The sequence below is a fragment of the Canis lupus genome, chromosome 15 (genome assembly GCF_011100685.1).
Source record: "Canis lupus familiaris isolate Mischka breed German Shepherd chromosome 15, alternate assembly UU_Cfam_GSD_1.0, whole genome shotgun sequence".
NCBI lineage: Eukaryota > Metazoa > Chordata > Mammalia > Carnivora > Canidae > Canis > Canis lupus.
The window spans coordinates 61,626,122-61,914,479 of NC_049236.1; the positions used below are offsets into that span (position 1 = coordinate 61,626,122).

The window sequence follows — 288,358 nt, forward strand, 5'->3', positions numbered from 1 at the left end:
CACTGCCCGTGATAGCACCACTGATGGTATCTTTTAGAAACTATCAAAGATGATCTCCCAGCCCTCCCTCCTGAGTGAAAGCTGAGCTCTGAGGTCTCTTCATTCCTGCTTCCCTTACTCGTTCCCCTGGGAACCACAGAGACTTGGTGTCTAGATGCAATCCAGCTTTGTACCGCCACACCTGGTTTCTACCCTGTGCTTCATGTTCGTATAATATTGGCAATGTATTAAGTACTTACAGAATGTCAGGCACTTGCTTTCACAGGCATTAACTCACATACCTTTTTTTAGAGATTTATTTATTCATTTGAGAGAGTGAGAGTGGGCGTGCAACCAAGGGGAGGAGCAGAGGCAGAGAAGCGCAAGTAGACTCCCCGCTAAGCAGGGAGCTCGGCGTGGGGCTTGGTCTCATAACCCTGAGGTCACCACCTGAGCCAAATCATGAGTTGGATGCCTCGCTAACTGAGCCCCCCAAGTGCCCCGTCTCATGTACTTTTTGCAATAACACTATGGGATGGCTATTTCTTAATTTTTTTTTTTTTTTTTTTAAATTTATGATAGTCACACAGAGAGAGAGAGAGAGGCAGAGACACAGGCAGAGGGAGAAGCAGGCTCCATGCACCGGGAGCCCGATGTGGGATTCGATCCTGGGTCTCCAGGATCGCGCCCTGGGCCAAAGGCAGGCGCCAAACCGCTGCGCCACCCAGGGATCCCCGGGATGGCTATTTCTAAAGGGGAAATTAGAGCTCCAAAGGGTCGAGCGATTTCCCTAAGGTCCTATAACGAGAGGGTGATAGGACCAGATTTCGAATCCACATCTGCTGTGACTTCAAAAACAGCGTGTCACTCTCGACGACCTGGCCTGTCCCTGCCACTTGACCTCGGCTCGCACGTCTTGCAGACCCTGCACCCTCACCTCCCTGCCCCCCACTTCAGCCTTACATTTAGCCACAACCTAACTGGAGTTGCCAATCTTGTGCTTGATCAGCAATTACCAATTCTCTTTTGAGGCCAAACTACCTGAAGTTTTTCTCTGCTCCTGCTTTTCATTTACCCCAGTTCATCGTCCACGTCGCCTCCACCACACCTGAGCAGCCAGCTGAGCAGCTCCTTCTGGTTCTTTCTGTTAACCTTTTGGGGACCACCATGCTCATCTATCTTTCCTACCCCTTACTTTCCTTTGACTGTTTCTTCTTAAAGGACTTTTTTTTTTTGCACCTAACATGATGCTATGCATATATAATACATGTCCCTTCAATGCTTTTTTGATTAGGGAAGCCTGGGTGGCTCAGTGGGTTCAGCTTCAGACTCTTGGTTTCAGCTCAGATCCTGAGCTCAGGGTTGTGAAATCAAGCCCCACATCAGGCTCTGTGCTTAGTGCAGAGTCTACTTAACACTTTCTCCATATCTGTCTTCCCCTCTCCCCAGTGCTCTTTCTTTCTTGAATATAAATAAATAAATAAATAAATAAGTAAATAAAATCTTTTAAAAAAATTACTTCTTCAATTAAATTCAATCTTGTTTGCCTAACGATCATCATTCCATTATTTTGCTGTCTCTTGGAGTTGTTCTTTCCCTTTACTAACCACCATCTCTTTTTAGCAATATACTCTGTCTTCATATCTTCACTAAAATTTTCCTTTCTCACAGTTTCTGGGTGCCTCAGGTGGCTAGACGTCTGACTTTTGATTTCAGCTCAGGGCATGTTTTCAGCCCCTCATTGGGCTCTGAGTTCAGCAAGCAACCTGCTTGAGATTCTCTCTCTCCCTCGCCTTTTGCACCTTGCCCCACCCTCTCTCTCTAAAATAAATAAATAAATAAAGATTTTAAAAAATTACCCTTTTTAAAAAAAAAATTTTACTTATTTATCCATGAGAGATACAGAGAGAGAAAGAGAGGCAGAGACACAGGCAAAGGGAGAGCAGGCTCCATGCAGGGAGCCAGACTTGGGACTTGATCCCAGGTCTCCAGGATCAGGCCCTGGGCTGAAGGTGGCACTAGACTGCTGAGCTATCTGGGCTGCCCAAAACTGCCCTTTCTTATCCTCTATGGTTTCCTGATTATCAAATAAAAAGGTTTGTTTATTTATTTACTTATTTATTTATTTATTTATTTATTTATTTATTGGTATGTTCTTGTCCTTTTTGATCATTTTGCTACATTTAACAGCACTTCTATCTTTCTGCTCTACCTTGGCCTAAGATCGGAGATACTATTATTTTCACCTTTCTTCTCCTCTTTCTCCTTCACAAACATTTCCCCTGTTCTTTTGTGATGGGCTCTCTCTTAAAAATGGGCTTTGGCTTTGCTGCCTTTTATAATCACATTTAGAATACTGTAGTTCCAACACCCTGCCATTCTCCAACCATCTTTTTGTAGCCGTATGAGTGCTTTTAAGCCTAGAATTGCCTCCATTCAATAAGAAGTCAGCAAAAGCAAGGAGGATGCGTGCTGGACAACCGAAGCTTACCAGGCATAGTCCACGAGGCTGTATTTGCAAACTTGCAGATCTTATGGGGTAGATTAGTGATTCCTCTTTCCTCTTCCTACGTTGGCTGATGCTCTGCTTTGCTGAGACCTTTACTATCTCCTTGATTTCTCCCGCCTGGCTGGAGTTCCCCTTCCGGCTGCTTCTGGGTAGACCTCCCCAGTGTTTTTCATGCAAGGGCAATTCTCAATTCTCCTCATTGTCATGATCACCAACTAAAGAAATGGCTTTCAGATATAAAGTTCTAGCAGTCGCTTCTTACTTGTCTCCAGGTTTATACCACCGACTCCTCATAAGAAGTTCCACTTGATCATTGACACCTGAAGTCTTACGTATCAGCAGCTGGCTGGGTCACCTTTAGCCGCCCCCCAGCATTCCGGCGGTTACTGGCCCTGCTACCAGTCTGGCACACTTGATAGGAGCTGTTGGCAGGTAGCTTCTGATTCCTTCTTCACCCACGGTCCGACTGGTTCTTTCCAGGGTCTTGAGAACCTTCCAGTGCTTGCTACTTCTGATGTTCACCATCTTTTCTGTCCAGCCCCACTCCCCTTCATCCCAATACGCTCATTTTCCATTTCTGCTGATGCTGAATTCTTCAAATAGCCTCCCTTCAGCACAGTTTTCATCATGGCGTTTCCCTTTTCAGAGCTCTGCAGTGGCATTTGGTGGGCCCAATCCTCGCAGATACAAAACCCTGCAGCCAAATCGAGACTGCTCATTCACTTCCTCTTCTACGAGCTTCCCCAAGCTTATTTCATGTTCTTTCTTGTTTCGGTTCTGCTCCATCCTAAACCATCTACTTGCCTTCGCTCGTACTACCACACAAATATTGATTTTAGGAAAGATCAAGCCCATGCATGATCTCTGCCCGAGTGATCCTGGCGGGCAACCCCGGAGTCGGCCGTCACAGATCCGCGTCCCGGCTGTGCCATTCGCTAAGGTCATCTTGGTTGGAGCTACCCCCTTAAGCGCATAAGATAAGATCAACAGTACCAGTGTTAGATTTGTTGTGACAACCCCCCACCCCCACCCAAAGTAATGCATGTGAGAAAGTGTTTTTTAAACTGCTAGGCAATGTGCAAGAATAAGGAGAGCTGGGGGACATGGACACCGAAGTACCCAGAGAGCTGCTGGGGGCTCCCCTTTCATGTGATCTGACTTCCACTGGAGAAGCATATATCAACCAATTGTCTAATCTAAAAATTAAAAGCAAACTCTTGAATAAAAACATCTGACTTGCAGATGTCACTCTGCTTGGTCCCTGCCTTTTACTTGAGAATCTGTTCTTTGCTCAGCATCTTGGTTCATCATGACAAGTAAATCTTGGCTTCTTAAGCGTTGGCAAGCAAAACTCTCGTCTCTGAGGATATTTAAATCTTTCTTGGCTCATGATCATTTCCTCTTGGGTGTTGAAACGAAATGATGCCTTCCAGCCTTTCTGAAATAGAGCTGTAAGAGAGACTCGTGATGCTCTCATTTTGACAAAATGGTCTTCATAAATCACAGATGTAATGGGCTGTGGTCATACTTAAGAGCTCTTCAAGACCTCTCGAATCTCCGGCTTTAGGTTTAGAGTCTAACTATTTGGCTTGTTTTTCCACCTCTTTCTTTTCTTTCTTAGTGTCAATTAACTGAGGATACTTCCCTGATTTTTTTTTTCCTCTGTTATTTTCCCAGTGCTTGCATTTTTTCCTGGTAGTTTTGACAGACCATCTGTCAAAATTTTGCTGGTTTCACAGCAGTTTCATGCTGTTTCTCTCTCTCTCTCTCTCTCTCTCTCTTTTTAAATTGCACAAATAATACACAAATAAATTCTCATTGCAAATGGTTTGAACAATACATAAGTTTATAGAGTAACATATTCAGGTTCCTATTCGCCTCAATCCCATTCCTCATTCCCTCCCTAGAGGTAACCACCACTGTTATATTTTGATGGATATCTGTATTAGTCATGGTTCTCCAGAGAAACAGAACTGATAGGATAGATGTAGATATAGATATAAGAGATTTATTATAGGAATTGGTTCACACGGTTAGGGAGGCCAAGATGTCCCACAATCTGCCATCTGCAAGCTGGAGAACCAAAAAGCTGGTGGTATAATTCAGTCCAAGTCTAAAGGTCTAAGAACGGGGAGTGAGGACCAATGGCATAATTGCCAGTCTGAGTCCAGAACCCCAAGAACCAGGACCATTGATGTCTGAGGGCAGGAGAAGATGAATGTCTCAGCCTAAGCAGAGAGGCCAAATTTACCCTTCTTCTACCTGTGTGTTGTATTTACATCCTTTCTGAGTTGGATGATGCCCGCCTGCCCTGGTGAGGGTGATTGATCTGCTTCACTCAGCCTACTGAGTAAATGCTCATCGCCTCCAGAGACACCCTCACAGGCACATCCAGAAATAATGTTTTCCCAGCTCTCTGGGCATGCCTTAGCCCCATCCAGTTGATGCACAAAATTCATCATGACAGTATCCTTCATTTGTCTTTCTATACATGTATATACATCATGGACATACATGTTATGTAAAAATGTACAGAATGTATATCATGAAATACATACTATTTAAAAAATATTTTTAAAGTATTTTTTACATAATGCATCTATGATGTACTTTTTAAAAATTTAATAATCTTAAAGAAATTTTCATATCAGTACACGGGTATTTACCTCATTCTTCTAATAGTTGCACAGTGTTCTATATGTGAATAGGCCATTATTCCTTTGTGTATTGAGCCTCATCGGCTTTTGAGTATTGTACAATGCAGAAAACTGTCCCAATAAAAATCCCTGAACCTACATACATTTAAGCATACATATCTGTAGAATAAATTCCTAGAAGCAGAAGTGGGAGATTGATAAATTAGAATGTAAACTTGATCGTCATCAGGGATTTTTTAAAAATACATATTTTGTTCAATACTGAACTCTGAGAGTCTAAATTACAGTGTAGCATATAGTAAACACTACAAAAACACCTGTTGAGTTGAAATAGAATCTGCATTCTTAATATAATGAGAGTCATCGTATTAAGAAATTAGGGAGAAAATCATTGTTACCTTCGCAAATGGTGAAAAAGCATTCATAAAATGTAACACACATTTCTGATTTCAAGGCAAGTAGTAAAACAAAACCTTAATATAGTGGGAATAAGAGAAAACTTCTTAGTTTGATAAAAAGAATATATCAGAAAGCCATAACCAATACCATATTTCATGACGAAATAGAAGTATTCTTGTTAAGGTCAGAAACCAAAGTGGAGGGGCACCCGGGTGGCTCAGTTGGTTAAGGGTTTGCCTTCAGCTCAGGTCACGATCCTGGAGTCCTGGGATCAAACCCCAGCGCAGGCTCCTTGCTCAGACGGGAGCATACTTGCCCCTCCTCCTGCTCCTTCTCTCTCGCTCACTCTCTTTCAAATAAAATAAATAAAATCTTTTAAAAAAATGAACCAAAGTGGGCCCTGGTAAGCAATTGCACCATTCAACATTGTATTAGATAGTCCAGACAATTCAATAATGCACGAAATTAGGTGGGATTATTAGAAAGGAAGAGATAAACCTGTTATTTTCCAGAAAGATGATTGTCTCCTTGGACAATTCAAAAGAGAAATCAACTTTAAAACAATTAGAACCAATTAGATTGTTTAGTAAGATAAGCAGAGACCAGACACAAATCCAAGAACCAACGTTGTTCTTATACACCATTAATAGCGAATTGAAAAGGTAAGATTGAAGAGGATCTAAGACATCTCTCTACTTGATTCCCAGCAACCACTTTCCATGGTCACAACCAAGACACCCATCTCAAGAACTATGTCCACTTCTGAAGCTTTGCTTTCAGACACTCATTCTTCAAACACTACTTCCTATTTTTTTCAGCTCAGTTGCTCAAGTAACCTCCACTCTTCACCCTTTCATAGGCACCCAGTCTCTGGATCGTAACACAGCCTCAAGTCTCTCTCATCCCACCTCTCTCCTTGGCTGGTCTAGAGTCCACGGCCTTGCATTTTACTGGCTCACTTGTAGACGGTCTTACCCACTTGCCGCTCTCCCCACCCTCGGCATTCACCTGCGGCGGGGAGAGAGAGTGTCGGAATAATTCTGATTGGGTTTTCTTTTGCCACCTTGGGCATTTTTGGACCACACAATCCAGGGTAAACACTTACACTTTAAACTCATGTTCACAGACCTCATAGACATTTGGTGCTGCCTATCAGTCCCTCTGTGTTCCCTACTGGCCATGTTTCCACTCCTTGAGATGATTCGGTTGTATCTCCTACTCCGTGTTCAAACTTTCTGCACTCCTTCCTGGTTATTCATTCTTTTTTTTTTTTTTAAAGGTTTTATTTATTCACTTGAGAGAGAGAGAGAGAGACAGAGCGAGCATAAGCAGGGCAGGCAGACAGAGAGAGGGAGGAGCAGTCTCCTGGCTGAGCTGGGAGCCCGATGTGGGGCTCGATCCCTGGACCCTAGGATGGTGACCTGAGCTGAAGGCAGATGCTCAGCCATCTGAGCTACCCAGGCGCCCCACCTGGGTACTCATTCTTGAGACGATGCTCTCCCTGGCACTTCATTGTGAAAATAAATTCATTGAGAAAATAGAAACCATCAGATTTCAAGCTTTTCATCTTTATGACACCTAAACTACAAACCTGCCTATTTGGACTTACATTTTTTTTTCTTCCATCTGGTTCCAATGGAGTAAAACTCTCTCCCTCTATCATAAAAAAAAAAAAAAAAAATTGACATGTGTGGTATAATAAAACTGAGTAAGTTGATACTTCTTAGTTGTGAGATTATCTATGCTTCTAATTGAAACGGAAACTATCCTTTCCTTTCCTTTTCTTTTTCTTTAAAAAATGTTTAGTGTAATAGGGTTACTTGAATTATTTATTTCTGTGGCGATTAGATAATTCTCATTGACTGCAGTATTGAGTATAGGCATGGAACGTTTTAATCCTTTGAGAACTTGGATATATCGCAATAAAATAAAAAAAAAAGATGTATTATTTATTTATTTGAGAGAGAGAGCAAGCAGCGGAAGGGTTAGAAGGAGGGAAACTAAGTAGATTCCCCATTGAGTGCAGAGTCTAGGGGGGCAGCTGGATCCCACAAACCTGACATCATGACCTGAGCTGCAATCAAGGGTTGGACACTCAGCTGACCGAGCCACCCAGGTGCCTTGCAGTAAAACTTTTCATAGTTATAATTTAATGGGTTAAAAAAAGTCCTTGTCCTATAGTTCTCTGTAGATGGGCCAAGTGTCTGGGAATTGCATGTAATGTTATTGGGAGACTATCTAGACATAATTTGACTATGGAAACATGATATAATTCAATTGGGCTTTGTCTTTTACAGATTGGTTTTTATGGAATATAGCAGAATCAACAAGAAATAAAACAGAAGTTGTTCAAAATAAACTCTAGGGACGCCTGGGGGCTCAGCGGTTGAGCATCTGCCTTCGGCCCAGGGCGTCACCCCGGGTCCTGGGATCGAGACCCACATCGGGCTCCCTGCGTGGAGCCTGCTCCTCCCTCTGCCTGGGTCTCTGCCTCTCTCTCTCTCTGTGTCTTATGAATAAATAAATCTCTAATAAATAAATAAATAAACTTTCTAGGAAGAGAATTTTGTATTCCATTTAATGTAATTTTCCAATGATTCTAGCTATAATTTAGTTTTGTTTTCAGATTATCTTTTGCCTGGTTTGGATCTCTGGGGTTGAACAACACTGAGATAACAGTTATGTGTCCAAGGACTTCTGAAATTGGAATTCGGCTCTAAGACAGCCTTAAAATACAGGAATATGCAAACAAACAAACAAACAATGGTATGAGCATAGGAAAAAAAAAAGGAAAATTCAATTCAAAAGGAGAAAGTTAGAAAAGCATTACCAAAGAACAAACTTGGACAACTAATAACTTGCCCATTGGATATTATTATCTTCAATGAAGTGTCCACTGATTCAGCTAATCAGACTGGGTCAGATTTGTGGTTGTGTTCCTGAGGGAGGATGGGATTTCTTGATCTATTGAAGAGAGTTGGGGTTTCTGGTGATACTGAGAAGGGACAGAGAGAGCTCTTGCATACATTGGAGGCAATTGCAGATACCTGGGTTGAGAATCCAGAAAAGAAATGAGAATTCAAAGAATTTGACATTTTATGGGACAACACAATAATTAAGACACAGAGTTCAGTGTGACAAGCTACACTATGGCGTGTTGAGGTTAATGTAAAACAGAAAAACTTCATTAACTGAAGTGGAAAAATAAGCTCTCCTAACAGGCCATACAGAAGGGACTTAATTTAACTAGAGATAAAGTGAAAACATTAACACGAATCCATTGTTCGTTTTAAGGGATCATTGCTGTTATTTTAGAGAGTGTCTCCTCTGATGTCATCCTACCTCCTTGCAACAGTCATGTAAGACAATCATTAGATGTCTAGATTCATTTTTATGCGCGATTTTGTCTTTTTTATCCTCTAATGTTGTTTTCTGTTTAAAAGAACCAGAGCTTTTCAAAATCTGATCCAGTGTCCTGGGGCGGAAAAAACTCAAGGCGAGCCTAGAACTTTTTTTTTTTCCCCAGAAAGCAGATAGTTTCAGAGGCATCTGGGTGTTAAATAGATAAAGAGGCCAGCCCGAAGAGAGGACTTTTAGAGACACCTGGAGGAGCAAGGACGGAAGCAACCATTGCATCAGTTACTATGGTTTTAAATACCACCTTGTTCTTAAAGATTTTGAATTCTTACATTTATTTTATGTTTTGATCTTCAGCTCAGGCATTCTGGAATTACCTCCAAGAGATGCAGGTCCAGGGGAGCCTTCCTCAGGGAAAAAAAATCCCACAAATCCAACTGTCAGTATGATGAGCAGAATCAATAGACAATTGAAGATAATAATATGAGATAAGCAAATCATTGTTCCCAAGGTTTTACTTTTAAAACAATGCTTCTCTAACCTTCTCCTTTTAAAGTGATTTTTCCTTATAAATATGCGACTATTTGCATATTCATCTATTTTAAGGCAGGTTTAAGACTGAATTCCAATTTCGTAAGCCAAGTTTGGTAGAGGAATCTTGACGCTCTGTTGATAGTTAAAAAGATGAAGGTAACGCAAAGCATACCAAAAGATCACTGTAGTACAGTCGTATCGCCAATATTGTCTATAAAAAATGCTGAGGATTGAACCATTCAGATCATGTAAGTTTTGTTTCATTTTTAAAGATTTTATTTATTTATTCATGAGAGACAGAGAGAGAGAGAGAGAGAGAGGCAGAGACACAGGCAGAGGGAGAAGAAGGCTCCCTGCGGGAGCCCTATGTGGGACTCGATCCCAGGACCTTGGGGTCATGACCTGGGCCAGAGGCAGACGCTCAACCACTGAGCCCCCCAGACCTCCCAATAAAATATATTCTTAAAACCAGTGTAAGTTAACCACCATCGTGGATTTTAGAAAGTATATGTTTTCCTCCAAGTTATTCGTGGCCTTTGATTCACCTGATTAACGTCCCAAGGCCTGGGCCCCTGCGTACAGATTCGTGGTCTAAGGCAGATTTTTGAAAGCGCAGGTGAAGCGTGAATTTCAGCGCAATTAGTCGGCTCTGTTCGCAGAAGAAATGCAAGCCAGGCATAATTGCTCCAGTTATCTGGTCTCTGGCTAGATGTCTTGCATAAAAAATAATAACAGAAGGCAATTAAACACATGAACAGACTGAGTAAAATTGTGGTGTGCTCACCCTGGAAGAGAACACACCTAAATGCCGTTCTCGTGATGGTACCGTTCCACAACGTGTCGGCTCCCAAAAGGTGTTGCAGATGTGTGTCTTGAGGAAAACTGCTTGAATTTCATAAACATACATGAATTATTTGTGTATATAAAAATTCCGACAAGACAGTCATGAAATTGAAGCACCTTTTCATTCTTCTCTTTCTCCTAATTAGGATATTTTTCCTTTTGTGTTATTCTTGGTTGTCGTTCAGGTAAACTCAACCGAGATTTTGCTGTTTCTAATCATTACATAAGCAATTCACTTGGTTTTATTTATTTTTTTAAGGTTTATTTCTATTTATTTGAGAGAGAGAGCTCGTGTGCCTTGTGGGTCATGCAGCAGGGAGGGCAGAGGGAGAGGGAGGGAGCGTCTCAAGCAGACTCTCCACTGAGCACAGAGTCCCACACAGGCCTCGGTCTCACAACCCTGAGCTGAAACCAAGAGTCAGTCGCCAACCGTACCACCCAGGCACCCCCAACTTGGCTTTAAAAGCCAGGCAAATAAGAGTTGTAGACCAGTCTCACGTTCATGTATATATTTTTAAAATTTTATTTGAATTCAATTAATTAACATATAATGTGTTATCAGTTTCAGAGGTAGAGGCCAGTGATTCATCAGTATTTTTTTTTAAGATTTTATTTATTTATTCATGACAGACAGAGAGCGAGAGAGAGAGAGAGGCAGTGGGGATGCAAACTGGTGCAGCCACTGTGGAAAACAGGATGGAGGCTCCTCAAGAAGTTAAAAATGGAGCTACCCTAAGACCCAGCAATTGCACTGCTGAGGATATACCCCAAAGATACAGATGCAGTGAAAGACCGAGACACCTGCACCCCAATGTTTATAACAGCCATGTCCACAATAGCCAAACTATGGAAGGAGCCTTGATGCCCATTGACAGATGAATGGATAAAGAAGATGTGGATATATATCTATATCTATATCTATATCTATATCTATATCTATATCTGGAATATATATGAAATATATATATAATGGAATACTACTCAGCCTTTTGATGCCTTTTGTTGTTGTTGTTGTTGTTGTTGTTTCCTTTCCTGTGCAAACAAAAGCTTTTAATCTTGATGAATCTTTGTTTCTCTTGCCTTTGGAGATGTGTCTAGCAAGAAGTTTCTGTGGCAAGGTCAAACAGGTTGCTAGCTGTGTTCTCTGGATTTTGGTGGATTCCAGTCTCACAGCTAGGTCTTTCATCCATTTGAGTTTGTTTTTGTGTCTGGTGTAAGGAAATGCTCCAGTTTCATTCTTCTGCATGTGGCAGGTCCAGTTTTCCCAACACCATTTATTGAAGAGACTGTCTTTTTTCCATCGATTTCCTTTCCTACTTTGTCAAAGATCAGTTGACCATAGAGTTGAGGGCCCATTTCTGAGTTGATCTATGTGTCTGTTTTTGTGCCAGGACCATACTGTCTTGATGATTATAGCTTTGTAATAGAGCTTAAAGTCAGGTTCATGTATATTTTAACAACAAAGTACCTGAACTCTAGCTTGTTGTGTGAAAGTTAAGAGGCTCGGGATGTTGAAGGCTCAGAAGGACACAGACCAAGTCCAAGTATGGTTGGATAACGGGGCAGAAGCCAGACAGCTATGCTTTCCAATGTATCCACGAACTCTATGTCTGCGTACCCCAGCCCACCTAGCTCTGTGCATATTCATTTCTTGACCCACCTAGACTCTTTTGAAATTTGTTTCTCTTAAAATGTAAGAATGGTGACTAAATTTCTTACTTTTCCAGTACATCTGTAAAATGGGACTAAAGACAAATACAATGAATGGAACATATTTCTAATCTTTCGGCTCTTACGAGGAAGACTCGCACATAATTATGTGTTACATATTTCAATTTTAAATGCTGTAAACAGGCAAGTCTATCATTTTATATTTTGATACAAAATTAAAATACACTTACATATGCCCACCACTGGTCTACTTTATATGGGTTTCCTTTTATAAAACTGCTTTATTGAACTGGTATAAATTGTCAACACACCAATAAAGATCCTAAAACCCATGTTTTACTTGGGTCATTCGTAGGGTAACCATGTGCTTCAGTGGGACTATCAAGACTGAAATAAATCTAGTCTCTAAAAAGTAGTGGATTCTCTGTATGTTTACGACAGCTCTTTCCAGACAACATATAGAGAAATTAAGAGGTAAGAATAGTAAGGGGGTAATGAGGTGTTCTACGTTTGGAAATACAATTCTTTTTTCTTTCAAAATAGAGTTTTGAGAGAGTGTATTGTTTCAGAAAGTGAACAAAGACCAACTGGAATTTGAAGAGCTGCTATGAAGAGATTACCTAGAGTTGCTTCATTTGCCAAGTTGATGTGATTTCTCTCTCTTGGGCTCGTTTCATCCCAATTCTTTACTTTTTCTTTTTGGCAAAAGTAGATTTTCTTCTTCAGTCACTAAAACACTCAGTCCTTATTTTGAACTATCAGAGATTTGCTTCATAGGGATAATAATTCAAACATTTTTATGAAAACTTTTTTGATAGGCAATGTTGCCCAAATACATGATTAAAACCAGGTATTTTCAATGGATAAAACATATTTTTTTATGATGTAAACAGTTGACATTTCTACTCCCTGGATTCTGAGCAAGTAAAAACATATTGGGAATGCCTAGACTTAAGCATGTGTAGTTATTAATGATTAGCATATTTATGGTAACCATCACTCCATTTACAGAGATCTAGGTTTTACCACCCATTTGTATCATGATGCAAATCCATCAGCTCTAACCAGCCTGTCTAAGGCAGACTCAGAACCATTGGAAATTGAATTTGGCCAACCTAAGTCTTAAAAAGTACTGTTTTTCTAAAAAATCTAGGCTACTTAATGGTTTTCTTAATGACCCTATGGTCACTAAATCTGCATCTTTTTACTGCAACTCATCTAAAGCTGTTTGTTAGAGGTGGTTATAGTTTCTCTGAGGATTTAAAATGAGATTAAACACCTCTGACTTCTTTTAACACCACTGCATCCTCCTTTTCCTCCCCAGGCTCACCATCACACTCCATTTCATATTTGCTTAACATTTATGATATGCCAAGAACTATAAAAAAGACAAAATTTCTTCCCTTGAGATAGCAACTTAAAGTATCACCTTACTTTTATTGTGAGTGTTGGGGGAGCATTTTCCCCCATCACTTGTATATGTATTAGCAGGAAATATAGGCACTGGTACCCTTTGAGCATGGGAAATTTTTATTTTATTTATTTATTCATGAGAGACACGGAGAGAGGCAGAGACACAGGCAGAGGGAGAAGCAGGCTCCATGCAGGGAGCCTGACGTGGGACTCGAGCCTGGGTCTCTAGGATCACGCCCTGGGCCAAAGGCGGATGCTCAACCACTGAGCCACCTGGGCGTCCCAGGAAATTTTATGCAAATGTTAGACAAACTGATTGCTGAACTTGAACCTGGTAAGACAAATAGGCAAAAATGCAGCAAGGGAGAGTGACGGGACCATGGAAAAGGGCGGAAGCAGGACAAACAATCAATGTCCAAGAAGATCAAAAAGAAAAAAACCAACCCTTAATAGCTGGGCGCTGGCCTGGTACTGCCAACTGGGCCTTAGAGTCGATGGCACCCACAGCCAGGCCAAGATGTTTTCCTGTTGAGTATAAACAATGTCTTAGAGCACCGGTGTTGGGTGAGGTCACTCTGTCTTAGCAATGAAGTGACACTAAAACAAGACCACTGTGTAGTTTGGTCTGAACTTAATAAAAAGCAAGGTCACTGTGAAATCATAAAAACGATCAAATGTCCTCTTTCCCAACAGAGTGACTCCTGGTTCTTTACCAATTGCAGCTTGAGCCTCTCTTCACTTGTCCTGTCTTCTAGATAAAAATGATTGAGATACCCAGTTGCGGAATTGGGTATCTCAACAGCACCCAATCCATGACAAATGCTTGCTTTTTTGGACTCTCCCCCAAAATGTCTAACACAAGCCAAATTCCCATAGGAAGCTCCTTCTGACTCTTTCTCACCGTGATGCCCCCCCCGCCCCACCTTTCTACCATGATGTGTGGTCTCCGTGGTTGCAATGAGCCCAGCCAATAAACCTAATTTGTTTGACTGACGTATGTGTTACTTGTCATCTTTGGCTGCAGTGCCTCGACAAGAGGCAGGCCCAGACTTAGAACTGCTATATATTTTCTTTTTTTTCCAGCTGTCAGAATCTTCTGAGCCTGCTTTTAAAATGGAGATGCCTGGATTCAGTCCTCGATCACCTGAACCTCTTCAGAGGCCCGGGATCTGCACTTTAATAAGCTTCCCAAGGGTGACTCTTACGTGCATGTAAATAACTGCTTGATTTGTTTTCCACGTGTGCTGAAGAAATGTCTATCCGAGGGAAGCCAGTGTGAGATTTTGCACCTGATATAAATCTGTATCCACTTTGTTGGGAGGTTACCTCCAAAACGTAGCCAAGTTTAAAAACACATTTTAGTAAATATAGTCCATCCCCATTTTTACAGATTCTGTATGTGTGAACTCACCTACTTGCTAAAATTTGTTTGTAATCCCCAAATCAATATGCTCGGTACTCTCATGGTCATGCGCGGGTATGTGCAGAACCCGGAGAATTTGGGGTAGCCTGATGCACGTGCTCCCAGCTGAGGATGAAGAAGTCACCTCTGCCTCGTTTTCGCTCTCACAGAGGACAGGAGGGTGGAGAAGGTAGGGGGAGGGCAGGGCAGAAGCACCTGCTCTGGGGCCAGCTGGCTGCTGCTTGATCCCAATTCTGGCATCTGTTAGGAAGGTGGCCTCAGGCAAGTGGCTCAGCCCTTGTGAACCTTCTGCTCATGCACTCTCTTTCTCTTTGTTATGGCAAAATAGGCATCACATAAAATTTACTGTTTCAGCCATTCAGTGGTATCAGGTGCATTCACGATGTTCTGCAGCCATGACCACTATCCATTTCCGGAACTTTTTCATCCCAAACAGAAGCTCCGTACCCATTAAGCAACAACACTCCATCCCCTTCTGGTCCCAGCCCCTGGAACCCTCTATTCTTCTTTCTGTTTCTAGGAACTTGTCTATTCTAAGCGGGATTATAAGATAGTTGTCCTTTTGGCCAAATTCGTGTCTGGGTTATTTCACTTAGCCCAATATTTTCAAGTTTTAACCATGTCGTAGCATGCATCAGAGTTTCATGCCTTGGTATAGGTGAGTAATATTCCATTGTAGGTATGTACCACATTTTGTTCATCCATTCACATGGACATTTGGATTATTTCCATTTTTTAAAAGATTTTATTTATTTATTCATGAGACACAGAGAGAGAGAGAGAGAGAGAGAGGCAGACACAGGCAGAGGGAGGAGCAGGCTCCATGCAGGGAGCCCAACGCAGGACTCGATCCCGGGACTCCAGGATCACCTCCTGGGCCAAAGGCAGCGCTAAACTGCTGAGCCACCCAGGCTGCCCTATTTCCATCATTTGCATAATGTGACACTACTATGAACATTCGTTCACACGTATGTGTTTGAGTCCCTGTTTTCAATTCTTTGGGGTATTTATCTAGAATTGTTAAGTTACATAGCACTTTTGGTGAGGGATGGAAGCAGAAAAATGTTCACTTTCAGGCCAGAAGGCTGACCTATATAGGCTGCATAGTTCTGATAAGAATCAAATATGTGTTGGTTGCCACCACTCCACTCTCCTTTTTTTTTTTTTTTTTTAAGATTTTACTTTACGTGATCTCTAAACCCAACGTGGGCTCAAACTCACAACACCAAGATCAAGAGTCACATGCTCTACCAACTGAGCCAGCCAGGTGCCCCTGGTGGCCCCATCCTAAAGGGTCTCATGACTGCCTGCAAATCTCACCAATAGTTAATATCCGACTGAATGATAAGCACCAGAGAAATCTTTTAAGAAGTCAAACCACTTGCGAGTAGTAGTTTTACAAGTAGAAATTCCGGGCACCTGGGTGGCTCAGCCGGGTAAGCACCTGCTTTTTGGCTCAGCCTCCTGGGATCGAGCCCCCGCATCAGGCTCCCTGCTCATCGGAGAGTCTGCTTCTCCCTCCCTAGGCTCACACTCTGTCTCAAATAAATAAATAACATTTTTAAAAAACAAGTAGAAATTCAAGGAAGACCATTACGATCTAATCCTCTCTGCACATCCCCTCCCGTTGAACACTAAACACATAGGCAGCAGCTTCGTACGCCGACGGTTCCGCGGTCCCTGTGCGGCTTAAAGAAGCTACTGAGTTGCATCATATTGTGTCTCAAGACTTCTTTCCCGACTGTTGCCCTCCCTGACCCCGCAACACTCCTAGGCTTGACTTTTTGAGGAACTGCCAAACTGTTCGACAGCAGTTGCAACATTTGCACAGTGGCACCCGCAGTGCACAGGGCTCCAGTTTCTCTCTACCGTTTCACCAATACTTGTGATTTTCCTTTCTAAAAAAAAAAAAAAAAAAAAAATGGCCATCCTAATGGGTGCAGAGTGACATTTTCTTTCTTTGTAAAATCTAAAAAATAGAATCTACCAGAATGAGTTGCTTTCAGACTTGAAGATTCTAGTTGACGTGATAGACCAGCATCCCCCTGCTTCTTGAAAGTTCACCTTATGCCGTTTCACTCTTAGGAAAGACCCACGTCGGTACCTGTCTGGCTAATGAAAGAAATGCAAAGAGGATTTCTGCTTTTACACAAGAGGCAAAAAGTGAAGACCGTGGTGAGGGTTTGTTTCGTGGATCGTGGGGCGAGTGGCCCCACCAGGCTTCTTCCCTGGGAGCCACGCTCAGCGTCCCCGCTTCCAGCTCCCACAGCTTTGAACTGCTCCTGCACATCTGTGCTTTATCTTGATTTTTTTTTCTTTGCATGCATCTGTTAGCAAGATGCGTCCTAAAGCATCAGGGAAGCTTAAAAGAGGTGCTTTTGGGGGCGTCTGGGAATCCTAAAAAATGTTCTATATAAATTAATAGTGACTGCCTCTCTGCTTTACACCATTTTGGCTTCTACCACCGTTGGCACCGTTGGCGGTGAAAGGAATGACACCGGCCCTTCCCGGGGGGTGGGGCGATGTCTTTAGGGCGCTCCCCCGGCAGGGAGACCCACGGCCCCGGGGTGCACATGCACGTGCCTGACGGAGTGCCATCGGACTGCTCCTCGGAGGGCCTGGGCCATGACCCCTGGCCGTCGGGGCGCCAGTACCTCCAGGCCTACAGCCTCTCAGGCTGCAAGAAAGGAAGCTCGGAGTTTCTGAGTCTTGCCTTTCCATTTCTCTAACTTGTGTCTTTTCAAGATCAAAAGGTCTGCAGCCGATGGAGGCGACTGTGCTCTTTGACCCAGGGTGCCAGGGCCGCCGACAGTAGCCTCCCTGGCAGCGAATGCAGCCTGTTGATTGTATGGGTGCCCCCCCCCCACCTCGGGCACAGCCCCTCATGGTGCACTTTGAGGTCTGGCCTCCTGCTCTCTCCCATCGAGGCTGCACACAGGTGTGCAAGGTGCCTCTGGGAAGCCCCAGGGCACAGTAGCCAGGGCACACGTTGGCCAAGTCCTCACGTCCATCCACACCAAGCTGCGGAACAAGGAGCAGGTGACCGAGGCCCACACAGGGTTCAGGTTCCCTGGCCGCCAGCAGGTCCGCGTCTCCAAGAAGTGGGGCTTTACGAAGTTTAATGTGGACAAGTTTGAAGATATGGTGGCTGAAAAGCGGCTCATCGCAGTTGGCTGTGGGGTCAAATACATCCCTAATCGTGGCCCCTTGGACAAATGGAGGGCTCTGCACTCATGAGAACCTTGCGCCACCCGAACCCTATTCATGCCCACCAATAAATCCTGCTTCCTGTCAAAATAAAATAAAATAAAATAAAATAAAGATCAAAAGGTTTTAAAATGATGAGTCCAATGTATCATTTTTCTTCTTTTAGGGTTTTTGCTTTGACCTTGCCTAACCCAAGATCGTGAAGATCTTCTCCTATGATTTCTTCCAGAAATGTGGGCTTTTGTATTAATTCGATTTAATATTTGTTTATAGTGTCTATGGTTCACTTTTTTTCCATATGAAAGCCCAATTCCAATGTTTGTTGAAAAGACTACTCTTACTCAATTAATTGGCTTTGATGTCTTGATAGTCACTTGGCCACCTATGTGTGCATCTATTTCCAGGCTTTTTATTCTATCCCATTAATCTGTATCAGGTCTCTCCTTATTTTAATACCACACTCTCTTGATTACTGCTATATAAGTAGAACTGGTAATTAGGTAATTTGTGAAATAGGCTCTCTTTTCTCTTACATGAGTCTCCTACCTGAGCCCGTGGTCGTCCCTGCCCCTGGGCTCCACTGGGTTCAGTGACATCAGGATGTGTGAGGGAAGGGATGGTGGAGCGGATATTCATTGGTTGACCCAACCTGGGCCGTAGTCCCGACTTTCCCAGCCAATCTCCCCCCGTACAGGTGTGCATGTGACCCACTTCTGGTTAGTGAGACATGATACTTCAGCGGCCACACCTGTCACACATCTCATATTTATCTTATGAGAAAATCTTGGCATGAAAGTGATGATAGGTCAGTACAAATTCATCAACATTTTAGAAAAAGTTTAAAATTTTTGCTCACTTATAGTGGGTAGGTAGTGACATCTTCATCCCTGAAGACACATTTCATGACATTTTCCTCCTCTGGGATGTTCGTGATCCTAATGAATGCTCCAGCTACCCTTTATCTGTATGATTACCAGAAACCCTGACCCTCTCTGTTGTTCAAATAATAGATTCCAAGTGTATCGGACAAGGACCCTACATAATTATTATTATTCTACTACTACTGGTAGTGGAAAGGCTAGCAGTGTGTACCATACTGTTTATAAAAACCCCAGACATTTCTGCATGGCTATTGTTTCTTGAAGCATGTCTGTAACACAGATACCCAGTCCTAACCACTATCAGATAATAAAATGCTTTAAAACGGCATTTCAAAAATTAAGTCTAAGTTGCTCAAAGACATACGGCTGCACCCCAGTGATCGCAGGTGAGGGCAAACACTGAGGTAGAATTTTTCCTGCGCGAGAATTCAAATCCGCACTACTGCACCCTACAGTACTGTAATTTCCACATTAGTCAGTGCTCATTAGCATACGCTGCTGAACTGGGAATTAAGTATTAAACACAGACTTGATTACATTTTCTTAAAAGATCCCTAGACCAGACTCTGAGTGACTGACTGCATGAAGCAACACTACCCGTTAGACAACAGCAACAGCAAAAGGGTAACTGGGGTCTTGTTTGGTGACTCGCCTGGGGTCAGATGGTCTTGGGGGTTTGCAGTGAGGACCAGGTCCTCAGGATGGTTCTCAGGTGTGGTGGTAGGAACTGCAGCCTTCCCAAGAAGGGCAGAAAGCCTGGAGAGCAGGGTCACCTGGGGGCTCAGCGGGTGAGCATCTGCCTTCGGCCCAGGGTGTGACCCCGAGGTCCCGGGATCGAGTCCCACGTCGGGCTCCCTGCGTGGAGCCTGCTTCTCCCTCGGCCTGTGTCTCTGCCTCTCTGTGTGTCTCTCATGAATAAATAAATAAAATCTTAAAAAAAAAATAACATGGAGAACATGTTGGTGGATGAGAGTGCAAACACATCTCGGTTCTGCTACCCTCCTCCCTCCACAGATCCCTCCTACCTGCTTGTCTACCTGCCAACCCGTTCCCAGCAGATTCATCGTTCCCCTGTGGTAAGAGCAGAAGACACAGAAAGTCAGCTGGATTTGTGTAAATGTATTTTACATCTATATCTTTTAAATGTAAAGCCCTTTGTGAGTAAAATGTTTCAGACCAGGGAAATTAAACTATTGTTCACTAGTGCAGGTCTATGACTGGTTGTTGGGAATCCTTATAAGTTTCTCAGTCTGTGTGAGTCAAGAGATTTAGGGTGTTTTTTGTTCCCCCGCAGCAAAGCTTCAGTTCTTAAGAGGTTTTCAATCTCTGAAGCTAGCACTTTGAAAGAGAAAAAAGAAAGAAGTAAATAATTGCTTCCCATGTATGGCTTCCATATTTTTTCCTCATAAGATTAAAACAAATTTTTTTACTTATTTTTTCTTTTCTTTTTTTTTTTAATTTTTAATTTATTTATGATAGTCACACACAGAGAGAGAGAGAGGCAGAGACACAGGCAGAGGGAGAAGCAGGCTCCATGCACTGGGAGCCCGACATGGGATTTGATCCCGGGTCTCCAGGATCACGCCCTGGACCAAAGGCAGGCGCTAAACCGCTGCGCCACCCTGGATCCCTATTTTTTATTTTTTAGAGAGGAAGAGGGAGTATGTACAAGTGGGGAGAGGGGCAAAGGGAGAGGGAGAGAGGGAATCTTAAGCAGTCTCCAAGCCCAGCAGGGGGCCCGTTGTGGGGCTCGATCTCACGACCCTGAGATCATGGCCCGAGCAGACATCAAGAGTCGGATGCCTAACCGACTGAGCCACCCAGGCGCCCCTCTTATGGTTTAAAAAATAATAAGAGCTTTATTGAGATAAAATTCACAAACAATGAAGTTCAGCCTTTTAACGTGTATAATTCAGTGACATTAGGCATGTACACAGAACTGCAGAATTATCTCCACCACCTTATCTTAGAACATCCTAATCACCCTAAAAAGGTCATATTCATTAGTAGTCACTCCACCTTTCCCACTGCCCCCAGCCTCTGGGAACCACGACTCCACTTTCTGTACCTTCAGATTTGCCTATTATGGACACTTCTATATATGGAATCATACATTGTGTGGCTTTTTTCATTTAGCAAAATGTTTTTAAGATCTTCATCTATGTTGTAGCATGTATCAGTACTTCATGCCTTTTCATCACTGAATAATATTTCATCATGTGGCTATACCACCTTTTGTTTATTTACTTGTCCACTGGTGGACATTTGAGTTTTTCCCAGTTTTTGGCTATTATGAATAATGTTATGGGCATTTGTGTACACATTTTTGTGGGCCATATGCGTAACTAATCTTAGGCATACACCTGCAAGTTAAAAAAAATTGTAGTATAATTAGACTATTGCCTCAGAATATTCATGTAGATGAATTCATTTTACTCTCTAGGGTGGAATTCACATATGATCCAGTTCCATTTTTTAATTAATTAATTAATACACTTTATTGTATTTATTGTATTTTTAAAACTTCCAGTATAAATTAACATGGTGTTATATTAATTTCAGGTGTTATGATAAAGAGTTTCAACAATTCTATACATTACTCAGTGCTCATTATGTTGAGTCTTAATCCCCATCTCTTATTTTACCTATCCCACCCACTCACCTTCTCTGTGGTAACCACCAGTGTGTTTTCTACATTTAAGAGTCTGGTTTTTTTTGTCCCTTTTCTTTGTTCATTTGTTTTGGTTCTTAAATTTCTAATAGGAGTAAAATCATATGGTATTTGACTTTCTCTGATTTATTTCACTTAGCATTATACTCTTTAGATCCATCCGTGTTGTTGCAAATGGCAAGATTTCATTCATTTTTTATGGCTGAGTACTTTCATTCTTTCAAAAGAACGGAATCTTGCCATTTGCAACAACATGGATGCATCTAGAGTGTACAATATGTGTATCATGTCTTCTTTATCCACTCGTCCACCAGTGGACACTGGGGCTGCTTCCATATCCTGGCTATTGCAAATAATGCTACTACAAACTTAGGAGTGCATGTATCTTTTCAAATTTTACTGTTTCCCTCTAAACCTACTTTGTTCAGGACTTTTATCACGAATGGATGTCATCCTTTGTCAAATCTTTTGCATCTATTGAAATGACTACATGATTTTTATTCTTTCTCTTGTTAATGTGATGTATCACGTTGATTTACATATATAGAACCATTTGCATCCCAGGAATAAATCTCACTTGATTGTGGTGAGTGATTTTTTAAATGTATTGTTGTTTGCTAATACTTTGTTAAGGATTTTTGTATCTAGGTTCATCAGAGATATTGGCCTGTCATTTTCTTTTTTGTGGTGTCTTTATCTGGTTTTGGTATCAGGGTAATGCTGGTCTGAATAGAATGAATTTGGAAGTTTTCCTTCTATATTTTGAAATAGTTTGAGAACAGGTAATAACCATTCTTTTTTTAAGACTTTATTATTTTTTTAAGGTTGTTTATTTATTTATTTATTTGAGAGAGAGAGAGAGAGAGAGAGAGCAAGAGTGGGGAGGAGGAGCAGGAGAGGGAGAACCAGACTCCCTGATGAGGAGGCAGCCTGATGTGGGGCTCCATCCCAGGACCCTGAGATCATGACCAGAGCCAAAGGCAGATATTTAACTGACTGAGCCACCCAGGTACCCCATTGTTAACTCTGCTTTAAATGTTTGGTGGAATTCACTTGTGGAGCCATCTAGTCCTGGGCTTTTGTTTGCTGGGAGTTTTTTCATTACTAATTCAATTTCATTGCTGATAATCATTCTGTCCAAATTTTCTATTTCTTCCTGATTCTGTTTTGGGAGGATGTTTCTAGGAACTTATCTATTTCTCCTATATAATTTTTCATCATACTCCTTTATAATCCTTTGTATTTCTATGGTTTCTCCTTTCATTTCTGAGTTTGTTTGGTAGTTCCATTTTATAAACCATAATATTTTATTTTATTTTGAGTTTATTTAACTCATTAATCTGTATACCCAAAGTGGGGCCTGAACTCATGACCTAAGATCAAGAGTTGGTGTTCTTCCAACTGAGCCAGCCAGGCACCCAAAATATAGTATTTTAAATTAATTGACCTTGAAGTTAGTACTTGAAGTAGCACAAAAAAATGGTGGGACTGTTAGGATACCTTATTTACAGTCAAATTATAAATGTCAAGGTAATCTTGTGTATCTTGAACAGAATGCAGAAGTATATTAAAAGACTGATAGTCCATGACCAAGTGGGATTTATTCCAGAAATGCAAATGTTTATAACTTTGAAAAATACTAATATAATTCACCATATTAATAAGTCAAGGAGAAAAACTGTATATCATTTTGATTGATGCCAAAAATGCATTTAATAAAATTTAATATCTATTTCCAATGCAAACATTCAGCAAAGTAGAATTAGATGAATATTTCCTTAACTCATTAATGTCTGAAGCAAAACAAAGGTGCCACTAATATATTAAAACAAGGAGTCCAATAAGAACTGAAATGGAAGCAGCAAAACTGTCATTTTTGGAGGTTATTTTAAACTACATGTACAAATGTAATAGTGGGCTTATATACAAAAAATGCCTAGTCATAAAATATAGTGGCAGACAACACATCAATTTCAATAGCCACAAAAATTTAAATAACATAAGAAAACTTTAACAAGAAGCATTATATGAAGAAAATGATCAAACCTTATTGAGATCTGTTTGACTCCAAGTACAATGGTGATCACTGTGCCAGATGAATATATATTAACCTATAGTTCAAAGTAGCATTTCAGATAGGGTGGTAAGCAAATGCCATTCGGTGAGGGTTTGGGACAATAGGTTCAACAGCAACAAAAAAAGACCAAGATTTTACTCCTTACAGAGTAAATATCTTCTAGATGGATCACATATGTAAGTGTGATAGATGACTCAGAAGTACTAGAGGGAAAAAATGGATAAATATATTTCCCTTTGAGATAGAGCAGACTTTTAAAAACCATGTCACAAAAATTCAGAAACCAAAAAGGATAAGATTGATATCTTTGACTTTTTATACTTTTGTGTTGCAGACAACCAAGTGAAAAATGAACTCACAATTCACACTATAAAAAAGGGAGAGAGACAGGTGACAAATCAGGACAATGTTTCATAACATGATGCATAACAAAGTACTAAAAATAAAAATAAATATGTATACACATACGGTGGGGAAACAAAAGAAAAGTGACTGAAGAATGTGAACAGGAAATTCATAAAAAGAAGGACTCAAAAAAAAAAAAAAAAAAGGAAGGAATCCAAATAAACAGTAAGCTTACAGGATGTTTAATCTTATCAGGAATTAAATACTAGCTAAGTAGAGTAACAATGAAATAGCAATTTTTGGTCCTCAACAAATATTGAAAAAGTTAATAACATTCAGAGTTGGATTTGGCTTCAGAAAATGCATACTTTCGTGTCCTATTGGTGGGAATGTAAATTGATACAATATTTCTAGAGGATAGTTTGGCAACATGCATAAAAGACCCAAAACCCCACATAAAGGAATTTATCCAAAAGAAATACATGAGTAAGTGAGAATAGCTGTAACCACAGGATATTCACATGGCTCTGTTGATAATGGTAGAAATTCAGAAGCAGCCTAGAGGAGTTGTGTCACATGGATTCAGTACAACACACTGCAACCTGTAGGCTAAAAGGCCCACTGGCCACTACTTGGGTCCCTCCACACTCTCCCAGTGCTGTGTGCTCTGAGCCTAGTGCCCAACCACCATGTGCATCGGCCTCCTCGTGGTCGTCTTCTGCAAGTACTTGGGCGAGGAGGGCGACAAGAAGGCCCTGGGCAAGAAGGGCTGACAGAGCTGATCCAGAAAGAGCTCACCATTGGCCTAAAGCTGCAGGATGCTGAAATTGCAAAGCTGATGGACAATTTGGATCAGAATAGGGGCCAGGTCAGGTGGTGAACTTCCAGGAATATGTCACCTTCCTGGGGCCCTTGACTTCGATCTACAGTGATGCTCTCAAGGGCTGAAAAAATAAATCAGAAAGGTGGAGAGCCTCTGTAGGGCTTACTTAAGTCAAATCCAGGGATGGGTAACTTCAATAAGTGCCTTTTTTTGGTAAGAAAAAAAAGAATATACTGCATCCTTCAAAATAAGAAAGTAGTTCTTTATTGATGGATATGGAAAGATTTCAGAGACAAATGATTGACTCAAAAGAAGCATGTTTCAGAATAGTGTATATATAGTATGTGATTTCACTTATGTAAAATTGCATTAATCTACAAATGGGTAGATATGCATAGAGAAATGTCTGGAGGATGTTCACCACGCTATCAGATGTTTTCTCTGGTGGGTGATGCAATTTTAGGCGTATTTTTACTTTCTTCTTTGTACTTTTCTGTCACGTCAGAATTTTGTTCACAGTGAGCATATATCATATTCTAAAAACAGCAAGCTAGTTTTAAAAATTGACCCTATCCACGTGGGTGGCTTCCGTTGATTGAGCTTCTGACTCTTGGTTTCTGCTCAGGTCATGAACTCATGGGTCGTGAGATCGAGCCCCAAAGAGGGCTCTGCACTCAGCTCAGAGGCTGCTTGAGATTTTCTCTGTCTCCCTCTGCCCCTCCTGCTCATGCTCTATCTCTCTCTAAATGAATAAATAAACAAAATCTTTAAAAATAAATAAATAAAATAGAAATTGACTATATCAGAAAAAATGAAAAAAAAAATTTGATCCCAAATACAGCTCCTTTCAGCACGACAATGCATGTGTTAGCAGGGTGGCACATATACGGGAGTAGTGATCATGTCAAGGACATTTCTTCTGAAAACACCCTCAGTCCTAAAGAAAAATGTAAAAAAAAGCTCAGTAACTAGAGGAGATATTGAGAAGTATCTAGTACATTAGAAATAAGATGGTTCCTATAGAGTTGGATAACTCCACACCCAACCATGCGGCTTCAAAGAGTTCACATTGTATCCAGGGATCCTTTTAAAACATTTTACCACAAAAATATTACACTTCTACTCAAAAGTGGCATTCATTATTCAGAAACTTAAATCTCTTGAATTTGCACACATTCCTACGGCGAAATAGGTAAAAATGATGTATCACAAGGCTAGGGAAAGCATCACCATAAAGCACTATTGACTTCCATGAAGGAAACATTGGTAGGTAGAGGCCAAAAAATAATATCAGGGTAAGGCTAAGTATATTGCACACCATTGCCAGAAACATATTTCTGGCAAAGAAACAAGATTGGTAATTGAACTCTCAAATATATTTCAAGAGGGTATTATGTTCCAGGAGAATGGAATGGATTTAGGAATGGATTTAGTCTTCCCTTCCCTGACCTAAAGCACTTCCAACACCAGCAATTATTAGGCAAGATCTCTATAATATTGAAAGCAACAAATATAGGCTTTATATAATTTTTTAAAGTTTTAATTTTAATTCTGGTATCGTTCACACACACCTGAAATGTTAGTTTCAGGTGTACAACATATTTGACAATTCCACATGAAACCTGGTGCTCGTCATAAGCGCACTCCTTCCCCCCACCACCTGTTTTACCACCTCCCCTCTGGTCTCATCAGTCCTATAGAATTAAGAGACTGTTTCTTGATTTGCCTCTCTTTTTTCCCCCTTTGCTCAATTGCTTCGTTTCTTAAATTCCGCAGATGAGTAAAATCATATGGTATTTGTCTTTCTCTCATTGACTTATTTTATTCAGTCATCAGTCAATGGACACTTGGGCTGGTTCCATCATCTGGCTCTTATAGACAATGCCACTATAAACATAGGGGTGCATGTATCCCTTTGAATTAGTGTTTTTGTAGTCTTTGGGTAAATACCCAATAGTGCAATTGCTGGGTCATAGGATAGCTCTATTTTTAACTTTTAACCTCCACGCTGTTTTCCAGAGTGGCTACATCAGTTTGCATTTCCACCAAGAGTGCAAGAGGGGTCCCCTTTCTCCACATCTTTGCCAACACCTGTTGTTTCCTGTGTTGTTGATCTTAGCCTTTTTGACAACGATAGACTACTCATTGTAGTCTTAAAAAATATTTTATTTATTTATTTGAGAGAGAGAGCATGAGCAAAGGGGAGGAGCAAAGAGAAGGGAGAAGCAGGCTCCGATGCGGGGCTCAAACCCAAGAGGATCATGACCTGAGCTGAAGGCAGACGCTTAACTGGCTGAGCCACCCAGGCACCCCGTCTCATTGTAGTTTTGATTTGTATTTCCCTGATGATCAGTGATGGTGAGCATCTTTTCATTTTCTTTAGTATCTTCATCATTTTCAGTTTGTTGGCTGTCTGCATGTCTTCTTTGGAGAAATGTCTGTTCATGTCTTCTGCCCACTTTTTAATTGGACTCATTGTTTTTTGGGTGTTGAGTTTATAAGTTCTTTATATATTTTGGATGCTAACTTCTCATTAAATGTATCATTTGCAAATATCTTCTCCATTTCCATAGGTTGCCTTTTAGTTTTGTTGATTGTTTTCTTCACTGTCAGAAGCTTTTTATTTCGATGAAGTCCTGATGGTTTATTTTTGATTTTGTTTCCCTTGCCTCTGGAGTCAGGTCTAGAAAGAAGTTGCTACACCAGTGTCAAAGAAGTTGCTGCCTGTGTTCTCTGTAGGATTTTTGTGGTTTCATGTCTCACATTTAGGTCTTTAATCCATTTTGAGTTTATTTTTGTGTATGGTGTAGAAAGCAGTCCAGTTCTTTTGCATGTTGCTGTCCAGTATGCTTTCCCAATTCCATGTGTTGAAGAGACTGTTTTTCCCATTGGATGTTCTTTCCTGCTTTGTTGAAGATTAATTGACCATATAGTTGTGGGTTTATTTCTGGGATTTCTCTGTTCTATTTATTGATCTATGTGTCCATTTCTGTGCCCTAATGACACACCAACAGCATTTTTCACAGAGCTAGAACAAAGAATCCTAAAATTTGTATGGAACCACAAAAGACTGAAAAAGACCCCAAAGCAACACTGAAAAAGAAAAGTACAGCTGGAGGCATCACAATTCTGGACTTCAAGCTATGTTGCAAAGCTGTAGTGATTAAAACAGTGTGGTACTGGCACAAAAATAGACACAGAGATCAACAGAACAGAAAGGGCTTTATATTTATTAAAAATTTCCATATATACTTATCTAGGGTTTTGTTTTCTTTCAGGTAATGATGTCAATAGGCACCCCCTAAATAAACTTATTGTCTTAAATAAGCTTCCTTGACACTGTATATATTAAGTCAAGTTTTGTATTCTTACTGCTACTTGATTGAGAATTGTTAGACCCTGATGTCTTGAATCCCATTTCTAGTATTAGGAGTGTCACGCTGTTTAGTTTGGACAAAAGTGCTTATTTCTAGCAGATTTGGTCAGTCCAATTTAGAGACAGAAAGAGAACATCGCCTTATGCCACAGGGGGGCAGTAAGGTTTAATGAGATAATATTGATAAACCATTTTTAGGAAAAGGGAACAATGCTATGGATGTGCTTATTGCACAGGGACAACTAAAAGGGATAAGTGAAAGCATATGTAAACTTTAGTATCTTCAGTGTTTCATATTCATAAATTCTTCCTTAGTGCCTTGCCAAGGAAAACAAACAAACACCAAAAAAAAACCCTTCAGTTTTAGAAACCAAAGTTCCCAAGGTGAGAGAAATGCTAACAGAAGACAAGCTTACCACACTGTTTCAGTGTTGTTCATCCTTATCTATTTGTTAATCATTAACTTCTGGATCTCTTTTTCTTTTTTTAAGGAATGTGCATTAGCCTTTTCAGTATAAAAACTGAAATTCAGAACCACATATGTTGGAAAAGGGAGTGAAAATAGAGAACTCATTCAGATTAGTCAAACAGCTCTCTCCCTTCTATTTAGTAAAACAAGGGTTATCGTGGGATGCAGGGCTCGATTGGTTGCAAAATCTCTAAAGTCAATGCAAGGTTCTAGTACCAGCTGTAGAATCTTATAGAAACCTGAATGTTTCCCCCAGAGACCAATTCATTCATTGTTTATAGCCCTAACTTTGAGTTGAATGCAATTTGGAATATCTGCAACAAGAATGACTTATTCTTTAGAATTTCTTTTTCAGCTTTGGCAGATTTACTAACCAAGCTCCCAGGAGCAGCACAGTCAGAGCAGTGATTCTTATAGAGGGAGCGTCCAGAGTCAACCCCCGCCCCTCTGCTCCTCACTCAGGGATGGGTGAGAACCTCCAGTGTATGGGAGGGGGAAAGAATTCAATATTATAATTCTGGCAGAAACACTGATTTTGTAATAAAACCACCTAAGGGAAAACTCTGGAAAAAAATGCGGTGTATAGGTCAACCAAGCTGGAGAAGCCCCGATAAATAAATACTGAAAACCATTGTGAAGGAAGGAGGGTTGAAAAGAGCTGGTCATTTAGCTTGGAGCTTAAGAAAATTTTCTTGGCAGAAGAGGTGACAGAGGGATGGGAGGCTCATGCGGTACTGAATGTTCCATTGTCCTCCCCCATCCCAGGCTCCTCTAGTTCACGAGCAAGCTGTGAATTTGGAAGGCTTAATCTGTGGCTTGATTAGTTTGAAAAAAGGCTGGGTTCAGTTCAAATCATTGGTCCTGCATTTCTGAAATGAAACAGATAAAATTAATCCTTGCCAAACGTCAATTCCAAAAGGTTAAAGTATTTGATTGGGTCTAAAGATGGTTGAGAAAGTAAACAGGGGAAGATTTGGTAGCAAGAAAGGGAGAGAGAGAGCAAGAGAGGAGAATGAGGGAGAGAGAACGAGAGAGTATGCGTGAGCACACTTGGGAAGAAAAGTCGGAGAGAGAAAACTAAGAGTTTATGTGATTTTTAAGTTTATAAAGAAACACAGGGTCACTAACAATAAATGATCACAAACTTGAATGTATAGTATTTAAAAATGCTACTTTCTACAATACACAGGGATTAAGCATTTTAAGGTAACAAGTCTATTACTGCCAGAAACTAGAATTACAAATAATAATCAAAAGCATATGTCATTTGGAGGCAAATAGCGTAGCAGACGTGCACACACTTCGGTACGTGTACCGTTCCCTGCATAATAATCACACTGAATTGTTAGAGCAAGGCATTCCCTAGAGAACAAACAGGAACGTTCCACCTGTATCCTTTGGAAGAAGACTTATTTTAAGATGGAAGCAGAGAGTAATACTCGTATATATTTTTTTGTGTTTCCCATGACCTTTCTCTTCAGGCTGTTGTGGTACTGTTGGGTTTGGGTCCCCGTGTGGTATAGTTGGGTCAATGAGGGTTGTCTGGGCTGACTTATTTGGGTTAAAATATCCAAAGTAATTCTCCATTTGCCATCCTTCCTAAAATGCTTTGTGAAGTCATCAGTAGGTGGGTAAAACTGCTTAACATGGGAAAAATTGTAATTCAGAAAACGTATCTAAAAGATTCAAGTGAATTAAAGTCTGATTTATAAAGTTCTTTTTGAGATCTACAAGTTTGTATTTTAAAGCTCTCCTAGGATGTGGGCTAAATCCCACAAAACTTCCAACAAGAGGTTCTTTTAAACCTGCTTTAACAAACAGATAAAAAAAATCATTTTTAATTTGTTCATCATTCATATGCAAAGAAACACTGCCACAGAATTTCAAGAATGCTTGAGTTGACTTTCCAAGTAAGGGTAATGGTTCCCTCTGGACTGCTTTTCATTAATAATTTACTTAGTAAACACTCTTTTCAGAAAAAAGTACAAAAGTTGTGGTCTTGCCTCATTAGAACTATTTCATCTTTCTTTCTTTCTTTCTTTCTTTCTTTCTTTCTTTCTTTCTTTCTTTCTTTCTTTCTTTCTCTCTCTTCTCTCTCTCTCTTTCTTCTTTCTTTCTTCTTTCTTTCTTTCTTTCTTTCTTCTTTCTTCTCTCTCTCTCTTCTTTCTTTCTTTCTTTCTTTCTTTCTTTCTTTCTTTCTTTCTTTCTTTCGATATTCTTTATTTATTCGAGACAGAGAGAGAGAGAGAGGGAGGGAGAGGAGGAAAGAATCTGAAGCAGACTCCATGCCAAAAGCAGAGCCTGACCATGAGGTCATGATCTCAGCCAAAACCAGGAGTAGGACCCTTAAACCAGCTGAGCCACCCAGACACCCTGAACTATCTCATCTTCTTAAATACTAGGTTTATTTAGTGAGATATTACTCGAATCCTCATTATTAGTTTTAACCCAGAAGAATGGTAATTGTGTCATTGTGGAAAACAGTCCAGAAGGCAGTTCCTTCTGGTTTGATCTTAGCTATTTCTAGAACATTCATTTCAACATTAAACACGATTTTGGAAAATTTTGTGAGTTTTTTTTTGTTGTTGTTGACTTCGCTAATGAATATTTATCTGTAACTTTTTCCACATAAGTAAGGTTTTGGGAGATGGTGTAGACAACGGCAAGAATACAAACCATTATTTGGAAGCGATAATAAGAATAAACTAGAGTCTACTAAGGTTGGAAGGTGAGGGAGAACTTTCCAGAAAAGTCCGGGCTAGAGCAGCTACTCCAGAGATCTGATGAGTGTGGAATTAATGTCATAGGCCACTAAACCAAAGGGTAGTTTATATGTAGCACAATCATGGCAATGGTTAACAAATACACTTATTTATATAAACTATGATAGTTTCATTATCAACTTAGGATAAATGGGAGGAAATGGAGAAAGACGACAGCATAAGAGAAGTTGTGTGGGAAAGATCTTCACCAAGCCCCACGCAATGTAATTGTTATGAATTGCATGCTAGAACAAGAGATGAGTTGGGAGAAAGCTTTCCAGATGCTCCAACCCTCCTCGTAGAGAGGAAGCCATGGGATCTCAGGGCGGTGGAGTCCCACTGTGGCGGAAGCAGGTCGTTGTCTTCATCTCTGAAGACATCATCTCTGATGATGTCTGATGTCTGATGCCACGGAAGTCCTACTCATCCTTCAAGCCACCCCCTCTGTTATCCCTTCCTTGTTTCCCAAACTAAAAATGGGCTCTTTCTGGGTGCCTGGGTGGCTCAGTTGGATTAGCGCCCAACTCTTGATTTGAGCTCAGGGTCCTCAGACCACGCCTCGAGTAGGGCTCTGCACGGGGTGTGGGGCCTACTTAGGATCCTCTCTCTCCCTCTCCCTTTGCCCTTCCTTCCTGCTCCCCATGCTCTCTCTTTCTCTCACAGGAAAAAAGTAAATAAAATAATAATAAAAATGGGCTCTTTCACCTCCGAATTCCTGTAGATTCCTGAACTCTAGCTGAATTTAAAAACCCAACAGTTTGTGTGTGTGTGTGTGTGTGTGTGTGTGTGTGTGTGTGTTTTGTTATTTCTTTGTCCTGCTCACTACCCTTTCCTGTCCCAGGCTGCTTCTCAGCAAAGGCCTACCTGAGCTTGGGGGGAAAGAGCTTTCCCCAGAAGGACACCACTGACATACATGCAGGCTGGGAAGGATGTTCTCTCACTCAAGGGAAAGGAACAGAAAGAACAAAAAGAAGAAAAAAAGCAGAAGAATGAAATGTGCCCCAGCCTCATCCCCCTTTCCTTCTTTTCAATAAATGAACTTCATAAATTCTACTTGTTTTATTTCTCCCTGTTCCTGTGAATGTAGGCACTGGATTGTTATTATTATTATTATTATTATTATTATTATTATTATTATTGGCACTGGATTATTTAAGGTCTCTCTTCAGAACCTTCTGTGAGCGCCATGCTAGGATTCAAAAAGAGAAGTGAGCAAGCGAGCAAAATCAGTTCTGGGGCCTGTGGTTGCCGAAGCCCGAAGACCAACCTGGCCGGTTGGTCAGAGTCACAGGTACCCCTGGAACCGGTAGTGGGGCTGCCGGGGGTCACCGAGCCGGACAAAGGAGTCAGATGTGGGGTAACTCATCGATGAGGCAAAAGTCAGAGAGGACGGATCTACGACTTCTGCCATTGTCATTATGCTCCAAGAGAACTCATTATGAAACTCTGTCAAAAGACAGAAGGGCTTGCACCTAAGCAGGAATTAACAGCTCGGAGCAAGATGTTTTCTCCTGTCACCGAGCTCTTGTGAGTTAGGAACCCAGAGGAATGAGTCACTGGAAAACATCCCAACAGATAGCATATTGTTCATCTGTCTTTCCTTCTCTCAGGAAATCGGAGGTGAGAGACTTGAACTAAAAAAACAAAAAAAGTCCACCAGCCGTCAAACATCTGGGGAAACTAGTGGGAGGAAACAGTGGGGGACCAGAGCGAAATAAAGCAGATACGCAGATCCAATTCCAAGAAACAGGGAGAGTGTGTTTTAGTTGCTATAAAGTCCTAGAGAGCCATGGGGATGTTCTGTCCTCCCGTCCCTGAGGGCGGAAGCCGGGTTTTATGCCCTCATGGGTTCCCTGGAGCACCCAGGCCCGGAGACGAGGTGCTCGTGGACGTGTTTCATGAAACCCGTTGTGGCGCACTCGGAGGGGAGCAGGCCAGCACGTGTTGGGTCCTGGCTCGTGCTCCGGGTCTCTGCCAGTCTTTGCTGTTCTTTGCACCTCCCCGAATTGGTGACGGGAGAGCAGATGCCCTCAGTCTTTTGTACTGTTTGTTCTAAGCCTGAGTCTCACAGTAGTTTCTTTTCTTTCTTTCTTCCTTTCTTTTTTCTGGGGAGTGAAAAAGTGATGTCTCCTCTGGTAAACAAGGTATGTCTCCACTGCCTCCAAAGATAAGGAATCCAAAGGTCCCTATTTTTCATGCCAAGAGACTACTGTTGGTTGCAATTTGGTCCTAGAGTTGAAGGATTTCCTTCCCAGATCTTTGGGGGCATGGAGCACTGGGGGAGTGGGTACCCCTCCGACCTACGTGCCTGTGCCTCCTATTCCCCAAAAGTTCTCTCTGTGTGTCACACTATAGAGAGCCAGACAGTTCTGTTGAGGGATCCTATTAGTTGTAGTTTTTTTTTTTTTAATTAAGTTTTTCTTGACCATAAAAGCAATACTTTGCTTTTATGCAACAATACTTTGTTGAAAGTGATGGTACAGAACTGAATGGAGTAAAAAGGAGGAGTTCCAACCCTTTGCCATCTTATCATTGATCCATCCACCTGAGGTCGCAACGGATATGTCTTGACCTTAAGAGATTCAGACAGATTATGTCAGTACCAATGTTGGAAAAAAGGAAAAATCGTGCATTCAGAATGAATCTGGCTACAAGCTTTCCAGACATTCATGTTATAGTTTTGATAAAACCCTGGTCAGGTACGATAAAGGATTTTCAGAATCATTACACCCAGCACACCCCTGTGTGGCGCAGACTGCCAAATGTACACCTTGTATTATTCTTCATACATCCTGGATTCCTGGGGAGAGGGTGTATAATGTGGGCGTGTTTCGTGTGCTTGATATCTATAAATACACTCAGAGGCTGCTCAAAGCTGCTCACTGTTATTTCAGCACATCCACTATTCCCGGTTTTTACATACACCCGCACCCTCACAAAAAAGGAGTAAAACTGAATTTATTTCTGCCATGATGAGCATGACTCCAGACAAATTGTCACATAAGTAGATACCATTTTCCAGGGGTGTCTCACCCTAGGGGTGCAGAATCAACTTCTGTTTCTGTCCTGTTTTCACTCCATTCTCCTGACCTTCTCCAGTGGTGACTTCTAGATGCTGACATCTACTTAGTCATCCAGCGCCGCCACCTGCCTTCTGCGGTTTGCTCCACGGTTCATAGACTCCCAGCTTGTGACTCTGTTTCTTGGTTAACACTTTTCTCTCTTCTTTTTTTCAGGAATCCCAACCCACAAGTCCTCTACCTGCTGCTGCCTATACCAGCTGTTGCAGTCTGCATGGACCTAGAGAATGGGACCTTGACCATGTTCAAGACCCATCACCGTCTGTGCCAGGTCACCCTCTGGCCTTCCTTCCATGGCTTTTCCTCATGTTGGCAAAACAGTGGTTAAGAGCACGGTCCCTGAAATCAGACTTGGCTCACACTTGAAATCTTAACCTTGCCTCATAGTAGGTATGGGCTACTTAACACATTTCTTTAAAAGATTTATTTACTTATTCTGAGAGAGAGAGAGAGAGAGAGAGAGAGAGCACGTGAGAGCATGCTAGTGGGTGAAGGAGCAGAGGGAGAGAATCTCAAGCAGACTCTCCTCTGACCACGGATCCCAGTGCCGGACTAGATCCCATAAGCCTGAGACCATAACCTGAGCCAAAACCAAGAGTCAGATGTTCAACCCACTAAGGCACCCAGATGCCCCTGGGTTATTTAACATCTTGTTAGGCTTCAGTTTCCTCATCTAAAAAAGTGAGGACATTAATAGTACCTACCGTACGGAGTTTTCATGAAGACTGTGGTGGACTGTTGAAGTAATGGCAAACCCAATAAGTCAGGTATCGCCAAACCCAGGCTCTTGCGCTCTTGTGAAGTGTCCTCTCATATTAATTTTGGGCTTGGCCACGTGGCCTGCTTTGGCTCGTGGCAGAAGCAGAGGCTTGATGAGTGCTTGCACACTGAGTTTTTGCACTGTCTCGTTGGCTGCTTTTTTGAACCCAGCCATCACCTGAAGAAGCTTGAGCCAGCCCACTGGTGGTGACAGAGCCGTCCCAGCGGCCCCACCCCAACAGTCAACTGTTAGACCTGTGAATGAGGCCATTTGGTACTAGCCAGGCTGGCTGACTTGCCAAATGATTGCAAACACATGAATGATCCCAGCTGACATGCACGGAGCAGAGATCAACTCCCCCGGCTAAATCCAAATTGCCAATGCACAGAATCTGGGCAAATGGTGATGGGGTCATTACAGTCGGGGGTGGTTAGTTCCATTGCTATAATCTGATACAAAGACAAATAATTTCTTATGTAGTATAAGGCCTTGGCTTGTGCAACCGTGGGGGCTAGCTACGCGAGTCCCAAATCGGGGCAGGCTGTCAGGAAGGGCAGGCCAGAACTTGTAACGTGAGTTAAGTTGCAGTCCATAGGCAGACTTTCTCATTGTGCACAGAAACCTCAGTTCTGTGCTTAAGGTCATTCAACTGATGGAATCGGGCCTGCCCAGATTATCCAGGATAACCTCCACAGCAACACCTAGGTCAGTGTTTGATCGAATAACTGAGGGTCATAGCCTAACCACACGGCACATAAAATTGACCATCGTGCCATCTAACACATTATTTAATTCTCTAATTTTTGTCTCCTCAAGCAAAATCTAAGTCCCGTGAGGCCTAGAGGTCTCTGTTTATCGATATATGCAATACATATTTGTTGAATTAAATCACTTGTTGAATTAAACAGCAACACATCCTCAGAAGGTCTTCTCTGACTACCTGCTGTCCCCACAACAGACGCCCACGTCTTCTAAGTCAGGTGGTGCTCTTCTTCTCACCTACCTCCTTAGTGAGCTAAATCCACCCACCCAGATCAACCTAATCTCCTAACGGGAGACAAAACCAAGCAGCAGAAATAACCAAACAACTAATGATGTATTTACTTAATTATTTGCTTGCATTCATCTTTTATTTTGCATCTATTTCTTTAGCTTTCTTCTACTGCTTTCCCCTACTCTACTTTGACTGGTTGGGAAAAATAAAAGGAAGGATTGTCACAATTAAGTGTCCATATATAAAAAAACTCTATGCAGAGGCAGTCTTGAGTTGTTTGACATCTTCACGTATGGAAATAGTCTTTTTTTTTTAATTAAGATTTTATTTATTCATGAGAGGGGCAGAGACATAGGCAGAGGGAGGAGCAGGCTCCTGGTGGGGACCCTGATGTGGGACTTGATCCCAGGACCCCAGGATCACGACCTGATTAACCACTGAGCCACCCAGGCAGCCCAACAGTCTTTCCTTAGCAGAGTGCATCTATCATTTACCAGCGCATATTAGGCACCAGATATGTCAGACATTGTGTCAACTGTTAAGACCACCGAGATAAAGTCAAGGTCTCTGCCTTCAAGCTGTTTATAGTCTAGGGCAGGACTATGAAGCAATGTCCTGGGGCCTGAGTCTAGCCTCATCATTAGTTCACATCACACATTGTTGGTCTACATTGCGTTTGATATTTAAATCAGTTGTCAATATGGGAAAATCAGAAGATTTCACATAAAAATCAAGAATTCTGACGTTCCTTGAATTGGCCTATGGTCTCCGTGGTACAAGTATCTGGTAACATGGCCTGTGTTTCTCCACGGCACAAGTGGCTCAGGTCTGGGGGGTAACTGTGCCATCTTTCACTGGGCATGAGCTCTCCATCTCTAGTCGCCATCATCTCTACTGCGACGTATCGCTTCCCCAGTGTTAGGGTCAGATGCAGTTCCTATCTATCACCTTACATCTTAAATGATGCAATCATTTAAGTTACCTTCCTGGCCTCCTATAGACACCGGGTTTTGGCTCTCTAGTCTAGAGGGTTGTATTTCATAATACACTACTAAAAACACTTTTCAACTCTGCAAAGTAATTCTGCTCCTGTGATATAATTTGATGTGCCTAATAAATCTAAGACGTAGGTAGGCCAAGTGTTATTAGTTCCATTTTTCACATGAGGTAATGAAAAACTGGAGTGGTTAATTTACTAGTTTGAGACGTAGAGGTGATTCTAGAATGCAAATTTCCTGATTAGCCCTCCGCAGTCTAAAGAGTATTGCTGAGGAATCTCATTCCCTCCAACTCTTCCCTCTGCAAGATTTCAGACTGAAGTAGTCAGAGACTGAGGAGGGAAGAAAAAGTAGCACAAAGCTAGGTTTGGAATTTTGATGATTAAGACTGAGTTGTGGTTTTTTAGGACTATAACTGGCGGAAGAACTTTGTGTTATCTAAAAGATTCTCTTCCACTCTTTACCTTAGGGCAGGAACACCAGTGAACACATACTTCAGAGGACAATGGAAGATAAAAACTGCATTTTCTATCCAATCGAGAGGTGTCCTGTTTGCTCAACTTACTAGTTACACACAGAGATGCTCTCTCACTCTCGCTCCGTCACATATGCACAGTTTGTTTCCCTTTTACCTACACGAGATCATACTATACCCAGATTTTTGTGACTATTTTCCGGTCAACAGTATGTCATCTTTTTATGACATTAAGTAGTCTTATAATGTATCAGTTTCAATGGCCCCATCACGGGCCACTATCTGGTGGTATTATAATAATATTTGGCCACTCACCGATTGGTCAGTTTATGTTTCTAATTAATTGTTATAGAAATAAACTGCATGAAATATTCTGGTAGCTGACTCACGTGCATGTATGATAACTTCTTTAGGATAAACTCCTAGATGTGGAACTATTGTGTCACAGGACAAAGGTAATTTTTAGACCTTTTGATGCAAATGTAAGGCCTCCTTAATCAACGCCCCTTCTGAAACCTCCCAACCCCCAACTTGGTCTTTCCATTTTGGCAAGATAAATCTCAATAAAGTAATGCTCGCATATTTTATTCACTTATTAAAAAGCCTCAGTCTTCTAGCTTATTAGACCAATTTATAGACCACCCCACACCCAGGCCTTGGTAGGAGGGCTCCCCTGGGAAAGCATCTTGTTTTACGTGTCAAATCTCACCTATTATTTTTCAACTCCAGTTAGGGTAGACCTATAATTTTTGACAGGTCTACCATTTTTTTTGTTTTGTTTTGTTTTTTCCTTCCCTCTGTGAGGAAACTTCCCTTTTCTTCTCGATTGATGTAGATCTTACAGGCCCCCCCAAAGCCCAAATCAAATTGTACCTTCCCAAAAAGTGTTTCTAGGATAATCCAACCCATATTATCTTTACACTCATGAATCATATTCCCCTATAATTTTAGGTATGTATATCTCATTTCCTCAGGGTAGAAAAGCTGTTCTCAGGCAGGTTATTTTTTGAATCTGTCTCCAAAGTAAACACAGTGCTAGGTACTAAATCTTGAAAAGAACTGTAAAAGTGTGGAATGAGTTATTGGAGAAGGTGCTGAAGTATACCCTGAATGCCTATAGAATTGGTCATACTCCCGTATAAAATTGGGTGAATGGCCTGGATGGGTCATCAAAGTGGCTTCTGCCATACTTCCTAATACTATGATTATAATTAGTTACTGATAAAATACAAGTAATTTTCAGCTAGTGTTTTGAAAGATGCCTCCCCTTACGTGCAAAAATTATCTTGTATGGAATCCAGCATAAGAAAAAAAAAAATGCTGCGATGGTAATTTAATCACAGTGGCCCAAGTAGTTAGAGGTGGCCAATGGTATGGATTTTGAAAACAACATTAGTGAGACTTCACTGCATAAAGATATTTTTATTCAAGGCTTATAATATAAAATAGAACCAACGAATTTAAAAATTACCCTAGATACCGAACATTCAAAAAAAAAAAAAAAACTTCAGTTCATTTAAAAATACTGAAATTATTTTCATTCCACCCCCCCAAAGTATGGTACTTCACTTTCCAAAAATATTACACATTCAAATAAACTGTAATTATGAACATATATAGCTTCCCACAGTTAGAACTTTAAAAATGGATTGTGCTAAATAAAATGCATGTTGCTGCAATATTTAAATATGCTTTAAAGTAAATCATTATAAGTAGGCATGTAATTACTATGGCTTTAGGAAGATTTAACCAAGAACAAAAACACAAGAGAATGAAATTTGAAATTTCAGCAGTTTTTGACCAACATAAAATGAACAGATATCCACCATAACTCAGCTCTTCTAGATCTTCCTCATGCCTGAGTTTTAAAGAGAAAGTGTTTTTGCAAGCAGTAACTGGAATGAAAAATTACAGAGAGAAAATGTAGAGAATCTAGAAATACTAAGATTTCCGGTAATGTAAATCCAATTAAGAGTGGAATTTTTTTTTTTTTTTTTTTTTTTTTTTTTTTACTGGAGAAGTAGTGACTTGGATCTTGTTCCTTAAAGCTTAGAGTGAAAACAGCATTTCCAAAAGTGTGTACATTTTGGTGAGAGGAGAGGCAAAAATCGTCTGTCATACTGAGACCCCATGGAGTATCTACCCCGCAAGATACTATTTAATCTAATGTAATGCATTAGCCAACCTTCTGATGTTCAGAATTTCCCCTGAAATCAGTACCAGTTAAAATCTTGGATGTACTGGCAACTGGCAGCCGGCTTTCCTGCCTGGGTTCCCCACAGCTACAGCAAGTTGGCAGAAAGACTTCCTTAGCAGCTGCTAATGGGCTGATGGTACCATACAGCATGATTCCACTTATGTAAAACAAATACAAACACATGTGTTTCTATATGCACCACATATGTACGTAACTGCGGGAAAAAAAATGTTTGAAAGGACATTCGTCACGGGGTTAACATGGGTCACCTCTGGGAAGGGTTGGGAAGTTTCACTTCACGGTCTGAATTTTTACAGTAAGAAGGTAATCATGTATTATTTGCCTAACAAAAAAAAATTAACAATTAAGAAATTAACGAGTTACAACACAGGGACGTCAACCTAGGCATAGCAAACCGTGGAGGGCAGGCAGGAGAGTTTACATCTGGTAACAGCGTAGCTCACCCCAGAAAGTTGCATTACCTGTTTGTTCAGGGTACAATAGCTCTCCGAGTGATCCTATCTTTGTACCGAGTGGCCTTGTCTTGGCTTATCTACAACTTCCTGCTGGACGTTTCACTTGGATGTCTTGCTATCACTGCAGACTCTGTAGGCCTAAAACCATACCCATTATCATTTGTCCCATGTGATTTTCTTCTTATCAATTCTATCACCATAGTCTCACATTCAGAACCCCCAGAAATTTGACTACTTCGTCTTCCTTTGCCTCCGTATCAAATAAGTCAACAAGTCATGCTTATTCCATCTTTTCCCTTTGGCCTTTCCTTTTCATTATAGCCCAGTACTCTACTTTGAGTTTTACCATCTCACGCATGAACGCTCGCGATTAGACAGTTTCCCAAAGGATTCTCTTGCTTTCAGTCTCTTCCATCTGTTATTAATTTTGCACATCAATGCCGGATTAAAATTCTTCCAGTAGAGTTTGTATTCTACTATCTGGCCAAACATACACACACAGGCAGGCGGACAGACATGCTCCTCCAATGCTTATCTACTTCATATAAAGCCGAAAGTTTATTCAAGGATCTCTAGAATCTGACCTTCACTTTAACATCTCGGCTTTATTTCTTATTACCCTAGTCTTCGAATCATTTGTTGTTTGAAGTCTTTCTTTACTGTCCAGGAACATACTCTGTTTTCTTACTGTGTGCCTTCCTAAGTGCTTGAGTCAATACTCATCTTATTTGCGAAGACCTCGTTGTCTGGTACTTTTGTTTAATTTGATTTAATATAGTGGATGTATTTCTTGTGTCTGGAGTTAATTACAAGTTTCCCTGAGGCAGAATTCTTGCCTTAAGCTTTTTCTTATTTCTACCTCTGCCCCCTAGCTCCCAACCTATCACATTATATTCATCAAATAAATCATTCAATAAATGTTGGCCGGTTGACTGACTGAAATCAAAGTAAGTTTCTCTGTGCCTTCCTTATTCCTGGGGAGCATTAATTTTTTCCTTCCAAAAGTAAAAGGGAAGAAAAACTAATATATATTGTATAAAGGTGTTAAAATGCACATCGCATGAATCTTGAGTTAGAATATACATTCCTGGAGGCAAATGTGTTGGTTGGCAGCTACAGCAAATCATGCCAACTTGTTCATTCAATAGTACTTGTTGCATGCATACTACGTGCCAGAACTTTTCTAATCCCGCACACGGCAGGGACCAAACAGACTAAAATCTAGGTCTTCACGGAGCTTACATGTCAAGGGACAAGACAGACAATACATGAAATAACTCTGTAAAACACATAGTTTGTTAAACTGTGATTTACCAGTAAGTGCTTTGGGGAAAAATAAATCCGAAAAGGAGTTTAGGGAGTTTCAAGAGTACAAATGCAACTTAAAATAGGGTGCTCAGTGTTTTCCCTACCTGGCATAAAATAATTGATACGATACCTAAGTATAATACAATTAAGATTTTCTTGGATCAGTTTGCCTCAGGAAATATGACGAGGAATATTTTTCTTATGATTTAATTTTAGTTGGCTTTTAACAAAGACTTCAAAATGGCAGTTTAGGTTCATTTTTAGTTCAGTGAAGAATAGTTCTCATACATATGCAGCCTGGATTCAATTCTCTTTCTTGGGTTGGATTATTACCAAGATCTTAACAGGGAAAAATGAAGAAATATGGATGCTTCAGGAATTGACTAACCACTTATAGCCTGCATTAAACATGCTTTTCTGCATCCAGAAGCCGACTAGAACCAGATTAAGAACTAGAAAGGATTTCTTGGGAAAGGATCCTTACTTGCAAAAATAATTCCGAGACTTGGGCTGAGCTCAAATTTTTGGATTTATGTGGAAATTCAAGACTTATCTTTTCATATTACCATGTGAACAATTTGAGTAAATAACACAAACTCCCAGAGGTTTTGGTTTCAGAAAGTCTAGAGTTCAAGAATATTTTTCATCTATCAGCATTGTCCTTTACTTAAGTAAAGCATTCCTTTCCCAGTGTTATACAGTCATATCCCCATTAATGAAAAAGCTACATTTCAACATCACACTTTGTTATCAAAAATGCTGTGATTGAAATAATATAGAAGGCATTGAAACATATTCAGGGAGAAAGGAGAGTGGGGAATAGGGTGTGAAGATATTCTTTGGCTGAAATAATACCAAAATGAAGTTACCCCATTATAGTAAAGCTATTGTATTAGAGTGTAATCCACTAATGAGCCATTCGGTTAACTGACATTAGATAATTTCTAAGTTTTATTAGAGTTTTATTGGAGACCTGTAGCTGGGGAGGGTCTGAGGTGATAGATGTATTGATGCCAGAAGGAAAAAAACAAACAAACAAAAAAAAGGAACAGAATGGGGAAAATGAGAATGCCAACAACAGATTATTTCACAATTTGGCTTAGGGTCTATGCTATTAACAGGCAGCTGTGATAGACCAAGTGTGGGTAGAAGTTGAGGTGTGCGTGTGCGTGTGCATGTGCGTGCGCATGGATAACTTGAGGTGAACGACGACGTGCTAGTAATGCTTCCTGTAATTTGTCAAGAATTTCTACTTGCTCTTTCTTTCCCCCAGATTTGCTGACTGTGTAGAGAGATGTTTAGTCTTGGATAAATCTCTAATGAGGTATTACATCACCAGATTACATAAATAGATAGCATAAAACTACATGCAAGTAAAAATAGATTAAGTAGATTTCCTTTTCCTAAAACAGCACAGAGAAACTGCTTATCTGATATACATTAAGGTGAAATCTATTTTTGGATACTTCCTGTACCAATTCCAACAGATTTCCAATTAAACTCTAGCAAACAATTTGCTTTTGTTTTCCCAGAAACCTCTGGTACAGGATAGTGGACAGGTGTGCTGTGCTGGAAGTAGGGTTGGTATCTTAAAGTCTACGAAAACAAGGAAGCATTCGCAGAGTAAACTGGAGTAATAAAAATGAAGGATTCCTTCAATTAAGGATTTTCTACTGGTCTGGAGCAGAAGACTCACATCACCCCATTTAACACCACAGAGCATGTAATAAATACCTTTAATGTATCGACAAATCCATTTGCTAAATAGAAAAATCTTGCAAGGATATTTTGAAATGCTTCATAATATATTATGTACACTCAGCTGCTTCCAAATCAAAAGAATAAAAGCGAAACTGATTTAAAATTAGAAAACAAATTAGAAAACAACTCAAGTAAATGCATTTTAGGATTGAAAAGAAGACTCTTTAGAAGGTCTCCATCTTCTTTAAAACTGTATTTTTGAGTAAGTGATGCTTTTCATACTTGCTATCTTTACACTGAAAGGAATTACAAGAACAGGATCTTATAGCTTTATACTCTTTGGTGAAATTAGGTCTTTTCTTTACACGAACTATTCTCAGTTCCCAGATTCTTGCCATGTGATATGTTTGTGCTTGTCACGTCGTGTCATGAGTCCACGGCAGCATCTGATTTCAACTCAATCTAAATAGTTAACATTTTCAAATTGCTTCAATATTCTTAGATGAGAGGTTGAATTGTGGGTTTAGCTCTTCCCCTTCTTTGCAAGGAATGGGCTCTGGGGCAGTGATTTGGATCAGAAACATGGACTGCCTTCGATCTACCTGGCGGCCACCACACGAGGCACTGATATGTGACTCTCAGGAAGGTTGGGCGGTATGACGGTTAAGAAGTACTCCTTCCCAGGCCATTTGTAAAGTCTAGACATTTAGAAATAGATATGAAAAAAAAAATTTGGCTAGACACTTAGCATTCTAGGTGACCTGGATCCCTTAAGGAGCAGAGAATTATAATAGATACAAGTAATCCAGGGGAGGAGGTGAAAGGAGCTCTGGCTTGGAGTTGTGTGCCTTCTCAGACGGACACATCCTCCTCTGGGTGGGAATATACACAAGCAATAGATTTTTTTTTTGGTTTGTTTTTTTCTTGAAAGAGTTCCTGAGATGGCTGATGAAACAGCCCTGCTCACTCAGCTTGCATGCAGGAAGTCAGGTCAAAGTTTTGGTCAAACCTAAGTCAGGGTGTATCTCTTGGGTCTAGCACTCAATCTCAACTCCTAGCTCAGCCATATATGACTGATAGTCATGGAAATGTGTAGAAGAATAATAATGACCATTTGTTAGTGCTTCCATTATACGCCTAGTGTCATACGCTTTACATAAGACTATTTCATTTAATTCTTATAATGACCTGATAAAGTAGGAAGTTCTTTTTGGAATCTAGGGAAAAAAAAGACATCAACGAGAGAAATAACTTATTGTTTATGTCCTATTCATGGTGGATCAATAACGCCCACCGTGCCATGGAGAGGTTAGCGTGCGCTAGGGCATATTAAAGTGCTGACTTTTTCTGGAACACTTCAGTAGGCCACCAAGGCGCTTCTGGTCCTCCTCCTACCCCACCCACCGCTCCTTCTCTGTCTCCCTTGCTGATTTCTCTTCATCTTATCATCTTAATGTTGCAGTGCCCCAGGGATCATTTCTTGGTCCTGTTCTGTAGCTACAGCATCTAGGTGAGCTCAGCCAGTTCCAGGACTTTAAATGACATCTGTAGGCTGACAAACTCTCCAGTTGCGTCCGCTCCAGATACATAAACCTAATTGTCTACACCTATCGCCACATGGGTGTTTAATCGACACTTCAAACCTAAGCATGTCTAAATCAGTTTACGAATACTTTCCTCCCTTGACCAAATCGGTTTCTGTCTCTACGATCTCAGTAAACGTGAAGTCCATTCTCCCAAGAGCCCAGATCAAAACCTTGGCGATCATCTTTGACTCTATCCTTTCTCTTCTACTCATATCGAACCTGTCAGCAATTCCTGTTTGCTTTATCTTCTAAACAGGATCCGAATCTGACTTTGCTCCGTCACTCTGACTTTAGTCCGGGCCACCCTTATTTTTCCTTGCAGTCGGGCTAGTCTCCTTACTTGCTCTTACTTCCCTACATATACTGCTTATATAGCAACCAGCCCCATCTCCTGAAAAAAATAATTTAAAAATCTTGGACCTTTAAAAACATACACATAGATACAAATGAATGATGACCACCGTCATACATCCATAACTCAGCATCAAAAATCAACATCTGCCAATCTTTTCCCATCTATTCTGTACCCTCTTTTTTTTGGGAGGGGCTGTGTTATTTTATTTATTTATTTATTTATTTATTTTTAAAGATTTTATTTATTTATTTGAGAGCAAGTGAGCACAGAGAGAGAGAGAGAGAGAGAGAGAGGGCGAAGCAGACTCCCTGCTGAGCAGAGGGCCAGATGTGGGCTCGACCCCACCCCCCGGGGGTCATGACCTTAGCCAAAGGCAGCCCCTTAACGCAGGGAGCCCCCCAGGCGCCCCTCGGTGGAGTATTTTAAAACAAATGCCAGCAAAGGCGTCCTTTTAATTACCAGGCTAAGCGGCTCGCAAGTTTAAGGTCGCTTCTGTTGCTGGTGGCAGCCCAGCGCGAGATGCCGGCCTTGGAGGCGCGGTGGCCCGTGGAACTGGCGCACGTGCTCTCGGACCCGCCGTCCCTCGCCGTGGCTGCGCGGCAGGTGCACCTGCAGGGCTGCGCCCCCAGGCCCCGCGTGGGCCCCCGGCAGGTGGGCAGCTGCGAGTCGGGGCGGCACACCTGGACGGACACCTGCTGCCCCGCCCGGGGGGCTCTGCTCGGGGCGTCTCCGCGGGCTCCCGCCCGGTCCTGGGGCCTCCCGGCGGCTGCGGCGGGCGCGTCCGATCGGCCTCGGGGCAGGCGTCGCCGGCTGCTCTTCTACCGTCTAGACCGCCGGCGCCCCGGGCAGGCGGACCCGGCTTTGCCCGCGCTCCCCGCACCCGAGCCTCGTCCGCGGGCCTCACCGCGCTGCTCCGCGGGCGCGGGGCCCGGGGCGCTCGGGGGCAGGTGGGCCCGTGGTGGTCGGGGGAGCCCCGGGGAGCCCCCCCCCCCTGGGCCCGGGCTCCCGCCGAGGGTGCAGCGCGCGCCGGGCCTCCCCGCCGGGACGACGCCCTCCCGGTTCTCCAGCTCCGCCGCCCGTGACCCGCCCCGCCCGCCCCGGCCCCGGCCCCGGCCCCGGCTGCACCAGCACCAGCACCGGCACCGGCACCGGCTGCACGAGCGGCGACACCAGCACCGGCGGCGGCTGCACGAGCGGCGGCTGCACCAGCACCAGCACCAGCACCGGCGGCGGCGGCGGCGGCGGCGGGAGGAAGGGGAGGCGCCGGGGGAGGGTCCCGGGCCCGCGGGAGGCCGCAGCGCGTCCCGTCACGGCGTCGGCGCGGCCGGGCGAACCCGGAAGTGGCCGAGCCCGCCCGCCCGCCCGCCAGCCCCGCCCCGCCCGCCCCGCCCCGCCCGCCCCGCCCCTCCCGCCGCCCGCAGTCGGGGAGCGCGGGGGCCGCGCAGCACACGGAGCGCGGGGCCGACGGGCCATGGCCGCGGGGGCCGCCGCAGGTGGTGGCGCGCGGTGAGGCGAGCGCGGCGCCCCCTCCGGGGCGGATGGACGGCGGCTGGGCGGGCGGGCGGAGCCGGCGTCCGCGGCTGGAATGGTGCTGGCGGCGGCGGTCGGTGCCTGCGTGCTGAAGCCCGAGAGGAGCCACCATGGAGACGCCGCCGCTGCCGCCCGCGTGAGTGAGCGGCCGGGCGGGCGGGCGGGCGGGCGGGCTCGGCGCTGCGGACAGGCGCGCCGCTGCGGCGCTGCTCGGGGCCGGGGCCGGGGCCGGGGCCGGGGCCGGCGGCGGGGCCGGCGGCGGGGGCGGGGGCTGCAGGAGCCGGGGCTGGGAGCTGGGGGCTGCGGGAGCTGGGAGCCGGGAGAACCGGGGGCCGGGAGCTGGGAGCTCCGGGAGCTGGGAGCCGGGAGCCGGGGGCTGCAGGAGCCGGGGCTGGGAGCTGGGAGCTCCGGGCGCTGCAGGAGCCGGGGCCGGGAGCTGGGAGCCCCGGGAGCTGGGAGCCGGGAGCTGGGGGCTGCAGGAGCCGGGGGCCGGGAGCCGGGAGCTCCGGGAGCTGGAGGAGCTGGGAGCTGGGGGCTGCAGGAACCGGGGGCTGCAGGAATGGGGGGCCGGGAGCCGGGAGCCCGGAGTCGGGAGCTGGGGGAGCCGGGGGCTGCGAGCCGGGAGCTCCGGGAACTGGGATCCCGGACCCGGGAGCTGGGGGCTGCAGGAGCCGGGGGCCGGGAGCTGGGGGCTCCGGGAGCTGGGGGAGCTGGGCGCTGGGGGCTGCAGGAACCGGGGGCTCCGGGAGCTGGGGGCTGCAGGAACCGGGAGCCCAGAGCCGGGAGCCCGGAGCCCGGAGCCGCGAGCCGCGGGGCGTGACGAGGCGCGGAGCCCGCAGCCCCGAGCGGACGGCGCCGACTGTCCGCGGGGCCCGGGCGCCCGGGGCGGGGTGCGGCGGGGAGGGGGCTGCGCCCGGGAGCCCGGAGGAGGAGGAGGAGGAGGGGGAGGAGGACCCCGGGGGTCCCGGGCCGACCGGCCGCGGGTTGCCCCTCCCGAGTGTCCGGCGCAGTGAGTACCGAGGAGCCTGGACCTCGCCCCGACCGGGCCCCGGCGGTCAGCGCTTGGCCCCTGCCCCGGGCGCTGCAGGACGCCGCGTGGGCCTGGGCCGGCTCCGGGGCAGCCGCCACCTGCCGGGTGCAGGGTCCCCCCGCTCGGGACCCACGGACGTCCAGGACACCTGCAGCACAAGCGCCTCCCGGAAAGAAGCAGCTTGAGCGATTCTCGTGCAACATGTTGAAGGTCTGCGTTATTCGGTCCAGTGCTGGGGTTTCTTGTTTGAAAGTGTTTGGTGCAAGTGCACGGTAAATCCCCAGGAGTTTTGAAAAGCTCAGTTTTGACTTGCCTTCGTCGGTTTGACCTGTAAAGGAGAAGAGCCCTCTGAGGGGGACTTCTCGGGCTGCAACAGACCTCACGCCTGGCCCGGGGAGCTTCGCCCGCAGCTGGGTCTGGGGCTCATGGGTTTTCACGTGGGTCTGGCAGCTTCACTCCGGGGCACTGGAACCGCACCAGCCTCTCGTGGGTATTTGGCAGACTTCCAGCCAGAATATGGGTATCTGGCTTAGGCCGAATAATTTTTTTGATGTCGAGTCCTTTCAGGAGAGCTCATAGGATCCCGGAACTACAATTTCTAAAAGTGCCTTATAGGATTTTTAGCTTGAGTGGAACAGGTCACGGGGATCCGAGGAGCAGACGGCGAGGCCGATGAGCTGACCCTCCCGGGCTGGAGGAGGCAAGGCTCAGCTGCCTGCCCATCACTGTGGCTGTGAGGGCTTTGTCCTCCGGTCATGTTCTGCGGCAGCTTGGGGAGAGCTCCCGAACCCCCAGGAAGCGTGATGGTGGATTGTTAGCATCAGCAGCGTGACTCCAGCACCAGCACATGGGTTCTGAGCTCAGAGGCCGTGAAGGCAGGAAACGCTACCTGTATACAGGCAACACCAGACACACAGAGTGTGCCTACCACCTAGGCACGTTATCTGTAGTAAAGCTGCCCCCTTAATAGCCATTTCCTGCAGTCCCGATTTACTTTTGGAGCAGAGGGAACTACAGGGAAGAGCAGGGGCTCTTAGAATGCAGGTGAAAAAAAGGGTGTGGACATTAGGCAGGCTCTGGAGGGAAGAAGTAGAGACCTAAAACGTGATTTAAATAGACATCATTGAAAATGAAACAGAGGTGTGCCTGCAGATATTGATAAACTGAATCTAGGACAGATCAGTTAATCCTCGTTTTGGCACCTGGCGCAATTCTTTGATATCGAGACTCCATCCATAATGCTGGAACAATGACAGGCTGAGTTGTAAAGGAAAGCTAGGAATGCCAGCAGGGAGGAAAGAATTGTGAAAACTTCTTGTAATCATGGATGGCTAATGTTGGTAAGACTTCTTCAGGTTTATGTTCACTTAATCCTACGGACAAATAGGGTTTATTGTCATTTGGTCTGTAGAGGACTAACCCTCAGTCCAGAGTTTGTTAGAATCAGAAATAGTTCTCCTTCCTACCCCTTGGCCTATTTGCCTCCACTCCCATCAGCTCACTTTTCCCTTCCACACTGAATCATGGGTGCTGTGTTTGAGAATTGCGAGGCAGGGTCTTTGGGAAGGAGCTTTATTGGGCGCCGCTGGGCTAGGGCCTGGTACATGGAGGCAGTGGAAGTTATGGGGAGGTCTCAGCTTTTCATAAGGTTAGATTTTTAGTCTGAGCTTTAAGGCAAAGAACGATGTTTGGTGTGGACTTAATATGCCTTGGGTGGTGTGGTTTAGAAGCAGGGACTCAGATCCTCTTTGGGCGAGTGTCCGTTAATTCATTAATTCTGCAAATAGTTGAATGCCTGTCTCTACCTGGCGCTGTGTAGGAGCTTATGCTCGTGCTGGTTTTGTAACAGCCAGTTTTATATTGTTTTCTAATCCCACCTTGCTGCCCACCTGTTAACACATTGTCTTTGAGGAGTAGAGGTGCCCCAGTTCCTTTGGGATAGACTTGTTGAAATTAGGTTTTGATCTCTTGTACTGTTTCCACACTCTTTCACTCTTTGCCTCCTAGTTCTCCTCATCTTTTTTGATTATCGTATTGTCATTGGGCTTCATATCTCTGCGTATTGTTTTTTTTGCATCCTACATGTGGCATTTAGATTCTCTTGCATGTTGGAGCCTGAGTGATATGAAGATGATGGGACATTTGCCTCTGATCAAACCTGAAGGTGTGTGACTAAAAATTAGATGTGGGCTAGTACAGGGAATTTAGGTGGAAAACTGAGCTGTGCAGCCCTGACCTCAGGAATGTTTCGCACTTTCTAGCGGGTTTTTGTAATTATTAAGGGAAGACGGAGGTCTAGGGTGGAGTGCATCCCTTGGACACCCCTCACTGAATAGTTGTTTCTTAGCCCTCGTTTTCTTACTGGTTCCTTTTTCACAAGTTGGCTTTCTCTCTACAAGCCTTACATTTTGCTTTTCCTTCACAGAACTAAGCAAACATGCCTCAGATACAACCATATCTTGGATCACTGATTCCACATCACTGGAGACTCTTGGCATCAGAGTTGTTCAAGCGTAGGCAGACAAACATCTTGTTGACTGTGTTCTAAGGGATTTAGACAGCAGAAGATGGGTTGAATTAGAACAGAGGTTTTCAGAATTTTGGATTTCACTGACCTGTGAAGTTAAAAGAAAAAAAACTGAGGTCCGACACAGAAATGCTAAGTTTTTTGTTTTGCCCAGTAGAAAGAAAAATATCGATAAAATAATTATCAACCATCACTGTCTTTTGGTAAAAGAAAGGACATTTTGGTGTCTCTTCCCCAATACAGAGAAGGACATTATCTCAGACTAAAAGACAGTCCTTAAAATGATTAGTTTAGTTTTATGAAAACTTACTACACTTTCTGTATTTTGTCACAGACCAGTAAAAAGTTCACTGAAGTCTGACGTTTGTGATCCACTGGACCGGATGACCTTTAATGTTCTTTCTAATTTTAAGATTCAATTTCTGTGAATTTGGAACCTTGACATGGGTTACCCCAATATTCACTGGTCTATCTTTTATGGCACATTGGAATGTATTCTTGTTTTTGTTTAAATAGACTGGACTGTAAATTGAGCTGCTATCAGATCACAGGTGAATCTCCTCAGTGACAAAGATGTCTAAAATATTTAGGAGCAATGATGACTGACAAGGTAATGTTGAGAGAAGATATGGATCAATGTGTGTTGAGGGAAGTTTTATGTAAGGAAAATTGTGGAGTGTATATGGGAACTTGAGAGGTGGATTCTGGAAATAGGTAAGATTTCTGCAGTAGTCTTAAAATTTTCTGATGCTGGGAAATCACTCATCCCCCTCCCACTAAATAGCCCCAAACCTTGTTTGTGATCTGTACTTCCTAAGGCACACAGTAGGCACTCAGTAATATCAGGAAGTGTGCTTTCGTGAAGGTGACTTTAAGTTTACTCATCTGGGGCTGTAATGGAACTGCATCAGGAGTGTTTATGAAAATAATTAAGATCATGCTGTTTAAATAGGCAGGGATATGAGACAGAGAATGAAAATTGCTTTTCATATGCTTATCTGTAGAATTATTCAGAATTCCAAATGTATTTACTGTGTATAATAAGGTTGTGCAGGTGGTTCCTTTGTAATCATTGGTTGCTTACTATGACCAGGCTTTGGGGATATCTCAGAAAACAAAGTCCTTTTCCTCGGGGTTGACACTGATAGCGAACAAATTGTAGTGCGTGGGTCAATATAGTTTGTGTGTCGTGTGCTTTACTGTTTTACGCTTCAGACTATTGACATTTGCTCAGGTATTTTTTTTTGACCAGTTCTTTTCTCTGATCCTGCCTTGAAAAACAAGCCCTTCGCTTTCCATGACACTACTTTTTTCTTGGTTTCCTCCTGTAGTTTTTAGGTTGCTAAATGCGATTTACCTTGATCTCATTTACTCTTGTCAACACCCTTAGAGCGGAGATCTCTGTTATCTTTTTTCAGGTGGTGAATTACTTTTCATAGGTCATCAAGTGGAGGCGAAGTTGGGACCCTCCTCTCGTTGATCACTTCTTTCTGTCTCACATGGCTTCTCTTCTGTTACTCTTTGTTGGCAGTGGCTGCTGCTCACAGATCCAGGTCTTGGCCAGTTCTTTTTAATGAACTATTAATCCCTAAATTGTGGCTCCATCTGTATCTTATGCTTGGACTCTGGATCTGTGCTTCGGTCTTAAGATTTTCAGCTTCTCACAGAACATCTACTCTTAGCTTGTATCTCGGATCCAGCTTGTCTGAAACTGAGTTCTCAAACTGACTTCCGTTTATAACGTCTGCATGTATTCGATGGAATAATCAGTCTTCTGGTCCCAGGGACCCAAAGCCTTGGAATGGTCTTTGATTCCCCTCTCTCGTCATCCTCCGCAGCTTATCAGCTCCCAGGAACAGGAGAGTCCTGGTTTCAAGTGTCCATTCTGACTACTACTATTCTGATGAACAGATTTCATCCCTTGATACCTGCATTTTTTTCCCCTCCTACCTTTTCTCCTATTAACCTCTATGTGTTCTTTCCTCACCTTTCAGTCCATCTACTATTTTGACCCCAACAGTCACATCAAATGACTTACCAAACCAGTTATCTCAACCAGATGATCCGAACCACCTGTTATTTTGGCCAAATCTTATAGGATGTTCAAAATCAGTCTGTGCTTTTGACCTCCTAAACTGCCCTATCACAAGGCCAGAGTCTCCAGCCTTTCCTGTCGCGCCCCCCCAGTTAAAACAACTTGGAATTCTTCCAACGCCCACTGGGAACCCTCTTCCTTCACAAAAGTCTTCCCTCTTTACTCCAGTTCATTCCAGCTGCTCTTTGCATTCCCACAGTATCCGTAACCCATAATCTTGCACTTGTGTACTGACTTGTGCCATTCCCTGGTGGTTTCAGATGTGCCTCCCCAGTTAGATGGTAACTGGAGAGGTTCCCTGCGCTCAGCCTCCTTTACATCCGTCGCTGCTTACGTTCGGGCGCGCGGCCGGCGTCCAGGCAGCGCTTGCCTGCTTGATTTATTAACAGTGGTGGTTGTCTGGAGTGTTGCTAGTAACTTTTGATTGAATGTTGCAATTAAAAATGAGGAAGGCCAATCAATAAAATCCATAAAAATCTGTCTCTATATTCAGTTTAGCTCCTAACCTCAACATTTTTCTTCTTAGCTCTGTATTTTCCTTCATAGGGTATTTAGTGCTCGTACAAGCTTCCTGAGGCAAGTGGGTGAGGTGTTATTGTCTTTGGCTTTTCTGTCGCATTTCGTATTAGGCATATTTGTGGAATAACAAAACCTTGCTTTATAAGTTAACAGTCTGAAGCCCAGAGAGGCCAAGGGCCTATACCCAAGGTCACTTGGTTAGTGTTTGGCAGGGGCACAGCCGCAGCTGAGGTCTTCCAGCTGATTCTGGTCCTCTTCGAGTGCCTTTCATTCAGGTGTTAGAAAATGTAGCCTAGTCAACGGAATTGTTGGATCAAATTGCTGTGCCTATTCCTAGCTAAGTGCTGGTAACACTAGGAAAAGTGGCCAAGGAAAGGCCAGAAAAATGAGTTGATAAGAGACATGGAAGTGTTTGAAATGGGTCATCAAGCTCCTTCTCCCCGTTTTAGCACATCGTAAGTGCCCCGGGCTGACGGTGCTGGGCTAACTGTTGATGGCATCTTCTTTAAGCTGAGATTGATCTTGCATAAGGCTTACTTTTACCCTGGTCCCTTTCCTGGGAATAGTCCCTGCCAGGGACAAAAAGTGCCTGATTGTGCTCTGTTTGTCATGTAGGTGGGAGGGAGAGAGGGAGAGAGAGCGGAGTGGAACTGAAGCAGAGCTTTTTACAGCTCTATTGTTCTACTATCAGAGAGCAATTATATTCCGACTTCCATCAACCTCTCTGCCTCAGACATCCCGCCACCTCCTCCTGCCAGCGCTTCCCCACGCTTAGCATAAAGCTGCAAGACTGGATCCCGGGGGAAGGGGGGCGGGGGGGGGGTTACCTCCCCTGTCCTCCAGTAGGTTCAGTGCTGTGCTCTCATTGCTGATCCATTTTGGGAAAACTGGGCGTTTCCAGCTTTTCCGGCTCGGAGAAATCTGAAACAACTTGTGGCAACACACGTACTCTACTAATGTATTCAGTGGCATTCCTTTTTATTGTCATCATGCAAGGTCATTACAGTATCACGGCCTGTATTCTCTGTGGCGTTCGTCTTACCCTCGTGACTTACAACTGGAAGTCATGAGCGTGTGTCCCTTTTGTTGTTTGTTTGTTTAGATTCCGTGTGTAGGTGAAATCGGACGGCATCTGTCTTGGTCCGGCCTTTTTCGCTCAGCGTGATACTTTTTAGGTTCACCGGTGTCATTGCAGGTGGCAGGATTCCCCTGGCCTTGCGGTGACGTCGTGTAAGCGGCCCCTGCCCTGGGGTTGGGGTGGTTTTGGGCAGCAGGCTCCCCGGTAGGCTCCTCGAGGCCTTCGCCGGCATGATCCACACACGCCGTACCGAGGGCGGACGGCAGCATTTGGTGACGCTCTGTTTATTTGGCAACGTGGCCGTGTGCTCGGGGGCGATGGCCTGCGGGCGCACCTAATCCGAGTCCAGGTCCCAGACCCTTGAAGAGAATTTGCAGACCGCGCCTCGGCCTGAGCCAACTGCGGGAACGGGACGGAGGCCCCTCTCTCTAGGGCCTCTGACTCCTGGGGCGGTTGTCGGGGGGAGGCAAGGATGGAGGGCACCTTGTTGGGAACCTGGAGGGGGACGTAAGGGCCGAGGTTGGTAGGCGGCCTTGCGAGGGAGTCGGGGGAGCATGGCAGCCTGCTGCTGGGTGCCCGCTGGCTGCTGGGTGCCCGCCGGCTGCTGGGTGCCCGCTGGGTGCTGGGTGCCCACCGGTTGCTGGGTGCCCCCCTGCTGCTGGGTGCCCACCTGCTGCTGGGTGCCCGCCGGCTGCTGGGTGCCCACCAACTGCTAAGTGCCCACCTGCTGCTGGGTGCCCGCTGGCTGCTGGGTGCCCACCAACTGCTAAGTGCCCACCTGCTGCTGGGTGCCCGCCGGCTGCTGGGTGCCCACCGACTGCTAGATGCCCACCGGTTGCTGGGTGCCCACCTGCTGCTGGGTGCCGGCCCACTGCTGGGCACCCACCCGCTGCTGGATGACCGCCTGCTGCTGGGTGCCTGCCCGCTGCTGGGTGCCCGCCCGCTGCTGGGTGCCCGCCCGCTGCTGGGCACCGGCCTGCGGGGAAGCCCGCAGAGGACGGGCCGCGGGCCCATGGCCACTCCGGACACCACAGCTGCCGAGCACCCTTGGTGGGTCCGGCGAGCCCTGTGGGGGGCCTCCCTGCCCGCAGGGGAGTCTTGCGGCTTTTGAGGCGACGGGGCTGGGGGGGGGGGCGCAGACGGTGGCCCGTGGCCGAGCGTGTGAGCACACCTGGGCCCCTGGTGCATCTGCGGCTGCATCCTTCACACGAGGGTAGCGTGGATTCCCCCGGGACCCCCCCCCCCCCCAACAACCCAAACCTCGTAAAGTGCTTGTTCTCAGTCCGAGATGGTTGGCCCTGGGGGGCGGGGGGACATAGCACTCGCCTGTTCTGTGTCTTTGGGATCCTCCGTAGCTGCCTTCCACCCCCTCCTGGGCCCCGTCACGCTGTCGTGGCCCCGTAAAGGGCTCGCCTGAGTCTTGGGGTGAAGGGAAGGTGGGGTCGCCTTGAGAGGGCGTCGCGTGGGCCCTTTGGCTCCCGCCCCTGCGCGGGGCCCCACCGCCCCAGAGCAAGCACTAGGCCTGAAGCAACCGTCGTCCTTTCTGAGGTGCGTCCCCAAGAGGACCCTGACCCTGGAGGGAGAGCCCGGGAGCAGCAGCCTCCGCATTCGCTGGTCTCTGGAGCTCGCTGGCCGCCAGCGGGGGTGGGGGCCGGATCGGAGGAGCCCCTGGCCTGCAGCTGTGTATGGGGTCCAGACCCTGGAAACCTCACCCACTTGAGAGTGTGTTTTGGTGACGACAGGCTCTTAGCACAGTTTTAAGCCTGCCTGGGCAGAGCATGGGGTTGGGGAAAGATTCACGAATGCAAGAACCTTGAAAAGTATCTCCTCCGGACAATTTGAGGAAGACGGTTCTCCCGGTTCTCGCAGCCGTCCGGGAGCTTCTCTGGAGCAGGTGCTCCCGCCTCGGCAGGGAGCCGGGCCCGGTGGGACGGCCCTTCGCCTGCCGCCTGCCACCTGCCACCTGCCTGCCTGCCACCTGCAGCGCCGCTCGCTTCCACACCGGGCCCGAGGCACGGGCTTCCCGTCACTTGGTTCCGCTTCTGGAGAGACCCTGACACGAAGGCCACGGGAGGGGGCATCACGGGGAGGGCGTCCCTGCTGCAGCCGCAGCCCTGTGCGCCAGGGCGCTGTATTTCTAAGCAGCTCTCCGTACGGAGAACACTTAAAAAAAAAAATTCAGTGTTATTTCTCACTTATTCCTTTAAGCCTTTGACTAAAGTCTTTTCTCGTAGAGTTTTTGGAGCACATCAGAAAAAGCAGGAGCTGAAAATAGCCTTAAGAACGCACCAGCGTAGATCCCGGTGGTTAGAGAGTGCGGTCTTAAAGTTATTTAATCCTATAATGCAGGAAATTTTAATTCATAATTTCTTAAGAAATATAAACCCTCTTGACTCTTAAATGATGTCATTCTTTCTCTGGCTGAGTTGCTTTCGCTCCCATTCTGAGCCCTGAGAAGCCTTCTGTGATGGCTTTGCCAGGCCTCAATCGTCTGTTTCTCCTCTGTTGTGCGCTCTGAAGTTATTAAACTAGAAGCAGATGTAAATCCTGACTGGCCGTACATGTGGGCATTCAGCGTTGTGTGGTCAGAAAGTTTGCATAGTTTTTTTTTTTTTTTTTAAGAATTTATTTATTAAGGAGAGACAGAGAGAGAGAGAGAGAGAGAGGCAGAGACACAGGCAGAGGGAGAAGGAGGCTCCATGCAGGGAGCCCGATGTGGGGCTTGATCCTGGGACTATGGGATCAAGACCCCTGAGCCAAAGGTAGACGCTCAACCACCGAGCCACCCAGGCGCCCCGAAAGTTTGCATAGGTTGTATGTATCTGCATGATTTCCTTTCCCCTACTGTTTTCTCTGTGAAAGAATGGTGGGGAAATAGCATTATGAGATTGTCTTCTACTGTGAAATGTTTCCCAGTCTCCTCGTCAGATCTCAATATTCTTTCATCCTTGGCTCCTAGACGTGCTCTTCTTCTCAGGCCAGGTATGGCTCATCCCTCTCTTCACGCACATACACACGTGCACACACACACAGAGGCCACGGGTGCACCGTCTTGCTCTCCCACTCCAGCTGTGGGCTCACCCCCTGGAGGCGGTGTCTTGTACTCATTTATTTGTAAAGCCCCTTTAAAAACTCTCAGAACTCTCCAGGGAATGGGGACAATGCAAATCCTCTAAGAATCGGATGCCTAGTCAACCACTGTTGAGTCGTGGGACGTGGAGAAATAAGCAAGGACAGCATCTACGGTTGAGGGTGGGGGTTACAGTAAGGTTTGAGCGCCTGAGTTTCATTGCTTCATGTACTTTCTATGTAATCAATGATCCCCACATTTCTATCCAGCTAAAGTTTTCTCTCCAACTCTAGACTCTGATATGCCAGTGTGATATCTTTACTTGGATGTCTGATAAGCAACACGTATGAAGACTAAGCCCTTGATCTTCCTACCCCCAAATCGGTTCCACCTGCAGCCTCGCCCATCTCAATGAATGGAAACCCAATCCTTCCAGTTACTCAAGCCAGTTACTCAACTCAAGAAATTGTTCGGATTTTCTTTGACATGGTACATGTATCCTGTCAACAAAGCTTGTTGGCACTACCTTTAAAATAAGCCAGAACCCAACCGTTTCTCATCACTGCTCCTACTGCCACTGCTACTCCCGTGCCCTGAGCCCCGTCATCCCCTACTGCGTTGCTCTCCTAAGTAGTTAGCCCTCTTTCATCTTTGCCCACATGGACTATTCTCAACCAACAGCAAAGTGATCCTTTGAAAACGTCGGTTGGATTGTATCAGTCTTCTGCAGTGCCTCCCTCTTCCACTCGGGGTAAAAGCCAAAGTCCTTATAGCATCCTACAGGCCCTACATGATTTGCGCTTCTTTCTGCCCCTCCCCCAGCCCCAGCCATGGTCTCAGAGTTCCCGGAACACACCAAGCACGTACAGGCCTGTGCTATAGCTCTTCATTCCTTCTGGATGTTCTCTCACCTAGTCCTTGTTCAAATCATACTTCTCAGTTGGGCTCTTGATGACCTGATGACCCTATTGACTAGTGCAAGTTGCAGCACTCCATACTCTTGCTCTCTGTACCCTGCTGTTTTTCTTGTATTCATCACCCTTATTTTCTGATGTGCTTCCTCTTCACTGGTGTGTTGTCTCCTCCCTGTCTCCCCTCTCCCCTGCTAGACTCCAGGCTCTTTGAGAATAGGCGTCTTTTTTTGTTCATTGTTCACATATATTCCAAGTGCCTAGAACAGTGCTTGGTACATAGTTGGCACTCAGATATTTGCTGAATGAATTTGTGAGAGGTAATATTTTAAAAATGAATGATCCTTTCAAAATGGGCCAGGAAAGGAAGAAGTGGGAGGAGAAACACATCAATAAATAATGCTTGCCTGTTTTTTGTGAGATATATACTGTATGATTTCTTTAGGCTTAATTTGGCATCCTGACTTTTTTTTAGTTCTATTGAGATAGAATTTACATGCCCTAAAATTTACCTATTAGAATTATACAAGTCAGTGATTTTTAGTACATTTCTGGAGTTGCGCAGCCGTCTCCTCAAAAAGTTAGCAGTTAATCCCCCTTCCCAGCCGTGGCACCCTGATTTTATTTGTTAATTTTTTTTTTTTTTTGCCTCCGAGACTCAAAAGAATAATTTATACAGCAATACGAATCTAGCTCATGCTTTTAAAAATTTTGTTTAAATTTGAAGTTAAGTATCATTGCTTAATGTAGGAAATGGTATTGAACGTTAGTAAAAAGAATGAGCTCAAAGACTCAGAGTGACTCGAGTCTTACCCAGCTCTGCTATTTAGTTAACCAAATTATTTTTTTTGCCTTCACCTTTTTATCTATTAAATGGGTATCATAATAGTAATGAGTTCACAGAGCTGTTGTGAAGATTAAGCAACTAATGCAAGTAAATGACTTAGCACTGTTGCCACTGTATAGCAAATACTCAATAAACTCTACCTAACGTGATTAATTGTTGCAAAAGCAGGTCTGAAATATGTGGAGTAAATAACCTGGGTGGTGGAGAGCGAAACTCAAATCAGATTCTGAGGCTTTGAAGTTGGTGTAAAATATGATCCTGTCCCTGTCTTGTAAAATGCTTGTAAATAATATATGACTACAACGGATTGTTAAACGCAGGTTAATTTCTAACACAGAGGATCATTTTTCAGCATTTTTACTTCAAGTTGTCTGTTGAACCACTTTTACTGAATTTTCTGAGCTTTGACACTGTGGAAGTGATTACCCGCTTTTTTTGGTTAAAATCCTAGTGACCATCAGAAAATGTTCTGAATTTTTGTGTGTTAATCTTACATTGGGATATGCTGTATGAGTGTGGGAGACTCATTGTTATCTCTTGTAGGCTGATAAGCCTGGACTAAATTATCTGTAATAAGGCCTTTTCCGTTTATTTCTGTTTGTTTTGTTCTTTTCTTTTTATGTACAGATGCACAAAGCAGGGTCATCAGAAGCCTCTCGATTCAAAAGATGATAATACTGAAAAACACTGCCCAGTGACAGTGAATCCTTGGCACATGAAGAAAGCTTTTAAAGTCATGAACGAATTAAGAAGGTATTGTTGCATTCATACACATGTAACCATGGGTCTCTTCCTTTATTTTTCAGTTGTTTATAGTGAATATACTCTTTGTGCCTCATTGTTGCTTTGTGTGATACAGAGAACATTAAAAGCTTTTTCGGCAGGTGGTTTTTTTTTTTTTTTTTTTTTTTTATGAGAAGCATGGGTAGTATAAGACTTCTGTGTCCCATATGGTAGCCATTAGCCATGTGTGGCTCGTCTGAATGGAGATGTTCTGTAAGTGGAAAATATATAATGGATTTCCAAGATTTAGTACAAAAAAAGAATGTAAAATGTTTTTTTAATATGTTTTAAGAATATCAATCGCATTTTGAAATGATAATATATGGGATATTTTGGGTTAAATAGATTATTGAAATTATTTTCACTTGTTTCTTTTTTTTTAATATGATTGCTACAAGATTTTGACATTCCATTATGTTTTATATGACACATATATCCCATGTTTCTCTACTGGACAGCATTGGTCTAGGGTTTCTAACTTACCACCAAGAATATGGAAAGAAAACGTGACTTAGGTGGTGGTGGTTGTAGTGGTAGTAATTTTGAGGACTGGTACCTGCCCATGGCTAAGGTAATTCTCAAGTATGTTGAGAATCATAATTTTGAGAATCACTGATAGGAAAGAAGCGACTTTAAACGTTGATTGAGAGGCACTTGGGTGGTGGCTCAGTCAGGTAACCGTCTGACTCCTGATTTGGGCCCAGGTCGTGATATCAGGGTTGTGAGATGGAGCTCTGCCCTGTGCTGATGGTGGAACTTGCTTAAGATTCTCTCCTCCTTTCTCTGCCCTTCCCCCCCCCAAAAAAGTTGATGATGCATGAATGGTTTTTTAATTAAAAGACTAAGTATGTAGTAATAGTCTTGGTTTAGTTTTCTTAGCTGTTTATGAAAGACATCCTCCTCCCCCCCCCCCCCCCCCCATATATTTGAAAGCTTGGACTACAAAGAAGGGAATGACTTATACTTTTCCTTCAATCTGTCTGTGCTATGTCTTTCCTAAAAGCCCACGCTTCGGGTCCATCATTTATTTCTTCTTTACTTAAAGATTCAGCGAATATTTATCTTTTGGGCGCCGGAGATAGAATGGTGAGCAAAAACAGACATGTAGCCAATGGTTGAATGCAGGAAGCAGGCATTAATCAGAGAATTACACACATAATTTACTGTACATTTTAATGGTAGTGCCACAAAGGAGGGCTGCCTGGTGCTGTGAAGGTGGATAACAGCGGTCAGAACGGGCTTCCTTGGGAAAGTAGAAGTAGTTGTGCTGAGATCCAAAGCAAAATAGAGGTAGAGAAATGAAGCCAGAATGGGGGGGTGGGAAAGATTAGGGAACAGGGTTCCGGGCACGGGGAATGGCAGGCCCCAAGCCTGGTGGTAGGTGGGAGCTGGCCTCGTGGGAGGAACTGAGGGGCAGCTGGAGTGCAGACGGCCGGGTGGGGGAGGTTGGGGGGCCTCAGGCAAGAGAGAAGCCTGAGTGGGCAGGTGGGGCCCAGCAGACTTAGGGCCTTATACATTTTGGTCTTTATCAGGAGTTGTCATGGGAGGAAGCCACTGGAGACTTTTAAGCAGGGTAATGACATGATTAGATTTTCATTTTGAAAAGAACAGGGGCACCTGTGGCTCAGTGGTTGAGCATCTGCCTTCAGCCCAGGGTGTGATCTCAGGGTCCTGGGATCAGGTCCTGCATCAGGCTTCCAGGGAGCCTGCTTCTCCCTCTGCCTGTGTCTCTGCCTCTCTTCTCTCTCTCTGTGTGTCTCTCATGGATAAATAAATAAAATATATATTTTTTTTAAAAAAGAAAACTTATTGGCTACCAGGTGGAAAGTGGTTTGGAGAGAGATTCGACTGTTACATATTTGACTTGCTTCCTATTCCTGCTCTGATAGTATTTTTGTTTTTATTTATTTATTTTGCTAAAGACTTTGAGAGAGAGGACTCGTGCAAGAGGAAGAGGGGGGAGCAGCAGAGGGGGCAGGATAGGGACAAGCAGACTGTGGGCTAAGCACAGGAGCTAAGCTCAGAGAGTGAGGAAGGCCTTTCCCAGGACCCTGAAATCACGACCTGAGCTGAAACCAAGTCTGATGTTTATCTGACTGTGCTACCTAGGTGCCCCATTTTTTATTTTTATTTTCAATACTAATTATTTTCCCCCCAATTTTTGTTTAAATTCTAGTTAACATACAGTGTAATGATGGCATTTTTAATAAATGTATTTTCATTTTAGTCTTTGGGCGAATGCAGATAGATAGTTGGGGTAATCCAGCAGGCCTGGCTGTGCTGTTTTAGTTTTTTAATTCCATCATAACAGTAGTTATTAGAAGGTAAACTGCAGCGGTTCCTCAATGCAACAGAAAGAAACGTAAGAAAACAGTCTGGTCATATTAAGACTGCGGTTTTTAATGGCTTCTTTTTTCTTTGAAAAGTCTTGAAAGACTGGCTCTTTCTGGGCCTGTCCACATTTCCTCCCCCTCCCATGGGGCGCGGTCGCTGTGACCTTCCGCTGGTGGGTAGGTCTCTGTTGACCCAGGCCTGACTCACTAAACTTCAGGGAAGGCGACACCTTCTCCTGAGGTGGGTGACCCAGGTTTGGGGACAAACTCTTTGGCCTTGGGCCAGCTCTCTTACCTCTCGGAGCCTTAGCTGTAAAATGAGGGGCGTGGGCGGGATGGAGCGCAAGGTGGCTGCTCCAACATTCTCTGGGCCTGTGAGGTGCTCTCCTGACCTGCGCAGCGGTGAGGGCCTTGCCTCATCCTGGCATTGGGCAGCGCCAGCCTCCCTGCACCTATTTGTCCTGTTTTGGGTGTGGACTGTATGGCTGTGAAACGGTACCTCCTTCTTTGTGTCGCACCGTGCACCCGTTTCGGGAGCTAATGTGTCACAGGCTGGTAGTTGATGCTGATGTGCAGAACAAAGAGCGACCTTTGAAAGGCCAGAGGGTGTTGGCTCCCAGCCCTCTGACCGGGATTGTTTTAATACAGTCACTGACCGGTGGTGTTTTAAAAAATAAGCTCTCTTTGGAGTTCATCAGAACCCTTTTGTTTGTTTGTTTTTAACGTCATTCACTTCTCTCTTACCCCTTCTGGCCCATTTGAGTAATTAAAAAAAAAAAAAATCTCTGATGAGGCCTACTCCTTAAACAGCTGGAAATCTTTGATTTCCTGTCATTGCATCAACTTCCTGCCGCCAGGAAGGGGTAGCCGAGAGTGGTTTCCTGACTCCTGGGAAGGGGGAACTTCCTTGTTCTTACCACTCTGCCCTTGGGCCCTCACGTCTACCTCGTAGCATTGCAGCCAAACGAGAATGAGAGAGAGAGAGAGAGAGAGAGAGAGAGACAGAGAGAGTTTACGAACCTTTGGCTGATGGAAGTAATAGATTTTTGGTTTTGTTTCTTTTTTAGACAAGAGGCCCAGATAGAGCTCCCTGTCCTGGCCCAATACGAGCTTGCATAACGTTAAATTACTTGGTTTGAGAGCCCTGCAGTCACTCCTGAACAGTGTATTCCACAAGTGTCTGTGAGCAGCTGGCTCTCCTCTGAGATCAGCAAGCAGGCCCCGGAAGGCGGAGCGGGGTCCCCCGGACTTGGCCGGTCCCCGCGGGCATCTGGATCCCCGCCGGAGCCGTCTGGGGAGGGGGGTGGGATGGTGGAGGGCCGTGAGCCCAAGAGGGTGTGCGCAGGAGAACTCTAAGCAGCCACAGACGTGGTTTCTGCTGGGCCTGCCGGAGCATAGGATTCGCAGAGGAGAGGCGGTTCCTGGCCTGGGTCCCTGGCCTGGGTCACGGCATGAGCTAGGGAGCGGATACGCAGAACTTGCTGGATGAAGCGAATCAAGAGTTCATGCTGCGGAGTCTGTGCAGAACAGGCTAGGAAGCAGGAGGACAGAATCGTGCAGGCTTCAGTGGCGTGGTGCATTTGGACTCCATCCTGTGGGCAACAGAAATCGGGGAAGCTTTTGAAAAAGGGAGCAGCACTGTAAGATTAATGATGTTGGAGGAGCAACCTGGCAGCGTAGTGAAAGGACGGGTCTTTTTAGCAACACATCTCTGGCAGGAAATTCAGCTCTTTAAATTTCCCAAGCGTGAATTGGCGGGGGTTGGAGTTTTTCTGAACACTAACATCTTCAAAATCAAATCAGTAGATCTTCACAGGGTGCTCATTATGTGCAACGCGCTGTGTTGGGTCTGTGGAGAAGACAAGCGGACGAAATCTCGGACGTATGTTTTTTTTGAGAACGTCATGCTGTGGGCTTTTTGAGATGACCAAAGAAAGGAAATGTCAAGAGGTAGCATTTCGCCTTCAAAAAATTTTAAACAGAAAAACTTCATTTTGTGGGTTATGGGATAAGACTGTATTTGAGCTTGAAAAATTTCAAGGGCTCTTAGTCGGGGCCCCCCGTCACTGGTTCAGAAGGAAGAGAATTTGATCCTTAAGTTCGGTTTAGGAGTTGAAGGTTTTCAGTAAGGATGAGTCGTGGGAAGCAATTCAAACGCGCCCCTATTCATCACATATAAGCCATAAATACTTACTGATTCAGTTATAGCAGCAGTTTTACATTTCCAAAGATAATTTAAACAAAAAAGCCTGAAGTTCTGTCTTAAAGGAGTGTTCATTGTAGTTTTTTCCTCGGAGACTTTTAGACCTTGCGGATCCAGACCACTAGTCGGATTGTGTTATCTGTTGTGCATCCATGAAAAGTTTGAGTTGTGGCTCTTCAGTTATTTGTATTCTGTTGCTTAGATGGCAGGTGAATTAAAGAACAAACTTAAGTGAGTCTGCCTTTCTCTTCATAGCTGTATATCTCTGTTTGTAAAAGAGATTTTTAAAAAATTTTTTTATTTATTTATGATAGTCACACAGAGAGAGAGAGAGAGAGAGGCAGAGACCCAGGCAGAGGGAGAAGCAGGCTCCATGCAGGGAGCCCGACATGGGACTCGATCCCGGGTCTCCAGGATCGCGCCCTGGGCCAAAGGCAGGCGCCAAACCACTGCGCCACCCAGGGATCCCTGTAAAAGAGATTTTAAATCACATAACGCTGTGAATTTTTTTTTCCAATGTGAATTTTTTATTACTCTAATATTTATTGTTTTTCCTATGTGAATTTTTTATTACTCTAATTAACATTTATTTTTTCCTGTGAAGAACTTCAGGTAGTGAGGTTCTTTTGCTTTCATGTTGTACTAGAGTAGACTGTAAAACATTCTTGGAAGGACGGAGCAGTTGGGAAGAGCCCCCAAGTCAAATAGACTCGTTTATTTAGAAAAATTTAAGGTGTAGTTTGAAGCTTCTCGTCTCATTTTAACTGGTAATCTTCCACAGTGTTTCTTTTTTTTTTTTTAATTTTTTTTTTATTTTTATTTATTTATGATAGTCACAGTGAGAGAGAGAGAGAGAGGCAGAGACACAGGCAGAGGGAGAAGGAGGCTCCATGCACCAGGAGCCCGACATGGGATTCGATCCTGGGTCTCCAGGATCACGCCCTGGGCCAAAGGCAGGCGCCAAACCGCTGCGCCACCCAGGGATCCCTTCCACAGTGTTTCTTAAGCACATGTGATTGGTCTCTTTTTTTAGAGAGAGAGAGAGAGGCAGAGACACAGGCAGAGGGAGAAGGAGGCTCCATGCACCAGGAGCCCGACATGGGATTCGATCCTGGGTCTCCAGGATCACGCCCTGGGCCAAAGGCAGGCGCCAAACCGCTGCGCCACCCAGGGATCCCTTCCACAGTGTTTCTTAAGCACATGTGATTGGTCTCTTTTTTTTTTTTTTTTAAAGATTTTATTTATTTATTCATGAGAGAGACAGAGAGAGAGAGAGAGAGAGAGAGGCAGAGACACAGGCAGAGGAAGAAGCAGGCTCCATGCAGGGAGCCCGACGTGGGACTCGATCCCAGGTCTCCAGGATCAGGCCCTGAGCCAAAGGCAGGCACTAAACCCCTGAGCCACCCGGGCTGCCCCTAAAAAAGAACCTTTTAATGAGGAAGTTCCCTTTGTATACATCCTACATTTCTACCCCATAGTCAGGCTTTCGTTCGCATATTCAGAAATTCATCCCTGCATTACTCTTTCCCCCTTGAAATCCTGCGCCTGCCTCATTTCTCTTTTCTCCCTCCCCACCAGCTTTCCTCTGTCCCTAATATCATCTTTCACTTTATTTCTAATCATCCTTTCCGTCTTCTGCTCTCAACTGTGACCACGTGTGCTTGTAGGTCGTCAGATCTGGAGATGTCTCCTTCCCTTCTCTGAGGTATTCGGTGACACGCTTTCCCCCACGTCTTCCTGTAGCTCCGTCTTGTCATGTTTCACGTCATTCTGCTGTCTCGATTCTATTTGAGAAGAATAATACCCTCTATTCTGGGACCCTTTCGTAGTTCCAGGCAGTTTCCAAGTCCCTGTAGTGGGTTTTCCTACCTTTCCAACTTGACGGCCACCACTTCCTGCTTCCTGTTTGAAAATCTCAGCAGGTGCAAATCTGTTGAGGGGGCCGTGCTATTTTTTAGGACTTTTACTGTGATGGTGAATCTTACTAAACCCAACATCTTAAGTTTTTTTCCCTGTGCCTGACTGCCACGGAAATTCAAATTCATATCCAAATCAAACTGTCACGGTTTTAAGAAGGAAAAGGAGACAGTTGGTGACACTCGTCACGGAGTTCTGTTGCTCTTCGGAGAGCATTGACATTATAGCCAGATTGCATCTCCCTTGTCTGTTAAATGAAACTGTCAGTTATAGGAGGTTTGGTTAAATATGACTAAGTCAGCAGCCGGGAAGCCTTTCACCCTTAAATCAGCTCATCCCCTGGCCCACCCCCCTTCGTGCCGAGCAGCCAGTGCTCCGTGATGCAGCCGTGCGCCCAGCAGCACCCACGTCTGGCTCACCCTCTGGTTCCTGCCCAATTCTCAGTTTCCTTAGCTTCTTTCCTTCTTGCCTTGATCTCTGACCCCTTGCCTCGTTTCTTTTTATGTTTTGCTGTTGTTCCTTTATCCTAACAGCCGACGCTGTTGCAGAGATGGCTTTGGGCACGTTCCTGGCTGTGGGCTGTGGTTTGCCGACAGCTCACCTCACCCGCCCGGTACTTCGGCCGTTACCCTGACTCCACTCCATGTGGCAGGACCTCCTCCAAGTTTTCCCTGGCACCTGGGGAAGGAAGGTGGACGGGTGCCATGTGATCGCCTCACCTCCCCCACTTCCAGGAGAAAGTAAATTCTTGTTTCATGTGACTACTAATTATTTTTGACCTCTCAGAGCCGGTTGACATATTTTATTTTGAGAAGATATCACAACGGTAATAGGTTTTTCCAGTCTTAGGAATTTGGTCACTTTATATTAGAAAACTAAAGGCTGTCTTGGTATGTTTGAGCAGGTTTCATTAATTTTTTTTTTAATTAGAGTTCAATTTTCCAACATATAGCATAACACCCAGTGCTCATCCCATCAAGTGCCCCCCTCATTTTCAAAGCCTTCTCTTTCCTGAGAAGGACCAGTTTGCATGATGTTGTTTCATTTAGGAGATGGAGTACCTTTCATTTTTCTGGGCAATTTGAGTTTTACATAAGGCCTGTATTTGCTCTTCTCCACGTTTGAGCTTAGAGACAACTTCTTTGCAAAGTGTCCTTCAGGCTGGACTTGGCCTCTCTCGTGCATTCTCAAACACCCCACGCCTGCCCCATCTTAAAAGCTATAGATTCCTTCTGCAATTAGCTACTAGCTTCTCTGTTTCTCCCCACTCAACTGTAAACTCCGTGCTTTCATGGACATTATCTTGTTATTGTAAATGCACATAGTGCTTGGTGCACCAGTAGCCACTCTGGATATTTGATGAATGAGAGAATAAATGCAAAATTTGCTAAATAGCAACTTTATTTGTCTGATTATTCTGGAAGAGTTTTTCCTTCTACTATTCATTCCCTCATTAGGCCTCAAGTAATAGGATTACAAACTCAGAAACGCACCATGTAGACTCTAGGTATGGGCTGCTATACAAATTGCTCTTATTTTTAGGTAAGGTAAAAATTGCCAGACTTTTCATTTATAGCTCACTCCTCCTCACCCAAAAGTTATTCTACTTCTTATGAATGTGCACATTTGGAAAGAGGTAAGGGCCAGACTCAGACACACTGATTGGAAGATCAGAAGTTTGGTCAGATCTCTCTTATCTCTGAGTGCTCTTTTAAAATATGTTATTGCTGGAGACAAAGAGGTAAAAAATGAAGCACTAGCACTAAATATGTTATTGTTTTGGAATGTTTAGATTGTGTGTGACTTAACCCAGGGTGTGGCTGCATACTAACTTGGCAGTGTTTTTACCTTGTTCGTTAGCTAACATCAGTTAATAAGCCGGAAGGCCAAGCTAATTATGTGACAACCAGCAGGTGTTATGCTAGATGGTTTCGATCAATGAGTAATTGAAATTGAAGCTAGATGTAATTAATTATGTGATTTGGGGGTTTCGAGTGTAATTCCACTTAAGTTCCATCTTGAAACTAGAGCACTAAGAAGGATTTCCTACACAGAAGGAAAATAGGCATCAAGATGTATTCGACTCACCTTTGAGGGGTGTCCTCAAGGCTCTGATCCTTATAGGAAAGCCTAGATGGCCCCATCCTCCTCCTCCTCCTCTCTTTTTCTTCTTCTTCTTCTTCTTCTTCTTCTTCTTCTTCTTCTTCTTCTTCTCCTTCTCCTTCTCCTTCTCCTTCTCCTTCTCCTTCTCCTTCTCCTTCTCCTCCTCCTCCTTCTCCTCCTCCTCCTCCTCCTCCTCCTCCTTCTCCTTCTTCTTCTTCCTCCTAAGAGAGAAAGAATGAGAGGCAGGCGGAGACAGAGGGAGAAGCAGGCTTTCTGAGGAGCGGGGAGTCTGATGTAGGACTGGATCCCAGGTCCCCAGGATCATGATCTGAGCTGAAGGCAGATGCTTAGTTGACTGAGCCACATGGACGCCCTGGAAGCCCCATGCTTGAGAGACTGTGTGCAACTCTGCTGACCCTCAACCCATCCTTCTCCTGCTCTTTGCTCGCCCTTCTCTCTCTCTCTGTCTGCCTTTCTTCTGGTAGCTGCAGGAAGTCTCTTCTGACCCCTAATCTGATTTAAATGCTTCCCTATTCCCATAGCACCTTTTTGATGTTTTCCACTTTTATCCTATAATCTTGGCATTGTCAGTCCTTTCTGCTAGACTCCTTAAGGGCAGAGATGATCTTGCAGTGCTTTGTTGAATTTGATTTTTTTTTTTAACTGTTCTTGTAGAGTTAGTGCTAAAACCCCACTAAAATTATATGTAGAACTTCAAAAAATTTCTTTTGGTATATAGTATCTCAACTAATACATTGGTGTTACTTGATGTATACTTTTTATTCCCTATTTTATTTGAGCTTTCACGGGTCTTGAAGCCACACAACTTTAGGAGATTTTGTGTGGTGGTTAAAGGCTTTGGAGCCAGACTCCATGGATTTGAATGCTGGCATTGCCACTAGTTGGGACTTGAGGCTGATTGTTCATCTTTTTTTTTTTTTTTTTAAGATTTTTATTTATTTATGAGAGACACACACACACAGAGAGGCAGAGACATAGGCAGAGGGAGAAGCAAGCTCCATGCAGGGAGTCCGACGTGGGAGTTGGTCCCGGGTCTCCAGGATCACGCCCTGGGCCGAAGGCAGCGCTAAACTGCTGAGCCACCCAGGCTGCCCTGAGATTGTTCATCTTTAAGCTTACTTCCCCAGCAACACATTTGGGGGTAAAAATTGTAAGAATACCAACTGCATAAGATTGTGGTGGGGTCTAAATGAGATAATACATGCAGATAAAGCTCTTGCATAGTATTCTCCTAAAAACACCACTGACTTTTCCCACTCTGGTTACTTGTGAACCCATGGAATTCATGGAATTACAGAGTGGATTTATATTCTCCAAGCAGACAGTAGACTTTGTCATTTTTTCACAGTGGAGGAATCACAAATGGGTGACCTTATGCCACCTTTGATGACTAATGTGGGACCTGCCCGGTCTCTCATACAGCATTGTGAACCATACTTCAGTCTAAAGGGTCCCAGCAAGCTCATTAGCCATGAGGCCTGGAATGCAGTTATCCCCCGTGCAGTGGGACTTCTTTTTTTTATTTTTTCCTCAACTGGAGGGAAAGTAGATGCTAGTAGGGTCTCCAAAAACTTTTGAACTTTACAGAAACAAGTTTGTAAGTAGTGTGGAAAACTGGAGAACTTCAAGGACTTGGTAAAGCGCACGTGAAAATGTTGCTTGGGCGCTCCTAGGAAACTACAGAAGCAGACGGGTCCACCCTTGTAGGAAGTAGAATAGTGGAGGAGGGGGCCAGGTGTGACCTGTGTGTGCTAGACGTATAAATTCAGTGCTTGGGTATTTGAGGCGTGGAAGGACTTTTGGGTTCACCACACCTGTATTAGTTATTAATGACACAACTTGGGGATCCCTGGGTGGCTCAGTGGTTTAGCATCTGCCTTCGGCCCAGGGCGTGATCCTGGAGTCCCAGGATCGAAGTCCCACGTCGGGCTCCATGCACGGAGCCTGCTTCTCCCTCTGCCTGTGTCTCTGCCTCTGCCTCTCTCTCTCTCTCTCTCTCTCTCTCATGAATAAATAAATAAAATCTTAAAAAAAATGACACAACTACCAGTAAGGTCGATTTTAGAGGTAGATCCTTCCTGCTTGTTCTGGAAGAAGCATCAGCACCACTTTTTGCCAAAAAGATACTCTGTGACATTCTTATTTAGCTGGAGAGTCTCATCCAGCAGCTTGTGTAGAATGTAAAAAATGTTCACCACATGGTTTTGAATGACTTAAAATGGATATTTCAGAATTGGAGGTATAATTATGTTTGCTGAATAATGGTTTGTTTTAAGGTAACAAAATGCTTTTTAATTTTGTATATGGTAATTTTTTTTTTTTTTTTTTTTTTTTTTTAAGCCGTGAGTAATGAGATAGTTTGCACTGGTAAAATGTTCTGATTAAGTGAAGCCTCGAATGTCTTCTATGCCTTTTAAATAGCAGGTGTAATTGAATATAATTTTACCTTTGCTTGATGACCCAGCATCATTTTAAGTATCTCTTTTTTTTGGTACTTTGACCCAATTTGGTTTTCTGCATATGTTTTATTTTGTCTTCATCCTAATGTCAGACTGCCATCTGCTACTTCTGCTGATGTTCTTGATTCAAACGACCTCCCCTTTTATGATCCATTGATGGTTTGCTGCCAGTAATTTATTTTAGGTTGAGAAATCAATGATCAAATTGGGAAGGATTTCTCTATAAACAAAGGCAAGATTCTGAGTGACGGCCCAATGCATGTCAGGCATCTGTCATGACTGTTTTCTATGTGCTTCATGTTTAGGAATTCTGTTTTAAAGGACGGCAGTTTTGTTTATTTTTTAAAAAAAGGTTTTGGAGAGAGAGAATGCACAGGAGTAAGAGGGGCAGAGGGAGAGAGAGAGAGAGAGAGAGAGAGAGAGAATCTGAAGCAGACTCTGCTGAGTGCAGCGCCCGAAGTGGGGGATTGATCCCAGGACCCTGAGATCACGACCTGAGCCGAAACCAAGAGTCAGCCGCTTAACCAGCTATGCCACCCACGTGCCCCAGAGGATGGCAGTTTTAATTTTTTTTTTTTTTTTTTTTATGATAGTCAGAGAGAGAGAGAGACAGAGAGAGACAGAGAGAGAAGCAGGCTCCATGCACCGGGAGCCCGACGTGGGATTCGATCCCGGGTCTCTAGGATCGAGCCCTGGGCCAAAGGCAGGCACCAAACCGCTGCGCCACCCAGGGATCCCAGGATGGCAGTTTTAAAAGTTAGCCTCAACTTCGGAGGAGTGGGCTTTCACTGTAAGCTTTTTGCAAAGGACGTTCGATACATTGTTTATTGGTATCATTAAATTGTTTTTCTCTCTCTGCTTTGTAAACAGTCAGAATTTGCTGTGTGATGTCACAATTGTGGCCGAAGACATGGAAATCTCTGCACATAGAGTGGTGCTGGCTGCCTGTAGTCCTTACTTTCATGCCATGTTTACAGGTATGAAATGTCTTAGTTATGAGTGTTTTTAAAATATATACAGATCTGGGCTTTTCTTCCCACATTTTGTTTTCTTATTAACATTTTACTGTTAGGAAATTAAGTATCATAATGGAAGTAAGTGCTCTTCCTTTGTTTCGAATTCTTTTTCCTCATTGTTTTCCGTTTTTATAATCATGTTGTGTGTATGTGTACATTACGTTCACATAGTCACGATTTTATTCTCAGTTTTCCCCTTTATATTTATATTTACATATATTGGCTTAGTTTCCTTTCCTGCTATTTATAACAACTTTTGGCACTTTATTATTTTGGCAAAAGAAAAGTGTTTTTACTGTTTCCATTTTTAAAAATGCTTTTCACATATTCATGTATTCTTTATGAATAAAGAGATGTTTATTTAATATCCTTTGACTTAGATATATATATAAAAATAGGGTGAACACTTAGGTAACTGTAAAAATACATAGAATGATTTCAGTACTTCTGGGGAAAAAGTAGTTTATGCCCGTAACACTTAAAGTCCTTAACCTCATTCTTCTTTTCTTTTTTTTTTTAAAGATTTTATTTATTTTAGAGCTAGAGAAAGAGAGTGAGCGCACGAGCAGGAGGAGGAGTAGAGGCAGGGGGAGGAGTAGCCTCCTCCCTGAGCAGGTGCCTGACGTGGGGCTTGACCCCACGTCTCAGATCATGGCCTGAGCTGAAGTCAGACATGTAACTGACTGAGCCATCTAGGTTCTCCCTTAACCTCATTCTTAAAATTAAAAAAAAAAAAAAAAAAATTAAACATGTATTGCATTTAAATAAGAAATGAAGTTGTTATATGTTCCAACAGTGAGCTTATAATCTTAAGAACATTGATAGGACAAACAAAATACTTCTAAATACAAATGTAGTTATATAAAAAAGCACAAATACAAAGCTATTCATACTTTAGAAGTCATGACGTATTTCTTGTGCCTAAGATTTTGCTCAGATACTTCAAGGAATACAGAACAGTGTAAGCGTGCTTCCTGCCCCAGTAATGATATGCACACTTTAAATATGTAGTAGCATATGGACGATGTGGGTGCCCAAAGCATTGATGCTGCTGGTAAAGGCTGTGATGGGCAGCCCTGAGAGAAGGGGATCTGACATTTCCTGAAACCTGATGGGATTAAAGGCTTCACACAGATGAAGAGAAGTGCAGCAGGCCATGTAAGGAGGATGAGCTTAGTGTTTTAGTAGAGGGGTGCCTGGAGGCCCCTCACTATTCAGCCTGTTGCAGCCTTGCTGGTCCTGAACGGAGTTAAATAATCAAGAACATGGGAAGGATAGCAGCAGAGGGCTCTGAGCCAAGTTGGGAGGGTGCCTTTAGCTGCGGCCGATTTGAAAAGTCGATACTGATGAAATGGGACTAGTCAAATTTTTATGTCCTAGGATTCGTTTCAGTCTCATGGTTCAGGTCTTATTTATTTCTCCTGGACAGTTTTCTCAACAGAGTCTCTAGGCTTGTGAGAGGAGGGTTTGAGCTGGAATGTGTTGGCCTAATTTAGGAAGTCCCTAGTGGAGTGCTGTCGTCCCCTGTAAGTGGCATTCTCTCACATGACACTGCGGTTGCTACCTCCTTGTTAGAAACTGTGGGAAACTCATGTCATCACTTTATGCTTCAGTTTCTCTGTCTGGAGAAGAGGGATGATTGTATTACTCACTTCCTAGGATTTTGGTAAAAATTAAATTAGATCATACGTGTGAATTTCCTAGCATTTTACTTGGCACATAGAAAATACAGAATTTTTGGCAGTAATTATGGTTGTTTTTATTATTATTTTAATTGAAGAATAGCAGACACACAGTGTTACATTAGTTTTAGGTATACAACATGGTGATTCAGCATTTCTGAATATTCCCTATGCTGTGACTTTTAGCCCTGTAACTTATTCATTCACTAACTAGAAGCCTGTATCCTCGACTTCCCTTCACCCATTTTGCCCATCCTGCCACTCTATCTGCTGTGGTAACATGTTCTCTGTGTTTATGGGTCTGTTTCTGCTTCTTTTGTGTTTTTGATTCCATATATAAGTACAATCTTATGGTATATGCCTTTGTCTGTCTGACTTATTTCACTAGCATGGTATACTCTAGGTCCATCTATGATGGCTCAGATGCTGATCTCATTCATTTTTTTATAGTTGAATAATATTTTTTATATGTACCAAATTCTTATTTTTTCCATTCATCTCTTGATGGCCATTTGGGTTGCTTTCATATCTTGGCTATTATAAATAATGCTGTAAAAAACATAAAGGTAGATATATATTTTTCTAATTAATGTTTTTGATTTTATTGGGTAAATCCAAAATATATAAAGGACTTCTACAACTCAACACTAAAAAAAACGAAATAATTCTTTTTTCTTTTTTTTAAAGATTTTATTTATTTATTCATGAGAGACACAGAGAGAGGCAGAGACACAGGCAGAGGGAGAAGCAGACTCTTCACAGGGAGCCCGATGTGGGACTTGATCCCGGGACTCCAGGATCATGCCCTGGGCTGAAGGTGGCACTAAACCGCTGAGCCACCCGAGCTGCCCAAAACCAAATAATTCAATTAAAAAATGGACAGGGGGGATCCCTGGGTGGCGCAGCGGTTTGGCGCCTGCCTTTGGCCCAGGGCGCGATCCTGGAGACCTGGGATCGGATCCCACGTCGGGCTCCGGTGCATGGAGCCTGCTTCTCCCTCTGCCTGTGTCTCTGCCTCTCTCTCTCTCTCTCTCTCTCTGACTATCATAAGTAAATAAAAATTAAAAAAAAAAAAAAATGGACAGGGGACCTAAAGGGACATTTTTCCAAAGAAGACCAGTGATGGCCAATAAACACATGAAATGTGATGGCCAGTAAACACGTGAAATTGTACTCAACATCATTAATCATCAAGGAAATGCAAATCACACCTGTCCACGTGGCTGGAATCAAAAAGACAAGAAATAACAAGTGTTGGCAAAGATGTAGGAAAAAAAAAAAAAGACCTTTTGTGCACTGCCGATGGGAATGTAATTTGGTGTAGCCACTGTGGAAACCAGTATGGAAGTCCCTCAAAAAGTTACAAATAAGCATACCATATGATCCATCATTTTTCTTATACTTGAAATTTCTAAATGTCTTTATATTCTACAAGAGTAGAATACTGAGGAAGCCTTAGACTATTTTTTTGATGACTGTTTTATTTTCCACAGAGTTACAGAAATATAGTGGTGAACTTAAAACTGCAACAGCAAGGTTAGTTTCCTTTCCCTTCAAAAGGTGGCACTTAGAGTCTTCCACTTTCCTTGAGCCTTAGATATCTAGAAACATGAATGTTGGATAGAGATGGTACATCTTGTTACACCTTTTCTTTCTTTTCTGTTTACTTTGTGATCTAAACCACATTTCATTTGCACTTCTTTTTTTTTTTGTGGTCTGACAGTTCCCAACTCTTCATGTTTTAGCTGATACCCAATTTATGAATATGAAGGCTTTGCTTAATGATGGTAATGAGAGTCCCTGAAGATATTCTGATTCTATAAATATTCCTAGTTGTATCTCAGTTAACTGGTAGGTGGGTACTTGCAGTCCTACCTGTTTCTGACTGAGGATATACCTTCTATATGTAGTCAAATTTCAGACTGTGATATATGAAGGTAGATGCAAAATAAGGATACTATTAATTTCTGATATATATATAAAATGAATACCTCAATTGTGGTTTTTTTCACGTTTTTGAGACATATTTTACATAATATAAAATTTACCCATTTCAGGTGTAGTGGTCGGTGACTTCTAGTAAATGTACTGAGTGGTAAATCAATTTTGGAACATTTTTATTCCCACATGAATGATCTTGAAGTTCATCCATGTCATAATCTGCATCATGAATTTGTTCTTTTTTATTGCTAGATAGATACAATTCTATGGATATACCATATCTTGATTGTCCATTCACCAGTTGATGGACATTGGGTTTTTTCCAACTTTTAGCTATTAGGAATAGTGCTGCTGTAAATATCCATGAACAGTTGGTTGTGTGGACATTTATTTTCATTTCTCATGGGAGTAGATATGTACGAGTGGAATTGATGGGTCCTATGGTAAATTTCTGTTTGACCTAAAAAGGATTGCCATGCTGTTTTCTAAAGTGCACCATTTTACATTCCTACCACTAATGTATGAGGGTTCCTTCCCATTTCTCCACATCCTTGTCAACACGTTACTTTTTTTAACTTGTTGTCATTCTGATGGGTGTAAAATAGCATCTCTTGTAGTTTTAATTTGCACTTCCCTAATGACTGATGAAGTTTAGCATCTTTTCATATGCTTATTAGGCTTGACTTTTATGGTTCTGTAGCAATAGGTGCTATTCACCTTTCTGGCAATCTTTGAAACCACTGAGTAGTACATCATTTGTCAGGTAAGGAAGATTAGGAGATTTGGTCTAGGGGTTTAGTGTACATACTTTTTTTTTATGATTTGCTAGAATATGAGTCCATTATTTCTTTCTCTGGTCTTCTCTTTTTTGATCCTGAAGCTCTGTTAAACTTTAGTATAAAAAATATAGTGAGGCCAACCAGTAGACCTTTCCATGCTTGCATTGCATCATACATTATGTATATTTATTTTCTCCTGCTTAGTGGATAATCAGAAGTATTTGCAGTGGCATAGGGCATTACCCTACTCTTCTTTTGTTTTCCTGTGACTCACCTATTAAGAAGTGGGGAATATGCAGATGTTCTTTTTTGGCTCTTGTTTTTAATTTCCCATAAATTGTAGGGGAATTTTTCATTCAGATTTTGTCACTTAAAAAAAGAATTCTGTTACTCATCGTAATTCCAAGTATTTGGGTAGAGAAGGGAGGTGAAAAGTAATTCTGTGATATATTCACAGGTTTTTACTCTGTGAAGTATGGGCCTATTTAGAGCAAGGCCAGGTGGTTTAACTGTTACTTGAGAAAGTGTATGTCAGATTGGGTTCTTATGTTTTAAATTACTTGTTACAAATGCGATGTTTAAAATGCTTTTTTCTCTTACAAATACATTTGAGGCTTATTTAGTGCCTCAGGCTAAAATATCTATCTGATATCTAGCGGGAGATACTGAATTTTTAGTTTTACTCCTTTGTTTTGTGCTTTTTGATGATTTCTTTGTCATACTGAACATGATTCGGTAAGTTGGAATACGAAACAGTAGACCATCATTTCACTCATCAAAGTGCTTTCACTTTCACTCATCAAAGAATATTTATTGAGCATGTTTTTTGTGGTAGGCATTATCAGGGCTTTAGAGATGAACAAGACAGATAAGTCCCTGTTCTCATGATTCTCCTTGGAAGAAGAGGAGAGGGTAGAGAGTAAATGCAAAGAAACAGTAATTTCTGATATTGCTAACTGCTGTGAAGAAAATGAAATAGGGTCTTGTGCATAAAGAGCCTAAGTTACGCTGTTGTAGACTGCACATGACAGAAACCCCCTGGTTTAAATGGTAAGGACATGTATTCTCTCGTAACTGGGACGTCGGCTGGACACCAGGCATAGTCAGATCTGCAGCTTGAGAATTTCCTCAGGGATCCCACTTCCTTCTGTGTCTCTGTCCTTCCGTTGGCAGTGAAAATGTTATCCCGAGGTCGCTTCCCCTTGTGAATGCCAGATGTCTATTAGAGTGGACCCAACATCTCAAGGAAGGACAGGGAGGGAGTGCTATTTCTTTTTTTCTCCCTTTGAGGGTCTAGTAGACCTTTTCTAGAAGTGAGTCAAACTTGACCAAAACTGGCGGAGGAATGCAGCTACCATGTTTGCCTCAGATTAGTAATAGAGTTGAGGAGTTACGTGCCATGACCATCACAGACGGTGCTGGCAGGGGCATCCAGGTCAGCTTGCCAAAATGAAAATACCGGTATGTCAGTAGCTTCTTTGTAACCCAGAACTAATGACAGACAAAAGGACGATAATGACTAGATCACACGTGAACTTGAAGAGTAATGGAATAAAATTTATTTACTAAATGTAACTGTAGGGATGCCTGGGTGGCTCAGCGGTAGAGCATCTGCCTTCAGCTCAGGACACGGTCCCTGAATTCCGGGATCGAGTCCCACATCGGGCTCCTGCAGGGAGTCTGCTTCTCCTCCCTCTGCCTATGTCTCTGCCTCTCTCTCTCTGTTTCTCTTATAAATAAATAAAATCTTAAAAACCTGTAATAGTAAAAGGTGCTTGGCATAGGACTAATTTTTCAGTCATATATGTATAAATTAAAGTCTAAGCTAGGTCACGGCTGGGTCCTGAGAGGTGAGTTCACTTCTGGAGAGCTCAGTACCTGGCTTTATCCATGTGTGACCTCAGGCCCTGCAGGGCTTTACGCATCACTGGAGCCCTACAGATGAATTAGCTGTGGCCTCTGTCTACAGTCCAAGTGGGAATTACCAGTGTCTTCACTTTTGACACAAAAGAGCTTCCAGATGATGCAAATCCCATCTGTGTACAAGATCCAGAGAGAGTAGGATAGGGACATGTGTTGTATTGCAGATGAAGAACTACATATTGTATTTCTCAACCCTTCTTTTTCCCTCCCTTTTTTTAGTGGGAAAAAAATGTGCTGAGGCAGCAGACACGTAATCCAGGCCCTTGTCTTCCTACCGTATAGGCCTGTATACCTTTCTCTCATTACCTGTCTCCCTTGCCTCCTGGTCCCGGGGGATGGCCCCTCCTCACCTTCCCCGGGAAGTGGCCGGATACTTTTGAGATACTTTAGCTCTTAGGAGAACAGCTCCTTTCTGAGAGCATGTCAGAGCTGATCTCCAGGGAAGCATGCAGTTAAATGTCCATCGCTGTTATTATTTCTGTCCTCCCAGGGTTTGTGTTTACTGAGGAATTTTGTGTAATTAGGATTCCCGTAGGCTTTTGTAATAGCTTATGGTCACAGACAGTGTACCATGGCTAAAAAAGAAGTGAACTTTCAAGAAATCCTGAGGCTGTTCTGTTGTTTTTCCAACAGGAGATGCTGGATTAAGGTGAAGGTGAGCGGGGGCAGCATGGTTTTGCTGCTGCTGCTTTTATCTTTGAAACCTAATGGCACCAGAGCTTTTCCGTAGGCATCTCAGAGCACTCGACATCACTCGTAGACTGTCCTCGTCCTTTTACGTTGAAGTTTTCTTTCCCCGCCGTTCGGTGGTTTATGTCTCCCAATGTCTTGGGTCTTTTTATATTTATTGTCCATGTGTGTGTGCTCACACCTGCTGCCTGCTTTCTCTCCCTGAGCTCCCCTCTCTTTTCTGCTTCCCTGTTTCCACAAGAGGGGATCTTATTTATGGTCCTTGCACGTTCAGTTAGCTCAATGAGCAAGGGAGTGAGGAGGGTCCTACAGCACTTTCTAGCAGTCAGTGATGTAGCAGAGTGTCTGGCTTCAGTAAGAAGTGCTGGTGTGGAAGGGATCTACCGTTTGTGGATGAAGTTACCGCAGATGACAAACAGGAACAGAACTTGGGCTAGAAGAGCCCTGTAATAAGCCCTTGTCCTTGACTAACCCTTTTATGATCCCTCTTGTCTTGCGTTCCCTCACCACCTTCTGTAGTTTATGTTCTGGTTGTTTCCTGCATGAGGGTGGTGCTGTCTCGGAGGACAGAGCCTCTGTGTCCAGCGTAGGCCACTCATGCCCGTGGCAGGCACTGCTGTGCTTGAGGGGTGAACGCTGCTAACCAAGTGAGTCCTCCTTAGCAAGTGCTCATTGCTGTTAGCCCGAGGGGGTAACATTGTGACTCTTCTAGTCATGAGTAGAAAGCCAAAAAGAAAAGCTGCTCAAAAGCATGGACCAAAAAACCCAAACTGCTCAAAAGCATGGACGGCGTCAGATGCTGAACCGACAGTGCCACAGGTGCTAGAGTTGGGCACATGGCAAGCTCACTGCTGAGATGTGATTTCCAGGTACAGGTGACTAACAAAAGTACATTTCGTCATTTGCTCATCATTAGCTTCCAGGGGGAGGTGATGGGATGCTTTAGGCCTGCAAAAAGCGACTGATTGTGTTGCCTACAAAATACAGTGAGTGGCAAGAAAATGGCATTGGTGTCTTCACAACAGTGTCTTGCTGTAGCGTCACTCTTCTCCTTCGTGTTTTAGGTGAGATGAGTGAGAGCCGAGCAAAGAGAGTTCGCATAAAAGAGGTAGATGGCTGGACCCTGAGGATGTTAATTGATTATGTTTACACTGCGGAAATTCAGGTTACAGAAGAAAATGTACAGGTAAGAGTCAACCCCTCATATCGTGTAGCTGCTTATACATGCCAGTTTTTAAATCACAAGAGCATCCCCACACCATAGTATACCTTCTGTACCAAAGTAATGGAATTCATTGTTAAAACTGAATTTCTAAGGGACGTTTGGAACGATGACATCTTTTTAATGATGTTTCTGATTTCAAAATCTTCTATAGTCTCAGTGTTCCAGTCTTTCAGTTCTCTGAATGATGCTTGCTTGTTTGTGAAGACGCTGTCATATTCGTTTGTAACTACTGATTGATGCTGCCCACCTTTCTCTGTTCGTGAGGTTAAAATCTACAAAGGATGTTTCTGACTATCAACAGTCTTTACTTTTTCTTTTTATAATTGCAACATCTTTTTTTTTTTTTAATTTTATTTATTTATTTATTTATGATAGTCACACACAGAGAGAGAGAGAGAGAGAGGCAGAGACACAGGCAGAGGGAGAAGCAGGCTCCATGCACCGGGAGCCCGACGTGGGATTCGATCCCGGGTCTCCAAGATCGCGCCCTGGGCCAAAGGCAGGCGCCAAACCGCTGCGCCACCCAGGGATCCCTGCAACATCTTTTATAAGTGATTCTAGAATTTAGCTAAAACTTAACATTGCGTTTTCTTAACTTTCTATAAAGAACAGATGTTTTATGTATATAAATGATATAAATGAGTAATACAGATGTATATAGTGTAGAAAGGGTAAGTGCCTCTTTTAAACTGCCCTTCCTTTCTCATGCTCCCCAACCCACACACGTTGATCTACTCTCCTTCCCCAGAGGGTAGCTTTTGCTATCTGCTTGGTGTGAATCTTTTCAGACCATTTTCTATCCAGTTTTATCTACCCATTCACTCACACCTATGCACATGAAACCTGTTTCACACCTATGCTCACACCTATGCACAATTTGCCTGACATAAGTGTATTTTTACTCTACCTGTTATTCTGAAACTTGCTTTTTTTCACTGTACAAAGTATCTTTTTTTTTTTTTTTTAAGATTTTATTTATTTATTCATGAGAGACACAGAGAGAGAGAGGCAGAGACACAGGCAGAGGGAGAAGCAGGCTCCCTGCAGGGAGCCCGATGTGGGACTCGATCCCAGGACCCCGGGGGTCACTCCCTGAGCCAAAGGCTCACACCACTGAGCTACCCAGGCGTCCCTGTACATAGTATCTTGTAGTTCTTTACACGTCAATACATGTGGACCCAGCTCCTTCTTTTGAATGGCATGCCATATATTAATCAGCATATGTGATTTTTCCACCTTTATAAAGTAGTGCAGTGAATACACATTTTTATATTTATATCCCAAACTTCGTGGAATAGATTTTTCAGATGTAATTGGTGGATCAAAGGGTACAAGCATATTTTAATTTTTGATTGGTATGCCAAATTGCCATCTGCAAGTTTATATTTATTTATACTCCTTCCAACCAGGTAAACTGTGTTTTGAGGATAACAAAAAGAATTAGGACTAACTTCTTAAGAAATAATCTCTGAATTCTACTTGCTCAAATAGGAAAATGTGGGCTTCATCTTTTGTCCCTTATAATTAGTTGAAATATGATACAAACTTTTTGGATTCGGAGACTGAAATCTTTGGACTTTAACTTGTTAAGACATGCTGTTGTTAAATCTGAAATATTGGCAGTGGTGAAGCCTTCTGGTGATCTTTCCCAAGTGGCCTCATTTGGCCTTTGTTTGGAAATTCCAGTTCATGAGGTAAGGCATTTGAAACAACCTTGGTTGATACTAAAGTTGTGTATAAAGGTGTGAATCAACTGCTATGTGGACTTTTTTTTTTAATCTGTAGGAAAGTGTTTGGTACATGTCATGAGGTAACAGTACCAACATGTCATCACAATCTGATTTTTTTCTCTGTGGTTATGCTTGTTGCTGGATTTCGGGGTATTGTTGCCAACAAGACATTGTCTTGGTTTTTCTTTTTGCTCCTTTTTAAAAATTCATTTGAATTCATGGTGCTCATTGTGCCCTGTATCTGACCTTCAGCGAATGAATTGCTGATTGTCATAATATGTGACATGGAGGAAATTTGCAAAAGATGATTTAGGCCTAAGAGAGTCGACTGTGTGAATTCAGCTCTGAATGCTGTTTGTAGTAGTTCTTGCGATGGAGATGTTGGCCTATGAGGAACTGGGAAAACGCCTCTCATGTTTCTTTTAATAACTATCACGTTCCAGTCCTGAAATATTAGTCATCACAGCCTTTCAGAAAACCTCTTGCCATGCTGATTTGCCTTTTGTGTATATGTTCAGCTCCTACAGGAATACATTCAAAGAGTTGTATTTGGCAGACTTACTAAATGCTTAATATATATATATTTTTTGGGGGGGAGGGGGGAGATGGGGAAAGAGAGCATGGGGTACCTTGGTATGCATAGCCTTATTTATATTCCATTGAAAAAAATTACTTATTTTAGAAAAGGCAATTTGCAAATAAAGTTGATTAAAATAAGTTGCCTTTTCCGTGGCAAGTGTCTTTCGGTGAAATACAAAATAAGAGTTTACCTATCAAGTTACACCAAACTGCTCTCTCTCCTGTTTATTTTTGTCTGTGTACACTGTTAGATCTTTCTTGTAAGTGCTGTTCACCTTAGGGGAAGGAGTGGTATGGTGGAGATTTTTGGTGTTCTTGTTAATGTTAAACTAAAATTGTAAATGGCCCCAACTGGGGCCCTGCTCGGAGTAGTCCTGTTTTTTTTTTTTTTTTAAATATTTTTTAAATTTTATTTATTTATGATAGTCACAGAGAGAGACAGAGAGAGAGAGGCAGAGACATAGGCAGAGGGAGAAGCAGGCTCCATGCAGGGAGCCTGACATGGGATTCGATCCCGGGTCTCCAGGATCGTGCCCTGGGCCAAAGGCAGGCGCTAAACCGCTGCGCCACCCAGGGATCCCGAGACCCTGCTCGGAGTAGTCCTGTTTTGAGAAAATTGACAGTGGGGATAGAACTTTCTGAAATTCAAGTTTGTTGTTGTAGGTATATTTTCTTATAGACATAGAATCAAATCTTTGGTCAGGTATCCTCTCTTTTATGGAGTTTCTGTTTAGTAATAAAAAATAAAATACAATTTTAGGATAGAAAGTAACTTAGTGCTTTAGTTTGGATCGCATGTTTTGATGTAGAATCATGGTGCTGTGGAATGTTGCGGTCCAGCCATCATAGTCAGTGGGTGTCCCTGATTCCTAGTTTAGGGCCCTTTCTGTGATGCCGTATAGTCTCCTATTTACACAAATTAAAAAATATATATACCGACTGTTTGAAGTGAAGGTGGTTAACTTTGAGTCAGAATAAGGGAATGAATTTATTTGAAGAATTAACTCCAAAAAAGAAATGTTATTGTGTTATATATGGAAAATAGGACTTTAATTCTTGACTTTTTGGAGTTTCCCAGATTTTTTATTTTGCTATTGCTGTTTTTTTGTTGTTGTTGTTGTTGTTGTTGTTTAGATTTTTAAACTTTGTTTTTGTTTTTTGTTTTTTTTTTAAACTTTGGTTTTGAATTTAGATATTTGCTTTTATTTATGGCAAGATTAGGGAATAGTTTGAGCCAAATGAATTTGTTTGTGTTTTTAAAGGAGAAATAAAAGGAGAATATATATCTTGCCACGATCATGCTTTTAATTGAACTTTTTTGTTGTTGCTATTGAGTAATTTAAACTTAACTTGTTCCTTGAGTTTCCAGTCAAATTTTATAAACATTATGTATCTGGGAACAGAGAAAATACAGTCAAAGGTTATTAAAAAGTAGTTTTTAAAATTTGGAGGCATCATGGGGCTCCTAAGTGATTTAGTCGGTTAAGCATCCAACTCTTGATTTTGGCTCCGGTCATGATCTTGGGGTTGTGAGATCAAATCCCACATCGGGCTCTGTACCTGGTGTGGAGCCTGCTTAAGATTCTCTCTCTCTCTCTCTGTCTGTCTCCCTCCCTCCCTCCCTCCCTCCCTCTCCACCACCTGTTTACTTGCTCTCTTTTAGAACACACACACACACACACACACACAAACAAGAACTGTTTAAATTTGGGGGCATCATGGATTCTTTTGAGAATGATGAAAAACTGTGGACCCTTTCCCAAGTAAAGTGCACATAGCCATTTATGCACAGTTTTATATACACTTTAGAGAATTCATATGCTTTGTCTCTCCCCTTCATTCTCCTGCTGTTAAGAATACTAAGCTGTGTGTGTATGTATGTATGTGTGTGTGTGTATGAAGGGTTTTTACATGAGTTTATTTTCAGTTGTGTGCTAGGCATTTTACATATGTTTCATTTGATAGTCATCACCTTATTAGATAGGTATTACTACATTTTGCAATTAAGGAAGCTCAAGAAGGTTAAGTAATTAGTTCAGTATCACACAGCAGCTGTTAAGTTGTCATTAACTAGTGTTGCTTAAAAAGAGAGTTCATAAATTTGAAAATAAAAATACCTTTATAACTAAAACTACTTTTTTCATTACCTAATATTATTGGAGGTTTAACTCTTCTTCATTTGATGTGTTGATCAACATTTTTGGAGAATCCTAAAGCAACTTGAATTTTTTAAAAACATTTACCTCATTGCTAAATTTATGGTTTGTTACATACATTTTGACTTCTCAGCTTTTGGGTATTTGTTTTGGCTTGCCAAAAGTAGCTAAGAGTTTTTTTCACCTGATGTAAGTGTGAAAAACGAAGGTGAGGATGTTAGTAGACAGTGCCAATGTAAGTAAATACTCTTATTCCCAAATTAATATTATGAATGTTTATCTACAAGTTCTGTCTGTAAGAACTTGTATCATTTCAGAAGAATTTAAGAAGCATCGGATAATTGTGAATGGATAGATTTTAAACAGTTTAGAAAATTTATATGTTGCATAAATTGAAATGTTTTCAGATAGAAAATCTCATCCTTTTAGAAAAGGAACAGAATTTAAATGAGAATTTTTCAAGAAACAGTTAAAATTAATTTTTGTCAATAAACACACCAGTGTGCCACACAATCACAGCACAGTAGAAAATTCAACATAGTGTGTCCATTTTGTTGGTGGTGTAGGGGAGGTTATTTTTTGTTTGTTTCAGACTGGAAGTGCGAACAGTATATTGAACAACGTTTTACCAGTGAGGTGTTCCTAAAAGAAGATAGTAGAGGTAGGGGCATCCACAGACCTGTTGACATGGCTGACCACTTAATCAACAGAAACCATCAAAAAAATAATACATGTATACCCCAAATATTTTATTGTAACCTACAACATGCAACTGCACAATTTATGCCAGTCTTTTGTTGTAAAACAAGTATGGTTAGCTCCTTGGAGAGCCATCTGCTTTTTTGCACGTATGACATCATAATGGTGGGTCAACTGTAATCTTCTAGTTTTTAAAAAAGTGCAGCAAGAATTGAGACACTTGAAATCTCAGTGCAAAGTCATCTTTGAATTATACAATTTCCCCTTCCTTTCCCCTACATGTAATTTAAGAAAATTTTTTTTTTTTTTTTTTTGCCATAACACATTGGTCAAGTCATTCTAAAGCAATGAACTTAGTTTTCATAGCAACAGCTTTCTTTTTACAGTTACATCTCATTGGATTACATATGTTTATTTGAATTACATAATTTCAGAAACAAGTGCAAGTGTCATAAACAGATTTGAAATGTTACGAGTTGGCAAAATGCAACTCAGCTGGAGGGGCAGAAGTGTGCAAGCATGTTGGAGAGGACAAAGGGCATGGGACACTTAGGTGAGAGGTCAAGGAGGTTGGTAAACCAATGCTTTTGCTGTGTGTATTCCTGCATTGTGTAGATAGACACTAAATGCGATTTCTGTTAGATGGATATTTATTTTAAAATGGGTATGGAAGATACTCTGTCGTTAAGCAAACTGATGGAGTATCTGCTAAGTCTTTAGTCCTGCACTAGGTGTGATGCTATAAAAAATGAACAAGGAGCAAAGCATAGTAAATAGAGTATAGACGTCGGCTTTGCTAATTGCAATACCATGTGACTTTGTCCAAAGTCCTCAACTTCTCTGAGCTTTGTTTTTTTGTCTGAAATAGGGGTTGAATTCTGTTGTTCTTATATAAGAGCTTGTGAAACATCACTCATTGGATAACTGGCCTTTGTAGAGGTGAGACATGCTGGGACCTCACTAAAAGCATCATAGGGATTGAGGCTTGGGGCCAAGAATAGGGGCACCTCTCTGGGAGAGCAAGCACTTAAGTTTTTTTTTTTTTTTTTTTTTTTTTTTAGATTGAGGGCAGCCTGTAATCCAAATGAAAGTTCTCAGGGATGAGTGACAAATTCAGGTCTGAATGAGGTGCTGCAAGAGGCATGGCAGCAAGAAGTCTCATGGTGGTGGCCGTAGGAGTGTAGTGCCTGCTGTTAGGCAGTGTCTCTGATCCAGGGAGGGTGGCCCAGAGTGAACAGTGAATCAGGTCTACAGCCCCAAGCTCGCTTGGCTGAAAGAGACTTGATAAACTCTAGGCAATTGCAATACCATAGCTATAAAGTTGGGATTATGGAGAAAATATATTCCTGTTAGGAAACGGGATGGCCAACCCAGGATCTGGGGCATGCTCAGTCCTGTAGGGCTTTAGGGTTCACAGTGCATGAGGATGCTTGGGGAAGCCAACCACATTTAAGCAAGCAAGATTAATGACAGACTAGAAGTACTGGTTGGGCACCTAATAAACTTCACAGTCTTGGTCAGGATTAGTTTAGGACTGAATTGGACTGAACTTGAAGATCTAAGGCTTTTAACATCTTCAGCTAGATGAGGATAGATCATGTAAGGATTGATAACTATTTCTTGGCTTCTTGGGTGCCTGGGTGCCTCAGGTCATGGTCTCAGGGTCCTGGGATCGAGTCCCACGTCGGGCTCCCTGTTCAGTGGGGAGTCTGCTTCTCCCTCTGTGTCTCCCCCTGCTTGTGTTCTCTCTCTTTCTCTCTCAAATAAATAAAATCTTAAAAAGAAAAAAATTCATTGCTTCTTTATACATGGCTTGCTCTTTCCTTTTCTTCTTCTAAGATATTGAGCTTTCCCATTTTTCCATTGCCGGCCAGTGTTGATCCTTATGAATTCCAGTTTTCAGTAGTAGTTCATTAAAAATTTATGGGGCATCCATTTTATGCCAGGCAGTGTTCTTCCATGTAATATCAACTAAGACAGACAAGGGCTTTGTTCTAAGAGCCTTTATAGCTTCTTACTTTACAGGGTAATAGGTGTTTCTGGTGACTATATATATGTATAGGTTATCCACTGGGCATCATTCCCAGGACCTAGGTCTCTAAGTAATAGATTCCTAATCAGAGGATTATTTGGTGAGCATGAAATCATAGAGAATGGAGATTACTTCAAGTGGATTAAGGAGGGCTTTAATGAACTATCATTTTACTACAAAACACATCTCTAGTAACCAGGAGATAGATTGAGTACCATCAGATCCATTGCCTCTCCCGTGCATGGTATCCAAGAAAACTGACAAATAATTTCTCTTCAGATAACCCATTTCTGAATATTTTATTATCCAGTAGTTGTCTTTTCCACCTCTAAGCATGCTTAGATGCTGTAAGGAACTCTACCAGCCATAATAGCTTATTGAGGCCAGGATTTCTTAGAGGGTAGGGCCCCAGTATTTTGAATGCTCATCTGTCTCCATATAGAGATTAAATAAAAGGAATGATTTTGGACTTAATGTTAAAAATGATTTCTTCTGACAGAGGCTCTAACTATACACTTGGTTATGCTTTTTTAAATTTATTTTTATTTTTTTATGCTTTTTTTTTAAAAAAAAGATTTTATTTATTTATTCATGAGAGACGCAGAGGGAGAAGCAAGCTTCCTGTAGGGAACCCGATCCAGGACTTGATCCCAGGACCTGGGATCAAGCCCTGAGCCAAAGGCAGAGGCTCAACCACTGAGCCACCCAAGTGTCCCTTGGTTATGCTTTAACTGTAATTACAGTCACATTCCAGGTCTGTCCTCTGGTTATTTTGATTGAATGACCACTTTCCATTCTTAGCCACACAACTAGAAGTTGCCCAATGTACCAAAGGAGTTGAGGAGAAGGCTTATCTTCAGAGTGAGCAAAAATGTCTACTGAGAAGCTTTCTAGATGTTTTTGGTTTAAATAAAATCATTTTTTTTTTATAATTTTATTTTAAATTGAGTAGTAATGATAGGCACGCAGTGTGAGAGAGAGAGAGGCAGAGACACAGGCAGAGGGAGAAGCAGGCTCCATGCACCGGGAGCCCGACGTGGGATTCGATCCCGGGTCTCCAGGATCGCGCCCTGGGCCAAAGGCAGGCGCCAAACCGCTGTGCCACCCAGGGATCCCCTCAAATCTTGAATTTTACCATTGACTTCAAGAATGGCGTTGAGTAAGACATTAATCTTTCTGGTTTTTATTAATTATAAATAAAGCTAATAATGCTTTGACACCTCACAGAAATGCTGTGATATATAAAATTATACCAGTTAAAGCTTATAAAAATATTGAAGTGGTTTATAATTGTTGAGCAGAAATAAAAAGTGGGGTATCAACAAAAAGTCTTGTGACCACAAGGAAGAAGAACCACAAAGAGGAAGATTGTTTGGGATTATTGGGTAAAAAAAAGAAAAAATGGCTCAGTAACCTTTCCCTCATTTTTTATATTCTGCACTGGATATATTTTTGTGACCAAAAAAATAAAAATATTGATTTGCTGTAGATTTCTCTCCATACAACAAGACTTGTATATTTGGGTTAGTCCGTGGAGACAGTACTCTGGGGTGATTGCAGTACCAATAACACCCTTTTCCATTGGTTTGACATGTAACTCAAGAAAAGGTGATATTTTTCCTATCAGAGTTTATGGAAGCCTTATTATTTTTCCATTCATGTTCTGTTTCTTTTATGAGATAGAAAGTAAGTTCTTTATGATTAAAAGGGTTTGGCAGATGGTGTGCTTAAAGCACAAGCCAAGACTTTAAAAAAAAATACTTAAAAATGTGTTGAATCAAACTTTCAGTGGTTGTTTATGGGATAGCACTGGGAAATCCTGTCATTGAAGTGAATTTATCTGACAGTCTAATGCCCAGAAAACTGTTAACCTGATATTTTATCACTTTACCAGAATAGTGATAATTTTAGTTATTTTCCAAATTCACAAAATGATGAATTTCTTTTATGTTAGTAATTACTATAAAATTTTAAATTATTTACAATTGAGTTTTGGTATTAATTGCATTTTATTGTATTTAAGTATTGTATCATATTGTATTTTAAATCCTCATAATTTTAATCAAAATACTTGACCAACTAGAACATGACTGTTCTCCAGTCATGCCATTTAAATTATATTTTATTCTCAATAAGTTGAAAGTATAGAAAAAGTGAAAGCTTATTATTTAAAATTTAGCATGGAAGAAGCCATTGAAGGTCAGCTAGTTTGAGAAAAATCTGGAAGGTTGATCATAAGAACATGTAAAACTAGATGGACATCGAACTTGAAGTTTTTCAAGTTTTTATTTACAGGAAAGCTAGGTACTCAGGAAATATTAATAACTAAGGTACTTGTGGCTTTAAATTATTAAAATATATAATCTTTTTAAAATTTTAATTTAATGTTTTATTCCAGGGAGAGAGGGAGGGAGAGTGAGCTGGGGAGGAGCAGAGGGAGAGGGACACGCAGACTGCACTGAGCATGGAGCCCGATGCAGGACTCAGGACCCTGACTGAGATCGTGACCTAGGCCGGGATGCTTAACCCACTGAGCCACCCACATGATGACTTTTATGATTTATCATTATAAAATATATAGTCTTTGAAAGATGTCCATGGTTGAGTCATTTTGTGGTTTGTATTTTAATTAGCTTCATGTGGTATATAAGAGGAATTTATCTTGATGAGCAAAAAATGACTCCATCTTGATTATGACCTACCATCTTACAGCAGTGTCCTAATTTGAGCAGAGAAAGGTTAGATAAAAATCAAAGTCCTTTCAGGTGGATTTTTTTCATCTTTGATCTGTGCCTCATATTGTTGAAGTGTGGACCTATGTGGGGCATAGCACATCTGTGTCCGTGTTCAGGGTCCCTCTCTCCAAACCAGTTTAGATGGTGAGAGCCCTAGAGTTGTTGAATTTTCTGTGGTTCTGTCATATTTGGTTTGAAATAAGCCAAAAGTTTTATAAATCCTAGCATTATTGACATGGAGCTTTAAAAAATATTATTACCTTTTGGATCTCGATGTCTTAATTCCATTGTCAGGTCAGTAAAATTAATGTGCTTTTCATCATCTAGTTTACATGTGTTCTTTCCCCAGGTTATAGAACTTATGAAAACTTCATTTTTTGGTGAAAATAGAATATAGCTGTATCACTAAGATGTATTCAAAAGCTATTGTTTTAAATTAATTTTGTGAATACTAGTATGGAAATTTGGTCATGTAAATATATTTGACATACATTTATTTTCTTATTTAGGGTTCTACTAGATAGGATTATTATTTTCCATTTAAAAAATTTGTTCATAATGTATACATGCCTTCCACTGACTGCTGGTTAATCTTAGTGTGGAACCAAAAGACTCATTTTTTAAATTTTTTCCCCTGGTGGGCTCTTGTTTACATACCATGGATCTTAACTGCTCAGTTTGCTAAGTTTCAACAAATGCATACACCCATGAACCCACACCCTAATCAGGATACTGAGCATTTATAACCTCAAGCCTTTTTCCAATCCCTTACCTCTGATTCCAGGCAACCTCTGATATGATTTCTGTTATAACAGATTAGTTTTGCCTGTTATTGAACTTTATATAAGTAGAATCATACAGGATGTATTTTTTTGAGGCTGATGTCTTTGGCATAACGGAACATTTGTGAGATTTATCTGTGTTGTTACATGTTCCAGGAGTTAGTTCCTTTTTATAAATGCCGAGTATTGTATTTGTATGGATTTATTGCAATTTAGCATGATGATGGATATGTCTGTATGTATGTATTTATTTATTTTTTAAATTTTATTTATTCATGAGAGACACAGAGAGAGAGAGAGAGAGAGGGGAGAGGCAGAGGGAGAAGCAGGCTCCATGCAGGGAGCCTGATGTGGGACTTGATCCTGGGTTTCCAGGATCACACCCTGGGCTGAAGGCAGGCGCTAAACTGCTGCGCCACCGAGGGATCCCGATGGATATGTATTTAAAGTTTTGGACTGTTATGAATAAGACTTACTCACTTTGATAGAAAATGTTGAGACACATTTACTCTATAATTAAGGTCTAGTTGGGGTCAGGGAGAGGCTAATCAGTAAGATGGATAAAGTTATTTAATTGCCTATTAGCAGACAGTGTTAGAAGGTGAGAATATAAAATCACGCAACAGAAAAAGAGTTGTCTAAGAAGTAAGCGTATTATGTATGTGAGTGTTGATGTGTGTGTGCGCGTGCACACGAGTGTGGGCATGCGCAGGTGTCTGTGTTTTGATTTAGCATTGTATTTGTGAAAACAACAAAAAAAAATCTTTAAAAAGTATTAGCAGTCTCTGGTCTTGAGAAAATTCCACTGGAATGCACTTGGTAATCGGCGGGGTTAGGGAGGATCTAAACAGTAACCCCCTCTCTAGTTATTCATGGCATTCTGAGGTTGTGGAAGGGAAGAACCCTGGAGAATAGGGGGGGAGGGGTACAGGGAAAATTTTGACCTCTAGTGGAGTGAAATGCATGATTGAGTCAAGAGACTAGTAAACATTTTTTTTTTTTTTGAGGTGATTTTAGAGAGGAAGCACTAAAGGAGAGGAAGTTAAAGTGGATTAATGCTGATAAATAATAGCAGAAAGAGAATAAAATACTCATTTTGGAGGAAGGGGCTGCCTACCTTCCATGTTCTGGTCAATTTGCTAAGTGCTGATATATAGTTTTTTACAACATCCTGGACAGAGAGTTGTTGTTGTTGTTGTTTTAAAGATTTTATTTATTTATGAGAGACAGAGAGATTGAGAGAAAGAGGCAGCAACACAGGCAGAGGGGGAAGCAGGCTCCATGCAGGGACCCCGACACGGGACTCGATCCCGGGACTCCAGGATCACGCCCTGGGCCGAAGGCGGGCGCTAAACCGCTGAGCCACCCGGAGATCCCCAGAGAGTTGTTTTTTGTTTGTTTTTGTTTGTTTGTTTTACAATTTAGGGAATTGCAGCTCAGGGAGGTTAAGCGATTTCTGGGGTCACACAGTTAATACGGCACATGTCCAAGCATTCAAGCCCAGAGTTGTCACTCTTGAGAAGCGAGAACTCTCTATGAACACTCTATGGTGTCTGTTCTCCATTCTTTTCATATGAACTCCCATTCTGCCCCTGAGGCTTTATAGGAATTCAGAGGCAGATTGGGGATTAAAAATCTATAGCTCTCAAATCCTCAGGTGCCTCTGGACTTTAGACTCTGAGATCCAAAGACCACTTTGAATGGCAGGAGTGCCGGGGTGCTGGAAATCACACATGCCCCTACTAAATGTAAGCACTACCTGTTAGAATCCAAGCTCTAGGATGGCTGGTATATTTATCCATTTTGTTCACTGTCGCATCCCTACAACCTAGACTAGTGATTGGACCCTAGACTAGATACTCAATAAGTATTTGTTAAGTGAATAATGGCATGTTTGATGAATAGTCTCTGTTTGATGAATAGAAGCTGAGCCAGACAGGAGGTCCTGTGAGAACAAGAGGGAGGGAGCCTGGAAACAAGCAGTGTGTGTTTTCTGGGCTGGGATGCAGGGACAGGATTTCAGCCTCTGGGAGAACTGGTCCACACAGTAAAGTTAAGGCCAAATTACTGATGCCCACTAGGGAAGGATCCTGGTTAGAGGCAGGTGGGCTGGAGCTGGGTCTGGGGGACAAAAAACATCAAAGTGCCCAAGGTCGTGTTAGCAGTGACATCAAATTGACCAGGTTGAGCTGCTTATGGTTGGAGCCGAGCTGTTCTCTCTGATTAGAAATCGGATTGGATCCAGATCCAGTGCTGCCAGCTGTAGAACGACAGATGCAGGGGCAGGGAGCCAAGCTGTCGTTTTCAAGACCCGTGTACCACTTTCTTTACTTACGTCCATTATGTGGTAGAAAAACTAAATCGTGTGGAAATGTTCAGTTGTTTGTTTTTTCCTGTCTCTGTCAACATTGTTTTACTGACCCGGGTTCCTTGAGATCAAAGGAACTTGACGTCCAGTAAGGCTTTCTAAACCACAGGCTGGAGCTAGCTCTGTGTCCATTTGATTTGGTAATATTGTATGTTATTGCAAATATTTGAGAAATGCTAGTTTTTTAAAACCCTTATTAGTCTTCATTATCATTGCTTATACTATTTCATCATGTGAATTTGACACAATTCACCTAATTGTGGCCATATTGCTAAATCTGCAGTTGTTTCTGTTTTCCCCCCCTACTTTTATAAATAATACTGAAGTAAGAATTCATGGATATAGCCTGTTGTAGCTCTTGCACTATTTTCTCAGAGTAGATTTTCAGGAACATACTTCCATCATCAAAGACTTTAAACCTTTATATTGTTGGTAGCTCTTGATGAATATCGCCTATTTCCTTCCTAAGAGAGTTGACTAGTTTACAATGAAGGCAAAAACGTGATAGCGGCCAAGGCTTACTGTCCCTTGGCCTGAATATAGGTGGTTGGAAATATCAATAATCATAAAATGCTGTCTCCTTATTTTATTTAATAGCTACTATGGTGTCAAATATATTTCCCATCTTCACATACTATGTTCTTTTCCAAAGTGTCCCCGATTATATCTTTTACTTTGGGAATGCTTGATCAAAAAAGGAAGCAACCTTATGCTTGTAGTAAAGGATGTGGCATGGATCATCATCTCGTGAGGGAGAAGGGAAATCTGACATTCTGTTGTCATGGGGTTGAACGTTCTATTCAATCCAAGAAGAAATGCCTTGAATTAGAGCCAGTGTGCTCCTCTACCATGTGCCAGACACTGTGTGGAGTGGTGGACCAAATCAGTGCTTTCAACAACTCTACAACGCGTTGTTATACATTTGAGCCACTGTTGAATAACTTAAGAGATTTTAGAGAAAACGTAGGTTTAAAAGAATGGGAAAAGATCAGTGAAAAGGAGAGGAGAGGAGGGGTGGTTTTCAGCCTGTGGGAAAGCCACATAGCTCACATAGTTCTTTTTTTTTTTTTTTTTTAAGATTTTTATTTATTTATTCATGAGAGACACAGAGAGGCAGAGACATAGGCAGAGGGAGCCCGATGCGGGACTCGATCCCAGGACCCCGGGGTCCCGCCCTGAGCTGAAGGTAGATGCTTGACCACTGAGCCATCCAGGCATCCCCACATAGTTCCTCTTTCTGTACTCCTTTTGCTTTTTTGCTTCATTTATTGTATCATTGGAAATGACCTCAATTACAGATGTATTCTGCTTAAGAGTCAGCCTCTCTTAAAACTTTAAGTATCTCTGGACAGGATTTGTCCTGGAAGGTGATGCATTATTAACCATTAGTATGAATTAATTTTGACTGTGCTGCTAGTAGCTATCCCGAGGGATGGAGCTTGGGTTGGGGGGGGTGTTGGGAGGAGGAGGGAGGTGAGGTAAATATATTTAGAGGATGAAACACTTAGCAATCAGGAGAGGCAGATCTGTGTGGAGAATCATAGCTGGGTGCACAGAATAGAGGCTGGCTTCTGGTGACTGACCTTTAGGGTTTTGAGATACAGAAGTGTGAATGAGGTTGCAGGATGCCAAGGGCAAAACACTTCCTATTTCAAAACCCTGCACCCAGCGGGGCCTACATCTCAGAAAGAGGAAGGAAGCTTCATCCCCCTCTCCTGCACCCAGTGCCCTGTAAGGTCACAGCAGTCAAGTAGTAATATTATATTCATTGATACTGTGGTTCGTAACTATTTTTTAATACAGTTTCTATGACTAAATGAGTATCAAGAAGCCAATTGAAAATAAAAAAAAACTTGTGGAATAGGACTTATTTATAATTTGGAGACTAAATGCAGATTTTAGAAGGTGTATAGTACTGAAAGTTGTACAAAAGCTTTTTAGTTTGATGCAATCCCCTTGTCTGTTATTTCTTTGGTTGCCTGTATCTTTGTGGTCCAAATGTCCAAAAAGCCATTGGAGCATGGTCGGGGGGCTTACCGCCTATGTTTCCTTCTAATAGTTTTATGGTTTCAGGTCTTACATTTCTTACATTTAAGTTTCTAATCCATTTTGAGTTGAATCTTGTGTACAGATTGAGATGAGGGTCCAATTTCATTCTCCTACATCGCATCACTCTCCTTTGAATACAGTTTTTGTATCATCTCCATCCTATTTTTTCCCCTTCAATTATCTTCACTTTGGGTAGGTGGGTTTCTTTACCCTTGCTGAATTGAACAGTAAGATCAGATGCTCCAAATTCAGTGAATTAGAAATGCAAAGTAATTCCCTGTCTATAATCACCTCTCAGCTATTGCTTGCTATAGGTTAGAAATGGCCTTTTCCTGAAAGGCATATTCAGCAGAACAAATAAATTCCCTTTCGTTAGAGAGAAGAAAAAAAAAAAAAAAAGCTTACGTTTCATAATGAGAGTTTTTTGGGTTTTTTTTTTTTTTTTTTTTTTTTGATCCAACAACATATATAGCTTAAGTTTGGGAATAATTTCTTCCCTCTCCTCGTGCCCTTTGAACAGTTGTTTCCCTGTTTGTTTTCAGGTCATTCCTGACACACAAGGTGCTTGCTCTGTATTTTATTTTTAAAAGATTTATTTATTTCAGAGAGAGAGAAAGGGAGTGAGGGCAGGGTAAGAGAATCTCAAGCTGACTCGCCACTGAGTGCAGAGCCTGATGCAGGATTCCATCCCACGGCCCTGAGATCACGCCTGAGCCGAAAGCAAGAGTTGGATATCTAACCGAATTAGCCACTCAGGTGCCCCCCTTGCTCTTTAAACGAATATGGATATAAAATGGCTGGGAAATTAATAAAAACTTGCTTTTTAGCCGTGCACTCACTGTAAAGTTAATAGTGACTGAGCTATTTTCATAGACATCTGGAAATCTTGTGTCTGGAGCAGTCAGACCCCTTGGTAGTCTTCTCTAATAAACACACTGCTAATGGCTGAGGATTTGAAAGACTCACTACATAAATTATTTCCCCCTATGGAGTAAATGCCCAAGCTGAAAATAAATTGCAGATCCTAATAGCCAAGCAGAAGGAGTGTACTTGTCTAAGCGAAACATCTTATGTGTAATTTGGCTTGTCAAACAAAGTGAAGTAGGATGAAAGCGTCTTACTTTAAAATGTGCAGCTGGTGTAAGAGTGTCACACGGGTGCTAATTGTTTGTCTCGGGTGCCTTCCATGTCTAATGTTCCACTTGTCTTCTCTAATCAGCGGTGGCTTCCCCCCTGCTTCTTTGTTCATTTCAGAAAACGTCTCCAAGGGTAAAATGTTTAGGGTTTTATTGTCTCCATATTTTGGAAATCAGCACATCTTGGTGAAAATACATTTTTCCTGTTTACCAAAATGATAGACTTGAAGTTGTTTATTTAATTACCCAGTCATATTCTTTTGCTTCATGTTTTTCTTAGCGCTTAAAGATACTGCTTTTCACAAGAAGAGTAATGTGTAGAGCCTGCGTAAAATTCTACAAAACGCTAGTTTGATGATCATAGGCCTTTGACACTCATGGTACTCAGAGGACAGGCCAAACCGAAGTAGTGTCTGGTGAGTGGTAGGTGATAATCACTGAAAAAACAGCTGCCTTTATCATTGCTATCTTGGCTAGGATTCCAAGGAGCCAGAAAAGCATTTAACTTTTCCTGGCTTTTCACCAGAACCATCTGAGGAGACTTAACGAAATGTATCTCAGAACTATCTGCTTGGGAGAAGAGAGGGGAAGCATTTAGCTCTCATCTTTCTTTGGACCGTTCTCCATCAGTCAGAGCTGGCCCCACAAGCGTCCTTTCAAACTCTGTGCTTCTAGATGGTGCAGGTGTGAGTCCCCAGTGCATTCCCCGGCTAGGAAGCCAGAGAGAGGTATGGTAGGAGATGGGGGTGACGCACTGTTGAGTTACCTTTTCACGGAGGTGATCATAGTCTACTTGGACCTGGTTGCTGCCCTGGTGGCTTGAGCAAGAAATGGGGCTGAGAAGATTTGCATTAGGACATAAGTGTCCCATATAGACACGTTCTAGAAATAAGATTTTGTATTTCTGGGTCAAAGGACAGCCAAAATTGTATCTCTTTTAAAATACAAATACCCATGAGAGTACATTCAGGTTGATTCATTTACTATGCATCTAGATATTCTTCTAGTACCTGAGGCTACAATAGGGATAAGACTGATATGACACCCCCACCCCACCCCCCCACCCCGGTCCCAGGGCATGCATTCTTCTGCAGAGAGACAGGCAGGCCCGTGTGAAGCTGTTAGTGGTGAGCTGAGAGGGCCTGAGAGATCGTGGTGAGGACACCAGCTTGTGAGTGGAGAGCTCAGGGCTGGTAGAAGAGAACTCACGGGGAACGAGGACGAGGCTGCTGGAAGGAGAGGTGAGGCCTGGACCCCAAGACACACTGCCAGCTTTATGTCTTTCTTAGGCCTCGACATAATCGAGAGAAGTATTTCAGTTTCTGGAGTGTTGCCCTCCCTTGGCATATATACTCTGTGGGAATTAATCACTTTTCGATTCTTAGACTATATGATTAACGTTTGTATTATATAACAAACATAATTGCTTTCTCTTTGATGTTTTGGAATATCCTTTAGATCGTAGAGTGCCTTAGGGTTATTTTCATCAATCTCAGCGTTGATGTGGAAAATGGAGCAAATGGAAATTTTCCGTTAGGTCATAACACTATGTGGCTGGAGGTTTATTGTGTCAATATGATTCCACTTCATGTAAGAAGCAGCACGATTCAACTGTACCTTTGCTCTAGGGAGCTCAGAAAAATTAGTTTTAAAGGCATAAATTTATTCTTCAGACCTCTTAATTACAATGCCCAAGATATTTTTGTGACCTAAATAGCAAATTAAGAAACCACCTCTTTACATTGGTAGGTGTTTTCCGCATTTGTTACTAATAGTAGAGTTTATCCACTCTGTAGAAAATATGCCATGGGGTTGTGATGGCCCTGGATTTAAAGCGCATGCTCCCTTTCCAGTGACACACAAAAGCCATAAGAACCAGAACGATATTGCATGTTGAAGGATTAGAGTACTAAATGTGAGCTCCCAAATCAGAGGTTTTCAAAGTTTAGTAATTTGTGTGTCACCTTCATATGATTTTACCGTATTCTCTACTGCTGACGCTATTAAATTTTTAGTGTTTTTCCCTATGTTGACTCAATTCTTGCTTTAAATAAGTGAACTTAAGAGTCATATATTATTGGAATAAATAGTAACTTGAAAAACCTACTCCTATTGACATAAGAATGTTCACGTGGGTGCCATCCAAAAGCATTATACTCACTGTAGTTAAGACTGCTCTCCTGCCGACTTGAACTGTCCCACACCAGGTGTGTGACCTTGGGCAAGTTACCCAGCTTCTCCAAGCTCTGTATTCATTTGCATATAATGGGGATAATGAGATATTATCGCCTGCCAATTGCTTAGCACAGTGCCTGATGTAGTAATTACTCAGTAAGTAGAAGCAATTGCAGGAATGTATTGTTGAAGTGATTGTCATCTTTATTACTCTTGCTGAAAAGAGAAGTATTGGATACTTAGAAATTGGACAAACACTTCCAGTCTGCACCTACAGAGAGGGCTCAAGGTAGAGGAAAGAATTGTAGACCGAAAGCTGGCAAAGTTGATCATATTCTTAGCTTTCTACTGACCAGCTGTACCACGTGGTCCCGTCTTTTGGCCTCTTCTAGGATTTGGTTTCTTTATCAGATGAATTAGAGGGTTTGATTTGATTTGATCCCAAGGCTCTTAGGTTGCCAATGGTTTGAGTGGTTCAGGTTGTGGGATATGGTTCATCTGAAATTAGGAGCACTTTTTATTTTGTCTTCTTTTTGCTGGCTATCTAATAAATAAAGTAATCTAGAAAGTTGATGTGCCCCTGGCTGCTTTCCTGTTTTCATCATGAGTAACTGATGGTCACCGTGGGTCATGTTAGTAAGCCTGGGCCAATTATTCATGGTTTTTGAAGCTGTGTGTAATTAATAATTATGAGCTATTGAAATTTAGTCCTAGTAAAATTACATCATAAAACTGAGGCATTTTTAAAGGATTTACAGACAGAAGGATATTATGAATAAACTTGTTTTATACATTTGACTAACACTTAAGGTGTATTTCGTACATATTATTTGCCAAGCATGGGACCATCATCATTGCCATCAATTAAAAATTACATGTGAATTTCTAGCTACATGGCCTACAATTGAAATGACTTTTCTGTCGCTGGCATACTTACTCTACGGTTCATGAATTTCAGTCTCCTTATAAGGTAGATCTGGGCTTGGTAGTGATGAAGTCGAAGGTGAGGAAGCAAAATAAAAGTTTTAAACGCCTGCTGTAGCTGCTCTTTTAGATAGATGTGTGTATAAGTGAGGATGTATATGTGTATGTTAGCATAGTCTGAATCAATCACTGTTTTTTTTTCGCTTAGGAATATATCTTAGAAACTATCTCATTCATAGTTTCCTCATTGTTTTGAATGACTGCAGAGTATTCTATTGAATGGAGGGTACAAGCGTTTCATCAGTCTCCTTGCAGTGGACGTGTAGGCTTTTTCCTAACTTCCGCTGTTAACCCACAGTGGTGTTCAGTGAATGTCTTGTGCACGTGAGATTTTTGTGCATTTGTTAGTGTATGTGTACATTAAATTGCTGGGTTGGAGGATACATGCATTTGTAATTCTGATTGAAATGGGCAAATTGGGTTTCAAGAACACTGAGCCAGTATACACTCCTACCAACAGTGAATGAGTGAGCCCGTTTCTGCTCACTGATTTTTTTTCCCCCCAGGGCTCCTGTCTTTCTGGATTACCACCGGGTTCAATACTGCTTTCCCACACTGTATTGTCTCTGGGAAAATGCTGATAAGATGGGTGATCGGTTACTATTTATGCAAATTTCACAGAGATTAAATCTTACACTGAAGACCACTTTCTTAACTATATGTGTTTGCTGAATTAAATGGCAGCACTGTTAAGCATCTTGGAATGTACTTTATGTTGCTTCAGAGCACAATTATACCAGCGTAGAAAAACCTCCAATTTGCAAATTATCAACAACTAAAGGTTTCCATGGAGATCATTCTCATAACATAATGAAACGCTCTATACATATTATTCAAAAGGTTTGGCTCTAAACAGCGTTATTTGCACTTTATTTTTCTTAAATTCAGAAGGAAAAGGTCGCTAGATACTGCTATATTTTTAGAGAAAACTAATATTAGTTGGTGAAGTTGCACTAAAATACATGAAATTATTCTCTTCAGTCCTTAATTCCTGACCATTTGATTGTGTACATGTGGGTTAACCCACATGCAGCCTCTAGATCTGGAAGGTAAAACTTCTTTGGTTCCTTTAAAAAAATAGACTAGATTGTGTTACAGAAAGACGTGAACACACTCTTTCTTTTCTGCATTTAAGATTTATTACATAGAGATAGAAAACTTATAAAAGGTATCCCAAACTACTGTTTTTTTTCTCTCTTTTTCTTTGGGCTACAGCTTGGCATATATGAGAGTCAATTCCTGAAGGAACTTAGGTTTTATTTATTTTTTTATGCTAATGTGATCTTTTCTAAAATTGACCATTGTTCTAATAGCTGAGGTTTATTTTTTTCTTTTGGCTTTTATAAAAGAGCAGCAGATGTTCAAGAACTTTTTCTTTTAAATGAAGTTTTCCTATTTAATTTGACTTTCAAATGCGGTACTTAACATAGCTTCACACTAATTCACTTACAAGAAAAAAATGTTTCCATTATTGACCTCTTTTGAAAAGCAGTTGTAGTATTGGATGTAGTGTTGATAGTGAAGATACTGGTTAAATCCTACAGAAAAACTTATAATTAATACAAAATCTCTTGGAGTTATTTGAATACAAATTAAAAAGTTAGTATTAGGTAATTGCATTTTGTGTTTTCCTTTTTAGCACATTTATTACATTTTAGAGAAAGTGCTTATACTGAGACTGTTGAATTTAAAATTGTACTCTCCTCTAAGGAAAGCAGTTTATTGTGTTATTCAGACAGTGGGAGAGCAAAATGAGGCTTTGCTGTGGTATGTATTACTTTGGGCTCAGGCCTTCCCCACAAATCACTGAAGCTCATGACTTCTTGAATTGAGGGTAAAAAAAGACCATTTCCACTGAACCATAGCACCCCCTAGCATGCTAATAATTTATGTTTTTAAATTCAAAGGTACATTTTGTTTGTGCTTATAAAAAAGAACCATTAACCTAATATGACCTGGGTATTTCTTAGGTTCAAAGACCAAGACAGGATCTTTGACAGATACTCTGTAGAAATCTTGGGGAATGTGGGGCATCACCCTTTTTGCAAATGTTGCGTTCCTTTCTATGGAGCGTTTGGATCTGTGGACTATTTGGGTCTGGATGCAGATCACAAGTTATGGCTGCATGTATTGTGATCTGTAGAGGAGTGCTAAATAGTGAGTGTTCCCCCATCCACCTGCCTAACTGGACTTAATTGCATGTTGCAGGTACTTCTCCCCGCAGCTGGTCTGTTACAGTTACAGGATGTGAAGAAGACTTGCTGTGAATTTTTGGAATCTCAGCTTCACCCTGTCAACTGCTTAGGAATTCGGGCTTTTGCTGATATGCATGCATGCACAGACCTCCTGAACAAAGCCAACACCTATGCAGGCAAGTGGAATAGACTTTGGCTGACTTTGAGACGGAGGAGTCTAGAACTCCTGAGTTCTGATGTAATTCTGTAGTGATTTCTGGAAAGTTCTATCATGTTTCTGGATCTGGACTTTATAAAAATACATTTAAAAACTTATAATGTGTCACTACCTAACTGAAGCATGTTTATAAAATTCTGAACTTAAAAAGAACCCTAGAAATTGGTATTGGGCCTAAAGAATAGAATAGCTAGTTTTATGCGAGTACTGCATCCCCATGTCTTTATCTTTCAAATCATCAAATTAACAGACATATGAGGAAATGTTTGCATATGAAATTAAGTCGTTTTATCCCTGTAGCTGTGTACACCCTTTTCTTGAAGCCACAGTTTTGTGGCTTAAAAATTTTCAAGGCGATGAAGTCTAGTTGCCTTTGGGCAGAGTGGAAAAGTAGATCCAGAATATAGGCGTCTTTCTTCTTTGACACTAGTTCCCAGGGCCTCCCGTGGCAGAGGGCAGCCCATTGCTGTTACCAAGGAAGCCATCACTCTGGTTGCTGTATAGGACCCTCTGATCTCCCATCTATCTCTCCAGTCCAGGCGGAGAGTTGCTTGTTAAACTTTTGAATGTAGCTGAAGTACAAAAAAGTAACCCTTAATTTATTTGGTCTGAGTTTATAAGCATTTAAAAAATACATATTAAAAATGATTATTAGGAAATTTCTAATTTTTTAACCATCTTTGGGAAGATAAACCTGGTGGAAGTTATAACCCACCATCTCTTCCTGTATTTGTGAGCCCCAGTAAGAACAGTTATTATAGAACCTACCATGACCACTGCCCCTTAATATGCATTAGAACCTCAACTTCCTCCAGCCTTCAAGTGCAAGAGCCCCTTGTCTCAGGTCCGCTTCACGGTGCTTGCTCGGACGAGTAGGGGACACTGTGGCACGTAGACCTGGATAAGGGTGTACGCATGTGTGCACATGTATGTATACATGTGCATGCACAAAGCATTGAAGAGGAATGATGCTAGAATCTCTATGGTATTTGCCAAAGAAATAATGGTAAGGTGTTAGAGAAAAAGAAAACTCACAGTGCTGTGGTGAGACATAGTGGGTCCAGGAAATTTGAACTTTATAGATTTCTTTGGGGTGGCCTTGTTGGCCTGACTACCTTTTATAAAATTCTTTCAGTGGGAAAATGTGATCTGAATTTCAGAAAGCTTGTTTACAGATGAACTTTCAGCACACAACTCTTCTGTAAGTTGGGGAATGCCTATAATATGTAATGATATTCATGTAATCCTTTTGAGTAGGATGAGGCATTTTAAGAAAAACCCAAGACAAATTTGGATTCACCGATGTGTTCCAGTGTTCTTCAGCTGTTCTTCAACTAAATAGAAAATTTTCTCTCTAAATCTGCAAGATCCATTCACTCTAGACATAACGTGCCCATTATAAGTGATTTCTATTGGGAAAATGAAGGAGGCTTGTATATTTTTTTTGATAATTTTTTTGTTCATGAAACAATCACTGTTTAACATATCTTTCCTGGGCAGCTAGTTGTCTCACATGACTTGATACACATTACTGACTTTAAAGAGATAGGGAAAGGGACTGGGGACAGAATGAGTAAACAGGATTCATGCAAAAGATGTCCACACATAATTCACATGATGTACTGGAACTCTTGGTTCTGCTTCTCTCAGAACCAACTTATGTGCCGTGTGTTTAGGAGATTTTTATCACATTTAATTATTTCTTTCTGTTATTTAAAATCTTAAATGTATTGTAGCACACTACAGAATGTGAAGAGTTATCCACCAGAATTTAAACCCCTCTGTGTCTTAGTTTGTAGAGTCCTTCATAGTTATGCAAAGAATTTTTTGTGGACAGTTTATGTCCTTTTCAACAAAATTATAAAGAAAAATTAATTCTTAATTTTAAAAAAATATTTATTTGAGAGAGAGAGAGTGTGCAGGATTGGGGAGGGGCAGTGGGAGAAGGAGAAAAGCAGGCTCCCCACTAAGCACAGAACGCTATTCGGGGCTCGATACCATGACCCATGAGATCATGACCTGAGTTGCAAACCAAGAAAGAGTTGGATGCTCAACTGACTGAGCCAGCCGGATACTCTTAATTCTTACTGTTTAATGCACTATATTTTATTGTGTGTATTTATTTCTAAAGATTTATTTTAGAGAAAGAGAGAGGGGAGAGGGGCAGAGGGAGAAGGAGAGAGAATTTCAAGCAGATGCTGCTGAGTGTGGAGCCCAACACTCGGGGCTGAATCTCATGACTCTGAGATCATGACCGGAGTCGAGACCAAGAGTCAGACGCTTACCTGACTAAGCGCCCCCATCAAAGCCTAGTCTTAAAGGATATACTGCTTTTATACCACGCTTTTGAATCTTACATTTGCTCGAGTTTATAAGTAACATTTAACGACATCTTTTATTATGAAAAATTGCAACACGTGAAAATAGCACAGTACTCATCATCAAACATTAAGAGTTGTCAATTCAAAAAAAAAAAAAAAGAGTTGTCAATTCATGGAAAGTCTTGTTTCAACTGTATACCCCTCTGTTATTAACTGTCCCCTTCCTCTGTTATTATTTTTTACATGTAAACTTTTTAATGAAATCTGAGCGGCAAGTCTACATCTTGATGAATTTTTGCATCCTCTTGTGTTATTTGACACAATTCTGTCATTATTTCATCTATTTCATTCTTATAATTTATTTTTTTAAAAGATTTTATTTATTTGAGAGAGAGAGAGCATGAGCTCTGGGGAGGAGCAGAAGAGAGAAAGAAGCAGACTCCTCGCTGAGCAGGAAGCCCTACTTGGGGCTGGATCCCAGGACTCCAGAGATCATGACCTGAGTGAGCTAAGGGCAGACCCTCAATCGACTGAGCCACCCAGGTGCCCCATCCTTATAATTTTAGAGAAATAAAATCCCAGTGACCAACTTCACATAGAGAATCTATTTCCATATACTTTGATACATTAATAACAAACTTTCTAACGTAAATAATTCAGAATAATACTAAAAAACAGTTCTTTCTAGTGAAAATATCTGGTTGTTTATATTTTAAGCAAATAGGAGGTGGGGAGGTAAGGAGTCCGCTCAGAAAGAGAACTGTTTGTTTTCCTGGTGTGAACAAATAATTGTTTTTTAGCCCTTCCTCCCTTCCTTTCTTTTTACAATTCAAGCACTTTGTGCATCCAGAAGATCTACTCAAACTCCTAAATTACTTTCAAATTCAAATCACAGAGTGCCTGTAAGTATCTGAGAGAGTGAAGCGGGACAGTGGCATTTGAGAAAGTTAACACCTTTTTTTATTTTTCCGTCCTAGATGGTGGGCTGAATAGGGCCTGTGACAGGTAAGAAAGAAAGAGAGAAAGGAAGGAATACAGAGCAATAGAAGGGGTTCATACAGACAGACAGACAGACAGACAGACATGGAAAGAAGGAAGGAGAGAAGGGAGCCGACAGAGACAAAGGATGGGGAAGGAAAGAGGGCTCGCTTCACCTCAGGGTACTTTCGGATCCCAAGCATCCCTGTACTTCAGAGGCTGGAGCACTCCTGTCCTTTGGAAACTCACAGAGATTCTGGACATAAGATCTGCTCCATTGGTTTCTCCTGCAGAGTGGAAATGAGTTCTCTGGTGTTAATTAGAATAAATTAAATTGTACAGGTGTGATGAAAGAATTAAGGTGTTCCATGGAAATCTCTTCTATGAACTCATGCTTATTTTTCATAATATCACATTTAAAAAAAAAAGATTTTATTTATTCATTCATTAGAGACACAGAGAGAGAGAGAGAGAGAGAGACAGAGACCCAGGCAGAGGGAGAAGCAGGCTCCATGAGGGGAGCCCGACGCAGGACTTGATCCCAGGACTCCAGGATCACGCCCTGGGCTGAAGGCGGCGCTAAATCGCTGAACCACCCGGGCTGCCCTAATATCACATTTCTAAAGAAAGTAAAAATGTGAGAAACTAGTGGGCAGGGTAGAAAGTCTGAGCAGGGAGGGTGTAAATCCTTGCTGCTTGCCCTGCTACACTCCGTGGCTTCAGCAGCTGATGCTGGCGGTCACAGCCTGCCACGCTGGCCCACGCCGGCCCACGCCGCTTCACCGGGGCATGTAGCGATATGTTCTCCAAATGGGAGGCAGTTGAGGGTGACAGACCAGCCAGGTTAAATGATCTGCGTGTTGAGGCATGGGGTTCTGGACTGATCAGCCTTTGTAATGCTCTTGAATGAGTATTTTCTTAGCTAAAAAGCTATATGAGATTATTTTTGCTTCATGCCTACAAAAGAAAAATTTCACACCTAATTCCAAGTTGTATAGACTTGTTTGGCTAATGCTGGCTCGTGGGTGCTTTTACTTCCCATGTGTTTTGAGTGGTGCCCGTATTTTAACAGTTTCCCAAATCACAAATACCTTTGTTTTTGGCATTTTCTCCAGGATAAAAATATAGAGGAGATAAAAACTGAACCTACTAGTTTCAATGCATTTTAATAGTCCCAGACTGTTCTGGAAGTTAGATTTTAATTTTAACTTGAAATAAGAATTTTATTTAGCCTTCTGTGGTGACGAAAGTTGCCGGTTGTAGAACTGTAAGTATTTCAAACAGATGTAAGGAAACAATAGATTTAGATTTTTCATCATTCCTTCATCTCACCTCTCCCCACACTAAAATTTTGCGAAGCTACTTGGCATCAGTTCTTAGTGATCTCTGGGGAGATTTGCAGTACGATTTTCAAGCCAGTGTTCCAGCTGAAATTCTGGGATCGGCGAACACTCCACGTTCCTCAGGACAAGAAAACCTGCAAAGAAGTCTTCTCCAGTCACTGACATACTTTGAGTTTCTTTTTCGCCCTCCTCTTGCTCTTAACCCTGTTGTCTGTTTGCATCTTGGCCTGCGTGGCCCTCCTTATAGCCTTTCCACAATCCTGGCACAATGACCATTTTTATATGCCCAGCTGTTTTCACGTTTCACGTGAGTCCCCTCTCCCTAGGTCTTAAGTGAAATGTTGCTTTCCCCTGACACCTGTGTGTCGGGGGCAAACTCCCTCAGGGGCCTACTCCCCCAACCCACTGGGAAGGCGGGTAAAGGGGTATGGTTCAGATGGTCATTCCGTCCCTGTCACCATCCTTGGCTCTACGCCGACTGGCTGGCGGCCTGCAGCCTGTTTTCTCTCCAGGCCTCCACGTCTTCTTGTGTCTTCAACACCTAGATTGCCTCTTCCCTCTCTTCTTCCTTTCTTCTGCCGTCAGCAATCTCAGAATCTATACTCTTGGCTTCCTTGAGACTTCCTGCTGAAACTTGCTTGTGACCACCATCGTTCCTCCATACACCCACCTGCCACCTTGGAACGCAGTTCCAGGGCGTGTTGAACCTTGTTGGTATTTAGAACACCTGGTTGGTGTTTGAAACAGCTTTGTGCTGACATCTTCCTGCCTCCTCATGCTCTTGTGTTACTTCATAAATCTGCTCTCTGATGCCAGTTACCCAGCAATCTCTTGGCCGTTCAGCTAGTCTCAATGGTCTGTCCTTTCAGAGCCTCCCTGTTTATGTGCCTGCCTTTACCCCGGCCGCTGTGGGTGGTAAGAGTCTCAGCGCGATTTAACCCCCACTTACAAGGAGTTTATAAGCCAATAATATTCCACTTACACTCATATTCACTGTGTCTAGATTATGCCTTATTCTCTGTAAAAGTAGTTCCCATAACATTTTATTTATTTATTTATTTTTGCAATCAGTCTGCTTCAATCATTTGCCCATCATTCTGTAACTTATTGGGCCAGGAATCACTGCCTCGGGTGAACATCTGTCAAATTAAGCCATGATTTTGAAAGCTGCCCTTTTGAAATAACCTTGTGTTGAGAAAGTGGTTTTAATAGTAGTATTACTGGCCTTCACTGTGTGATATGCATGCTAACGAATAGGTGCTGATTATCTGAGGATCTGTTGAAATGTTAATCTACTGATCCAGAAGATTCTTCCTTTGGAGAACTGTGAAAGCATTTGATGTACAGCAGTTCTTGATGAATCCATGCGGACTTAATTGATGCTTCTTGCAGGAATTAATCATTTTTACATTTTTACATTCATTATAGTTCTCATTTGTGTCCTAGTCAGCGACATGCAATCTCTCCACTCTGCTTTGGGTTGATAGTTTTTCTCATTCAGATGACTTAGCTGTTTCTAGGTTTCACCAAAACTGTCTGTTAATGGAGCTGCTGGAGATATATATGTAATTTTTTTCCCCTAGAGATTAGTAGTATTCAGAATGAAAGAATCACAGAGTATTTGCACTTGTAGGGACCATAGCGGTTATCTAGTCTAAAACTTATTTTATTAATTAGGTTACTGAAAACCAGGGAGATTTTTATTTTCCCAAAAACACTCTGTCTCTCAGGGATGAGCTGTTTGTGGGTCTAAAGTGCTGTTGTTATCCAGGTACTTACCCTCATTTCTCAGATGGAATTCCGTACTACATGGAATATAGAGGAATTATAGGAATCTTCGTGGCACTTAATTTTGATCAAAAAGGTATTGGGTGTTGAGAATCAAACAAAAAGGGTACTTTGTAGCTTATCACTAGGTGCAAAACTGAAAAGGCAAAACTTTAGACTTTTATTATTGATTCCATTGGACTTAATTTAGGATGAGGGACCAGAGCTAATGAGCCCAGTAGACCTGGTGTGACCAATCCTTAGGAAAAAAAGGAGAGACAGTCCTTTCATTTCTTGATAATCTTATTTTAGTTGCAGAAGGGAAGCAAACAGGAAAGCTCATCTGTCCTAGAGAGTGAAGAGAATCCTTATATATAGGGAAGAATATATGTGTACATCATATAGGTTCAATATATGTGTAATATATTAACGTATATTGTCACAATGAAAGTGTTTAGGGACGCCTGGGTGGCTCAGCGTTTGAGCACCTGCCTTTGGCTCAGGGCGTGATCCTGGGATTCAAGATCGAGTCCCACATGGGTCTCCCCATGAGAAGCCTGCCCCTCCCTCTGCCTGTGTCTCTGCCTCTCTTTGTGTGTCTCTCATGAATAAATAGATCTTTTTAAAATATACATATATGTGGGGATCCCTGGGTGGTGCAGCGGTTTGGCGCCTGCCTTTGGCCCAGGGCGCGATCCTGGAGATCCGGGATCGAATCCCACGTCAGGCTCCCGGTGCATGGAGCCTGCTTCTCCCTCTGCCTGTGTCTCTGCCTCTCTCTCTCTCTCACTGTGTGCCTATCATGAATAAATAAAAAAAAAAATTAAAAAAAATATACATATATATATTTAATATGTATTGCACATTCATGATATAGTCTCTACTACTGGGAATTATGCCCTACTTCAGTTATGGGATTTGTTCAGAGAAAAGGAACTGATTATTGAATGCCAGCATAACCCGGTTAGCTTTGCTCAGCAGCAGTGGTAACCTAGTAAGGGCAAGTTACTGAAGTCACAGTGAAAACTCTGTGCCGTAAACAGAATAATCTGTCAACGTGCGAATGAAAGGATTGGAAACCATAGTTGAGGTTATTAACAGAGAGCCAAGGTAATGAAGGTAGAGAGGAGGTGATTGAAGCCAGACTGGGGATATGAGAAGTAACCCCGAGTATGAGTAGAGGAAACAGACTGAACTCTGACATGATCTGCTCTTTAGCATTACATTTTGAGTAAATATGTTGTAAGTGCATTTGGTGTGTGTGTGTGTTGTTTTTGTTTAAAGTTTTTTTTTTTTTTTTTTTTAATTCAATTCATGAGAGACACACAGAGAGAGAAGCAGAGACACAGGCAGAGGGAGAAGCAGGCTCCATGCGGGGAGCCTGATGTGGGACTCGATCCTGGGACCCCAGGATCACGCCCTGGGCTGAAGGCAGGCACTAAACCGCTGAGCCACTCGGGGATCCCCTGGTGTGTGTTTTTACTGCCAGTGTGCAGTAGCTGTTAATTTGTTCTGTACCTTCCTGAGGTGCAGTAAACTGAATAGGAAATCACTCAGTGAAAAGGAAGAATTTCTTATCTTGGCTTTGTGACAGGTATCAGGCTTGTATTAGTCAAACCAGTCCAAAGATGTTAGAGTCTTAGCTGATAGTGTACTCAAGAACAATATCGTAACTGTGTCTAGAAAGATGTGATTATCTCATTCTGTTCTTCCTGGGTCAGACTAGATCTGTGAAATCGAGTTCATTTTCAGGTTACGTGTTTTGAGAGAGACTGACACGTGGAAGCCCTGAACTTGGAGATAGGATGATGGTGAAGACATGAAACGAAATTATACAAGGAATGGTCAGAAGACTTAGGAATTTATAAACCATAGGAAGAAAATTTAGGAGAATACAAAGCTCTGTAAAAGTTTGAAGGAACTTCATGCATGGAGAGAGGTTAATCTGGGCAGAGGTGGCATCAGTGTTACAAAATAAGAGGGAGGAAGGTTTTAGTACAACATAAAGCAGAACTTCCACTTATAGTAAGTGTTCAGGAATGGTGTGACTGCCTTGCTGCCTGTTGATGTGCACAAAATGTACCAGATACCCATTGAATATGAAAATTTTAGAAGTTACTCTGACATAAAAGCTGTGTCAGGGGACCTTTCAGATCCCTTATACCACTAAATCTTATGATTTCCTCTGGCATTACAGAAAAAAAATCCACAGGATTTGTGAAAGAATTTATTTTAGGGTTTAAGGAGAGGAAGGAATGTAGGAGGGGGAAAAGGGGAGTTCTATAATGAGTATGGAGTTTCGCATTTGCAAGATGAAGTAGTTCTGGAGGTTGCTTTCACAGCAATGTGAGTTTGCTTAAAACTTCTGAACTGTATACTTAAAAAAGATAAAGATGGTAAATTTTATGTTATGTGTTTTACCGCAATAAACAAGGAGAGGAAAGGGAATAAGGAATTGACTGAGGTTTCACTTAGCCTTGGAATGTGGATACTAGAGCCATTAAGACACCAAAGGACAGGAGGGCAAGCAGGTGTCCAGAGAAAGGTACTAACACTCTTTGAGGTGTAGGTGGGTCTCAGTCTTGATTGCTTGAAGGAGAATGAGCAGTGGAGTACACTATCAATTTTAGAAGTTCTCCAACTGGGCAAGTTTATTAGCAGTAGGCAAAGACAGCAGGCCATTGGAAGACCTTGATTTATTTTGAGGAGATAATCGGACTCAGCCAGATAATCTTTGCCAAGCATGCAGGCAAGGAGTGGGAAAATTCACAATGAAGAAAAATTCAGATAGTAGAGCCAAGGTAAGTGGCCTAAAGTGGTGAATCATGTGAAGGTTTTAAAGGACTGCTTGTATGTGTTGCTGGGTGTGTGGTTGCGGGTGGCTCTGTCTGTTTGAAAGAGCCATGGTGGTTAACCAGGTCATGTGGAGACTAAGAGCTGAAGATTCATATATTGAGATTTGGGAGAGAGGTTGAATCTGGGAGCATCCATACGGGGGTGCTAGTTAAATATAACTGGGGACACACAAATGGGATAGAATGCTTCAGGGAGAACAAGCAGAAAATGAAAAGAGGGCTCAGGGCAGGCAGGACCATAGATAATGCCCAATTTTAGAGAGCTAATGGAGACAGACTGGTTAAAAAGATTATAGGGGTGCCTCCCTGGTTCAGTTGGTACAGCCTGTACTCTTGATCTCGGGGTTGTAAGTCTGAGCCCCACTTTGGGTGTAAAGATTACTTAAAAAACATAAAAGCTTAAAAAATAAAGTTTAGAAAAAAGTATTCTAGAATCCAAACTGGGAGAGACTGCAACACTATGCAGGGCTTAAGACGTTTTAATCCCAAGAAAAGGACTTCCAAAGAACAAAACAGGGGAAGGGTGGGCCAGAGGCTGTGTTGCAACAGATAAATATGTGATGTGCATCAAAATGCAGAGGCTTCTGTATTAAGATCTGCCCTAAAGAGGTTTGGTATGAAGGCCAGCAGCGTAGGGCAGTGGCCTAAGCCAGGGAGGGTAAACCATTTTTTTTTTTTCTTACTTAGGACAGCATTTGTCCACTGAACTCAAAACAATAAAATGAATTGATTGTCTATAGCAACACTTTTCTTTCTAATTGGGGAAATATTTGTTTTTAATCATGGCAGCATAAGACATTCCTCATTTTTGCCCCACCATCTCCAACAAGTTTGTGTGTGTGAGTGAGCACCCAGATTCCCCAGCTGTGTAAATGCTGCTGAAAGTGACCATTTCTTTCTGGCCCTATTCAGAGTACTAAATCTGGAGATCCAGACTAGGAGGCAGAAAGTCTGGGAAAGTGGTACATAGCACTTTCTGAGGACATACATGGGACATAGTTCCTACTAACTGTGTGGTAGATTTCCATCAAGAAGCCTGCCCAGTAGCTGCTGGGAAAGCCTCTCTCTTGGATCCTCTCAGTAGGCCTATGGGCACCTCCATCCCCTGTGTGCTGTGCCCCCCACCCTCACAGTGTGGCCAGTTTTCTGTTTCTGCTTTTGTAGGAAGTGGCAAGAGTGAGTTTTGGAAGATGACAAATAAGCACGTGCAGCAGGTCCAAATCCGTGGGCCAGGGAGAGGCCACAAACTTCAGCTGTAGCACCACCTTTGAGAAAACAAAAGAGAGGCTGTCAGCACTCACCTTGGTGTGTTGCAGGATAAAGACTGGCATACAAGCTTAAGATTTCTTCTACAGAAGGGAATAAGAAGCTTAGAGCAGATGTATCCATAGAAAATTTAAGAAATCCTCAGAATCTCGAGCAGGGCTGAAAGAAGGTATTACTTCCCTGAAGACAGTAAAGACTGAAGGAGATGACTGCTGCTTCAAATGCAGAGACAGCAGCACACAACTCCAAGAAACAAGAAAAATCAAGGTAACTTGGCACCACTAAAAGATCACAGTAATTTTCCCATAACCAAACCCCAAAACATCAAGATGCGCTTAAGTTTCCTGATACAGAATTCAAAATAGCTATTTTAAGAAAACTCAATGAGCTACAAGAAAACACCAATAATTTGGTGATTTCAGGAAGACAATACATGAATAAAATGAGAAGTTTAACACAGAGAAATCATAGGAAAGAACCAAACAAATTTTGGAGCTGAAAAATCCAATGAAAGAAATGAAAAATGCAGTGGAGAGGATTAACAACAGACTTGATCAAGCAGAAGAAAGAATCAGGCAGGTTGAAGACAGGAAGTTTAGAACTGTCTGAAGAGAACAGGAGAAAAAAGAATGAAAAAGAGTGAAGGAAAGCTTTGTGATCTAGGAGGTACCATCAAAAGAGGACCAACTGGTGAATTACTGGAGTTCTAGAAGAAGAAAGGAAGAAGGGGACAGAAAGCTTATTTAAAAAGATAAGAGCTGAGAACTACCCAGTCTGGGTGAAGATTTGGATATCTACGGTCATGAAGCTTGTATAGGCCACTAAACAAAATCAACTTAAAAGAAATTTTCTCTAAGACACATTATAATAAAACAGTAAAAAATCTAAGACAAAGAGATAATCTTAGAAGCAACAAGAGAGGGGAGAAAAGCTTGTAACTTAGAAGGGAGCTCCCATAAGGCTATCCGGGAGATTTCTCAGCAGAAATCTTACAGGCTAAGATATATCTCGTGGGATTCAAGGTGCCGAGAGAGAGAGAGAGAGAGAGAGAGAGACCCGCCAACCAAGAATACTTAATTTAACAAAGCTGTCCTTCAGAAATAAAGGAGAGATACTTTCTCAGACAAAAAAAGCTAAGGGAATTCATCATCACTAGACCTGCCTTAGAAATGCTAAGAGGAGTTCTTCTGGCTGAAATGAAATGATGCTAATTTTTAGTAATGAAATATAGTTTTCATATGAAAATATTCAACAGATTGGTAAAGACAAGTATATAGTCATATTAAGAATACCCTAGAGGCACCTGAGTGGCTCAATTGGTTAAGCATCTGACTCTTGGTTTGGGCTCAGGTCATGATCTCAGGGTCATGAGATCAAGCCCTGCGTTGGGCTCCACACTCAGTAGGGAGTTTGTTTCCTCCTCACCCCTTCCCTCTCCTTCTACCCCCCACTCAAATGCATACTCTTGCACACTCTTTCTTTCTGAGTAAATAAATACATATTTACATATGTACATACATAGAATACTCATACTGTAATATGGTGTTGTGTTAACACTAGCATAAGATTAAAGGACAATAGTAAAAATAACTATAGCTACAATAATTTGTTAGTGAATACACAATATAAAAAGAGAGGCTTTTGGAGACTCAAAGATCATAAAAGATCATAAAAGGCGAATTATGACCTCAAAACCATAAACTGTTGGAGTAGAAGGTAGAGTTTTTGTATGAGATTAAACTTTAATACTTATCAATGTAAAATAGACTGTTATATCTATGAGAAGTTTTATATGAGTCTCATGGTAACCACAAAACAAAAACCTACAGTATAAGTACAAAAGGTAAAGAGAAGAGAATAAAGCCTACAACTATGGAAAATTACCAATTCACAAAGAAAGAAGCAAGAGAGGGAGAAAAGAACAAAGGACATGCAAAACAGCCAGAAAACAATTAATACATGGAATTAGTACAGGTTTTACCAATAGTGACTCTAAATGTAAATGAATTGAATTCTCTAGTCAAAAGGCATATGTGGCTGGCTGGATTAAAAAAAAAAAAAGACCAAACTATATGGTGCCTACCAGAGATTCACTTTAGCTTTAAGGACTCAGAGTGAAGGTACAGAAAAAGATATTCCATGCAAGTAGAAATCAGAAGAGAGCAAGTATAGCTATATTGATAGCATACAAACGATGTTGAGCCAAAAATGAGAAGTAGAGACAGGGAACGTTATTACATAATGATAAAAGATTCATTATTACATAATGATGAAAGGTTCAATTCATCAAGAAGATGTAACAATTACAAATACATATTACCCAACACTGGAGCATCTGAATATATATTAAGAAATACTAACAGACATTGAAAGAGAATTAGACAACAGTTATTTAATTTAATTATTTAATAGTGGGAGACTTCAGTATCCACTTTCAACAATGGATAGATCATTTAGACAGAGTATCAACGAGGAAACATTGGACTTGAACCATACTTTAGACCAGATAGACCTGATATAGAGCATTCCATTCCATCCAACAAGAGCAGAATACATATTCTCCACAAGCACACACAGAATGCTCTCCAGGATAGATCATAAATCACAAAAGAAGTCTTCATTTTGGGTATCTTTTCTGAGCACAGTGGTATGAAGCTAGAAATCAGTAACAGGAGAAACTAAAAAATTCACAAGTGTGAGGAAATTAAACAATACACTTCTGAACTGCCAGTGGGTCAAAGAAGAAATCAAAAGGGAAATAAATATCTTGAAGAGAAATATACCACACCAAAATCTATGGGATGATGCAGAGGCAATTCTAAGAGGAAAGTTTACAGTGATAAAGGCCTGTTAAGAAAAAAGATCCAAAATAAGCAACCTAATTTTACACCTCAAGGCACTAGAAAAAGAACAAACTAAACCCAGTGTTAGCAGAAGGAAGGGAATGACAAAGGTCAGAGTAGCAATAAGTGAAATAGAGACCAGAAAGACAATAGAAAAGGTCAATAAAATTAAGAGCTTATTTTTTGGAGTTTTTTTGTTTTTGTTTGTTGTTGTTTTTGCAAAGGTAAAATTGAGAAGCCTTTAGCTAGATTAAAAACTGGAGACTCAAGTAAATAAAATCAGAAATGTAAAATGAGACATTACAGCTTATACCACAGAAATACAAAGATCATAAGAGTAGTCTCTTGTAAGTGCACTTATGTGTTAATATAACCAGAAGAAATGGATAAATTTCTAGAAAGATGCAGCCTGCCAACACTGAATCATGCAGTAACAGAAAATCTGAACGGAACAACAGCAAGTGAGGAGATTGAATTAGTAATCCAAAAGGTCCCCAAAAGAAATATCCAGGACAAGAGGCTTCACTGATGAATACTATCAAACATTTAAAGAATTAACACTAATCCTCCCACTCTTCCAAAACATAGAAAAGGAAAGAATACTCCCAAACTTATTTTGTGAGGCCAGAGTTAAAACTGATACCAAAGCCAGATAAGGACATTATAAGAAAAGAAGATTACAGTCCAGTATTGCTGATGAATATGGATGCAAGAATTCGTATCCAAATATTAGCGAACTGGGTTCAGCAGCACATAGAAGAATTCTACACCATGATCAGGTGGGATTTACCCAAAGGATTCAAGGATAGTTCAACATCCGCAAATCAGTAAATGTGGTACAACACATAAATACAATGAAAGATAAATACTGTGTGATCATCTCAGATGCTGAAAAAGCATTTGGCAAAATACAGCATCCTTCCATGAGAAACTCTCAACAAATCATGTATGGAAGGAACATACATTAATATATTAAACCTTAGTTTAGTAAAGGTCATCTATGACAAACCCATAGTTGACTTCATACTCAGCAGTGAAAAGCTGAAAAGTTTTAAGATCAGGAACAAGACAAGGATGCCCACTCTCACCACTCCCGTTCAACATAGTCCTGGAAGTCCTGGCTGAGCAGTCAGGCAAGAGAAAGAAGTAAAAGGCATTCAATCAGAAAGGAAGAAGTAAAATTGTCTTTGCAGATGATATGATTTCAAATATGGAAAATCCTAAGATCCCATCAAAAAAAAAAAAAAAAAGACTAGTAGAACTAATCAGCAAATTCAGTCAAGTTCTAGGATGTGAAATTAACATGCAAACGAGTTCTATACACTAGCAATGAAATATCTGAAAAACAAAACAATCCCATTTATAATAGCATCAAAAATAATAACGTACTTAAGGAATAATCCGAACCAAGGAGGCAAACAATCTAGACACTGACACCTACAAGACTTAGATGAAAGAAATTGAAAAAGATACAAATAAACGATATCCTGTGCTCATGAATCATAAGAATCACTATTGTTAAACTGTCCATGCTGCTCAAAGCCATCTATAGATTCGGTGTAATATCTATCAAAATCTCAGTGGTATTTTGTTCAACAAATAGAAAAAAAAAATTTATGGAATCATGAAAGACCGCAAAGAGGCAAAGCGATCCTAAGAGAACAAAAATGAGGCATTACACTTTCTGATTTCAAACTGTATTACAGAAGTATAATAAAAAAAAGAGGGTGGTCCTGGGATAAAAGTTGACACATAGACCACTGAACAGAATTGAGAGCCCATAAATGGTATGGTCGGTTAAACTCACAAAGGAGGTGAGAATATACATGGGGAAGAGAGAGTTCCTTCGATAAATGATGCTGGAAAACTGGACAAGTACATGCAAAAGACTGAAACTGGACCATTTCATTATACATGCACAAAAGTAAACTCAAAATGGATTAAAGACCTAAATGTAAGGCCTGAAACCATTAAACTCCTGAAAGAAAACATAACCAATATTTTCTTCGACAGCAGCTTTCACAGCATTTTCCTAGGATATGTCCCCTTGGGCAAGGGACAACAAAAAAGCAAAAGTGAACAACTGGAACTACATCAAACTATAAAAACTTTTAAACCATGAGAGAAGCCCTAAAACAAAAAACGAAAAGACAACGTACTAAATGGGAGAAGATACTGATGCATAATGTATCCTATAAGGGATTAACATCCAAAATATAAAAAGAACTCCTACAGCTCAACACCAAAAAAAACAATCTGATTAAAAAATGGACAAAGGGCCTGATTAGGCATTTTTTCCAAAGACGGTATAGGGGCCCCGGGATAGCCAACAGGTACATGAAAAGATGCTCAACGTCACTAATCATCAGGGAAGTCAAAGCCATAATGAGATATCATCTCACACCAGTCACAAAGGCTAGTATCAAAAAGACAAGAAATAAAGGACAAGTGTTAGCAGGACAGGGAGAAAAGGGATCTTGGGTGCACTCTTGGTGGGCGTGTAAGCTGGTGCAGCCACTATAGATAACACTGGGGAGGGTTCTCAAAAAGTTAAAGATAGGGGGATCCCTGTGTGGCTCAGGGCGTGATCCTGGAGACCCGGGATCGGGTCCCACGTCGGGCTCCCCGCGGGAGCCTGCTTCTCCCTCTGCCTGTGTCTCTGCCTCTCTCTGTGTCTCTCATGAATAAATGAAATCTTTTTTAAAAAAAAAAGAGTTAAAGATAGAAATAGTATATAATCCATTAATTCCACTGCGGGGATTCTAAAAGAGACCAAAACTAGTAATTCGGAAAGACATATGCACCCTGTGTTTATTGTAGCATTGTTTACAGTAGTCAAGATGCAGAGGCGGCCCAAGCACCTATCAACAGATGACTGGGTGAGGAGCAGTAGTGTGTGGATGCAGCGAGTGTGAGCCACGGAAAAGAGTGAAATCTTGCCATTCACAACAACACGTTTGGGCCTTTCTCAGGGAAGACAAATACCACACGGTTTTCGCTTATATACGGAATCTGTAAAACACACACACACACACTCAGCTGGAAGCAGTCTCTTAATAGGGAGAACAAACTGGTGGTGGGAGGGGGGTGAGATAGGTGAAGAGGATTAAGAGGAACAGGCTTGTAGCTGTGAAATAAATAAGCCGCAGGGATGAGAAGTACAGGTAAGGAACGTAGGCAGTAACAGCGTGGGAACGTACGGCAGATGCTAACTCCTCGTACCTTGGTGTGTCCTGCGGAACGTGCACGCTTGCTGAACCACGGTCATACGCTAGATGAAGCGAACATTAACATCGTCAGCTACCCCTCCGTAAAAAAATAATAGGAAAAAACATTTCCAACAGACGAAAATTGTGTCAGTTGGATTTTCGTAAGTCCATTATAAAGTCACATCACTTTATAATGATCCTAGGGCTGCTTATCACTTTTAAAGCCATTTTGTGATGAACCTTAAAACCTTTTGTTAAAGTGAATCGTTAGGGGATTTGTGTAAATGCAGATTTTGAAGTGTTTCTGAAGGGGAAGCCAGCTGATCCTTTCTATGGTACCTTGAAACACATTTGAAGTGAATCTTTACCTCGTCTTTTAATAGATGACTGTTAGAATATGGTTAATTGGGAAGACCTGGAAAATATCTAGGTTTCCCGGCAAATTTTTGCTTTAGGACTTAGGGATGACTGTACAGTAAGAGCTAGATTATTGAGTCCTTACTCTTTACCATACACAGTTCTAGGTGCTTTATAGACTTGTAGTTTTTTAATCCTCACAGTGGTCTTATTAGGTAAGGTGTTACTATTCCCGTTTTATAGATGAGGAAACCTAAGCTCAGACAAATGACATAATTTGCCCAAGGTTTTACAGGAGCTGGGATTTGACTCTTGTGCGTCTGACTCCAAAGCCTGAACACATTTCCCTGTGAACTCACACTTTATAAGTGGCTGCTGGATTTGCAGGAAAGGTTACTTTGTAAATGATTCATTTTTAAAGTTGTAAAGTCATTGATTATTTGAATAGTTCCCCTCCCAACCCCCGTTTGGAGTTGTGGGTATATGTGTGAGATCAAAAAAAGGCTTTCTGTAGTATTTTAAGAATTACTGGTTTTACCAGTTTCTGGAAAGGAGTTGAGGGTGTAAAATGGTATGATTTGGTCCCCGGGTAAACTGCCAGAGAATTGAGAGCTATCTATATTATAAATCAACTTTGTTCTTTTAAAATAATGGTCATATGTTCAGACTGAGCAGCATTTAGCATTTCTTTGTTTAAAGTTTTCAAATAGGGAACCCTGGGTGGCGCAGCGGTTTAGCGCCCGCCTTTGGCCCAGGGCGCGATCCTGGAGACCCGGGATCGAATCCCACGTTGGGCTCCCTGCATGGAGCCTGCTTCTCCCTCTGCCTGTGTCTCTGCCTCTCTCTCTCTCTCTCTCTCTCTCTCTGTGACTATCATAAATAAATTTAAAAAAAATTAAAAAAAATAAAGTTTTCAAATAAAGCAGGTTTCCCTCCTTATTCCATTAGGTTTGGAAGTATTTTACATTCAGGGGTGTAAAATGTACACCATGTACTTGATTTATGTCATCAATAGGTTTTACGTATTTCAATACTGAAAATCTTATTACCACATAAGGAATACAATGTTAACTCAGAAGCCCCACCATGTGATACAGAGGCGGGCAGCTGTAGGATACCCGGCTCTCCTACCTGTGCCTGTACTTTCTTATTGAAGTAGAGACCACTTCCCCTGAGTAGCTGGTTTGGGTTTTGTTGGTTCTTGCCTGGAGGAAATACAGTTGTTTTTCCTCAGTCTTAGGTTAGATTAAGAAAAACCTCCTCCTTTTGAAGCAGTTTGAAGCTGGATAACACAATGTCGGTGTTAATGGATTTTATTTTTAACCTCCCAACAGAGCAGCATTTTGCAGATGTTGTACTTAGTGAGGAATTTCTCAATCTCGGCATCGAACAAGTGTGCAGCTTAATCTCAAGTGACAAACTTACCATTTCCTCAGAAGAGAAGGTAAGTATGTTTTTCTTTCTGGTATATAGTGACGGAGTACTTTTCCTTTTTTTTTTTTTTTTTAAGATTTTATTTATTTATTCATGAGAGACACAGAGAGGCAGAGACACAGGCAGAGGGAGAAGCAGGCTCCCTGTGGGGAGCCCGATGCAGAACTCGATCCCAGGACCCTGGGATCACACCCTGAACCGAAGCCAGAGGCTCAACCCACTGGGCCACCCAGGCATCCCTACTTTTCCCTTCTTTATTTCACTTTGTTTTGTAACTTTGTAACCCTCTATGTGTAGCAACAGCCAGTGATCTTTGATCTGGAAGTTATTACAGACTCAACTAGTTGACTTGTTGATTGTGCAGATTAGTTTCTTCAGGCCACAGGAAATGCCCTGAATTGCTAGATGTTAGAGTCTTGCACTCAACCCCCACACCAAGAACCAGCACACCTTAAACTGAGCCAAGTCCTTTTGGGTGCTGGGTTGCTTCCCACAGTTAGATGCCTCTAAAAATTATGACCTAAATGCCATATTTCTCAAACCAGAGTAGTTTCACCATTATGTGAGTGGGAAGAAATTATCAGGGATAACAAAGTAATAGCTTGTTCTAGACTGAGCATTCCTTTTTTTTTTTTTTTTTTAAAGATTTTATTTATTTGAGAGAGTGTACAGCAGTGGGGGAGGGGCAGAGGAAGAGGGGAAAGCAGACTCCCAGCTGAGCAGGGAGCCCGATGCGAGCCGGGCCTCCATCCCAGGACACCACAATCGGGACCTGAGCCAGAATGAGGAGTTGGCTGCTTAACCAACTGGGCCACTCAGACACCCCACCTGTACCTTTCATATTGGTGGAGAAAGAATCTTCTGTTAGTGACTTTTATTCTTTGGGTGGGTGTTATATTCAGGAATTGGGGCACACAAGCTTGTGAACACACTGAATTTGGAGAAAGTGAAACTGTTTTTTTCTTTGTGTGCTTTGCATTTAAGGTTGTATGACCTGTAGCTTTATTCCTCAAAGTTATCCATCCTGCCTGGGCATAAAAAGACACATTTACTATTATATTTACCATATGAAAAAAAAGATGTGAAGAGTGGTTGTTAGATATGTCATCTAGTGCTTGAGAAATATAGAGAGGAGGAAAAGACATTGCTTTGCTATTCATATTTAACAGACACGTATTGAGTGCCTAATGTGGACCAGACGCTGTCACAGAGTCACAGCTACGGAAATGTTAACAAAATAGAAATCTTTACTCCATAGGTTAAAGGGACAACCATTGGGATGAATAAATAATTACGGAATGCTGTAGAGGGTATCGTAGGAACATTTCATCATTCCTGGGATGGGGATGCTGTTAGCCTGGCTCAAGTTCTAAAAAAGTATATGAGTTTGCCCGGGAAGTCAGGATGAGTGGGCGTGGGAAGGGCATGCCAGGTAGGGGTAGAGTATGTGAATGTAAAAAGGGTGTGAAAGGAATCATTGCATTAAGTTGGTTCAATATGTTTAGAGTCTAGGATATATATGTTTGACAGAGCGGTAGGAGATAGATGGGAAGATGGCATAAAATGTCTTCTCAGCTGTCTTAAAGAACCTTGACTTCATCCTCGTGATGAAGAAGATTCTTTAAAGGGTTTTAAGTGGTAGGAGAATGCTGTGGTAATACCCACATAATAGAAGTGGCATGAAAGCTGTCCGGATTTCCTACTGCTGCACAACAAGACACCCCAAAGTGTATGTAGTGACACAAAACAATAGCCGCTTTATTATACTCACCATTCTGTGGGCAGAATTCACTCAGGGCACGTTGGGACAGCCTGTCTCTGCTCTGTAGTGTCTGGGCTTCAGCTGGCTTGGCTTGAATGTCCAGAGAGACCAGCAATGTCTAGAGATGACCAACACATTGGGACAGCTTATCTCTGCTCTGTAGCGTCTGGGCTTCAGCTGGGTTGCCGTGAATGTCCAGATTAGCCATACTGGAACTTCAGTCGGTCTGCACATGGTGTCTTGTGGGTCCAGAAAATCCACATTGGCTCCCTTCATTCACTTGTCCAGCTCCTGGACTGCAGTTTGGTTGGTATCTCTTTCCACTTCTGTCCTCTAACCCTCTCCCCTTCCCTGCCCTTCCCTCTTTGGGGCTAGTTTGGGCTCCTCATAGCATGGTGATCTCAAGTAATCAGACTTCTTGCGTGACATCTGTCTTCCCCCAGATGAGCATTGTAAGAGACCCGAATGAAAACTGAAACGCTTCTTATCGACCAAGCTTAGGAAGTCACGCAGCACTTCTGCTGCATTTTTTAAATTTTTTATTTTTTTATTTTATTTTATTTTATTTTATTTTATTTTATTTTATTTTATTTTATTTTATTATTTATTTTATTTTATTTTATTTTATTTTATTTATTTATTTTATATTTTATTTTTTTGGTGACACAGGGCCAACTTAGAGTCCCTGTGGCAGGTTCACTGCATAAGGTGTGGATACTCAGAGATGTGGTTTATTAAGGGACCATTTTGGAGACCAGCCGTCAGTAGTGTGCTGACTGAACCCAAAGTGGGGCAAGGGTCAGATAGGAGGATGTTGAGGTCATACCAGTGAGCAGTAGGGTCTGACCTAGGATGGTGGAGACAGGTGGAGAAGAGAGAGTAGAGCTGAGAAATAGTAGACAAAATTGACAGGATCCTCTCTATTTCTAGCACCCAACACATACAGGTACTTTGTAGATACTTGGTGACTGAATGAATTAAAGAGGCATGTTAATTATAATGTAGATTTTTTTACTTTCATGCTCTATCCCAGCATCAACAGAAATATTTTTTTGTTCCTAATAATCCAACTACCTATTATCAGGCACTTTCCACAAGCCTTTAAAAATTACTGGATTATGTATTCATCAGTCTGGAAGGAAATTATATAGTCACGTACTGTCTTCATATTAGCTCATTAACGTTTTCATAGGTGTATGTTGTTAAGTTGTAATGCCCTTATTTTTTTTGTTTTTATTTTATTTTGTTTTTATTTTATTTTGTTTTTAATCTACTATTCAAAAATAGTAGATTTAATATATTTCATTGTGAGAAAAGAGAGTTCATCTATTCTGCAGACAATTAAGTAATTAACTAATTTTTTCTGCAGACACTTAACTTAGAAGTGTATGGCTAACATTTCTTTTTAAACCTAAAGAAAAAGCCTAAAATAGTTGTTTATGAGGGTATGTGATATTCATTCAACAGTATCACTTTGCTTTATTATTTTGGGCCCTTTATTCCAAAGAGACTTGAGATTTAAATCTTGGTAAGCAGAACCACCTTAGGAAGGTTATCAACAGTGAATTAGATCATGTATTGTCAGATTATCACAGCTACCACTTAAATTCAAGGAGATTAGATAATATATTTGGTGAAATGCTTAGTAAAATACCAAATGAAGAATACTTAATACATAAAAGTGCTGAAGGTACTTGCTAAATTAAAAATAGAACTACCATATGATCCAGCAGTTCCACTTCTGGATATATTCTTGAAGAGACGTCTGCGCTCCCATGTGCATTGGTTTACTGCAGCATTCACAATAAACCAATTCAAAGATTTCTAAATCTTTGATTTCTAAATCAAGATTTCTAAATCGTGGCTATTGTGAATAGCCACGATTTAGAAGCAACCTAGTGTCCCATCAGTGGATGAATGGATAACAGAAATACGATACACACACATATATACACAGGAATATTATTCAACCATGAAAAAAGAGAAAATAACTGCCATTTGTGACAACATAGGTGTGCCTTGAAGGCATTATGCTAAGTGAAATAAGTCCGGGAAAGACCAGGGCTGTATGAGATCACTTATATGTGGAATCTAAACTGAACTCCTAGAAACAGAGTACAGTGGTGGTTACATGGGGTTCAGGATGGAAGAAGAGGGGAGATGTTGGTGAAAGGCTACAGACTTCTAAAGAGTAAGTTCTGGGGAATGTACAGTACGGTGATTATATTTAACAAAACTGTATTATATACGTGAAAGTGGCTAAGAGAGTAGATCTTAAATATTCTTACCACGGAAAAGAAGCGGTAATTATGTGACGTGACGAAGGTATTAGCTAAAGCTATGATGGTCATCATTTTGCAATATATAAATATATCAAATGAGCACCTTAAACTTACACAGTGTTATCTGTCAATTATATTTCAGCCAAGCTGGGAAAAAAAATACTTTACTAAATACCAAATTAAAAGAAAGAAATGGACTGAATAGCTTTTTAAGTACAGCATGGGTCAGGATTTTGGAAAACTTGAGCCGTGTATTAAACTTGGATGTCTTAGCAAGAATTGTGTAGAAAATGTAATCTCATCATCCTTCATTCAGATGCCTTGGTACATAACTCATTACTTATTTTTCTTTTCCCCATATTTTCTGCAAGGTATTTGAAGCAGTAATAGCTTGGGTAAACCATGACAAGGATGTAAGGCAAGAATTTATGGCTCGGCTGATGGAACACGTGCGGTTACCTTTGCTTCCTCGGGAATATTTAGTTCAGGTAAAAGCATATGCAAAACCTGTGAATCCCGTAGCACTTTGTCACTGGGCTGACAGCATGACAGTGGTGAGACCTACGGAATGAGATGCCCAGGGCACGGGACGGAGGACCTTAGAGGCACCTGTGGTCCTTGGCAGCTGCTCCTTCTTTGGCCACTCCTCTTTCTTAGAAATTTGCTTCCCCCTATGTTTGATGTGGGCAAGCAAATTCTAGAGCTTCTGTAGGCAGTACTTATGGTCACTTACACATAAATAAATGCACCTGTGACTCTGTGTCCCTGCTCTGCATCATCTTTGCTTTCCTGTTGATAGCGTCTTCTGATTGCCCTGCAGAAATGGAATTTTGACATTTGACCCAAATACTATTTAATTCTACTTCATAGTTTTACTGTTACATGCATTTGGTTTCTGTCTTTATTTCTAATCTGAGGGAAACCAGGTTATTTGAAGTAAGTAGAAATAAATGGATTTTAGCAGTCTGTGAACAATTTTGAATTTATTTTTTTATTATTAGCATCCTGCCAGGAACATTTCAACATTCTTATAATTGAAACTATTTAAGGAAACATTTTATTTTTAAAGATTTTATCTAAAAGAAAAAAAATAAAAAAAATAAAGATTTTATCTATTGAGAGAGGCAGAGACACAGGCAGAGGGAGAAGTAGGCTCCCTGCGGGGAGCTCAACGCAGGACTCGATCCCGGGACCCCAGCACCATGACCTGAGCCGAAGGCAGATGCTCAACCACTGAGCCACCCAGGCATCCCAAGGAAACGTTCTTTATTAAGAGATTCAATCTGAGCATTTTAGGATTTCTTGAAGCCTCATTATTTGTTGTGATCTGCATAATCATTGGCACTCCGCTGTTAAGAAAATGAACAAAAAAACCTGTCCTGCATTTGAGGTCGGGAATAGCAGGGACAAGATTTATTTGTGGTGTAGGCATGTTATAAAGTACTTTGAATCCCTCTCCTGGATATTTTATTTGCCTTTTTGCGTTTGAAAAGTGACTTTAATTTATTAGTATTGCCTATTCCACCTGAAGGACTCATTATCTAAATTTTTTTTCTTACTCTTTGGCTTGATATTTTAAGATAAGAAATAGGTGAATATACCAGAAAGAGAGAGAGAGAGAGAGAGAGAGAGAGAGAGAAATAGGTGAATATAGTATTATCTAAAGATTATTCTATTGCTGATGTTAAGGTATATAATTTTGATTGCAGCTCTTCTCTTGATTACTTACATATATTTTTCTTTGCAGACCAGATATTTGAGCTTTTTTTTTTTTTTTGGCTTCATTTATTTTTCTTTTAGTGATATTTATAAGCTTTCCTTTGTAAGGAAAACGACTGAGCCAGACCGGATGATTTTTGTTTTGTTTTTCCCCTCTTCTTTACTTCTGTTTCTTTGCCAGTTTTATCATGAAATAGTTGTCCCTGTCATGGGGTATGTCTTATTTCTCCCTGCAGAGGGTTGAAGAGGAAGCATTGGTCAAGAACAGCAGTGCTTGCAAAGATTACCTCATTGAAGCTATGAAGTATCATTTGCTGCCAACGGAGCAGCGTATATTAATGAAGAGTGTCCGGACCCGACTGAGGACACCCATGAACCTTCCCAAAGTAGGATCTATTGTTCACACTTATTATTACTTCATCTGAAAGGCCCATAGAGAGGCTGTTGATATATTTACTCATCTGAATTTCCATGTGCCTGAGAATTCATTGTAGTGTATATAATTCAACTTCTCTATTGGGCCTGTGTGTGGCAAGGGGCGGGGGGGTTGCTCGGTTCATTTAACCTTTATAAACTGCATGTTGTCACTGTTCTGGAACAGAAAGCAACTGATTTTTGTCCTTTCTGGGTCCTATTAGCTTTAGTTCTAGTAGAAAGGAAAATCTGAGTAGGTTACAGAGAAAGATTTCTCTGTAAGCTGTGTGTTTAGACAATAATTGAAAACCGAGTGTTTTCACAGAATTACCTGTTGGGCTAAGGTTGGCCAACAGCTCATTTGGCTCACTTCCGTCCTGTCCCCTGTTGTATACTGCGAGACAGTTGACGCACACATCATTGGTAGTCAGGTCAGGGTAGCTCTCCCCTCTGTCGTCCCAGATTGCCAGCATTCCCATTGCCCTTGTGTGAAAGTTCATACTCTACTTTTATCTTTTTAGTTGAAGCCATTGATGTTTTACTGATTTCATTTTCCTTACAGAATAACCCCACATTTCCATCTCCGTTTGCAATTTCTTGTGCTCTTTTTCCATCTTCCCGGTACCAGAAGACCAGCGCGTTATGCATCATTTTGTATATGGTCTAATCAGAATGATCCATAATATAATGCTTTTATTTATGTATGTGTTTTTAGCTCTTGTATGCGTGTGGGGCAATGATGGATTAAGAAATAAGAATTAATCTGTTATCCATTGTTTTCTTACGTCATCTTTGGTTGCCACTCTGTCCTTTCCATTAAATTTTGTCTTTTAAATTCTTTCACTTAATGCTTTTACTTAGTGTTTTTTTTTTCAAGTTTTATTTTTGGAGTGTACATTTTTAATTGCTTCAAATCTATATTGGTATTGTTTTTCTGTTCTGCCCAGTGTTAATACCAGTTCTCAATTTAGACCCAACTGTGTATTTTGCAAGTATGCTATTTACTCCTTTTTCTAGATCATTAGTAAATATTTTAATTTAGAATGGACCTCAGCACTCTTCCTGGTGACCTTGCTAGAAATACCCACTCACTGACATAGTCCATTTGTGGAAAATTTCAGTCCATAAGATTATGTTTATTATCTAAGCCAAAAATAAGTAATTTGGCCTGTAACATCCTGTGAGATTCAGGATCGAATAGATTCAAATTTGGTATTTTTTTTTAACATCTCTCTGCGTGTTACTCATCATTTTGTCGTCTCCTAGAGGTTCAGATGCTTTTCCCAAAATATTCTAAATTTTTACTCAGAATTATTATCACTTAAAAGGTATTTACAAGGCATTCACTTCCTACCCTGTTTTGAAAATTGGTATTTGCCGTTTTTAAATTTTCTGATCTCTCCTCAGTTCTCCAAGATTTTTCAAAAATAATTGTAAGTGGCTCAGTAAGTACATTAGCTAGTTCCCTTAACACCTTAGTATGCATGCCATCTGGGTCTGCTGATTTTATAAATGTTTACATTTCCAAATACCCTTTTACCTGCTTTTATAAATAGTCATCTTTTTAAGTCTACATCACTTCATATTTGTCCATATTATTTGGTGTCAGTTTTTGTTCTTTTAAAAGAAAATTTATAAAAAGTGTTCATAGCCTTAGCCCATTTAAATTACCATTTCTTTTTCTGCTAGTTTTTTCAGCATCCTTCTAACTAGTTTGTTTTAATACTTTTTTAAACATTCCATATTTGTAAAAGTACTCTTCTTATATATTCCCTCTTCTGACATCTTTAGCTTTGCTGTCTTTATGCTGCAAAGACCTTTAGAGTGAAAACTTAACTTTCTTCCAATATCTGGAATAAACATGTCACTTTTGGAAATTTTCTTAAGAGTTCTTGGTAAAATCCTACAAGTATTTTATTTTTTCTGGAGTTGTGCTCATCTGTTCAGTTATATTGTTTCTGGGCTTTTCTGGTTGTGGCTTTGGAGAGGCCCTTCCAACTCTATACTTCAGGATTTCTCAATTCTTCAGCTTTTATTTAGTGGTGGGTATACTATCCGTGAAGGTTCTCATTCATTCTACTCTCTCAGGTGGCCAGGGAGGGGGGCAGGAGACATGGCAGGGGGCAGGCAGTGAGCTCCACTGTTGCTTTGACTGTGCATTTGCATGATCCCTTCTCAAAATTTATTTACCTATATATATTTTTGAAAAAAATGCTTGCATTGGATGCTCTTTCAGCAGTACTGTGTGTCATCTTAGAGGGGTTATATTCAAGATTAATTCTGAGTAGGTAGGTAAGAATGGAGCAAAGATTAATTTCTCATGGTTATATATTTCATAGTAACGATCCATTTTATCATAGTAATGACAAGTCAAATCAGACAAAATGTGGTAGCAGTGCTAAAGAAACTTTTGTAATGTCTCAGTAATATTTCTGCCACGACAGTGACTTAGTACTTTTTATATTAGGCTCTGATTCTGTGGACTCACACAGATTTGCATGAATGATTCTTTTTATACCTCAGATGTTAGTTTTGCATTTCCAGTAAGCAATATTGGGTTGTGTAAGGCATCCTTGGATCTGGACATCATAATGAGAAGCTTTGTTTGCTTACTCTACTTTGTTGCTTCTTTTTCACTTTGGAATGTGTTTTTGTTTTTTAACAAATGCTATCATATTATTCCCGTGTATATATTCTTCTATATTTTACACTATCCGTTGAGATTTCCAATTGGAAAATCATAAAACTTGATTTTTCAGGAGACATTTTCTAACTAATATTTAATAGGTGAGGAAAACGAAAAAACAAGGTTTAATCTACATTTTAGGATGGTTACTTTAATTTGTTTAACTCCCTACCCCTTGTCTTCCTTAAATATGTCACAAAAAAAAATTGTTCCTGTTTTCTGTTCCTTTACATTAGCTTAACTAGTTTGGTGTTTTCAGATGAGATCACATGTCTTTTACAAATCACTGGGGCGTCAGAGCCATGATCACCCCTTTTGTTGGTTAGTAGCACAGTGATTTTTAGTGCAGTCTCTTGATCTCATATAAATATCCCATTATCCATCCTTTGTCTCTCTCCTCTCGGATTCCCAAATCCTCACCCCATTCTACTGTTCTTGGGTGAGTATAGGACAGATAATAGCATTGTTCTCTGTATTCGGTAGTGCATTCCCTTCCATGCTCATTTTGATGTGCGGAAGGGAACTACTGCATGGAAAGCATGAAATTCAAAGTTTGAGACTCATGAAATGTAATAAATCAGTATTATTTCCCAAGGATTTTTTGAAAAGTATTCCCTTCAGAGACTTGTTCCTCAAGTGATCTTCAGAGATGTTAACCAAGCCTCTGTTAACGATTGCCTAACTGCCAGGCAGTGTTTAGACGTTCAAACGCTGATCTATCATGTATAAACAGCCTGGATACGGGCTTGATCGTTCTGTTGATCCTACCCCTGTGGTTTTACAATCTTGCCCTCTTTCCCCTTTGGGTGGTAGGGGGGAGAGTATTCCAGATTTTCTTCGTTAATTCTTCCTTTTACTTATTTTCACCAACATTATCTGAAAAGAATCATGTTATTGGTCTCTGTTCAGTCTTCTTGTTAAGACCATTAAAATTCCTTCTACTCTCCAGTTAAAAAAAAAAAAAAACACTAAAATAGGCTTCTTTTTGGAAACTTGGGATTTACTCTGATTCAGGAATCATGTCTTCTCCATACTCCTCTCTTTCTATAGTTCTGAGTACAGGTAGGTCATTGCTCAGTCAAGGTTGCAAACCTCCCCTTTCTGTATGTATGAGTCATTCCATCTTCTTTTGTTTTGATTTATTTCCTTTGAACATCTGTTTTCTCCTGTCATCACATCATCTTTCCCGCAAGGTCCTTGCCTTTCTTTAAAGTTTTCCATACGTGGTATCGTTGACTTTTATGTTCTTCCGGTTTGATGGCTGTAGTTTCAGTGTTGCCAAAGAGTGCCCCTCTGTACTCCGTAAAAGACAAACCAGTGACAGCTAAACTCCATCTGTCTCTCGAGGTTCCACCTCCTTCAGGAAGCTTTCACTAAATTATGGCAGCGTTCCATTTTCTGATCAGCATTAGCGATTAATGTCTATGCTAATCGTATACCTTTTTGGTCATACATAATTGTATATTGTTCTTGAATTACTTCGTGGGTCTTGTCTCCTTAGTGAGATCTATAAGCTCTTGGGAGGTAGAGACTATGTCTTATATTTCTTATGTGTATGACACCTAGCACAGTTCTGGACAAATACAGATGATGGGAATTTAGTAAATAGTTGTGGGATTGAGTTGAATTGAAGAAACTTGTAGACCTTGTTTATTCTCAACACTAGCCTATTGTACATTCATTCATTCATTATGGTTTCGAGTATCTCCATTACCTGTCCTTTAGGCTGGTTTATTTGTGTGGCATCAAAAGAGGTCTCTACTTGAGATCTAGGAATGTGTGCTCTCTTGTGAACTCTAACTCAGTTACTTTCCCTTTTTCTATAGTTTTTTTTTTTCCCTTTATCCATGTTTCTTTTAATACCTTCCTGTCCTTTTCATCTCACCTACCCACTATCATAAATTTCACTCCTATCTGTTCTCCTGGATTGTGGAGACCTAATCCCTGGTCATGAAAGCCAGGGTCTAGTTTATAGCAAGCCCTATGACATATTGCAGCCTTGCCAGTGCTGACTGCCTGCTGTTTTTTGGCTTTAATACTGCTTTTGCTTGAAGGATCAGAAACTTATTCCAGTTTCTGAAATCCTTATTTTTGACTAAATGTGCTAGATAATAGAATTGTAGTTCTAACATGTGCCCCGTTTGTTGATGTTTCTTAAGTGTTGATTAGGTGGTTGTTTTTCCCCAGCTCACCCTACCATCTTCATCCTAACACTCTCCACATCAAAGTCTTTGTAAGACATTTTAAATCCCTCCATATGCAATAGTTGTTTATTCAAGTGCTTACATTTCTACCCTTACAGTTGATGGTGGTAGTTGGGGGCCAAGCACCAAAGGCTATCCGAAGTGTGGAATGCTATGACTTTAAAGAAGAGCGATGGCACCAAGTAGCAGAACTACCTTCCAGGAGATGTAGGGCAGGTAAGCGTGATTGCGTTGTGGTCATTTCTCTGCTGCTGGATCACTGGGAGCTTCCAGTTCAGGTCTTATTAATTAGAAGAATCTTTATTAGAAAAGCTTTGATTAAAATCAATGTGTCATTCATGCCCCCAAGACATCATTAGGGATAGTCACTCAGTCTTCATCTTTACATACCTTTCTGGTTCTCTAGTTAGTATGAGGTGGCATAGCTAGCAATTTGCTGGATATTATTATGAGGAAGGTTCAGTGTCTTTCTGAATTGTTAGTTTATGATTTTTGCCATTTTTTAAATTATTTTATTGATTTGACAGATACATGGTAAGGAAAGAAGCATTTTTGTCTATCATTTGTGGTGTGAATATTTATTTGTATTAATCTTTTCTCTTTTGATTTTACTTGTGTTATTTTCACCATGTAAAATATTTGCCATTTTATGAGGTCCCTGTACATCAGAGTTTTGCCTTTGGACTTAAGGATTTGTTTCTTCTATAGAAAAGTCTTACTCTAAAGCTATTTGTGTGTGTGTGTGTGTGTGTACATACACAAATGTTTCTTATTTTTTAAGTTAAAAGATTATTTTTGAACTTTTTATGTTGAAATAGTTTTGCAGTTAAAGAATTACAAAGTTATTACAAAGGTTTCTGATATAGTCATTCTTTAATAACACCTTACACGCCTATGATACAGCTATCAAAATTAAGAAGTTAGTATTGATAAACTACTATTAGTTAAACTACGGACTTCATATGTTATGAGTGTTTTTCATTAATGTCCTTACTCTGTTTCAGAATCCCCCATTGCATTTGCCATTTATTCTTAGTCTCTCAGCTCTTTACAAGAGCGTCTTAGTCTTTCCTTGTCTCTCATGCCCTTGATTCTTTGGTCAGGTGTTCTGAAGAACATCTCTCAGTTTTGGGCGTGATGTTTCCTCATGATTAGATGGAGGTTATTATGACTATTTCTGGTGATGTTAACCTCAATCACCTGGTTAAGATGGTATCTGCTAGGTTTCTCCCCTGAAACAACATTATATTTTTAACATATAAATTTTTCTAGTACTTTGTTTTACTTTTTATATTTATATCAGAAACATCTAGGGGATCCCTGGGTGGCTCAGTGGTTTAGTGCCAGCCTTCAGCCCAGAGCGTGATCCCAGGGTCCTGGGATCGAGTCTTGCATCGGGCTCCCTGCAAGGAGCCTGCTTCTCCCTCTGCCTGTGTCTCTGCCTCTCTCTGTGTTTCTCATGAGTAAATAAATTTTAAAAATCTTAAAAAAAAAACACATCTAGACTTTATTTTGATGTAAGAAGTAAGATGTGGAATTTGTTTTTTCAATGGTAGCCAGTTGTCTGAAGACTGTATGGGCTAATCCAGCTGTTTCCATTCATTTGAAATGTGCCTTTATCATACACTAAATTTCTACATCTACTTGATTTTATTCTAAATATTCTATTTAGGCATCAACACAGAGCAATTATCATTATAATTACCGTGCTTTATGATTTAAGATGTGATGGAAAAAATAAATAAATAAATAAATTAATTAATTAATTAATTAATTAAAAAAATAAGATGTGATGGGACTAGTTACATGACTGGTGATAGGACTTGGTTCTTTCTTCAGTAGATTTTTAACATTTTCTTGATACGGTCCTGTATGTCTCTTGGCAGGTTTATTCTTAGGTATTTTATCTTTATTGTTACTGTTGGAGCCTTCCATGATATTTATAATTAGTTTACTTCATATCTGATTCCTGATCCAGTTTCCTTTTCATTGCACCATAAGTAATTAGACTGGGTCCATTCTGAAGTGTACCATTTATGGGTAAGCTTGACCTTCATTGTGCCCTCATGAAAGCACAGTATGCCTCCCCACCCACTTCAGATTAGAGTTGATGCCCTTTAACTATGGAATTCTGGCAAAATCATTCAAACTTCTGGGTGCTTCCAGGTAACTTTGGGGAGTATCGGCTCTTTTAGTCCACCCCCTCTCTACCCAGAGTGTTTGGACTCATAGCTTGAGTCATTTTTTGTTTTCTTCCTTGTCGCCTGAACTACCCTAGCACGCTACATATCTCTAAGATATGATAGATTTTTGTTTTGTTGTAGAGAAAAGAAAATGAACATTGCAGTGGCCCAAATTTCCACAGGGAACATTCCCCACTGTTCCTTGTGATTCGGGATATAGGACATTTTCCTGCTGAAGCATACCGCCTGCGGTGTCCACTGCTCACTGGCCACCCAGGCCTTCCCTGGAGATCTACCACATTTCCTCCATCCAGGGCACTCAGGAAGGCCAGGGGTTACTCTTCACCATTCATTAATTCTCTGCCTACTTGAATTGTCTGTTGCCCACAGCTTTCCTCCGACACTTGAGATCTACCGAGAAGTAGCTTGAGTATTCATTTCCTCATTGAACCAGGGACTGGAAAGTCTTTCCTTTCTGTGATAGAAAGCTGCCAACACGGGCAGTCTTCATGTCACACGAAGGACTGCACATCCGTACATATTTTGGGAGCTGGGGTGTAAAGCACCAGGGGGCGAGACAGTGAGCGGTCGTGGTACATGCTTCGTCTGATGACATCATATGAAACATCGAGCTGGTCAGCAGTTAGGACTGGTGATTCCTGATCTCCCAGCTGGATTCAGAGGACTCTGAGGCACAGCACCTGCCCCCAAGCCGAGCAGTGACATAAGCACTACAGAATTTAAGAACGATGAAACTTTGAACACTTTAAAGTGATGATAATGATGCAGACTGCGTATGAATTACTGACCCCAAATATACTGTCTAGCTATTATTTGCTCTCGGGGCTTCGGGAGCTACAGGCAGTCCCTCCAGGCTAAGGTGGTGCGAGGAATGTGGAACTTTCATTGGGACTCGAAACTTGAAAGCAGGGCGGATGATCAGAGGGGCTTCTCAGATCAGGGCAACCGCAGGAGAAAGCTTGGAAAAGTGAAAAGGTGATTAAAACCCAGAGGCTCGCGGTTTGCTTCTCCATCCAGGGATTGCCTAACCTCTTCACTAGCTCAGGGTCTGCAAACTTCTTCAAGGACCAGAGAGTAAGTATTTTAGGCTTTGTGGGTTGTCCGCTCTCCGTCCCAACTCAGGTGCCACCATAGTGCGAAAGCAGTCACGGGCACTACATCCACGATCGGGTGGGGCTGTGTTCCGTTATTTGTGGATGCAGAAATTTGAATTTTGGTAGTTTTCTATGTGTCCCAAAATCTTCTTTTTCCTTTGGTTGTTTTCCAACCATTAAAAGTCGTAAAAACCGTTCCCAGTTCATAGGTTGTAGTAAGAAGAATCACGCCCCCTGATGCAGCCCACTAACATGATACACCAGGAGGATATCACGCAAATTAAGTGTACACATAAGGAGCAGAAGATCCAAAACCGAAAGCCACGGGAGCTGTGTACAGGCTTAAGGAGTTGGTGCATATTGCCTCAACACTCAGTTCTGTCAAGAAGTCTCTGAAAGAGCCAAGAGTCAACAGAATACCGCAGGCCGCACCGGTGAACGATTTAATCATCTTAGAAAGGAGCACGCGCGGGGTTAGGCGTTCCTGCGGCGCGGGCTTCCCTCCGTCAGTGCTCTTCTAAGCGCAGCTCCCGTTCCGACGAGCGTGGCCTCCCCGGAGCACAGCCTCTAGGTTGCATGTTCGTCCTTAACTGCTGGCTGTCTTTTGCAGGGATGGTCTACATGGCCGGGCTGGTTTTTGCTGTCGGTGGCTTTAACGGCTCCTTGAGAGTCCGCACCGTGGATTCCTATGACCCTGTGAAAGATCAGTGGACCAGCGTCGCGAACATGCGAGACCGCAGAAGCACTCTGGGGGCCGCCGTATTGAACGGGTTGTTATACGCCGTGGGAGGCTTTGATGGCAGTACAGGTGACTTCCTTCTGGTCTTTTCTGTCTTACATTAGAATTAACGTAGAGTCCCGTTTGGGGAACAAACTGTGACAAAATTCAGGAGACAGAGGATCCCTGGGTGGCTCAGCGGTTGAGCGGCTGCCTTCGGCCCGGGGCCTGATCCTGGAGTCCTGAGATCGAGTCCTGCGTCGGGCTCCCTGCGTGGAGCCTGCTTCTCCCTCTCCCTGTGTCTCTGCCTCTCTCTCTCTCTCTCTCTCAAATAAATAAATAAAATCTTTAAAAAAATTCAGGAGACATTTGAGTGTTTTAACAGGTATTGTAAGGATAAGTTTAAAAACTCCATCAAAACTTCTGTTGACTAGTGTTGAGAATACAAGTATGTAACTTTGCTTCTTTATGCGTCACGTCACTGTCACTCCTCTTACCGCTTTTAAAAAGCAAGTGCCAGCTGGGTGGGAGCCCTGCCGCAAAGAGGCTAATCCTGTTTGTCATGTAATTGATATATTTACATTCCATCATTTTCCTCTTTTACTTTAGCCCCATTTAACAGACCTGAAGTGTTTCTCCCTGATACTACACAGAAAAGAACACTTACCTCACATTCTTTGGGAGGAGGAAATGAAGAGCACTGTGCTTTATTACAGGTTTATCATCCGTGGAAGCATATAATATAAAGTCTAATGAGTGGTTTCACGTGGCTCCAATGAACACGAGGAGGAGCAGCGTGGGTGTCGGCGTTGTCGGAGGTGGGTGCTGACACTTGTTTCAGGTGAACATTTCCAGGCACGTGTAGCCTCTTGATTGGTAGGAGTGATCCTTCCAATCCTCTGAATATCAGTTTTCCAAATGGGCAAGGAAATGATCATCTAAAAAAGGAAAGAAATAGTCATTGTAGATTTTATTTATTTCTAAAATTAGCTGGTCTGTATAAACTAATGTATGTGAAGCCCTCGTTTCCCCCCCGCTCCCGTCCTCCTCCTCTCCCTCTGTCCTCTTCTTCACCCCTTTCTTTTCTCTCTCTCTCTCTGTCTTCATGACCCATATAAAACTGTTAACTGATCTTAATACCATTGTTTAGGGAACAAATCAAATGACACGTGCAGAATTTTACTTCTGGAGAAGCTGTTTCACATTTCAGAGGATGGGTTACCATCCATGGGTTACTTATTTATAGATGCTTTGTCCACCAACGGAGCTTAAGAAAGGCATTAACAATTGTTTTTTAAAGGTGTGGGGTTTTTTTTTTTTTTTTAATTTCTTTGGCAGATTTGTGGGTTCTCACTCCCTCCCCACTATGGGTATAATTCTTTGACTAACTTCTTTTTAAACAGCTTTACGGCGATATAATTTACATGCCGTGCAATTCACCCATTTAAAGTGTACAATTCAGTGTGCACCCATCACCACAATTCATTTTATTTTATTTTATTTTATTATTTATTTTTTTAAATTAGATTTTTTTTAGTTTTTATTTATTTATGATAGTCACACAGAGAGAGAGAGAGAGAGAGAGAGAGGCAGAGACACAGGCAGAGGGAGAAGCAGGCTCCATGCACCGGGAGCCCGACGTGGGACTCGATCCCGGGTCTCCAGGATTGCGCCCTGGGCCAAAGGCAGGCGCCAAACCGCTGCGCCACCCCACAATTCATTTTAGAACAAGAAGCAGCCCTACTCTCCTTGGCTGTCCCCTCCATCCTCCCCAGACCTCAGTAGCCACTACTCTACTTTCTGTCTCTATATAAATTTCCCATTTTTGGACATTTCATATTAATGAAATCATACGGTATGTGATCTTTTGTGACTGACTTCTCTAATTTAAAATAATGTTTTCAGGGTTCACCTGTGTTAGAGCATTCACTGCTACCTCATTTCTTTTTATCGCCAAATAATATTTCCACGATATACTGGTACTACTAGGTCTTGATTTAACTGTTTTTCCCCGACTTACTAAGATTACCAACATACTCAATTCTGTTTCCCACGATGTTGTTCACTTACCAAATAGTGTTATCCAAGGATGCAATGAGTGTACTTCCTATTTTATCATTCAGATTTATTGATGAAAATGTTAAATTTCATACACACCCTGCAGACCTTCATAATATGGTCTGATAGCTCCTCCGATCACCGTTAGGCAAGATCTTCATAGTTTATAAAAATCAGTAACAAAAGGGAAACTGCTGCTGTGGATGAAAATATGATGTAAAAAGATGGCTTCTTGTGAACTTGCCTTTCTTTGTGATTCCATGTTTAGGTTTGCTCTATGCTGTAGGGGGGTATGATGGAGCTTCGCGTCAATGTCTTAGCACAGTGGAATGCTATAATGCTACAACAAACGAGTGGACCTATATAGCAGAAATGAGCACCAGACGGAGTGGAGCCGGTATGTGGGAAACTCATTTAAGCAATTGAAGCACGAAAATGATGGAAAAGAATTAAACAAGTGAAATGACTCATTGGCTTCTCTTCATATTACCAAAAAACATATTATATATACACTGATTTTAATGAGACTGTTAAGTGTTTTTTGAATTATGCAGGTAGTGGTGGATATATTTAAATATCACTTTGTAAAATGCCTAAGTGCAATATAAAAGGCCACTTGTATCACTTAATTATTTATATTGTTTGGCATTCCTTTTAATTTTTGTGCTTAGTCCTTATTGAACTTAATAATCAAGTCTCTTCGTGTCCATTCCTTACCAGTTTTGTGCTTTCATACTGGTTTGCTTTTACCATGAAAGTTGTTTTCAAAAGGATTATGTTAAAGGACTTTCCCTTTCTGGGTTTCAACCTCATAGTATTTTTATTTTATTGGACATACCTTTTTCAGAATAATAGTTCTTATTGAGAATCTCATTTGCCAATTCTATTCATTTCCATTTCTTAGATTGTAAGCCTTAATATTGACTTCCTTTTACAAGTCATTCAAATAAACCCTAGTGTGTCATAAATTCCTTGTCGCTTTTACTATAGTTTGTTTTTTTTCTGTGTTTTATAGGTGTTGGTGTGTTAAACAATTTATTGTATGCTGTTGGGGGTCATGATGGTCCTTTAGTACGAAAAAGCGTTGAAGTGTATGATCCCACCACCAACACATGGAGACAGGTTGCAGATATGAACATGTGCAGAAGAAATGCAGGTATCTGTCTATCTTATGATTATGAAATTTATACTGATTTGTATTCTGAGTTTTACTGGTATTGCTGTATATGTTCATTCTTTTTTTACTGATTTGGACTTTCTAATAGATTAGCTCTTTAAAGGCTGAAATTTATGTAGTAATCCTATATAGTGAACGCCTGGCATAATGGCTACTTTTTGTGATAATACAGAGACTAAATTAGAGGAAGAGCCCTCTATATTTGATGTTTAACTTCATTCATTCTTACCACAAATATTTGTGAGTGCATATCATGTACCATGTACTACAGGTCCAATTCTCAGGAAATTTAGTCTAGTTGAGTAAATATTTATGCCAGGTTAAAAGCTAGTTGTTTATCTGAATCTGAAGCTTGAAGCTTACCCTAATTTAATATAGTTCATGATTTCTAAAATTGGAGAAGCTAAAATAGCAACATCAACAAGTAATTTTTTAAAAAGACTTCTTTATTTTAGAGAACACGAGCAGTGGGAGGGGCAGAGAGAGAGAGAGAGAGAGAGAGAGAGAAACCCTCAAGGAGACTCTCCGCTGAGTGCAGAGCCCGACATGGGGCTCAATTCTAGGACCCTGAGATCATGACCTGCGCCAAAACCAGGAGTTAGATGCTTATTCGGCTGAGTCACCCAGGTGCTGTTGAAAGCAATTTTAAGAAAGCTGAGGTTTTCAAGATTAGGGAACTAACTGCTTAAAAAGAAGATCCATGGAAGAGAAATAAAAACAGAAAGTACATTCAGGATAGCTAAATAGTCTTTTCAGGAAATGCTAGTCATCTTTAAAATGCCACTATCTTGGGCACATGGGTGGCTCAGTCAGTTAAGTAAGTGTCTGCCTTCAGCTCAGGTTATGATCCCAGGGTCCTGGGATTGAGCTCTGCATGGGGCTCCCTGCTCAGTGCGGGGTCTGCTTCTCCCTCTCCCTCTGGCCCTCAATCTCCAGTCCCCCTACCCCTGCTCATGCTCTCTCTCACTCACTGCCTCTCTTTCTCAAATAAATAAAATCCATAAAATAAAATAAAAAATAAAAAATAAAATAAAATGCCATTATTCCCATAGTCCAAAATAAGTTCCTCATGATTCTCAAACTCACTGTATACTACTGTATGATGTTGTACGATGCACTCTCCATCCCTCTCAAAATGCTCTTCGTAATTTCTCTTTATTTTAAAAAATATTTCTAATTAAGTTAATGTGATTATGAAGGGAGACTAAGTATGTAGGACTGCAAGGACCTTTCCCCTCATCCAATCAATTGTATTTGGTGAGGTAAAAAAAAAAAATCTCTTGGCTATAGATAGTCTCATGATAAAACCCACAAATCTGGGCCATAAATAGAATAAGTGCTTGACCCCCGTATATATTAGGTTAGATAAGCCACAGTAATATGTTCATGTGCCTTGCTGGGTTATGAAATTTATTTGCATTTTGAGCTTTCATTATTTTCCTAAAGATTGGAATAGTCTGAATTTTTTCCTCTACCTATGTTTTATTGTTTTCAAATCAAAATGAGCTCTTTTCTTCTAGCTAAAAGAATAAGGTGGTAATTTGTAGAACTGTCATCTTGCTATTGCTTTTTAAGCAGTTGAACTACATTAAAATGGTATGTTTGCTTCTTGTCAAGAGACTAGAATAGTAACACAGTTGAGTTTGAGTATAGAGAAGATCCATTGCATTAGCACAGAAGATACTATTGCTAGTGCACTTTTAAATGTTGGATTGAGATTTGGACTCATTACTTTGTTATGTTAAAAATCTACAAGCATCTATTAGTTATGTTAGCAAGACCATTTACAAAACTACTGAGACCCGTATGTGGGCAGTATCCTTCTAGATGTTTTGATGCTCTCTGGTACCAGTTAGCTCTGAACCTTGTTTAAATCATTAAAAAAATATATAGATATGCTTTTAAAGTACACATTAAAATAAAGAGCTTTTACAAGGTGTTTATTGTTTGACTCAAATTTCTTTGTAAAAATTTATGTTTAAAAAATAGTTGCATAAGTCTGCAAAAAATATGTGTGAGATTCTTGTTCATTGCAACATCATTGATAAGAAAAAAAATGAAAATGACTTAATATCAGCAAAAGGCAAATTATGGTATTATAGATGGAATTACTAGCAGCCATTAATCATTACGTAGATCTGTATTTATTAACTTCAGGAAATGTCCAAGGTATATTGTTTGGGAGTGGGTGAGTAATAAAGTAGTATATGTAGTACGAGCAACCTTAAGGCTAAAAAAGAAGCATCTGAGTATTTATGCATAGATAAGAGTCAGCAAGAGTAGAGATGAGAATTTTGATAGTCATTTTTCTAAGTAGTATAGAATTAGAAGTGATCTTTTTTTATAAATACTTTCCTAGATGTTTTGAATTTTTGCAAAAAAAGTGAGTTATTCTAGTAATAATGAATAAATAATGCTTTTCTCTCCTTTTACAAGAGATAAAATACCTAACCGTTCAGTATCCTTTCAGAATTCAGAATTGTTTTTTACCTTTTACCAATATATATTTTTTCTTTAGGATTCCATAAGAAGCTACTTTGGGATAGTCAAACCTTTTGACCTTTAATTTTTTTTTCTTTTTGACAAAATAAAAATTAAAATAGTTTCTGACCTATAAAGTAAGGTTATTCTGAAGGTTAATTGAAACAATGCCCATATAAAACTCCTGCATAAATGGAACGAGCGGGAGCTCAGAAGTGGTATTAGACTCTCAAACATAAAGGGAATTGTTTTCATGTTCACCGTCTTCTCTTCTTGCCTCTTTTCAAGGAAGTAAGTGTCTCTGGATCACCTCACCATGTACATATAGGGATATTTATATTTACCCCAATTTTTTATTTTTATTTTTATTTTTTTTTTAATTTTTATTTATGATAGTCACACAGAGAGAGAGAGAGAGAGAGAGAGAGAGAGAGGCAGAGACATAGGCAGAAGGAGAAGCAGGCTCCATGCACCGGGAGCCCGACGTGGGATTCGATCCCGGGTCTCCAGGATCGCGCCCTGGGCCAAAGGCAGGCGCCAAACCGCTGCGCCACCCAGGGATCCCTACCCCAATTTTTTAAATAATTGTTTTCTCTCTGCCTTATTTTTTTTTTAAAGGAGTTTGTGCAGTTAATGGTCTGTTATATGTAGTTGGCGGAGATGATGGTTCCTGTAACTTGGCATCAGTGGAATATTATAATCCAACGACTGATAAATGGACGGTTGTGTCATCTTGTATGAGCACAGGGAGAAGTTACGCAGGTAAATGTCTAACTTTCTTACAATCTTCTAGTAGATGATGAAAAAAAGTACCATGATTTTTATATTAAGAATGTTCTAAGAAGAATTTTTGCAAAGTATGTTTCTTATTCTCAAAATAATACTGGACGTGTATATTCTAAAATAAAGCACTGGTATTGTTTTACTATTCTACAGTCATTTGATTAAAAAATTCCAAACCTTCCCAGTGCAGAATCATATTATAAAATTTAATGTGGCTAAAATCTGTATATAGTCGAGTGGAGTTTACTGTGTGGCAAGGCTTTCATTACTCAGATGTCCAAGAAATATGACTACTTCAGGATCTGCCCTCGCAGGTGCCATATGATAGTACATAGTGAGACTGTGGAGTAATTGTTTTACTTAAGCATAGCACTGGGTGGATTATAAAATACCATTTTTGGTCCATTCAAGAGAAATAAAATACCATTTTTGGTCCATTCAAGAGAAATAAAAGGTAATAGGCTTTAATAAATGTAATGATGAGTCTTTAAGATTGTATGTTGCGTATTATTCCAATGATTATTCTGTTGCTTTAAATTCTAATGTTCATTCTAATATTGGCCCAGGAGTGGAGAGAAAAGAGTTTAAGATTAATTAACCATCACTGTTGTTTATGTATCATGCAAAACAACACCTAGTGGAAGAACTATAAATAGTAGGCTCCCAGAATAACATGGCTCAAAATCAGGTGAAATTTTTTTGATGGCTTTATTGAGATAGAACTGACATAGAATGAATAATGCATATTTAAAGCGTATGATTTTATTACTTTTGACATTTGTATATACCCGTGAACCCATCATCACAATCAAGATAATGAAAATACCCATCCCCCACAAAAGGTTCGTGTCCCTTTGAATATTAGGTGGATTTTGATATTTCCTGATTAAAATCACAGCTCCTTAATTATAACTATAACGAGCAAAAGACGAGTTCTGGATTTAAGGAGTCTGATGCAGTTCTGGTCCATAATGAGCAGAGGTTTCTGTGTCATTTAGGTTAAAATGACAGTAGTATTCAAATTGAAGAAAGAGATCTTGAAACACCATGATTCATTCAGTCCCTGTTGTTCCAATAATAGAGAACGTACTCTTTTCTCAGAGGTACAGGATGTTGCCTGTGACTTCTATTGTATTTCTTCGTTTCTTTGCTCAGGGGTCACAGTTATTGATAAACCATTATGAGCCGGAAGGACATTTTTGGCATATTTATACATGAGAAGCAGGCTTCACCACGTATTTCTGAAGCGACTCAGAGTCTAGCACTTCTCCACTTGTGGCTGCTCTTTAAGTCTCAGCAGAAGATCAGATCGGCTGCCTTAATAGGCCTCAGATACTGAAGATTATTTTTGGTAGAAGCACTGCGTAGGCTTTTTCTGCAATGAGCAGCAGCTGACTGAATTTTAATAAGAAACCGGGACTGCGGTACTTACTCTGTAGTCTTTAGACAACAGCTGCTTTCTTAAAGACTAGTTCTTACCAACCTTGAGTGACTATGGATTACTTTGTGAAGGAAGATAAAGTAATGTGTGTTCTTGTAAAATTAAATTTTATCTTTATTCCTTCTCCTGAAAAATCTGTATGCACAGGAACTGAAAATCTTTGAACAGGTATTAAAATCTATGTAAGTATACAAACTAGCTGAGGGATAAAACTGTTTGCTTTTATAAAATATCTTTGATTACATGAGTATAACAAATTGTGTGCATATAAATGTGTGTCTATATGCTTTCCTTTAAATATGTTTGAAAAGATGTTTGAAACTTGATTATACTATTTATAATTGGCACAGTACTTTGAATTATGCCAGTACTACATTGTAAAACAGAGTTGTATTTTTTGATATTTAACAATGCTTAACACTTTAAAATGCCACTTCTGAGGAATGAACACGGTGTAACACACTTGAATATGTGTGATGCCAAACTTTTTTAAATAAAATATAAATTATGCTTATTTATTATTTTCTTTAGTTTAATCTTGGTCATGTTTTGGTGTGTATCTTTAATTTTTTTCTTAACGTAACACTTTGGCATGAACATTACTGCAGGTTTTTGATGAATATAATGAATGTATGGAATTCAACTGAATTTGCATGGTCTTAAGAATTTTTTCTGTGTGTATAAATTTAGCTGCTATTAACAGAAGAGAGAACTTTCTGTGCGTAGCCATGTGTGTTGATCAAATACAGTTTTTCTGAGATCTTCAATTAATCTCACTTTAAAATGACCAAAACATGTCTTTCTTGAATATCTTTGAATAAAAGTTTGTATATTATTTGTTTCACATTGTCCATGATTTTTATCTATTTAGTTTCGTATTAAGAAAGTTGCCTGTTTTGTTTTCCTGTTCCTTTTTAAGATTTGTGTTTTCTAACTTCACAAATCAATTTTTTTTAAGATTTTATTTATTTATTCATGAGAGACACACAGAGAGAGGCAGAGACACAACAGGCAGAGGGAGAAGCAGGCTCCCTGCAGGGAGCCCGATGTGGGACTCGATCCCAGGACCCCAGGATCACACCCTGAGCCGAACGAAGGCAGACACTCAACTGCTGAGCCACCCGGGTGCCCCACAAATCAGTATTTTTAACTCGTTGCCAGGAACCTATAAGGCAAGTCTGTTATCAGTAACTGAAGTCATTGAAAATTGTGATCCAAGAAAACGTTATCTCAACCATCAGGGAAAAGTCTCCCAAGTATTGGTGAAATTTAAAGTTTTTATATTCCTCTGTTCCTAATATGAGCACAAGATGACAATAAAACAAATAGCAAAGGACCAAAAAGTAAGTCAAAGAAAAAATACCTATTCCAGAGCAACTGAGAAAAAATTTGTGGTTTTGATACTAAATCAAAGGAATTGAGGGAATGGGAGTGAGGGAGTGGGATGGACAGCTGAGGTGCCGGAGCCCTGAGAGAGTACAGAGGGGAGGGATGGGGGGAGAAGGAGAAGGACAAAGAGTGAAGGATATGCTGACTGTGCCTCAGAAGAAGAATTTAAGAGGTTGGCGTGAACAGAAGGTTATCCAGAACAGTCCATAATCAAGATTTATACCTGTGATAAAATTTCCATTTAGTTTAATATAGACTACTGAAATTTAAACATAAAACCATATTTACTACTTACCTGAACTTTTAATTTAAATGGAAATATAAGGCATTTAATCAGAAAAAGAAAAGAAACCTCTGCTTACCTTCTGAAGAAATGAATTTCTGCATTAATGTGGCTCCAGGCACATCCATCGTCAACACACCTGGTGAAGATCTAGTGGGATCGTGGCTGTGGCACCAAGGAAAACGTGTGCCTTTATCATTCCTGCTCACTTCCAAGCACTGATGCTCCATGAAACCTCTGTGAATAAAAAAATAACCTCTAAACCTTTAAAAAATAAATTTTTAAGCCTTTCTTGAAATGCAATCTATTAAGGTGACAAAGTCTTAGATACTTAGCATGTCAAGGACGTCTTTGTCTTTACTTCTTCGAAGCTTTAATAGCTGTACTGTAAGGGAGTTTACCAGGGGTTGTCAGTAGGTAGATTGTGAACTATGTCTTTTGTGGCTTTTTTTTTTTTTTTAAGATTTTATTTATTCATGAGAGACAGAGAGAGAGAGAGAGACAGGAGGAGGGAGAAGCAGGCCCCATGCTGGGAGCCTGACGTGGGACTCGATCCCGGGGCTCGAGGATCACGCCCTGGGCCAAAGGCAGGTGCTAACCGCTGAGCCACCCAGGGATTCCCCTTTCGTGGCTTTGGGTCTCCCTGCTTCCCCGTGACCCTGTCTTTCCAGTTTGGAACATCTGCCTTTTAAAAAAGGCATGGGGGGATCCCTGGGTGACTCAGTGGTTTGGCGCCTGCCTTTGGCCCGGGGCGCGATCCTGGAGACCTGGGATCGAATCCCACGTCGGGCTCCCGGTGCATGGAGCCTGCTTCTCCCTCTGCCTGTGTCTCTGCCTCTCTCTCTCTCTCTCTGTGTGTGTGACTATCATAAATAAATAAAAATTAAAAAAAAATTAAAAAGGCATGGGAAGGCATTCCTGGCACGTTCTATTGTACGAGAAAGAGAGACTGGGAGTTGAGACGCAGGGGGTCTTAGAGACCCTCCCAGGGACACAGCACTGGGTGTGAGCAGGGTTCGAGGCCGGGTCCTGCGTCCTGCCTTGTGAAGTGACCGCTGCCTGCCTTGCTTGGACCTGGGCCGGGTCGGCCCAAAGCGCTGCTGCTGCGGTGAAGGGGGACGATGCGTGTGCGGCCGGGGGACTTTGGCTCCTCTTCCTCTTCCCGTGGACTCTGCCACATGGCTGCTGGGTTTTATTATGATCCCGTATCCCTTGAGGACCTACGTGGTCATCTTCCCTGGCTGCTGAGGACTTGCGGGACTCCACGGGATCCGCGGGTGGCGCGCCGCACGCCGTGATGGGCTAAACAAGCCGCCTCTGGTTGCAGTTTGCTCTGGAGCCAGTTGCCTCCTACGCCCTTGTATGGCTGCCAATGCCTCATGTTGGAGATGAGGTGACTTGGGGCAGGGGGATCACACCTCGAATGGAGACTCGGGTCCCCACCCTGGCTTTGTGACTAAAGGAAAACCAGCAGTGTGTGTCCTGGAAAATCCAAGGGCGCAAGAGCTAGAGGCTCTGGATTTGCATCCCCCTCGATTAGCTGCCAGCTGGGACTTTAAACGTGTCGTGTGACCTCCGACCCTTATTTTGTCGGCTCTAAAGTGGTGACACTAGCGTCTGTGTCACAAGGTTATTCTGGGATATGAGAGAAATGAGGTCTGTGAATATGCCTGGAACGCAGAAGGCCTTCGATAAGTTACCTCCGTTACTGTTCCCTGAACCTCGCCGCGGGAAAGGGCGCCCAGCTGTCCTGCCTGTGTTTCCTTTCAGCCCTACATGTCCAGGATTTAAATAGTCATTCGACCCCCCCTCCCCAATACACCTGCTCTCACCCAGGAAACAGGCCCACTGTGGTAGGGCTCGAGGTCTGGACCGCTCAGCGACCTGGACCGAGCCCTTCCCGCACTGCAGACACTATGCAGGTGGCCTTCCGTGCGCCCTAGGACATGGGATCCCAGCAAACAGGTGCGCCCTAGGACTTGGGATCCCAGCAAACAGGTGCTTGACAAGACAGAGGTGACAACGCACAGCTAACTGAGGCCTGGTGAGTGTGACTCCGTGGTGCATGTCCGGCACAGGACGGGGGACAGCACAGCGGGTTGGGGCAGCCGGAAAAGTGGGCTGCAGTCCCACCCACCGCCTGGGCCAGGGAGAGGGGGACCCTGGGGCAGGGGGCCAAGTGGTCCGGAAGGAGGCCACGGGGCAGGCCTTTGCAGCCCTGCTCCCGGTCGCCCCAGAGGGTGTCCAGGCCCGAGGATGGGCCCAGTGGGAGCACCGTGGCCCTCGGCGCCCCAACCACAGGGCACGGCCCATTGCTTGTCATTGGATGTGACCTGTCCCGGTACTTTACGGAGAGGCTGTTGTTGGACGTGGGACCTTAGACGGGAGCAGAGGCCGTGGAGCCTGATGACACCTCTCAGGGGGACATGCTCAAGCAGAGGGAGCCCGAGCAGACGGTGATGGGTGGCGCAGGAGGTGGCGAGAGCTTCAGGGACAAGGCCAGGCTGAGCGGAGCCCTGACAGGAACAACACCTCCGCTACCCGAAACTACTGACTAGGAAGTGCCCTCGGCCACCCGGGAGCGCAGCGCCCTTCTGCTCTGACCTTAAATTCCTACATTCACCGCCTGGACACGAGGCTACTGCTGTTCCCCCGCAGACAAGTGTAGGAGGTGGACAAGGACTCAGTGAGGGCAGGGCCATGGGCAGATTCCGTGTGTCACATCCTCGGGGTCACCCGCACTCCGGACCTTCTGGTGCTCCCCGTCCCCCCCCCCATCCCAGCCCCTGGGGAGTGTCCCGGTGCTCCCCGTCCCCCCCCATCCCAGCCCCTGGGGCAGTGTCCTGGTGCTCGCAGTCCCCCCCCCCCCCCCACATCCCAGGCCCTGAGGAGTGTCCTGGTGCTCCCCATCCCCCCCATCCCAGCCCCTGGGGAGTGTCCCGGTGCTCCCCATCCCCCCATCCCAGCCCCTGGGGCAGTGTCCCGGTGCTCCCCGTCCCCCCATCCCAGCCCCTGGTGCAGTGTCCTGGTGCTCGCAGTCCCCCCCCACCCCCCCATCCCAGCCCCTGGGCAGTGTCCCGGTGCTCCCCGTCCCCCCATCCCAGCCCCTGAGGAGTGTCCTGGTGCTCCCCGTCTCCCCCCCATCCCAGCCCCTGGGCAGTGTCCCGGTGCTCCCCGTCCCCCCATCCCAGCCCCTGGGGCAGTGTCCTGGTGCTCCCCATCTCCCCCCCATCCCAGCCCCTGGGCAGTGTCCCGGTGCTCCCCGTCCCCCCCCCCCCCCCCCCCCCCCCCCCGGGATCCCAGCCCCTGGGTGTGTTCTGCGCTCCTGCAGCCCGGGTAGGTCACGGCCTACCCGCCGTCGGGGCGCTGCCATCACCTCCCAAGCCCTCTCGAGCTCCAGGCCGCGGTCTGCACGGCGGGGTGAGAACGCCCGAGGACAGGGGATACACCGCGCGCATCCTCGGCGCGCATCCCGGTGCTGCAGGTGCATCGGGGTCCGGGGCAGCCGGGAACGACGTCGGGGTCGCGGCGAGGCCCTGGAGCCCCGGAGCCCCGGAGCCCCGGAGGTGCGCAAAGTGCATCCCCACGACGTCTCCCAGGTGGCGTCGCGGCTGCTGCCCAGGAGCGCGGGGTCCCGGCCGGGGGGCTCCAGGGACCGCGCCGGCCCGGCCGGAAGTTTCGGCGGCGCGCGGTTGCCCGGGCAACGCCCCGCCCCGCCCCGCCCGCCCCGCCCCCGGGCCCGGCCCCGGCTGCGCGCCGCGGTCTCACTATCCTCACTCCATCCGCCCAGCCAATGGCTGCGGCCGCCGGGGCTGCGCTCACGCGGGTCACGCCAGACCGGCGAGCGCGGGGACCAATCGCAGCGCCGGGGGGGCGGGGCGGGAGCCCTGGGCAGCCAATGGCGGCCGCAGACGCCGGCCTCGCGCTCCTGGCCCCGCCCCCGGCGCGCAGAGGCACCTGGCGGCGGCCGAAGCCCGCGGCTCGCGTTCCCGCCGCTCGGCCAGGTGAGGCCCGGGACGGAGGCTGCGGGCCGGGGCGCCCGAGCTCGCCGGGCGGGGGGCGGCGCTGGGGCGCGCGGCTCGGCCTGCGGGAGCGTCGGGGCCTCGGGGCCGGCGGCGGGCGGGCGGAGGGCGTCTGGGGCGAGGCTCCTGCGGGGTGAATAGGAGTTGGGTCGGGCGGCGCGGCGGCCGGGGAGGGCCGGGCGGTGGCCTGGGACGTGCGCTCCGGCTGCGGGCAGTGGGGGTCGGGGGGGGCGGAGGCGGCCCCGCGCATCCCCGCGCATCCCCGCGCATCCCGAGGCCGGGTCCGGGTCCCGGGCGGCGCCCCCTGGGGACGTGCTGCAGGACGCGGCCTGCCTGCCCTGCCTAGTGCCTCCTGGGGTCGCCCCGGTCCCGGGGGCAAGCTGAGCCGCTGGGCAGGCCCGGCGGAGGAGGGGCCCCGTGCACCCCGGGCTCCGCGGGATGGAGCAGGCGCCGGGCCTCGCGCGAGCCTGGGAGAAGGGAAGGGAGGGGTCCCTCCGCCCCGCGAGGCCTGCTAGTTGCTCCGGTTCGTGCGGCGGAGGTGGCCGCCTCCCCTTCCCTCCCCTCCCCTCCCCGTGTGCGGCGGGCGGGCGGGTGCAGGCGTGAAGGCTGAGGGGGGCGGCAGGGACAGGGCCGACCCGGAACGTCGCCCTGCCAGGGCCTCAGCAGGTGATGGTGCAGTTGGGCAGGTTAGAGGTCAGAGAAGGTAGAGTCGGAGGGCTGCGGGGCAGGTGCAGGGCTCTGCGGGCGCGGAGGAGCCTGGCCGGCGAGCTGGCGGGTGGAGCCCCGGCCCATCAGAGCCTGAGCCTGGGAGGGGATGGGGGGGCAGCCCACCTTCAAACAGGAAGCGGGCCGGTCACTGGCTCCTCCGGGACAGAAGAAAGGCAGGTCCTGGGGATCCGGCCTCCATGCCAGGCCGTCCTTTCTCGAAAGCTGTAGCACGGACCTGCTCATCAGCCGGTGCTGTCTTCGTTCTCCTCTCCTGCTGGAGTCTTTGCATCTGATGGGCCCTCCACTCCCAACACTCCCTGTTCCTCCCCCCGCCCTCCATTGTAGGCCTTTCATCAGATCCCCCTTACGCTCCAGGTCTCAGCTTAGATGGCATCTTTCTTTTTATGTGTGCCTGTGTTTAAAGATTTTATTTATTTGTTCGTGAGAGGCAGAGACACAGGCAGGGGCAGAGGCAAGCTCCCTGCAGAAAGCCGGATGGGGGACTCGATCCCGGGACCCCAGGGTCACGCCCTGAGCTGAAGGCAGATGCTCAACGGCCGAGCCACCCAGGCATCCAGAGATGGCATCTTTCTTCAAGGACTTCCCTGGCCCTCTGTTCGGGCACTCTCAATTTCCAACCTGTTACTGTTCTTATCACCCAACTTTGTGATAGTCTAGTTCTTGCTGTGTGTTCCTCAGCAGAGTTTGTTTTGCAGTCAGGGGTGAGGGCGGCAGCTGGCACAAGAGCCGCACATAGTGAGTACCTGTGAGTCCCGAGAACCAAGGGAGGAGAGTATTTTAGGCTTCAGACGGGTCAGATCAACCCTAAAGAGTGTTGGATTTGGCAGCTAGGAGATCCTCGGTGGTCGTGTTAGTAAGAACAAACTCACTGCAGTGACAAAAAGAGGAAGCAGGTTGTAACAGCTGGAGAGTAAATGGGAAATGTGAAAATGAAGACCGCCTGAATAAATATCTTTAGGGAGCCTTGGGAAAGCTGTAGGAATTACTCCTTTCTTACTGTAATATTTATTGTGTTACTTTATTATTTCTGGATTATAGTAGAGCATAAGGGGTGAGTACACAGGCTCCTCCATTTAGTGTTTTTGTAAGTGGGGTTAGGAAAGTTGTTTATTCTTTCTAAACCTCAGTTTTTCATTTGTAAAATAGAGATAATAAAATTACCTACCTCATGAAGGTGCGGTAAGGATTAAAGTGGTTAATGTAGAGCGAGCATGCGGCAGGTAAAATTGTAAGATGTTTGAAGTGTACATTGTGGTGGTTTAATATATGTATACCTGATGAAACGATCCCCACCGTCTATTACTTCCTATTGTTTTCCTGTACATTTTGCAGATGATAAAACAGGCTCCGAGAGGTTGTATAACTTGCTGCAGGTCACACAGCTAGTAAGGGGTTGGTTCAGCAGTGAGCTCATGAAAAATGAGGATTAGAATGACTTTTACCTTGCAAGTTAGGAGATTGTGAGGGTGAGAGCAAGACAAAGGGAGGCTCTTTGTTGATTTCTTCCTAGAGAGAGGAGTTGGTTCAAAGAAAAAGAAGAGGGACAGGGGCTTGGGGAAGAAGGGACACAGGTTAGGAAAAGTTTTCACTAGAAATGAAGACTTGAGGATGTTTTTAAACTTGAGGGGATGGACTTCAGTAGAGGGAAAGACGAAAGATGAGAAAGGGTAAGTGATGGGCAAGTTCTCAGGTAAGGTAAGAACAGAAGACTAGTCCGGGTCCGGGAGCGTGAGTGGGAAATGCAGACGTTGGGACGGCACCTCCTGTAATGTGGCCTCCCTAGTAGAAGTCCGTTGAGGACGCGTAGGACCTAAAATATAAGGATGTGAACTGAAGTCCGAGACCCACGGAAGGCAGCTTCCTGCTATCCTCTGTGAGGAACGGGTAAGAGGTCGGTATGGGAAGTGGGCCATCTTAAGCACTGTTAAGAGTGCTTCTGAGCCTTAAAATTTTGTTTTCAAAGTAGTCCATCATAATTTGTAAATTAGGAACAACAGTGAACATTTTTAGGAAAGTGACATTGTTTATAAACTTTTCTGATCTGGTGACCTGTCGTGCTTATTTATTATGTAGGTAAAGCATACTCATGACAAAATTATAATTGTAGGAAGGTATAAAATGCAAAGTACAGATTTTCTCCTCTCCTCCGTGACCGCCACCCCCCCACACACACACTGGATGCGCACATATGCAATGCACGCATCTTCTTCCCCTTGATCTCTTTTCCCTAAAGGTCATCACTCTAAAGTGTTCCTTACATACATGTCCTGTGTGTGTGTGTGTGTGTGTGTCTGTCTGTCTGTCCATAGGCATGAAAGTGCACAAATGTATAACCTTTTCACAAAAATACAAGAGGGGCACCTTGTTATGTGTATTATTGTGTAGCTTGCTCTTTGGTTTAACATCTTGCCTTGGATGTCTTTCTGTCCCAGAGCATATACAGTTTCCTGTTCTTTTTTTTTTTTTTTTTTTTTTAAGATTTTATTTATTTATTCATGAGAGACCCAGAGAGAGAGAGAGGCAGAGACACAGGCAGAGGGAAAAGCAGGCTCCATGCAGGGAGCCCGATGTGGGACTCGATCCAGGGTCTCCAGGATCATGCCCTGGGCCAAAGGCAGACGCTCAACCGCCGAGCCACCCAGGCGTCCCAGTTTCCTGTTCTTTTAAGTGGCTGTGTAATCGTCTATGGAAGGACTTAGGGTTTATTTAACTCCTTTCTTGTTGGTGGACTTCTGTCTGTTGTTTTCTCCTGGTTTTTGCTGCTATGCAAAATATGCTTAGCATATGCTAAGCAATGTTTCCTTCAGTCTCAGGGTGCCTGAGTGAGAAAATTGCTGGGTCAAAGGGTATATTTATTTTGAATTGTGGCACATATTGTGAATTTTTCTTCAAAGGCCTGCTAATCCCTCCATCAACAGTGTATAATGATGCCTGTTTCTCCAAATTGTTGCCCTTAGCAATTCTAGGTCCCAAACACTGAAACTTTTAAAGATTTTTGTTTCAGGGTATATTTCTTTATTTGAGTCAAACTGAGCTGCTTATTTGTCTAGTGAACATTTGTATTATATTTCTTTTTCCATGAACCCCTTGGGAATGGTCTTTGTCATTTTTCTGTTGGATTTTTAGTCTTTTCCCAAAGCATACTTTGCAGCCTTTTGTCTTACGTGTTGGAAATATTTTTTCCAGTTTGTCATTTGATCTCTGACTTTATTTATAATTGTCTATTCCCCAATCAGAAGTATTTTTTTGTGTGTGTAGTCTTATTTGGCAAACTTTTATAGGGGTTTTTTTTGTTTTTTTTTTTTTTTTGGGGTTTTTGTTTGGTTTTGAGTGACACTGGAACTCCTCTATTGCTAATTTAAATTACAAGTTTTCCCATGTAGCCCACATCGAGAAGTCTCTTTAAAGATAGTCTGAAATTAAAAAAAAAAAAAGAAGATAGTCTGAAATTCTTTGTTAACTGTTTAGATCCCTCTCTTGAAAGTTAACATGTGTCTTTTATTTTTTAGAGATATTTATTTATATATATATATAGAGAGAGAGAGCGCGGGTGTGAGAGAGAGCACGCACACTCAGGAGCCCACATGCCCTTGAAATGAGGGGAAGTAGTGGAGGGGAGAGTGCAGGAGAGGGACGGGGAGAGAATCTCAAACAGACTTTGCCCTGCGGGAAGAGGGCAGAGGCCAGGTTGGATCTCCTGACTTGAGCCAAAACCAAGAGGTTGGTGTTTAACTCACTGACCCACGCAGGTGCCCCAGCATGTGGCTTTTCAATCAGTGCCTACACATAACCATGGTGATGACATCACCTCCCGTAGACTTTTTTTTTAAATCGCATGTTTAGGACCCGAGAATTGGTACTTTAGTATTAGTTTTAAAAATTATCAGAAGATGAATTTTAAAAATTATTTTCTTCAAATTTTATTGTTTGGCTGGCTGGCTTGCTTGCTTATTTATTTATTTATTTATTTATTTGCTTTTACAGAATTCTAAGGCTTTCTGCAGAGATTTGAAAAATGGCAACAAATGAAAGTATCAGCATCTTTAGTTCAGCATCCTTGGCTGTGGAGTATGTAGATTCACTTTTACCTGAGAACCCTCTACAAGAACCATTTAAAAATGCTTGGAACTATATGTTGAATAATTATACAAAGTTCCAGATTGCAACATGGGGATCCTTGATAGTTCACGAAGTTCTTTATTTCTTGTTCTGTTTACCTGGATTTTTGTTTCAATTTATACCTTTCATGAAAAAGTACAAAATTCAAAAGGTGAGTGTGATGGACTTGGAGTGGAATATTACCATTCATCTTGAATATTTTAAAAGTAAATATAACTTCGTTTTGAGAGAACCTACATTAAGGCTGTTCAGTAGAAATACAAAGAAGGATCGTTTTCTTATAAAATACATAAAAAGATATAAAGAAATAGGGAAATTAATTTTAATATTATGTTTTATTTAACACAATAAATCAAAACTATTATCATTTCAACAAGTAATCAGAATTTAGAAGTACCTATTGAAATACTTCATGTTCATATTCTCACAATGTCTCTGAAATCGGGTGTAACTCTAAGCAGCCAATGGGGGGGGGTGGGGAAGAAATCGAGTGTGTATTTTACATTAATTTTAGCCCGTCTCAATTTAGACTAGCCATATTTAAAGTGTTCAGTAGCCACATATTTCTAGTTCCTGCCACATTGGATAGTACAGCCCTAGATCATTATTGATAATATTTCAAGAATAATTTAACTTCGCTTTCAGTAGATGCAACATTTATCTAATATGGGTTTATAAGTTTCAGTCTTTAAACCAGCTGGAAAGAGAAGTTAGAGATTTGTAGGTAATTGGCAACTCATTCCAACCCCTGATGTCTCAGCCACTTAAGTGTATGTTTAATATTGTAAGATCTTGATCAGGGCTATTGAAAGTCATGTTTTTTTACTTAAATATATACTGGGGGTCCTGCAGGATTCATGTTATCCCAAATGAGGAAGCCCTGATGCTCTGAGGTTCTAGGTATTTGCTTCGGTGCACTAAATTCCCCAAGATTGCCTCTGTGCGTGACAACGTGTTGAGATAGACACAGTGGCTCTTCTCATCTTAGGCCCGGGGCAAGTGGTGAGCTCTGCCCGTGTGTAGACTGGAGCTCGACGGGGTGCCTAGACCAGAATCTGGACTAGCTTACTGGAGACGATTTATCAGCGCTTGGCAAACTCTAAGGTGCTATAGTAGTGTCTAATAGTTGCTGTTTACTCTTCTAAAAAGTCACGCCAAACTCAGACTCAGAGGCGCATGGTCTTGGTAGAAAGTGGACACTTTGAGGGCATTCATCGGGCGGTTGGCCTCGTGCATGTCCTCTCCCGTCCGTCTGTTGGCCCGTTGCCTCTCCCAGTGAATCTCACATTGGGTGCTGACTCACGTGCTCTCATGGATTCTCTCTGGGGATAGTGCAGGGGTCAGGCCACTCGACTCTAAGCCAAAGGGGGTAGGAAATAAAAAGGGACGTGTCCAAAGAGGAGTATCCTGTCGCCCTAAATTAAGGACAGAAGTTCCAAAATGCTTTGTGTAACGGGGCCTGCTTTTAAAGGCAGAGTTCAGTTTGGATGTCTGAGTTCTCACGTGTGTTGGGGCAATTCTGGCTCCAGTGTGTCGCCCCTGCATTTGCTTATAGAGCTGATTCGTGGTGTGTCTGGCCAGGCCAGAGTGTCTTTGGCCTCCCGGCCTCTGCCATTCCCTCGCCGGTCAGAGGTGGTAACTTTTACAGAGCCAGGAAGACCTTTTTAAGTCAGGGTTTTTATGCATGACTTTCAGCTTTAGCAAAAGACAGTACACGTAGTTGTCTAGTTGGTCGCAGGTAGTTGTCTATCAACAGAAATAGAAAGCCTGGGTAGTGTGGTTTCACATTGCCTTGTCTTCTTTGAGTTTCACAACCCTTAAAATCCCTGCTTTGAGCTTTTTTGATACGAACATGAATTGTGATGGTAAATCAGTATGAGTGTTTCATTGTTCACTGTCTTCTAAACTAATTTGTGTAGACTTTAAACAGTAAAATATGTGGTTTTGTAGTTAGAATTGATTAATTTCTGTGTTAATTTCTACAGCTAAATGGGTATCAGAATCAAGCTATGATATTAGGTCTGCTAAGCACAGTTTCTAGGCAGAAATTGCCCAAGCTAGACTATTTTATCCTCAGTCACAGACTGGAGGTTTGAGTAGTGAGGTCAGATAATCTCAGAGAAGAGATAGCCAATGACAAATTATCTCGCCTAATCCCCTCTTTTACTGTTGAGGAGACTGAGTTGTGAGCATCACAGAGCTAGAAAACTAGTTAGTGAAGGCCCTGTGATTGGAGGCTTACTTATGCTCTAGATTGGTTATCAGTTGAATGCTTTTTCCTTGTTGGGGGGGGTGGGAAACAACAAAAAAAAAGTTTAAAGTCCTAGACTTAAGTTAGTCTAGGAGACCTAGATTTGAGTTAGTCCTGGTTCTAATAACTACCTATTTGTGATCTGGACAAGGTAGTCGACCTCTGTGGGCTTCTGCTGATGAGCAGTAGTTTCCATACTTGGAATACTGTGGTCTAGTTAAGAGTTTCACCAGTAGTTGTCTGAATGTTTAAGTAAGGACATTTAAAACAAAGCAATAACTATTATTTATTATCACCATCTGTTAGTAAAACCAAAAGTACTTTTTCTTATCAAATTGCAGCCTTTTAAAGATTTTGTTTGAGAGCGAGCAAGCATGTATGCACACGTGAGAAGGGAAGAGCAGAGGGAGAGGGAGAAGCAGACTGAGCAGGGAGCCTAGTGGGGATCACCATGTGGGGCTGGATCCCAGGACCCCGGGATCATGACCTGAGCTAAAGGTGGACACTTAACCAACTCAACCACCTAGGCGCCCCTAACTGCAGCCCTTTATTTTATTATTATTTTTTTTGCAGCCCTTTAAATTGAATAAATTGAGTTATTTTTATATGGCTTGCTATGCAAGTTGATACCCCGATGAGGGGGTTTTGCACGTTTACTACGTTGATCTTACTTTTCTTGTTCTGACTTTCATCTCTGAATGTCGTTATCGGTGGGCAGTAGCTCTTCATTTTTGGGGAAACACTGGACACATTTCTGAAGTTCTTGCAGCTCAGAGAGTTTGTAATTCTGCTATCATATGTGAGCCAAAATATGCTTGCTTCTGGGAATGAGCACTGCAGAGCGGCTGGCAGCACCGATTTCCCTGTGTGACCAAGCCTTCCGGTGCTACGTGGACGGCTGCTGCAGCAGTCGGGAGAACTCCCCTGTCATCATGCTGTGCCACTTTTCCTCTCTGAAATTCCTGCGTGACAGAAGAGAATCATCCATGGGCAGCACGGACTGGACAGTTACTCTTTAGTGTTTCTTTGGTTTGTTTGCGACCATTACACCTGGGTTTGTGCTATATCAGTTTCTTCTCCTATTCAAACTAGTGATCATAGTTGTCAAGAGTCTAGAAGGGGAGGAGGCTGTGTTTCGTGGGCCTCAGTTACTGCAACATAGTAACTATAATACGGAATTCACATCATAAGATTAAATAACATAAAATTAAGGTCACTTAGAAACATTACAGAAATAGTCAGGAATTTACCTTAAGATTCAAGTCAAACACTTGATAGCAGAGGCTAATAATAAATATTGTGATTTTTTTTTTTTTTCTCCATAGGATAAACCAGAAACCTGGGAAAACCAATGGAAATGTTTTAAAGTACTTCTCTTTAATCACTTTTGTATCCAGCTTCCTTTGATCTGTGGAACTTATTATTTTACAGAGTATTTTAATATACCTTATGATTGGGAAAGAATGCCAAGATGGTATGTAGATAAATATTTGATTTCGATACCCAGTCTTGGTTTATGATCTAGTTGAAATATCCGTCATGTTTATCTTCCTTCTTCATTTGTTTATTCTAAACTTTAAAAGTAAATAAAATGTAGGAAAGTCAACTAGAGCAGAAACTTAAAAAATGTTCCCATTTTTCTTTCTACATATATATACATATATATATATATTTTTTTTTTTTAAGATTTATTTATTTATTCTTGAGAGACACTGAGAGAGAGAGGCAGAGACACAGGCAGAGGGAGAAGCAGGCTCCGTGCAGGGACCCCAGGATCACACCCTGGGCTAAATGAAGGTAGATGCTCAGCCACTGAGCCACCCGGGCTGCCCATTCTTTCTATGTTTTAATGTAATATTTTATTAGAAGTGATTTCTTACATCAGAAGTTTCAGTAGCATCCTTTATACGGTTTTATACAGATAAGCACACTTCTATCAAAACTGTATTACATTTTAAGTCTAAATGAGTAAAAAGAAGAGAGTAATGATGAGGTTTATAAGAATTGTGTCTGTATAGACACAAGTGTAGATTACCTGAGCACTAGTAGTTGTGTTCAAATAATATTTGTATTCAGCTGTCTGCTCCTGACATAACCCAAATATAGCTAGACCAACATATAGGTTTATGCTTATTCTTTGTAATATATGTAATATAAAAGTTTTTGTGTATGTGTTCATTTGTATATAAAATATATCTTGCCCATTGCACCTCTGTCCCTCTCTCTCGTGGAAAAAAGTGATGATTTTACTATTGATAATCTCTGCTCAAGTCTTTCATCAAATTACTCTTTTCCTAGAAGTTTTGGATTTTGTTTCTTTTTTTTTTTTTTTTTTTTTTTTTTTGGATTTTGTTTCTTAACTTCGATTTTAAACATGTGAAATTTTTTTCAGTTTTGTTTTTTCTAAGTTGGCTCCACTCCCAATGTGGGGCTCAAACTCATGACCCTTAGGTAAAGAGTTGCATGTCCACCTACTGAGCTATCCAGGTGCCCCATACATGTGAGTTTTTAAAAAACAAATTAGGATTGAAATAGTGGTCAATCTCTAACCCTTCTTGAGGTGGTATTATATAGCCACCTCGTACATAGCAATTTTGAGTTTAGTGATCAGTGTATCCAGTTAGGTCAAGCTGGTTAGTGGGTATTTGGTTTCATGTAATTCCTCAAGCAGTGATCCCAAGTAAAAGTTCAGATTGTTTAAGTAAACATTACTATACTTATTACAGTATTGTCATCTTAAAGGTATATGCTTTTGGCAAGATGCTTTGGCTGTGCGGTGATTGAGGACACCTGGCACTATTTCCTGCATAGGCTCTTGCATCACAAAAGAATATATAAATATATTCATAAAGTTCATCATGAGTTTCAGGTATGTTAGAATTATTTTTAATACTTTTTTTATTAGAGGCTAAATGCTTTTTAAAAATCTTCTGAGATTGTAAAAAAAAATGGTCAGTGATGTTTGTATGTCTTTCTTTCTGGCATGAACATGTTAACATAACACACACACACACGTACACATATAACATATAGCCAGTTCTATAAATCTTGAAGAAAAGTGCTATATGAAATAGTTCTGTCTCTCATCTTTGGGGCCAGTCCATTATCCTGCTGGTACGTGGCAGATTTATAAAACTATATGCATAAATAAGTTAGAATATATGTATTTATTATGGTTCTACAAACAAAATTAATAGAGATACACACACAGATTATTTTAAGGAACTGGCTTATGTGCGTGTGGGGCCTGGCAAGTCTGAAATGCATAGGGCAGACCACAGGCTGGACATTCAAGCAGGGTTTCTATACTGCACTGGAGAGAATTCTTTCTTCCTCATGAAACCTCGGTCTTGGCTTTTAAGGCCTTCAGCTGGTTGGATAAAGCCCACTTGCATTATGGAGGGTCATCTCCTTGACTCAAAGTCCACTGATTTAAATATTGGTCACATTTACAAAATACCTTCACAGCAGTGTCCAGACTGATGTCTGACCAACCAAACAGTTGGGCATCTAGCAAAATAGCCTAGCCAAGCTGACGCGTAAAGTTAACAGTCATAATATATTAAAGAATTTGTATCTATTTTAGGCTCCATTTGGAATGGAAGCTGAATATGCACATCCTTTGGAAACTCTGATTCTTGGAACTGGATTTTTCATTGGAATCATGCTTTTATGTGATCATGTCATTCTCCTTTGGGCATGGGTGACCATCCGTTTGATAGAAACTATTGATGTCCATAGGTGAGTTATGGTCTCTATCAGGTATATCAAAATATAAAATATCTTTGTTTCCATGGTCATAAGATGATCTTTATTTCTAAGCAGACTAATAGGACAGATTAATTTTGTTAATATCATAATCTTTGTAAGAGAGCAAAAGAGTTTTCAGTGTTGTGATCAGCATTTTTCCAGGGACTCATGAGGCTGAGCATCTGTGTGTGCTCATTGACCAACATATTTTTGTCTTCTTTGAATGACTCTCCTATATCCTTTGCCCATTTTTCTGTTAGGTTATATGTCTCATAACCTTTTGGTTCATGTTGGCTTTGTTTATTACATTTGTTTAAACATTTTCTCCCCATCTGTCATTGGCATTTTAACTCTCGTTGGTCCTTTGTAGTACTCGAGTTTTTCATTTCCATGTGGCAAAATCTGTCAGGCAAAAAAAACAAAAAAAAACAAAAAAAAAACTGTCAGGCATTCTCTTTCTGGGTTTTGGGTTTCATGTCTCACTTAGGCCTTCCTGAAACATTGTTCAAATGGAAATATTTTTGTGGTTTTTCTTAAAAATGTAGTCAAATACCATAATTTAGGACCAACACTTTTTTTTTTTTTTTTTAATGAACCCAAACCTAACTCTTACTTGAGAATACTGAAACACAGCCCTCACTGAGTATTCCTGGTTCATTCCCAACAGAGATGAAAACACTGCTTGTAACATGTGCATATTTCACGTGCTTCCTTCTTGTTGATGGGAAGCTATTTCGTGGTAAATTATTTCTTTTTGCTGCCTTTTAAAATGCCTAATACCCTAATTTCTCACTGTTTCACAATTATTATATATTCATTGCATTTCGACTTGGGACTTCATTGCTTTACCTGTGAAAGCAGAATATCAAATTCTAAGAATTATTTTTAAACCACAAAGGTAGCAAAATTAACACCTGCAGTCCTAGGCAGGGGATATTCTTCTGCAGGTAAGTTGTAAAAGCTGTCTACTTCTCTCATGTCCTTCCGCTGGTCCCTTCAGCTCCTGAGGAAAGAAGAGGGTGGGTGATTCAGAGCTGTAGAGTTACGGCTGTCAGCTTCTAGATTTGATATTGGAAATAAGGGAAGATCCTCTAAAAAGAGTTGCTACATAGTGATTCGCAGATTCAACCTTCTTGGTGCTTGATACTCGTTTCATTCAACCTTTTCCCAAAGGACATCATGGGCATACTGTTATGGCCATTACGAACTGTGGTGAGAAAGCTCCTCTAAAACGAAAAGAAAAATAATTCTTGAAATTCCGTATCTAAAGATTGATTACTGTAAACGCCCTCTGTTTCATCCCCAGTTGTATAATAATTAAGTTCTATAGATTTTTCAAGGTTTTTATTTTAATCTCTTAAAGTGATTTCTAGAATATGTACCATTCTTGTGTGAGTTTTTTGGCTTATGTAAACACGTCAGAAATAAAGGGACTTAGGTAAAGTGGAATGTTACTTGAATTCGTTAACAGGCATGTTGCTACCAATGGAATCGTCAGTTTTTTGAAGTCTATTCATTTCCTTAACAGTCTTCCTCATTTTCATTTCAGTGGCTATGACATTCCCCTGAACCCTTTGAATCTGATCCCTTTCTATGCTGGTTCTCGGCATCATGATTTCCACCACATGAACTTCATCGGAAACTATGCTTCCACATTTACATGGTGGGATAGAATTTTTGGAACAGACTCTCAATTTACTGCCTATAATGAAAAGATGAAGAAGATTGAGAAAAAGATGCAATAAATATCTCCTCTCCACCATCCTGAAAGCACACACCTCCCTGAATTGAAGCGAATAGCTAACCTTGCTTCTGCGGAGCAGAAATAAACCTGTGTCTTGGCTGCTAAGTGATACAAAGAACATTAACAACCTTTAATTATCTTCCTAGCGGGAACTTTTTCTACTTTACATAAAAGTTCTGTATGTGTAGAAATAAGTAAATCTATAACGAAGTATGATTTTCGTGAGGAGGTTGTAAAGGCCGTGTTGCTAACCTTACAGAAAGGTTCTAAGTAATGGAAGAAGTATCAGTCTGTCTTTCCCCCGTAACACCAGAGGCCTGAAGCTAAGATGGGTCTTTAAAATCTTGTAAATATAGTGGCCATTTCAGTATCTCTTAGCAGGGTGTTGGCCTCATATTGAACTTTAAACATTTTCTAGAATTTGCCTAAACATCCAAGTATCATGGGTCGAACCGTATGGATCGACAGTGAGAGTGAGGTGGCCAAATCCGGAATTGCCCGCCCCAAGAACTTCTTCTCTGGTCCTGAGCTGACTGGTTTGGGGTGATTCTTCTTTGAGAAGCCCTTTCGGATGGCAACGTGCTACTGGTATCTATAAATTAAGGCGTTTCTGAATTGTCATAAATGGGATATTTTAGTCTAAAGGTTTTCGGGTTACTTGAATTTTTTAAAGAAAATTGAGCTTTATTTCTGCTATTTACCCTTTCATTTTTGTATATCAAGTTTTCATTATACTTAAAACTGTATCTTGAAACATTGTGAACTGACTTGCTGTATTTGCACTTTGAACAATTGAAATAAATGTGATTTTTTTTGTCTGATTATCTGGTTTCTGATTTTGAACATTAGTAGTGATTTTTTTTATAGATCTTATTATAAGGAAAAGCACAGAAGTCATTAAATCACGAAGTTTTGTAATAAAAGGAATAATTCTGCTTTTTAAAAAAGTGCCTCATTTGCCTAACTTTTTTGGCAGTTTCAACATGTATTTATCAGGCAGTGATTGTGGGGAATTCCGCTGAGAGCTCTTTTTTGTGGTTAGATGTGTGCTTGCTGTACAGATGGGAGAATACAGGAAGCTGGACTTGAGGACTGGTTGGCTCCAGGGTATCTGGATTCCAGCTCAAAGAGTTGATAATCCCAACCTAGGGTTCCGTAGTACCAGACTGTAATTTATAGTATGGAGCCATTTTCTCATTTCTTCTTCTTTTGAAAACACACAGTGAAGAGATGCAAATAAGGACCCAGAAAGTTAAACTGAGATTATTCTCTTTTGTTTTCTAAGATTTTATTTATTCATGAGAGAGAGGCAGAGGCCCAGGCAGAGGGAGAAGCAGGCTGCCTGCAGGGAGCCCGACGTGGGTCTGGATCCCCGGACCCCGGGTCACTCTCTGAGCCCGAGCCGAAGGCAGGCGCCCAGGCACGGAGTCCCCAGGGGCCCCTAAACACTATCCTGCTAGACCATGTTTTGTACCTTGACCTGATCCTATGACCCTTGCCCCCTCCTGTGGGTGCGGGTGCATCTGTGCGCTCCTCGGTGTCAGGGGCCCGGGGCTGTGCTGTTCCACCGCGAGGTCATCAGAACTTGTCGGCCTCCTCCCGTGCTTGGGCCGCAGACGCCGGAGTCCTGCAGAGGCGACTCCGCACCGGGCGGAGGGTGACCCCTACCGTTGGACATGGTGCTAAACCGCTTTGCTCGCCCAATTCATTCTTTTTTTTTTTTTTTTTTTTTTTTAAGATTTTATTTATTCCCGAGACACGGAATGGCAGAGACGACGCAGGCCGAGGGAGAAGCAGGACCCTGCAGGGAGCCCGAGGCGGCTCGACCCCGGACCCCACACGTCCCCGCCTAATCCATTCTGTCCACACTGGTTAGTTGACTGTGTCTCCTGCATTGTGCCGCGCGCTTGTGCTTTTTTTTTTCTTCTTAACATCACGTATTTCAGAGCCTGAGGGCGCAGGGCAGGAACGGAGAGCAGCAGGCGGCCTGGGGGACGGGGCCTGAGCCGGAGCAGGGAGCAGGGGAGGGCGCCTAACCCACCGCGCCCCCGCCCCCGCCCCCGCCCCCGCCGGCCCCTCGGCCACCAGCTTTAGAGAAAAAAAAGGAAAATCCAGGGCTCCCGGGGGGCTCAGCGGTTGAGCGGCGCCTTCAGCCCAGGCCGTGACCCGGGGTCCCGGGATCGAGTCCCGCGTCGGGCCCCCTGCATGGAGCCTGCTCCTCCCTCTGCCTGGGTCTCTCTCTCTCTCTCTCTCTCTCTGTGTCTCAGGAATAAATAAATAAAATCTTATAAAACAAAAAACAACCCAGCAGACGCCAGGATGCGCGGGGTGTGGGCCCGGCGCCCGCGGCTGCCGGGCCTGGAAGCTCCGGCCGTGTTGGGGGGGGCGGCCTGGTCCCACCTCAGGGCCCGCGGAGGCCGCGTGCTCGCCGCCCCGCCACGTGCAGCGCCCGCAGGAGCCTCGCGGCCGCGTCCTCGTCCTCGCGCGGCGGGCAGGAGGCGGCCCTCGGGGGAGGCCGCGGCGACATCGCGCCCCACGCGTCGGGGAGCCGCGGCCTGAGCGCCCCTAGAGCACCGGGCGCGCCTCCGACTCTGCGACCCGGTGACCCGGCCCGAGGGCGACCTCGGCTGGACGCGGCTCTGCCCCTCTGCCCGCCGGGAGCGGGTCCTGCGGGAGTGAGAGGCCAAGGTGGGGGGGGGGGGGGGGGGGGGCTCCCTGCGGGGCCCCCACCCGGGCCTCACGCCGGACGCCGGAGTGGCCCCGGGGCCGGCGGATTCCGCACAGGCGGCGGGGGCGGGGGCACCTCGGCGCGGGGGGACCTCAGGGGCTGGGGGACCTTAGGGCACGGGGACACCTCAGGGTACGGGGGCACCTCAGGGGCTGGAGCACCTCAGGGGCTGGGACACCTCAGGGGCTGGGGCACCTCAGGGCATGGGGGCACCTCAGGGGCTGGGGCACCTCAGGGCATGGGGACACCTCAGGGGCTGGGACACCTCAGGGCGCGGGGGCACCTCAGGGGCTGGGGGACCTCAGGGGCGGGGGCACCTCACGGCGCGGGGCACCTCAGGGCGCGGGGGTACCTCAGGGGCTGGGGGACCTTAGGGCACGGGGACACCTCAGGGTACGGGGGCACCTCAGGGGCTGGAGCACCTCAGGGGCTGGGACACCTCAGGGCGCGGGAGCACCTCAGGGCACGGGGGCACCTCAGGGCGCGGGGGCACCTCAGGGGCTGAAGCACCTCAGGGGCTGGGACACCTCAGGGCGCGGGGGCACCTCAGGGGCTGGGGGACCTCAGGGGCTGGGGGACCTCAGGGCGCGGGGCACCTTAGCCGCGCTGTTGCACCTCAGGGGCGGGGGCACTTTAGGGGCTCGGGGCACCTTAGGGGCGGGAGAGGCGGACCGCAGGGGCGCGGGGGCACCTTAGCCGCGGCGCTGCTCCAACTGCCCCAAGGTCCCTAAGGGCCGGCCTAAGCCTCACCCCACCACCTCCACCTTCTTATTCCTCTAAGGTCTTTTTTTTTTTTTTTTTTTTAAGATTTTATGTATTTATTCCTGAGAGACCAGAGAGAGGCAGAGACCCAGGCAGGGGGAGAGCAGGCTCCCTGCGGGGAGCCCGTCGCGGGACTCGACCCCAGGACCCTGTGGTCACGCCCTGAGCCAAAGGCAGGCGCAAAACCGCTGAGTCCCCCGGGGATCCCCCTTTCTAAGATTTTAATGGTCGTTGTTGCCGTCGAGCCAACAGGCTCCGAGGCTCACGAAGGTGCGTCCGGGCGGCAGGTCGCCTTCTCACCTCGGTGCCACGTTTCCCGCGCGGCGCCCAGGCCGCAGTTGGCTGTGGTCCCACTCGCTCAGCTTTGCATCTGCCTCCCTTGCCTCTGGCCGCGCCGACAAGGCCAGGGAGCTCACTACCTACGCTTTCTTCTACGGATTTTACCGTTTCAGATCTTACGTTCACGCCTTTAATCTGTTTTTTATGTGTTAATTTCTTTAAGTCTTTACCTTTTGCCTATGGTATAAAATAGTGATCCAGCTTCACTCTTTCGCACGTGGCTGTCCACCTTTCCAATGACCCTCGTTGAAGACACTGTCCTTTCTCTGTTGTATGTTCGTGGCTCCTTTGTCATCTATTAACTGTCCGTGGATGCGTGGGTTCTCCATTCTGCTCCGCTGATCTGTGTCTGTTTTTCCGTCACTACCACAGTGTTTGGAGTACGACAGCTTTGCGTGGCTTGAAATCGGGGAGACTGGCGGGTCTAGCTTTGTTCTTCTTTCTCAAGATTGGTTTGGCTCTTGAGGATCCTTTGTAGTTCCACGCAAATTTTGGAATTTGTTCCCATTCTGTGAGGTCTGCCGTTGAAATTTTGGTAGATGCTGCGCCGAATCTGTAGACTGACTTAGGCAACGTGGACATTTAACAATACTGATTCTTCTAATCCCCATGCACAGAATGTCTTTCCATTTATTTGTATCTTTCTCAGTGTCTTTCGTCGGTGTCTTATAATTTTCTCCGCACAGGTCTTTCATACTTGACTACGATGTTAGCTCTAGGACTCTAATACGTGATCTTTATTATGTTGAGGTATATTCTCACTGTCTCCACTTTGCTGGGAGTTTTCATCATGAATGGGTGTTGACTTTGTCAAATGCTTTATCTGCATCTATTGAGACGATTATATTGTTTTTTTTTTTAATTTTGTTTTATTTTGTTGATGTGATACATTATGTTGATTGATTTGCATCCTTGCATCCCTGGAATAAATCCCATTTGACTGTGGTATATAATCGTTCTAATGTACGGTTGGATTCAGTTTGCTGACATTTTGTCGAGGATTTTCTCAGGTGTATTCATCAGGTTTATTGGCCTGTAATTTTCTTTTTGTTGTTGTTGTATCCTTGTCTGGTTTTGGTATAAGGGTAATGCTGGCCATGTAAAATGCGTTTGTAAGCTTTCCCTTCTCTTTAATCTTTTTTGGAAGAGTTTGGGAAAGATGAGTATTAACTCTTCTTTAAATATTTGGTAAAATTCAACTGTGAAGCAATTTTTTTTTTTTCTGGATATGTCTCCCCAAGCAAGGGAAACGAAAGCAAAAATAAGCAAATGGGACGACAGCAAACTAAAAAGATTTTGTACAGTAAAGGAAGCCATCAACAAAAGGCAACCTAATGGTTGGGAGAAGATGTTCCCAGATGATAGCTCCAATGACTGGGTAACATTCAAATTATATAGAGAACTCAGGGATCCCTGGGTGGCTCAACGGTTTGGCACCTGCCTTCAGCCTGGGGCGTGATCCTGGAGACCCGGGATCGAGTCCCGCATCGGGCTCCCTGCATGGAGCCTGCTTCTCCCTCTGCCTGTGTCTCTGCCTCTCTCTCTCCGTGTGTGTCTCTCGTGGATAAATGAATAAAATCTTAAAAAAACACAAATTATTTTTTTATTTTTTTAAAAAAACACAAATTATATAGAGAACTCCTACAACTTAACGCCAAAAAACTAGTAGTCCAATTAAAAAATGGGCAGAGGACCTGAATAGACATCTTTCCAACGAAGACATACAGGTGGCCAATAGGCACATGGAGAGATGCTCAGCATCGCTAACTACCAGGCAAATGCAAATCAAAACTACCACAAGATATTGCCTCACATATGTCAGAATGGCTTTTATTAGAAAAAGAGGGGCACCTGGGTGGCTCCATTTGTTAAGCATCTGCCTCTTGATTTCAGTGCAGGTCGTGATCTCAGGGTCCTGGGATCAAGCCCAGTGTCGGGCTGCAGGCTTACTGGGGAGTCTGCTTGAGGATTTCTCTCCCTCTCTCTCTGCCCCTCCCCACTCTTGTGTGCTCTCTCTTTCTCTAAAATAAATACACAAGTCTAAAAAAGAAAAGAGATAACTAGTGTTGGAGGATGTGGAGAAAAGAAAATCCTTGTGCACAGGTGTAGCCACTATGGAAAGCAGCATAAAAATTTCTCAATAAGTTAAAAGCAGAACACGATCCAGCAATTTTACTGGTAGGCATTTATCTGAAGAAAATGAAAACACCAATTCAGAAGGACATATGCACGCTTACGTTTATGGCATTATTTACAATAGCCTAGATCTAGAAACAACCTAAGTATTAATCAGATGAAACTTTGCCATTTGCAACAACCTTGGAGACATTATGCTAAGTGAAATAAGTCAGAGAAGGACAAATACTGTATCATCTCACTCATTTGTGGCATCTTAAAAACAAACAAACCAGCATGGAAACAGACTCATAAAAAATAGAGAACAAACTGATGGTTGCCAGAGGCAGGGAAAGTGGAAGAAAGATGAAATAGGTGAAGGAGATTAAGAGGTACAATTTCCCAGTCATAAAATTGATAAGACAAGGGATGTCAGGTACAGCACAGAGCATAGTCAATAATACCATAAAAACTTTTTACGGCAACAGATGGTAACTAGACATCCTTTGGTGACCGTTTCACAATGTATATAAATATTTGATCACCATGTTGTATACCTGATACTAATACAGTCTTGTATGTCAATTATTCTCCAATAAAGAATCCCAGCATAGTATCTGAAGTCATCTGGAATAAAAGACAAATGAAGGAACCGATGAAGGAACGAATGATGTAGAGAACTGCACGGATGTCACTCGTGTTGGGGTTTTGCGAAGCCCCAGCACGTGGGCAAGGCAGCCGACGCTAGGACCTGCGGGCAGTCATCACGTGCGGAACCACATATTACTGCTCTTCCTTCTCTTTCTTGTCATTTGCTGAAAGACGCAGCTTTTCTGTCAGGTGAGAAGAATCAGGAAGGCAGATATACACCAGCGCCCCCAAAGGCCATGTCCTTTTCTCCCCATAAGATTAGAGCACTAAGCGTAGCACCTGGATGTGTGTCCAAGGATGGTGTTCAGATGCTAAAGCCTGTGGGGTTCCCCTGGCCCACCTTCCTGGAAGGCATCCAGGGGTTCACTGATGCACCCGGGGGGTTTGTTAAACATAAAAAAAATGATGCTTCTGTGTGATTCCTTAAAAGTTCCTTAATTTGGTCATCTATCTAAACTTGAATCTGTTTTCTGTGATAAGAGAAAAGGCTTCAGGCTGAGAGCCGTGAGAGCCACTTGACCGTCCTGCAGCGGCTCCCTTGCCAACTGCTGGGGGTACGGGGCCCGAGGCCGTGAGGCCCATGGAAAGGGCAGATGCGTGGGGTCACGGCACTTTGGAGGCAGACTCTGCAGGTGCCCTGTGATCTTGGACAGGTTGCTGGTGTGTCTGTGTCCTTGGCCATCAAATGTGAGTATTACTGCTTACCTTATAAGGTTTTAAGGATTAAACACATTTAGCTTCAAAAAAAAAAAAAAAAAAAACCCACAAAAAAACAAAACCAAAAACCCCAGCAAATTAATTGCCCAGCACAAAGTAGAAACAACAGCTGCACAAAGCTGAAAATTAAAGAAGACAACTGTGGTTTGATTTTCTGAATTAATTGACTAATATTTTTCAAGTGGACTGTCAGGGAAACGGAAAATTCAGAACCAGGACTTAACTTTTTCATTGGAAGCTATTATTTTCCCATATTTATGCCAATTGATATACAGAGCTTTTACTGATATCTTTGTATAAAATGTGGAGGGTAGACACATTCAATAAATTAAACGGAGTCGGTATAAATACTAAATGCACACTTAAAGTTCCAACGGTTATTAGTTCACTCTAACTTAGCAGATCCGTTAAGAACGAAAACTTAAAAATTTTGTTTTCAACCTGATGGGAAGTTTTATAGGAAAATTGTATTTATAAGCCATTTTATCAGTTTGTCCTATTTTGGTCCCAAATGAATTGTGTATAACCTCGCAGCACCTCTTACACCTCCCCAGGAAGGCCAGGGGTTGCCCGCCTGAGCAGTGCTGGACTAGGGTTGAGAGCACGAAGGAACCCGGCACCAGAGTCCAGGGCGCTGGGCCTCAGACGCTTTGGGGCGCCAAAGCAAGTGATGGCCTGGAGGCTTGCTCCTTCCCTCCTGGTGGACGTCTCCCACACGGAGCCCACAGCGGCGCGCAGCCTCCATCTGCCTCGAGGTTGGAGGGCTGAGGAAGGCCACTTTCCTGAAGGTACAGGGCTGCGTGCAGCGAGGCCCCGTCGCCAGGCAGCAGAACCCTCGTGGGGCCTCCGAGTCTGCAGCCTCACTTCGCAACCAGACCCCCCTTTCCTGCCAGACTCTCCGCCAGCATCCCGGAGCCGGAATCAGACGGGGCCATCGCCAGGGTCTGGGGCTGGGCCTCCTCGAGCTGTAGGGCCCAGACCTTGGCGACAGTCCCCATCCGATTCCCGCCCTGGGATGCTGGCAGAGAGTCTTCCAGGAACAAGGGTCGAGCTAGAAAAAAGTCACAAAACGATCTTGACTTTAACCTAATGAATATTATTTAAAGGCACCACTCTATCATCTAGTCAATGATGTCTGTAAAACCTGAAAATACAGATAATATCACTTTATGTTCATTATGGAGTGAATGTTTTTGATGACATAAGGTTTCTTTACCTGTGTTTCTAGTCTTTACAGATGCTCTGTTGGGGTTTCACTTGTTCTAGGCCTTTACTCATTCATTTTTTGGTAAGATTTGTTGCTTATTTATCCCTGAGAGACACAGAGAGAGGCAGAGACCCAGGCAGAGGGAGAGGCAGGCTCCATGCAGGGAGCCCGAGGCGGGACTCGATCCCGAGGCCCCCGGGGTCATGCCCTGGGCCCAAGGCAGGTGCTCACCCACTGAGCCCCCAGATGCCCCTATTCTAGGCTTTTAGATGAACAAGTTGTGGGTGCAACTTACTGTTAGGCCTATTTTCTTCTCGCCAGTGCTTAGCCTGAGAGCAGGCCCCTGGCCCAGGGTACAGGCTGCTGCACGACGTTTCCTCTGGACTTTCCGTGCGGGCATGGACTGTGCCTGTGCTGACCGTGTCCGGAGATCCCTGTGCAAGCCCTTCTCACCAGACAGCATGAGGCTGACACGCAGGAGGCTGGTGGGACCCCGGTGGCCCGACAGCTGGGGGGCAGATTGTTCGCTGGGGGCATCCCGGGAAGAGGCAGGGGAGGAGGCCGTTCTATCCGTGAATCGCTTCTCCTCCTCCCGCTGCCCTTCCGTCCTACCTCTTTAGGCCACGTGGAGGTCACTTTATTCAGAAAGTCCTGACCCGTTGAGCTCCCAGGACTGAAAGTCCATAGAGTTATTGGGCAGGGGCCACGTGCCCTGGGACAAAGGGGCAGGGGCGCGGCTGCCTCCTGGAGCTCAGGACACGTCCCCGGGGCGCTACATGCAGGCCACTGGCCGGTCCTGAGGTTTGGAGGCCCGTGCAGCCTACTGGGTGCGGGTTTTGAGCAAGGTATTTTGGATGTGAGGCTCCACTTAAAGGGTGCAGTATCAGATCTCAACCGAGGAGCACAGCTTGCTCCTCCCTTCAATAATTCCCTGCTCATCTGGTCAATGAAGATTTGCTTAGTTTCAGTTGCGTATCAAACCCTACTGGGCTCTGGAAGACACTAGAAGGCACTAGAAGGCACGAGATGCATGATTCCTGCCTTCACAAAATTTATAGAATAAAGGAGATTAAGGTCGATTAGATAATCATTCAAAAATTCTTAGAAAGGAGAGAAACACTTTGTGGGAGTCGTGGGGACCCCCTTGCCTGAAGGGAGCTGTTAGGGAAGGTGCCCCCTGTGGGATGTCTGACCTGAGCCCTGAGCGATGACCCGTGTCACCCAGAGAAGGGTCGGGCAGAAGGAAAGGGACAATCCAGGTAAAGCGAGCAATGTGCTGGGGTCTGGAGGCCACAGTGGGGCATTTGGGAGGTTCCACGCTGGGTGCCGGTGACAGGCGGTGGTGAACGCGGCTGGGGGGACAGTTGTACCCCTGAGGGGCTGGGGGCTTGGCCTGAAGCACTGCGACCAGAGCTCACCCTGCCCTGAGAGTGCGGGGGGCACAGGGCCATGGGGGACTCGGTCCCACCTGCCCCTTCCTGTCCTGCAGGACCGCAGCAGGTGCGGCTCCCAGCGGCCCCTTCCCCGCGGGGACCAGCAGGTGTGGCTCCCACCCAGTCCCTTCCCCGCAGGACCCCAGGGCCCAGGACCTCAGCACGTGTGTCCCTCTCAGGCTGTCTGTGGAGGCTGGTGATGGGCATCGGGATCAGGCAGCTCAGGGCCTCGGCCTGGCCGCCCCCTCTCAGGTGTCTGCTGGAGACGTCCCCGGGATCTCTGCTGGGTGAGCTCCTGTACGAGGGGCCCAGGACCGATGGCAGGGAAAGGGTGCGAGGGGGGGACAGAGGTGGAAGCTGAGCTCTTCATCGCCCCTGATGTTGGCAGGCGTTGCTCCTGCCGTGTCGTGCTCCTTAGACACGAGTCCCACAGTGTCGCCTACACCCTGCTGCCTGCAGTGAGGCCCCGTGCTCTGCCCACCTCTCCTGGGGCCCGGGCACCGAGGTCAGCAGGGAGGCAGGAGGATGGAGTCCCCGTACAGTGACCCCCTCTTCTTGGGCCTGGCCCTGAGGTCATCAGGGAGGCAGGAGGACAGAGGCCCTGTGTTCTGCCCGCCTCTCCTCGGGCCCACACGGAGGTCACCCCACTGGAGGGTCTGAACTCCGCTGCGGCCACCCTCCCCCCAGTGGCCTGGCCCTCCCTGGATCTGCAGCGCATCCCCAGTGCGGCGGGCGGGGCTAGTCCTCCAGGCCAGGTCCCACTCGGGGACCTGGTAGGAGCAGTCAGGCCACGCGGGGCATCTCCTGCCCCTACCCCTGGAACCACAGGCCTCTAACAGGCGCCCCAGGGAGGACGCCCTCCCCCTAAAATAGCCCAGAAATTCAAAGCCCAAGTTTCTGGTCCTTGAAACCAATTTCTTGGTGTGCGTGCTGTGCCCACAAATAAGCAAGGGGCTCTTTCATCTATCAGACGAGCAGGAATTTTTTTCTAAAAAAAAATAAATAAAAAATCCGTGCAGAATGACCACGTTCTAGAGCTGGAGAAGACCTCAGGGAGCACAGGGTCAGCCCTTCCCCAGGGGCACCCGTAGTCTTGCTGATCCCGGAGCGCACCTCGGACCTCCGGAGTGATGGCGGCTGGCGAAGCCCGCAGCTCACCGACCTCTAGATGCTCCTGCTGCACCCGAACGAGCCGTCCCGTCAAAACCTTTTGTTTCATATCTAAAGGAAAGCACCTTCCAAGATGCAAAGGATTCCCCCTTCCGTGAGTCTACACAACTAGGAAGATTCCACGCACAGAAGAAAAAGGAAAACCACCCATAAAAATCGAGAATGGGGAAAAAATAGAAAGCACACCCTCTGTTTAGAGAGATGGCTGAAGGGCCACACACGACCTCGATGGGCACCGTGGTGACCACGCGGCAGCTCCTCACCCCTGGGCCCCACCTCGCCGCCAGTTAGTGCGGTCACCTTAAATTGCTAACTTGAAAATCTTAACTTTTCCACATCTGAAGTTACTGGTTTTAGCTACTCTGTCTTCTTTTTCTAGGTTTCCAAGGTTGCTCTTTTGGGGCCTGATTTTAGAAATGTAATTATGATTCTGGTTTTATTCCTCTGGACTGTGTAATCAAACCCAGCCTGATCAGAGTGGAAAGTACACGATTCCTAGCTCTGCCTACACGGACAAGGAGCAAGGCCGGGTTCAAGTCTAACCGAGGGGCAGGTCTTCCGAGTGGCAGTTCGCTCCCCCACAAAAAGCCAAAAAGGATGCTGGAGGCAATGTAGACAAAGGGGTGTGGAGCCAGTTTTTCCAGAAACATTTTTCCTTTGCTCCAATAAAATCATTGAAATGTCCTTTTCCAGGAGAAAGTTTTTATTAAGTGTGGTGCATTGTTCGACTGGTGGAGAAAGAGCAAGTTAAGGAAAAAAAAAAAAAAAGCCTAACGTGAAAAATTACTGGCACAGTGTCCAGTTTTTTTGCTTGGTTGGAGGACTCGATGGATCATTTATTTATTTATAGATTCATGCTGTTCTTAAATCCAGATGGCAATGTCTTCAGAACAACATCTGTTTCAGAGTTGCTGCAGGAATATAAATCTGGTCTAAAGGCTGGGCATTTAAAGCTCTCTATGATCATATATTTTGACAAGAGCTTTCGGAGGGTTATGGAGACCTCATTTCTCATGATCAGAGGTCTTTTTTTTTTTTTTTTTTCTATGACTGGATTTAATCTTTTTAAGTTTAAATTCTTTCTTGGATAAGATTCTGCAGCCTCAGTCAAGCACTCAGAGGACTGCAGTCCTGGCCAACATCCTGGTTACCGTCTAGTAAGAAGCTCCAAGCCAGAACTACCCAGATAAATTGCTCCTGGAGGCTTCAATCCTAATACCGGACTAAATCCTCTGTCCAGCGCACAGCCGGGCTTGGCACAGGCACTGCCAAACGACCGCCCCATCTTTTTTTTTTTCCTGAAAGAATCCAGGAATGTGCGTTTAATACTATGAAGGAGTATCCGCAAAGCGACACGCTGCATTTTTATTCCCTGATTTAAGCCTGTAAATCAAAGTGTAAGCCAGGCCTTGCGATAAACGAAAAGCCGAGTGTTGGGTGTGTGTTTGGGGTATCACTACAGTCATCAAGGGCGCGCCACGCGGAGGAGGCAAGGGGCTGCCAATACTAAGGGTTTTTTTTTGTTTTCCGGAATTTTCTCTAATTATTGGTACATGAAGATGGAAACCTCAGTCGGCTCTGAGCAGACATCGCTCTAGCGGTCCGGGAGTACTGTGCCACGCGCCTCGTCCGGGCTCTCTCACCGACAGCGACCCTCCCCGCCGCGGCCCTGGGCGGCCCCTCACCTGCGTGTCCCCGCGCCGCCCCCGGCTCGGAGAAGTCCCGCACCCCGGGCACCCCCGCATCCCGCGGGCTCCGCCCCCCTGAACTGTGGTCCCGCCTCCTCACCCCCTCCTCCATCCCACCGCCCGCCTCCCCCTCCCCCCTACACCTTGCATCCCGCCCTCCGCCCCCGCGCGCAGTGGTCCCCCCTCCCCTCACCCCTCCCGCAACCCGCCGGCTCCGCCCCCGCGCGGTGGTCCCCTCTCCCTCCCCTCTCCCCCGTGCCTCCCGCCGGCTCCGCCCCCGAGCGCAGTCTCCCCTCCCCTTCCCCTCCGCGTGCCGCCGGCTCCGCCCCCGCGCAGTGGTCCCCCTCCCCACCCCCTCCCCCCATCCTGCCAGCTCTGCCCCCGCGCGGTGGTCCGGCCTCCCCCCTCCCCCCGCCCCCGCATCCCGCCGGCTCCGCCCCCTCCCCTCCCCACTCCCCCATCCCCTCCCCACTCCCCCGTCCCGCCGGCTCCGCCCCCTCGCGCAGTGGTCCCCCCTCCCCACTCTCCCCCATCCCCTCCCCACTCCCCCATCCCCTCCCCACTCCCCCCATCCCGCCGGCTCCGCCCCCTCGCGCAGTGGTCCCCCCTCCCCTCCTCCCTCCCCCCTCCCCTCCCCACTCCCCCCCATCCCGCCGGCTCCGCCCCCGCGCGCATTGGTCCCTCCCCCCGCCCGGGGCCTTTGGCGCCGCCCGCGCGCCCTCCGCCCCGCCCTCCCGCCGCGCTCTCCTCCCGGAGCCCCGCGCGGCGCGCACCCGCTGTCCCTGGGCGGCGAGGCCGGAGGCGGGCGGCGGCGGCGGCGGACCCGGGCGGCCCGCGGACCGGGCGCGCAGACAAAGAGGCGGCGGCGCGGAGGCCCGGGCGGGCGCGGGGCGATGGCGGCGCGGGGCGGCCGGGCGCTGCTGGCGCTGTGCGGGGCGCTGGCCGCCTGCGGGTGGCTGCTGGGCGCCGGAGCCCTGGAGCCCGGGGCGCCCGCGGCGGGCGTGAGGCGGCGGCGGCGGCTGCAGCAGGAGGACGGCATCTCGTTCGAGTACCACCGCTACCCCGAGCTGCGGGAGGCGCTGGTGGCCGTGTGGCTGCAGTGCACGGCCGTCGCCCGGATCTACACGGTGGGGCGCAGCGTCGAGGGCCGGGAGCTGCTGGTCATCGAGCTGTCCGACCGCCCCGGGGTCCACGAGCCTGGTGAGGGCGCGGCGCCCGCCGTGCTGGGGCCGCCGAGGGCCGGCGGGGAGGCCGGGGCTGCGGGCCGGAGAAGGGCGCGCGGGGCGGAAGGTGCCCGGGCCGGGGGGTGGGGGGTGATGGAGATGCGCGGGGCGGAGAGGGGGGATGGAGATGCGCGGGGCGGAGAGGGGGGATGGAGATGCGCGGGGCGGAAGGTGCGGGGTGGGGGGGTGGAGATGCGGGTCGGAAGGGGGGGGAGGGGAGGTGGAGATGAGCGGGGCGGAAGGTGCCGGAGTTGGGGGGATGGAGATGCGCGGGGCGGCAGGTGCGGGTGGGGGGATGGAATGCGCGGGGTGGAAGGTGCGGGGGTGTGTGGAGATGCGCGGGGCGGAGAGGGGGGATGGAGATGCGCGGGGCGGAAGGTGCGGGGGGAGGGTGATGGAGATGCGCGGGGCGGAGAGGGGCGATGGAGATGCGCGGGGCGGAAGGTGCGGGGGGGGGTGAAGAGATGCGCGGGGCGGAGAGGGGGGATGGAGATGCGCGGGGCGGAAGGTGCGGGGGGGGGGTGAAAGAGATGCGCGGGCGGAGAGGGGCGATGGAGATGCGCGGGGCGGAAGGTGCGGGGGGGGGTGGAGATGCGCGGGGCGGAAGGTGCGGGGGCGGGTGGAGATGCGCGGGGCGGAAGGTGCGTGGGGGGGTGATGGAGATGCGCGGGGCGGAGAGGGGGGATGGAGATGCGCGGGGCGGAAGGTGCGCGGGGGGGGGTGATGGAGATGCGCGGGGCGGAGAGGGGGGATGGAGATGCGCGGGGCGGAGAGGGGGGATGGAGATGCGCGGGGCGGAAGGTGCGGGGGGGGTGATGGAGATGCGCGCGGCGGAGAGGGGGGATGGAGATAAGCGGGGCAGAAGGTGCGGGGGGGGGTGATGGAGATGCGCGGGGCGGAGAGGGGGGATGGAGATGCGCGGGGCGGAAGGTGCGGGGGGGTGGGGGGATGGAATGCGCGGGGTGGAAGGTGCGGGAGGGGGTGGAGATGCGCGGGAACGTGACCTAGAGCGCTGCGGGTCGCCGGGTCTCACTTCTGCGGGGGAGCGCTGGCGGCAGAGGTTGGGGGGGGGGGGCGTCGGGGCACGGAGCAGAACCCGGCGGGCACCTTCACTTGGTCCTACCAGAGACCCGAGGGCAGAGACGAGGTCCTCAGGGAGGCGGCCGGCCTTCCTCGCAGACCCGGCTAGAAGGACCAGGTGCAGCCATCAGGGACTCGAAGGAAACGGGGACCGGAGCTTGGAGGCCGCGCGCCCTAGGGCCGCAGTCCCGCAGCCCCGCAGCGCGGTTCCTCCTGTCCGTGCGGGCGCTGGGGCTGCCCCCTCCCATGTGCACAAGGGGCCGGAGCCCGGAGGACCCAGCCCGGGGGGTGCGGTCTGGGGCTGCCCCCCGGGTGTGCACGGGCCGCTGCCCGGGTTCCCGTCCCGGAACCGCTCGCGGCCTAAGGAGAAAGGAGTGTCCCGCGCGCTCAGCTTCAGCCAGTGCAGGTGCGCCGTCTGTCCGTGACCAGGTTCTCACTGCGGCTGATAACCACGCAGCCATCTCATGCAGCTTCCTTCTGAGGATGTCAAGACACATTTTATTTACCTTAGATGTGATTCATTTAGTATTAATAAAAGGATGTAAACACGTTCTTGGGGCTTTTTTCTATGGATCTGCTCTTTGGAAATGATGGGACTCTTGATATGAGGCCTGGTCTTTATCTGAATAGTAAAGATACTGTTAAAATACTCTGGGCTAATAAAAATAGCAGAGGATGCCTGATTTTTTTTTTTTTTTTTAATGACAGAGAAAGCTAAAAAATAGGCTAAAAATTCTCAGTGTAGGGCCAGAATAGTTTTATAATGCTATTTTAGGAATCAGACTGAGAAAATAGTAAAGTAAGTGATTAACAGAGACATTGTCATCTTCAAATGCAGAGTGTATGGGTTGATCAATAATAATTCTTCAAACAGGAAACATTTCTTACCTTCAACTAATAGGAGGGAAAAGGTATATATAAGCTTGCTGTCAAAATCCTAAAATGAGATCCTAGAAAACATTTCATGTATTGAGGTCCAGCAGGACTCAGCATGTAGATTTAGAAAGTTTAAAGATTAATTTCATACCGTTCTCTGAAGAAGAAGAAAAATTAGAAATATGATGACTCGTTTTCAATTATTTCAAATAACCAAAGCCAAGAGATCCTAGGCATTTCAAATAACTAAAGCGACAACATCCTAGGCATAGATAAAGCTAATCTAAATATTTGTGATTCTCCTGTTGCCTACTTACTTAGAACCTTTTGTGTTATTTTACTACTAGAGATTGCTCCTCAGAACGTGTTACACTGTTTCTTCAAGATTATATGAAAACTAACCTTAACCATTTTGTTGTTTTGTTTCAAGTTAAATAAGATTCTAAAGTGCATATTACTGCTAAAATGCAATAGGCTTTTGATGATGAAAACAATAGGTCTTGGGCAGCCCCGGTGGCGCAGCGGTTTAGCGCGGCCTGCAGCCCGGGCCGTGATCCTGGAGACCCTGGATTGAGTCCCGCATCAGGCTCTCTGTATGATGATGCCTGCTTCTCCCTCTGCCTGTGTCTCTGCCCCTCTCTCTCTGACTCTATGAATAAATAAATAAAATCTTAAAAAAACAAAAAAGAAAACAATAGGTCTTTTACTTCAGTGCCTGGAATGTATGGTCTCTCAAGATTTGCAGACTTCTCTTTTGGATTGCAAACTGTATGAGGGGGGACTGTGCCTCCAGCACCTAGCCTGAATCAGGCACACGGCAGGCATGCAATACACACTATGGAAAAAAATGAAATCCGTCATTAGCTGAATATAAGAGTTTTAAAATAAAATGTATTCCTCATAAAGACAAACCCCTTTTCACAAAAGTGAACTCAGATGTTTTACATTATGTGCTTTATAGTTCCTTGTTAAAAGAAGGGAACTTTAAGTTCATGGTTACTTAATAATGAAATACAAATGTCTATCCATTGTTTCTTATTTATTTTTTATTATTATTTTTAAGTAGCGTCCATACCCACTGTGGGGCTTAAACTCATAACCTCTAGATCAAGAGTTACATGCTCCACTGACAGAGCCAGCCAGGCAACGTGTCCATTGTTTGTTTATTTACATTTTATTTATTTATTTATTTGAGAGAGAGAGAACAAATGAGAGCATGAGTGGAGGGGCAGAGAGAGAGAGGGAGAAGCAGACTCCTGAGGAGGGAGCCCGATGTGGGGCCTGATTCCCGGACCCTGGGATCATGACCTGAGCTGAAGGCAGACGCTTACTGGGCCAGCCAGGTGCCCCTATCCGTTTATTTTTAGAGGTAGAAATAAACTATTGTGCACCAACACTAAAAAGCCACAAGGGTGATTTTCTCTCCATCACTTTATAAGAGGAGATAAGTAGGTTAGAAATTTTCAGTGAACTAGTGTTAACAAACACAATTCAACTGAGTAAATTTTAAGGATCTTATTGGCTCTATTTACGGATTCATGAATGGGTCTGCATCCAATCGAGCAGATAAAAAGGAACTCCGCGGAACTGCACAAAATGAAAGATTTTAATAGGCAGAAGGGAGCGGGATCAAAGAAGTTACACTAGGCAAAAAAGCAGATTCATTATTGTAAGGTTGCTTTCCTTTAGGGAACGGCAGAGTTCTCTGAGGCAGGATCCCTAGCTAGCGCTCATCGGGTGATTCCTGATTGGTTTAAGATTCCATTTCTGGGACTACGATTAACCTACGTCTTGGTTTGGTGATGTGGGGCTTAGCATAAGTGACTCCACTTTGGGCACATCGTCTTATTTCTTTCTTTCTTTCTCTTTCTTTCTTTCTTTCTTTCTTTCTTTCTTTCTTTCTTTCTTTCTCTTTCTTTCTTTCTTTCATTTCTTTCTTTCTTTCTTTCTCTTTCTTTCTTTCTTTCTTTCTTTCTTTCTTTCTTTCTTCTTTCTTCTTATTTATTTATTTATTTATTTATTTATTTATTTATTTATTTATTTATTATAGGCACACAGTGAGAGAGAGAGAGGCAGAGACACAGGCAGAGGGAGAAGCAGGCTCCATGCACTGGGAGCCCGATGTGGGATTCGATCCCGGGTCTCCAGGATCGCGCCCTGGGCCAAAGGCAGGCGCTAAACCGCTGTGCCACCCAGGGATCCCAGTCTTATTTCTAACCCTAGTAAGCAGAGAGGTCTGATTAGTATATAAGTTTGATACTACTCTACGAATGAATTTTTTAGGATGTTGGAGAGTATTCACCATTCTTAAATGGTTTTGAAATTCCTTCTAGAGTAAAATGTTTTAAGGAATGTAAGAGGCATATGCACACTTATTCTGAGGTAGAAATGGATGCATACAGTGTGTGTTTGAGCACCGCACACTTAGGTGGGCAAGTTCAGTGGGCTGTGCAATGATTCGCAAGCCCATCCTTGCCCTCTGGGGAATTAAGAAATGGGAGTTGAGCAGTATGGAGGCTGCAAGAACAGTGTGGGAGGACTGGAGAAAGGACACTGGGGACATCAGGTTATTGACGACTGGATGACAAGAAGGCAGGAAATGTGCAGTTCCTAGAATTTACCAGTTCCAGTGTAGCTCGTACAGATGTATGTTTTAGCAGAGGCCACTGCATCTAAGGGCAATGTCTTAACCATTTTCACCCTGTACGTATCTTTGTTTTGTTTGTTTGAAATACTATTTCTGAGCAAGCTAGTAGGAAATAATATTTGGCTTAACAAATTCATTTATTTGATGAAAACTTTGATCAACTTGCCCGTATTCATTTTATCTTCCAGTAAGAGAGAAGTGTCAAGTTTGTTAGTTTTCCTAGTCAAAAATTCTTTTTCTGGGGCTCCTGGGTGGCTCAGTGGTTGAGCGCCTGCCTTCGGCTCAGGGCGTGACCCCGGGGTCCTGGGATCGAGTTCTGCATCGAGCTCCCTGCGTGGAGTCTGCTTCTTCTCCCTCTGCCTGTGTCTCTGCCTTTTTCTGTGTCTCTCATGAATAAGTATATAGATAGAATCTTAAAAGAAAACTCTTTTTCTGAACTTTAAGAAAATGTAGCTAATGTCTAGGGATTTGGTTATTGTAGTAGAAGAGCTCTCTCCAAACCAAACATCTCTACATAAAGCTTCCCCTGTGGTAGAACTGGGAAATGAGAGGTTTACTCGGTTAAATTAGCAGGTTATGGATCAAAGGTATCCATTCATACCGCCCGCTCTCTTCCTGAACAGAAAGAAGCGCTCATCATACTTGCTTGGTACTAGGTTGTGGCCTGAGCTGGAACTTATCATTCCAGCTTATCATTCATCCTGTCAGACATTCTACATTTGAATTCCTCAAAAGGGAAAGAAAATTCCATTTTGAATTGGTCAGCAAGGGCTATCCATACCTATTCTATCATGGCACCATTGGAATCAACTTGATTCTTGACTAGTTGGATGTGGGGTCTCAGTTATTACTCTGTACCACGTGAAGCCTGTAAAACTGTGTTGGAAGAGTGTTGTGGGCACCCGCCATTCTCCACCAGAAGAACTGCAAGTGGTCTTGGAACCTGTCTCCTCTCCTCACACTTCAGGGGTCTGGACTCCAGATGCAGGAGTAGGATGAGGGCTGGGCTAAGATGGAGTCTTTGTCAAACTGGGCTGTGGGCTGATTCTGGATGCTTGGATGTTTCCTTAGATATGATACCTGCCAGGCTTCATCATGTTCCTCATTTTTCTATCTGTTTGCTTATATCTTAACGCTTTTAAACTATTCCTGTGCATAGGAACTCATGTTCTCAAACCCAAACATATGCTCTCCTAGGTGTGCATATCCATCATTACAGAAAATGATACAGGTTTCATGAAAGAAACCTATATTAATTTGTGTCTAATCAATGGAATCTGTTTTCCCAGACCACTCCTTCCAGAATTAAACAGGAGATAAGATTAGTCTATTTAAAACGTGAATTCTTTTACATGCAGTTTAACATTGCTCTTGGGAAGTAAATTTGATTTATAGCTAAAATGCTATCTTAGAAACATTCTTTAGAGCATATTTTTTTTTTTTTTTGCTTTCAAAGGCTGGAATGATTATTTTGGACCTATTCCTTCCAAAATCTGTTAAAACTTAAAGTGTATGAATGCCAGTATGTATTTGCCAAATGTTGTGATGGAACATTTAATGTTGGCAAAATTTCTATACAAATAAAAAAAGTGAGGGTTTTGATCATTTTGTATGACCTTTTTCATACCAGATTAGTATGTATTAGTGGGAAATGCTTATAACTGAGTAACACCTTATAGTTGGTGAACATAGATGTTAGATTCTGGAGAAGGATCTAGATGTGTACCACATATGGTCAAGAGTTATTTTTAGACCTGAGTGAGTCATTGCAGCTCTTGCCAGAAATTGTGTATTTGATTGACTTGTGATTGGCTTATGGAAGAGAGGCAATGGGACTGACCTCTAACATTATATCCTGTGCTCGAAGTACCAGCTTTCTCTGGAAACCGATTTGAGAGATGGCAAAGGAATCATTTGCAGCATCTCCCTTATTGGCACAGCATGGGGGTGAAATCCTCACCTTTCCAATGACTTCCTTTGGGAAAGATATTTTTGACAAATACAAGAATAGCCCCTATTGGGGTGACATATAACCCAGACTTTCCTAAAGTATATTCAATGGAACATTAGTTCAACTTGGCTTGAGAAATATTCGATAAACAAAAATAAATAGGTTTGTATATTGCACACCTAATCAGAGTCCTTAAATAAGCTAACCTGTACTTTATTTTTTTATTACTATTTTTTTTTCTAACCTGTATTTTAAATCTCCAAGTTAGATATATACTCTACAGTATTTTTCAAACTTTTTTCCCCATGGAACCCCCTCCCTCCCCCCCACCCCCAAGAAACTGATTTTGGAACTAGTATTTCATTAGTTTGAGAAACAGAGCATTACCACATTATCATTCATTAACATATTAGGCAGGGTTAATTTGGCAATTCTGTAGCAGAGGGACTCACACGAGGAGAGCATATCCCTGTCCCCCACCCCAACCCCTCAAACAGCTAGCTTAGAGATTTGTGTAAAATCTTAAGATATGCTCATTGGATTGAGAACGTGGTCCTGAGGCCATCAGGCAGGGGACAGATAATTTTGACAGGAAAGGTTAAAGTAGCAAGTGCATTCCAGTTCCTTTATTGATAAGTGGCTTTAGGCTTTTAGCTTCTGTTCACCTGTTTTTCTTACCTGTGAAATAGGAAGACAGAGAGACGGTCCCTCGCAGGGCTGCCTGGAGGCCAGAGCAGCACGGCTCGCAGAAAATAATTTCATCCAGCTGTTGACATCGAGTCATAGAGAAGAGGGGCGAGTTTGTTGGAATTTTTCTGCCCTTTTTTTGCAGTACACCTGGCCAGTGTGCTCCACGGGCTGTGCGCCCTGGGCCCGCCCGTCCTGGTGGCCCCCAAACCCCAGGGCCCCCCTCAGTGTTCCTGCCTCACCGATGGTTGCCTTCCATCCATTCTTAAAGTGGGAGGCAGTCCCACTTAAAGTGGGAGGCTTCTCCTCAGTTTGACCTCTTACTTCAGTCAGAACAGTGGGTGCCTTTCGGTGTTGAGGGTGTCTTCCTTTCCGGTCCCTTCTCCTCCATGGAGCTAAATAAGCCCAGGGTAATCCCCAAATTGACTTTGGCAAACTAACTTACTTTTCCAAAAACTTCATGCTCAGGCCCTGACTTTCTTTTTTTTACAGACTGGGCGCTAAGTGAGAGCTTTGTAGAACCTCCTTCCTCTCCCTCATTTTCTTACTCCCCTTTTTTTTTGTTTGTTTGTTTCCCAGAATTCTTTGCAGAGCTGATGCAGAAAGGTTTATACTACCTGCATCCACGGCAGGGGGCTTTTGTTCCTGTTTTTAACTAATTGCTCTCAGGCTAATTACTTAACTGCTCTTTCAGTCTTAAACTCACCACCTAGGAACTGACAATAACCTGATGATTCAGTAAAGTAGTAAGTATAAAGCCCTCAGTGCTACAGGTGTTGACAATTACTATGGCCTCAATTTTTTTTTTTTAATTTTGTTTATTTATGAGACAGAGAGGGAGAGGCAGAGACACAGGCAGAAGGAGAAGCAGGCTCCCTGCAGGGAGCCTGATGTGGGACTCGATCCCAGGTCTCCAGGATCATGCCCTGGCCTGAAGGCAGCGCTAAACCGATGAGCCACCTGGGCTGCCCATACTATGGCCTCTATTATGGTCTTTCTCAAAGCCCTACAGGCTGTGAGCTTCCTTTGGTCAGAGATTGTCTTTATCCCAAAGTTTAGTGCTCCGGATAGGACCTAGTGGCCACTCAGCAGATGTTTGTGGTGTAGATGGAGTTTCTCAAACAGACCAAAAATGTGCATCACGACCCAAGGCTTTATTGAAGCCCAGTGCTGATTTTATGCCTGTTGGCACACCGGAAGGGTGATAACAAGAAAGGATAGAGTTGGTATTTCTTATATATATACTTTTGTTTTGTTGTGATGTGTCCAGTTTGGCACGATGCAGGGCAATCCATCGACTGCACATTTCAGGAACGGCTTGCTGTGTTCGTTGCCATAACTGGATTCTTCCTCTTGAGACATTTTAGAAAATTGGGTGGCTTTTTAAGCATTAAGTAAAAGTTCTTTAAAAAAAAAAGATTTTATTTATTTTTGAGAAAGAGAGAGTGTGTGGGAGCATGAGTAGGGGAAGGGCAGAGGGAGAAGGGGGCTCCCCGCTGTGCAGGGAGCCCAACCCTAGGCTCCATCCCAGGCCCCCCCAGACCATGACCTGAGCCCAAGGCAGATACTTAACCAAATTTGCCACCCAAGCACCCCTTGATAAAAGCTCTAAAGATAACCAGTAAAAATGTACTTAGTAAAATTTTTGACCTTTAAAAAACCTACATGAGCCCTTTGTGTTGTGTACTAAGAACTGTGAGCTCTTTTGGACGAAGAAGGCGTGCATCCCAGGTTTCAATTCCCCCTCCCTCATGAAATGGCATTCAAGTTATGCCTCTGAAAATGCCACAGAGGAGGAGGTTTATCTGAAAGCCAGCTGATGGGTCAAATCAACTCAAAATTGAAATATGTTTAAATTTACTCTTTCCTTCCCTTCTTGTTTATTTTTTTTATTTTTTTTTCAATTTATTTTTTATTGGTGTTCAATTTACTAACATACAGAATAAACCCCAGTGCCCGTCACCCATTCACTCCCACCCCCCGCCCTTTTCCCCTTCTACCACCCCTAGTTCGTTTCCCAGAGTTAGCAGTCTTTACGTTCTGTCTCCCTTTCTGATATTTCCCACACATTTCTTCTCCCTTCCCTTATATTCCCTTTCACTATTATTTATATTCCCCAAATGAATGAGAACATATAATGTTTGTCCTTCTCCGACTGACTTACTTCACTCAGCCCCTTCTTGTTTATTACTGGAATTGCTGCCAGTCTGTTCCCCTGAACGTTTCAATTTCTTTCAAAATTCAGGATACGGTGTTTTGTGGACGATCCAGCAGCCAGCTCTTTCTGATAACATGTGGCTGAAGAGCAGATCCTGTCTGTATTACCAGTGCCTTTTATTATTTTCAAATGATTACCTACATCTTTAAATGTCTTCAAATCGTAATCCTGAAAGGTTAAGGTGGCTTTTGTGAGGGTGTTAGAGAGCTGATTCTTAAACAGGAAATAAATGAATTACTACAGTAAGCTCAGCAACCACTTTCCACTGCCAGTAAATATTTTGTGTTTTTTAATAGAAATCTGTTTACTACAGAGTCACTGCTGAGCATCATACTTCTCTCAAATAATGACAACAATTATACCTCTTGTTAAGACATTTGCTTTCAAATGAAGACGGATTATTTAAAAACCAGAGGCAGATCACTCATTTTAAAAAAATAAGACTAAATATAACCTTTAACTTAAATCCAGGTTCCCAAAAGAATCCCATGCTGTGGTTATGTGTGTTCAGGGAGTTGGGAAAAACAACCGCCATCTCATGTATTTGCCCATGTAGGCGACTGCTCGGATGCTCCCATCCCAGAGTGGTGCTGTCTGATTGGACTTACCCAGTTTCTCTTACTACATTAAATTATTAAAAACCAGGAAATCGCTTTACTATGCAGCTGCTATCCACTGCCATTGTACATCTCCTCCCCCCACCCCCCAAGAAATATTCTGTTTCTAGAGCTCAGTTAAACAACTTGCACAAATCATAAGCTTGACCATGGGCTCGGGGTAGGAATGGCTTGATATAAATGTTGGGCTGTTACCTCCCTGGCCAAAATTCTGAATACCTTTTCCCTTTCCTTTTTCTTAGTCAAGAGGTAGTCTTAAAAATGGCCTTTTCTCATAACCATTAGGAAAAAATTGCTAGGTAACATTCCAAGGTAAAGGCATCTTTTCAAGATGGAAAGAAAATGCAGGCTTTTGTCAGCGTAGCTGATATTTTTAATACAATTCAGAGAATATGGACTGTGAATACCCAGTATGTATATGCTATTTTATTTTTATTTGCCAGTCACCCTTCCAGGCAGTGCCTTTGCATATCTTAAAATGAGTTATTTAGTTTCATGACTTGAATTCACTTTTTTAAAGAAGATTTTAATTATTTATTTGAAAGAGAGACACACACACGAAGAGACATGCGCTTGCGCGTGCGTGCACACACACACACACACACACACTCACACTGTGTGGAGGGGCAGACGGAGGGGAAAAGAAAGAAGCAGATTCCCCGCAGCCCCCCCCCCCCCCCCCCCCCCCGGGGGCTCGATCCCATTATCCTGAGATCTTGACCTGAGCCCAGATCAAAAGCTGGACACGTAACGGGCTGACCCACGCATGTGGCCCTTGGGTTCACTCTTTCCCACGTGTTGAGCTTAATTTACATGCCATACAACCAGCGGTCGTGTTACTCTGTCTGTAAAATGTGCGCTGCATAGAAATGCAAGGGGCGCAGAGCTCCCTGTGCTGTTCCTCAGGCAGCAAGCGTAGAAACGGGGTGGGGGGGTGTTGGCTGGAAATGTCAGGCATTTGCAAAATAAAATGGCTTCTGTCCTCTTTTGTGTTTCAGGTGCAGTGTGGGACATATATTTTAAAGTACAGTCTTATTGAAATAGTTTCATTTCTCTTAAACTGTGACATTGTTCAGCACAGATACTTTTTTTTTTGAAGTTTACTAGAAGAAACCAGTCTCATTCATTGTGAGAACTCAGGAAATGTTAAGCCAGCTTCTTCTCATAATCAGCTTTATGGGAATTAAGTTAATGGACTTTTGGGAAACTGCACTAACTCTGCACGGTCAACGGGACCTTTATAGTGCTCACACGAAAATAAATCTGCTTATTAGATGTATTTTTCTCAAGGGTCAGTTTTAGTCTTTGGAAAATGCTAGAGCAATACAAAATATATTCTCAGGTGAATATTATATGGATATATAGTGAATGGTACCATATAGACAAATAGGCTAAAATACTATATGGATACATAGGTTTTGTCTAGATGATGGCATGATAATCATGAGTGGAGCAATCATTTTAAATTATTTTGAATTTCACATCGGTTTATTTATATTTGCAGATTTCAGTTGCATCTGTAAAATAGCCTTCATTTTCCTTGTTTTTACTCCTACCCATAGCTATTATCAGGAAATAAAGAATCTTCTCTTTTGTATAAGTGGCCTACTAAAGAACAAGCCTTGGGGTGGCTCGCTGGCTCCGTCAGCAGAGCTTACAACGGTTGAGTTTGGGCCTCACGTGTGGGGGGAGAGAGATAACTTAACCATGAAATCTTAAACAGTCTTTTCTTATAAGCTCTCTTCTTTCAGGAAGTTTTCTTGAGTTATTGCTGCTTTCTCTATATCTGGTCAGATACTCCACCAGGGTTTTAAATAGTTGGCCAAAGTTGCCTTTACGTTTATGAAGAGTCTAGCGAGGTGTGGAGAACCTCACCAGTAAATGGGGTCCCTCATTTTCTCCTCTTCCACCTTTGGCTTTTCCTTTCTTTGTATACATCTGAATAACAGTTGAGAGGCTTTTGTCTGTTAACTTTGGGTTGTAAACACGTGCAGACGTGTCCAGGCTCATGTACTGCCGAGCACTTATTCCACAGCTCTGTATCTCTTTGTAAACACCCTCCAGCTTGGTCCTACCTGACCTGGTTTTCCAACCTGCCACAGGTGGGTATTGAAGAATATTTATCTTTATGGGAACTTAAAGATGCAGAAAGAATCTGCCTATTGTCGGGAAAAAAAGGCACTTAAAAGGAAAATTTAAAAAATAAATGTTTTTTTAAGATCTCGTCACAAGGGACCTTAATTAATTCCCTGTACAATGCACATAAATTGCTGTTATTTGTGGATGAGGAAAGATTCACTTAGTGAATACATTAAGAATAGTTACACTGTAAAAAGGACAGGAAACCTGAGGAGTTTATTTTTTAAGATGAAGACCCTCAGGAGTCACATGCTCTACTGACTGAGCCAGCCAGGCACTCCTCAAGGGGGTTATTTTCTTTTACTTATTTATTTTTAAAAAAGATTTTATTTATCTGTTTGACAGAGAGAGAGAGAGTGTAAGCAGAGGGAGAGGGAGGCAGAGGGAGAAGCAGACTCCCCGCTGAGCAGGGAGCCCAACACGGGACTCGATCCCAGGACCCTGGGATCATGATCTGGGCTGAAGGCAGATGCCTAGCTGACTGGGCCACCTGGGCACCCCATATCCTCCCCCTTTTTAAAAGAAAGGCTTCCTAACCTGCCTGTTTTCTTGTGGAACCAGGCTGGCGACTGCACATTTCAGTGGGGACTGTCTGGTGTGTGTTGCGCCTGTAGAAGGTTCTCAATGCAGTCTTGAGGATGACGAGCACTTCAGAGTGGACAACACACGTTAGGCACAGTTGCACACCCTTGGCCAGACTATCGACTGTGGCCGTGGAGGAGGCGCATCCTGTCTCCACCACAGGTAGAGGTCACGGCAGCGCAGAGTCGTGCTTCCCCCCGCCCCCTGTGATCTTGGGGCATCTCTGGCAGGTTTCCTGCTGTATCTGAGGTGTCCTGGCATCTGCGTCTGACCACAAGCTGGGTCTGATGTTAACGCACCACAGCAGCCTCGCTCTCTTGTTCTGGTCCTTTCTATACAGAGCCTTGACTTTGTGTTGCCTCTTGATCTGCTTCTTGGTAAGATGCTGGTCGGTGTTGTGTTGAGTTGAAGCCACATCACTCTGGCTGCTTTTCCTGTATCAGAACCAAAGTTCTGAGTGCAAAAGGCCCTTAGTCATCAGAAGGATGATCCTGAAGTCGTGACCGAAAGATCAAAGAGAGCCATGAGCCATCATCAGCGGGCAGTTGAATGCTATTTTGGTATTTGTAAGAGTTGTGTGGTCCTGTCAACGAGGGTGGTACTGAAAAGGAGGAAACTGTCTTTGAAACAGGATGGAAATTACTAAATTATTGTAAGAGCCAAGGAAATACAAAACCAAATTAGTGGTATGATCATCTGGGAGGGAATTACCAGCTCCAATTTATCTTGGAAATTAGGTGAAGATAGGTCATAAAGCTAAAGGTAAGCTGTGGGTAAGTCTTCCTTGCTCTCTTCTCTAAGTTTTGCAGTTCATGAAATAGAAACGGTTACAGTGGGTCAACGTGGCAGTCGAGAGGGTGAGAAAAACTGCCCCAAGTACCTGCAGCTTTGGCTGTCACATTTGACCAGAACTTCAGTGCACTGAGGTGGTAACACCCCCAACACTGCCCACATTTCTTTGGGAAGGAACCTCAAAACTGTGTGGCTTGACATAGCTGCTTCCCTTTGGAGTAAGAATCTTAAACCCTAAGGAGCTTTAGAAATAATTTATATATCAATGGGATATTAAGTACTATTAAAACTTAAAATGCTTAATAGAATCCGGTAGATTCCGATGTCTAAAGATTAACCTTGTAATTCCAGTAGGAAAATGTCAATTATGACTGTTAAGCTGAAATTTTAACCAGGCTGTAAACTGTATTAGAACATTAATAGAACCTAAGAATCACCATGCATGGGGGAGGGAGTAGGAGAAATAGGTGAACCGTTTTGTTTTGATAAAATTAAAAGAAAGAATGACCATGTACACTTAATGTATTAGACTTGCCATATCATTTAAGAAGTTAGGATTGTGTGTCAGTCAAACAAGGAGCTTAAAAGAGAAATTGAATATATTAAATTTATTTTTACGGTTTGAAATTTTTAAGACAAGTTTACTGAAGTGACCAAATTTCCCTTTACGGTTAAGATTATAGAAGCTGCTGGACTTGTAAATGCATCAATATGATTAGTAAACTGAAATTCAATACTTATGGAATAACTAAGATTTTGCACTTATGCTTCATAACTCTAATAAGTTGAATGTCGACGTTTAAAAAACAAATTAATTTCTAGATCTTTTCTATTCACCCAAGGCACTCTCTAAGTCATCGGAAAGCTTGAATTTAACCGTAGTTCCAGCATACGGTGGCTCAGAGCTCAGTGTAGGGAGCCTTTCCCCTCGGAAAAGCTTCCAAATTCAGAAGCTGCAGGAGATTTTGGAGGTGCTGAACATTTGCAAAATAATCCGGTAAAATGCTTCCTCGTATGGTCGATGCATGGGAAGGATTCTATAAGTGCTCCTCAAATTGACTTTCTCCAAATCTCCCCAATATGCTTAACTGGTGTTCGGCTGATTTCCGTCTTCCACCATCCACTGTAGTGTCTGGGATGAAAAGAGTTTCATGTTTGTGTACGTGTGAGTGCTTACACGATCCTTCTGTACCTCTCAAATCCATGTCAACGTCTAATTTTCTCTCCACTGATCCCTGTGGATGGAACTGGAGAACCTTCACTAAAAGAGTGTAGCAGCTTCAGGCCCGTGTCTGCATTGGTGGTCTGTTTATTGAGGACAACTCTAAGCCTTGCACTAGCAATAAAAACCATGAACTATATGTCAATTATTTTTACTATTTCTGAGACCTTTTTCTTATTATTTTTAGACTTCTGGGTATACTTTATTGTTGAGTCAGATTGATGGGTAGGTGGGAGTTGGGGGTACTTATTCTAATAAACATTTCTTTTTCTCTTTTGACTCTATTTCAGTTTGCACAAACTGTATCTTAAAAAATTACATATAACTTTCAGGAGCATGAAGCATTTTTTTTTTCCTGAGTAGTTTTAAAACTCTTATCGTTGGTGCTGTTGTTATTTTAACATTGAAGCTGAGCCATTGATTGCTGTAATTCAGTGACCTGGGTGTGCAGGGAGAGGGAATGAATGAGAGTGTGTTTCTTAAATGAATGTACAGAAGGGTGAGACTGGCTGGTATTTCCCCCAGAACTCATAGAGTAAGTAGAGTTAATGTATTTATGGACTCCATAAAGAGAGTAGCATAAGCAAAGCATTTATACCTCTGCCAACATTGCCGTGAGGCCAAGAAGGCTCACAGTTATAAACCATGCCACATTTTCCATGATCTCAGTTCCCAGACCGCGGTAACAAGAACACTTTATTATCAAAAAGGCCCTACTAACGACTTGCAGGTCGTTAAATCACCCTAATTGGACAACCAAAGACATTCATTCACTAGGCATTCAGAAATGCCAGATATAAGTGCTTTTAAACCACTTCCCGATTAGAAGTCAGACTCCGGGTAGTAGAGGTCAGTAAATGAAGTGCCTCTTTTGTTACTGTTGTATTTTATCACATTTTAAAATCTCTAATGTAGCTATTTAACAATAATAACCAAGTACTTGCTCTGTGACTGAGATTCTTGCAGAAGGGAGCAATGCACAGCAGTGTTTTACCAAGTACTTAATGTGAAGGTATTGACTCAAATTCTACGAGGAGTTGAGAGAGGCAATCCAGAAGGGCTTTCAGAAGGAGGGGGACTTGAGCAGGTCTTAACAATGAATCGAATCTGGAAAGTAGGAGAGAGGAATTCATTCTGTGCCAGTATTAGATGAGTCTTGTGTCTTTTCCTCCACTGCCCCAGTGAGTGGTGATGGGTAAGTATTCAGTAACTGCCGTGACAGTTAATTGCATTCCATTGACATGTGAAATTTCCACTTTGTTAGAATATAATGTTTAGGGTGTTGTCCCTTGAAGTCGATTTCCCTCCTCAGGAGGACAAAACTAGTTGGGATGGAGATTATGTTAACATTCGATATAATAACATAATGTGTGTGTATATAATACAACCTACATACAATGTAACATGTATACATTTATATGTATTATGTGTATAAATTAAGCATATAAAATGATGCAGTTAGATTAGATATCATACAATTATATTAAGCATATAATATATAGTATATTGTAATAAGCAGTTGATTACCAGTATGTTTTCACCTCTATGTAGCTATTACTGGACACTCTTTAAAAGTTATGGAGTAAAAAGATGTTAAGTAATTTTGATTTAGTCTGACTAATCTCCCGCAGTTAGACATTGCTCAATTATATTTGACTATACATTTCAAAAACTGTCCTTAATAACAAAATGAAAACCAACAACAGAAAAATGATGTAGTTTGATACTGAAAGAGAAGTCAGCCCATAGCTTTTCTCCATTTGTTGGCAGACATTCCAGAACTTTCATCCAGATGCATTTGTGTAGCATTTGAATAATGATCATGTAGTTTGTCGGATGCTTTTGGGAGAGAAATTCACTGTGTAGAAATATTTAGTATTTAACTAATTTTTTCAAATTATAGGTTTTTGATTAGAGTAAAATTATTTTAAATTGCTCCTACTGTTAAACCCAATCTTTATTAGTGTTACATAGAATTGTGAAATGGAATCATATAATTTTTTCCTTCGATCTGGAAGGAACACTCTCATTTTATAGATGATTGCATTGGGCTCCTTATGTAGCCTAGGAGGCCTAGAACCCATTTCCTGATAGACAGTTGAACCTTCTTTCTAGAGTATTTCCCATCACAATGTATACAGAAAGGGGAAGCAGCATAACTATTCCTTATGTGGCTGTTGAGGGTTATGAGCTAACTGCATGGGTTGCCATCCAGAAAGGAGTTTACAGGAACATAATTTTTCAGCGTTTTCAATTCCTTAGAGCAGAATTTCCTGCCCTGTGTGCTGTAAATGGGTATGGTGCACCTGGGTGGATGGACAGGGCCTGGGGTGGCCAGAGAGTGTGTTAAGTGGCAAAATCAGGAAAGAACTGAAATAGGTCACTTTAGCATACTCTAAGTATATATATAGAAAATGTTAATTTTAGGGGCACTAGAATCCACTCTCTAGGAAGAAATAGGTTTTTGTTGGAAGACTGTTCTGATGAACTCTTTTGAGGTCTGGGCCTTCAGTGCTGAGGAATGGGCTAAACTGAATAAGAAGGAGGAGCACAGTTTCAGGGACTGTGTGACAGTCAGAGAGGGAGAGAAAGACTTAGTGGCTGGTGGCTTAAGAGAAACCTTGGGGAGGACAGAAATGTCGAATGGGGAAGTCATCCACTCTGCTCTGCGATGCTGTGGAGTACATTACTTTGGGAAATGAGCTGAGGTACTTAGTCTTGCTTCAAGATGAGCACTGGCAAAACCAGAGATTGTCCAAGGAAGGGCAGTTAGATAGATGTTCAGATACACTTACGAGAATTTATTAACAAAGGTCAGACATGCACAGTGCTTCCTGGAATACGTAAGGCAGGGGTTGTGGGGGGGATGTAATCCAGACATCTCCCATCTCACTGACCATTTATAGTAAAGTTTTAGATTCCTGAGTTGTGTATTCTAAATTGGAACCCTAGTCCCTGGAGAAGGTAAACACTGGGGGAGGGTGCTCGAGAGGATAGGTTCATGCGCCCCATGCAGAATGAATCATGTGTCGTTGGAGGTTAGGGGTACAGAATATAAATAAGTAATACTGGGTGAGGTTTCCTTCTAAAAATAGTACTTGGGTTGGCCTGTTCATGTGTCTACATTAAATTTTGATATGAAAAAAGTTACCTGTGCTAAAGAAGAGTACCTATTTTTTGAGAATTTTTTTCAAGCCAGAGTTTCTTAAAGACCTTTATTTCTGGTTGCACAGTCTTGTGAATATACTAAAAACCACTGAATTGTGCACTTTATTAAAGTACACAATTCTTAAAGAAAGAACTTTATATTTGTGAATGTTTTATAAAACATTACAATGGTGGAAGAATTATTGGTATTATATTGCATATCTAATAAATAAGCTATCTTAAAAGAATAAATATGCATAGGAACTATACCTGGAAAAACGTGCCCCCTTAAATTATTGTACAGAAAATAATGGCATGCATTGTTGTAAGGAGTTAAGAACGTATATGAAATCTATATGGGTGAAACTTCTGGTGTTGTTTTTTGCCATTTGTGAGACTCTACCAAGATGATTAGGTGATAGATTCTGTTGGTAATTTACAGGCAGCGTTTGGACAAGCAATAAAAATACCAGAATCTTCAGGACAATGCTTGAGTGAGAGGGTGTGTTCTCACGAACGGGAAATGGGCTAACAATGCAACGAGAAGACTTGAGATAATTTTGTAGTTAATTCAGGGTAAATACTTCCCTTTTGCTCATCGTATTGGTTCCGGTGAAAGTATTTGGTGTGATTTATTCGGACCTGTGCTGTAATTCCCCATCCGATCCCATGCGTGGTACCCCGGTGTCGATGCGAGTGGGAGCCCAGAGCTCAGTGGGCACCAGGCCAGGAAGAAGGGGCAGGAGGCGGTTCCGTGTGTCCCAGGCCGGTGAATAATACCTGCAATCATTTATTTGCTCGGGCAGTTTTGTTAGCAGCTCGTTCTTTGCCAAACTAATAAAAAAGTGACTTTCTAGGGTCGTTTTCCAAGTTCCTCTATAACAATGGATTAGAATGAAGAGAGTGTGGACTAAATTCCACCTGCTGTGCAGACAGACAGGTATTTTTCAGAGAATGCTAACTGGGCACCTACTAGGCCCGTTGATGACGGAAGTGCGTCCGAAGCAGAGTGGCTCAAAAACATTACAGTGAAGGGTTGGTGACAACCCCCTCTTGCAGGTATGGCTCAGGGACGGGGCTAATTCTAATAAAAAGAAGAGTCATCCCTTGTTTTAAGGAAATAACTGGGTTGACATTTTATCTGGTTAGTTCTTCTTCTTCCTTTTTTTCTTTTTTAAGATTTTATTTATTTATTTGAGAGAGAGAGAGAACAAGATGGAGGGAGGAAGAGGGAACAGCAGGCTCCCCGCTGAGCATAGAGCCCAGCGTGGGACTCAATCCCAGGACCCTGAGATCAGGGCCAGAACTGAAGTCAGACGCTTGACTGACCAGGTGACCCAGGCACCCGTTCAGTCAGTTATTCTAAGACCACTGCAAATATTTTCTTCTCAAAAAAAGGAAGAGCACTTTTTTTTTTTGTTGTTGTTCATAAAAAAGAGTTCCTCCACCGCCCCACCCCACCAAGGTTCAGTTTGCCCTCTCTCTTCTCCTCCCTTCAAAGGAAAGAAAATTGTGTATGTTTATATGTTTCTGTAGGTTGAAATTTTAAATTTAGTAGAGTTTTCAGGAAAAAGTAGTTATTTTTTTTAAAGTTTTTTTTTTATTTTACAGAGGGAGAGAGCGAGCACAAGCAGGGGGAGCGGCAGGGGAGGGGGAGGGAGAAGTGGGGCTCCCCCAGCAGGGAGCCCGATGCGAGGCTCAGCCCCAGGATCCCAGACCATGACCTGAGCCGCAGCAGACCCTTAGCTGCCACCCAAGCGCCCCTTTCTTAATCAAATGTGTCCTTTGTACTCAGGCTTTTGGGTCCTGGGAGACAGAGTACATCCTGTGTCTGACTTAGTTTCTGGAGTCATCTTTAACTGGGCTGGGAACCTGTTAACTGGGGTCAGCCTTATTGTGGTTTATAGTGGGGGGTCTCACTGCCGTGGCTTCTGCAGCCTGGCTGTGAGGTCGCTCGGGGAAAGTGAGCCATCGAATGTTCCACGTGTCAGATAAGAAGATGGCAAAGAGGGTTGGAAAGGTTAAGACAGACGGAGATGTAGCATTTAAAATAAAAGAAGAAAAGGAAGCAAAGTCGAAAATAATAATAGAAAAAACAACCACTAAATGGCATAAAGAAGGTAGGATGAAATAGAACATGTAAGTGAAAATATTGAAATGGTGTGAAAAGAACAGGAGTTTATTTTCTATTTTTGCTCATACTCATGTAATGCTTAGAATGTGCCCAACGCTGTTTAGAGGCTTAACTCCCCTAATCCTGAACCTCTGTGGGATTGGTACTATTATTATCCCCGTTCTACAGACTCGGAAACAGATGCACAGAGAAGGTGACATTTAACATCCCAGGCTGGTGAGTGGCGAAATCAAGATTAGAATATACCCGCAAAAAAAAAAAAAAAGAATATACCCGCAGATACAGCTACGTTGTTAAACAAATTCACAAAATCAATACGTTAAGACACCAGTTTGCTTCATCCCCTTCCTTTCTTCTGGGACCAGTTCCTCTCTTCTTGCCTCTCTCTCTTTTCTTTTTGGAGAAATTCTCTCATGTCAGTGGAGTGGAAGCTGCTGCCGTGTTCTTCAACACCCCTCTCCCTGCCTCCAAAGTCTCCTTGCTACCCCGCCACCGGATCTTTATTTTACCCTCTATTTCCAACCATTAGGTTCTCTGCATTTTCATCAGGTAAAACAAGATCATGTGCCTTGGGGCAGATTATCATTTCAACTTAAAAATGGAGCTATATTAAAAAATAAGATTTAACTGTAATTTTAACCGTATAAGAATATCATTCTGGTCTTCTCTACATTTATTTCCTTGACTAATCTCTTTAATCAGACATAATATTAACAACAGACTCCTAAGAGGAGTATGTACCAGTGAAAATCTCCTAAGACATGAACACTTGTCATTATATTTAGGACCGCTAGCCTCCAAGTGTAGGGACGGGCACATTTACACACACCTTTCAATGGAGTGTGTTTATCTAGGAGATCAAGGGCGTTAGAAACGGAGTATAGATCAGTATTTTAAAATAGAAGGGCGAATGGCTTTTTGCTGGTAGACCTGATACGAGGCGACTCGAAGGCCTAGTCGGTCACTTTAGTGCATCTGATCATTGTAGCTTGAAACATACTGGAGTTCTAAGAATGGGTGGCTCATTTCATTGGAAAATCCGATATTTTTTCTGAAGCAGGCGCTGCCATGGTGACAGAAGGGCTTAGCCACTGAAGACTGATTTCATTGGTTGAGTGTCTGCAGACTTGCTTGTTGAGTAACATTAATATGTTTGCCACCTGCTGTTTTTTTATTGAGGAGACCATCTGGCATTAAGCCGTATTTAAAGGTACGGTTCCGGTAGACAGAGTACTGGGTGACGTACACATTGAAGTGCTAAAAATAGGTTTTGCAGGAATTGGCTCCTTTAACTAATGGGTGACTAAGAACTTCCACTTCAAATCACTGCGTTTTATAATCAATCATATTAGTTCATAATTCTAGGCTTTGACAATAGGAATTAAAGGCTTTACTTTGGAGCTCACTTATGTTATACAAATCTGGTGGCCTCAATATACACCTTTACATGAGCATATTAATTGGATGTGTCTAAAAATGGACCCACTTGATAAACTGTTCTCTCACATGGTCTCTCTATAAGCCACATAGTTAGTTATATTATAAAAATAATGATCACTGGAGATGTTTAACATATTAAAACTGGAACAATCGTCAGTTTTTAACATATTAAAACTGGAACAATTGTTAGTTTTTCTTTTGTATTTGAGAGTGATAATAGATTTTTTTCAAGTATGAAGTGAAATGGAGTCAAATGCATCTGTAATCTAAATGATAACTATCCATTCTAAATAATAAATATGTTATATATATATATATATATATATATATATATATATTAAGAAACATACCCTCTTAGTTTTGTTGACCGTTTCCTTTGCTGTGGAAAAGTTTTCTATCCTGATGAAGTCCCAGTAGTTCTTTTTTGCTTTTATTTCCCTTGCCTTTGGAGACGTATCTAGTAAGAAGTTGCCGCAGCCAAGTTCAAAGAGGTTGCTGCCTGTGTTCAGGAGGGAAAAAAAGGAAACATACTCTCTTTTTAAGAAGCTTCCAATGTAGTAGGAGGGGATAAGATGCATATATATGATAATCAAGACAAAATACGGCAAGTACCTTAAGAGAAATGCAAAGTGAAGTTTGAGCTTAAAGAATGAGGAAGATATATTCAATAAGGATACCTCTGTAGAGAAGTGGGGCCTGATTGGCCTAGATTCTAGCAAGGGTTGATGAAGAGAGGCTTCTAGAAGAAGCAGTTAACACTCGTTAAAATTATAACCCCAAGCTCTCTAAGAGCGGGTTCCAAGGTAACTAATGTTCAGAGAACATTAGACTTTGTGGTCAACGCTTACTGCACACGTGAAAGAAGTAAAATCTTAACAAGACAGACTTTAGTTGTATTAGGGTGAATAGAAAATATCTGAGCTGCCAATTTAAGCAAAAGGTAAAATGTGCTTTTGACAGGTCTAGTGAGGTGTTGTGGACCAACCCCCAGGAGAGAGGTATATAGTCGTTAGTTTGAAACGACGTCCTGCATTTCAGGGGAGAGTTTGAGGACAAAGGAAGAGTTTTTGGAATCATCTGCATGACCAGTGAAAGTGAAAGTGGTGACTGTGGATGAGACCACCGAGGGAGAGGGAATAGACAGAGGAAAGAAGGTGTCCCGGGGAAGAACCCTAGGACATATCCACATTTTTAAGATTAGAGGAGGTAGACAGAACAGAAGAGCAGTCAGAGGAATAGAGACAGTCGATGAGATTCAGTGCCATAGAAATCATGGGAAGAGAGTTGCAGGGGCTGGGGGCAGAAGGCAGTGTCGGGGCTGCGGAAGTAGGTGAAACAGAGGTCTCCATAAAAGTCACTCCTGCCCTGGTTCCTGGTTGGAAATCCCTGTAATGTGTGTGTGGGGAGGTTCAGCAGAACTGAGAGGAGGGAGCCAGGCCAAGGAATAAGGAGTAAGTGGAGGGCCGATGCACCTCAAACACTAGCCTTTTCTAACTCATCCATCCAACCAAGGTTCTGGAAAGATGAATCTCTCTACCTCTTCATCACACTCATTCTGAAGTCGCAGCAGTGTGGCTTCCATGGCGTCATGCTATTGAAACTGTTCCCATGAAGAACACTCGTGATCCCATAGGGTGACCCTGTGTCCTGGGTTGTGCTGGGGCCGTATTCGGTGCTCCTTGGGTATTGGTTAATAGAGCCCCTTTTCACTCTCAAAACTGTGCTGGTTTGGGTGGTAAGTTCTGAGTCACCCTGGCTCTTAACCACTAATTCCACTGAGCAATTTTCAATCTTGATCATACTCGACCTTATTTATTTACATGTGCATTATACAGTTGATCACACTCGTTTATTGTGACTTGCAGGCTCTTCTTTGACTTGTGTGGGTAAATCTCCTGGTTCTCCTTTTATCTTCTCACTCTTTTTTGAGGTCTCTTCCTTGGGCTACCCCTTGAGTGGTGGCATTGGCCAGACTTCTGTTCTTGGTTTCTTCTCATCTCCTTACACACCACCTCCTTGGACAAGCTCATTCACAGATATAGGGGCAGCTAACTACAAGCCAATGACTACAAAACATAGCTCTGGTTCCTCCCCACTGGACTTCAGGTTTGCATATCCAGCTGCCTCGTGAACATCTTTACTGTAAGGGAAACTCAACATCTGGGCAAGGATTTGAGCATTGGAGTAGGATGCAGGAGGGTTGCTGCCTCTGCCATGCAGTAGTTTAGAGAACTTGAAGAAGATATTTAATCTTTCTGTGGCTCAATTTTCATTCTGTGGAATCAGAAAACCTATCACACAGGATTTAGGTGGGGATAAAATGAGATAGCACACGTGAAGTGCTTTACATAGCTCATAGCACACAGTGTGTGTTTTATAAATAATAGGGATTGTTTTTATTCCCTGAGCCTTATTCTTCTTCCGTATTTCATGTTTGATGAAATGTGGAACCCCTATTTGAGTGGAAGAGGACCCATGTTTGGGGGAACACAAAATATTTTTGAAAAGATTGGGTGGTATGTCAAAATGGGAGACCCTAAAAGCTGGACAGAGGAGTTTAGATGTAACCAGGACTTCTGGAAGCTTTGAAGCATATGGTGAATCTATGAAAAGTGGTGTGTTTGTAAAATTAGTTATTTTAATATTAAGCCAGATGTCTTAAAAGTGGGGGTGGGGAGGGAGGCTGGCCAGGAGGCTGTCGAAGTAAGAGTAGGATAATTTGAGGAGGAAAATATAGGTAAGGAAATATCTACAGATTATTTTTTCCTATTAGCTCTTTAGAAGACTAGAACTTTATTTCCATCATTTGAATGGATTTTGTGAAGCACTGGTCCCATTTGTGCTACGTTTATTATTCTCATAGTTACAGAGTCTGCTGGTGATGCATAGCTCACTCTTGGAGGATGTTTGTACTTTAAGTGATTCTGGCCCATTGCATGACATCATGTGAATTAATATATAAACGTTTTATATGTGTCACAGGAAGATTACTCTCCACTGAAGAAGAAAGAGTCAATGTGAAAACCTCAGAAATTTGACAAGGTGAAAAATGGAAAGGGAAAAATACCCATGTCTTTAAAAATATTTATGAATTTTTTTCTTTTCTTTCCTTCCTTCCTTCCGGTTTTTTTTTTTTGAGTAATTGCTGCTTTGAAATCTGGAAGGTAAAATGGCAGACTTTTCCTCTCCTTTTCAGGATTTGAGAGAACCAAATGCTGGGAAATATTTGATTCTGAACTCAAGAGCAGACAGCCCAAATTGGAGCTCAGACTTAAAAAGTACTACTCAGAAACTACTAAAAATTGATGGTGATTATGAAGAGTATTTAGATGGCTACTTGATTCTTTTAGCTCTGTATAACTGTCCAGACAAGGTGTCAAAAGGAAAAATTTGAACAGTGGATGGTTTATGATACATTTATATTACAAAGGAAACCATTGCAATAAAGGCTCTAGTCAAGTGTGAGAAGAAGACAGTGAAGAAATTTAAGATAAAAAAAATTCTAGGGGCACCTGGGTGGCTCAGTCAGTTGGGTGTCTAACTGTTGGTTTCGGCTTGGGTCATGATCTCAGGGTTGTGGGATCCAGCGCTGCATCGGGCTCCAGCTCAGGGGGAGTCTGCTGGAGATTCTCTCTCTCCCTCTATCCCTCCCCCCATTAACACACACACTCTTTCTCTCTAAAATTAATCTAAAAAAAACCCCCCAAAAACAAAAACAACTACATTCTTGGGGTCATGAAACCTATGTTCCAGAAGGCGGTTTATTAAACTGTATGAAATAGAAACTACTGTTTGCGTACTGGTGGGGAAGAAATGTGAACTGGAATGGAAAATGTTAGAGAAGTCTACTTTTGTAAAATTTGGGAGCTGGAATGGACAAGCACTAGAGCCTCAGCTCTAAAATCCTGCCACCACTGTTAAATGTGACAGAGATTTCATTGTTAAAATGCAAGTTACCACATATGCCACCAATATGTGTTTTCTGGCTTGCTAGTAATATAAAAAGAGGATGTCAAGGATGTCTTATAATTCATATTTTTAATCTTATTTTCATCTTTTCTTCATATTTCTTTTGATACATTATAACAAGGAGACTATAATTGAACTGACTTCACAGTTTTTTCTTGAGATTTCAGAATCATACTGCTCTCAAACTCTGTCCTAAAACTTAACCTCTTTTCATGGCTGAAAGTCCTTGCTGATATGTTTTTTATTAGAGATCTATTGAGATCTCATACACTGAACGATTCACACAGTTAAAGGATAAAGTTCAGTGGGTTTTAGTGTATTCAGGGGGTTTGCAGCCACCACCACCTTTAATTTTAGAACGTTTTCATTCCTTGGAAAAGAAACCCCCTGCCCGTCAGCAGGTCACTTTCCATTTCCCCATTTCCTCCCCATACTTCCCCACCAGCCCTAGGTAATCTTTTTCTTTTGGTGAGAGAGAGAGAGAGAGAGACAGAGAGAGAGAAAGGAGAGAACGTGCCACATGAGCTGAGTGGAGAAGGGCAGAGGGATAGGGAGAGAGTCTCAGGCAGGCCCCACACCTAGCATGGAGCTGGACATGGGCTCGATCTGATGACCCCCGAGATCATGACCTGAACTGACATCAAGAGTCAGATGCTTAACCGATGGAGCCACCCAGGCGCCCCTCCCCAGCATAGCATCAACGCTATAGTGTATCTAGGGTGTGTGCTCACCCGGTAACCTTCATATTGCTAAATTAACGCGATCGTAGAATAAGGCGACATTAATGGGATGTGCATAATCTCAGGATTGTGTAACAGTTGTTCCTCTTCCTGAAGGAGTTTTGTCTGTTAACTATACAAGACTTTTAAGTTAATTAATTAAAAAAAAAATCAGTCAGTTTTGCACTTGATCTTAGCCAAAAGGCCGAGAAGTGATAGTGGGTCAGTTTTGAACAGTATGAACAATTCACTCAGGAGAACGATTTCAATTTATAAAGGGTCAAAAAAAAAAAATCACTGAAACCTAGTGCTTTGAACTGATCCCTTTTTGACGCATCCCAATTAGTAATGGACCTATTCACAGCTGTGCCCAAAGTAGAACTCACCCCCGAGCTGGGTGAGTAAATGAAAGGGACCAGGGACTCTCTCAGCTGCTAAAGACCCAGCTATTAATGGAGATTTATTTTTATTGCACATTTGGAATCTTGTCATCCCAGAGGGTGCTGAAATAGAATCTCAGTACTAACTTGATTTAAGAGGCAGAGGTTTTATACGTGCAGTTACTAAAAAAAAGGGGGAGGAGAAGGGACCATATTTGTCTTTGCATTTGTTCCTTTCCTATAATAGAAGGTGGGATAATTCCTTACAGAGTATTTTAAAGGCCTAATAGAAAACCTGGGATTAGTTTACAGAATGGGAAAATCTTGCACAGAATGGATTTTCTTTTCACCTGTGGTGTTGCCATGTCTTGTGTATGTGTGTGTGTGTGTGTGTGCCTGTGTATGTGTTGAGGTTTCTGTGGATGCTGTTAGGATCCGAGGCTACCGGACACTAATGCTGCAGAAAGCCTGGTTTTGGGGGGTGTCCACAGTCCTCTCCTGGCGGCTCTGGTGGAGGAATCTAGAACCAGAGAAAGTGGTGAATGTAGGATGTTCTATAGTCTTTCCAGGCTTCTCTGAAATAGGGAAGTAAATTCTTCCAATATCTCACGGGATCTTGATCCCCGTATCACTTAAGATCAAAATCTAGCTCATTATTTCTGAGAGTTGATCTCTTTCTCCTCTCTAGAGGGAATATTTTCCCCCTCTTATCTCCTCTCTGGAGAGAAATTATTAAAACAAAAAGACACTATTGGAAAAGGACTTTCTTTCTTTCTTTCTTTCTTTCTTTCTTTCTTTCTTTCTTTCTTTCTTTCTTCTTTCTTTCTTTCTCTCATATAAGAGAGGTGCTATCGTTTTTGTTTATTTAAAACTGGATTTTTTTACAACTTTTTTTTTTTTTTTTAAGATTTTATGTACTTATTCATGAGAGACAGAGAGAGAGAGGCAGAGGCACAGGTCGAGGGAGGGAGAAGCAGGCTCCCTGCGGGGAGCCCGATGGGGAACTTGATTCTGGGACCCCGGGGTCACGCCCTGGGCCAAAGGCAGCCGCTCAACCGCTGAGCCACCCAGGTGTTCCTTGGACAACCTTTTATCTTTCATCCTTCCCTTCTTCCCTCTCTTTGTTCCCTCCCCACCCACTCCTTCCCCTCTCTGTCCAATTCTTCCTTCCACTCCTTTCCCTTCCAGCTTCCCTTGATTCCTCGTTTTACTTGGTTTATCTCATTCTGTGGAACTCACAGTCCATTGGGTGGAGTATACTTGACATTCCACACAGTTGATAACTGAGAGTCATATGCTTGCTCAGTCATCGGCCAAGCACAGACTCGATCAATGAATGCGCTTCCGCTCCTCGTTCTCTGTTGAATGAAGATGGAAACCAGCTTTCTCCTCTTTTGGAGGGGGGTATGGCCACTTGAATTCTAATTCTTTATAATACACAATGGAAACCTTGTGATGTGCTGACAGTGATTTTCTCACGGGTATCTAGATCCCTGAAGAGTGTAGGCTACATGGCATATTCTGTTTATTTGGTCAAACGATGACTGCAATAATTTTATTCAAAGTGAAGAGTGTGCAATCATTATAGTATATGGTAAATTGTTCAGTGGATTCGGGCCTGCTATTTGAAACTCTGCACCTGTTGCTTATGATTTGAGAAGCAGACCTTTCTTTACCAGAAGTGAGGAGAAGAGCAGCGTGGGGAAGAGATGGGGCCCGAGTGTCTCTTAGGATGAAGTCCATGAGGATGAAATCATCTATTTAAATATGAAAGCTTTTTCTGAACACAAGGGATCCGTCTTTTTTGTAATCAGTTGTTACTTTTAGTACAGCAAATTGCTACTCAACAGGTCTCATTGGCTGAGCTAATTAATATGGCTTTTAAAGGTGTTGACCATCCACCCAAGGGACAGCTTTTTCAGTGGAACAGCATCTGTCTACATGCAGTACAGACTTAGGTGATCTTAGAGGGCACTTGGGTCCTTGCCAGCCCGAAAGCTAGGGTTCACAAACTCATTCAACAGAAGAAGTTTTGTTTGAAAGAGTAAAGTCTGATACGGAAAACTTAAGAAAGAAACAAAAGAGAAGAATGTAAACTGACTTTTAGGTTTAAAAGAACAGATGTGTGGCTAATGGAGAGACTAGGTTTTTAAAAATATAGTTTGGAGGTGGGAAAATTTTAGGCAATTATATTTTACAGTTATGGTGACACCTTACAATGACATAGTTCTTTATGCTTTTCAAATAATTACTAATAGTAGTAAGCATACTTGCTTACCAAACAGAATTCAAGATGCTAGAGATAAGACAAAAAATAAAACAGGCATTGTTCTGTGAAATCCTCTCAACAAACCCTACGAGTCGGGTTCCATTGTTACCTCTCCTTTATGTGTTAGGAAACCGAGTCACAGACGGGTTACGTGACTTGCCCAAAGCTTCAGTTAGGAAGTAGAGGACTGAGGGTGAAGGCCACACTCTTGTACTCCAGTGCCCATGTTCTTCACCTCCACACTCTCCCATCTCATGCCGCCGGCTCTGTCACTGTGCACTTAATCTTAAAAGTAACCCTTGTGAGGGAGACTGTTTTTCTTCACACTTAAGAAAATGCAAAAAAAAAAAAAAAATTAAATAGCTTGCTTAAAGTTATACACCAGGAAGAAGTGGTCAAGTCTTCTTCATCTCTTGCCTTCATCAATGCCTGTCCTCTCTTTGGCGTCCCAGCCTCTCCTCAGTCACATCCCTCCAATCCCCTTCCTCCCATTTGTAGCAGAGTGATTTTTCTCAAACACAAGATCCATGTTTTGCTCTTTGCTTAAAACCGTCCAATGATTTACTTGTACTCTTAGGAACAAACCATACTTCTTGCCATGCTTGCTCTCTGTCTCTCTCTTAAAAAATTGAGGTATAACTGGCAGGTAATGTCGAGTAAGTTTAGGCTGTACAACATGGCGATTTGGTACATTTACCTGTTGCAGTGGGGTTACCATGGTATCATTAGCTACCACTTCACGTAATTGTCATCTCTACTTTTTGTGGTGAGAATAACTAAGATCTAGTTTCTTAGCAGCTCTGAAGTTTAGGATGCAGTCCTGTGGAGACCTCCTGATGGGTCCCTGCCAACCTCTGCAGCTTCATCACTTGTCACTCCCTGTTCCCATTCTGAGCTCTAGCCCTACTATGCTTATTTTAACAAGACACCCTCTTTCTTGCCCCTTCCACCCTACCGTATGCTGTTTCCTCTGTCTCAAGCATCTTATCTTCCCTTCCTTCCTCTTCCTCTACCTTTCTTTTAAAAGTGGCTAAATCCTATTTCCTTTTCAATTTCCACCTAGAAGCCACCTCTCCACCATGTGTTGTATGCTCATCACTTCCTTACCTGGCCTGGAAACCCCATGACAATGGGGCCCAAGTGCAAGGTGGGGGGATGAGTGGTGGGAATTTGTTCACACAGTTCTCTCTAACACAGAATGTGATGCGTTAATACACTTAACCAGTGAGTGGACTTCTTTTGAACATCAGCTTGGCAGGTACGGGGCTAGATGTTGAGCAGAGGTGTACTATCATGGAGCTCGAGGGACTCTGGAATCAGGTAGGTCTTATTTGAATTCTAGTGTTATCACTTGCTGCTTTTGGGATGTTAAACCAATTACTTAACTGTTCTGTGCTTGTTTTCTCAAATATAAAGCAAGGATCACTAAAATGGCTTGGAAACTTTGGGCAACTGACTTGTCCATAGGTAATGATGGCACATGCTATGTGTTAGGCACAGTCACAGTCCTGTGAGAATGCAGAGTAGGGGCAGCGAGCAGAGCCCAAGGGGTCAGGGAAGATACCTTTGCAGCCTTTCCTTTGTCTTCCTCAGAGCTTCCACCATAGACGTGCCTTGAGATACCTGAAAGTTGGCAGGCTGTTCATCTTTATGAAAAAGTGTCATCCAAGGTCTTTTTGAGCATGGGGATAGAGCAAGTGATCTTCCATTCATGCATATTTATGATTCTATTCTAAGTTAAATTATTAATAGCATTTGGGGAAATATTCTATTTTTAGTATGGACAAGAAGAATGTTCACTTTGAAACATTTCCTGAGCTTGCTTATAGCATACTGAGAAAAAAAAATCTTAGCTTTATTTTTTATCTCAAGATATTTATTTTTTTTCCTGCAATATAATAGCAAAAAATAAAATCCACAAAAGATTTAGAATATTTAAAGCTTATGTAATTCATATTTTAAGGTTTTATTGTTTTAGTAGTTTTCCTAAAATAACTTGAGGGTTTACTACTGGAAGAGAGTCTTCATCTATCAAACTGACCAGATGAATGTATCTTGAAAATTGTTCTGTGTGTTCGGATACAATCTGTTTTATTCCAAAGAAAGTTTATTTTTCCATGACAAATAAAAGCAAAGCTATAAATTTTTAAGAATCTTATGATGAACAGGATGGTCTGTTTTAAAGACGGGTGAATTAAATAATCTTAGTGTATTTGTATGCAATTTAAAGCCAGATGTTCTTACTTGAAAAACAAAATTTGTTATGCTTCTAAGAATAGTTTTTATATAAGAAAAATGAAAATGGTGATGCAATCAGGAAGCTAAGAACATTTTCTTAAAAAAAAAAAAAAAAAGAATATTTTCTTAAATAAACTGTGTGTATGTGTTAATGTCCTGAAACAGTGTTCCCTTGTAGGCTACCTGGCTCCATCATCACCGTATTTGGTGAAAATCAACTGGTTTACACAGTTTGTTCCAAGAAATGTTGGACAAACACACACACACACACACACACACACACACAGAGTAAATTAATTCAGAAGAATGCATCCAGAAATAAAACTGAGCTCGAAAAAAATAAATAAATAAATAAAACTGAGCTCGGAAAGTACCACCTCACATGAGGGAGGGCGAGCTGGTTATTTGCTTAGGATAATATTTGCATTTTGAAGTGAACTCTAGTGACTTCAAAGTGCCAGACTGGGAGACAGGAGGCCAATTATTTTTAAACAAAATATAAATAACACTAGAAGACTGAGTTTTCCTATAACCACCTAATTTTTATAAATGAATTCCAAGTGAATATGTTGATTGAGACATTGGTCTGGAGTCTTTATTTCATTCTTAGCCCTTCGACTCACAAACTATAAACAGGTAATGAGTGGATATGTCAATAGGGCCAAACCTGAAACTACCCGTGGGCCATTGATCTTCTGATTTGAGGAAAAGCCTTCAAAGAAGGAGTCTTGCAGGTTTCCACAGCAGGGAGCTAATCCACTTCTCCCTCTATGGGGAGAAGCAGACGGAGTGTATTTCTTCCTCTGTTACTTTGTGGGATTCTGTTGTGCTCTGGGGAGCTCTTTTGTAAGCCCTGACTTGAATTATCTTTTAGAGCTACTGCTACCTGGAGGGTAATGTTAATGAATTCTTTCATCGGGGCACCTGGGGGTGGCTCCGTTGGTTAAGCAGCTGCTGTAGGCTCAGGTCATGATCCAGGGGTCCTGGGATCCAGCCCTGCATCGGGCTCCCTGCTCAACAGGGAGTCTGCTTCTCCCTCTGCTCCTCACCCCGCTCATGTGCTCTCTCTGTCTCAAATAAATAAATTCTTTTATCATGTGGATTAAATACAGCCATACGAAAACAGCATTATTCAAAGTAACTGTCACCACAATCTTTCATATTTCCTCAGTATTATTTTCCATGAAAGTATGTTTGGGGACAATTAACCATGAACTTATATTTAAATTTTTGCCACGAGTATGAGCTCATTGGTGCATGTTTGTATTCTGTGTCTCTTGTCCCCTATCATCATCTAATGATTTTATAAATTGAGAGTGTGTCATTTCTATTATGTAGCATGTATAGATCAAAATTAACACGAATACATTTAGTTGGTGACATGTGACATGTTATCTTCGTCACACATAGGACTTCATCTGCTTTGTAAGTAAGGACTGGACAGAGTAGGACGGGAAGATGGACTAAGCACTCTTGCACCATTATGAACACTCTTTGGAGGGGTGGATCTCTTCAGTTGGTTTTCTAGTTCTGTTTAGGATTGAGACCCACGAGAGGGGAACACTCAGTGCAAACTGAAGATTTGGAACTCGGCTTTAGTCCTGCAGCCCTAGGCATGGCATTTGCGGGGGCTTTGGGAGACGCAGGTGCGGAACTCCCCCCGCAGTTGAGCCACCGTCACACCTGTGCCAGCTCGCCTGTCACTATCAATGAGACCAAATTAGTGCCCTCGGGTGGGGAAGCTGCCAGGAGACTCCCTGCTTCCCTAATCGAGCCGAGCCAGGTGCCACAGGGAAGGTGCATGGGCAGGACTTAGCCCAGCCTCTGGCCCGACTCTGCCCCCCACTCACCTGCTGCGCATCCTGCTAGGTGCCACTGCGCTCCCTGAGGCGCGGCCCCAAGTGGGGACACAGGTCCTGGCAGGGTGAGGGTTTGTACGAGAGGGAGCCGGGGGCTTTGCAGTAACCGTGGAAGCCAGCGAGGGGGGAAGATGCAGGAGGCAGTGTGGACCTTCCATGGAACTGCAGGTGTTTGGGTGATGTACCCCGCTCTCCAGGCTGGGCTTCGGGACCTTGGCTCCCTGCGCCCCGGGAGCCTGCCACGTGACCCCTCATTGCCCCGGGGTGCGGCCCCGCATCCTCACACTTGTAGGGGTGCAGCCCCACATCCTCTCACCTCCACAGGTGTGCGGTCCCGCATCCTCTCACCTCCACAGGTGTGCGGCCCCGCATCCTCTCACCTCCACAGGTGTGCAGTCCCCGCATCCTCTCACCTCCACAGATGTGTGGCCCCACATCCTCGCTTGGCACACAGTGGCACTCAACACGTATTTTTGAACGAGTCAGTAAATGAATGTTCAGGATCTCAGAGAAAAAGAGTCAGTTCTCTGACACCTACCTTCCCTTCACCCTGTGGGGTGCTTCCCTTATGTAGCCATGCAAGACTGGGGTTGGGTTTTATGTAGAAAAGCGATGAGTTTCCTTCCAAAAAGTACAAGTCAACCACTGAATTTGAGAGAGAGAGACAAGGCCATATTCTTTTCCTTCATCTTAAAAAAAAAAAAATTGAGATCAAATGGCCATAGAACATGGTACTGGTTTCAGGTGCACAACGTGATGATGTGGTATTTGTATTTGAGGCAGAATGACCAGTCGTGACTCCAGTTGATGTCCATCACACACTAGTTACACACTGCTTTTTCTTCTAATGAGAAGAAGATTTACTCTTTTAGCAACTTTCAAATATACAGCACAGTACTATTAACTATAGTCACCATGCTGGATATCACATCCGCAGGAGTTTATTTATTTTCTAACTGGAAGTTTGTGCCTTTGGCCGCTTCGCCTGTTCTGTTCACCCGTCCCCCACCCTGCCTCTGGCAACTACCAATCTGTGCTCTGTGTCTATAAGTTCGATTTGTTTGTTCTAGGTTCTACGTATGAGTGAGATCATATGGCATTTGTCTTTCTCTGTCTGACTTATCTCATTTAGCATAATAGGCCCATTGTCTCAAACTAGAAAATAATATGGATGGAGTAGGGGAGGGGAATCAGTAGCAGGTGGGGTGTTGATGGTTATGGAAATTGGGAAACTGTCCAATTCTCCCTAGTTGCGACTTTTTTTTGTAATGAATGAATTTCCTAAAAGTCAGATGTAGCCCTATAAAAATATTTGGACTAAGTTAAGTATGACTCCCTTGATATTATTAATATCTGATTTAGAGACAGAGCCACTATTAAGCAGTGTCTACAGGCCAGGCCTTCATATGGATTACCTCCTTTAATACAGCAATCTGATGAAGTGGAAGCTGTACTTTCATTTTATAGATAAGGAAACAGGTTCAAGGGGGTTAATTAACTTTACAGTCATAAACAGTAGAGCTGGAGCTTTCATTTATTCGTCCATTCATAAACAAATATTTATTGGCAGTAAATGTTTTTCGTCATTGGTTTTGTATCTTCCGATGGTAACAATTGCCTTTCACTTCGAACAATGATTTTAATCCAGAGAGAGTTATATAAACACGATACATGAAATTAAGTAGATCACATCAGTATAACTGTGAAACTGTGCCTGGGACGTGGTGGGTACTTAGCAAATGATTGATAGTGGATGAGAGAAGTCAGGGCCATAAATCATTTTCTGTTCAGTACTAACAAAGTCTGGCATATTTTGGTTTATTTTTAATTTTTTAATTTTTTAATTTTTTTTCATATTTTGGTTTAGAACCTGTATTTTGGTTTGGTCCCTCTTGAGAAGCATTTCACCAAGTGTACATTAATTATGAAGGACTTCAGGGATCAAATTCACGTGGCACAGTTACACTCACATTGGAATTGAATTCTGAGGGGATATGAGCATTTCTTGTCTTCTAAGCATTTACCTTAAGGCACATGACACCAACGTAGGTCGTCATGAAGAATAGCAGATTCAAGAATATAATAAATGTGTTGGTTTAAAATACAAATATCATCAGCCAGCAGTGAGGCAAACAGACTTTGTGTGAATGAGAACTTAGCTCACTGATTGACATTCAAGGCCCATTGGAAAAATCAGGAAACACAAGAGTGGAAAGAGCCCAGAGTCAATCAGATTGAAAATCACAGAAGGCCAGAAGGTGGTGAGAAAAATGCCAGACAACAGACTGTGGAGAAAAATAAACAAGCCAAGAAATGTCCTATTTGGCCTTAAAAGAGGCAGATGGTGACAGGAAGTATTCAGTGAGCGGTGATTGTGCTAAAAATCACAAAGACTGTAAAATTATCCATCTGTAGTTTGAGGTTTCGGGGAAAAACGAAAACTCTTTGTTAGTATTACAAGAAAGGATGATTGGTACAGAAACAGAATATTAAGTAAGTGCGTATTTGTGTCAGGATAATAGAAATGTGAGATGCATTATTCTATTAGAACAGAAGTTTTATTTATTTAGAGATTGTGACCAAAATTATAAAATGTATTTTGTTCTGCATAAAAAGAGTTGGAATTTTATTAAATCTGTGCCTTTCACATTTCTGATGTAAGAAAGAATTCTCCTAAGAATATTAATGGGTTACTAAGGTAGCAAAATAATTTTCTGACTGAAGGAGTACACAAAACATTCTCTCTCTGTCTCTCTTTTTTTCTTAGAAAGATCTTTGGAATGGGATATAGGAAATAAGAAATAACAATGTTGAGGTTTAAAGTGAAGAATATTAATTGGAAAGTTGAGACTGTAGCAGAGAAAACTGATGGTTTGAAATGGTATTGAGAGAATGGATAAAAAAAAATTCATTGCCATTGTTTTGGAATAGCTGTGGTTGAACATTTAGAATCAGGGATAGTTTTTACACGAAGGACATAGGTTTCTCTGCTTAAATCTTAATTGAGAACTACTTATTCCATTTTCTTATAGCAACATCCAACTTAAGGAGTCAGGTGAGCTTGGGTTTTTACGACCCTCTTCTGGATCACTGAAGCATTTCTGCTAGGTGCTGGAATAAGTCTTTGATTTTGTGCATCAGACATATTAGAAGCTTCGTTTTCCTTCTTTAGAAGAAGTGATTAATAATGAAATAGATTGTATTCTTGTCTTTCATTGTTTTGGTCTTGGTTTTTAACCATACCTACCTAAGAGTAAGTCTTGTATTTTAAGTTGGAATGAATCAAGTCAAGGACTGGGAAGTGGATTACATGATGATATTTCTGGCCTTTTCTTTGAGAACCCAAAGCAAAGAATTGAATATACTATGAAAGTTTGTTTTACTTTTAAAAACATGGTTCTCAGAGAAAAAAGCTTATGTATTTAAAAGTATACTTTTTAAATGAACTAGAATAATGAAACCTAGACACTTTCCAGAAGCTATTTAATCTTCAAGGTAGCATTTGAACATAGGTATTAGCATCCTCATTTTATCATTGGGGAATCAGAGGATCATATAAACCAAGTCAGTGTCCTAAGGTCACATACCTACTAAGTAATGGAGTGGATTTGAACTCAGTTCTGTATGTCTTCTGACTCTTTCCATTAGGTCAGTGCTTCTTAACAAGGGAAGGGTATTGCACATCACATTACTTAATTAGATTGTCCAGTAGACTACTCGTCTTTTGCACTTGTCCAAGGGTAGTGCCTAGGCATATGCATATTGAAAAAATTTCAGAGAAGGTTCTGATTCCAACCTTTAGTTGGCAACTGCTGTATGCAAAGTTTCAAAAATCAGCCAAACCAACCAAACCCTCCAACCAACCAACCCTACCCACTGTCTCTATTGTATGGTGGTAGGTGAAGATCTAAACATTGTTTTTTACAAGTTGTTAGCCAATTGATCCAGCCTCCTTCACTGAATAATATTTTTTAACTTTAGATTTAGAATATCTTTGCCAGTGATTAAGAAATATAACAGGTTATTTCTGGGAGCTATATATATGTATACGACAAATAATTGTTTTTCTCTGCGTGCTTATACGTGAAGTTTTCACTTTTATGGCTTTATATGCATGGGTATCTCTTAACATCTCAAAGGATTAGTGCCATCCTCGTCCTCATTCTCAGATCTCTTTAATGATTTTGTTTTGTTATTTTCGCCATTTTTGTTTTTTAAGAGGTCTGAAGAATCATTTTATCATATAACAGAAATATCCTCTTATATTTTGACTAAAAATACATCAAAGTATGGATCTGGGAAAAAATGAAAATATTTTACGTCTTTTTTCAGAAAATTCTAGCATTTTTACTAGCATTTGTAATATACTTCTCATTAGAGTCATTGCTTATGCAGACTATTTTTCTTGCTACTGTGGATAAATTCTCTTTCATTATATTTGTAACTTACTATTTCTGAAGTGATAGAACTATTTATTTTTCATATCTCTATAAATATACATATATATCTATATACATATATACATATATATTCTTTTGGACATCGCTAAGCTTTCTATTCTCGTGGTTGTCCAGTGATTCCTTTCAGTTTTTCTGAGTATATCTAGTTCGTATACAATGTTTGCATTATTTGTCAAAGTTTGTATACCCCAGTTTATTCACACACTCATATTAAAAGTACAGAATTTGTAGTACATTGTTACATGACAACACCAATAGTTATCTTTCCCTTGGGCCTTTCTTGGGAATGGTCGGCTCCTCTGCTTACTTTAGCATATAAATGTCTATGCTTCTTTCGTTGCAGATTATATACATTTCATCTTTGCAATAATTAGTTTTATCAAATGTCATTTTGATTTGAAATAAATTTTTATTTAAGGGATACTAGGAATAAATTGATTTGGGTAGATTATTCTTTTAATGTATTTCTACTTTCTGATGTTTTATTTAGATGTTAGTATCTACATCCATAAAGGAGATTGGCTGTACTTTTTTGCTTTATATAACTTTTCTGAGATTTGGAGTTAAAGTTATAATTTATTTTGAGAAAATTATTTCATTGAGGCCTACCTATTTATTAACGTAATAAGGAGTGACTGGCTCTATTTAGGCCTGCATCATACAGGAAAATTAGTTCTTAACATTCTGCCAGAGTATTAGTTACTTCCCTCTAACAGCCTAGGAGTGGTTGAATTAAGCATTCTCCTTAGGCAGAAACTTACTGGGTGTGCAGTAGTAAGGTTAGAGAATATTTTATAGGCCCCCTCGGATTTGGAGACCTTTCATTGCAGTGCTCTGCAGGATAGAAAACAACAGATGTATTGAGAAGTGTACTTTCAGGACCTACGTGCCTGGCTATAGCAACTTGTCCTCCAGTGGGCAGAGAATGTACTGAATCTTAATTTTGATGTCCCTTGTATGGTTGGGCACCAAATCATCTCTGCCTCTACACCACCTTTTAGACTCGGCAGTTTACAGCACGGGTCCTGTGTCTACCCATCAAGAGATAGGGTTCATTCCCAGATTGCTGGGTTTCTTGTTCTTCTCCAAGTATGCCCAGAGGACTCAACATTTGTCTTTCCTTCCTTCTTTTACAAGGGACCCTTGAAGTTCCTTTTCTTCCCTCAATACTAACAACTTTCCACCCAGGAAAGGATAATTCATGTTGTAGTTATAAAATGCTTACTTAATGTTTGATTTAAGCTAATATTTTGGGCTTAGATTTTTCATCCATTTCATAATTTTAGTTAAAATCATATCTTGCTTTAGAGCACAAGTTATATAAACTAGGAGGCATATCTTGACAGTGAATGATTTCTTAAATCATGTTCTCTCATTTTAGTGTGTAATTGTGCATAGCATTCCATTTAACACATTATTTCCATTTTATTGTTTCCAATCTAACTATTTCTACTTTTTTTTTCCTTATTAGTTTTGCTAGAGTTTTGTCTAGTTCAGCATTTTGCAAAACTCTTCTCAGAATACTAAACAATGGCAGGCGAGCTTGGGAAATTGTACTAAATACCCCTCTTGAGGATTCAAAGTACATATTAACATAAGAAAAGATCTGAGAAGTTTTAAAGTAAAAAAGAAAACTTGTGAAGTCTGTTTAATGTTTTAAAGAACTTAAAAATAAAGAACTTATTTGTGTAGAAGAAGACTTTTTCTTGGCACAGTTAGTGATTTTTTTCTTAACACCAGTTTGAGAAGTGCTAGCCTATTCCATTATTATTATCACTTCAAATAAGGAGTTTGGAATTTGTTTATTCAATTCATTGTTTTTCTTTCTCATTATTCTTTACTTATTTTTAATTATTTTTTACTTCTTAAAGTAATTTTCCCATCTTTTTACAACTTAAAAATAGTCTTGTTCATCTATTTAAATTTTTAAACATGAATAAAAATTAAACTTATGACACTGTCTCTGAGTATGCATTTAACTCATTGTGTAGGTTTTGATATTTGGCAACTTATTTTATAAATACACTTTTTATTTTTTAATTTTCTATTTTCATCTCATTTTTAAAGAAGTTTAATGATTTCTAATTGTATGCCTCTTTTCAAATTTTTATTAATTTCCAGTTTCTTTGTATGGTTATTGGAGAATGTGATCTATAGTCTTATTTGTAAAATTTTGCTTTTTAAAATGTATTAAATATTTCTCTATGGCCAGTTATGTAATTAGCCATTATGTTTCATGTGTGCATTAAAAAGTAATTTCTAGATTATTAGGTTGGATATTTTTTGGTTAACTTTATCTGTCTCTTAAAAATCTCCACTATCTTTCTTTTTTTCTACTTGACCTGCTTTAAACTGGTGAAGGCATGTTGGTCTCTTATGTAATTGTGCTTTGACTATTTTCTGCTTGTATTTCCAAGGGTTTTTGTTGCATATGCTTTTCTCAATGCATTATTCAGAGTTACATGCTCAGTAGATATTGTAACTTTACAAAATACTGCTTACTTCTTTTTTTTTTTTTTTTTAAAGTTAAAGTCAACTTGCATAAGCAGTTAGCTTTTCTTGTTTTTTATTTTTGGGTTTGCTTGCTATGATGTTCGTATTTTCTGTTTTTGTGTTTTAGCCTTTCCATGTCATTTATTTTAGGTATATTTATCAGAAGTTGTAGGATCAGTTATTTTCTCATCATGTCTTAGACTTCTTTTCCTTTTGACAGTAAAATATAAAAGATTTCTATTAATTGCCATAATTACTACTTTGATCCTATCATTATTTCTATGCTTTTATTTTTATTACTGTTTGCTTTCTATTTTGCACCCTCCAATGAATGCCATCTTCTTTCCTTTCAGTTTCTGTAATGATTTAAAAAGTAGAAACCTTTTTTAAATTCCACTGTGGCTTACCATAAAGATAGCATAAGATTTATATTTTCATAATAATAGATTATAAATCTATATTATTTATTTTTTTAACATTTGTTGGTCCTTTGTGTTTAACTCAGGAGTTTTTACTCTGATTTTTAAGTCTCTATATTTTTATCTTGCTAAAAAAACACTATAGGTCCTTCTTTATTACTTCTTCTAGTTCTTAAATTAATTTATTGAGTCTAAGGAATTTATGGAACTCTGCTGAAGTAATATTTTAGATCAATGTTCCCTTTATGTACCTACAGATAGAAGATAGGGTGAAAAGTTTGCCTACTTTCTATTTGGGAAAATAGAAAATTCCCCCTGCCTATTTATTAGTTGGATAAAGATGAGCAAGAAGTAAAAAATAATCTGCCAGAGTTAATACTATATTGACAATGCAGTCAAATCATACAAAGATTGTTTAAGGTCAGATCTGTTTAAAAGCAAAATATTTCTCCTAAACATCACTTAATACCAGTAAAGTCCAAGTAGATGTTTTAGATAGTGGTTCTCGATGAGGGAGATTTTGCTCCTCAGAGAACCTTTGGCGATGTATGGAGACATTTTTGGTTGTCCTAACTCATGGAGAGGTGTTTCTGGCATCGTTGGTTAGAGGCCATAGATGCTGCTAAACATTCTATAATGCTTGGGGCAACCTCTCCCAACAAAGAGAATTCTGGTCCCAAAGGTCAATAATGCTCCAGTTATACCTGCTTTGGCTTAGTTGACACCTTTGATTAAATGATTATGTACAATGGTGAATATAGATTTTTATAATATTGATGTGCATCGTAAGACAGACTATATTTTCTTAGTTTTAAATTTAAATTCAATTAGCCAACACATCAGGTGTGTAGTTTTCAATAATTCGTTAGTTGCGTATAACACCCAGTGCTCATCACATCATGTGCCCTCCTTAACAGAAGGTCTTTTGTAAGACAGAAGCAGACATCTAAATATCTATAAGTGCTGAAAGAATGACCCGAAGACTTCAGTAATAAACTATTCTGTACTATTCTCTGCATTTTGGATTTCAGGGCTCTCACTAGCAATGATCTAGGATCTTCAGCCAAATCGAAATAGGTGATAATTTTCCACACTCAAGATTTTATATATTTGAGTAGAGAGAGAGTGAACATAAGCAGGGGTAGGAGAAGGAGAAGCAGACTCTCCACTGAGCAGGGAGCCGAGGTGGGAATGGATCCTAGGACCCTGGGATCATGACCTGAGCTGAAGGCAGATGCTTAACTGACTGAGCCCCCCAGGTGCCCTTGTTTTGTACTTTTCAAAAAAAGTAAAATCGAAGGCCAAGTTATTAGAGCATTTCTTTTTACTGAATTAGTTTAAGGTTACCTTTGTTATATATAGTGACATAGTCTGTTTAAAGAGCTGGGGAACATGCTAAATCCAGTCCCATTATTGTGATCGAGTCATCTCAGGTGCTCCATGCCATCTGCTCCCTGTTTCCTTTCTTGTTGCTTAGAGTGTGGTGCCCACCTGTGTCCCTTCTATCAATGGTATCACCAACACATAGGTCTTGCTCAAAATGCAGGCTCTTGGGACCCAGACCCGACTCATTGAATCAGAATCTGCAAGTAAACAAGGTCCCCAGGTGATTAATATGCATGGCAAAGTTTGAGACACACTTGTTTTGTTGGCCTTGGTTTTATTTTCCATTTCAGTGGTCTAGTTTTGATATAATGTTAAATTGTGTAAGCTGCCTCAAATTCATTTAGAAGCAAGAAGTAGTAAAACTTTTTTGTTTCTGAGGTGGACCATTTCTGGTTTATAAAAGAAACATACAGAGACACATATTTGGGAAAACTAAAAGAAAGGGTAAATAGGTTAACTGTGGCAATCCATTGGCATTGCTCTCTTTTTGTCTCTATGTGTTTGTGTATGCATATATTATAATTTTGTTCTGCCTTTTAAAAATATTGTATCACAAACATTTTCTTAACTATTTTCTACAATTATTTGGAAGACCTATTAATGGTTGCTGATATTTTATTCTGTTGATGCAGCATAATTTAGTCATTTTGTGGAGGATAATTCCTAAATGAAAGGAAAAAAAATAGGCATTGGGTAAGAATCTACAAAAATTTTCAATTATTTCTTTCTGAATATTAGATTCCTTAAAGGAGACCCTATTCTCTATAGGATGTATGGAACTCCTTGTCTGTGATGCTTTATTTCTACACAGCTGTGTCAGAAGTATCCCATTGTGCTAGTCCGATGAAATAGAAGTGGATGTAGTACTTCCCAATATTTTCCATGGAATTTCCTCTAGCGATAGGGTATAGAATAGTGATTTAGACCCTCCCTCAATGTCAGGGTGTAGTCCAAAGCACCTATATTTTACACATTTGATATTTATTTATTTATTTATTTATTTATTTATTTATTTATTTATATATTTATTTATATTTTAGATATACTTATCTTCTTGAAAAAATTCATATGAATTTGTATTTCATTCTATAAATACAAAAATAATGTTCTTTTTTGCTTTTTAGTGAAATGGGAACTTCCCTTAAATTTTCCTTAAGATTATACATTTTATGGTGTATTTCTTTTCTTAAAGTAGGTTCCACTCCCAGCGTGGAGCCCAATGTGGGGCTTGAAATCAGGAGATTAAGAGTCAGATGCTTAACTTATCAAGCCACTCAGGCGCCCCTATGCTGTATTTTCTTAAACTCCTTGGCAAGATTTAAATATTCCAATGTGAAAATACCCAAACAGTCCTACTGCTCAAAGAAAAAGACTTGTCTATCGTGGGAGGTAATTTTTCCCTTGACATCACAACATAAAGACTACCTTATTTCTCATATGCTTGCATTACCTCGTTGTATTAGTTTCTTGTGAGTTCTATAACAAATCACCAAAAACCTGGTGCTTTAGAACAACAGAAATTTATTCAGTGTGGTTTTAGAGGCCAGAATTTAAAAATTAGTATTGCTGGGGTGAAATCAAGGTGTGGGCAGGCCACAGCTCCCTTCCTTTCCTAGCTTCCCATTCTTGGCTTGTAGTAGAATTGCCTTCTCCTCTTCTGAATGGGAAATATCCCTTTTATAAGGACATGTATGGTTGCATTTAGGACTCACCCAGATAACCCAACATAATGTTCCCTTCTCAAGAGTCTTAATGTAATCACATCTGCAATGACAAGACAACATTCATAGGCTCCAGGATTAGGACATGGGTATCTGTTGAGGAACCATTTTTCAGCCTACCACACTGTTAAAAACAAGACAACACGCCCCAAATGGAGTTGCTTGTGCTAAGCCCCATGTCACCAAACCTGAGATTTAATTATAGCTTCACCATTCCCAGAAGTCAAATCTTAAACCAGTCTATCAGGAGTCACCAGATCAGCACTAGTTAAGGTAATCTGCTTGATAGACCCCTGCCATCCCCTAAAGGAAAGTAACCTTTCAGTAACCAGTCTGCTTGCTCTTTTCTTTTCTTTTTTGCCTAGTATAGCTTCTTTGATCCCACTCCCTTCTGCCTATAAATCTTTCATTTTGTACAGCTCCTTGGAGTTCCTCTCTATCCACTAGATTGGATGCTGCCCGATTCAAATTGATTTTTGCTCAAATGAACTCTTAAAATTTTTAATGTGCCTCAGTTTATCTTTTAACAACACCAATCTTTACTCTTTTAACCAATCCTGTCATTCTTCTGTCTTATATTAGCTAACTATTGTTACATTACAAACCACCCCTAAAACTCAGAGGCTTAAAAACAATCCTTTGCCTTTTTCATAAATCTGTGGGTCAGCAATTTTAGCTGGGCTCAGCTGGGTAGTTCTGCTAGTTTGCTGTAGTTTACTTAGAAGCTGGCTGGTTCAAATGGCTTCAGTTATACCTGCCTGTGCAGGTTCTGGATATCTAGCAGTCAGAGGAGACTCTACATGGGTGTCGGCTCAGGGAGTTGTAGCTCTGAGGACCATTAATTTAACAATTTCTAATTCCCTGCAACTCTTGTTTCTAATGCTTTTAAAAATTAAAATTTGAAAAAAAAAATCCAAGTCTCTACAAAAGAGTTCCCAGAATTAGTGGGAAGATTCTTTGTTCTTTAAACACATTTTATTTTATTTTTTTAAAGTTTGTGTTTAAATTCTAGTTAACATGCAGTGTAATATAAGTTTCAGGTGTACCAGGTAGTGATTGGACACTTCCATACAGCACCTAGTGCTCATCACAGCAAGTGCTCTCTTGAACACCCATCACCTATTTAACCTACCCCCCACCCACCTCCCCTCTGGTAACCATCAGTTTGTTCTCTATAGTTAAGAGTCCTTTACATTCACTTTAAAGATGATTAAGCTCTGCCATGTTAATAACACTTCAAATGTATAAGAAAAATCAAATATACATACACACATGCACACACATATATACATACATATACATGATATAAAAGCAATAATAAGCAACCTGGATAAACCATACGTATTTATTACAAGTGCTTGTTTATGCTCTGCTTATGCTTTTGGGTTGTTTTTTCATGCTGTGTATATTACTCATAGTTAGGTAAGAAAAATTTTATGCTTAACATCTAATCCCTAGGAAAGTCATAACCTCAGCTGACGTGAGGCCAGCCATGACTATTTTGGGAGTCATTCTGCAGGTAATTTTCATACACCTGGAGAATCTAATTGTTTGAAAGCTGAGTGGAAATACCAAAGAAAACTAGAAATAATGTTATTATTATTGCTACTGGGTTTTTTAAAATGGATTGAGTCTAGTCTTTTTATTTTTCTACCAGTTTTTAATAGCTACAGAAATCACATAGCCTAGAGGTAGTTTTCATTAAAAAAAAACATTACTGCTTGCAAGTAACCATATGTGACCAAATTGATTGCATGTGTTGACTCAATTTTTGGAAGAAGTACTCCTAACCATACTTACTACAAGACCTCCTTGTTCTCTGAAGAAAATGTCACTTTGGGAAGTTTGCATAAAAATTTTAAAAAGTAGTGCAAAACAACATGTGACAAAAATAACATTAAAAATATTTTTTTTGGCCTGATTACAAACTTAAGTACTTGTGTGGGATTTCACAGTGATGTTTATAGATATGTTCTGCAGGATCCCATTTTAGTGACATTTTGAAGGAAACAGACTAGAAGTGTTGTCAGTTAATATTCAAACTTCATCATTTCTAGCACAAATCCCCAAAGGAAGGTAAGGACTTTTGCATAGTATGATTGATGGTTGCAAGTGGATGGTAGTAAAGTATATAATTTTTACTCTCTGTTGAAGTTTGAAAAAAATATAGATCTATATGAAAGTGATTTTTATTTGTATCTAATATATGGCTCACAGAAGAAATATTTAAAAAGTTGTTAAAAGAAAAAGGATATATATTTCCAGGCCTACTAAGAGAATGGCATTTGGAGTGAGGAAGTTATATTTCAGAAAAAGCAAAAAGAACAATCAGAAAATGATTTGAGGGACGCCTGGGTGGCTCAGCAGTTGAGCATCTGCCTTTGGCTCAGGGTGTGATCCTGGGGTCCCAGGATCAAGTCCCACATCAGGCTCTCAGCGAGGAGCCTGCTTCTCCCTCTGCCTGTATCTCTGCCTCTCTCTGTGTTTCTCATGAATAAGTAAATAAAATCTTAAAAAAAAAAGGAAATGATTCGAGTTAAATGTTTGGATGCCCAAGTTGAAGAACGCTGGCACAGTGCAGGGGAAACCAAGGACTGAATGCAACCATGGCTAAGGCCTAATGGCACTACAAATGTAGCCCCTTTGCCTGACTAGAAAAAACTCTGGCCTTCACAGTCGCTCATGATCAGCTCTGTCTTTGGTCTTTTCCAATGAACTTGCCTCACCTGAGTGGAGACTTTGTGATCATTGCAAAGATGGTTCTTCAGCACCTGCTCCAGCTCCCTGCTGAGACGCCTCGGTCTGGAACAGAGCCTGCGCCCTATTCCTGGTGTTTTCAATGTGTGCCCTGCCTTTTCCCAGCCTCCTGGCTTCCTTACCTTGGATGTCCTTATGTTGAGCTATGAGTCATATTTCTACTAAGCTCTAAGAGTTGTGGTGTTGGGTTGTCTCCATATTTCTCACTTCCTTCTCTGGTGGGACGTCTCTGTCCTCATGTGGTAGGACTGTTCTCCACTGTTCACGCTTACGTTATGCCTCCTGGGTTAGCTTCAGGATCTGCTCTTGTATCTGTTTCATCCTATAGTTTAGGCATGTCGGGGCTACAAAATCACCCTTGCAAAAAAGGGGGAAGGGCTAGCAGACCTGACTTTCTGTATCAGAGAGGGAAAGAGAAAGGGAGGGAGGGAGGGAGGAAAGTGTGTTGAGGGCGCTAGGCCAGGTACTTTCCATATATAATCTCCATGTTTAGCTCCCATAGTTCTCTAGGAAGAGGTGTTAATATCCCCAGTAAGTAAGAACACAGAGTTAATAATAGGGGGGATTTTTCTGATGAAGACCAAGCCTTCTTCTTTTTTTTTTTTTTTTTTTTTTTGCTGCTTCCTCACAAGTTAGAAACCTCTGAAGGGGAAAGATGCTGCTTTCTCTGTATACCATCCAAGGGCAGTGAGTGGAATTAAGTACTAAAGAGCTTGGCACTTGGAGCAGAGATAGGTGACAACTGGTTAGATTTCTGTTTGAGCCTGAGAACACTAAGGTATGGGGAGGGTGATGAAGGTCCCAGAGAGTAATAAGAATGTTTAAATATGTGAGAAGAGCTGTGAAGGGAGGGGAGCACACTGAAGGCTTTCTGGTGTGAGGTGGGCGCCCCTGCCCACTGGGGTGGCTAATGGGGAACACGGGCAACAAAGGTAGGAGAGGTGAATATAATAGCTAGAAACATGAAACAAAAAGCCTCAACTTTCTCTCCTCTTTACACATCTCCCCCCTAAAGAAAAAAAAAGAGGTCGGGGAAGACAATGTACTTCCCAAACCTTTAGGTGCTTCAAAAGTGAGAAGCTGATTGGTGTAGACAGATTGGTCTGTGCCTGCCTTCGGTCATGCTGGGCACAGGGGACACATTGGCCAGAGTCACAGGTTCCAGATGGATAATTCGTATTTACAGCTATAGTTCAAGGCCATTTCCTGATGCCCCACCCCCTTTAAACTCAGTTTATCCTTCGTTTCCTCATTGCATAAGTGGCACCGGCACGCCGCCAGCTGCTCCTACAAGAGGTCTGGGGGTTACTCTGGATGCTTCCCTCACCTCTCCTAGGGCATCGCCAAGCCCGGCCAGTGCTACTGCTTAATCATCCTCCATTCTGTCCATGAATGTGCATGCTCTCCGTGACCCCGCCACTATCCTAGTCCAAGCCAGTAGCATCCCCACAGTGTCTCCTGTCTCCTTTCCTTGTCACCTTCTCTGTCTTTCCAATTCATCATCCACACCAGAGGTTGGCAAAGTTTTTCTGTAAAGGGCCGGGTCATAAATATTTCTGGCTTTGTTGGCCATAAAGTAAGTTAGCTTCTTCTCTTCTCTTCTCTTCTCTTCTCTTCTCTTCTCTTCTCTTCTCTTCTCTTCTCTTCTCTTCTCTTCTCTTCTCTTCTCTTCTCTCTTCTCTTCTCTTCTCTTTCTCTCTTCTCCCCTCCCCTCCCCTCCCCTCCCTCCCCTCCCCTCCCCTCCTCTCCTCTCCTCTCCTCTCCTCTCCTCTCCTCCTCCCCTCCCCTCTCCCCTCCCCTCCCCTCTCCTCTCCCCTCCCCTCCCCTCCTCCTCTCCTCTCCTCTTCTCTTTCTTCTTTCTTTCTTTCTTTCTTTCTTTCTTTTCTTCTTTCTTTCTTTCTTTCTTTCTTTCTTTCTTTCTTTCTTTCTTTCTTTCTATTGTCTTTCTTCTTAGCTTTCTTTCTTTCTTTCTTTCTTTCTTTCTTTCTTTCTTTCTTTCTTTCTTTCTCTTCAGTTTTTTTTTTCAAAACTTCAAACACCCGGTGCCCATCTGTACAGTTTCTGTCTGAACTGCTCCATCTGAAGGGGAAGTGGCCAGAGACAGTACATAAGCCAATGGTAGTGGTCGCCCAGGAACACTTTATTTACCAACCAGATAGCAGTAGGGTTGCTGTTCTAGACACAGGTTGCCGAGGATCTCTGCTCTACAGGGTGGCTAGTAATCCTTCTTAAATACGAGCTGAATGGCATCAGACCCTTGCTTGAAGCTATTTAATTACTTCACTGCTCAAGGGAAAAAATTGGCAGCATATTGCTCCTTTATTCTGCTTATTTTGAGCCCCTTCCTTCTTGATCGTTTTGAGCCAGTCTTATTGGCCCGATTTCATTCAGATCCATGAAAGCTTCGAGTTCCTTCCTGACTTGGGGCCTTTACACAAGCTGTTTTCCTCTCCCTAGAAAACTTCACTTTCCTGACTCCCACTCAGCCTTCTGTTCTCAGCTTGAGTGGTTTCAGGGAAACCTTCCCTATGTTCTCAGACTAACTTGGATGCTTCCTGCTACCTCCATACTTACCTCATAACTTCTATCTCAATTTTAATGAAATGAATACTGGTGTGATTGCCTAACTTTTGCTCCTTTCTAGACTACGAAGTCTGTGGGTCAGGGAACATGTCTGACTGAGGTTTCGACTGTGATTTCTCAGCATCAGATCTCGTGCCTTGGACAGTAGGCAACTAGTTGCTGAATGAGTACATCTCAAACTATAATGTCTATCTGCAATGTGAAAGTCAATATTAAAGAAGCTGTTGCCCGCTGGAGAATCAAAGTGAAACAGAGGTGCTGTGGCATTTGATTAACAGCTATGGAGGGCACAGGTTTTGCAAGAAAAACTTTTGGGCCTAACCACATGTTAGGCCTGTGTTTGACTATTCTTGGACTACAGAAAAGGCAATTTCATGTGCCTCAACCTAATGCTAAATATTTGGTGTACCCTCTTTCTTAGAGCTACTTACTTCCAGCACCTGAGAGACTTAATGAAACCCATGAACGCCAGCCTGGGGTCACAGTTCCCACTTGGCTTGTGTTGCATGGAACATTGTATTTCATAAGCTCTTGATGAAGATGAGGTCCTGAGAGTAAGAGTGAGGGAATCTGCCAATAGGGTATAAGCAAGAAGACCTGCAGCAGCACCTGGGCATTGAGTTCATGGTAACAACAGGTCTTTGGAACTACTTGGTCAAAACTGTAGGAAAAAAAGATGAGGTAACTATGTCTCAAATAATTTATACAGATTCCATGAAATGAAAAGGGACCGTGATTTTATATGTATGACTTTCCAGGAGAATTGAGATGCTAATCGTTTCCAGGCTACAGGAGAAATCATCCCTGGAAAATACTTATCCAGAGAAACAAAAGAAGAAAGGATGAAAGCTTGAGTCTGTGCTTCTAAAGAACAGCTAATAATTAATTGGCTAGCCAATTAGCGAACATGTTATGGGTTAACAATAGTAAATAACTATAAATGTGATGTAAAATATTAACAATCCCTGAAAGTTTTGGGAATTCAAAGACTATAACCTCTCGTGTGCCCTTCTAGGTTTTATGATTCAGAAAAAGTGTAGAAGGGGAGCAAAAAGAATAATAAATTTGAACATATTTTATACATATGTGACATGATGTGTGTTGACATTTATTCACTTTGATATCATCATGTTCCTTACGAATTTTAAATAGCAGTCTGTGCCATTTTATTGCAAGACTTTTGTCTGGCAACCTTTGCTCTCCTTTCTGGTTTGAATAAATTCCAATTCTGCTCTTGTTCTTACAACTCCATTGAAGGTTACTGAGGGTTGCCATCTCCATCCCTGTCAAGATCAGCAGTGCCATGCCCCTAAATGTAAGAGTAATTGGATTAGCGGTTGACTTCATTGATCATTCCTTTAAAAAAAATTATTTATTCATGAGAGACACAGAGAGAGAGAGAGAGAGAGAGAGGCAGAGACAGACACAGGCAGAGGGAGAAGCAGGCTCCATGTAGGGAGCCTGATGTGGGACTCGATCCCGGGACTCCAGGGTCACGCTGTGAGCCAAAGGCAGATGCTCAACCACTGAGCCACCCAGGTGTCCCCTGATCATTCCTTTCTTTGTAAAAAAACAAACACTTTTTGACTTGGTTTCATACTGCTCCTCTTCCCCCATTGGCTGATTCTTCTCTACCCTTTTTATAGTTTCCTCTCTACTTTCCAAACTCAAATATTTAGAATATTCTAGGACTTTGTCCTTGATCTCTTCTTTGTGCACATTTCCTAAGTCAATGACTTTCAAACTTATTTTCATCCGTATGCGGTAAGAAACACATTTTAGAACGTTGCTGGGTACATGCACACATATACACACTGAATCGAAGTCCTCACAAAACATTTTGATATATTCTTTTCTCTAATCTTTTCTATTTCATTAAAAAGTCCTCTTCACACCCACTAACTTGATTTCACTACCCACTCGATGAGTCACACAACTTACAGTTGAAAAGACATTTTTCTAAGTAGGTCTCATATAGTCTCATGATTTTGGATGCCACTTTTATGCAGACAGTGTTGTAACACATAAGCAGTTTTCACTGTGCATAGGAGTGTAGGATCACGAAAATGACTGTGCCAAATGAAAGCTTGTCAAGCTATCCTCATGGTCAAGGGGACAAGTCACAGTCTTTGAAATTTCTCATTAAAACATGAAACACTCTTACTTCTGAGGGTAAATATATAGGGAAATGGAAAATAGTAAGCTTAATATTATTCAGTACACTGTAACTGAAAATTACAGAAATATTGAGAATTAGTGTGTGGGTTTTGTGTGTGTGTGTGTGTGAAAAGTGGATCAAGAGTAGTTTGAACTGTGCTTGCTTGCTTCTTTTTCTTGTATAAGTTACCTTACAGAATGAACATCTTTTCAGTGTCTTGGTAAATCATAGCACTGTCACTGCTTTCTGATTTTGGATCAGCTTCCAGCATTTTATTCTTTGCACTTTCAGTGTAAAATGTCTCCAAAACTTCCTTTAAAGTTGTTTTTTTGCCAGCATCACTTCCTCTGGGACATCTTTATCCTTTTTCCTCACAACCACTTTACTCATTTATGTTGATAAGTTCCCCTTCACTAAGTTCCTCGGGCCACATATCTAGAGTCTCTCAGATGGTAGCAGTGTCAATATTCCCACTATTAGCTATTTCTTCCAATTGCAGTTGAGGGGTGCCTGGATGGCTCAGTCAGTTGAGTGTCCAGCTTTTGATTTTGGCTCAGGTCATGATCTCAGGGTCATGAGATTGAGCCCTGCATCAAGGTTCCACGGTCAGCTCAGTCTGCTTCTCTCTCTCTCTCTCTGCCCCTGCCCCTGCTCGTGCTCTTTCTCTAAAATAAATTTAAAATAAATTAAAAAAAATAAAGACCTTTAGTGGCATTCAATTTGAATTTTACTTCCTGCGTTATTCCTTTCCATGTCTTTGGTGCAGTTTCATCTTTGTTGGCCAGGTTCCCTCTTTTAATTATCTAATTTGTGAAAAGTCATATGTTCTAATACTGAGAGACAAGAAGGCAACACAACTACAAGCTTTGCTGTCTGGGGATAAAACAGAATGACAGATCAATCATCAACAGACTTACAAAGAAGTGACATGATTGGTCAGTCATCGTGATGCACATCTGTCATTTTAAGGAGTGATTTGTGGACAGAGGGTTAGTAGTGACCTTTGTACTTTATGTAAACACTCACACCTCATAAGCCATGGTAACTGAAATGTGAACCGTGTTGCTGGGGACGTGGTGTTAATTAGCTACATGGTGGTGGGTGATATTCATGCATATTGGATCCATCCAACAGGCATTTCTCTCTGAACTCCAGTGTAATATAGTGTAGCTTTAATTTCTTATAGGTCATTTAAACTCAATTTGTCCAAAACAGAATCTCGGAGGAACAGAGATTGGCCAGTCCGTCCTCAAGAGAGGTGGCTAATATTCACTTTGGGTCACTTTCATTCCTCTGACGGTCTCATTTGCCTTTTCTTCTAAAGGACCAGATAATAATTATTTTTGGCCTTGAGGTAGTGCAAAAGCAATCATAGACAATATATAAGTGAATAGGTGTGGCTTTTTTTCCCCATAAAACTTTACTTGGGCAGCCTGGGTGGCTCAGCGGTTTAGTGCTGCCTTTGGCCCAGGGCCTGATCCTAGAAACCCAGGATCGAGTTCCGCGTCGGGCTCCCTGCAGGGAGCCTGCTTCTCCCTCTGCCTGTGTCTCTGCCGCTCCCTCTGTGTCTCTCATGAATAAATAAATAAAATCTTAAAAAAAAAAAACTTTATTTACCAAAAACAAGTGGCCAGATCATGGACTTTGGTTTGCTAAGCCCTGAACTAGACTGTTCCAAAGACTTTTTGGCAGAATCATTCTTGAATCATCTTAGACATAGAAAATATGTTTTTGAATTAATCTTTGAACCAAGGAAAGAACTTTCATAATTCTTTTCGGAATGTCCACCCTAGTTTTACCAGCCCTATGATTATCTACATTTCTCACACATATCTTACAGGTACAGCAGCAGCCCATTTCTTTTCACCCCCTTATGGTGGACATAGAAAAGATCTACTTATTGACTTTTGCTCAATATTTCCTCACATTATAATGGGTATTATTAGGTCAGACTCCTGGCTTTTGTCCTGAAGGAAAACAATTGTGTTCTTTTATTATGACACTCTTTTTTTCCAAACTAAAATATGCTTTGTGACTTTTTCTGATTTTAAATTCCTGCAGTGTTCTTTGATTTTGTAACCTTGATTATGTAGCAATTGAAATGGTGATAATTTCTGCATATCATGGATGAAAGGGGTGCTCTTGTATAGAGCCAGAACAAATGCTTTTTAGTTGTGTGGATACTTGGTATTTTTCAGAGTAACAGCATGGCTTGGTATGGTGAAGATATCTACTTTTGGGATAGGAGGGTACAAATCCTTCTAGTATTGCAACTTGCTGGCACAGCAATCTTGAGCAAGTCACTTTACTCAGTTTCTGCTTTCTCACCTATTGAGTGAGATTATTAACACCAGCTCTGCACAACCTCAGAGACTTGTAGTAAGGTGGAGTGATGCTCAAATAGAACAATAATGTATTAAAAAAACACTCCATAACTTGAAGAGCACTATTTGAATTTAATGAGTTCTTTTCCTACTTGCTTCTTTTAATCTATGTGTGCTATAGGCTTGATGTACAAAAATTGCTATTTCTGATTTCTCTGCAGTTCACCAATATTCTGACTAACAACTGCCAAGTTGTATTCTGAGTAAAACCAATTCAACTACTTTGTTTAGTGTGAACCAGTTTGGGAGGGGTGTGCCCCTCTACTATTGTCTGTGTTCAGTCCTATGTGCCAAGTTGAATGGCATGGTCACCACATAAGGCTGATGCTGTGTCTGAGCTTTCGCATGTCCCAACAACTCATCCTCCACTGGGGTCCTCTCTCGTGCTGCTCCCTCAATACCACACGGTCTCCCCTTCATGTCTGTTCTCTAGTTGGGGATGGCTGCCCTGGCTGCAGATGAGAACCTTAGGACAGTTCATCTTCTTAAGGTGAGGGTGAGAAGTCCCACTCTACTCGCAGCCCAGACCCCTGCCCATCTGGATGGAGGTCAGAGATGGCCCTTAAGCCAGTGGCCTCTAAAGACCCTGCCACCAAAGGTGCCTCTGATTCTTGGCATCATGAAAGACTTCACCTTGTATCTGGAAGTTTTGTATCATTATATAACTTTACCTTTAAAACTCTGCCATCAAACAGTTTTTTCTTGAGGTTTGTGTATGATGCTTTTGCTCTGCTTAAAATGCCCCTAGACGTTTAGTCTGTTTCCTATCAAAACACATTTAAAGAATAACATTACGTTATTATTGGGCCCGAGTTTTCCAAAGACCAGCCAATTTCTTATTTAGTCTATTTTAGAGACAGTCCAATATAAAACAGATTTTAATGATTTATTTAATGGTCCTTTTTTTTTTTTTGTATCTTGACTAAAGTGTTTTATAGAGAAATTCAGGTACTTAAAAAAACCCCTTAATTTTGACATATAGAAGAATTTTAATCTTCACTTGTTACTATTCTTTGTTACTTTTTGTATTCAAAATTAGTCTGGTTATGTAACTTTGATATCTCAAGTGGTTATTTAAGTTGGACACTGTATAGAAATTCTCATAGTGCATGACAGACAGCCCAACTGCAGGGGAAAAGAGAATATATTGGTCTATGGAAATGACAAACTCTAGGATAGATTTGGCTTCGTGCATGGTTGGGTCAGAGAGAAAGTGAGATCTCAAGTCCTTGGTTAGGGGGAATGCTCTTCTCTGTATTGCCTCCTTTCTCAGAAAGACACTTTTCTTAGAAAGATAAGTTCCCACAATTCTTAATTGAATCTTACTGGTCTGGCTTGTGTCACATGTTCAGATCTGAAACAGTTGTTGTAGTCAGAGGGAGTATGCTGATTGGCTAGTCTGGTTCCTGTGAATTGAAAGTGGAGAAAATCATGTTGCTATTACTCAACAAAGGGGATTGATTTCTAGATCAGCAAAAGCATCAGATGCTCATTTTAGATACCATTTCAGTAGTATTTTCAGGAATCTTTATTGAGGGGCTGAATCCTGAATGAATTAGCTCTTTTCTTTCAATCTCCTTGCTTCTGAGTTTGTTTTCTAAGGGCCAGGAGATGGGGTGAGGGGAGGATTAAAGTGAAACCCCGTTGGTCAGTACTTGTTAGGAATAACTCAAGCAGTCAGCTAGATCCTGAAGATATAGAGAAGGCACTGATGTGGCTCTATAAATCATTATGTCTAATAAAAGACACTTAAACATACGAATTCAAGACAATGTAAGACTTACTATGATGTCATCATGCATTGGGTATCATGGGAGGCAGGGCATACAGCCAGTCTGGAAGCAGAGTGTGGATAACGGAAGGAATTTTAGGCAAGGTTTTCTGGAGGAGCTAACATCTGAGCTGAATCCTGTAGTCTGAGTAAGAGCTTTTGGATAAGAAAGTGGGGAATGAGGTATCTGGGCAGATGGAACATAATGTACACCCATATGGAGATGTGATAGAGCGAAGTGAATGTGATGAGCTACAAATGACTTACTGTGTTACCTGAGGGTGAAGTGTGAGTCAGAGAGAGGCTGGAAGGGGTGGGTGAGGGCCAGGTGTTGGGCACCAACATAAGCTGCCTGGAGTTTAGGTTAAGTTCAAGTACAAAATAATTTGAACTTTATCCTGTGAGGGCTAAGGAGATTTTAAAGGAGCTCAGTGAGGGGAAGGATGGCGCGACGTGCATTTCAGATCATTGTGTGGAGGATGGATGAGGGCAGGGTCAGTTCTGGTGGGAAGTCACCTTAGGAGACTATTTTAACAAATTTAGTGAGAGATGATGAGGGTAGTGAACGGAAGAGTATTCAGAAGGGAAGGGATATAAGTTCGGTAATTGGATCTATGTGGCAGGGGGGTGGTCGCTTTACAGTACATGTCTCCTCCAGATACTAGTCCTCAGGTCAGGGAGGTCATTTTGGTCTAGACAAAGCAACAGGTATATTTGGAGGTACAAACAGGCCTGTGAGGAAGGAGTAGGGGAAGTAATTGGGCATCTGTTCTTCTTTATTTGAGGCACAGTAGTGCTGCATCACATTCCCCCTCTATTGATCATTTCATCAACATGTATCCCTTGAGCATTCTCTTTTATGCTGGTCACTGTGCTGGGATCCTAGTAGTGAGCCCAACCGTCATAATCCCTGCTTCTATGCACCCTATAGCCTACTGTGGAAGACAAGTGGGTAATTTGAACAGGCAATCTTAAACATTAGTGTTACAAAGTCACTAAAATAAATACGGTTTTAAAAAGATAAAATAAAAAAAATAAATAAAAAGATAAAATAGATCTAATGCAGTGAAAGGGTCCATTCTGGCTTTAAGGCTACTGTGTATTAAGAACTGTAAAGGTTCATGCCAGTGGCTGCAATGGGGGTAATGTATGGACCTGATTTTGGGTTTCTTGAAACTCATGGAAGGCAGATTCCTAATAGAGTTTCAAGGAGCGCTTGCTGAAAGGATGAGCACCTCCAGCCAAAAACAGAGGTGGAGATCCTTAGACCAAGCTGTGGTGTGAAGACCTGGCCCTTTCACACTAGGCAGATTTTGTGCAAGGCTCTCCTGATGAATATGTGTCCTGGAATTTTAAAAGAGTGTGTATAGTTTTCCAAGATGTCTGACTGGTAGTCAGGAAGAGGCTTCAACCTCGGAGAATCTGGCTCCTGTAATTCTGACTTAGACGAAAGGGAATAATGAGGAACATGTCATTTGCCTGGTTCATGAAAGGTGTTTTTGGATAAATAGTTAGCTTTATGTTTGAAAAAACTAAACAGTCATCCAACCAACCCAATATGAACAACAACAAAAACAACCCTGCCCAAATCCCAAACAAAAGCCCCAACCCCAAGTAACACCATAAATACCAGTTGTCTGGCAATTGCCAGAAGGAAGCCTTGGGTGGAGGCAACTTTGAAATTCACGCAACAAAACACGTGAAAAGGAAAGTGGATAAGGTGTGAGACGAGGAGGAAAAAACCCACGGAATTAACTGAGGGAAGGTAGTAGACCACGGCTTTGGTGTTCATCATTCTGTTGTACAAGTCAAGAGGAATTCATTTCCTAGTTAAATTGTTAGAAATAAATTATTCATGGAGGAGCCATCTGTGTTCTCTGTTGCCAATTTATTCACACAGAAGGAACAGTGTGTGGTGGAAGAAATCTGCTGAAGCGGTTGTTTTACGTGACTCATAACACTTTGAAGTCTTCAGTTTCAAACTTTTATCTTCTATCTCAGGGTGACAGGAGGTTCATGCTATATTTTTCATTCTTACGAAAAATTCAGAGAGACTACCAGCAGAGGATACTGTTGCTAATGAGAATATGTCTTTATAGCAGCTGCTAGAACTTTCCATATACCAACAAACTGGGGCAGCCATCCGATTAGAAAAGGGGAGTAGCTTTCTTAAGTTGTACACACCAGTGTTCCAGATAAAAGAGCGTGGAGGGGTGCCCAGGGGCGCAGTGGGGTAAGCCTCCGACTGTTGGTTTTGGCTGGGGTCATGACCTCAGGGCCCTGGGATGGAGCCCCCCATCCAGCTCTGCACTTAGCGGGGTGTCTACCTGACATTCTCTCTCTCTCCCTTCACCCCTTCTGCTTGTGCTCTCTCTCTCTAAAATGAACAAATGAAGTCCTAAAAAATAAAAAAGTGTTGAGGTGATGGCCCTGGTGGATAACGAGAGCCGAATCAGTCCTCCAGTTGGCTTGTAGCTCGACGAAGGAGCAAGGTGCAGTTGGTTTGTCGAGTTTATTTCTCTGCTTTCTAGAATCGTCTTAGCTCTTGATCCCTTAGCTCCGAGCGGATGAGTGCGCTTGGGGCTCAGGTTGGGCCACAGCCTCATGCCCATCGTGCAGCTTCGCCTCTACCCCGCGGCCACCTGTCCCATTTCCTTCGGGGGTTCCTGCTAAAATACTGTGTGCAGGTGTCTATTTCTCTGTTTTCACTCCCCGTGTGTCCTTCCAGATTCTCCACAGGCCTCTCATGCGGTGACGTCTTTAGCCAGAAAGGCCCAGTGTTTTTGTGGGGGCCGAATCTCTGGGAGGCAGGAGGAGTGGCGGTGTTAAGGTGAACCTTTGTCAGTCTAGAAAACATTCCTTGCAGAAGTCAGATCACTTGCCATCATACACATGTGGGCACCCGGAAGGTCGGCAGGTACTCATTCGTAGCAGAAATGAGGCGAACGTTTGTTCCAGGATTGACCCAGCCACCACCATCCCCTCCCGAGCCCAGGTTCTGGAGCAGTGGGGGGACTGGCAAGCAGCACTGAGTTCCTGATTCACGGGAGCACGAGGGCATAAACAAGAGTAAATTCCTGTAATTTAGATATTTAAGCCTTCTCCACTTACGAGATACCCCCCTCCTGCCCTCCCAGTTGCGTTCCCTTGGGGCCACGACGACCCACAGGCCTCACTGTGCTGGGAGTGGAGCGTTGCAGGGCATGTGCCCGAGGCCACCACCTCGACCCCGGTTCTCAGATGGGGAAGTATTTGCCTGAGGGACTTTGTCCCGTGAGCCCTTAAGAAGCACTGGCTAATTAGTGCTTGAAAATGTCCTCGGAGATTGGGACCTCTTGGTTCCCAGGGAGGCTCCTTACTTCCTGGACAGCATCAGCGAATGTCAGTGTCAGTGAATTCTAAGAATTCTGAATTCTTAGAATGCAGCCCTGGCAACCTAATCTCAACAATGCAAAAAAAGAATGTAAACTACTGTTACATTAAAGGGCCTGCAGGATACCTCTGGATGGAAAACTCATCAGTTCAGAGACACATCCCAAGGGAAAGAAAGTAGGGGGAGATGCACTTGCTGAAACATGTTCTGGCTGCAGACCTGGGGCCTTTGTGCCAGTTCCCAGGATTGCCAGGGTGACCGCACGACCTGGCTTGTTCACAGTGGCCCAGTTTAGGACAGTTTTCCTGGAGTAATTAAACGCTGAGATCCCTTGCTCTCCAGAGTCCTCTGATTTGGTTGGTGATCTGATGAATATTGACATGATTTTTATTGGTTCAAAGGGCATAAGGAAACTTAGGAGTATTGGGTATCTGGAGAATTGAAGCAACTTGGAGAAGAGGTGGCTCCCATACATCCTGAGCCCCTCACGAGGCCTGATAGGCAGCACTTGGTGGACCTTTCCCGTGACACAGGACATCACGATGACTCAGCCCCATTTTGCTAAAGAACGATGCCATCGTTTGAATGACCTGTCAATGCCTGCCTCTGGAGCAGACCACTGTGGCCCGTGAGTTTTCCGGGCACTCTCTAGACTCGCCCGCCTGTTTTCCAAGTAGCAGTCTAGAGCCAATAATTATAACTTCCGGGGTGGGCATTTTCCATGAGATCCTGGTTTCAGTTACTCCCAGTCACTAAACCCATCATATTTGCACTTCCTTGACAGATCTTTTTAATTTTCTTTTGGCTCGGAGTCCACTCAAAATTTTGGGTTTGCCTTTCATCCCTGGCTGGAGGCTGTGGGTCATGGTTGAGGACCCATTGGCATTCTGATGAAACCAAAATGACCACCATTGCTTCAGTTCTCTTGCTGTTGCCTCAGGTTGCGTGTGCAGAAGATTCAAAGTGACTTTTGTACGTGGTTCTAATCATGACCAACCATGTCTTCTGCTATAAAAGGGCAGTAAGGAATGCATTCCCCATTTTTTTTTAAATAAAATATAACATTCTTTTTGTAACTTACTATTTAAATCACGTTTCTGGTTTGGCAGGATCTTCTAAAATTTTCCCACTAAGGAAAGTTTTTTTTTCCTATAGCAAAACAATGAGTTTTTCTTCCAAAATAGAACCATTTTATTCCAAAACAGAATCATACTGGTGGTCCATAGTACACTTCCAAACTTCCTTCTGATACTCTTCGAACTTGTCTTCTTGCCATGTAAATAAACTTAGCGTACAGGGGATTCATACAAAAAGAGCCAAGTTAGGTCTCAGGATTGTAACAGAGGAAAAAAAAAAAAAGAATTTAGTCCTGTGCTGTTCAACGTGGTAGCCACATACAGCTACTGAAGTATGATTGCAATTGAGGATAATTAAAAATCCAGGTCTCCGCTGCACCACACTGCGTGTCAGGTGCTCTCCGGCAGTTATGGGGAGGAGGAGGTGAGGGTCGTTGGAAAAGTCTTCTGTGTAGAAGTCAGAACAGAGAACAGAGCAAAGAGGATTTTTGGAGTGGTTCTTCCTTTTTCTTCTCTGCCTTTTCTTTCCTCTTCCCTCACCATCACTGTCATTCACGATCAAGTAGTTGACTGTTTTTGACATTTATGACACACAGGCCACCAATCTACGTGCCTTCAATAGATTTTAAAAATTTAATCCTCCCAATAATCCTGTGAGGTAGGTCTTACGGTCACGCCCACATCTGAGTTGAAGAAATCGAGGTAGAGAGGATTAATAACTCGCCTGTACCTGACAGCTGGTAAATGATGGCACACACGCAGCTAGACATCCAGCCTCGCTTCAGAGCTTGCATGTTTACGAGGGAGAGGTACTGCATCTCCTTAAGTGAGCGACCCATCTGGGTTTGGAACTAATTAGAAGAAGAAATAACTGCCGGTTGAGGTGGACTATGGCGGGTGATGACTGCCAAGTGGGGAAGACGAGGCACAGCTATTGTTGCCACTGGTTTCGGTACTTTGTTGTACTTGCCGACTCTTCATTCCCACAGAGTTCCTGCTACCCCAGCCGTAGTCTCTCCTCCCACCCTCCTTGCATTTCCCCCAGTTTTAGTGAGTAGAGGGATTCATGTCGGGCTGTTCCAGTGTTCAGTTGCACCATCCACATGAATTAGAGGATGGCTGTAGCAAGTGAAGAACAAGATCTTTGATATTGAAAATTGGGGGGCGTTGGGGGGCTCAGTTGGTTAAGTGTCTGCCGTCAGCTCAGGTCATGGTCCTGGAGTTCTGGGATGGAGCCCCGGGTTGGTCTCCCTACTCCGTGGGGAGTCTGCTTTTCTCTCTCCCTCTGCCCCTCCCCCACCATGCTCACTCTCTCTCTCTCTCTCTCAAATAAAATCTTGCAAAAAAAAATTGGGTGACATTCTTTAGTTACTTTGGTTTTTTTCTTTATCATTGTGCAAGAATGCGACATGCGATCTGTCCTCTTAACAGATTTTTAAGTGTACAATATATATATATTTTTTACAATATTGTTAACTACAGGTATGATGCTGTGCAGTAGATCTCTAGAATTTACTCATTTTACATAATTGAAATTTAATACATGTTGGTAAGCAGCTCCTCATTTCCCCTACCCCAGCCCTGGCAACGACAGTCCTCTTTGCTTCTACTGAATTAGAGCATTTTGGAGACAACATGCTCCAACGAAGCTCAAGATGTGTCCTTCTGAGACTGGCTTACTTCACTTAGCGTAACGTCTTCAAGGTTTGTCCATGCTGGCACATATTGCAGGATTTCCTTCCTCCTGAAGGCCGAATAATGTTCCACTGTATGTGTACATCACATTTTCTTTACCCATTCATCTGTCAGTGTTCATTTACCTTGTTTCCCCCTCTTGGCTATGGTGAATAGTGCTGCAGTGAACATGGGAGTGCAAATATCTCTGATAGGCCATCCTGTAGCTACATCTGATGTCTGGGACAGGCAATCCCTTATTTCTGTCTAGGAAAGGGAGCCATATAAAGGAGAGAGTGGTGGCTCAGGCCCTCGTTGGAACTAATAAAAAATAAAGCAAAAGACCCAACCTTGTGTATTACTGGGTGCGCTATCACCATTTCTAACCGACTCCTTTGCTCTAACACACCTATACCAATAGGCTGCCACATTAAGACATTTGTGATCTTTCATCCACCGTCCACTGGATTATTGCATATTGGTAAACTAGAATTTGGATATTCAGGGCAAAGCAGAATGAGATATCAAAACTTGATTGAGGCAGGTAGCGGGGTAGTTAAATAATTTGGCTATGGTGGTAGGTCACGGGTGTTGGATCCGTGTGTTGCTATTAGTAACTTGTGTGGTATTGAGGACATCATTTAGATTCCCAACACCCTTGTTTTCTTCATCTGTAAAACAGATGAAAATAGTTCCTACGTCATAGGGTGTGTGTGTGTGTGTGTGTGTGTGTGTGGAATTAATAAACAGAAAGCCCTTAGTACATGCAGGCCATTGCTAATATCACCAACTCTTAGATTCTAGGTCTAATTAGATGATGTAGTTGTGACATGATTACCAATGTCGTAACGAAATAGAGGTTAGTAAACATTCGAACACTGCCATGTATGTTCATGTGTTCACAAATGACACCAGAAATGTTGAGTTGCCATTTTGCTTTCAAGAACACCAGTTTAGGGGTGCCTGGGGGGTGCAGTTGGTTAAGCAACTGACTCTTGGTTTTGACTCAGGTTGTGACCATAGGGTTGTGAGATTGAGCCCCCAGTTGGGCTACATGTTTAGCCACAGAGTCCTCTTAAGATTCTCTCTCCCTCTTTTTCTGCCCTTCCCACTCGTGCTGTCTGTCTCTAAAACAAACAAATAAATCTTTATATATTAAAAAAGAATACTAGTTTATTTAAGGAGGGATCTAATTGTTTTTGATTTCTTTTCATGACTGCCCTTGTTGCTCTGTTGGCTATGTCTTTTCATATTTTACATATTGTGGGGATGAGACATCCAGAGGTTAGAGAAGTGAGTGTGAAGATAGCAAAGTGATTGGTGGAGTGATAAAAAGAGAGTACCAGATATATGAAGAAAATAACTATATTTTCTACCTTTAAGTTGAGATAGGTGATAAAACTATGTAGATGGGGCTATAAAGGGTTTTGTTTGTTTGTTTTGGTGTCATACAATTTCACGTTGTTGTTATTTAATTATCTTACCAAGAAGAAATTCTCCTCCTGCTGGGCTTGGGATACAGTTATTTATCTTTTTTTTTTTTTTTTTTTTTTTTTTTTGAGCTGTTAAACAGAAAGTATTTTTAAATGGCAAATTTTGATATACATGATGATTTTTACCCTTAAACTTGAAAACAGGTAGCTATTTATTTTGTTCACAAATAAATGTTTTGATAAGAATGTTTTGGACAAAGGGCTCCTGGGTGGCTCAGTCGGTTAAGCATCTGACTCTTGATTTTGGCTCAGGTTACAATCTCAGGGTCATGAGACTAGGCCCCATGTGGGGCTCTGTGCTCAGCATAGAGTCTGCTTGAGATTCTTTCCCCCTCAGCCCCTTCACCCTCTCGCTCTCTCAATAAATAATTTTTTTTTTAAAAAAGATTGTTTTGGACAAGATATCTCAAACCATCCAAATACAGAGTCTTAAATAATTTAAAAAGAATCATCAACTTACTAGTAAGAAAATGACAGGGTTTGATATAAAATTTTGTATTGATGTTTTGAGATTGTGATATCGTGTACTTGGGGTCGTGTGAAATTAAAGATGATAAACGCTTAGTGACTGTCTAGTTTTTTTTTTTTTTAAGATTTTATTTATTTATTTATTTGAGAGAGAGAGAGAGAGAGAGAGAGAGAGAATGAGCACAAGTAGAGGGAGCTACAGAAGCAGAGGGAAAAACCAGCTCCCCACCGAGCAGGGAGCCTGATATGGGGCTAGATCTTAGGATCCCAGGAACATGACCTGAGTGAGCTGAAGGCAGACACTTAACCAACTGAGCCACCCAGGTGCCTCTGTAACTGTCTAATTTTTCATTGAGCCAGGTGGTTTTATTTTATTTAGCAAAATTTTTCAATGTTATTTTTATTTTGAATGCCGGCAGAGTATTTATTTACATTAACGTTAAGGAATCCCTAAGTAAAGGGTCAGGTGACATACTAATACAAATTAATCAGATGTATTCTAAGATCAGAAATCTTGGGGATGCTGATGCCTGGGTGGCTCAGTTGGGCAAGGATCTGCCTTCAGCTCAGGTCATGATTTATGTGTCCTGGGTGGAGCCCCACATTCAGCTCTCTGCTCAATGGGGAGTCTGCTTCTCTCTCTCCCTCTGTCGCTGCTCCCCCTGCTTGTGCTCATGTTCTCTCTCTCTCTCACTGTCAAATAAAGTAAAATAAAAAAGAGCAGAAAGTGAAATGAGTCAGTTGGAGAAAGACAATTGTCATATGGTTTTACTCATACGTGGAATATAAGAAATAGTGAAAGGGACCATGAGGGAAGGAGGGAAACTGAGTGGGGAAAAATTAGAGAGGGAGACAAACCATGAGAGACTCCTAACTCTGGGAAACAAAAAAGGGCTGCAGAGGGGGTGGTGGGTGGGAGGATAGGGTAACTGGGTGATGGGCACTGAGGAGGGCACATGATAAGATGAGCACTGGGTATTATACTACATGTTGGCAAATTGAATTTTAATGCAGATTTTTTTGAAAAGCAGAAATCTCTAGTCTTTTTGGGGGGGCTGTGTGTATCTCTTTAGTTGCTTACTTTTCCTTGTATGAGATTTTGCCCCTCATTGTACTACCCTCTTCTCTTCATTGCAAAAAAAAAAAAAAGAAAGAAAGAAAAAAAAAAAAAAAAGAAAAAAATTCCCTAAAGTTCGTATCTTAGTCCCCAAAGAAGTAAATAAAAGACTAGCAGAAGATGGGTGAGATGGAGTGGGAGATAAAATTAGAGTAGTTGTAGTGAGTAAAAATCTTGAAAGTTCTTTAATGAGAGAATTACAAGCAAAATATGATAATACATAGCCGGTAAGTATCCACGGTTATTCATAATTTATTCATAACTACATTAAATATAAGACTGTGCATAATTATTTAACGTACTTTTAAAATTTAAATATTTAATTTAAAACTGAGAAGGGAGATATACTTTCCTGTAATCTGAATAGTTCTGGAGCTTTCTAGGGATGTACCAATAAGCCCTATGACAGTCTCCCATGCTCTTGCACCTGACATTGGGTTCAATATACATTAGCAGATACTTTGTTGTTCATGCAGGCTAGCATTTATAGTGCATCTCAGGCCTGAGGCCATGTAGCAGCCTCCAGAATTATGCTGGGTGCTTTTGGGAGAATGGGCACTCAAGGTGGTTGGAGCAAGCCAACATTAAGAAAAAGCACTTAAGTTTCTAAAGTCTTTTATTATTTCAAAATCAGTGTCTTTCTCTTTCTCTCTGTCCCCCAATCTTGATTTTGGAGTCTTTCTACACTCCAGTGGCCCACAGATAGGCACCAGTTATCCCCTGGGGGCTCATTCGAGTTTTAGGCTCTCAGGCCCCACTCCAGACCCTCTGAGTTGGAAATTACATTGAATAGGATCTTCAGGTGATTCGGTTGCACATCCAAGTCTGAGGAGCCTGCCGTATGGCATAGGTCAACTCTAGGCTGATATCTGTATCTGTACTCCTAGAAGGATCGGTTAATTTTCCAAACTCACTTAAGTTGCACAGCTCTTTGAAGGATCTCAGGATCACCTCATACATAATACTGTTGGAAGCTTCTAGCTTCTATGTTTCCAATATGGAAGATTGTTCGTACTGTGTTAATAACATGAGTCATGGGCAATGATTTATTGGTTACCAACTAGTTGTTGGGTTTGGCACAGAATGTCTCATTTGGATACTTTCTCCTTTAATCTTCTAAGCAACTCAACAAAAGAGGCTTTAGTGAGCCAATTTAGAGAAAAGAATCCTGAGGCTTGGGGAAGAGGTTATTGGCAAAAGGTTGGATATACCATGTTAGAGCTGAAATCCAAACCAAGTGTGTGTTATCTAAGCCCATGTTCCCCACCTCCTTGTTTCTTTTAAACAGTGCTCTATTGCTGCCATGCTGCTGTGCTCCATTTGCAGTGAGGAAGGGCATGTAATAGTCCATTTGTCTGGATCAGGAAACAAGCTTATGTAGAAATGTATGTAGATATTTCTGGTGGCTGTGATTTCTCTCTTTCCAGATTCCGACTTCCAATGTCTAGTATAAGAAGGTTCCTTAAGTTTGTAAGATCTTTGCATACTTTTGTGTCTTTTCTTTTGCAAATGTGAGGGAAGAGAATTCATACATTCCCTTAAATCAAATTCTCAAAACCAATGATCCATAAATTAAGAACTATCACCCTTCTCATCTGCATCCCATTGACTCTCAGCCATTGGAATTCCCAGCTGTCTGCTGACCTCATTGGACTCCCCATCGCTGTGCTGGACTTTCCATGTACCAACTCCCAAATGGTTCATTCTCAATCCCAGAAGGGCATCAGAATCACCTCTCGATCTCTGAATAAAATACAGATTCAGGCCCCTTCTTAGAGGTTTTGAAGTATGATCTTTGGGAACAGAGCTCAGTACCCTGCATTTGCAAGAAGCCCACAGCTGACCTAGAGAGCAGTAAGTGAGCACAATTTCCTTCAAGAACTTTGCACAAAAGAGGCTACTTCATGATTACCCCATTATTATTATGGAATAATCTCCTGGCGGGAGACCTAGAGCGGACCCAGTCCTCCCACAGGGGATCCTCACCAGCTCATGTGGGCTGGAATTTCTAAGGTACTGCGGCAAGCAGAAAGACCTGGGGGCTCCATTTCACCCTTTACCCTCGTGGAAAAGATTCTATTGTGTAGCTCACTGCTTCTGAGACTGGGGCACCTTCAGCGCTGCCAGTCGTTAGTTACGATGTTGAGAGAATGACATCCTGAAGATGTTTTGACAAATGGGCTTGACTTTTGAGTTATCCTCTTCCTGGGAAAATTAAAAAGAAAGCTCCCAGGTTGTTTCTGGGAAGAGATTGTTAGACTAAGTTTTGACATTGCTGCTGGAGTTTTAGGTCGTTGGTATTGCTCCCACTTCACCTGCCTATTAGTAAACTGAAGTTTTTCTCCATTCATTTGTGTCTGCTAGAGATACTTGACATTTTCCACCCACGTAGGTTCTGATGTCATCACTTTGCTCATCCTCTGTTCACCTTTGGCATGAGATGGGCTGTTCTTTCTTGAGCGTACAGAGTGGTGATTGGGGGATAGGGACTTGGGGTTTTTCATTACTTTTTGTAACCAGGCCTTACTTCACTATGATGATCTACCATTTTCTCTTTGTTCCAGAGAACTGTCAGCTAACATTTATTGAGAGCTATGATTTGTATAGGGCAAGTTTAGAAGCTTGAATACCAATAGTTTGTCAAAGAAAAGCTATCAGGCTCTGTTTCTCTGGGATGCTAGGAGGTGTGAGGTCATCCACAGCACCTACAGCATGGCTTCGAGATACCTCTGTGCTTTTGAGGGGTGTTGATGACTTCACAACGGCTGTTCGGGCTTTCAGCAGCTTTCCCGGAGAGAGAGATTGTTCTTCAGCTGTGCTAAACTCTCTCTGGATCTTCTAGTTAGGATTCTAGTTTTGTCCTCTGGAGTTTTACAGAATTAGCCAAACCCTTAGCCACACGACCGCCCCTGGGAGGCTCATGCTACACCTAAAAGCCTCTTTCCAAGCTACAACATAACTCCTCATGGGCATTATTTTCCAAAACTGACCTACCAGTCACAACCAAATATGGTAACGAGAGAGCCGGCAAACACTGAACCATAATCACTTGTCAGAAACCTGGTCCATTCATACTTTCTTTTCTCTTTTCTGGTACCAATTTAACTCTGTTCTGTTTTGGCCTCTTAGATATATTTATCTTCACGTTTTATTTTATATTATCAAAATACTGGTGAAAGACAACAGAGTCTTCTAAGAGAATCATCTAAAATAAAATTGGCACATACATTTATTATTTATTTATTTATTTATTTATTTATTTATTTATTTATTTAAATTGGTACTTTTAAAAGATACTTAAAGGCCCAAATCCATCTTCAGTAAATACTTGCACAAAGGCATCCTGGTAACCATTTGATGTGATCTGTAACTATTAGAGTACTTTAAAAATAATTCTGTCTTTCCTGGTGATTAATATCTACAGAATCGGGCTCCCTGCTCAGTGGGGAGTCTGCTTCTCCTGCCTCTCCCCCCCCCCCCCGCTCATGCTGTCCCTCTCTCAGATAAATAAAATCTTAAAAACTATATCTACAGAGAGATTTCACATCATGAAACTACATCATTAAAACAATCTCTGCCTTACCTGATTTGTGTTAAAATTTACTCTGTGTTCATGTCACGATGCTCTTAAACAAGTCAACGATTTTTTTCTGACTGTATGGCTTTTTGCAGGCAGCCTCTCCTTGGATAATAGCTATAAAGTGTTTCATGTTACTAATTTTAAATGACCAATGTCTGTGATTTTTAAACTGTGAATTTCTGGGAGTGGGCACAGAAATTATACTGTTTTTTTTCATGTCGAAGATAGCCTTGTAGGTCAAGACTGTAGGAAGAACAGAAGGAATTTTGAATACCTAGAATGATAAATATTTTAGAAAAACTACTTATTAGGTCAAAGTAAGATTTTTTTCATTGATTATTATGATTAGGTATAGAGCAAAGAGTAACATAATCCAGTCCATTGGTAACTGTTAGAGTAATTCATGAAGCCAAAGTAAAACCCCCTACTCCTTTCTTCTTTTCCTTCCCCCTAGAATAGATGGATACTGGTGCGGTGCTTTAGAAAACAGCTCCATCTCAATACATGAATAAAACCCCCAAACAAACCTCTTTTAATTCTTACTACATAAAATGAAACATAAAGAAAGGCAGTATGGTAGAGGCTAGCCTGATTCTACTTTTCGTTATGTGTTTGAAAATCCTTCTGCTTTCTTAGACTTCAGATTCACCTTCTGGAGAACCCGTGAAAAAACCGGAAGTTACATATTTCAAATAATTGCTCTCCATGTGCAGTGGTGTGTCGGAGTAGGGCTGTACTGGTTTATGAGACCTAGTTTTAATTTTCCGGAACTGTGTGAGCCGACTGACCTCACGTTGGTAACTTCAGATTGTCCATAGGGAGTGCGTTTGTACCATGAGCCAGCAGCTCGGAGCTGGTTGTTAAACACTGGAGTGCTCATCATCGTACATGGATATTTGTAAAAAGTTTCTAAGATACTTGTGTAAAGACAAATATTTTAATTAAAAAAAATTAAAGGCATTTGTTGATATTCGAACTCTGACATTTTTATAGACTTGCAAGGTTAGCAAGTCTAACCTTCTTCTGCTCTTCTGTTTATCCCTCTTTCTTCAATTAGGATCTTTCTAGATATACACTAGATGTCATTTGTAAGAGAACTTTGAGAGGCTATGTGTGGCTAATGCATAATTAATATTTGAAAAAGAATTCTGGAATGCATCTCTGCAGAATAGTTCTGTAATGTGTTCTGTGTTGGCTGCCCATTAAAAAATCAGATGAAGTGAGAAATTACTTTCAAGATGTGGTGTAAATTTAGTTATTTTAAAATATGACGATGAAGGCGGAAGCAAGGAGAAGTAATCTTTTACACTCCGTATTGTCTTCTGCAACTGTTTTTTATTCTTTTGCCTTTCTTTGGATTTTTTTCTCCCCTTCTTTGTTCTCTTTTCATCTACTCTGCTAGAAGGAGGCTCTATTTTCGTATCCATACCCACTCTCTTCTATTATTTATTTGGCCTTCGGAGATTTGGATTTCTTTTAGGAATACACTGAGCATTTTAGGCTGCTAAAATATCCTAAAACACGAGCCAATTAATGACGTATTCATTGACAAGTGTTCGGAAACTTGTAGGGTTCATTCTGCAAGAGTGATTTAAAAGCTGTAATAGGTTAGAACGTCAAACAAGTGGAAACAATTAGTAGCACTAATGTCTTAACCCCCAGTTTACCACTGAGAGAGGGAGATCCTTGATGGGAAGGCCCATCTGTTCCAGAGATGTCTCCAACTTGCAAAGCCATTTGTAAATCAAATCATTCAGTGACTGTGCTGCTTGTGTAGCTACTTATAGGTCTGTTTCTCAAAATCATTGGTGAGGTGCACGTTTTACCATGATATTTTTGAGAAATAGGGTTTTATTTTTGGATACTCTGGTTATTCAGCCATGTGTTTAGTATATTACGTGTACCGGGAACATGTACTTTGACATTGTCACCAGCTCTAGGAATTGTGAAATCAGTGAGTTAAGTACACCTTCCAAATGAGTTAGTGGATTTATATTTTTGCAATAATTTGATGTTGGAGGAAGAAGAGATTCATCTCAGTATGAGTTTCCTCTCTATTTACAGAAAGAAAGATGGAAGAGTTCTGTTACTATAATCGAGTTCTTTCTTAAAATACCCTTCACGTACTTACTTTTTTCTAAATGATGCTACACTTCTTACACCAAGTTTCACAATTTACAACCTATTTTCACATTTATCTCATTTTTCATTAGATATTTGACCTCTGCTCTTTTCTTCTCATATAGAGGTCACGGAATAATTGACTCTAAGATTTGGAAGAGCCTTCCAAGTCATCTGATCAAGCCCTCTACCGAATGGTCCGCCTGTCAGCTATTTCCAAGAGCAGAAATATTAGACACAGATAGGCTGACCATTAGGTCAAATAATGCAGTGAAAGTAAAATTTCCTTTTTGTGAAAAAGGCTGAGTATTATTATATATTTTTTTTACCTCTTTATTTGATTTTTTTTTTCTTTTTCTTTTCAAGGCTTAGCCTACTGGGCCTGTGAACTTCTGCTTTAGGGTCTCTCTGGTCACTTTAACACCATTGATTCCTACCATGTGGGAGCTTTGCCAGACTGTTGTCAGCTTCAGACTCTACCCACATGCTAAGCCTAAGGGATATGTGTTTCTGGGGGTGCAAAATGCTTCTATTTTATTTTGAAGCAATAGATCTGTACATTTTTTTCATTTTATGATTTGGTTATTTCAAATCACATTAATAAACAATTGGAACAAATGAGTTGTTACAAGTATGGAACTTAAAAGAACTTGCCTGCTCCAGTTATTATTTATTTATTTATTTATTTATTTATTTATTTATTTATTTATTTATTTATGATTCAGTAAGGCTTTGGATCTTATTTTAAAACACCCATCAGTTATTCTTATATTGTTCTGATGAGAGTACAAGTCCAATCATGTACATTGGTTGTTCCGTGACACAGATGAGTACGATGGAAACTCGGCCCAGCCAGGCTGGATTTGGTCGTCAGGTGATCATCTTCTAACGGTGGCTTGATTGCTGATTGTGCGCCACGCGGAGCACCCAGGACAGAGGGTTATGTGATCTTGCAGAAAAGCTGGTGCAGCAGGGGAGCTGGACTTCCCGAGCCAGGCCATCGGCAGTGCAGGCACCCTGGCACCCTGTGAACAGACTCCTCCGGGGGATCAGGGACTCGGAACCGCTGGGTGAAAAGGCAAAAAAACTAACTGGCGGGTGCAGAGTTAAGAGGAATGCAAACCGAGCAGCCCCCAGGGACCGGAGCGGGGTCCTTCCCGGCTGGGAGGTGGATGGGCTGAGCCTGGGGGCGTGCTGCCGGCCGTCCCTGGGAATGGGCACCTGCTGACCCCGGGCTCTGTCCCCAGCAGCCGCAGACAGGTGTCCCCACCGGGCTGTGTCCCCAGTGTCTCTCACACAGATGTGCCCACCAGGCTCTGTCCCCAGCAACCCGCACGTAGGTGTCCCCACCATCCTCCGTCCCCTGCAGCCCGCACACAGGTGTCCCCGCCGGGCTGTGTCCTCAGTGGCCCGCACACAGGTGTCCCCGCCATCCTCCCTCCCCAGCAGCCTGCATACAGGTAGGTGTCCCACCACCTCCATCCCCTGCAGCCCACACACAGGTGTCCCCGCCGGGCTGTGTCCTCAGTGGCCCGCACACAGGTGTCCCCGCCATCCTCCGTCCCCAGAGGCCGCACACAGGGGTGCCTAGGTCATCCGCGGACTGTACCCTCCGGGTTGGTGAGCTGACACACGGGCTTATTCAAAGGCCAACGGCTTCGATTTTATTCTTCCTTCTAAATTAAGGGTCCGGAGAGCAGAATGTCTCCTGAGCTCCTTGTTTAGACTTTTGGACACAGCCAGCCTCGGGAGTCCTTGCCTGGAGGTTTTGGGGCGTCTTGTGACCATGGAGATTGCTGTCTTCCTGGGACATCGGCTGCTCACAGTGGGGGGGGGCTCCCAGTAGCCCCGAGGTCCTTAAGTGTTGCCCCCAGGGTGCCGACCCGCTGCCCGCCCAGCCCGTCCAGCTCCTGGCTGCTGCTCCCCGCGCGGCTGCACCTGCGCCCCAAGGGCTCGCGGGGCCCTCAGCTGCCCGGGGGGCTGCTTACTCGTTCCCTCGGGAGCTCGTTGGCTGTGAGCCATGCGGGTGCTGTAGGCAGGAGCCTGCCCCCGAGCTCTGGCCGTCCTCGCAGCCTGGGGGACTGTCACCTGGGGGCAGGTGTGTACTCACACTCAGGTACTGGAGAGAACAAAAGGGCTGGATGCAGACCTCAGGTGGCCCAGGAAGCGGTGGCTCTCCAGATCAGGGAAGGACAGGGCAAAACTTGTGGGTGACCAGGAGGACAGCCTTGGTGGGCCAGAGCCCTGCGGCCCAGGGACAGGTGAGCAGGTCCTCAGGGGACTGGGAGGTGGGCCAGGCCACACCCGGGGGAGCTACAGCTCTTGTAGAGGATTCCGGCTTTTATGGTGAAAGCAGATGGGAGGCTCCTTAGCTGATGGGTTTTGGGTAGAGGGGACCCAGTGGGGTGGGTGGTGAAGAGGGGAGGGCGAAGGGCTGGAGAAGGTGATGGGACTCTTCCACTTGAGAACCTTGTAGCTGGTTGGTCATGTACCCAACGTCCCCCCATCATCGCCCCACTGCTGAACCCCGCGTGCATGCCGGTGTCCTCCTCCAGAGCCCACATTCCCTGAGCTTAAGGTGCTGCTCTGCTGGCTTGCGGGTCTCCTGTGGCGTCGTCGAACGGCAGGGTGGATGTGTGTACCTCCAACAACACCGTGGCTACTCGACACCTCACAAGACGCGTCCGTAGGCTTAGGGCAGCTCTTCTGGATTCTGGTGACAGCGTATCTAGCAACATAACTCGTTCTATGAGTCAGAGGAGGATGCAAATACACTTGCCTTTTCTTTCGCCAAGTCATACATGCCTTGAATTTTATTTCCATACATTGTCTTCTATAAAATGACCTTTACGGTTCTATCTTCGCATCGGACGAGAGCATTGCTGTTGTTACTCTTACTGCTGTCTCCTCACAAATGTGGCAGACGTCGTGGGGCAGATTTGCTTTCGAGAGCAATTTCCTACAGAGCTGAAGAAACAAAGCCACCCTGGGAATTTTCTCACTTTGAAAATCAAGCGTTGAGGCAATAGGGGGTGGTGTGGCTTGTGGCAGAACTGGGAGCGCATTCAGATTCAGACACGTGCACGGACTGCCAGACACACCCTGGGGGAGGCTGAGAGGGTATGACGTTGCTATGTCTCCCTTAAATGATGAAATATATCTTTTTTTTTTTTTGAATTGGGAGAAGAAATACAAAATCTCAGTGAGCTCATCTCCTCTTATGGGTTACGGGCCAAGCTCCTTCGAGTGACTGAGACCTCAGACAGCGCTGGGTGGGGTAACAGGCAGGGGCCCCTGCCTCCCACAGTGGAATCTTCTCTCAATACCTTTGCAAGATAGGCTTGTAATGCTCCTTTGGCCACTTGATCTCCATTTCCTTTTGTAACGCGCTGCTACCCTCCCTTCTGTGCCTCGATCAAATTAATATCCAGTAAGGGGAAGGAGTAAAGCACATGAGTTTGACAGAAAGGAGGAAGGTCATTATGACTTTTGAAATCAGAAGCAAAGAAAGCATCTCTTCTCGTGCATTATGCGGGTACGTGCCCAGGCATAGTGTTACCAGCGCCTCTCCCTCAAAGTAAGAAAATGAGGGGCATATAAATAGCCCTGATCCTGCTCCGGCCTGATCCTTAGATTAAGATTAACTCAGATGCAGGCCGAGAGGTCACACAAGGACGTGGTTTTCTGTGGTTAGCAGTCATTTAAGTCACACCATCAGGAATCTCACGCAAAGGATATTTAGATGATGTTTTTCCAGGAGAAAAATAATTCCAGTTTTTCTTTTACCGGGGGGTAAGCAGTCCTAGTGGTTTTATAGGTGGAAAAATCCTTTCCACTGCAGAGGTTGGGCCTGGGGGATGGATGAAGCAGAGGGAGCCAAACAACAGGATTAATTTGGATCATTTGCTGCTATGCCTTGCAATTTAATTACTCCTAAACACAGTGGAGAACAGCAGAAACAGGCAATAGTGACTTCAGTCTGAATTCTGAGCCCTTCAGCAAAACATATTCTCTTGGGCCTGCATTTGTACAATACTGACAATAAAAATGTCTGTCTTCCTTATTTTAGTGGGCTGTTATAAAGAGAAAATTAGATTATACGTGGTAAAGCATGTCACGCCGATATTATGACACTGTCATCGTCATCACAATAATAATTATCATAGCAAACACTTAGCACTTGTTATTTTCCAGGCACTGTTCTACGCATTCATACTTATTCTTTCACTTAGTTCTTACCATAATCTTACGGGTAGGATCTGTTCTCTTATTTTAGGGGTGGGAAAAGAGAGCCACAGAGAGCTGAAGTAACTTGCTCAAGGCCAACCCGTAAGAGTTGGTGCGAGGGTTTGAAGCCATGCAGTCTGGCTCCAGAAGTTCATGCTTTTAATCACTAAGGATTAAAAAAAAGGAAAAAAGAAAAAAGAAGAAAGAAAGAAAGAAGAAAGAAAGAGAAAAAGCATAGGCTTTCAACTAAATGCGAAGATCAGCATTTATAGATTCTGGCTTCATGGGCATGTTACCGCGGTCAGGCCTCTTCAGCAGCCTGAACTTCACTTTGCTCATTATAAAATAATACCGACTCTTAGATGTTTGGTGAGAACTAAATGAGAAAAAATGCAAAGGTCCGTGTTCAGCCAGCAGAAGGCATGCGATGAATTATTGTTATTATTATTATTTATTGCGGGTGGGATGGTATATTTGTCGGCTCAGGCTGCCCTAACAAAACACCACAGACTGGATGACTTTAGCAGCAGAAATTAATTTTCTGACAGTTCCGAAAGCTCAAAGTCCAAGGTCAAGGTACCAGTAAGGTGGTTTTCTGAGACCCTGTCCTCGTTTGCAGGTGCTCTCCTCCCCGTACGTGTCCTCACGTGGCCTTTCCTCCACGCACCTGGGGGGAAAGGGGAGCCAGTGCTGGTGTCTCTTCCTCCTCTTGTACGGATTAAGGTCCCGCCCTCATGATCTCATTTAACTTTAATTATCTCCGTATAGGTCCTGTCTCCAAATATAGTCACATTGGAGGTTAAGGCTTCACCTCCAATGAATTTGGGGAATTTGGGGAAGACACAGTTCAGTCCTTGGGGAGACAGACTTAGAAGGGCAGAAGTGTTAGGAATATTTTGACATTTCAAGTAGATTTGTCTTAGGTATCAATTCTGGAAAGAGAAGAAGCCGTCAGCTGTGTGTAGTAAGTCAGTAGAGACACAACGTACTCCTAGCCGTGTGCCGTCTGTCTTCTATTTGGAGCCGTAGAAAGTGTCCTCATGTCATTGATTTTTGCTCTTTTAGGTGAGCCTGAATTTAAATACATTGGGAATATGCACGGGAACGAGGCTGTGGGACGGGAACTGCTCATCTTCCTGGCCCAGTACCTGTGCAACGAGTACCAGAAGGGCAACGAGACGATCGTTAAGCTGATCCACAGCACCCGGATCCACATCATGCCTTCCCTCAACCCGGACGGCTTCGAGAAGGCCGCATCTCAGGTGAGTTCCCGCCAGCCCAGAGCAGGGCATGCTTCCTTTCCTGGTGTTCATAGGTGTGTGCTCCTCTGTCGTAGCACACGCACGTGAATCTCACAGGTAGGACGGGGAGGTGATGGAAGTGATAGATGCTCCCCTGCCTCCCGAGGAGAAGACATTTCAGAAGATAAGGCCTGGCTGGTGAGAGTGGCTTCAGCAGGGATTGGGAGTGAGAGGTTTTGTTAATAAGTCAGCATTGCATTTTGCTGGTAAATAACCATATTTATTCTCCCATGTTTGTGACTAAATTTCCTTTGCTCTAAAAAGCTGAAAGCCTGACTACCGCCAAGGTTGGGGCCCTAACACAGTGGAGGTCTCTGAATGAGGTGATGTCCTAGCGCCCTCTGCTGACATCAAGGAAGAAAAAGTGAGGCCGGATCAGTGTTTCCTTGGTGTTTAATTCTGGTACATATGGTGAGGGAAGTAAAACAAACAAAAAAACCCCACCACCACCATCAACAACAACCCCTTCTGCCTTTAAAATTAAATTATAATGCTATTTTAACTGTTAGAGGACGCTGGAAAGTAAGACATCTTAAGAGAAGATAAATGGCCTGTGTTCTCTTTTTGTTTGCACAGGCGTGGAGGACATGAGTTGTTTTCCACAGTTTGAAGCAATTTCCTTATTTTATGGGAGTATTAGTATTTTACTTATAGTTGGGAAGTCAGTTTGTACCTTAAAAATAAAACATCCAGTGACCTGACAGTTTGACATTGTAAGAAACCTAGAGAATTTCTGGAAATAACATTGAGATAATTTCTAAAGTCATAAAAGAAAAATTATAACAACATAGAGAATTAAGTTGTATACTATTTTAAAGGTGGTATTTGGAGCTGTAAGAACGGGTAAAAGATTATCATTGTTATTTTCTGTTACAGATTCTTGTTCTTTGGAGTCTAAGGTATCTGAGCTTATATAACTTCAAGATATGGGAATTAGCTCTATATCATAGATAATGTATAACTTAATAGTAAAATAAGAACATATGCATTGTGGAATATGGCTAAATGTCTTGAAAATTCCTTAAAGTTCTAGATTATACCAATACTGAAATGTACGATTTGAAATTGAACAGACATTTCTCAACTTACAAAGCTCTTGATCTTTGTTCTAGGGCTCATTTTTTTTTCATGAAAACTGTAAAAGAGAGGTATCTAATATGTACATAGTTCATGTTAAACTCATTTTAAACCTTCAGTCTTCTTTAGTAATTTGTTCTTTTGAATATTTAAAAAATAGATTGCTCTGATTTACAGAGCCAATGAATATTTTACTTAAAATCAAATACGGACTGGCATGCTTTGAAAGGCATCATCTATTACTAACATATATAGATTTTTTTGCAGTTTGATGATAAATACCATTTAAATGTGATTGTTATTAATATTTAAGGTATTATTCATTGAAAATATTTTCAAAATAATCATAACAAATACTTTCAACCTGATACATTCATGGATCTGTCAGCAAGAGTGAAAATACAGTTTGAGAGGGTATTGTTGAAATAAATAACTGATCCTAGTAAATTACTTTAAAAATCATTAATGAAGACCTTAACTAGATAATAACAACAATAATAAATAACTTATTATGTTTCCTTTTGATTTTTTTTTTTTTTTTTTTTTAGCCTGGTGAGCTCAAGGACTGGTTTGTGGGTCGAAGCAATGCCCAGGGAATAGATCTGAACCGGAACTTTCCAGACCTGGATAGGATAGTTTATGTTAATGAGAAAGAAGGTGGTCCGAATAATCATCTGTTGAAAAATCTGAAGAAGATTGTGGATCAGAACACAAAGGTAGAGAACATGTATCGTTGTCTCGGGTTCGGTCTTCTAGCCTAAGGAAGTATGTTCTCGTATCTTCATCATAATGGAGGCTGGAGCAGTAATGTCACAGCTTGTGTGGGATAGATAGCCAGCTCTGAGAAAGTCACGGTCGGAGCCCCTGGAATTGGGCAGGGGGTCAGGAGAATAGGACATGGGGGAGGGGACAGATGGAAGGAACCCATTGTGGGTGTCTTGAACGTCATCATGGCCCTTTCAGAGGCCCTGTATCAGCACATCACAGCATTCCACACTGTTAATCTTTTTCTTCTTTTCCAGAACCTTCTCCCTCTTTGCTTTGTACAACTCTGCTTTCTCCTGCCCCTTCTATTGCTGTTCCAATTCCCGCTCAGCTTCTTTCCCCGTGTCCCCTACTTGGCTAAGTGCTGGCCTTCGGGGTGCCATCTGCTACCTTTATCTCTTTCCCTATAGATCCATCTCCTGTGGTGTTCTCTTTCTCCATTTTACTTGCTCACTGAGTCCCTTATCTGATGACACCCAGAACCTCAAAACCAAACATTTTCCATAAGAAAACAGTGTTTTCTCCTTTATCCTGTCATCAGAACCTTGATTTTTTTCCATCACTGTCACCACCCACCAGCAATCTGTTGGCAGATCTCAGTGATGTGAGAGCCCTAAGCTCCCCTCTTCTGCAGACTCATTCCACTGTTCGGTTTGGGCCCCCATTGTCTCCTGATCTGATGAGCACAGTCGCCCCCTGTTCTTGTTTTGGGTTCGGCCTCTCCCAACTCTGTTCAGTCTTCTTGAATTCCTCCCGGGTGATCTTCATACACAAATGATTGCTCCATTGCTTAAAAAACCTTGCCGGCTCTCCACCATCCAGAGGATAAAGCAAAAGCTCAATATGTCAGAATCGTGTGATGGTTTAGTCTGGAGACTCTGGGGGCAACCACGTTGGTTCAAATCCCGGCTCCCTATTTGCTGCATGCGCTTTGGAAAAATTTTTATTTATTCATGTATTTATTTATTTATTTATTTATTTATTTATTCATTCATTTATTTACTTATTTATGGAAAATTATATTTAACCACTATGTGCTTCTGCTTCTTCATCTGCAATAGGGAGATGATAATGGTATCTCCCCCCAGGGGGGTTATAAGAATTGAGTGAGTTAACATTTATCAAGTGCTTCAAGTCAGGCCCTACCTACAACTTTTATTACCGTTTCAGCCTAATTTCTTGGTACTGTGTTATGTCCCTCAGAGCTGGATGGACGCATTGACACGTTCACTGAACATCTGATGCTCCTTCAGACCAGTATTGTTTGAACATTGTTGTCAACTGCTTGGAGAGGCAGGGCCCATCGTGGAGGGAAGGTGGCGAACTGCTGTTGGCAGCTCTCAGTTCCACTTCTGTTTTTCCAGGCAGTTCTGCTCTGGCTCATCAACCCCTGTTTGTACCTTTCCTAAGTGAGAACATGGGATACAATTTCTCCATTTGATCACAGTGCCCTTGGCCCCTGGCAGCTGCTGGCTCACTTGTCCTTAATCGGGCTCTGGTATTCCATGTACTCGAGGCCACTGACTCCATTTTGCTCCCTAAACAAACCATTTTCTAATAATTTTATGTCTTTGTATACGTTGCTCCAACTGCCTGGAATGCTCTTCCGTTTCCTTCTGCGTCACCTCCTCTGTGAAGCCCTCTGCTCTTCCAGACAGACCCTGTTAAGCTTCCCTTACATCCTTTAAAAATATATCCAGCACGGTGCTTGTGGCTGGGTAGAGCTTTGTATTTCTTATAATTATTTATGTAGCTCTTTTCCCTTTTGATTCTAGATTTCAGTCTTTTGGTTGCAAGAATCATAGTTTATATTTGAGTCTGACACACAGTAGCTTGAAAACCTGTTATGAACGAATGCAATGCAGCCTGGCAAGCAAATCCCAGTATCTAAAAATCCACGGCTGGAGTTCCAGACAAGCACTCATTATGCACTTGGGCACTAGACAGAGGAACCAGGACATAGGGAGGGTCCTGGATTATTGGTGTAAAGTTCTTAAAACTTTCCTGCCTATATTTAGGATTCACTCCAGAAAACTTAGGTGAGGCCTACAAGTGGAAACTGGTCTCGGGAAAGGGCTGCCAAGGCCTGAGGATTCCAGTAGAACCTGATAAGTGAGGGACTTAAATGTTCCTGCGTCTGAGTCACAGATACATCTTTCTTGGCTGAAGGGAAAGCTGGAAAGACAGAGGACTGTCTTTTTTTTTTTTTTCCCAGAGGTAAAAAGAGGGCAGTCCTATGTGATAAGCTATGAGGGGTGGGGCAGAAATGAAAACACGTGGTGGAAGCTGCGCGCTGATGTCCGCCTGCAGACTCTCCCCACTGCCCTCGGGCCTGTGCTGTCTTTAGTGAGTCTGAGCGGTGGGAAGGTGATGCCTTGCCACCTTCCGTAGAAGAATCTCTGAAATAAACCCATGTCCGTGGGATATCTGATGGGCAGCCTCCGTGCAGGGCTGTAGGCTTTCCATCAGCACTACCCTCCCCTTCCCCAGCACAGCCCGTGCAGTATTTGCATGATCGCTGTTAGGTCTTTTCTTATTTCTAGTTTAAGCAGTAATTTTTAAGGATATGTATGTTCATGGCACTTTAAAAAGAATTAGGATTTTTAAAAAGATGTATTAATTTTGGAGAGAGAGCACGGACACGTGCACATGCAAGTGGGCAGGGGGAGGGCAGAGGGAGAGGGGGAGAGAGTCTCAAGCAGATTCCCTGCTGAGCGTGGAGCCCGATGGCAGGCTCGATCCCATGACCCTGAGATCATGCCCTGAGCGGAAATCAAGAGTCTGCTACTTAACTGACTGAGCCACGGCAGGTGCCCCCCCAAAACTAGAGTTTGAGTTTTTATTTAAAAAATTAAAAACCTTATCTTTTCTGAGTAAAGGTAAGTTAAAGAGAAATAGGTAAAAATTAAAATTTAGTCTTTTTTTTTTTTTTTAGTCTCTTTTCTGGAACAGTAGCAAGATTTATTTGCATTGGACTGAATCTTCAGTAAACCTGGGATGATATTATTCATATATTCATCTTCTCTTTTTTTCCATCTTTGTCGTTAAGATCGAGACCGTGTTAAGATGCTGCCTGGTAGGAGACACGTAGTAGACATTTTGTTAATGTCAGGACACATCTGGCCTTTTTTTACTCCCTCTTCTCAGTTTCTCTATCCCTTACAGTAGCTTCTATGTTTGTTTTATTTTTATTGAGATGTAGTTGACGTAACATACTATTAGTTTCAGATGTGCAGCAAGATGATTTGGTATTTGTACAGATCGTGAAATGATCACCACCGTAAGTCTAGTAACCATCAGTCACCATACATGGTTGTGATTTTTGTCTTGTGGTAGAATATTTAGGATCTACTCTCTTAAAACTTCAAATATAGAATACAGTGTCACCATGTTGTACATGACTTCCCCATGACCTCTTTTATAACTTCTGACCACCTTTACCCGTTTCCTTCCCCATCCCCCCAATGCTGTCTCTGGCCTCCACCAATCTGCCCTTATAATGTTTTTTTTTTTTTAATTTATGTATTTATTTATTTATTTTTATTGGAGTTCAATTTGCCAACATATAGCATAACACCCAGTGCTCATCCCGCCAAGTGCCCCCTCAGTGCCTGTCACCCAGTCACCCCCACCCTGGCCCACCTCCCCTTCCACCACTCCTTGTTCGTTTCCCAGAGTTAGGAGTCTCATGGTCTGTCTCCCTCTCTGATATTTCCCACTCATTTTCTCTCCTTTCCCCTTTATTACCTTTCACTATTTTTTATATTCCCCAAATGAATGAGACCATATAATGTTTGTCCTTCTCCGATTGACTTATTTCACTCAGCATTTCAAGCTTTGTAGGAATTTGAGGTTAAAAATGAAGACTTTTACGAATGATGATTTGGGGAGTTCTGGGGTGTGTATGCTGTGGGAATGGGTGATGAAAAGAAATCAGAATTTTCACCACATGTTCCAGATGCTTTCCTTGTTCCTCTGAACCTCTGAATAAAAGCTCTCTCTTCCTGTCCTGGAGTTCTCCTTGCTGTCTTTCCTCATCTGTTATTGAGCTCTTTGGCCGGGTCACCTCCACTGTTTTCTGGGCTCAGGACATGAGCCTGGGCCTGGATTGCTTGAAAACAGAGTGGATTAAAATAAGTCAAACAATTTTATTAAATTTACACTTGTCTCTAATGGCTAGAGTTGTGAAGAAAAGGAAATAAATATAGCTTTAATATATTTTAAGAGCCAAAGCCATCTAATTATAGAGCATAACATTTAAGCTATATTGACGGTCTTTAAATGGAAATTTTAAAGATAGGTCATAATTGGTTCTAGATTCTCCTGGGGCTCAATCTTAGAGATATTCCAGAGGCTTCTTTATGGGTTACTTAAATACATAATCACAGTACCCCAGGGATCACAGCATTTAATCAGCCTAAAAAATTCTGTTAGTAGCCAGAGACAAACTGAATTTAATTTGTCAAATTGTGGAATTTACTCACTTGCTTTTGAACACATTGGTAGCATGTATATTAGCAATAGTGTATGGATAAGAATTAGCGATAGGCTGAACCTAATCGCCAGCTGTGACTTCGTCTATTCAGGACTGTGTGTTATATTTGTTCCAAAAAAGATTTCTTAAAAAAATGTTGTATTACAAAATTAGTAATTGTAAATGAGGAGAAAAAATAACCCATTACCCTATAGTCTTAGATGACCAGCATCCGCATCTCGGTATGTATCCTTTAGAATTATGTTTTATGCGTGTACCAATCTATAAATATATGGAAGCATACCATGCACACTGTTTTGAACACTTTCAGGTGAATAATAGAGAAGCGTAGTCTCCCACAGTATGGCTTTGCCTCCTGAACTCCCACTCAAACCAGTCCTTGCTTCCCCCACTGTACTGTCTTCCTTTCAGTTTTTACTACTCTTTTCCTCCTATCCAAAGCCTGTCTTCTTTTCCCCCAAGGCATCTTGGAATTCCACCTCCTTCCTAAAGTCTTCAATGATTCTCCAAACCACAGAGATGTCTCTTCTGAACTCATAGAAATACTTGTTGGTACCATTCACTGGGGTAGAGCAAATAGGAGGAATGAAAGAGATGTATAAGGGAGAGGGTTGAAAAGAAATTCAGCACTGCAAGGAAAACTTTGAACATAATATAAAAGAATGTGTTAAACTCCTACATATAATATTATTGCCATTTTTTTGAGCAGTTGAGTCTAATAAACCATAAATTAATTGCAAAGAAAAGCATGGCTATTTTTTAGATTAAAGATTTTTTTTGAGTCCATGTTCTGTATTAGTTATTTTAATGTTGATTTAAATAAAAACTTGAACTGGATTTAATTTAAATTAATTTGAATTCCAAAAACAAATTTAAGTACGTCTAAGAATTTAGCGTATAGCAAGGGAGTTTTTCAGACCACTGTGGAAAGAAAGGATAATTCAATAAATGAAATTGAGAGGAATCCATCTCACAAATTCAGCACAGATCAACATAAAATCTATATTAAAAGTATGAACCTAGAAAAAGAAAATTTTGGTAAGTATACAATTTTTAGAAGGGGATAGAATTTTCTAAATCCCTTATATAGAAGAATTGGCATATGGTGACCATTTGATAGTTATTGAATGAATAAAATGCAGAAGTAGAGACCATAAAGAAAAGATCAGTAGATTTGACAACGTAAATATCTTGATATTTTGTATTTTAATTATCATTATCATTAAATTTGAAAAAAATGAATTGGAAAGACCAATGGAAAACTCAGAAAATATCCATAATATAGAGGGTTAGTGTTTTTACTAGATAAATAACTCTTGCAATTAGCGAGAGATCAGCATTTCAGTAAAAAATCAGTTAAACCATGTATAAATATGTCACCAAAGAATAAACATAAGTGGCTACTAAACACGTAAAAATGGTTCTAGTTTTATTAGTTAATCAAAGAATGCACATTTAAAAGAATTCTAACTTGTCATGTATCAAAGTGACATATTTTAAAAAAACCACATGTCCCATGTTGGTAAGAGTGGTAAGAAGTGGCAAGCTTAATATGCTACTGCTGTATTTTATAGACAGGCAATGTGGGATACATTTTATGAAATTAAAAACTATGCTTAGCTTTTGGTTAAGTTGTTCCATCTCTAGGAAAATTTCCCAAAGGAAAGTGCAGATCTGCACAAAGAGTAGCTACAATTCTACTATTCTCGTAGAATATTTTTTCTATAGTAAACAACTCAGTACCCAACAGTTGGAGAACTACCCCTCAGCTCTATTGAAGTATAATCGCCAAATAAAAAATTGTATAGATGTAAGGTGTACGATGTGATGATTTGACGGAGCAGACGTTATGAATTGATTATCACAGTCAAGCAAATTAACATGTCCATCACCTCACATAGTCACTTTAGTTTTCTTTTGTGGTGCAAATGCTTATGATCTACTCTTTTGGCAAATTTCAAGTATGCAACACAGTGTTATGAAGTCACCATGCTGTGTGTTAGATCCCCAGAGCTCATTCGTCTTATAACTGAAAGTGTGTACCCTCAGACCAACATGTTCCCCTTCTCCCCAACCCCTCCCAGCAACTGGAGGTTGTTAGCGCTCTGGAGCTTGAGTCCAGGCTGGGCTGGAGTCCAGGCTCTGCCAATCAGAACCGACTGGTCTCATGCTATTGCCTGACTTCTCTGTGCCTCAGTTTACGCATCTGCAAAATAGGAGTACGTGTCATCCTTATCTCACAGGGTGGATGTGAGACTTCAATGTGTCACACAGAAAGTCTATAGTAAATATTAGCTATTACTCTGTTCGTGTTTAAGAATGTTATATCCATATACTGGATACTACTCAGCTATTAGCATAGTAACTTAGAAGGCTATTCAAGGACATGCAGAAGTATTTATTACTTGTTGTCAAACAAAAAGGCCACGTATCAAATTTTACATAAATTATCACATTTAAGAAATTATATAAGAGTGTTGGAAAAAGACTGAGAAATATACATATAAAAGCAGTTTGTATCTTTAGATGGTAAAATTATGGGTCATTATAATCTTCTTTCTTTGTGTTTGTCTCCTTTACATTTTTTGCAATAGACATTTTTTTGTAGGCAGAATGAGATAAACCAAGCAAATCAATAATTAAAACAACACCCCATTCTAAGTCACACTTTTTCATGATTATTAGTTGCCTACGAAAAATAGGTTAGTTTTGTTACATGAAAGTTGCTATACTGACAAAGACGTAGTCTTTATAGTTTTGTAGACCGGATTTGAATTCTTAGCTGTGTGAACTTGGACATATTAGTGCTCAGCACCTAGGTTCTTCCCGTGAGGGGGATGACTATCTTTGCTTCTCCACCAGGGATGCTGTGAAGCTCATTCATAAACTGAACAGTGATACAGAAATATAAGATCTTGTAACCATCAAACCCTACTGAGGCTGTTAGAGTTTCTGTCCCAAAGAACAGTATGGATCACACTTCCAGGAATTTTTTTTTTTTTAAATCAATGAGGTATTTGGGAGTTTGAGAGTCTTTCTTGTTGCTATTAAAAACTCACCATATGAATCAAGCATCTGGCTCCAAATTAATTCTTGGTATAAATTTCTTTCCTCTTCTCTTTTGCTATCAGGATATGAGGGGCTGTGAGTCATTAAAAGACAACATGAGAGACTCCTGACTCTGGGACACAAAGGGTTGTAGAGGTGGAAGAGCATAAGGGGATGAGGTGACTTGGTGACAGGCACTAAGGAGGACACCTGATGGGATGAGCACTGGGTTTTATACTGTATGTTGGCAAATTGAATTTACGTAAAAAAAATAAAAATAAAAAATAAAAAAAACAACATGAATTTTTGAAACTTCTGCCTTTAAGATGGTTTTCCCAAAGTAAGCTGATATTTTACAGTGAGTTTTCAAAGAGATCCAGTTGATATCTTTTTATAGGGGTGATGTTAGAGGTACTTGGAGGGAATCGGAAAAATAGTAAGCAATAAAAGAAAATAATAAATAAAAATTAGTAATAATGAAGGAAATAAAATCTACCATATATTTCTAGCGTTTAACTATCATAGAGAACCTTGTTGTCTTCAGTCCCACTATTTTCTTTTCTCCTTGTCTTGTTCTTAGCTTTTATTAACCAAGATCAGATGGAAGTGTTGCAGAATTTGCAGGATGGTTTTCAAGTTTCAAAGCTTTCGTTTCAAAAGCTAAACGAAAACACAAAGAGGAAAAATAGCTGGTGGCTCACAAAAGTACAACTTTTAAGGAAATTCAAACAGCATTGAAATATGTTTTATTATAAATGAGAAAGATAGAGATGGAAACGGTCTTGCTGGAATCTTTTTTATTTTTATGACAACCACCACAAAGTGCTTGAAATGTGACCTATGTGAGCAGCTTTCGATTATTGGTTTTGTTTTCCCTTCTCTATGTCTTTCCTGTCAAGTGATCCCACCAACGATAACCAAATTTATTTTTTCATTTTTATTTATTTATTTTTGATAACCAAATTTATAAGCCTCTCATCTCTAATCTTTCATACAGCTTGCTCCTGAGACCAAGGCAGTCATTCATTGGATTATGGATATTCCTTTCGTGCTCTCTGCCAATCTCCACGGGGGAGACCTCGTGGCCAACTACCCCTATGATGAGACCCGGAGTGGTAGGTGTTCCTCCTGCTTCTCGAACGGCTCAAGGGTTACAACTGCCTCATGAATTTCTATAATATTCTTTCAAGGAACAGGCCATTCAGTGATTTTACCTGTAGAACTATGTATGTTTATTTCATGTGGCATTGGTATAAATATTTGGCAGAAAAGAACTAACTTTTTAATAAGTTTAGTTGAAGAGAAATGTGATCTTGACGGAATGCAAGAGAAGGGGAGACAACAGACTTCATGAGCTCGGGTCACTCTTGAACCCTGGATGAATCGAGAGAAACGGAAATTACATAGGTTTGTGTGCAAGATGGCTTACAAATGGAAGTGGCCTTTTTTTGGAGCTTGATCAGGGCCCAGGTGGATCTCTCCATGTCTTTCCACGCATTCATGCTTCTGCATTCGGAACTGTTTCTAGTGGTGTCAGGGAGGCGAAGTGGTGCTCTGACTTTCTCCAGCTAGTTTTAGTTAAATTTCAGGCCCAGCAAGCTTTAGCCAGATAATGGTTTTCAAAGTGCTCTTTGTTGCTCCAAGAAACTTCCTGCTTTGTATGGATCTCCCGGGGCCTCTGAGGAACTTGGTTTTTTGTAGGCACATCGTGGTGATTTTAGATACTTGGAAACTTGGAGCCCCGAAGAAAGTCTTCGGTGAGACATCGTTACAGTTGAGAGATTTTGTAGTTCCTCGATAGTTGGGAAATTTAAAAGTCTGGCATATTTGATCAGATATGAAGAAGAACACAGTGTATCAAAATATATATTATTTAGTTCCATATTACCCATAGGGGATTTTTTTTATAATTTTTATTTATTTATGATAGTCACACAGAGAGAGAGAGGCAGAGACACAGGCAGAGGGAGAAGCAGGCTCCATGCACCAGGAGCCCGACGTGGGATTCGATCCCGGGTCTCCAGGATCGTGCCCTGGGCCAAAGGCAGGCGCCAAACCGCTGCGCCACCCAGGGATCCCCCATAGGGTATTTTTTTTTCTACTTTAAACTCAAATCCTGAAAATTATGTGTGAGAGTGCTTCATGGTGGCTATGAGGTTACCTTTTTTTTTGTTGCTGTTGTTGTTGTTTTGAGGTTACCCTTTATAAATTAAAAAAAAAATTTTTTTTAATTAAAACTTTTAACAATGGAAATCTCCTGTTTACTCAGGTCTAGTTTACCGTAAGTTTATCACCTTTTCTCATGAAACTTTCAAGGCATAAGTAGAATGTACATTTCTTTCATCTTGTGGGTTTATTTTCCAGGTAGTGCCCATGAATATAGCTCCTGCCCGGATGATGCCATTTTCCAAAGCTTGGCTCGGGCGTACTCCTCTTTTAACCCACCCATGTCTGACCCCAACCGGCCCCCGTGTCGCAAGAATGATGACGACAGCAGCTTCATAGATGGAACAACCAACGGTGCTGCTTGGTATAGTGTACCTGGCGGTGAGTCGGGCAGAAGTTTCCAGTGTGATGTAGTCCTGCTTGTTTCTTTTTCCTTTTTTGCTTGTGTTTTGTTGCCATATCCAAAAAGCTGTTGCCAAGACCAATGACCAGGTTTTTCCCTATGTTTTCTTCTAGTGGCTTTACGATTTCTGATCTTACATTTACTTTTTCAATCCATTTTGAGTTAATTTTTGTGTATGTATGAGATAAAATTCCAATGTGTTTCATCTGCATGTGGATATCCAGTTTTCCCAGCAGCTTTTATGAAAGAGATGAGCCTTTCTCCATTAAGTATTCTTGGTTTCCTTGTCAAATATTAGTTAACTGTGTCAAATATTATTAACTGTCAATATTTATGTGTCAGGATTTATCTCTGGGCTCCTGAATCTGTATCTCTGATCTATGTGTCTGTTTTTATGCCAGTATCATACCATTTTGATTACTGTGGCTTTGTGAGTATAGATTGAAATCACAAAGTATGTCTCCAGTTTTATTCTTATATCTCAAGATTGGTTTGGCTATTTGGTGCCTGTCGTGGTTCCATATAATCTTTAGGATTTTTTTCTCTGTCTGTAAAAGAATGCTATTGGAATTTTGATAGGGATTGCATTGAATCTGTAGACGGTTTTGAGTAGTATGGACATTTTAATAATATTAATTCTGATCTGTGAACGCAGGATGTCTTTCCATTTATTTGTGTCTTCTTCAGTTTCTTTCATTAGTGTCATAGTGTTCAGTTTATAGATCTTTCACCTCCTTGGTTAAATTTATTCCTGAGTATTAGTTTTTTGATACTGTTGTAAGTGGGATTGTTTTCTTTGTTTTTTTTTTTTGAATAGTTCACTGTTAGTTATAGAAATGAAACCAATTTTTGTGTTGATTTTGTAGCCTGCAACTTTAATGATTTTGTTTAATTAGTTCCAAGAGCTTTTTTAGTACAATCTTTAGGACTTTTTACGTTTAAGATCGTATCATCTGCAGACAGTTTTACCTCACCTTTTTTTTTTTTTTTCCAATTTGGATGTCTTATTTTTTTTTCTTTCCTGATTGTTTTGAGTAGGACTTCTAATACTATATTGAATAGGAGTGGTGAAAATGGGCATCTTTTTCTTGTTCCTGATCTTCGACAAAAAGCTTTCAGCCTTTTACTATTAAGTATGATGTTAGCTGTGGACTCGTCATAATCAGCCTTTATTATGTTGAGGTACGGTCCTTTTACATCCAGTTTGTTGAGAGTTTTTATCATGAAAAGGTGTTGAATCTTGTCAAAATCTTTCTATGCAATCTTTGAGATGATCATGGTTTTTATCTGTCCTTCTATTAATGTGATGCATCCCATTTGTTGATTTGCGTATGTTGAACCATCCTTGCATCCCAAATATAAACTCCACTTGCTCATTCTGTATGATCCTTTCAATGTGCTGTTGAACTCAGTTGGCTAGTATTTTGTTGAGAATTTTTGCAACCGTATTCATCAGGGTTATTGGCTTGTAGTTTTCTTTTCTTATAATGTCCTTTTCTGGCTTTGGTATCCAGGTAATGCTGACTTATAAAATGAGTTTGAGAGGGTTTCCTCCTCTTTTTTTAAGGAAGAGTTTTAGAAGGATTGGTGTTAATTCTTATTTAAATGTTTGGTAGAATTCATCAGTGAAACCATATTGTCTTGGGCTTTTCTTTATTGGGAAAATTTTGATTGCTGGTTCAGTCTTCCTGCTCGTAATTGATTTTCTGTTTCTTCATAATTCATAATTCAGTGTTGGGAGGCTGCATGTCTCTAGAAATTTACTCATTTCTTCTAAGTCATCCAATTGTTGGTAATAATCCTTCATAGTGGTCTCTTAAGATCCTTTGTATTTCTGTCGTATCAGTTGTAGTGTCTCCACTTCCATTTCTGATTATTTTTGGGGTTTTCTCTCTCAATTCTTACTCTAGTAAAATGTTTGTCAGTCTTGTTTATCTTAAACAAAACAAAACAAAAAAACAGCCTGGCTGTTAGATTTTTTTGATCTTTCCTTTTTTCTTGTCTGTATTTCATTTGTTTCTGCTCAGATCTTTGTTATTTCCTTCTTTCTGCTAACTTTGGACTTAGTTTATTCTTCTTTTTTCTAGTTCCTTGATGTATCCAGTTAGATTGTTTATTCAAGATCCTTCTTTTTTCTCAGTGCAGCCATTTATTGTAATAAACTTTCCTCTTAGAACTGCTTTTACCTCATCCCACGAGTTTTTGTATGCTGTATTTTTCTCTTTTCTTTCTTTCTTTCTTTCTTTCTTTCTTTCTTTCTTTCTTTCTTTCTTTCTTTTTCTTTCTTTCTCTCTCTCTCTCTTTCTTTCTTCTTTCTTTCTTTTTTTTTTGTTTCATGATATTTGGTTTCCCGTTTGATTTCCTTTTTGACCCATTGGTTGTCCAGAAGGGCATTGTTTTAATTTTCTACATAATTGTGAATCTATCCTGGATAATATTCCACGTGGGCTTGAGAAGAATGTGTAATTCTGCTATTGGATGGAGTGTGCCATGTATGTCTATTAGGTACATTTGGTCTGACATATGGTTCAAGGGCAATTGTTTCCTTATTGATTTCCAACTGGATAATCTATTCATTGTTGAAACTGGGATATTGAAGTCTCCTATTATTATTATATTGTTGTCTATTTTTCTCTTCAGATCTGTTAGTATTTGCTTAATATATGTAAATGCTCCTATGTTGAGCACATATATAATTTTAAAGAGTTATGTCCTCTGATTAATTTCCCCTTCTATCATTTTATAATGACCATCTTTGTCTCTTGTTATAGCTTTTTGGCTTAAAGTGTATTTTGTCTGATAAAAGTATAACCACCTCTACTCTTTTCAGGTTTCCACTTGCATGGAATTTTTTTTTTTCATTCCTTCACTATGAGCTTTTATTACCCTTAAAGATCGAGAGGCTCTGAGGCTCTGGTCGGCACCATATAGTTGGGTCTTGTTTTTTTCTTTTATTTATTTTTTTCTAAATCTGGTCAGACTATGTCTTTGTGGAGAATTTAAAGCATTAACATTTAAAGGACATATTAATACCATCTTATTGTTTTCTGGCAGTTTTGTAGTTCCCTTGTTCCTTTCTTCCTCTCTTTCTGACCTCTTTTGTGAATTGATGATTTCCTTAGTGATATGCTTTGGTGCTTATACCTTTATCTTTTGTGACTCTACTGTAAGTTTTGCTTTGTGGTTAGCATGAGGTTTACAGCTTATAGACATAATAATCCATTTTAAGCTGGTAGCTTAATTTTGATCAGTTGCAAAAGCCCTTTCTATGCTGTTCCCCACCAATATTTTGTTCTGATGTCACAGTTTACATTTTTTTCTTGTTGTGTATTCATTAACAAATTATTGTGGATATAGTTATTTTTAATGCTTTTGTCCTTTTATTTTCATTCTAGAGTTAAGTGATTAACACTACCAGGGATCCCTGGGTGGCGCAGCGGTTTGGCGCCTGCCTTTGGCCCAGGGCGCGATCCTGGAGACCCGGGATCGAATCCCACATCGGGCTCCCGGTGCATGGAGCCTGCTTCTCCCTCTGCCTGTGTCTCTGCCTCTCTCTCTCTCTCTCTCTGTGACTATCATAAATAAATAAAAATTAAAAAAAAAAAAAAAAAAAAAAAAAAAACCCCTACCATAACACAGTGTTATGGATTTGGATTTGACCCTATACCTACCTTTACCAGTGTGTTGCATATTTTTATATGTTTCCATGTTACAAATTAGTATCCTTTCATTTCAGCTTCAAGTGAACACCTTTCAGCGTATCTTGTAAGGCAGTTCTAATGTGATGAACTCCTTCAGCTTTTATCTGGGAAAGTCTGTCTCCTTTATTTCTGAAGGACAAGTTTGCTCAGTAAAGTTTTCCTGGTTGACAGTTTCTTTCTTTCACTTTGAACATATCATCCCACTGTTTCCTGGCCTGTAAGGTTTCTGCTGAGAAATCTACTGATAGCCTCATGGGTGGTGCGGGGGTGGGGTGGAAGGGTGGAATTTCCTATTGTAGGTCATAAGCTTTTTTTTTTTTTTTTCCTTTTTTAGCTCCTTTTAAGATCATCTCTTTGTCTTTGATTTTTTTCTTTTTTTTGTCTTTGATTTTTTTTTTTGACTGCTTTATTCTAATATGTCCTGGAGAAGATCTTTTTGAATTAAAATATTTGGGAGACCTATGAACTTGGATGTCCAAATTTCTTCCTGGATTTAGGAAGTTCTCAGCCATTATTTCTTGATGTTAGCCTTCTTTCTCTTCTCTCTGTCTTTGCCTTCTGGGACTCTAGTGATGTGTAGATTTTTTTCTTAATGATATCCCCTAGTCATGTAGGCGTTCTTCACTCTTTTTCATTCTTTTTTCTTTGTTTTCATATGATTGGATAATTTCAAATGACCTATTTCTGCCTACTGATTCTTCTCCTTGATCCAGTCTGCTGTTAATGCTATCTGTTGCATTTTTCCTCCTTCTAATTCCATATATATAATATATATACATATATTTTTAGCTCCAGGATTTTTTTTAGCTCTTGTTATGATTTCTATCTTTCTGTGAAACTTCTCATTTTGCTCATAAATTGTTTTCCTGATTTTATGAATTGTTTCTGTTTTTTCTCGTAGGTCATGGAGTTTCCTTAAAACAACTATTTTGAATTTTTCTATTGGGAAAATCATAGATCTCTGTTTCTTTGGGGTTGGTTACTAGAAAATTATTGTGTTCCTTTGGTGGGATCATGATTCCTTGATTTTTCATGTTCCTTGAAGTCTTGTTTACTGCCTTCCCATTTGAAGATGCAGTCACCTCTTTCTGCCTTTACCAACTGGTTTTGGTAGAGTAATAACTTCTCTCAGTCCTGTTAGGGATTCTGAGGCTTTCCCAGACCTTTTCTATGTTATACCTCCTCCATACTTCTTAAGGAGAGAATTCTTAAGACTTTATGGCTTCTTTTGATCTGACAAGGTCAGGCCTATTGCTGATAGCCTCCTGTTTGCTTTCCTTAGGGCAGCGCTGAATGTTCCGATTTGTGTCCTTTCTCTCAGCCCTGCAGAGTTGGGCCAGCTTGCTGTGCACACTCATTAGGCATCTGCAAAGGCTCCCCTTGCTACTGTCAGTGGTTCGCAGGCGGAGCTGTTAGGGGAGCTGTGGGCCGGTTGAGGGGTCTCCAGGCGAGGTGTCCCCAGTGGTGAACAGGCAGGCTTCCTGATGGCGTCTGTGGCATGGTTAGTAAGGCCCACATCCCTTTGCTACACTCTGCAAATCTTGGTTACTGTTCCCCCAGCCATTCTCTGCCCTGGTCATGGGCCTCCTCTAGTTTTCTGATGGGGTGAGAGAGAAGTGGTGTCCGGTACGGCTCACCCACACATTCCCACCTTCCCTCATGGGAGAGATCATGGACCTAAAGGCTCTCTTGGCGCTGAGCTGTGCCTCCTCAGGGAAGGGGGGCTGCAAGTGAAGCCAGACCATTCCTCACACTTCTCCAGGGCATCCAGTCTGGGTGTTTTCCCCCTCCTGTGGCGCCCCGGGACTGCTGCACTGCCGCCCAGCCTTCCACGAGGGCACTCTGCTCCACCGGACACTGTCCCAACGGGGTGCTGTCTTAGGGGGGCAGGAGATGCCCCCTCTGTCATCCTCCTGTCCCTGTTCGCATTGCCCATTCCAGGGCCGCGGGGTGCCCGAGTGAGGGCTTGGGAGCCCATGAGGGTGCTCGAAGGCAGAGACAGCCGCCTGGTTAGTGGTGTGTCCTGGGGGGGCTGCCCGGTGGCCACTGGTGGGCCCCGAGCCTGGCCCTCGGCGCGGCAGGCCGCTCGGTGCTGGGGCGGGGGGCGGGGGGAGCCGCAGGTGTCTCCCGACTTCTCCGCTTGGTGCTTTGGCAGGAATGCAGGACTTCAACTACCTCAGCAGCAACTGCTTCGAGATCACCGTGGAGCTGAGCTGTGAAAAGTTCCCGCCTGAAGAGAGCCTGAGGAGCTACTGGGAGGATAACAAGAACTCCCTGGTCCGCTACCTCGAGCAGGTAAGCAGCCTCGGGCGCAGAGTGGGGCTTCCCAGGGGGGCCCAGCCCGGGGCCACTGACCTGGCCTGGCGAGCCCGTCGGGGAGGTCGCGGCAGGTGCTGGGCCGCCGCAGGCCTGGCGGCTCCTGTCCTGACTATTCACCGGGAACCACTGAACGGGGTCTGTGGGAGGGCGAGGGCACGGCCTGTGCGGGTCCTGTTGTCGCCCGGTCCTCCTGCCCCCCATCTCGGGCCTGTGGGGCGCCCTGGGTGGGAGCAGCACGTCTGCGCTGGTCCTGTTGCCCCGGGCTCTCCTGTCCCCCATCTCGGGCCTGTGGGGCGCCTCGGGCGATGGCAGCACAGCGTGTGTGTGTGTGTGTGTGTGTGTGTGTGTGTGTGTGTGTGTGGTGTTGCCCCAGGCCCTCCTGCCTCCCGTCTCAGGCCTGTCGGGCACCCCCGGGCGGGAGCAGCATAGCCTGCGCTCCTCCTGCTGCCCTGGCCCCTCCTGTCCCCCATCTCGGGCCTGTCGGGCGCCCCGGGTGGTGGCAGCACAGCCTGTGTGTGTCGTGTTGCCCCAGCCCCTCCTGCCCCCCATCTCGGGCCTGTCGGGTGCCCCCCGCGGGAGCAGGGCGACGGCAGGGGAACGAGGCCCCTGGGCTCCAGGCCTTAGGAGGCGCTCGTCGCCGGGGCCTGTGGGTAGAGGGTCCCCCCAGGTGCGAGCACCTTCTCAAACGCTGTGCCCCACGTGCCCCACTTGTCTCCCCGTCGACTCAGCGGGACCCGAGGCAGTCATCGTGATGCCAGCTGACCATTCCTGGCCATTCCGGGTTCCCAGACACTGTTCTGAGTGCCTTGTGATCATTAAGGCATTTAATCTTCACAACAGACCCTATGAGGGAAGTTGTACTGTCATCATCATCATCCTCATCAACATTCTCATCCCCGAATTAAAAATGAGGGATCAGAGATGCAGACAAAGCAAACAGCTTGCCTGAACTCACTCGGGCAGAACCTGGGCTGTCTCATTCCAGAATGACCGTGCCGTGTGGTCTCTGACGGCACAAGCCTAGCTCTGTGCTGGAGAGGCGCTTACGTAGCCATTCCAGTGCGATCTGTACAGAATTTGGGGGGAATCTCACCATCTGCTGGAGCGAGACGTCTCACCTACTGAGACCCAACCCAGGCCAGTCCCCTGGCCACCCCACGTCTCTGTAGTGTGCTGACATTGGCACCAGACCTAAAGACTCCGTTCCTCGCCTGCAGGGCCTTGACAGTCTTCAAGTTCCAGTCCATGTGTGGCTGTTTACACCCAAAGTCAGGTAGAGTGGTGTCCGTTTCATGTGCCAGCAGAGAGTCCAGACTAATTTAAAAACGAATTTGATATGAACAAATGCTGTTAAGTAAACATGACACTATTTGCATATATGTGGACAACATATGCATAGGAAACTGATGCATTTTAAGACATGTAAAAGTATTCTACACATGTCAGATATCCACATAAAACCTTACTAAAAGTGAGTCTCAGGGAATATATCCACTAATTACAATAATTAAAAATTACTCATCACACAAGATTTTTTCAATCAGAGGAATCCTGCTGCATGTTAATAGAAAAAGGTATTTTTACCAACAAAAGCCAAGGGTAATTAGCTATGTGGACCCTACAACAACTTTAATAAGAGCTCCTGAATAGGATCTCCTTTGAGGAGAGTTATAAAAATGCTTTTTGGACAGAGGAAGTAAGACGGGGTTATTTGGTGTGTCCTCCACTTAACACATTAAATGATGTCTCCTCTATATAGTGCTTTTCATTTTATTTACATAGCTCTTTTTTTTTTTTTAAGATTTCATTTATCCATTTGAGAGAGAGAGAGAGAAAGAAAGAAAGAGAACAAGTAGGGGGAGAAGCAGGCAGAGGGAGAGGGCGAAGCAGGCTCCCCATGGAGCAGGGAGACCTATGTGGGGCTCCATCCTAGAACCCCGATATCATGACCTGAGCCGATGGCAGACGCTCAACAGACCGAGGCACCCAGGTCCCCCTTTGTGGTTCTTTCAACCAAAATGTATTCAGCTCCTCTAGGGTCTTAGGCACATCGTTAAGCACTGGGGGTAGTTAGTGACTGCCCTCAAGAAGTCTTCCTATTAGTGGAGTTCAGAACTTAGGTCAATTAGATTAGGTCAGAAATTAGATTGGGTCAATACCTAACCATAGGAGAGGATGGTAAATTCTAAAATAAAGGTCAATTACAAAGAGTAATGGCAGCACTCTGGGTCCCTAACTCAGTCCTGGGGTTCAGAAAAGTCTTCTTGGAACTTTAAGAACTTGCAAGATTTACGATAGTTGACGCCGATAAGATTATTACTCTGATCATCAATTGAAAAACAGGTTCAGCTGCTGCTGAAGTGTCAGTTCTTAAGGAAAAACTCAATACAAAACAAACCCCACGGGTGTGTACCATCAGGAGGAAGGAGAATGTGTGTGATATTTGTGGTAGCAAGTAGGCGTGTGTCAGTTCTTCAGTTTATATAGAAATAAGCCAAAAAGAAGAGGGAGCTGGCTGGCCATACAGACCTGTCTTACGCCACTTGGAATGAGAACTTGCACACCCACGGGCTCCACCCTGGGGGACGGCCGCGTTACCGTGCAGGCCGCAGAGATGCAGTTCGTCTACACCGAACTCCCCCAGCTTGCTTCATGGGACACTTAGTCCCGGGCGTCAAGGGCTGATGACAGATCAGTGAAGACGGCCGGACGTTCTGTGTTGGAGTTATTTTATCGACAGTGGGACAGAGTACGATGGGGCTTAGTAATTAAACACCTGGACCCAAAGTCCGAGTGTGGACTAGTTGACAGCTCGTGGAAAATAGGAGATTAGGGGATCTAACCTGTAATCTCTAATTCTGTAATTGGTTGAGAGGAAATCTCCTGCAGAGTTTTAAAGGGATGTTTGCAGCAACTGGAATTGTAAAGTGAATTAGGGTAAATAGTTTGAGCCTCTCACTCGGTAGCTCTGGAACAGTCCAGTTCCCAAAGTTCCCAAAGAAATCCACGAAGACTGGTTCATGGGCACCTGCATCAGAATCGCCTAGGTTCTCGTTAAAAATGAGCTTCCGGCCCCACCAATGAGCCCCACTCCCTGCATCGCAGGACCTCAGAGTCTCCGTCCCAGCAAGCGCTCTGGGTGGCAGTTGGGCACGGGAGGGCCTAAGGGTCACTGACACGAACAGTTCTACTCACAGTGGAGAATCTTCTGGATGGGGTTTCGGTTTCCTTTTTTTTCCAGTCTTTGTTGATTGACATCCTGGAATCCGAGGAGAGAGCATTATAGGAGGGACAAGTAGAGTGAATAGCTTCTTCAAGCACGAGTGAAATGTGAATTTCTGTGATTTCCTTTGCAGAAGCCATAGAATGGCCGCAGCTCCCGATCTGCATTCGCGTGGAGTTACGAGACCCCGTAACATTTCCACTGAGATTTACGGCTACGGTGGCAGTTTTTTCAGAGATGTTTGCTCCAAAATTGCCATCTCACAGATAGATATCTACCTATTTCACTACTTCTTAAACTGCATACTCTAAGTTTGGGGTTGCAGAGACAGAAAAAAGTAAAGACATGAATATTAACTGGGTATATTTGTGCCTAATGCAGACAAGCTATATGTTTTTGAAGGGATTGACTTATTGTCCAATGGCAAGGAAATTTAAAACTTTCATTTCCCTAAGGTTTCCCTAACCTGATCATAATATTGATCATAATATTGATCAGGTTTATTCATAATATTGAATATTTATGATAATATTGATCATACCAGGATTATAGTGTCTCAAGATGCATAAAGTACATGTGGGTAAATTATTGCTTGTTTATAAGCTTTCTAAATTTCTTTGAAGAACCCTCATATTAAGAAATTAAAATTTGTATGTTTTCTCTGATTTTCTGTTCTCTGTGTACCTCTCTTCCTTTTCCCTAAAAATTGAAAAAAAATTTTTTAAAGATTTATTTATTTATTTATTTATTTATTTATTTATTTATTTATTTATTCTTGATAGACACAGAGATTGAGAGAGAGGCAGAGACACAGGAGGAGGGAGAAGCAGGCTCCATGCTGGGAGCCCGACGTGGGACTCGATCCCGGGACTCTAGGATCGCGCCCTGGGCCAAAGGCAGGCGCTAAACCGCTGAGCCACCCAGGGATCCCCCTTAAAAATTTTCTGATCCCCAAGTTGCCTTTGGGGAAAGGGAGTACATGTTATTTTTATAGAGTTTTAGAAGTTCTGCTTTTTTTTTTTTTAAATAGCAAATGCAAAAAGATTTGCTGATTGGTAATCAGGGGCATCTCTTTGATAAAACTTTGTGCTACTGTCAGATTTATTCTGATGACAAAGGCAAACCCAAGACTTAATCAACCTCCTGTAGGAAATATTCCAGTCAGTAGCCTCAGTAGCAAAAGAAAATCCACTTTTGAGGGTGAGACTGAGTGAGGGGCGAGCTGAGGCTTTGGGAAGTGGGGCCTCTTCTGTTAAGGAATTGAGCTTAATGAATCACCATTTGGTATTCCAGAAGCAGCACTTTCTCAGGAACCTGAAGTGACCTCGGTCACTCGAAACACATATGGATTTAGTTGAGTTCTGCTTAAAATGAAGGAAAAAGCCGCTCTCGTAGTTTGCGTCGCCTTAGTTGTTGACTGCAACGTGGTTCGCGGGCGTTATTCTCCAGGGCATCTCTTCCTGCCTTTCCAAATCTCGTCTTCAGTCTTGAAGTCCAAATCTCGTCTTTCATGTCACTTATTTTCAACCGGAATCATGTCGTCACTGGGTGTATTGCAAGGGCGGCCACAGTGTGTCTCTATTCAGCAGGAGCGAGGACTCGAGGGCCAAACGTCAGAAGGAGAAAGTACTGAAATCTGCCCAGCCCCGCGCTGCGTCCGGGTGGGACACACCTGGTTTGGTGGTTTTGGTGGTCAGGAGGGTACTTCGCTGGCGTCCTGTGGCTCAGAACGAGATGTCAGTTTTCAGGGGATTACCTCTCATTTGTCCACTTGAGGAAAGATCAGCGTAAAGAGCGTTCAAGATACTTAGCGGCTTTTTGAGCCTCTTCTGATCCTAGGCAAGGGGGATCTAACGGGACTTTGCTAGGAAATGCGGGCATTCTTGACGCGAAGTGTATTCCTGGATCATTTCTAATTTGCCGTTTTTGGTTGTTCTTGACCTTGACAGATACACCGGGGAGTTAAAGGCTTTGTGCGCGACCTTCAGGGGAACCCGATCGCCAACGCAACCATCTCCGTGGAAGGAATAGACCACGACGTCACATCTGGTGGGTGCTTTTGCCGTGGCCTGGAGGCCCTAGGGGGTGCACGGAGCATGAGTCCTTGCTGTGGCCGCCGCGGTTCTCTGCTCTTGGGGCCTCCTGTGTCCCTCCCTCGCTCCCGCCCTGCTGCCTCTGCCTCCTTCCGGTCCTGGCCTTGGGCGCCCTGCTCAGCGAGGAGCCTGCTTCTCCCTCTCCCTCCTCCCCTCCTCTTCTGCTGGTGCTCTCTCTCTCTCTCTCTCTCTCTCTCTCTCGCAAGTGAACAAATAAAAAAAAAATCTTAAAAAAAAGAAATTTCTAACTTTTTCTAAGAGAGTGTAACACTCATTTCAGTGGAGCTTTATCAAATTCCATAAACAGCTGCTTTAAAAATAGGGAATCAAAGAAGTTGAGGTATGCTGGGTTTTCTAAAATGGCCTAAATCTGTGACTTGGTATTTTGTTTCCCTACAGCAAAGGATGGTGATTACTGGCGATTGCTTGTACCTGGAAACTATAAGCTCACAGCCTCAGCTCCAGGCTATCTGGCAACCACAAAGAAAGTAGCAGTTCCTTACAGCCCTGCTGTTGGGGTAAGAAGTCATAATTTCTAAGATCTATGGAGCGCTCTGTATGTGTCGGACATATTCAAGTCATTTCTATTTAGTCTTCATAATAACCCTGTGAGGTAGGTACCGCTGTTACCCCATTTAGCAGGTGAGAAAACTGAGGCCTAGTGAAGTCAAGTAACTTGACCAAGGGCTCCTTGGTTGATTTTTTTTTTTAAATTTTTATTTTTTTATGATAGTCACAGAGAGAGAGAGAGAGAGGCAGAGACACAGGCAGAGGGAGAAGCAGGCTCCATGCACCGGGAGCCTGATGTGGGATTCGATCCTGGGTCTCCAGGATCGCGCCCTGGGCCAAAGGCAGGCGCTAAACCGCTGCGCCACCCAGGGATCCCTCCTTGGTTGATTTTATACTACTCAATGTGAAGCTCCCTTATCACTTCTCGGTTTTTGAAGACATCCACAAGAAAATCGAATACAACTTAAAAAAAAAATGAAGGTTTTATTTGCCACCTTGATTGCAATCTAAAATGACATTTCTGTTCCATTTATCTTTTTTATTTCTAGCATCCAGTACAATACTCAGTGAGTATTTGGAAAAGTTAATTATGCCTGCCAGGTGATCTTGGGCATTAACCAAACATTTATTAAGCACATATTATGAGAGAGACCCTAAGAGCTATCAAAAAGTGCGTCCTATTTAAGTAGGTGCGACTTATTTAGTTAGGAAGGTGATGGTGAGGAGACCAAAGCTGCTCTCGGAGCAGGATTCTACTGCTATCTTGGCGTCACCTTTTTGCAACCAGGGAATGGCCTGCAGGATTTCCAGTTGCAAGGCTTCCTGAAAAATAATTTACTGCGTTTTTGTGCTTGAATCCAAAGTTTGAAGTCTAACGTGCTTGGTTATGCAAACAGAGCATCTTGAGTTTCTAACTGGTGCTTTGGTTTTCGTCGTGTGTATGTGTACATTAGGCTGCATATGTAGTAAAATGAGGAGATAAATTTGGGCAGATGGAACCTGGGAAAAAGGAGCTCCAGGACCAGGTTGTTAAATATTCAGTTATTTGGATCTTAGCCTGCCCCGTGTGATTTCAAGGAGGTAGTGAGTGTTATCAGATTCCTGACTGACTAGGGGCTCAAGCGGCCAGACCAAGGAACCCTCGCTTCTACTTGCAGTGAGAGCAGAGGAACGTAGGGGCCGGAGGAGGACTGAGGCTGGACGTACAGATTTTGAATATGCAGGAGTGCACGGACCTGCAGAGACCTGCTGGGAACTCCCAGTCCACCCAGAGAGTTGAGTTCCTGGGCCACTGGTCCCTGTGGCGGTTTGGAGATGTGTGTGTCTCCCTCAGTCTCCTTAGCAGATTCAAGATTCTGGAAAGCAGAACCTGTGGTTTAGGACACGAGGAAACTGAGCTACATTCTTCCATGTATCCCCAGCTATTAGGAGAAAATTCAAAGTTTATGGAATCTCAGTGAATACTCAAAGGCAGAAAATTAATTATAAATTATACCTTCTTCTTGAGGAGAGGGGAAGATTGCCCTTAAATAGACTGCCTTTACACAATCTGCTTTTAAATAATCCTACAAGGCTATAAGATCAAAGCACATTTCAAACATAATGGCCTCTGATTGTTTTTTTTTTTTCCCCTGAAAGTATCTTTTATTTATCACAAGAGATTTTTAGGATATCCTTTAATTCAGGTGGCTTTACTGAACTTAGTCTATAAGCTCTAGAACTGCGCTAAATTTTTAAAAAACTCAGCTTTTAAAAATATACCTGCAATTTGGTAACAACATATTCTTGATTTTCTCCTTTAGGTTGATTTTGAACTGGAGTCATTTTCTGAAAGGAAAGAAGAGGAAAAGGAAGAATTGATGGAATGGTGGAAAATGATGTCAGAAACTTTAAATTTCTAAAGAAGCTTCTAAGTAGCTGCTTTTAATCAATCTATATTATATAGTATGATGTAACGTGGCCATTTTCTTTTAGATTTTGTGCAATATTTAACATTGATTTATTTTGTAATCATTTAAATATTAATAGATACTACTTAAAAACAATTAGACTTTTAGGTAAAATGTAAGAACTTGGTCTGTTTCTTCTCATATAACATTGATTTTCGTACGTATATTAATCATGGAGGACTGTAGAAAAAGTTTAAGCGATCTTGCCGTTTTAGACTTAAATGCAATATTTCACATGCTATTTACAATGCAGAGATTTTTTTTGAGTAATTCTAGCCTTTAAAAATGAACGAAGTCCTTCTAATGTTAATTGGTGACGCTGCCGCATAGTGAGTGCCACTGAGAAGGTCAACAGCTGCAGCTTGGAGTTGTGGGCACCATACACCGCAAGACTTTGATACTTCAGTGTGAATTGCCACTTGTCTTGTGCTGACGAGCTACACGAGCATGATCTTGTTAATGCATTTTTTGGATGGGAAGGAAACGTAAATGTTTAGGAAGAGGCTTTATGATAAGGATGGAAAGCGACTTCTTGCTTGTACATACGGGGGCTATACTGCTATATTATTTAGCCTGTTAACACTGTTTAAAAGTTTAAGGATTTTCTCTTGGTTGTAGATTGGTCTAGAATTGCATTCTGAATGAATAAAAGTTAAAAAAAAAAAAAAAAGAATCCCTGTGGTCTTTTTTTAAATTCTCTATGGGTTTTGGCCTAGAGTTGTTTTGTGATAAAAAGTGTATTTCCTTGATGACGGCCTCTTACTTGTTAAACCTCGCCATTTTTAATTAATTAATTATGATTTTATTTATTTGAAAGAGAGAATGAACATGGATGGGTGGAGGTGGAGGTGCAGAGGGAGAGGGAGAAGCAGACTCCCCGCTGAGCAGGGAGCCTGACACCAGAGGGGCACGGAGGGGCACAGAGGGGCACGGAGGAGCACAGGGGGGCACAGAGGAGCATGGGGGGCATGGAGGGAGCACTAGGAGGCACGGAGGGGCACAGAGGGGCATGGAGGAGCATGGGGGACACGGAGGGAGCACAGAGGGAGCACGAAGGAGCATGGGGGGCACGGAGGGAGCACAGGGGGCACGGAGGGAGGACGAAGGAGCACGGGGGGCACGGAGGAAGCATAGAGGGGCACGGAGGAGCATGGGGGCACGGAGGGAGCACAGAGGGAGCACGAAGGAGCATGGGGGGCACGGAGGGAGCACGGGGGGCATGGAGGGAGCACGGAGGAGCATGGGGGCACGGAGGGAGCACGGGGGCCACGGAAGGAGCACGAAGGAAGATGGGGGCACGGAGGGAGCACGGGGGGCACGGAGGGAGCACGAAGGAGCACAGAGGAGCACGGAGGAGCATGGGGGGCATGGAAGGAGCACATAGGAGCACGAGGGCCACGGAGGGAGCACGAAGGAGCACGGAGGAGCACGGAGGAGCATGGGGGGTACGGAAGGAGCACGTAGGAGCATGAGGGCCACGGAGGGAGCATGAAGGAGCACGGAGGAGCATGGGGGCACGGAAGGAGCACGTAGAAGCATGAGGGCCATGGAGGGAGCACGGAGGGAGCACGGAGGCATGGAGGGAGCACGGAGGAGCATGGAGGAGCATGGAGGGCACGGAGGGAGCACGTAGGAGCATGGGGGCCACGGAGGGAGCACGTAGGAGTACGGGGGCCACGAAGGGAGCATGAAGGAGCATGAAGGAGCATGAAGGGAGCACGAGGGCATGGAGGGAGCATGGAGGAGCACGGAGGAGCATGAGGGGGTACGGAGGGTGCATGTAGGAGCACGGGGGCCAGGAGGGAGCACGTAGGAGCACGGGGGCCACGGAGGGAGCACGAAGGAGCACGGAGGAGCACGGAAGGAGCACAGGGGTGCATGGAGGGAGCACGAAGGAGCATGGGAGCCACGCAGGGAGCACGAAGGAGCATGGAGGAGCACGGAGGGAGCACAGGGGGCACGGAGGGAGGGAGCACGAGGGGAACGGAGGGAGCACGGACGAGCACGGAGGGGCACGGAGGGAGCACGAAGGAGCACGGAGGAGCATGGAGGAGCAGGGAGGGAGCACAGGGGGCACGGAGGGAGCACGGGGGGCATGGAGGGAGCACGGAGGAGCATGAGGGGGCACGGAGGGAGCACGCAGGAGCACGGGGACCAAGGAGGGAGCACGGAGGGAGCACGGGGGCATGGAGGGAGCACGGAGGAGCATGGAGGAGCACGGAAGGAGCATGGGAGCCACGCAGGGAGCACGAAGGAGCATGGAGGAGCACGAAGGGAGCATAGGGGGCACGGAGGGAGCACGAGGGGAACGGAGGGAGCACGGAGGAGCACGGAGGGGCACGGAGGAGCATGGGGAGCACGAAGGAGCATGGAGGAGCAGGGAGGGAGCACGGGGGGCACGGAGGGAGCACGGGGGGCATGGAAGGAGCTCGGAGGAGCACGGGGGGAGCACGGGGGGCACGGAGGGAGCACGGGGGGCATGGAAGGAGCTCGGAGGAGCACGGGGGGGGCACGGGGGGCACGGGGGAGCACAGGGGAGCGCGGAGGAGCACGGGGGCCACGGAGGGAGCACGTCTGTCGGTGCCGCCGGCTGTAGGGGCCCAGGAGGCCGCGCCCCGGGCCGTGGGCAGGCGGGTGGCGATCCCAGGGGCGCGGCGCTCGTATGTGGCGTCGTGATCCGGGCTCCCAGGCGTCCCCGCTGTCCCGGTTCTGCTCTCGACACGCTCTGATTTTATCAAACGAAGGGGCTGGAATCGAGGGCGGCCGGCAGGGGATTCCCTTGGTCGGTCTCAGCACCGCGGGCCCGGGCCCCGTCCCCTCCCTCCCCCCGCCGAAGCCGCCCGAGCCGGTGACGCAGGTGACGCCAGGTGAGCTGAGGGATGCGGAGCTCGTGCCCCAGGACCGCAGCCCCCCTCCCGCGGGGCAGGGGCAGCTCCAGGCCCTCCCCGAGGGCGCTCAGAGGACGGGCTCGGACTGCCCCAGGCAGCACTTCCATGCCTGACCTGTTGTCTGGTTTTTTGTTCTTTTTCCCAAGAGTCCAGCGGGCTCAGTCTTTCCTGTTGAACATCGCAGCCCGCTTAATACAACCTAAGAAGGACTGACAGTTTTTGGAGGTTTTGGGTCACCTTGTGGCCTCACCTGGCATAAATGAGAACTCTGCATTACAGTTTCTGATTCGGTTTGAAATTAAATGCTACAGCAGGCAGGACTGCGGAGGATCCGAGTGAGGGCTGAGGGTTACACCGAGCTGGGTCACCACCAGCGGGGCTAAATTGTTGCAGGTGACAAAAATCCTAAAGGGGGGGGGGGGGCACCGCGGAGTTGAATTTCATGAGATAAGGAGCACATTTGAAACTGTGCTTTCTGCCCCCTCATCCACAGTGAAAACCAGACACGTTACTATGGAAGCTAATCTCCGCTCGCTCACATGTGGATCCTCAATGCCTTGCATAAACAAAGACAAACATTACTGGCAGAAAGGGGGCCGTGAACTTTGATATTCATATTTTATTTACACAAGCTCTGAAATCTTTCCATGGTTTGGTGGTGTGGGAGGCTAAAAAGTCATCAGTTGTTCCAACATATGACTCAACTTCTCTTTTCAAATTTCTCAAGAGGATTTCTTCTGTGGCTAGAACTGGCCAGCATTTGGAGTTCCTGCCTCAGAAATGTCACGATAGAACGGCCTCCCTTATAAACACACTCCATCCGGGTTTTGCTGTTCTTGGGTAAATGTCGTTCTAGGTACTTACAGATGTTCTGATTCTTTACTCTCGATTTCTTCTACTAGACCGTCAGCCAGTGAATCAGTTCACCTACGGCCTGGATTTCTAGCGTCTTATGTGATTAATTTAAATCATTGCAAAATTCCCTGAGAATCAGTGTTTTTAAAAGCAGGGCCGAATGTGGCTTACCTGGGTTAAGAGTCATCAGTGAATCTGGCCTGAAATGGCTCAGAAAAGAAAAATCAACTTACTATAAATTTTCAGGACGCCAGGGGCCACAAGGCTCATTTTGTAGGTGCTGTTCTTCCTTCTACTCCTTCCAATATTTGAGCTATCTTAGGCTCTTTTTTCCCCTTTACCCTTCTTTTCCTTTCTCTGTTCTCTCCCTTTGAAGATTCATTCTTCATTCAGACTAAATACGCATTCCGAGATCTCGACCGCAGATGAGAATATCACACCTCTACGGCGTATGGCCACGGCCAGTTCCATGGCGGTCATCACCATTATCAAGCATGTGTCTTGTGCCAAACTTTCTTCTGGGCATTGGCGTGAACTGCAGTATTTGGAAGCCCCACCATGAAGCTGTACGACAGGACGCGTTGCAGCCTTCCTGCCTACGAGGAAGAAACAGATTCAGGAGTTCAGTTCAATTTCTGACCTCTCAGAGCTAAGAGTACGTGGCAGGCCAGGATCAGAGCTCATGCTTGCCTGGCGCCAAGTCTATCTTTCTTTCTGACCTTACTCACCTCCTTGGGCTGACCCCGAAAGGGCTGTCTTCTTGGTTAAACACGCACATCTTTATTTTCTATTCCTCTGACGACTTCACACTTGCCGATCACTATACTTGGGGTTTCTGGGCAGGCTTTCTTATCTACTCTTTACAGACAATCTTAAAACATTTTGTAAGTACATACAACAAGCTCCTGTTTTATAGCTTCTTGCTCTGTGGAATTACTGTGAATCCAGTTGGTGTGATGCAGCGCCCAGGGGGCCTGGTGATGTCTGGCACAGGTGTTGTGCTTGACCCCAACATTAATGCTGTAAAGGGACACCTTGCAGGATTTACCAGGCCACGGGCGGCAGCAGGGCAGGTGAAGAGAGGAGGATGTGGCATTATTACTGCTTCCTTGCCCCTCGCTTTCTCAACGGGACGAGAATTCCTGGGAAGCTGACTAGCTGCAGGTTCTGGCTGCAGAAGTTCTGTCCTGGAGTTGTGGTCAAGGGGGCCATAGTGAGGTGGCATGGGAGGGTAAAAGTGAAGCATTAGGGTCCCTGAAATCAGAAAGTTGATGAAGGCAATGCTTTAATAAACGAATAAATTAAGAGACACAGGCTCTTAGCTTCAATGAGGCTATCCGTGCGGAGTGAGGCTTCTGCTCCTGGACCTGGGTTCCTGGTCAGCTTAGGGTCCGGTCTATGATCCTGGCAAGAAGGGGCCGTGGTGCACATAGTAGATTAATTCATATATATAAAGCTCTTAGAAAACTGCCTGGCATGTAGCAAGTGCTCAAAAATGTAATTACTATTATTTGACAATACATTATGATTGTTCAAAAACGTGTGGTTAGGGGCACCTAGGTGGCTCCTTTGGTTGAGCATCCGACTCTTGGGTTCGGCTCAGGTCATGATCTCATGGGTTGGGGGATCCAGCCCCATGTTGGGCTCCAAGCTCGGTAGAGTCTGCTTGAAAGATCCTCCCCCTCTCCCCCTTTCCCCACCCTCCCTCTCACATAAATAAATCTTAAAAAAAAACGTGTGGTTATTTTTATTACTATTACTATTGTTAATAGTTATAGCAACAGGCTGGGCCTCCTGGAGGAGAGTATTCTTTAGCAATAATGTTAGTATTAATTCTAGTCGCGTTTGACCGACTTAAAAATGATTAAAATAATTATTTGTATGGTTTCCACTCACTGTGTGTTTAATCAGCAATATGAAGGTCAGGTGATAAATAAAAAAAGGTCAAACCATAATGAAATTAAACTTTAGGATTTGTGAGATTAGTGTCCAACCTGCATGGTGAAAACTTAAGTGTTTCTGGAACGTCATCACCTACGTGTCCATCCGGTGATGACGGCGACCGAAGATGGAGAGACTGCCCGGAAATTCTGGGTGATGGGACGTGTGTGTCTGTCCGCAGGTACTTGTCGGAGCGGCAGACTCATGTTCAGGGAGGAGGGGGCATAGGGGCAGGTGAGTGCCATGTACCTGACTAGGGTGTTCCAGCACTGACCTATAAACAAACCCAGAGCCTTGTCAATAGCAGAGGGTCGGACACAGAAGTGTAGCAGGAAGGAAACAGGTCATGAAGCCATCAACACGACCCTGCGCTTTTACTCCGTCAACTTCGTGAACACACATTTACCCACCGCGATTGCTACAAAACAGGAGGAGATACGGTTTTTTTCTCATACAAGTTTTTCTATACAGTTTTTCAAACTTGACCTTACTGGCTCTGTGTCTTCGAACTGACGTGGTGGGAATCCTCTTCGCAGACTTAAGAAACCTGACACATCCATAGGATATTTAGTGAATGACTAAGCCCGGTCGATCGTTGTAAGAGGAGACAGAACTCGTGTATAAAATCCGTAAACCAGGAAAGGATACCATGGCTTTTTTGAATAGCTGAACCAGCAGTTGATTAGCCAAGTTTCAGGAGTTTGAGTATCATAATACTACATTCTTCTGGTTGTCTTGATTACATGACTTACAATTTTTTCAGTGGACCCTCTGGCTAAAACTGCCATTTCTTCTTACCCACATTTACACTAATATTTATTCTAGAAATTCCTTAAAAAAGAAAAGAAAAGAATCAGCCCTGACACTACCAGGCACCCTTCCATTCCCTGCCCTTGCAGTGGAAACCCTCCAAGCAGCTGGGCACAGTCACTTGCCTACAGCGGCCCTTTGCTCCAGAAACTTCCCTGCAGCTTTCCCTCTGTTTATTCTAAACCTTACACTTGAAGAGCAGGACGGCGAGGACACAGCGCGGAGCCTCACCAGAGCCTCACCGGCCTCATCAGCTCGCTGCCGGCCGGTCTGGCTGCAAGGGCCTGGCTGCGGCCCGGGGCCTGCTTGGGGAGGGTGAGCGCGGCGGGCGGCGGGCGTCCTTCGCCTTGAGCCCAAAATGTAGTTTCTGACGCACTGAATCCGCGGACGTGTTTCAAAGCCGAGGGTGTGCGATCAAAGTAAGAAAAGGCCAGAGTTCCTGCGCCCCCGGGACCCCGCCGCCGCCGCCCGCGCTGCTGCGCAGAGACCAGGCCCGGAGCGCGGGGACCGCGGCCCTCGGGAGGAGGAGGCGGGGAGGGGGGGGGGGCGGGGAGGGGAGGGCGGGGAGGGGGGGGCGGGGTAGGGTGGAAGGGAGCAGGCCTGGGGCAGACCGGCGGGGGCCAAGGGGGGAAGGGAGCGGGGCGAGGGTGAGCGGGTTCGTAGCCTCCCGATTGGGGCATACAGCCCCCACCCCTCCCCTCCCTGCCTCCTCCTCCACCCCCTCCTCTCCCCTTCCTCCTCCCCCTCCTACCCTCCCCTCCTCCCCTTCCCCCCTCCTCCTCCCCTCCTCCCCCTCCTCCCTCTCCTTCCCCTCCTCCCTCTCCTCCCTCTCCTCCCCTCCTCCTCCCCCTTGTCCCCCCTTTCTCCTCCCTCCTCCCCTCCTCCCCCTTCCTTCCCCCTCCTACCCCCTTCCTTCCCCCTCCCTTCCCCTCCTCCCCCTCCTCCGTCCCCCTCCTCTCCCTCTTCCCCTCCCCTCCCCCTCTTCCCCCTCCCCCTCTTCCCCCTCCCCCTCTTCCCCCTCCCCTCCCCTCCTCCCCCTCCTCCCCCTCTTCCCCTCCCCTCCCCCTCTTCCCCCTCCCCCTCTTCCCCCTCCCCCTCTTCCCCCTCCTCCCTCTCCTCCCCCTTGTCCCCCTCCTCCCCTCCTCCTCCCCCTTGTCCCCCCTTCTCCTCCCTCCTCCCCCTCCCCTTCCCCTCTTCCCCCTCCCCCTCTCCCCCCTCCCCCTCTTCCCCCTCTTCCTCTTCCCCCTCCTCTCCTCCTCCCCTTCCTCCCTCTCCTCCCCCTCCTCCCCCTCCTCCCCTCCTCCTCCTCCCTCCTCCTCCCCTTGTCCCCCTTTCTCCTCCCTCCTCCCCTCCTCCCCCCTTCCTTCCCCACTCCTCTCCCCTCCTCTCCCCTCATTCCCTTCCTTCTCCCCTCCCCCTCCTCCCCCTCTTCCCCTCCCCCTCCTCCCCCTCTTCCTCTCCCTCCCCTGCTTCTGGAGAACCCAAGTCCTTTTGCTCCAACAGGCCCTTCCCTCCGAGCCCAGCAGCCCCGGGCTGAAGAGCAGGTGCCAGAAACAGCGTGCCTGTGACTTCCGGGGCAGAGACCTGTGGGTCTGCTAGGCTGGCGGGGACTGGGGTGTTTCGAGTTGCTTTGTAATGCTGTGGGACAGAGAAAGACCTCGGTGAGCTCAGGAGGTGGGCTCTAACTACAGAGCCCCCCCCCCCCCCCCCCCGCCCCATGGGAACACAGGCGGTGGGCACCCCCTCCGCAGCTACCCCTCCCAGTGCCCTGCGCTGACCTCAGGTATCTGTCTCCACCACCAGGGCGCCCAGGGTGCAGACTCCGGTGAGGAGCCCGATGGGTCCAGGGAAGAGTGCAGGCTTTGGAGCAGGACACCTCTGGGTCCAAATCGGGGCTCAGATCCCTGCAAACTGTGTGCCTCTGGCCATTTATTTATTTATCTATTTATTTATTTATCTATTTTAATTTTTATTTATTTATGATAGTCACACACAGAGAGAGAGAGGCAGAGACACAGGAAGAGGGAGAAGCAGGCTCCATGCACCGGGAGCCCGACGTGGGACTCGATCCCAGGACTCCAGGATCACGCCCTGGGCCAAAGGCAGGCGCCAAACCGCTGCGCCACCCGGGGATCTCTGGCCAGTTATTTAATTGCTCAGAGACTTAGGTTCATAACCCCCCTAGACACCAATAAGAACATGTCCTTTGCCTGGTTTTTATGGAAATTACTTGCGATAAAGTACGCAACACCTCTGCCAATCGAGAGCGATCAATGTCTTTTTCCTGGACAAATTCAGGATGGGGGGAAGCAATGATCTGCCTTTTTAAAAGAACTGTGAAAAGTAAAAATAAACAAGTATATTTACTTGTAACCATGTAACTATCTTAATTTACATAAAATAACAGAAACATTTCTTAGATGCATAACTGGGTAGCGTAAAAGCCAGAATGGTTTGGAAAAGCCAGAATGGTTCAGGCGAACCAAGAAAGAAACAAGCACAGAGTAGGGGTTTTTCCCCTTTTTATTTACAAAATAAGGAAAGGTGAACGGAAGTCTGACTCTGTCTTGATAATGATACGCAGTAGTTCAAGGAGTGAGATTTCCCATCTAGCATCTAGCGGCAGTTAGAGATGGTTCTGTGGAATCGGATTTGGGCTTGACTCTAGGATTTTGGCCAAAGATCAGCAGGTCATTTCTCCAGAGTCAGGTGGTGTCAGAGCCGAGACCGCTCAGACGCGAGATGGGCAAAGTGGTGGAGGGCTGTGGCCCAGGACCCTGGTGGCCGCGACCCTGTAACAGCCGTAGTTCGCAGGACTGGAGAACAGCGCACCCCCCCCCCCCCCCCCCCCCCCCCCCCGCGGATCTAGGTGCTGAGCTGGGTCCCCGCTGCTCCGGCAGGACAGCCAAGGAGCCGTTGCACCTGAGCCCAGCCGGTGAGGGACAGGCCGGGGGAAGCCTGTATTCCTGTCGCCGGTCACAGGCGGTCCTCTGGCATCTCTGACACGTGCCCTCCTAAACCTCCCGCTAACTCTCCTCTCCTCGGGAGGTTGACGTGGGACTTGTTCATCGTTTCTGTCGGTCCAAACAGTCTGCCCCCTTCACAGTCTGGAATGTTCCTCCAGATGAGGGCTTCCCAGCCTCGATACCCCTGACATGGCAGTGGCCGGTCCGGGCCCTGCAGATGCTGAGCAGCATCCCCGGCCCCGCGCCCGCTGCAGGCGCACCCCCAGGGACGACGACCGGAGACGTTCCCGGACGCACCAGGTGGCTCTAGGAGAATCACAAAAGGCCACCTTCGGGTAGTTCTAGGAGCATCCACCACCCAGGGACCGGATTTCGGGAACGGTGACCAGCGCCCAGGCCACGCAAGCGGTCACGGCATTCGTGGGCGCCAGTGGACCCCGGCGGCGCTGCCCTCCCCGACCGGTTACTGTGGGGACAGGTTGTCGTCCGTGCAGGAGCCCGCGTGTGACCCGAGGCAGGGCCCATCGTGGGCGGCCCGCGGGCTTGCTGCTCCCCCAGGGCTGCTGGTCCCCACGGACACGGGCGCCCGAGTCCGCGGGTACTTGCTGTCGCAGTCCCGAGGACTGGAAGTGCTGGCTGGGGGGGCAGAGCCCGGGGGTGGGGGTCCGTCCTGGCGGTGGCGGGCAATCCGAGGCATTGGGTCCCTCACCTTGTGAGCCCTGAGGGTCCTCCCCGGGCCGGCCCGGATCTCCCCTCTTGCCGGGACACCAGCCACCGCCCCGGGGCCTGCCCTAAGCCGGGACGACCTCCTGGTGACCCGTGACTCCTGCCCGGGGCGCAGCAGTGGCTGGGGTCGGGCCTGAACCTCTTCCTGGGGGACCCGCCAGGACAGCCTTGCGGACCCCCGGCTAGCGGATTCTGCCCCCTGTGCCCGCGCCGGCCTCCGCCTTCGTGCCCGGCCTGGCCTGCGGACTTGTCAGTAGGTGACACCATGGGAGACGTCAGGGCCCAGGTCCGAGGAACGTGCCTGGCACCAGGCTCCGCGGCCCGGCAGGTGGCCCTCGCCACGCAGCTGCCCTCGCCCGGCCCGTCCCCTTGCCCTGGCTCCGGGCCCCGCCGCCTTGGCTCCCGCGCAGCTGCTGTCCCCCGGCCCCGGGGCGCCCGCGCTGGTGTCCCCGGCCCCCCGACGGCAGCTGGACCCTGCGGTAACAGCTTAGGGATGCCGTCCGTGCCTGCCTCTAAGTTACGGCAAAACCGTGTCCCGATTCACATTTCTTTCTGCCTCTTCTAGGAGCACGTGAAGTTCCTGACGGGTTGGCCCTGGGCCGCCTCGGATGCAGACGTGCAGTCCCCTCGGTTGAGTCTTCTAGAACAATGGTGGCAACGCGGCGCTGGCCTTGAAGGGGGGCAGTGTTCCCTTTCAGGAGCTCATTGTTTGCATCTGTCCCCTCTTTCTATTCGGGAAGTCTCACGTGCACGTGGCTGTGGGAGAGCACAGGTGAGGAAAATGGGTCTGCTTGGAGTTTGGCCGCAGGCCTTCATACAATGGAAGGACTCGGATTTCTGGATTGGCCCGTGGCAACCCGAGCCAAGCTGGGTCCCCGAAGCCGCGGTGCGTGGAGGGCCGCTCGCCGTGAGAGCCGGGGCCCTGTGGCTCCCCCGTCCCTTCTCTGTGCGTGGACGTTGCGCACGGACGTCCGTCCCTCTGTGGATGGACCAGGTCTGGGCCACGTGTGACCCCCCTCACTGGAGTCTTCAGAAGTGCCGGCGAGCAGGACAGAATGTCACCTTGCTGGTAAAGGCAGCACGTGATAAATATTCACTTTCCCTTTTCTTCCCTTTCTCCTCATTTTCCCTGATTTTAAAGGCAAGTGGAAGAAAGGAGCCGGGGCAGAGCTGGAAGGGGGGAAAGAGGAGAGAAAACGTCGTGGGTCGTGGAGGCAGAGGGGGGAGTGGCAGGGTTGGGGAGCTCGGCTGAAGCTTTGTCGGCTGTGGAAAGTTTGTTCCTAGACTTTTGGCTTGAGAGTGTCTGGAGCACCTTTGGGCACAGCACCCCCCCC

The 288,358-nt window shown here is 43.0% G+C and overlaps 4 protein-coding genes, 3 long non-coding RNA genes and 2 pseudogenes across 16 annotated transcripts; 6 read left to right on the top strand and 3 right to left on the bottom strand.

The window, feature by feature from the left end:
• Positions 1-17,307: 17,307 nt before the first annotated feature.
• LOC119877056 (60S ribosomal protein L10-like) lies at positions 17,308-18,080 on the top strand. Its single transcript, XM_038559186.1, has 2 exons — positions 17,308-17,464; positions 17,685-18,080. The coding sequence occupies exons 1-2, from the start codon at positions 17,308-17,310 to the stop codon at positions 18,020-18,022; spliced, it is 495 nt and encodes a 164-aa protein (XP_038415114.1). The 3' UTR covers positions 18,023-18,080.
• LOC119869423 lies at positions 17,541-17,665 on the top strand (annotated as a pseudogene).
• A 1,749-nt stretch (positions 18,081-19,829) lies between the features above and the next one.
• LOC119877057 lies at positions 19,830-24,914 on the top strand (annotated as a pseudogene).
• Positions 24,915-42,321: 17,407 nt separating this feature from the next.
• On the bottom strand, positions 42,322-45,984 carry LOC119869367. Its single transcript, XR_005370967.1, has 2 exons — positions 45,786-45,984; positions 42,322-44,083 (listed from the first exon to the last, which is right to left on the bottom strand). It is a non-coding gene; the product is annotated as an uncharacterized LOC119869367 (long non-coding RNA).
• A 776-nt stretch (positions 45,985-46,760) lies between these two features.
• On the top strand, positions 46,761-144,085 carry KLHL2 (kelch like family member 2). Of its 2 annotated transcripts, XM_038559150.1 has the most exons (15): positions 46,761-46,992; positions 59,561-59,686; positions 71,623-71,729; positions 79,848-79,969; positions 101,642-101,804; positions 120,119-120,228; positions 124,634-124,750; positions 126,218-126,367; positions 131,384-131,501; positions 135,194-135,391; positions 136,018-136,119; positions 137,628-137,756; positions 138,375-138,515; positions 141,636-141,779; positions 142,956-144,085. In XM_038559150.1, the coding sequence occupies exons 1-15, from the start codon at positions 46,967-46,969 to the stop codon at positions 142,982-142,984; spliced, it is 1,782 nt and encodes a 593-aa protein (XP_038415078.1). In that variant the 5' UTR covers positions 46,761-46,966; the 3' UTR covers positions 142,985-144,085. The 2 variants fall into 2 exon arrangements, with proteins under 2 accessions (XP_038415078.1, XP_038415079.1); XM_038559151.1 differs by lacking the exons at positions 46,761-46,992; positions 59,561-59,686; positions 79,848-79,969 and having other exon boundaries at positions 71,640-71,729.
• Positions 110,305-147,672, bottom strand: LOC119877047. 6 transcript variants are annotated; one of them, XR_005370969.1, is made up of 5 exons: positions 146,138-147,672; positions 144,993-145,150; positions 135,969-136,239; positions 118,441-118,489; positions 110,305-112,374 (listed from the first exon to the last, which is right to left on the bottom strand). It is a non-coding gene; the product is annotated as an uncharacterized LOC119877047 (long non-coding RNA). The 6 variants fall into 6 exon arrangements; XR_005370971.1 differs by lacking the exons at positions 110,305-112,374; positions 118,441-118,489 and adding an exon at positions 120,889-122,098; XR_005370968.1 differs by lacking the exons at positions 110,305-112,374; positions 118,441-118,489 and adding an exon at positions 124,410-125,076.
• Positions 147,673-148,838: 1,166 nt separating this feature from the next.
• MSMO1 (methylsterol monooxygenase 1) lies at positions 148,839-162,352 on the top strand. The gene is given in 6 exon segments (NM_001313785.1): positions 148,839-148,917; positions 153,649-153,934; positions 157,360-157,508; positions 158,777-158,903; positions 159,621-159,775; positions 161,334-162,352. Coding segments are annotated over 5 exon segments (882 nt in total). The 5' UTR covers positions 148,839-148,917; positions 153,649-153,679; the 3' UTR covers positions 161,530-162,352.
• A 12,792-nt stretch (positions 162,353-175,144) lies between these two features.
• On the top strand, positions 175,145-276,876 carry CPE (carboxypeptidase E). The gene is made up of 9 exons (XM_038559152.1): positions 175,145-175,538; positions 250,854-251,050; positions 252,715-252,882; positions 261,472-261,589; positions 262,839-263,021; positions 268,900-269,039; positions 274,236-274,335; positions 274,779-274,897; positions 276,692-276,876. Exons 1-9 carry the CDS (start codon positions 175,232-175,234, stop codon positions 276,788-276,790), a joined length of 1,431 nt encoding a protein of 476 aa, XP_038415080.1. The 5' UTR covers positions 175,145-175,231; the 3' UTR covers positions 276,791-276,876.
• LOC111090132 lies at positions 217,253-234,041 on the bottom strand. Of its 4 annotated transcripts, none has more exons than XR_005370975.1 (4): positions 232,290-234,041; positions 230,215-230,294; positions 229,560-229,652; positions 217,253-217,482 (listed from the first exon to the last, which is right to left on the bottom strand). It is a non-coding gene; the product is annotated as an uncharacterized LOC111090132 (long non-coding RNA). The 4 variants fall into 4 exon arrangements; XR_005370977.1 differs by lacking the exon at positions 217,253-217,482 and adding an exon at positions 225,487-225,655 and having other exon boundaries at positions 232,407-234,041; XR_005370974.1 differs by lacking the exon at positions 217,253-217,482 and adding an exon at positions 225,487-225,655.
• Positions 276,877-288,358: the final 11,482 nt, after the last annotated feature.

Coding starts and splice junctions, on each gene's coding strand:
- KLHL2 (XM_038559150.1), top strand. CDS start 46,967: ATGGAGACGCCGCCGCTGCCGCCCGC. Junction 126,368..131,383: donor CACCCATGAACCTTCCCAAA/GTAGGATCTATT, acceptor CTACCCTTACAG/TTGATGGTGGTAGTTGGGGG. Junction 135,392..136,017: donor AGGCTTTGATGGCAGTACAG/GTGACTTCCTTC, acceptor GCTTTATTACAG/GTTTATCATCCGTGGAAGCA.
- LOC119877056 (XM_038559186.1), top strand. CDS start 17,308: ATGTCTTTAGGGCGCTCCCCCGGCAGGGAGACCCACGGCCCCGGGGTG. Junction 17,465..17,684: donor GGCCTACAGCCTCTCAGGCT/GCAAGAAAGGAA, acceptor GTGCACTTTGAG/GTCTGGCCTCCTGCTCTCTC.
- CPE (XM_038559152.1), top strand. CDS start 175,232: ATGGCGGCGCGGGGCGGCCGGGCGCTGCTGGCGCTGTGCGGGGCGCTG. Junction 261,590..262,838: donor CTATGATGAGACCCGGAGTG/GTAGGTGTTCCT, acceptor TTTATTTTCCAG/GTAGTGCCCATGAATATAGC. Junction 269,040..274,235: donor TGGTCCGCTACCTCGAGCAG/GTAAGCAGCCTC, acceptor TGACCTTGACAG/ATACACCGGGGAGTTAAAGG.